This window comes from Gossypium raimondii, chromosome 5 (assembly GCF_025698545.1).
Source record: "Gossypium raimondii isolate GPD5lz chromosome 5, ASM2569854v1, whole genome shotgun sequence".
NCBI classification, from domain to species: Eukaryota; Viridiplantae; Streptophyta; class Magnoliopsida; order Malvales; family Malvaceae; genus Gossypium; species Gossypium raimondii.
Window position 1 is genome coordinate 55,799,937 of NC_068569.1, and position 213,319 is coordinate 56,013,255.

General features: G+C 32.3%; 22 protein-coding genes, 2 long non-coding RNA genes, 1 other non-coding gene and 2 pseudogenes across 31 annotated transcripts; 20 read left to right on the plus strand and 7 right to left on the minus strand.

The window, feature by feature from the left end:
• The first annotated feature begins 250 nt into the window (after window positions 1-250).
• On the plus strand, window positions 251-1,088 carry LOC105767330 (uncharacterized). Its single transcript, XM_012586828.2, has 2 exons — window positions 251-416; window positions 687-1,088. Exons 1-2 carry the CDS (start codon window positions 303-305, stop codon window positions 1,086-1,088), a joined length of 516 nt encoding a protein of 171 aa, XP_012442282.1. The 5' UTR covers window positions 251-302.
• A 4-nt stretch (window positions 1,089-1,092) lies between these two features.
• On the plus strand, window positions 1,093-1,519 carry LOC105767331 (glucan endo-1,3-beta-glucosidase 1). The gene is made up of 2 exons (XM_012586829.1): window positions 1,093-1,399; window positions 1,485-1,519. Exons 1-2 carry the CDS (start codon window positions 1,093-1,095, stop codon window positions 1,517-1,519), a joined length of 342 nt encoding a protein of 113 aa, XP_012442283.1.
• A 2,073-nt stretch (window positions 1,520-3,592) lies between these two features.
• LOC128041185 (uncharacterized) lies at window positions 3,593-4,619 on the plus strand. Its single transcript, XR_008195850.1, has 2 exons — window positions 3,593-3,956; window positions 4,226-4,619. It is a non-coding gene; the product is annotated as an uncharacterized LOC128041185 (long non-coding RNA).
• Window positions 4,620-11,441: 6,822 nt separating this feature from the next.
• Window positions 11,442-17,468, minus strand: LOC105768487 (flavonol sulfotransferase-like). Of its 2 annotated transcripts, none has more exons than XM_052630584.1 (2): window positions 16,330-17,468; window positions 11,442-11,469 (listed from the first exon to the last, which is right to left on the minus strand). In XM_052630584.1, exon 1 carries the CDS (start codon window positions 17,296-17,298, stop codon window positions 16,336-16,338), a length of 963 nt encoding a protein of 320 aa, XP_052486544.1. In that variant the 5' UTR covers window positions 17,299-17,468; the 3' UTR covers window positions 11,442-11,469; window positions 16,330-16,335. The 2 variants fall into 2 exon arrangements, with proteins under 2 accessions (XP_052486544.1, XP_052486543.1); XM_052630583.1 differs by lacking the exon at window positions 11,442-11,469 and adding an exon at window positions 15,768-16,051.
• LOC128041165 (flavonol sulfotransferase-like) lies at window positions 11,476-12,399 on the minus strand. Its single transcript, XM_052630530.1, has one exon. The coding sequence runs from the start codon at window positions 12,397-12,399 to the stop codon at window positions 11,476-11,478; it is 924 nt and encodes a 307-aa protein (XP_052486490.1).
• A 4,429-nt stretch (window positions 17,469-21,897) lies between the features above and the next one.
• On the minus strand, window positions 21,898-22,004 carry LOC128041476 (small nucleolar RNA R71). The gene has a single exon (XR_008196496.1). It is a non-coding gene; the product is annotated as a small nucleolar RNA R71 (small nucleolar RNA).
• Window positions 22,005-25,309: 3,305 nt separating this feature from the next.
• Window positions 25,310-26,794, plus strand: LOC105767332 (uncharacterized). The gene is made up of 5 exons (XM_052630531.1): window positions 25,310-25,375; window positions 25,477-25,960; window positions 26,075-26,376; window positions 26,476-26,673; window positions 26,723-26,794. Exons 1-5 carry the CDS (start codon window positions 25,310-25,312, stop codon window positions 26,792-26,794), a joined length of 1,122 nt encoding a protein of 373 aa, XP_052486491.1.
• A 21,404-nt stretch (window positions 26,795-48,198) lies between these two features.
• On the plus strand, window positions 48,199-49,435 carry LOC105768493 (ethylene-responsive transcription factor 3). Its single transcript, XM_012588430.2, has one exon. The coding sequence runs from the start codon at window positions 48,581-48,583 to the stop codon at window positions 49,202-49,204; it is 624 nt and encodes a 207-aa protein (XP_012443884.1). The 5' UTR covers window positions 48,199-48,580; the 3' UTR covers window positions 49,205-49,435.
• An 11,880-nt stretch (window positions 49,436-61,315) lies between these two features.
• Window positions 61,316-64,681, plus strand: LOC105768492 (uncharacterized). Its single transcript, XM_012588429.2, has 4 exons — window positions 61,316-61,896; window positions 62,362-62,811; window positions 62,892-63,207; window positions 64,168-64,681. The coding sequence occupies exons 1-4, from the start codon at window positions 61,492-61,494 to the stop codon at window positions 64,302-64,304; spliced, it is 1,308 nt and encodes a 435-aa protein (XP_012443883.1). The 5' UTR covers window positions 61,316-61,491; the 3' UTR covers window positions 64,305-64,681.
• A 1,749-nt stretch (window positions 64,682-66,430) lies between these two features.
• LOC105768494 (grpE protein homolog 2, mitochondrial) lies at window positions 66,431-69,396 on the plus strand. Of its 2 annotated transcripts, XM_012588433.2 has the most exons (6): window positions 66,432-66,704; window positions 67,489-67,687; window positions 67,775-67,968; window positions 68,052-68,219; window positions 68,714-68,842; window positions 69,019-69,396. In XM_012588433.2, exons 1-6 carry the CDS (start codon window positions 66,567-66,569, stop codon window positions 69,130-69,132), a joined length of 942 nt encoding a protein of 313 aa, XP_012443887.1. In that variant the 5' UTR covers window positions 66,432-66,566; the 3' UTR covers window positions 69,133-69,396. The 2 variants fall into 2 exon arrangements, with proteins under 2 accessions (XP_012443886.1, XP_012443887.1); XM_012588432.2 differs by having other exon boundaries at window positions 66,431-66,704; window positions 67,489-67,968.
• A 2,583-nt stretch (window positions 69,397-71,979) lies between these two features.
• Window positions 71,980-77,205, plus strand: LOC105768495 (65-kDa microtubule-associated protein 1). Its single transcript, XM_052630586.1, has 11 exons — window positions 71,980-72,114; window positions 72,921-72,972; window positions 73,091-73,161; window positions 73,267-73,470; window positions 73,624-73,875; window positions 74,338-74,553; window positions 74,631-74,786; window positions 74,869-75,180; window positions 75,506-75,593; window positions 75,925-76,073; window positions 76,744-77,205. Exons 3-11 carry the CDS (start codon window positions 73,096-73,098, stop codon window positions 77,044-77,046), a joined length of 1,746 nt encoding a protein of 581 aa, XP_052486546.1. The 5' UTR covers window positions 71,980-72,114; window positions 72,921-72,972; window positions 73,091-73,095; the 3' UTR covers window positions 77,047-77,205.
• A 1,479-nt stretch (window positions 77,206-78,684) lies between these two features.
• On the plus strand, window positions 78,685-82,591 carry LOC105768496 (protein HOMOLOG OF MAMMALIAN LYST-INTERACTING PROTEIN 5). The gene is made up of 6 exons (XM_012588435.2): window positions 78,685-78,844; window positions 78,933-79,033; window positions 80,861-80,970; window positions 81,239-81,314; window positions 81,429-81,569; window positions 81,673-82,591. The coding sequence occupies exons 1-6, from the start codon at window positions 78,751-78,753 to the stop codon at window positions 82,438-82,440; spliced, it is 1,290 nt and encodes a 429-aa protein (XP_012443889.1). The 5' UTR covers window positions 78,685-78,750; the 3' UTR covers window positions 82,441-82,591.
• A 6,133-nt stretch (window positions 82,592-88,724) lies between these two features.
• On the minus strand, window positions 88,725-91,675 carry LOC105768497 (serine/threonine-protein phosphatase PP-X isozyme 2). The gene is made up of 8 exons (XM_012588436.2): window positions 91,387-91,675; window positions 90,680-90,832; window positions 90,540-90,602; window positions 90,377-90,462; window positions 90,160-90,235; window positions 89,811-90,079; window positions 89,657-89,735; window positions 88,725-89,073 (listed from the first exon to the last, which is right to left on the minus strand). Exons 1-8 carry the CDS (start codon window positions 91,525-91,527, stop codon window positions 89,023-89,025), a joined length of 918 nt encoding a protein of 305 aa, XP_012443890.1. The 5' UTR covers window positions 91,528-91,675; the 3' UTR covers window positions 88,725-89,022.
• An 835-nt stretch (window positions 91,676-92,510) lies between these two features.
• LOC105768498 (V-type proton ATPase subunit e1) lies at window positions 92,511-95,454 on the plus strand. Its single transcript, XM_012588439.2, has 4 exons — window positions 92,511-92,707; window positions 92,813-92,940; window positions 94,289-94,336; window positions 95,061-95,454. The coding sequence occupies exons 2-4, from the start codon at window positions 92,843-92,845 to the stop codon at window positions 95,125-95,127; spliced, it is 213 nt and encodes a 70-aa protein (XP_012443893.1). The 5' UTR covers window positions 92,511-92,707; window positions 92,813-92,842; the 3' UTR covers window positions 95,128-95,454.
• A 1,425-nt stretch (window positions 95,455-96,879) lies between these two features.
• LOC105768499 (transcription initiation factor TFIID subunit 6) lies at window positions 96,880-100,496 on the plus strand. Of its 2 annotated transcripts, none has more exons than XM_012588442.2 (12): window positions 96,880-97,109; window positions 97,188-97,274; window positions 97,581-97,682; window positions 97,778-97,886; window positions 98,034-98,128; window positions 98,216-98,353; window positions 98,452-98,547; window positions 98,646-98,770; window positions 99,147-99,279; window positions 99,600-99,656; window positions 99,751-99,853; window positions 99,941-100,496. In XM_012588442.2, the coding sequence occupies exons 1-12, from the start codon at window positions 96,984-96,986 to the stop codon at window positions 100,306-100,308; spliced, it is 1,539 nt and encodes a 512-aa protein (XP_012443896.1). In that variant the 5' UTR covers window positions 96,880-96,983; the 3' UTR covers window positions 100,309-100,496. The 2 variants fall into 2 exon arrangements, with proteins under 2 accessions (XP_012443896.1, XP_012443895.1); XM_012588441.2 differs by having other exon boundaries at window positions 96,881-97,109; window positions 99,558-99,656.
• Window positions 100,497-101,620: 1,124 nt separating this feature from the next.
• Window positions 101,621-106,410, plus strand: LOC128041166 (receptor-like protein 9DC3). The gene is given in 3 exon segments (XM_052630532.1): window positions 101,621-101,648; window positions 103,516-104,724; window positions 104,726-106,410. Coding segments are annotated over 3 exon segments (2,727 nt in total). The 3' UTR covers window positions 106,216-106,410.
• LOC128041188 (receptor-like protein 9DC3) lies at window positions 104,167-192,429 on the plus strand. 4 transcript variants are annotated; one of them, XR_008195855.1, is made up of 4 exons: window positions 104,167-104,309; window positions 119,245-120,555; window positions 164,441-164,687; window positions 175,564-175,746. XR_008195855.1 is itself a non-coding variant. In XM_052630603.1 (3 exons), the coding sequence occupies exons 2-3, from the start codon at window positions 119,310-119,312 to the stop codon at window positions 164,599-164,601; spliced, it is 1,407 nt and encodes a 468-aa protein (XP_052486563.1). In that variant the 5' UTR covers window positions 104,167-104,309; window positions 119,245-119,309; the 3' UTR covers window positions 164,602-164,700. The 4 variants fall into 4 exon arrangements, 1 of the variants encoding a protein (XP_052486563.1); XR_008195854.1 differs by lacking the exons at window positions 164,441-164,687; window positions 175,564-175,746 and adding an exon at window positions 192,359-192,429 and having other exon boundaries at window positions 119,245-120,802; XR_008195853.1 differs by lacking the exon at window positions 164,441-164,687 and having other exon boundaries at window positions 119,245-120,802.
• LOC128041167 (transcription initiation factor TFIID subunit 6b-like) lies at window positions 110,676-114,648 on the plus strand. Its single transcript, XM_052630533.1, has 7 exons — window positions 110,676-110,831; window positions 110,919-111,067; window positions 111,147-111,231; window positions 111,329-111,453; window positions 113,766-113,797; window positions 114,148-114,347; window positions 114,380-114,648. The coding sequence occupies exons 1-7, from the start codon at window positions 110,676-110,678 to the stop codon at window positions 114,512-114,514; spliced, it is 882 nt and encodes a 293-aa protein (XP_052486493.1). The 3' UTR covers window positions 114,515-114,648.
• On the plus strand, window positions 117,603-119,268 carry LOC128041168 (receptor-like protein 9DC1). Its single transcript, XM_052630534.1, has 2 exons — window positions 117,603-119,165; window positions 119,245-119,268. The coding sequence occupies exons 1-2, from the start codon at window positions 117,603-117,605 to the stop codon at window positions 119,266-119,268; spliced, it is 1,587 nt and encodes a 528-aa protein (XP_052486494.1).
• On the minus strand, window positions 138,945-141,255 carry LOC105767878 (syntaxin-51-like; annotated as a pseudogene).
• Window positions 158,931-164,411, minus strand: LOC128041320 (syntaxin-51-like; annotated as a pseudogene).
• LOC128041169 (transcription initiation factor TFIID subunit 6-like) lies at window positions 168,830-183,074 on the plus strand. The gene is made up of 9 exons (XM_052630535.1): window positions 168,830-168,952; window positions 170,992-171,078; window positions 181,605-181,706; window positions 181,801-181,909; window positions 182,057-182,151; window positions 182,239-182,376; window positions 182,475-182,570; window positions 182,668-182,787; window positions 183,054-183,074. Exons 1-9 carry the CDS (start codon window positions 168,830-168,832, stop codon window positions 183,072-183,074), a joined length of 891 nt encoding a protein of 296 aa, XP_052486495.1.
• On the plus strand, window positions 171,411-172,077 carry LOC128041191 (uncharacterized). Its single transcript, XM_052630606.1, has 4 exons — window positions 171,411-171,501; window positions 171,597-171,705; window positions 171,853-171,947; window positions 172,035-172,077. The coding sequence occupies exons 1-4, from the start codon at window positions 171,425-171,427 to the stop codon at window positions 172,066-172,068; spliced, it is 315 nt and encodes a 104-aa protein (XP_052486566.1). The 5' UTR covers window positions 171,411-171,424; the 3' UTR covers window positions 172,069-172,077.
• On the plus strand, window positions 189,491-190,528 carry LOC128041170 (receptor-like protein 7). The gene has a single exon (XM_052630536.1). The coding sequence runs from the start codon at window positions 189,491-189,493 to the stop codon at window positions 190,526-190,528; it is 1,038 nt and encodes a 345-aa protein (XP_052486496.1).
• On the plus strand, window positions 190,876-195,525 carry LOC128041171 (receptor-like protein Cf-9 homolog). Its single transcript, XM_052630537.1, has 3 exons — window positions 190,876-192,250; window positions 194,212-194,983; window positions 195,117-195,525. Exons 1-3 carry the CDS (start codon window positions 190,876-190,878, stop codon window positions 195,523-195,525), a joined length of 2,556 nt encoding a protein of 851 aa, XP_052486497.1.
• A 7,993-nt stretch (window positions 195,526-203,518) lies between these two features.
• LOC128041190 (protein PLANT CADMIUM RESISTANCE 2-like) lies at window positions 203,519-204,597 on the plus strand. The gene is made up of 4 exons (XM_052630605.1): window positions 203,519-203,702; window positions 203,788-203,859; window positions 203,977-204,189; window positions 204,358-204,597. Exons 1-4 carry the CDS (start codon window positions 203,621-203,623, stop codon window positions 204,429-204,431), a joined length of 441 nt encoding a protein of 146 aa, XP_052486565.1. The 5' UTR covers window positions 203,519-203,620; the 3' UTR covers window positions 204,432-204,597.
• A 286-nt stretch (window positions 204,598-204,883) lies between these two features.
• Window positions 204,884-205,596, minus strand: LOC128041192 (uncharacterized). Its single transcript, XR_008195856.1, has 2 exons — window positions 205,481-205,596; window positions 204,884-205,200 (listed from the first exon to the last, which is right to left on the minus strand). It is a non-coding gene; the product is annotated as an uncharacterized LOC128041192 (long non-coding RNA).
• Window positions 205,597-213,319: the final 7,723 nt, after the last annotated feature.

The window sequence follows — 213,319 nt, forward strand, 5'->3', positions numbered from 1 at the left end:
TAGATTTATATAAGTAATTATATATTAAAAATAATATTAAAACACACACTTTGCTATTTTCTCTCACCCTCATATATATATATATATATATATATATATATTTAAAAATCACATTTATTGAATGTATTGTATGAATAATAATTAACGTGAGTCACGTTTTTCTCACCTCACTCATTCTTTATATATATATTTTTCTAAATTTCACAAGCAATAGTAATTTTTTTTTAAAAAAAATCATTTTTTTTTTGCGAAAGCTTGCTATCTATGTGCTTTGTCCTATTTGTCAGGCAGAGGAGGAATCGATGGCTCACTTGTTTCGTGATTGTGCCTCATCAAAGCAAGTGCTGGAGGGAATTGGGGTGAAGCTCTTAGCAGTAAACATGCAACAAAATTGGAAACAATGGTTAAAGGAGGAGGTAATGAAATGCAGTATAAGGGTATGTAGATTGCTTGTTATCTCTTTTTGGGCTATCAGGCATAACCGTAACAAAATTTTCCTGTACAATGAGGGGGTTAGGGATCAGATCCAAGATGTTATCGGGTTTATACATGCTAGAAATAGAGCAGTTAAATGAGTTTTCTTGTCCTGTGCATACATCAAGGCCTCTTAGTTGGAAGCCACCAGAGGGGGAGATTATCAAATTTAATTTTGATGCTTCCTAATAATTCTTTTCACTTACTCGTAGGAGAATGTTGTGGACTCGACCATGGCAGAGGCAAGAGCATGTTTGAAGGCGGTCTCCTTTGCGGAAGAGTTAGTGTTTCAAAATGTGTGCGTTGAAGGGGATGCTTTGACCATCATTCGGAAACTACAATCGGGAGAGGAGGACAGATCAAGTTTCAGTACTATCATTTCAGCAATTAAAGGGAGAAACACTAGATTCAGGACTTTAGAGTTCAGATTTGTACCTAGAGAAGAAAATGAGGCGACACATGTGATGGAAGTGGAGGGTAGGAAGCACGATCATGCAATGAACTGGATAGAGGAGGTTTCGAGGGAGGTGGAAAGAATTGTTGTTGTAACACCCCAAACTCGGCCTAAAGGTATATACCATACCGTTAACCAAAGAGGAGCTGAAAACCGGTGAGTCAATGCCAGTCAACACTAACACAAGTCAGGTTTCGGTAGTCGGAGAAGTATCGAAGGTAAAAGTAGGTCAGACGTGGTGCGTCGCGAACGGGAAAGCCGATGAGAAGAAGTTACAAGCGGCGTTGGATTATGCTTGCGGAGAGGGTGAGGCTGATTGTAGCCCTATCCAACCTGGCGCGACGTGTTATAATCCGAACACACTCGAAGCACATGCTTCATACACTTTCAATAGTTATTATCAGAAGAACACACATGCGACTGGCACATGCGAGTTCGGTGGTGCGGCTTATGTGGTCACCCAACGTCTTAGTATGTTATTCTTTTCCCCTCATAATTTCTTCTCGCTCGATTCGACCCTTAAACACCTCTAATTTCTGTAATTTTTTAATTGCAGCATATGGGAATTGTGAGTTTCCAACAGGGGATTGAAGAGGAAAAACAAAGGGGAACAGATTTGGTGAATTTTTTGCAAATTTTCTTCTTTGTATCTAATATTAATTTATTATTATATACAAGGGGTAGGTGGAGTTGTTATTAGTAGATTGTTGATTTTACTTTATAATTTGCCTGTCCTATTTGTATATTTGTTACAATATTCATATAGGGAAGACAACTTTCTATTATAGGTGTCGAAACCATTTTTATTTTTGAGAAAAAAATAAAAATTAGTTGTCGATGAAAATTGGAGTCGTCACCAATCTTTTATTAAGGTGTGATTGGATCACCTAAAAACGACTTTGGTCTACGAGTTTTAGAAAAACGGGTTCGGGAGTCTGTTACGTACGAGGAAGGATTAGCACCCTCGTAACGCCCCAAAATTGGTACCAAGTTGATTAATTAGTGTCTTAATGTCGAGAGTTGAAAAATACGATCCCTAATTAGATTAAATTATTTATTAAGACTTTCTCATTTTGAAAAAGAAAATGTCACACCTAATGCGTTAGGGCACAATATTTTATTTCTTCAAGATGAGTTTGTCCAAAAGACTCGTGTAATAAAATTTAAAAGAATATTCAATTGTTTAAAATTTATGAAGAAATCGCAGCCCAATACACTAGGGCACAATTTCTCAAAATCCTAATCATTGAACATGTAGCGACCTAAAATTTGGGCGATCGGGCGCTAGTCGAAGTAATTATTGAAAGTTTGAAAACGGAGTTTCGATTTTATTTTCAAAAGGAGTCGCCACCGATCTTTTTTTAGGTGTGATCGGACACCTAATAAATTCTCTTTTTAAAAGAAAAAATTATTTTTAAATTTTCCTAAAAAAGAGGTAATTTTAGGTCTGCGTGAAATTTCAGAGAAAATTAGGGTTCGGAGTCGATTCTGCTGAGGAATGTATTAGCACCTCATGACGCCCAAAATTGGTATCTCGTTAAACGCGCGTTGTCTTAATTTTTAAAAATACAAGTTCAATTTAATATTTAATTGTGATCCGATTGAAACTTGAGAAAACTTTTTTTGTTTTAAACACGAGAACTTTGAAACACAATAATAATTTTTGAAAACACGAAGATTTTTGAAACACGAAAATTTTTTGAAAACACGGAATTTTTTTGAAAACAAGGAAATTTTCGATACATGAGAATTTTTTGACACGAAAAATTTTGAAAATACGAAAATTTCGAAAACATGAATTTTTTTAAAATACGATTTTTTTTTAAAAACACGAGAATTTTTTTTGAAAACCCGAAAACATGAAAATTTTGAAAACACGAAAATTTTTTGAAACACGAGAATTTTTTGAAAATACGAAAACACGAAAATTTTTTTTAAACACGGGAATTTTTGAAAACACGAAATTTTTTTATTCACGAGAATTTTTGAAACACGGATTTTTTTAAAGAAAGAAACACGAATATATTTTTTGAAACACGGGAAATTTTATTATTATTATTTTGAAACACGAGAAATTTTGAAGACATGAAAATTTTTGAAACACGATTTTTTTCTTTAAAAAATACCATATTTAACACGAATCGATGATATTCACCCCGATATGGCGATGAAACCATCGAATTAGTGTTAAATCAATTCAATTTAATCTTTAATCGAGATCTTAATAAAACACGAGAATTTTTATTAAAATACGAGGAATTTTGAATATTTTCGATTTTTAGAAGTGCGTCTCGTATTTAACATAAGCCATCGATATTCACCCAACATAACAATGAATTCGATGACTAAAATAAATGTAAAAATATTTCTAAAAACTATAAAAAAAATGCTAATTTAATTGAAATAATACAATATTTAAATAAATGGACTAAATTTTTAAAAAAATTGAGAAATTACCAAAAGCCCCCCTTTTCCTTTTTTCTTTTTGGCCTAATAGGAGTTGGGCTGCCAAATTTGGGCCTGGGTGCTGGGCTGCCGCTGGAACGGGCCTGGGCTGGGCTGCCGCTGGAACGGGCCTGGGCTGGCCTGCTGCAGATTTTTTCTTCTCTTTTTTGATAAACTTGTTGGGTTTGGGCTACTAAAATTATTGGGCTGCTACTTTTGTTCTTTTTTATTGTTTTTTTTTTCTTTTTCTTTCTTTTTCTCTCTTTTTTCTTTCTCCTTTCTTCTTCTTCTTCCCTTTACTTTTTCTTTCCGTTGAGCCCAGCCTCCGCTTCTCCTCCATTGTCCACTGCCACCGTCGACTCCTCCGTTCGGTGGTGCTAGTCTCGGCGTTCTCTCCTCTTCTTTTCTCCTCCCTTTTTCTCTTCTTTCTCTTATCTTCTCCCTTTGGCTTTCTCTCTTTTCTTCTCTTCTCCCCTTTCTTTTTCTTTCTCTTTCGAAAGCCCGGAAATTAGAAGCGACGCCGCCCCTCCAATCCGCCGTTCGTTACTCGATCCTCCTCCGCCTTAAGTGGCCGTGGTAAAGGGTAGGGATCTCTTGCTATATTTGTTTTTTTTTTTGCCCTTTTTTACTCTTTTCTTTGCTTTTGGTTGCTTGTGGATTGTTGAGTTTGGTTTGTTTCTTTGTGATGATGAATGAGGAATGTGGATGGGGACATGGGGAGAATCGGCTGAATCTTAGAAATTTCAAAGCTTTTTTCTCTGTTTTTTTTTTGCTTGACTGCCCCCCATTTCTTCTCTTCCATTTTTTCTTTTTAAAAGCTCCAAATTTTGTCCTCTTTCTCATTGTTTGCAGGTGGCAGAGGAGCCATGATGGCCTAGGGGGGCTGCTGGAGTAGCTCGGCTGGGAGGGGTACGCTCGGCTGCTGCAGCGGCGATTAGACAAGTCCGGAAGGACTAAATTGCATAGGATGCAAAGCTTCTGGGGCAAAAGTGTAATTTTAGGAAAATATAGGGCTAAAGGGTAATTTCTAGAAACTTTAGGGGTTAAAGTGAAATTTTGAGAAAGTTTAAGGGTTGAAATGTAATTTTAGAAAAGTTTAGGGTTAAAATGTAAATTTTGAAAAGTATAGGGGTCAAAATGCAATTTTTTTAATTTTTTTTAACACGAAATTATTCCCGGACAAAATTCAGTGATTACAGAACATTTCATTTATTAATTTTTAGAAAAAAATCTTTATCTCAAGAAATCAACATGTCACATCCAAGGCATTAGGACACAGCATATTGAATTTTCGATGACAAGCTTTTTATTTCGTTTGTTTAAAGAGCATTCTCGATAATTAAATTCAACGAAGAAAATTAGAACCTAATACGTTAGGGCTCAATCTTTTCAAAGATTCCAAATACTGAGTATTGCCTTTATTTTTCAAAATTTTCTCGTTATACGAATTTGGGTAAAAATTATATAATGGAGTAACAATTGTGATAATGTCAATATAAATAGCATGATCAAGAACAATAATAATAATAATAATAATAATAATAATAATGAAAAGATAAATAAAAACAAATCAATCATGTATACACAATATCAAGTAAATAAACAAATAAAACCGAAGCATTTAAAGAATATAATAATGATAATAATGGTCACGTGAATAAATAAATAAATAAACATCAAGTAAAGCAATAATAGTAACAAAGAAAATAGATAAAATTATAAAATATAAAAATATATATATGTACAAATAAGAAATATATATATGTATGTGAATTATAAAAATAAAAATAAAAATATAAATATAAATATACCTATTTTAATATGTAAAATATATATATATAAGTATGTATATAAAATTATGAAACATAGAAAATATATAAAAGTATGTGTATATATATATTAAAAATGTATACGTATATGTACATATTATAAAACGTATGTATGTATACACATATATATAACAAAATTTGAAATTTAAAGGCATAAAAAGTAAATAATAATGATACAAGATTAATGATGCCACATAATAGTATTAATAATATTAAAATAATTAATTTAATAAAAAACTAAAATAACAAATAGAGGATTAAATAGTATCAATAATCAAAGACCAATAAATTTAAAACAAAGAGAAATAAAAAAAATAAGGCAAAATAAAATGTAAACAAATTTGAAAATGAGTAATAAGGGAAATAGAGATTTGAAATCAACAATATACAAATCAATAAATAAATTATACATAAATCAACAAAATAAGAACAAGCCACAGAAAATAAAAACGCAAGAGAGAGAGAGATTTGAGTGAATACTCTTAAGAATTATTATTACTCCCGACTCCCCCCAATCTTTTACAATGAAGGGAGAAGCCTCTATTTATAGTTGAACCTCCTCAAATCCAACGGTACAGATCAATTACATCAACGACTAAGATTAAAGGGTATCTACAAATTAAATCTCTAAGATTACAAAATCATATCTTCTAAGATTACATATAATATCTAAGATTGTATATGTCATATCTAAGATTGCATATCCTTGAAGATTATGTTTCTATAAGCTTGTAGATGGTTCAACCTTTCCAAGTAATGGGCCATTCCGATCGGGCCAAATGATATAATTTTGGACTTTGTTTTATTATTTTGGGTTTATTATTTTTTTATGAGCCCGGGCTAAATTGGCCTATTACAGCTACCCCTCTTTGCTCATTGTCGTGTAACGAGAATGGAGCAAAGACTATAAAATGGCCAATTTTGCTCGGTCTTGCTGGGTTTTGACTTCTTTGAGTGCTCGTTTTCTTCAAGTAGGTTCGTTCTAACCCACTGCATCTTCAGAGGGAGAGAAGCTGGTGCTTCAATCCACTCCACTGCGACATCAGGGAAATAAGATTTGTAACTTGTAGTTTCTCAACAGAATCTATTATATTCGGTCTGCTCCATTGCTACCTCAGGGAGATAAGACTTGTAGCTTCAACTGGTTTCAATGTAATTTCAAGGAAATAAGACTGGATGTGATCTGTTCTACTGCAACTTCAGAGAGATAAGATCTGTGGTTTTAATTCGCTCCACTGTAACTTCAGGGAGATGGGATTGGTTTCTTCAGTCTGTCCCACTGCAACTTCAAGGGGATAAGACTTGCTTTCTTGAGTCTGCTCCGCTGCAACCTCAGGGAGATAAGACCTGATGTGATCCACTCTACTGCAACTTCAGAGAGATAAGATCTATTATTTTAATCCGCTCAGTTGCAACCTCAGGGAGATAGGATTAATGACTTCAATAAACTCCACTGTAACCTCAGGGAGGTAAAATCTACCATCTTCAGTCTGCCCCACTGCAACTTCAGGGGGATAAGACCTGCTTACTCAGTTTGCTCCGCTGCAACCTCAGGGAGATAAGACCTGATGCGATCCACTCTACTGCAACTTCAGAGTGATAAGATCTATTATTTTAATCCGTTCCGCTGCAATCTCAAGGAGATTGGATTAATGGCTCCGATCTGCTTCATTGCTAATACAAGAAGGCAAGATCTGGTGCTTTCAACCTGCTCCGCTACAACCCAGAGAGGTAAGGCTGGTGTCTTCGATTTGCTCCACTACTGTTTAGCGAGATAAGATCTGTAATTTTCAACCTACTCCACTGCTGCTCAGGGAGACAAGGCTGGGGTCTTCGATCTGCTCCACTACTGCTTAGGGAGATAAGATCTGTAATCTTCAACTTATTCCACTGCTGACCAGGGAGATAGAATTCACAATCTTCAACCTATTCCACTGCTGACCAGGGAGATAGGACTTACAATCTTCGATCTACTTCGCCGTCAGTACAGGAAGGCAAGATCTATTATTTTCAACCTATTCCACTGCTGCTCAGGGAGACAAGGTTGGGGTCTTCAATTTGCTCCACTACTGCTTAAGGAGATAAGATCTGTAATCTTCAACCCATTCCACTGCTGACCAGGGAGATAGGACTTACAATCTTCGATTTGCTTCGCCGTCAGTATAGGAAGGGAAGATTTGTTATTTTCAACCTGCTCCGCTACAACCTAGGGAGGCAAGGCTTTGTGATTTCACCGATCTGTTCTCTAGGGAACATGACCTGTATAATGAACCTAATTATGCCTAATGATTAGGATGACATGATCAAAATGAATCAAATGCTCCAAACTAGACATGTATGAATGGTGTTTGCATGAATATAGAATGCTGTTTTTTTAGAATGATCATTTTTTATCACTTAGGTTATCCTTGCTCGAAGATTGTTTTGTCACTGTCGTGCTTCAACACCTTCCTTCTTGGCTGGCATATTTACTTAATCAGATTGCCTCCCACTGTAAACCTCAAAGTTCAATCCACTGGGACGCAAAATTTGTACTATCATTCTCTTATTGCAACCCGAGGGTAGAAATATATAATTTTTTCAATCCTCTCCTATCACAATTCAAGGATACAGAATCTAAATCTCTCCGGTTGCTTACACCATTCCCAGGGTGTTGTACCAAAAGCTCATGCACAAATAAAGGCTTTCTTCTCCGAGGAAACCTCTTCCTATTGCCTGGTAATCATTGCTTGCTTGTTTATTTAAGCTTTGTCACCAATCTTGACATCTTGTCACTTTGTTCAATCAATGTTTTTGACAACAAAATCCAAAGAGAAAGCCTAAATTTAGACTCTTTCTTCTCAAATTTCCAACCTTTAAACATGGTGCGTTCTAAACAAAGTCCTGTTTCAAGCTCCTGTATTATTTAGAAACTTCTAGAGTAATATGCAAAACTTCCCTTCTGAAAGTTTTGTTAGTCCATTAATCATTATTCCAATGCAACATACTTGCAAAAAGGGTCATAACAATGGATAGGAATAAAGTTGGATCTGAGCATAACTCGAAAGGAATAAATTATCAAAAATAGTAAAGAAGGATAACAAAGAAATTGATTAGGAATGTGTATCTTGGAAAAGATTCAATATAAATAGAAAGCAAATTGGGTGCCCTAGATATCGCAGCTTGAATTTCTCTGTACAAACTTTTTGAAGACCCTTGTGAGTTTGACATGTGTTTGAGAGATCTACAGTGCTCTTTCGATGCCTCAAGATGTTGCCTACCCTTTCCTGTTGATTCAAGTATAGCAAGATCATCATATGCCCCAATCTGATCAAAATTTGAGCTGTTCTGATCACCTCATGCACCATTCTGATCAATATTTGAGCCGCCCTTTTCGGGTTTTCGACTTAAATCCCCTTTGGTCTCAAGGCGCCCTTTGCGGGTTTTCACCTTGGCCTCTCCATTTTCTTTTTCTTTGGTTTATTATTATTTTTTATTTTGATTTTGATTTTGATTTTTTCTTTTTTTTGCTTTTGATTTTTTTTTGTGAATTGGATCTGAACTCATAGGATTAGGCAAGTCCTGGTTATCCCAATGTTTTTTTCGATAAAGTCTCCCTCATAAGATCTTTCACTTTCATATTATATGCGAAAAATCTTCTTTGGTACCAGATTTCTTTCGTAGAGTCTTTTGGGACGAAAATAGGTTGTTTATTTAAAAAAACACATCAAACAATCATGAGCTTTTTAAAAAATATCTTTTTTGGTACCGCCACTGTGTCAAGAGGCATAGTTATGTATTTTTTAAAAAAATACATGAGAAAATACAGGTATACTAGAGAACGAAAAAAAATATTTTAATGATGTCGCCAGTGTGTCAAGCGACATCGATATATTTAAAAAAAAGTGGTTTGAAATGAAAAAAAAAAGAAAACAAAAAAATAGGGTGTCAAGGGTGGAAGCCCGTGACTCTATTTGGGTTCAAAGCTTCGTGACTTTATTCGATGATCTGAACGGTGAGGTGGTGTGTTTAACTATGGGGAACAACATATCTCCGACTGGTGAAGATTTGACAGTGCAAAATAGAGATTGAAGAAAGAGTAGTTCGAAGATTTGGTCATTATTTTAGAAGATTTGGAATCGGCTACTGGGAGATCTGCACAGTAGAAGTCAATATGAGAAGGAGAAAATCTCTTCTTTGGTGTCGAAATCGGCACAAAAGGCCACGATAAACACCAAAATCGATGGCTATTGTGTATGTCAGCTAGGGTTTTCAATTAAGGAGAAGAAGAGAAAACAATTAAATAAAATAAAAAATAGAAACATTCAGCATGAAAAGAAAAAGAAAGAAATTTTTAATTCTATTAAAGTTGCCAGTCAAAATTTAAATGAGCTGGATTTTAACATGAAAAATTGAATAACAAAATAGAAGCATTAAAAGTACTCAACCCAAGATGTAATTTTTTTTAAAAACAATTAAAGTGATGTCGTTGGCTTTCAGGGGACGCCCATTTAAAAAAAAATTATTCCTCAATGTTCTTGTATTTTGTTAGGTATTTTCAAAACATACATACAGATAATGCCTAACATAATGGCGGAACAATTTAAAAAAATCTCAATTAAATTATGACATCAATTTAATCAAATACTTAATATATCAAATAAATAAAAGTAAAATATCAATAAGTAATTATATATTAAAAATGAAATTAAAACACACACTTTTTATTTGCTCTCACCCTCATATATATATATATATATATATATTTAAAAATCACATTTATTAAATGTATTGTATGAATGATCATTAAAGTGAGTAACTTTTTCTGACCTCACTTATTCTTTATATATATTTTTCTAAGTTTCACAAATGATAATAATTTTTTTAAAAAAAAGTCATTATTTTTTGTGAAAGCTTGCTATCAAGCTTTTTTTTTATAAAAATAACCTTTAAAAATTAATTAATTACTTAAATAATTTATTATCAGAACACACTTGAAGCACATGCTTCATACGCTTTCAATAGTTACTATCAGAAGAACACACGTGTAACTGGCACATGTGAGTTCGGTGGTGTGGCTTATGTGGTCACCCAACGTCCTAGTGTCACGGGCCGCAGTTCAAAGCCCATGACAATCGCACCAAATGCATCCAATGGAGGTCTATTGCTCAGATGGGGATCATTTGGCCTACGAGAACTGGCCCGATTCAAAGAGTTATTGGAGAAGCCTGTCAGATTTAAGCCTGGTTGGCCCTATAGTGAAGACATGACAACTTAGGCTAATATGGTAATTAATCTTAGAAGATAGAGGGAATCATATCTTGTAAAGATTAGATTAGATTTGATATGTCATATCTTGTAAATCCCTAAAATAAAGCGATATGATTAATCTCGTCCGTCAATGTAAATGTATCTTAACCGTCGGTTTTAGGGGAGCTCAACTATAAATAGAGAGCCTCCCCCTCAGTTGTACTCACTTCATTCATTGTCTCATTATTCTTTGTGAATAAGAGAATTGAGAGCATTTATTCAAACACCTTGTATGCATTCTTTTCTGTGTCTTTCTGTTGTTCTTTGGTTTAGCTTCTTTTGGCATAAATCGCTTCCGCTCTTCAATTGGTGCCTTGGAGAAGTTCTTAAGGAATCCTCACTTGATTTAAGGCTGACTTAGGCGAGTTTGGACGAACGGATCGCCTAAGGCCGCACGGGTCGCGTGACGAAAACTCTAGCCCCGTGACACGAGTATGTTATTCTTTTCTCTCATAATTTTTTCTCGCTCAATTCAACCTTTGAACACCTCTAATTTCTTTTTTTTTTTAATTGCAGCATATGGGAATTGTGAGTTTCCAACAGGGCATTGAAATGGAAAAACAAAGGGGAAAATATTTGGTGAATTCTTTTGCAATTTTTTCTTCTTTGTATCTAATATTAATTAATTATTAATTTATTTGCATATAGAAGGGATAGGTGGAGTTGTTATTAGTAGATTGTTGATTTTACTTTATAATTTGTCTGTTCTATTTGTATATTTGTTACAATATTCATATGGGGAAGACAACTTTCTATTATATGCTTAGCTTTTATTTAAGTTATTTAACTGTTGAAGCTCTATCAACGAGCTTCAACTAAAGATTCAAGAAATAGTACAATGGATTTATATGAGACTACTAATATTAATTACAAATCCCGGCCAAGATGACCTTATTTGAAAGTAATATTATTAAAAGAGATAAATACGAACTCTAATAATGTTTAAGCCTAACAATGGATGATAAATAGATTATAGATCTTCAATTAGAGACTTAAACCTGAACCGCTCAACTTTTGCAGTGTTCGTTGGTCTAAACGTTGAGCCATTTCAGTGGTCAAATAATTCTTCCAGTCTCCAACCTTCCCTTTCCGGAAGTAAATGTTATTTTTCGTCACCAAATTTCCTTTCCCTTCACGATGTCTCCCGGTTTTATTTACTTCCAAGCCACTTAAATTGTCGAAACTGCACATCTTCACAATGTTTTCAGGCACCCATTGTTGTTGTTCATCTGACGAGAAAGGATAACCCATAAACTCTACTGTTTTCTTAAGATACAAAACAGTATCTTCAACCAAATCTTCGTATTTCAAGAACATTAACTTGTCTGGACGTTCCAAACTTGCTTTCCAGTACCCCAAAACATGGTCCCAATAAGGCCCATACGGACATACACCTTCATAAAACAATTCGAACGCTTCATCAAGTTGAATGGGTTGAGTATTTTGGGATTTGCAGTGCCGTGCAATGAAATGATACAATGAAACAAATGTATCTTTGGGGTCCCTGCAAATGTAAATAAGTTTACAACCAGAATCAATTATAGATCTGGGTAAGAAGGAATAAGGAAGATGAGTGCCTAAAAGAGGAATTTCAAGATGTCGATTAGTGGAAAACTGGGCATGATCGAACTCCATGAAAGGCACAACATCATGAGGCATCTTGGAAAGTAAAGGGGTGGTGGAATCATTGTATGAAGTTCTTGTAATAGTGGCGAAAGTGAGGGATTTTAACCAGGCTGCGCCTGTTCTTGGAGAGCTACAAAGTATGATATCAGTTGGTTGAGCTTGGAATTGTTGTTGAGCCGACAATGCTCCTTGTAGGAAAGGCGGGATTAACCAAAAACCTTGATATTGATATTGATCTTCAGGAAGACCCCAACAATTCTCTTTAGGGAGAGTAGCTATCATCTCTTTGAAAGACCCAAAGTGATAGCATTGCTTTTTATTATTATTTGGTGTCACCAATTAATGTGAAAAATAAAACTTACAAAACAAATTTTTATATAGAGTCATGAATAGGCTTGCAGTTTATTTCTAGACAATCTGAGATTCTATCCTCTTTTAACTAACAACATAAGATTAAAGGCTACACTATATTTTATATTTTTTACAAAATAATTTCTATTTTTTATATTTTGTTAACATTTTCTCATATTATAAAATTATATATCTTTGGAGATCTTTAATCTTGTTGCATTTTAATAAATTTATCTCTTTTTAAATTTTTTAGATTAAAAAATTAATGAGTATAGTAAAATAATAAAAAATATTTAAAGTTGATTTTATCACTTAATTATAAAATGTTATAAAATAGTCAAGAAATAATGTCTTTTGAATCATCTGTTTATGAAAAGTTACAAATTTATCATTCAATTATTCAAATTTGTCTTCTTCTTTCTTTCTTTTTGTTGCTACATACCTCAAAGTTCAAGATAATTGAGTGACCAAAAATAATACTAATAATGAGTGATCATTTTGTAAGTTTTATAATTCAATAGTAAAAAATTATAGTTAAGTGATTACTAATGTAATTTAATGTAGATATAAAATATGAAAAATAGTTATTATATTTTATATATAACTTCTAAATTGAAATAATGGAAAATTATTTTAAAAATAGAATTGCATGAATATTAACTTGAACATTTAAATAGAAGATTATTGCATGTACAAGTTTCATATGTGCAATTTGTATTTCTTTTTCTTTTTTATTATGGTAAAAACCTCAAAAGGTAATTTTATAATATGAGAAAAATTTAACAAAATAAAAAAATAGAAATTGTTTTGTAAAAGATTTAAAACATAATGTATCATTAAGTTGTTAGTTAAAAAAGGAAGGAATTCTACATTATTTAGGAACAAGTTGCAAATTTATTCATGAATCTATATAAACACATATATTACATCCCACATTGCTTTATGAAAACAAGGGAAATGAGACTTTGGGTCTACATAAAGATATGTTTTGTAAGTTTTATTTCCACATTAATTGGTGGCACACAAAAAAATAATGTTGCCACTTTGGGTCTTTATATAGACTTATTCTCATGAATTTTCAAAAAATTGCATCTATGTCAGCGCGTTTTTGCCAGACACGAGGAAAAACGTGTCCTTGTCAGCACGTTTTTGGGTTTTCGATCTATGCCTAAATTATTTTTAGAAGCAACCCATTTCCATTAATAATTTCAAAAATAGGCCTTTATTGGTACTATGCCCCAGATAGTATTGCCCAACTTCATTTGAAGCCCTTGCGAATATAAGAGTTTATTTTTTTTATATCATAATATAAGGATGAGTAAAATTTGATTCAATCAAAAATTCGATAAAAAATTTAAATTTTGATTTAAATAATTGAGTTATTTGAGTTATTCAGATAACTCGAATAAAAAATCAAAAATTTCAATTTAACTCAAACATAAAATACACAATTCGAGTTATTACGTTATTTTGATAAATATTTATCTTTTTTAAAGCTAAAAGTCAAAACTATTATATTATTCATGTAGTTAAATAATATTGTGGCTTTTTTACCTGGGTAATATAAATAAATAATTAAATACCATAATGTTATGCCAATACAATTTTTTTACTAAAGTGGTATGTTTGCAACAGTGTTAGGGGTGGAGAGCATGGAAAATGTGGCAACATGTTTTTTTTTGACTTAATCATCAAAACATCATTACAAAATGATATGGGATAAAAAATATATATTTTAAGGGTGGAAGGTGTGAGAGATGCGGCACCAATATTCGAGTTATGAAAAAACTTAGTAAAAAAAGATCATATACGATCATTTAATACAAAATAAATTTATGGGGAGCTGTAACGTGGTAGGTGGGTAGAGGGAGAGAGATGAGCGACACCACTGACCATTGTCCACCTGTGGCGGAAATGACTAATCGTTCACGGGTTGGGGAAAGAGAAAAAATTTTGGGAAAGGAAATGAATCGAGCTTGAACGAATGAATCTCTATTAATGTTTGTTTCTTTATTTTTAAGCTTGTTTGTGTTCAGTTTGTATTCATTAAGAATTTCAAAATGCTTGTTCGTGTTCGTTTATTTAAAATTATGTATATTTATATTCATTTGTTTAAGTTAAACGAACATGTTCTTGAATATATAATGAATATATTCGCAAACAATATTTATGAATATTAGCAAATAAACAAACAAACAATAAACATATATATAATTTTTAAATATAAAATAATCAAATATAAATATTAATAATTATATTGTAACTAAAAAATAAGCACACAAACCATAATAATTTTATTAATTTATACCAATGGAACAATAAACAAGCTTTGAATGATTCATTAAACAAGCTTTAAATAATCTATTAAACAAGTTTCAAATGAACATAAACGAGCTTGTTTATGAACATAAATGAAGACAAGCTTTGTTCGTGTTTAGTTCATTTAATAAACGAGCCTCAAAATATTGTTCATGTTCATTTATTTAGATTAATAAACGAACATAAATAAACAAAAACTGCATTATTCATAAACTGTTCATCAAACGTTCTGTTCATTTTCAACCTTACTTCTTCTATTCATTAATATGTACTAATTAGACTTGATCATGGGCTGAACCACTTGCCTAGGAGGATTTGGGCAAAATATAGGTCCCAAAAAATTGGCTTGGACAAAAAATAAAGCCCATTTTCCAAAAGGCCCGAGTCTCAAGTAGAATTTTTTGGCCCGAGCCCAACCTGAATCAGCCTAAACTTTCTGTTTTGTTGTTGTTTTGTTGTCATTTCGCTATTATATTGCTACTATTTTATTATTATTGTTTGTTTATTGTATAACTCTTGTTTTATTGTTACTTTTGCTACTATTTTAAAGTAATTTGCTTGCTAAGTTGCAACTATCTTATTGTTATTTAAGTATAAACACTTTTTTTTTAATATTTTCAATTTGTTGGGAAACTTTTTTTTTAAACATTTTTAGTTTTATTTTATGTATTATATTTTTAAATTTTATTTTATATAAAAAATAATCTAAAAAAATTAATACTGGTGGGTTGGATCAAGCTTGAGTTTAGCATTTTAATCTGGGTTGAGCTTTTTATCGGGTTAGCTTTTTAGCTCGAAAATGTCTACCAAACAATTTTTTAGGTCATCCCTAGGTGATTCAATACATGGATTCAATTAACTGAATTTATCCATTTTTAGAACCTACAATTCAATTAACATTCGTGCTTTTTGTGTATTTATTTATAATTTGGTATGCTTAACACACTTTTACCTATTCACAATATAATAAATTGAACTAATTATTTTAAAATTAAATAATCTAGAATCAATTATTATCGAACAAGATTTACAGTTTATACACACAATCCTATTTACATTCTCCTTAACCAATCACTCATATTTCTACAAGTTCGAATACAAACACAACACATACAAAAAGTAACTAAAAACATACTCTCCCCCAACAAACTTTATTCGGAGATTACCCGATTAGCTTGAAAAGTTCCTCTAGTTATGTCGGGCGATCTCCCCTTTGTTGCGATATGACAACTATCTCGGATCTCTTCATGCAAAATCTCAATTTCTTCGTGAAAAAAATAAAAAATAAAATTGAAATCAAAATAAATCATATGGGGAAGACAAATTTTTATTATATGCTTAGTTTTTACTTCAATGCCAATTTATTTTTATACTATTATTTTAATTTTTAATTTTTAAAATATATAATATTTAGTACCAAGCAAATAAATTTAATGATTTAAAAACAATATTTCACAAAATTTTAAAAGACGATATCATTAAAATTACAAACTCTAATTGAAACGACATTTAAAGGGTAAAACGGTAAATAGATTATTGAACCTTCAATTAGAGACTTAAACCTGAACCGCTCAACTTTTGCAGTGTTCGTTGGTCTAAACGTTGAGCCATTTCAGTGGTCAAATAATTCTTCCAGTCTCCAACCTTCCCCTTCCGGAAGAAAATGTTATTTTCTGTTTCACGATGTCTCCCGGTTTTAATTACTTCCAAGCCACTTAAATTGTCGAAACTGCACATCTTCACAATGTTTTCAGGCACCCCTTGTTGTTGTTCCTCTGACGAGAAAGGATATCCCATAAACTCTGCTGTTTTCTTAAGATACAAAACAGTATCTTCAACCAAATCTTCGTATTTCAAGAACATTAACTTGTCCGGACGTTCCAAACTTGCTTTCCAGTACCCCAAAACATGGTCCCAATAAGGCCCAAACATACTTACACCTTCATAAAACAATTCGAACGCTTCATCAAGTTGAATGGGTTGAGTATTTTGGGATTTGCAGTGCCCTGCAATGAAATGATACAATGAAACAAATGTATCTTTGGGGTCCCTGCAAATGTAAATAAGTTTACAACCAGAATCAATTATAGATCTGGGTAAGAAAGAATAAGGAAGATGAGTGGCTAAAAGAGGAATTCCAAGATGTCGATTAGTGGAAAACTGGGCATGATCGAACTCCATGAAAGGCACAACATCATGGGGCATCTTGGAAAGTAAAGGGGTGGTGGAATCATTGTATGAAGTTCTTGTAATAGTGGCGAAAGTGAGGGATTTTAACCAGGCTGTGCCTGTTCTTGGAGAGCTACAAAGGATGATATCAGTTGGTTGAGCCTGGAATTGTTGTTGAGCCGACAACGCTCCTTGTAGAAAACGCGGGGTGAACCAAAAACCTTGATATTGATATTGATCTTCGGAAAAACCCCAACAATTCTCTTTAGGCAGAGTAGATATCATCTCTTCAAAAGATTTTTGAAGCACATCTCTATTTTGTTTCTCAAGATGGGATTCCATGAGGGACAGGCTAACGACTGCAAATACTATGTTATACAAGCGTGGCTTTGTAAATAGGCTGCCACTCTTCTTTCTCTTTTACAAGGAGGCAGTGGGGTGGAATGATATTTTTCAATATATAAAGAAATACTAAAATGAAAATATAAATAAAAAGAAAAAGAAAAAATCATTATCTCTATTATTTCCCCAATCAATAAAAAATAAATTGCAAACAATGCTCGCTGTCGCCCTACTTAACACACATTTGTAAGGACTTGAAGACAGGGCAGACCTAGTCGACCCATCCATTCAAGTGCAGCACCCAATGATTGTCAATTTTTAAAATTATTTACAGAAATAAACCACTCCAAAAATCATTTTTTTAAAATATTATAAATATAAGTTATTTTTTTTAAAAAATCTACGAGACCCAGAGTGGTAACATCGTTGTTTTAAAAGTAATATAGGATATGAGATATGTGTATACATAAACTCATAAATATGTTTACAGCTAGACAATGTGAGATTCCATCATGTTTTAACTAATAATATAATATGAAAGGCTACATTATTTTTATATATTTTTACAAAATAATTTCTATTTTTTATTTTGTTAATATTTTTCATATTATAAAATTATCTTTTGAGATGTTTAATCTTGTTGCATTTTAAAATTGTTTGGTACTAGATAGTATTTTTTGTAATTTTAAAAATCGATATCTCCTTTTTTTAGGATTAAAAATTAATGAGTATAGTAAAATATTTTAAAAAATTTATCACTTAATTATAAAATGTTATAAAATAGTCATTTAATTATGTTTTTGAATCATCTGTGCATGAAAAGTTAAAAATTGCCATTCAATTATTCAATTTTTCTTTTTTCTTTTTTTGCTACGTACATCAAATTCAAGATAATTGGGAGACAAAAAATGCTAATAGTTGAGTGATCATTTTAAAGTTTTTGTAATTCAATAGTAAAAAAATCATAGTGAAGTGACTACTAATGTAATTTAATCTAGATATAAAAATATGAAAAATAATTATTATATTTTATGTATAACTTTTTAATTGAAATAATGGAAAATTATTTTAAAAAATAGAATTGTGTGGAATTCAATTGAATGATGAATTTATGTGTGGAATTAAATTGAATATTGATTTGAGAATGGAAAAGTGAATTTTGGATTGAATTGTGATTGAAAGTGAAAAAGATGAATTTGAATTGAAATCTGAATTTGGAGACCCTATTAACTAGTCGGGCTGAGTCGGATATAGTTGGCATGCCATAGGATTGGAAGAGTTCAGGGATACTTCGACCTCAAGTCGATGAGACATTGGGTGTCACTATCTTTCTTCGGATAGATTCGATGAGGTACTGGGTACCAACTTTCTTCGGCTTTGCCGACGAGACACTGGGTGTCAATTATTACTTTGAACTATCCGATGAGGCACTAGGTGCCATTCTGGTGTGTTTGGTTGGATCCGTGTATCTGCCAAAGTCCTAGTCTTGTAAATAGGGGCAAATAAATGAAATAGCAAAAATTGAATGAAAATGATCGACTTTGGTCATGAAATGGGAAGTGAATTGAAATTGAGAAATGAGAATGAAAAGAATGAATCAAATATTCATGAAGAGATTTATGTTCAAATAAAATGTTATATGATATTAAATTGATGAATAGCCAAATTGAGTTGTTATTGTTGAGAAATGAAAGTTAAGAATAAATTAGTTTATTTATGAATTACTTGTTATATAATTTGACATGTTTATTTGTTGTTTTACTTAAATAATTTAAATTATAGTAATACCACTGAGTATGAAATACTCAGCGTAAGGTTGTTTCCGTGCGCAGGTCGATAGAAGTCAAAAGTTCCGGTTCAGCATCCAGATCAATCCCGACTTCAGCATAGCTTCGGTGATGTAGTTTTCCTTTTGGTAAATGTGGCATGTACTTGGGTCTTATTAAAGAGTCTTGTAAGTTTTGGTTGTAAAGAATTGGTGTCTAATGATTGAATGATAAACGAAACATTAAGTTATAAAATGGTATAATCTCTATTGGGTTACACATTGAGTTTACGAAAACTCACATTTGTATGTCTGTTCGGTTCAGAAAATCTCAGACATAGTGATAACACTCTAGAATAACGTATTTTTATGTATTAATTATGTATTCATTCTGAGTATGATCCTGCTAATTTGAGCTATTTATGATCTTTTATCTCATAGGGACTAAACTTGAGGCAAAAGCAAAATTAAGGGCCAAAAGCGTGAATTTAGAGATAAAATGGGCCAATGTGCGACACAAGGAAAAGTTGGTGCCAAAAGTGCAAGCATGGAGGACACAAGGGTTGAAATGCAAAAAGAAGAGATTTTATTCAATAGCTTCGGTGATGTAGTTTTCCTTTTGGTAAATGTGGCATGTACTTGGGTCTTATTAAAGAGTCTTGTAAGTTTTGGTTGTAAAGAATTGGTGTCTAATGATTGAATGATAAACGAAACATTAAGTTATAAAATGGTATAATCTCTATTGGGTTACACATTGAGTTTACGAAAACTCACATTTGTATGTCTGTTCGGTTCAGAAAATCTCAGACATAGTGATAACACTCTAGAATAACGTATTTTTATGTATTAATTATGTATTCATTCTGAGTATGATCCTGCTAATTTGAGCTATTTATGATCTTTTATCTCATAGGGACTAAACTTGAGGCAAAAGCAAAATTAAGGGCCAAAAGCGTGAATTTAGAGATAAAATGGGCCAATGTGCGACACAAGGAAAAGTTGGTGCCAAAAGTGCAAGCATGGAGGACACAAGGGTTGAAATGCAAAAAGAAGAGATTTTATTCAATTAAACTCTATTTTAATAATATTAGGATAATTAATATTGAGATAATTATTAAGGATTATTTTTAGGATTTTATTTTATCTTTATTTATCTTCAATTAAATGTATTTATCTTTTAGGAATTTAAGTAGGATTAGACTATCTCCCTAGCACTATAAATAGGGGGTGAAGTGACTCAAAAGGGGATCTCATCTTTTTCTTTTTCTGTAAACACTCTTTCCTCAAAAGTCTAGGCTTTTGTTCTTTTCATATTTCTTTTCAATAAAATCTTTATTTTTATTTTATTTATTTTCTTTTTTACCACAACCATGAGCCACTAAACCCATCTAGCAAGGTTGTCAAAAATCCCCAAAAGGGTTATTGAGGCTTAGAATCCGTGACTTAGCCTTCTCAACGAGTATTCATCGTTTCTCCAAGACTACTGGTGGACGCTTCCGTCCATGTCCCTTAAGAAGAAAGCTTTTCAACGTATGCAAAAGCGGCCGCTTTGTATGTTTTGGGAAGGTTGCACAGTCGGTTCGTTAGCTTACTGCGTCAGAGGTTGGCAAGCCCAAGAGACAAAATGGCGTGGGATTCGCCATTGAGAAGCGTTGATCTAGCATAAGATGATCCCACAGAAGCGATTGTTGGCTAGAGTCAGGTTCCACCAAATTGTAAGTCTAAATCATTGGAGCTGGTGGTCGTAGGCGTCCTCTTCCACTATAACTGGCTTATTCGGTTTGGGAAGGATCATCTAAAAGCCGAGGATTTAACCCAAGGCGGAACGAGACAACTGGAGGCTGGAATCTCCCATAAGAATTTTCTTTCTCTCAACTCTATTTTTATTTTTTCTAATTTTCGATTTAATATTCTTAATTCTGTTTTTATTTTATCTTTCGTTTCCAGATCCAACCCTTTAATTCTGTTATTGTTTTTATTTTTTTCCAGAACGCAGTTGTCTTGGGCGACTCACGCTCGGGATTTCCTGAACAAGATATTTTGCAAGTCCAAATCCACGAGGATTTGACCTTACTTCCCTTTTACTATTCTTTTTCATTATTTATTAGGGATAGGATATTTTGGTGCTTTCAACGACCGCATCAAATTTTGGCGCCGTTGCCGGGGTCACAACGTACTAATCTTGTTTTTTGTTTCTTATGACCAGATCTGCTCCAGGTACTCTTGCGTTCGATTCAGAAATTGAGAAGACTGCTAGAGCCAATCGCAAGGAGACAAAGTTACAAAAAAAACAGTCAGCGGTGGTTGGAACTCAAAGTAACCCACCTCCAGAAATAGAAGTCGACGACGAAGCTGAGTCTAGGGTTAACGAAAACCCTACTCAAACATTTGAAAGCGAAAAAGTAGAAGTCGACTCACTAGAAGAAGTGCTTAACACTAGGGTTAACGAAAACCCAAATTTAGCACACGAACCAATGGCTCAAACGATTCGGCAACTGGCCGAAGCTCCAACAGAACAACCGCCATTATGCATCGCGTATCCTACTATGGATACTGATTTTGAATTGAAGTCAGGTTTAATCCAGTTATTGCCAACTTTTCGCGGGTTACAAAATGAAAATCCCCACAAGCATCTGAAAGAATTTCATATGGTTTGTCTTAGCATGAAACCTCAGGGGGTAACTGAGTATCAGATTAAATTGCGTGCTTTTCCTTTCTCCCTAGTAGATTCCGCTAAGGAATGGTTATTTTATTTACCCCCTGGATCTATTACAACTTGGGCTGATCTATCTCGTTTGTTTCTGAACAGGTTTTTTCCAACGTCTCGAGCAGCTGAGCTAAGAAGAGAGATCGTTGGAATAAGGCAAAAAGAAGCTGAGTCCCTTTACGATTATTGGGAGCGGTTTAAGAAGTTGTGTGCAAGCTGCCCACAACATGGTATAACGGAGCAATCTCTCCTCCAATATTTTTACGAAGGTTTGAAGCTCATGGAGATGAATATGGTAGACGCTGCTAGTGGAGGAGCATTGGTCAACATGACTCCCCAACAAGCGAGAGACTTAATCTCCACAATGGCTGCAAATTCTCAGCAGTTCCGAGCCAATACTGAACCCCCTAGAAGGGTTCACCAGCTAAGTAATTCAACCTTAGAGGATAAAGTTGATAGACTTACTAATATGATGAATTCTCTTATTGCAGAAAAAGTGAAGACAGCTCAATTATGCGGAATATGTGCTATACCTGATCATGCAACTGATGCATGTCCCAGTTTGTATGATAAAACCACGGCCCATCTGTAATACCCCCTACCCGTATTCGTCGCCGAAATAGAGTATGAGGCATTACCAGATTTTACCGAATTTTTTTTAAGATAGATTTATCATATTCATAAGATAATTTCATCACATACCAAAACCAAAATTTGTTAGCCATACCAATGGCTAACCATACATTCATTTCACATTAACATCTAATTTACTAGCTTATACATGCCATTGATTTCCAAAATAAAGTTCCTTTATGTACCGAGATCTCGAGATTGATAGTGTGATGTGTCTCCGACCAAATCCGACTTCCGAGCTCTTAACTCTACAAACAGGGGAAAAAGAAACAGGGTAAGCACTTTGTGCTTAGTAAGTTCATGCAACAGGAATTATACTTACCATACTTATACATCCATCATTTAATAACACAAGCACACATCCAATTCACATAAACATATACCTATCACATACAAACTCAACCTCATAGAAATTCATTACAAAGATAAATGATTGATGAGCTCATCAATTCCATGATTTCCATTTCCTTGTTATTTTTTTCCATATTTATCCCGTTGAACTACTTGGAATTTCGATGGATATTCAGGGGTACACTTAAGTGTACAAATCTGGGTCCGTCAATTCATATTCATGTGCGACATTTCCATTTCAGAGAGCACACTCCATGAACCTCATCCTTACAAAGGGATTACGGTCCAAAGCTAAATCCTCAGAATATAAACTCACAGTAGTATTGTCGGGATTACCGGTCAAGCTAAATCCTCAGAACGACAATTACTCTAATGAGCTTGGATTTGAATTACCATCCAAAGCTAAATTGGACCCTAATTCGGATTACCCGTCCGGGCTAAATCCATTTTCCACATATTCTTCGGGAGGGCTATATCAGGATAGGATCACCCGTCCGGGCTAGATCCTTTTTACCGTCAATTCCTTTTCAGAGATCCATCGAATTTTCCTTTCATTCAACCGGGATTTATTTTCTCTTTTCATCAAGAATATCAATACTTCATCAATTATCATACAATAAACATCCAACTCATATTCACATCAATAACAAACATTTCAAGCATTTATGAATATAATTCAAGTTACACGAACTTACCTCGACACTTGTTCGTAACCAAAAATCTACTAATCCCGAACTTTTTCTTTTCCTCGATCTTGCTTCGTATTTGAATTTTCCGGATCTAAATAAATAAATTTAATCATTAATCTAATACATTTCATGTTCATATGTAACTTTCTCTACAATTCCATTATTATTTATAGTGCGTTCAAAGCTGCCTCACTGAGTCACAGTCACTAAATTATTTATATCTTGAGCTACAGAACTCCAAATTAAGATCCGTTAATTTTTCCTGAAACTAGACTCACATATCTTCTTACCATAAAAATTTCAGAATTTTTGGTTTAGCCAATAAGTACAGTTTATTCTTTAAAGTTTACCCTGTTTCACTGTATGACAGTTCTGACCCCTCTCCACTAAAAACTAATTATCTCACTGTACAGAATTAGGATTATGCTTCCCTTTATTTCTCCAGAAAATAGACTTATTAAGGATTCTAAGCATATAAATTATAACTCATAATCATTTTTTTACAATTTTTAATGATTTTCCAAAGTCAGAACAGGGGAACCCGAATTCATTCTGACCTTGTCTCACAAAATCTATTATATCTCATGATTTACAATTCCATTGCTTACACCGTTTCTTTTATAAAAAACTAGACTCAATAAGCTTTAATTTCATATTTTATTCATCCTCTAATTCGATCTCTACAATTTTTGGTGAATTTTCAAAGTTAGAGTACTGCTGCTGTTCAAAACTGTTTTAGTGTATGGTGTTAATTACCATTTTTCCCTTAAACTTTCAACAATGATAATTTCGTCCCTGCTCAATTAACCTCTCAATTGAGCTGATTTTTCTCAATAAACACTTTATTATATCACTTTAAACTACCTTATAACCTTTGGAAATCATAATTTCAGCACTAAACTTTAATTCCAAACTTTTTCACAATTAGGTCCTACAAATCAATTTCTATTGGAATTACCTAATAAAATCATCTCATAAACAAATTAAAGCATCAATTTCATCCTATTTCCTCATAAACTTCCAGCACATATTCATATCAACTTTCAATATCATTCATAAGATCAAAAACTAATGAATTTAGTAATAGGACCTAGTTGTAAAAGTCTTAGAAACACAAAATTACAAGAAAAAGGCAAGAATTAACTCACATGGTGCAAAAATTATGAAAACCAGCTTGAAGAAACCCTTAGGACGTTTTTGGCTGATGAGAGTGCAGAAAAATAAAGAGAAATCTAGATAATTCCACTTTAGTCCTAACTTTTAAAGCAAATTTTGTAATATTCCAATTTTACCCTTATTTCTTCAATTCTCCTGATTTTTCTCAGCGTATGCCGCCCAAAATATCTCCTTTTGGGGTTATTTTCAATTTATGTCCTCCTCATTTCACAATTGAGCTATTTAATCCTCTAGTAACTTTTACACCTTTTTAATTTAGTCCTTTTACTTAATTGACTACCCAAACATTAAAATTTTCTAACGAAATTTTAATACCATATTACTAACACTTCATAAATATTTATAAAAATATTTTTGACTCGGTTTTACGAGATCGAAGTCTCGATATCTCATTTTTACCTAATTTCTTCAATAATTTCTTTTTCTAACTAACCGCTTAATCAGTAAAATTTTTCTATCGATATTTTCATACGATTTTTCCTATCATATCAATATTCATGCAAAAATATTAAAATAAATTTCTCTTTAAATCGGATTTGTGGTTACGAAACCACAATTCCGATAATTTTGAATTTGGGCCATTACACCATCTGGATGCTGTTGGAAATTTCCCTAGGCCGCCACAAAGGCAGTACGACCCCTACGCTAATACCTACAACTCAGGGTGGAGGGACCATCCTAACTTAAGTTATGGGGCAAATCCACGAAATAACCAGCCATACCATAATCGATTTTCGCAACAGTCGCAAGGTTCAGGTAATTTTCTAGAAACCATGGTCAATAAGTTAGCAGCTAATGTTCTTGATTTTCAGCAGCAAAATCTTAATTTCTAAAAAGAGATGAAGGATTTCCAATAGAAAATCGAGGCGTCCATCAGAGAGTTGACCACATCGATCGAGAAATTAACCTCTCAAGGGAAACTGCCGTCACAAACAGAGCCAAACCCTACACAAAATGCAAATGCAGTGACGTTACGAAGCGGAAAGGTACTGGAATCGATTCCTGACAGGAATCTTGCCCAAGAAATCTCCCAGGAAAAACCCGAAAAAGACGAACAGGTCCGACCGAAGCCTCCATTGCCTAAAATTCAACCTCCATTTCCAGAACGATTCATCCAATGTCGAAGAGGTAAAGAGGACAAGGAAATTCTTGAAACATTTAGAAATGTCGAGATCAACATTCCGCTGTTGGATGCCATTAAGCAAATATCGCGGTATGCTAAATTTCTTAAAGAGCTTTGCACCAACAAGCGAAAATTAACAGGTAATGAAAGGGTGAATGTTGGTGAGAATGTATCCGTAGTGTTACAGCGGAAAATGCCGGCAAAATGCAAGGATAGGGGCATGTTTGCAATACCATGCAAAATAGGCCATCTGGGAATTAAAAAAGCTATGTGTGATCTAGGGGCTTCTATAAATGTAATGCCATATTCTATTTATGAATCACTTAAAGCAGGTTTTTTGACAAAAACAGGTGTTATCATTCAATTGGCGGACAGTGTCACAGCATCCGTAGGAGTCCTCGAGGATGTTCTGGTAAAAGTTAACGAGCTTATTTTCCCTGCAGATTTTTATGTGATCAAAATGGAGGAGGATAGCACTCCTGGGTCTTCAGATCTCCTACTGGGTCGACCGTTCCTTAGTATAGCAAATACTAAAATTGATGTTCGAAGTGGAACTCTCACGATGGAGTTTGATGGAGAGATCGTAAAGTTTAATGTCTACAACGCCATTAGCCATCCAAGTGAAATATTTAGCGTAAATCGTATCGACATAATTGACTCTTTGGTGGAAGAGAATTTTGAGCCAATTTATGGAGATAATTCTGAACTTAATGAAATTGAATTTGTTAATGAGTTATTATCTCCAAATACTAAACTGTTACCTTCTGTTAAACAAGAACCAGAGTTGGAGTTAGAACCCACAGGAAAGGCAAGGAACTTAGACATCCAAGAGTTAAAAGAAATTCGCAATGATGCCTACGAGAATGCTCACATTTATAAAGACAAGACAAAGTTGTTTCACGATAAGAGAATAGCTCAGAAGCATTTTTCGGTAGGACAAAAAGTTTTACTTTATAACTCCGTGTTAAAGTTATTCCCAGGTAAGCTTCGATCACGATGGCAAGGACCTTTCATTGTTACTAAAGTGTTCACACATGGAGCAGTTGAAATAGAGAGTGAAGAATCTGGAAAGCAGTTCGTAGTCAATGGCCAGCGGTTGAACCCGTTTTATGAGAATTTTCAAGCCCACACGGTTAAGAAAATCCATTTGGAACCACCATAGAACCAATAATGGCGTCGAGCTAACGACGTTAAACAAGCGCTTGTTGGGAGGCAACCCAATTTTTATTTTTATTATTTATTTTTTTACTTTATTTATTACTTCATTTTATTATTTATTACTTATTTGGATATTAATAAATTTTTCTTCTTTTGCTTAGAAAAAAATGAAGAAAATCATTAAGTAACGCTTAGAGCGCATTGAGGCCTGACTTGAAACCTTTGGCCAGCAACTGACCAAGCTCATTGCCATCATTTGTGATCGACAATAACAACACGGGGAGTTTTTCTAAACTTTTCTACCTATTTATTTCTTTTCGTCCACATTGAGGACAATGTGCTTTCAGTAGGGGGAGGTACTCTTCGTTATTACTATCATTTTCTGTTGTGATTTTGGTTATTGTTGCTGGTGTTGCTGCTTGAGACTTTATTTTGTCCATATTTATTTTTTTTGGAATCTCCTGCCTCTTTTCATGCCCAAGATTTTTACCAAGAATTGCCTACTGTTTGACCTACAAGCATGATTCTTGTTTTCTGAGAAAATTACGAATTTTCCATAATTGATACCATCTCCACTGTTTTATTCTTATCAGACTAAAAATAATTGTGATTCATAAAGTTAACTTTATCTTGCTTTTCGTAAAATTGATCAAGTTTAAATACAAAGTAGACACTTAATATGTTTGCATGCTAAAATATGTTGATGACTATTAAGGTAATTACTGAAACTTATTTTTGACACTTGATTATTTTTTCTTTAAAGTCCTCATAAAAAAAAGTTATTATTAAAATGTCGTTTAATGCTTCTGTGGTTATGAGTGCAGCTTAAAAACGTGACAGACTGAGTAACCGGGGTAGGGTGCTTGGGTTGTCATCCTATTTCGCGTCAAAAGGTTGTGTGACGTGTTAGGTAAAACTCCGCTAACCGAATTAATTTTTAAGAACATGTTAATGAGTAACTGGTGGGGTGCTTGGTCGTCATCTCTCTTCGCTACCAAAAGGTTTGATGTGTTCTTAAGAAAATTATAATAAATTAGGAGTTTGTCAATGAGTAACCGGGTGGGGTGCTTGGTCGTCATCTCTTCAGCGTCAAAAGGTTCAAGATATTCCTAAAGCATAAAAAAGAGAAAAAAAAAAAAAATAATTTGGGGACTAAAGGAGGAAACAAATAGAGTGTCTTGATAGGTTTGGTAATTTACCTAATTTTCATTAAATAATTCAAGTTGATTCTAATTTTTGTGTGTATTAATTGAAAAACTTTTTCTGTTTTACTTAAAGCAAGCTTAGGGTTTTCTTTATTTTTCATATGCATTTTTGACTGATTTTTATAAAATTTTGGAGTTGTATTTCTTTTATGGCAGAATCTAACTTTCACAGTAGATAGGAACCATACTTGAGGGCAAGCATGGGCTAAGTAGAGGGGATTTGATAACACTCTAGAATAACGTATTTTTATGTATTAATTATGTATTTATTCTGAGTATGATCCTGCTAATTTGAGCTATTTATGATCTTTTATCTCATAGGGACTAAATTTGAGGCAAAAGCAAAATTAAGGGCCAAAAGTGTGAATTTAGAGATAAAATGGGCCAATGTGCGACACAAGGAAAAGTTGGTGCCAAAAGTGCAAGCATGGAGGACACAAGGGTTGAAATGCAAAAAGAAGAGATTTTATTCAATTAAACTCTATTTTAATAATATTAGGATAATTAATATTGAGATATTTATTAAGGATTATTTTTAGGATTTTATTTTATCTTTATTTATCTTCAATTAAATGTATTTATCTTTTAGGAATTTAAGTAGGATTAGACTATCTCCCTAGCACTATAAATAGGGGGTGAAGTTAGGGGTGAGCATTCGATCGAATCGAATCGATTCGAATCGAAAATTTTTGAGTTAATCGAGTTTTCGAATCTCATTTTATCATCCTAACTTTATTTGAAGTTTTCTCGAATCGAGTCGAGTGAGATGGAATTCGAATCGAATCGAATCGAATATATTTGTTCGAGTTAAATTTTAAAATATAATTTTGGGTCCTTGTAACCATTGTCACCCATTGTAATAAAATTTGTCCACCTTAATCAATTTTTTTATTAACTTTCATCACATCATAATTTATTTATTAATTTTTTATATACCGTTAGCTTATTTGTTTGCTTAGTTGTTTCAATTATCTTGATTCTTGTCACTATGTATTTTGGAATTAAAATATATTAAATATAAAAATATGATTTTTAATAAAATTTATTTTAAAAATAAAATTTGAAATTGATACCAATATAAAATTTTAACACGAATATTTTATGGCATAATTAAGAATTCAATTTTAATATAAATATTCAATATGACTAAACAATTCAATAATATAAATAATATAAAATGTGAAATTTAATTTAATAATATAAATAATATATATAAATAAAATTATTACTATTTATGTTTAGTGATTTTTTGGATAATTTTGATTTTTATTTGAGAGTAAAGGGTGAGAAGTAAAAGTTTAGGGGAAAATAAAAGTTTTGGGGAATCAAAGTTTGAGGAAAGTAAATAGGGGAGTAAAATTTTGGAGGAAAATATTAAAAAAATTGGAGGGGAGGGTTTGGGGTAGATGGGAGGTGGGATGGGAAGAGAATAAAAGTTTTAGGGAAAAGTGGGAGGAGTAAAATTTTGGGGAAAATAAAAGGTTTTGAGGGTTTTTGAGTAAAATTTTGAAAAAAATGAATGGAAGAGTAAAATTTTGGTGAGAAATGGATTTTGGGTAGATTGGGGTTGGGAGGAGTAAAAGTTTTGGGGAAAAGTGGGAAAGAGTAAAAGTTTTGAGGAAAAATAAAAAGTTTGGGAGTTTAGGTAAAACGTAAAATATTATAGTTTGATATTCAATTATTCAATTATTCGAGTTATTCAATTCAAAACTCAACTCGATTCGAACTCGAATTGAAAAAAATTCGAGTTGATTCGAATAACTCGATTAACTCGAATGACTCGATTCGTTTAACTCGAAATTCGAATTTTTTTTCGATTTTTTCGAGTCGAATCGAATTTTGCTCACCCCTAGGTGAAGTGACTCAAAAGGGGATCTCATCTTTTTCTTTTTCTGTAAACACTCTTTCCCCAAAAGTCTAGGCTTTTGTTCTTTTCATATTTCTTTTCAATAAAATCTTTATTTTTATTTTATTTATTTTCTTTTCTACCACAACCATGGGCCACTAAACCCATTTAGCCGAAGGTTGTCAAAAATCCCCAAAAGGGTTATTGAGGCTTAGAATCCGTACTTAGCCTTCTCAACGAGTATTCATCGTTTCTCCTTTTACTACCGACGCTTGGTCCATATCCCTTAAGAAGTAAGCTTTTCAACGTATGCAAAGGCGGCCGCTTTGTATGTTTTGGGAAGGTTGCACAGTTGGTTCGTTAGCTTACTACGTCAGAGGTTGGCAAGCCCAAGAGACAAAATGGCGTGGGATTCGCCATTGAGAAGCGTTGATCTAGCATAAGATGATCCCACAGAAACAATTGTTGGCTAGAGTCAGGTTCCACCAAATTGTAAGTCTAAATCATTGGAGCTGGTGGTCGTAGGCGTCCTCTTCCACTATAACTGGCTTATTCGGTTTGGGAAGGATTATCTAAAAGCCGAGGATTTAACCCAAGGCGGAACGAGACAACTGGAGGCTGGAATCTCCCATAAGAATTTTCTTTCTCTCAACTCTATTTTTATTTTTTCTAATTTTCGATTTAATATTTTTAATTCTGTTTTTATTTTATCTTTCGTTTCCAAATCCAACCCTTTAATTCTGTTATTGTTTTTATTTTTTTTCCAGGAACGCAGGTTGTCTTGGGCAAGACTCTGCCTGGGATTTCACGGAACAAGATATTTTGCAAGTCCAGTCCCTGAGGATTTGACCCTACTTCCCTTTTACTATTCTTTTTCATTATTTATTAGGGATAGGATATTTTTGGTGCTTTCAACGACCGCATCACATAGGCGGATCAGTGCGATGGAGGCTCAGCGGTGACCACTAGTATAAAAACTGCCTTTAAGCTTTTGGATTATTTTAAATTTTGTATTTTTCTTGAGAGTTTGTAATTTTTAGGACTTTTTGGACTGTTAGGTTTAACTGTTGGTTTTGGTTTGTTTCGTTTTCTATCTTGCGACGTTTGACTAAAATGATTTACGAAAATGATAGTTTTTACGCAATCAAAGGCTTTTCTGAAAATAGAAACTCGATTTTTTTAACCTATGAAATTTTCCCATTTCTGCTGTAAAATAAGTTTTATAAGAGATTAAAACAACAATGATTTTTCTTAACAATAAGAACTAATATGTTTGATAAAAGTGGATTCTTTTAGTAAACAATAAAACGCGAGAAACTTAACGTAGCACGATCGATTTCAAAACCCTTTTTTGTAACACTCCCTGATTTGGCCATAACGTTGAGGTCGGGTTTTAGGTGTTACAGTTGTTGTGGACAAGAAAGGGTGTGGAAGAATTGACCGAGATTGATAGCTGAGTCCTGATAAACTCAAGGTCGATTGAGAGGATTTCCAGACTGCTAGCATCGAAATATACTATTTTGGCTTGGGTTCCTTGCCGATCTACTGGTGCTCATGAAGGTGCTGAAGGTTTTGGAGAAGAAATTTGGGATCTAGGGGATTTTGTTTTTGTTTTGTTTTCATGTTCTAGTTGTTGATTTTTATTTTCTTGTCTCGAGTGTTGTTTTATTTGCCGGTTGTTTCACAAATTCCCAATAGCCATTTAGGTGACCAATAGATGGGCTACATGGACAACGTGTCCTTTTCAGGTTTAATGGCATCAGTGGGTTTTATTTTAAAAAATCATTATTTTTATTACTTTTTTCTATCTACATAGTGTTAGATCTGGGACTTTAAATGTAATATTTTTATCAATGTATATTTGTATTTTTTTAAAAAAATTGATTTAATAATAACTCATTAATTACATTAATACCTTACATCAATCTACTAGAGGCAAAGGAGCCACTTGTAGGGGTGTTCATTCGTTAACCAATTCAAATTATCAGAATCAATTAATCGACCTTCCAAAAATTTTAACCGTTAATCGAACCGATTTTTTAAAAAAATAACCGAACCAAATTTTTTCGTTAATAAGGTCGATTAACCGAATTAACCAAAATTATGTATTTTTTTATTTTTGGTTAAAATTACCCGAATTAACCGAATTACCGAAAAATACCCGAATCACCCGAATTTTTTTATTTTTTATTTTTAAAATTTAAAAAATTTATAAATTATTAATGTAAATTGGGTTTTAGACTTTAGTAAATTGGGTAGTCTTTTAGTTTTAGTTTTATTGGATTGGGTAATTGGGTAAACTTTAGTTTTAGTTTTATTGGGTTGGATAATTGGGTTTGGGCTGGGTTGGATAATTTTATTTATTAATTTTTTCGGTTAACCGACTAATTTCGGTTAACCGATCGGTTTCGAACCGAATTAACCGTTAACTGAAAAATCATAAAAAAATTAACCGACCTCCGACCGAAAAAATTCAGTTAATCGACCGATTAACCGAATTTTTTTGATTTTACCCGAATTACGCACACCCCTAGCCACTTGCTCTATGCCATACCTTAACAACCATTGCCCTAAGAATGTATAATCTATCTTAGAAGTATAATCTACCTACACATTCCTTCTTAGAGGCATATACCTTAACAACCATTGCCCTTTAATTCTATAAAAATGGTAAAAAAAAAAATGCACCATTTTTATAATTAATCTATAATCTATCTCATTTTTGTAATTAATTTTTATACTATTTTAATAAATAAAAAAACCATATTTACCATAAAATTGTTAATTCTTGTGTAATGACGGTGATATGGCAAAAAATTATTGGTCAAGCAGTAAGCTCATCCTATCTCTTGCAAGACACAACCCACAGTGTGGGCCCTATTTATTTCCACATTTCCAACAAAATGATTTATTGTTTTTAAATATTTAAATAAATAATAATAATAATAATAATAATAATAAACAGAAAAGCATAGCACATTAAGGGGTAAAAACGGGATTTCGATATGAAAAAGAAAAAGGAAGGTGGTACAAGATGGTCCAACCACATTTAAAACGTGTCAGATTTTAATGGACCTAATGAGGTCGAAAAGAAAAACACTGCTGTGGTTAACGTGCTCCCGAGTCACGAGACTTGTCTGTCCCTATCAACCGGTTAGGTCTCACCGGGAAACCGGCTGCTCTCGGTTAAGTTTTTGAAAAATAAATAACTTTTTAAAAATTAATTTTTTTTAAAATTTCGGTAAACTCCACCTAATCGTATTAATCTATTTTAAAAAGTTTACGTTTTAGTAATTTAATTTTAAAAAGTTACAAAATTGTTATTAAATTATTTGAAAGTTTTTATTCAAGTTATTAAACTATTCGAAAGTTTTTATTTAAATTACTTAACTATTAAGTTTTTTTTTAAATTCGGTTAGCGAGTTTCAAATAACGATTTGACAATTGGTACGGTAGATCAATACCCATCGAGGAGTAAAAGAACATATATCATATCTAAGTTGATTTTACTGTCAGTGTTGGAGTATAGAAAAGAAAGCTGTTTGAATTTGGGTTTGTAGATTCGTAAAGTTTAAAGCCATTTCATTAAAATAAACTGTAGAATAAAAAATAGGAGCTTTCGATTGGTAGAAATAATATGAATAGAGATAACTCTATAACAAAGCCTTATTTATTATTTATATCATCTTTATAAATATATTTATTAGATAATTTTATTTTCCAATATTCACGGTATATTTCTTTATATATGAATTATATAAATAAAACCTCAATTATATGGATTTTTATTCATGAAATATCTTAATGAGAAATATATTTAGATGAGTATTTTATATAAATTTTTTAAAATTTTAGATCCATCAAATTAATTGAGTTGATTAGTCCTATTTTATCATCATAATTGATATGAATTTTTTCAAATCGAGTTGAGTGAAATGAAATTGAGTCAAGTTGAATTGAGTAACATTATTCGAGTTAAATTAAAAATTAAACATGTCAAATTAAAGTCTTGTTACAAGATAACTAATTCCATGTTAAAGGCATATAAATGTGAAACCATATATATTTGAAAACTTTCTCAAAGCAAAATAAAAGATAAAAAAGATACTTTAGTATAATAAACTTGAATTATTAATTAACTTATTTAGGTCCCAAAATTATTGTTTTATAAATTTTAAAATTTAACTTTATTTTCTATATTCTTTATATATTTTTAAAATATAAATTTTGGATTTCGAAAATTATTTTGAAAATTTTTGTAATTTTTGTTAAGAGAGACCGGTTTGCTCATTTTTAAAATTGATAGGGGCCAAAGGGGTATTTACACTAATCTGTTATTCGAACTCGAAACTAGAATTACTAATTCGAGTTTACTTAAATAACTCGATTCGATTAACTTGAAATTTAATTTTTTTAATTTTTTAAAATCAAATTAAATTTTGCTAACTCCGACACCAAACAATGTATTTGTTTCACCTTTTTAGTTAAAAATTAGAGTCGGATATTGAGATCTAATAGTAATAATTTTGTTTGTATTTTATTTAAATTTTGGATCTGTGAAGTTAAAAATATAAGACTTAGATGTTCGCATGAAGATCTCTTAAACCAATTTTTAACGAAAATATATAATACAAAATCATATATAAATAATAACAATTTAATATCTTAAGAACATTTCTTTCTAATTTGGGAAATAGCAATTTTTTAAAAATATTTTTACTTTTAATTAAATTTAAAATGTTTAAGGACTTATATGAATAAAATACATTAAATTAAGGTTTTTTCTTACTATACTAAAGAATTTGATATCCGTTAAATTTTAAATGAAAACTAGAAAAGGAATTGTATAAAAAAATTGGGTAAATTGTACCCAAGGTCACTAAACGATTAGTAAGTTCACATTTTGGTCACTTAACTTCAAAAGGTTACAAAATGGGCATTGAACTATTTGAAAGTTTTCATTTAAGTCACTGGGTTGTTAAAAATTCTATTGTATGGCCTTCTATGTTTGTACTGCTTACACCAATTGAAAGCTCACGTTTCCCTTTCTCTTCTACAATTCAATTTTTTTCATAAAACAACTTTCTTCTCTGATTTTCGACACTGACCATCAAAGCTACTTGGATCTAAGATATGTTCATAGGGCTGTAAATGAACCGAGCTTGAGCAAACGAACCTCTATTTATGTTCGTTTGTTTATTTTTAAGCTTGTTTTTTTTTTGTTAAGAATTTTAAAATGTTTGTTCGTGTTCGTTTATTTAAAATTATGTGTATTCATATTCGTTTGTTTAAGTTAAACGAACATGTTCGTGAATGCTAAACGAACATGTTCATGAATATATAATGAACATGTTCGCAAACAATATTCATGAATATTAACATACAAATAAACAAACAATATAAACATATATATAATTTTTTAAATATAAAATAATCAAATATAAATATTAATAATTTATTGTAACTAATTAAGTTAATTAACCTAATGGAATTTCCTATTCCTAGTGTCAACAATGCGAGCCTTTAGCCTACAATCGATTAAAAAATCTTAATTAACATACATAAATTTAACTTCAGAACTCGAGTTATTTTTAGGGAATTAGTTATTAACTAACTAGTATTACCTCCCAACCTCTACTAATTAACTAATCGATAGGTACATGCTTATCTCCCGACATCACTTTTCTCACCGGGATAAATTATGATTTACTTGGAAAACTTATCTTTCGACCTCGTTTAACCTAGATTACTTCCTAAGATCGTCAATCCTAGGGTTTAATTAATCAAAACCATAGCTGAATCATTCAAGATAGAAATAAAACATAATCTCTGCTTGCAATTGTCTTCACATCGGAATAGAAAGAATTTTGATTATAGAAAAATAAACTAAAAGTTAAAACTAAATAGAAATACAAAGAAAACTATGTGGCTAGATCTAAATTTCATGTCCATTAGGGTTACAGGAACCTTTTTACATAGGCTAATTTTGGTGTGCTTTATCCCTAAAATACCCTTGATACTTTGGGTGCAAGTAATAAATAAAATTTGAGAAATCTGCCAAGATACGACTGATGACATCATCATTGCTTACGCCCTATATTCTGGCTATGTCTCAACACAGGGACTACGTTGCAACATAGAGGAAGCTACATTGTAACACAAGTGCTATGTCGCGACACAAGGGAATGTGTGTCACAACACGACACCGGTTTCTTGAGTTTAAAGTTCTAGTTTCACGTGTTGCGTCTTGGGAAGCTTGGGTATCGTTCCTTACGCTTTTGGTGTAAGACCCTTTATTTAACCCCTTACAGGATGTCACATTCGTTGCTGGAGCAACCTACGTCAAATAATTCAAACTTATACACAACTTATATAATTATAGTTCACATACTATAAAAATATAGTAAATTGAGATCTATACGGACCTAAATGTGAAAAACTAGGCATGAAATGAGATTGAATTGTAAAATTTCAAAATTTTAGAGTTCACATCGATATTTAATTCTCGGGTATCGATACTGAATCGATATATTGTTGAATATCGACACCAAATCATAATTCTATTTATTTTGTAAAACAAGGGTATCGATATTTATTTTCTGGTATCGATATTTAATGAAAAGGACCGATACTCATATAAATATCGATACCATTTTGGCATTCTGTTTGTTTTAAAACTGTTCATATGGTCAAATATCGATATCAAATGCCAAAATATCGATATTTAAGCCCAGAAATGGTAAAATCTCATCTTTAAAATGTCCATTTCATGCCAAAATCACCTAAACTGAAATGGTACCTTATAAACATAATTATAACATAAAAATCATCAACTAAGGACTTTCATATTTATTTCCAACATATCAAAAATATCACGTTAACAATCAACCTAAGTACCTAACCAATATGCCACAATTGGCACATTAAGAAATTCAACCCTTTTAAGAACAATCAAAAGAGCACATATATATATATACCAAATCAATAAACCCGTAATGACACTTTCACTATTATTTAAATCAAACATTAAATGACCATTCAAACCATCTCATGTTTAATCAACAAGCTTACTAATTCATTTCAAGCATACTTAAACTTACCAATCATCATTCCATAACCAAGCATCAATCAAAGCATATCACATAACATATCATTTTCTCCACCATTAAACATTAAACATATGATCCAAACTACCTAACAAGATAACAACAACATGACTATTTCCATCACATGCATATACACTTATATACATAACTCCCAAATGCCAACCAAAATACACAATGTTCATTATAACCATTAGACATCTTAGGTACATGCAAAGACCAAAATGAATACATCACCAACACTTGAGTTCGGGATTGCTACTGGATACTGAAGTTGATGATTGAATCAAAAATTACCTAACTTGCGCACGAGAAACAAAACCGTACGTCGAGTATACTCAATGGTATTTCAATAATCCAAATGTTAATATCTAATCTAACACAAAATGATACATAAGTTAACATAAATGATGAGATGCAACATACCAATTAATATATACAAATTCACTTATCAATTTCTCAAAACCATCACATTATTACCAAAAGAACATGGCAAATTCATTACATATACCATTTGGTAATTCAAATCATGTCCTAGCACATTCCATCTCATAATTTGCCATTGAATACATTTAAAGTTCATATTCATTCTTAACTCAAATGTTCTGCCATCATATTTTAATTTTTAATTCCCTATTAGCATGACTCGAGCTCAGGCAGATACGTAGATCAAACCAACACACCAATTTAGCACCCAATGTCTAATGGATAAATCAGTAATAATAAATTTTGTCTTGCGGTCGCCAGTAAAGACCGACAAATAAATGTGCCCAGCACTAGTCGGTATAACAGACAAATGGGGCGCCCGGTACTCCTCGACACATAGTCGTATAACCCTGAACTCTTCCTATCCTATGGCATGTCAATTATACCCAACCTTACCCTAACAATTAATAGGGTAACATGTTTCTCAATACAAATCAACCAGATCCTCAATATCAAACCAAGTCTCCATCAATTCATAATCCATTATCATGCATCTGTCAACAATGTTCATTTCTTGTGTCAATTCAATTCAACATATAATTCAATATATGTTATTTTCATAACTATCAAATTAAGTCTATTTTCACACCTAATCATTCAATTACATCCATTCAATTCAATTAGCATTTCAAACATAATTCCAAAGAACTAAGTCACTTTATAAACTTACCATTTGATGCAATGTTTATATGCAACAATTAAAATATTTCGGAATATCGAAATACAAACCATGAACTCTAAGCTATTCGTCGACAACTTTATCTTTTCCTTTGTTTTTCAAGGGATCCAGGTTGACGTTAACTACGAATTAAAACAACAAGACATTTCATCAATACACAATCAAATTTTACATTAAATTTCTAATTTATGCAACTTTTGTATTTTATTCAATTTAGTCCCTAAATCGAGACTAAAATAAATTTCACATTTCACCTCAAATTTTAATACTAATTTCACTCTAGGCCTAATTTAAACCCCTATTTCTCATTTCTACCTCAAAATTTTGATATTTGTATAATTTAGTCTATACTTGCACAAAATCATCATTTTACTTTACAATTTAGTCCTTTTTTGTTCTAAACTTAAAATCTATCAAATTAATCCCTAGAACTTCAGCTATCCATCAATGACAACATTCACAATCTTTAACAGTATTGAAAAGTACTATATGAGTCAACTAGTTTAAATTCCTGTGATTTTGAAAACATAAAAATTATAATAAAAAAACTAAATTTAACTAAACTTGAAATTTTTAGACCCTAAGGTCGTGCGTCGAGCTATATATGTTCTTCTCCCAAAATCGGTTGAAACATTAAACTTTCATGGTTTTCTCTTCCTCCCCACTTACTTTTTATTAATCTAATGTTTTGTTTTGTTTTAATTTACTTTAATTATTAATTAATAATATATAATATATATACCCAATAGTTTACCAAACGGCCAAATAATCATGTAACCAAGGTATATTTCCCATTTAAGCCTCTTGCACTGATTTCTAATTATAAATCCTTAACAATTCACACTTTTACCACTTATGCGATTTAGTTCCTGTACCTTAATTAATTCCTAATTCAATAAAATTATTTAACCGAAATTCAATTCACTTCTAATATAACTTCAAATATATTTACGAGTCCGATTTATGGAAATGGGATTCCGAAACTACACGTTCCGACACTACTGACTTTCAAGTCGTTACGTTTGGGCTTAGAAATACACATCCTACAGACTCAAATAGACTGATTAGCACTACATAAAGCTTACATTGACCTAATAGGTCAACTAACATCAATTATTTCTTAAAAAGCACTTATTTTTCTAATAATCTAAACCTAAGCTACTAAAGCTGAAAATGCAATAATTAAATATAAAAGAGCTATACAACAAGCTTGTTAAGTGCCGAAATGTACTTAAACTACCACCACAATTGGCAACAGGTCAAATCTCTTGAGCCTTAGGAGCTAAGGAACCGGGGCAGAAATCCTTCCATTGTCACCCTCCACCATCTAGCTCTCCCTGTCTTAGATCACTATTCCTAAGTAGCTTCATTGTTGTAACTATTGAAATTACGACACTATTTAGTATCATCAGAACCAGTGGTGGATCCAAGGGGGGTTGGTAGAGGCCTCGGTCTCCCTTAAAATGGAAAATTTTTTATTTAGACCCTTTATAATTTATAAAATTTTAAATTGGTAATGGTAAAATTGCACTTTGGCCCCCCAAAAATATAAAAATTTGATTTAATCCTTTAAAAATTATAAAGATATAGACTATCAAAATTGTGAAATTACATTTTTACTCTCGTAAAAATATACAATTTAATTCCAGCCCTCCAAAAAAAATTTCTAGCCCCACCACTTATGGGAGGAGGAGGATTTCATTGAAGAGAAGGCTCGGTAATACATCAAATCAAATTTAAAATAATTACATAAAACATATGTAAGCTAAATAAAAAATTTACATAACTTAAAAATAACTACATAAATATTTTTCTATATTAAATAAAAAATTAGAAAATATAATACAATCATCGGTGGCGTTGAAGCAAATGCATTCTACAACTTGATGCCTGACAGATACAAACTGGATTCCATCACGGTGGAGAGTGGATCGGAGCTTTATCTTCACATCCAGCTTCATTCCTTCGAGTAGCTAATGAGAAAAATCAAACCCAGGTGATCCCTTGCCAAATAATGCTACAATGTATGGGGAGTTTGTGGCGTGAACAACTTAAAATCGACCCTGATACTTGCCATATCCATCATTAGTTATGCAATTTGGTCGACTAAATCTCGCCCCAAAATAATATGAGGATGATAATGCACTTGGATAGTTTGCAGAGACAAACATGGCAAATCCAATTGAGTAAGCAACTTTAACAAGTGACTTAGGTCTGTAATGCTAGATAGATGGCTGCGGCTCTTCAAGCTGGATAAATTTAGTAGATTCAGCATGAGATCCTAGAGCTAATTACGACATCTATATCCATGCTTATATTTATAAAAGCATATAAAAACAATTTATTTCGTCGATATGATGTCGAGCCACTTTGCAAAGCGAATGTTAGAGTTTTGCCCTTAGTTGAATGCGCTGGCCAAATCAAAATTAGACCATAAATTCAAATGCATGCAATGAACTAAGTTGTCAAACTTGTTTGTTAACATCATTCCTATCATGTATAACATCCAATCTGTAGCATATTGATCCATTTTCTTGACAATTTTATTATCATCGGGGGCAAATTGATAAGTTGTATCGTGAATTTCATCACATTCCCATCGCATTCCTTATTCTTCTTCTTTAGTACAACATCCAATGATTGATAACATAATGATAAGAAGTTTATTGAATTTTCTTCGATTACTAGTTTTTTGTCGACTGGAAGGTCGGTTATTAAAGATACATTTCTTAACATAATAATAATTTTTCACATGGAAAATAAAAAGTATGTGTTTTCGGCCTCCATCTGTAAAATAATTTGATGACCAACTCTAGAATCATTTCAAAGTGGGGCATTTTAGCTGCCTTTAATAAACCATCTCTTTCCAAAGAGCCTTAGATATGTTTATTTGGCTCACCAAAATGAAGATTATGTTAGGCACAAATGGTTCAATATCCATCTACACCTATTCATGGGTCGCGTTACTTGTCCAAGCTTGAAGGCTCGTCTGAAATTTGAGAGGGTTTGGGCAAACATATTATGCTCGAAAAATGGGCTTGGGCAGAAAAAATTAGCCTCTTTTAAAATATGGGTCGGGCTCGGGCTTGAACATTCAAGGCTTGAGACCGGCCCAACCAGACCCGTTTTTAAGTTTATAATACTTTATATTGCGTTATTTTTATATATTATGTAATTTGAACACATTAAAAAAAATAAACCTATACTAAATATATAATATTACTCTAATGTAAATATTAAAATAAATATAAATATTTTTAAAAAATTAAAATATAATCTAAAATGGGCTTGGGTTAATCTTTTACAAATATGGGCGGGTTCGAGCAAAATTTTAGGCGCATATTTTGGGTCAGGCTAGACTTGAGCAAATATAAAGTATGTTAATATTGTGCTTAAGCCCAGCCCGAGCCTAGCCCGAGGAGCTATGCGTTCATATTGAAACCTCAATGGAGCATTAGAGAATAATGAGTTAAAATGGGAGTGAGAAAGGTAAAAAATTTAAGGTTTTTCAAGAGAATTTTGGATTTTTTATGAAAATAAAACGAGTGGAATACTTGTAAGTTAGGTGTTCAACACCCATGAGTGACAAGGTCCTTTTGAAAAGAATATAATGGTTAAGCCTATGAGCATCAAATATATGACCAATGTTTTTTACGAGACCTTGGCATTTGTGAGTGTTGAAGTTTAACCCGTGCACATATTCTTAATATGAGCATCAAATATATAATCAATGTTTTTTACAAGACCTTGGCATCTGTGAGTGTTGAAGTTTAACCCGTGCACATATTCTTAGTGTTCTCAAATCAAGAGACATGAATTTTATGTGGAATTTAATCTTAGGAACCACAACACTCATAGATGTCAAAATATCTAGAAAAACCTATTTTGAGAATTAATCTCAAAAGGCACTTTTTTTATTATTATATAAATGCAACATTTTAATAAAAAGAAACCTTCAATAACATCTTTATTTTTAATTTTACTAGACAATTACAATGAATCAAAAATTTTAATTTATATTTAAAATTTTAAATGGAAAAATCATTTATTAGAATAAATCAAAGATGGGAGTCGATTAAAAGAAAATTATTTGACACGTTGTTAATAGAGTTTTAAACTCCACAAGTAAAATTGAAAGAGTAACACATATTTGATTCGAGAATAGTAAATAATTAAATATAAATATTATAACAATAAAGTGTAAATTATAGTGGCAGTTACGCAACTATTGGTAAGATTTTTTTTTTGTTACCTAACTATGAAAAGTTACAAAATCATCAACTAACTATTCAAAATTTTTTTTGTCAACGAACGTTAATGGAAAGATAACTCGACAGTTTTTAAAATTGACATAATAGCAGCTTATAGCTCTCTTTGGTTATTGGTTGTTTATCAACTATAAGATTGGTTATTAAAGATACATCTCCCAACATAATAGTAGCTTTCTCGCATGGAAAATGGAAAGTATGCATTTTCTACCTCTATTTTTTTACATAAAGCGGCAATCAACTTCGGAATTATTTCAAAGTGGGGAATTTTAGCTACCCTTAATAAGCCATCCCTCTCCAAACAGCCTTAGATGTGTTTATTCGACTCACCAAATGAATATTATGTTAGGCACAAATAGTTTGAAATCCATCCTATGAAAAATTTCAAAAAAAAAATATTAAATTTACTAAAATATAAAGATAACGGAAAGATGATTTGACAGTTTTTAAAATTGACATAATAGCAACTTTAACCCTCAATATTTATACATTGTGTTAATTTAGTATTGATTCTAAATTTAATTCTAAACATGTACATATTGTGTAATTTGATTTGTTATTGTAGTTTTGTTTTTCTTTGCGATGTTGAGGGCTAATTTTAAAACAATGAGAAAAACTTGGATTTTTGAGTGTTTCTATTTTTTGGTAAAATTTTGATCAAATTTAGTTGATAAATGTGTGCGTGTGTTTTTTTTTTAGCTTTTTAGGTGAAATTTTCACAAAGAAAATAAATTTGAAAAAAGACTAAATTGAGGGTTAACATTTTTTAGAATTAAGACTAAATTGACTAAATTGACACAATGTGTGCATCCTACAAGACGCGTTTTCATTTCTCTCTCCAAAAACAACATATCTTGGTAAATATAAAAAACAACTTAAATACTTAAATTTTAAATAATAATAATATATTTCTTTAATTTTACCCAAAAAATTTACTAATAATTGAATGATTACATGTGTACTTTAGCAAAAAAAATGATATAATGATATATAAATTTGTTTGTAAAGTTAAAATATTGCACCAAAGTAGGGCTGAATAAGAAAAATTGAAAAACCGAAAATGGACCCAGATTGAGTTGTTTGGATGGTTTAAGGAATGAAAGTTTTAAAATTGCAGTTACACGAAACTAAACCAGAATCTATTTTTATTTAATATATAATTTATTTTAATTTTTATTCTATAAAAATAAATATTTATATTTATATTAGTTAAAATAATTTAAAATTTATTAAAAATTAATATAAAAATCAATAATCAAACCAAATTAAAATAAATGATTCAAAAATCTGACTAAACCAAATCGATTTTATCCTTACCAATAATATATGAACTAAAGGGTAAATTAAATAAAAAGGCCGTTTTAAAAATAATTAGTGACTTAGTTTTATATATATATATGTATATATATATATATATAAGAAAATAAGTCGGTTTTGAAGAGAAAAGCAAAAATCTTCCTACGTATTTGTTAAATATAAAAAAAACCCTAAATCCTTAATTTATTTTTAAAAACCGTCTTTTTTATCTAATTTTCCCTAAATCAAATTCTGACTCTTAAATCAATATAAATTAAAAGATTTTTAATATGATATAAAAAAACCCATACAAAAATAAAATAAAAAGAATTTATGTGTAGATGAGAAGGGTTGGCCTCCCCCTCCTACCTTGGTGCCATCCAGTTCCCATCCCACACCTATCTCCTTCTTCTTCAAATTGTTTTTCCCAGTTATTTTGTTTGGTTTTCTTTGATCTCTCTCTCTCTCTCTCATCTTCATTCTTTTTCTTTTCTTTTATTTTTTAAATTTATATAAATTTTATGAATATATTGTTTGGTTTACTGCCTATTTATACAGGGGGATGTACGATGGGCAACTAGGACCCAAACATAGTCAACCATAGAGAAAGGAGGTGAATATGGAGATCAACATCAAGGTCCATGTGAAGACGAAGACAAAGACGATGATGAGTCGCCACCCTAACTTGTTCGGCGGAACCTTAGGCGTATCCGACGCCCACCCAGTTATGGCACACATTCTGGATGATAATGATTATGTTATTTGTAATTTTTCTAAAATATTTCATTCTTTAGTTTGTTAAATTTTAATCTATATTATAATAAATATCTCCACCCATAATGTATTTGTTCCACTTTCATTGACACCAAATTGTATACTTTATTTTACATCCCAAATGTACACTTATTTACAATCTACACAACAAATTTATTAAATTGATTTGTTTTGTACCATATATCATATGGTTAGTTCCAATCTTTCTTTCTTTTTCTTTTTTTTCTACTTTTTCATTTCAGCTTCTCTCTTTCCATTTATCAATTACAATATTTTAAAAAGTAATGATTTTTCATAATGTATGAGAAAATATTTAAAATATCTTATTTTGTATTGAAATATATCTTACTTTAATAATTACTAACTTACAATTTCCAAAAAAAAAAAGTAAATGAGTAAAATAAACATATGGAATTTATATGTTTTTTTAATTCTTTTCTATGTTTATCAATAAATGAGTTAGTGTTTTAATTAATTCTTCTCCTCGATATTCCATCCAGGTGTGGACATGTTAGCTTAGTGCGCCCTAGGTTCCTACAGTAAATGCATAATCTCAGTTGGTCTATCCACTCCCGAATATTCATATTGTCTCTTATTCGAGTTGAGTTTGGCTGACATTTTGGCTTGTGCCATAAGTTAATATCTGGTACCAACTCAAAAGGATCTTACGAGGTAGGTGCCTACATGCTTTCATTCGGGACAAGTAGGAATTCAGATTTCCAAACATTATATATGCGTTGTAGTTTGTAAACTTCGTCAACGTAGGTCATGCAATCTACACATCCCGAGGCACGTGTCACAATTGCATTTGCACATGGATAACGAAGTGCTTGAAATCTCTCACAATCGCAGGTCCTTCGTCTCAGGTCTACACAGTACAGTCCCCCAATAACTCATTCGTTGGGTTTGCTGAACTCTGTAACCTGAAATACTTGATTTAGACACGAGTGACACACTGAAGACAATGGGTTCACTCTTTCTGCATTTTCTCCAATATCTTTCAATACCGACTCGTACCAACCGTGAGCACCCTCTATCTTTCCCTCGTATTTCTCAGCCCACTTAGGAAATAAAGATGCTAATCAGAAATACGTTTGATTGAACATCGAGGTTACCGACAAATGACACGTCCTATTTCGTACGGAATTAATGTATTTCACTAAATTCGTTGTCATGTGTCTATATCGTAGTCCTCCATCATACGATTGCGTCTACTACTCATTGGGTATCCCATCGAGGTACATCGCACCGTGTTCATTTACAACTTGCAATTTCTCCAACATTTCATGAAATCTATGTTAGACAAGCTCATACCCTGCCGAAGACAATAAATATTATATCTATGCATTGCGAGCCAATGTATATGTTAAGTGGTGATATAGAAAATACTATGCACAACATACCCATGTTAATGACATGTCACCGCTCTACATCCTTATGGTATCGACCCATGTAGTTAGACCCTGTATGTTATACACAATACCTATGGTGTACACGGTTCCAAAGGCTTGAACGCCAATCGATTGCAACTTGTATTCCGGTTCCCCTGTCCTAAATTATGCATATGGTAGGTTACGGCACAACATGCCTTCTTAAGTTAGTCAAGAAGAAATCTCAGTCATCTCTGAATTCTTCGGGAGTTATTGTAAAAATTATTAGCAAGATTTTCTGATTACAATCTTGTACAAATGCCAACAGCAACTGATGTTGGTATCTCTCGTACATGTATGTGTTGCCAATTTGTACAAGTGGCTTACAATACTAGAATGCAGTTATGCATTGCTTGAAAGTCCAGAAAAAATGATGGAAAACTCTTTTTCCAGGGACCAAGCAATCGTGGTAATACGAAGGCTCCGTTTGTATATCGGTTACGGGACTTAGTATGTACCGCTCCAGTACCTGACATCATTTCCAAAAATCATTATATGATTTCTCCCACACTCTATGCATCTTATCTAACGCCTTCTGTTTTGCCAACCATGCCTTATGGTACAGATGTGTGCAATCAGAACTGGGATCAGGATCCTAGGACTCACTTTCACCGTAGGTAATATAAAGTTAGATATCATGTCTGAATCCAATTTCAGATGATCATTAAGACATGCCTGAAAAAACACAAGTACCTCACCATACGTAATATAATCTCGAATAAAGGTCAGAATGAGAATCAATATCGTTAACCATGACACATACCTGTAACAACACATGTATGTCAACAAACAATTGATGTTAGCCTGATTCGCATTTCATCTTTTATGCACCGCACAATAACTCTTTCCCGCTGGAAACCTTGTTGCCTCCAACTCTGTCATAGGTTACCGTAATGAGCTCACCGCCTTTGGTGGAGACAGATAAAACAAATAACTTAATTATACTCGAAGGCCCCTGTGTTTTTCACTATGACTATGATCTTAGACTTCTATATGGGTTTTATAAAGCATCCTCCTTTGATGAGGTGAAACTAATTGTCGTGTTTACATAACCACTATCAATTGGTCCCCTAGTTATACTTCATCCCTTGACAGCATAACATTTGTAAACTTGAAACCCTAGATACACTTCAACCCCTAACCGTTTAATCAACGTCAACCGGGACCATGAGTTGCAATGCAATCCCAACTTCTCAGGTGATGGCTCCATCCTCAAATGACAGATGAAATTTGTAGGTCACTGTGCTCCACGGCATCAATGTAAATTCAAACATACCTTAAAACTATAACAATGTCTATCTAAAACACAGATAAGAATAAATCTATAAACTTCTAATTTCTAACTACAAGAGAAAAAAAAAAGAAAAAAAATATTTTTTAACAAAGTGAAAACTCGTCTTGTAGGACACGTTTTCATTTCTCTCTACAAAAATAACATATTCTGGAAAATATAAAAAAAAGCCTAAATACTTAAATTGTAAAAAATAATAATATATTTCTTTAATTTACCCAAAAAATTTACTAATAATTTACATATGTACTTTAGCAAAAAAATGATATAATGATATATAAATTTGTTTGTAAAGTTAAAATATTGCACCAAAGTACGGCTGAATAAGAAAAATTGAAAAATCGAAAATCGACCCAAATTGAGTTGTTTGGATGGTTTATGGAATGTAAGTTTAAAAATTGCGGTTACACAAAACTAAACCAAAATCTATTTTTATTTAATATATAATTTATTTTAATTTTTATATAAAATAAATATTTATATTTAAATTAGTTAAAAAATTTAAAATTTATTAACAATTAATATAAAAAATCAATAACCGAACCGAATTAAAATGAATGATTCAAAAAAATCCGACTGAACCAAATCGATTTCATCCTTACCAATAATATATGAACCAAAGGGTAAATTAAATAAAAGGCCGTTTTTAAAAATAATTAGTGATTTAGGTTTTTTATATTTAAGAAAATAAGTCGATTTTGAAGAGAAAAAAATCTTCCTACGTATTTGTTAAATATAAAAAATCCTAAATTCTTAATTATTTTTAAAAACCGTCTTTTTTTTATCTAATTTTCCCTAATCAAATCCTAACTCTTAAATCAATATAAATTAAAAGATTTTTAATATGATATAAAAAAAAACTATACAAAAATAAAATAAAAAATCCTTTTCATAAAAAGAAATAAAAATAATTTATGTGTAGATGAGAAGGGTTGGCCTCCCCTCCTACCTTGGTGCCATCCAGTTCCCGTCCCACACCTATCTCCTTCTACAAATTGTTTTTCCCAGTTATTTTGTTTGGTTTTCTTTGATCTCTCTCTCTCTCTTTCATCTTCAATCTTTTTCTTTTCTTTTCTTTTTTAAATTTATATAAATTTTATGAATATATTAGTTTTGGGTTGGGTTGATTTAGTCAGTTTACTTCCTTTTTTATCTATAATCTTTTTTTCATCATCAATCCCCTTTGTATTTCTATAACAATTATTACCATTTATTTAACATTTTGAGCTTATACACTTTGATTTTGGATAACCCTTTTGTGAGATTCGAAAAAAAAATCCCATTTTTTTTACTTATTTTCCGATGAGGAGAGAGAGGGGTCCCGCCGCCGCCGCCGCCGCCGTCCCCGATGGAGAAGAACCCAAATACAGAGGTGTTCGAAAAAGACCATGGGGTAGATTCGCAGCTGAGATCCGAGACCCGTGGAAAAAAACCAGGGTTTGGTTAGGTACTTTCGATTCCGCCGAAGAAGCGGCTCGAGCTTACGATACGGCGGCGATGACACTGCGTGGACCGAAAGCCAAAACGAATTTCCCAATCAATCCCTCGAATACTACCGCTTTTCCGATCGATCACCACCACCGACGGTTATACCCGATGGGTAATTTTCAAGACCCGGATATGAACCCACAAAGACCGACGAGGAGCAGTATGAGTAGTACGGTGGAGTCTTTTAGTGGACCAAGACCAACCCAACCGCCGCCGGAATCGGTTGTGTCGGACCGGAAATATCATCACCATCGGAAACCGCCGGTGTTGCCAGAGGATTTTCACAGTGACTGTGATTCATCATCGTCGGTTGTCGTCGACGATGGGGATATGGCTTCATCTTCATGTAAGCAAAATCAAACATTGAAGCCTTTTGATCTCAATTTTCCACCGTTGGATGACGTTGATGATCTCTACTGCACTGCTTTATGTCTTTGATCAACATGATGATCATGATTGATGATGAAGAATTATTCAAATCTATTTTTCTAAATTTTTGCTATTTTTAAGCGAAAAAAAAAAGAGATATATGATTAAGATGGAAAAAACGATCCTAGTCTTTTTAATGAGTATGATGAAATCTAAGCCCTTTGATTTTGATCAAGCGGTGATTGTTATCTTTGTTCTTAGAGAATATATATGATTTAGGGTTTGGTGATGTTATTATTATATCTCAGATCTGATTATTTCTTCTTTTTGTAACTTTAAATATTTCTATAAAATTTTTCTCTTTTTTCAATTTCAACCCTTCACAAACTGGATTAAAAGTAAAACCCCATTTTCTGTTTTCTTTTTGGGGCTTATTTTTGTTTGAATGAAGCAAAGATTAAAAATGGGATTTTGTGTTTTATCATTTTGATGATTGTAAATATTTGTAATTAGGAATATATAGTAATGGTGATTTAGGGTTTTGTTTTGTATATAAATGTGATTGGATAAAAGTCAATTACTAAAATAAGTAGGTTTGTATTTTTCATTATTTTATTAATTGTAAATTTGTTTAGTTTTAAATTTATTGTGTTAAATATAATTTGATGGATGATCGAATACGGGTTTTAGGATTGATTTTATGAAAGTTAATTGTTAATATTACTAATTAAGTATGAATATTAACTTCAAAACTTAAAATAAATATTAAAAAGCTAACACGGTTATCTTTATGTAGCAAAATGTAAAACTTTGTCAAGTATAGGTATTACATTGAGTTAAAAAGTGAGTAAATTACACCAATAGTCATTCAATTTTGATGCAATTGATAAAATAGTCACTTAATTTTAATTTAGTCACTCAACGTTTGAAAAATGACAAATCAATTATTATCATAACAGACGTAATAGAAAGTTGAGGTGACTTGTTAACTTGTCATGTTGGCATCTCACGTGGAAACGGTGACCTCTATGCCATTACCCCCGTTAACTTGCAGTAGAATAAGAAGAAGAATAAAGAAAAAATTCCCTACTCAGGCCACCTTTGATTCATCAACAGCAGCCTGTACAACATCTCCAATTTCTTACCTTACAAGAATCCGATTGTAATTTATCCACAACAGCAACAATTAAGGGATTTTATAGTCTTTCCCCATACTCGATTGTGTGTCCAGTAGATTAAGTGTTGGGGGAGATTGAAATTTATCCACAACAGCAACAACCAATGGAATAAGAGGAAGAATATGGGGAAAAAACCTTAACCCAATTTAATGGTGGTGCAAGTGGGACTGGTTAGAGCACTTGTCATTGGTGCTGCAGGTTCATTTGTGGGGTCAGTTGGAGACTTTGAGAGGGATTTTATAGTCTATTCTTCTTATTTTTCTTATTGCTCTTCTTCTTTTGTTATTAGGGTTTTTTTTTCAATTTCTTCTTAAAATAGGTGGGTTTCCACCATGGACATATCCAATATGGCTAGTTAATTAGCCACTTCAGTTGTCCCGTTAGGTCTGTAATGGAAAATGTTAGTAGGTGACTGATTTGTCACTTTTCGATGAAATTAGTGACTGATTTGTCATTTTTTTGAAAGTTGAGTGACTGAATTGAAATCAAAGTGACTATTTGTATAATTTACCCTTAAAAAATAACATAATATGTATATCACATTAAAAAAATATGAAATTCAAGTACTTGATTATGTATTAAGCGAATGTTGATCCCTTTTACTCAGAAATCATTCATAAACCTTGAGATCAAAGTTAAATTTATATTTATTAAAAATTTATATAAAAATAAGATAAGACTTTAATTGAATTAATAATGGGAAGATTTAAATATTATATCTCTTATTTTTTATACAAGCCATTAAATAGGAGGATGATGCGTTTCAACGCACTCGAATCCACCTTCTCCTGCACTAGCAACAAACAATGCTTAGAATTACTTATAACTCACCCAACCCTTAAATAGGAGAATAAATGCTCTTCAATACCACTCGAACTCACGTCATTCTGCACTAACAACAATCTCAATGCAAAACGAACTAAGACTCGATTGATTTAATACACCAAAGCAAATTTCATGTATTAAATTAGATAAATTTTGACGTATAAATTTAATAATTATCCATAAAATAAATGAATATATATTCATATTTATTGCATCACATTTTTGGGAATTTTGAGTATAAATTTGGTAGTTGTATCATTATGGTATATAATACAGATCCAACTCACAATCTTATTTTACCATCCGAGTTTGATTAATGGATAAATATTTATATTTTTATTTGATTTTTATTATATAACTTTGTGTATTCCATAATTATGCTAGATTCGATTAAATTTTGAGGGATAATGTCACATTTGGTACATGTACTTTCATAAAATATCCAATGTGATACTTATACTTTGAAAATGAATGTCCAATGTGATACATGAACTATCAAAATGTGTTTTATTATAGTGCTTGTACTTTCATAAAATTTTCAATGTGGTACATGTACTTTAAAACATCTAATATAGTACATGAATTATCAATATGTGTTTTATTATAGATTCTAATTAAATTTTGAGTTGAATTGGGTTGAATGCTTAAACAGGAGACAAAACTCTCTTAAAGTTGTCCTTTTTATCCAGAAGACTTGAATTCTATCTAAAAATCATTTTAATGTACATTCATAGTCAATAATGCTACCCAAATGTGTTGGTTTTTTTTTAGGAGAACCAAATGTGTCATTTGAATCACCGGTGGAGTGATAAAAAAATTGATTGTAACACCCCAAAAATTTCAGTGTCGCCAATGGTAGTATTTCGAAACATAAATATCAAAATTTCTCAAAAAGCAAGTGTTTATCAATTGAATAATGATAGTAAAGTCAAATTCGACATTGAGAAATAAAAAGTATGAACAGTGAAAATTTAGTAAAGATTAAATCGGAAGTTTGTGAAAGAAGGATTAAAAGTGTAAATTTTACTATTTTAGAAAAATGGAAAAATTTTAAGAGATACATTTTTATGAATGTGATATGGATATGAATTGATAGGTGAAGTCCAAAATTAAGATATGGACTAGATTGGAAAGTGGTCAAAAGTATAGGGACTAAAGTGTAAATTTACTATTTTGTGAGAAAATGGCTTAATTGTAGGACAAATAAATATGCCATGTTTCTAAAAATACTATTGTACCCTTATGTCTTAAATATGACAAGATATTTTAAAGGGCAATTTGGTCATTTTGTCATTAAATACTATTTTGAATTTTAAATTATAAAAGAGAGATATTTTCATGGGAGAAATTATAACCATTAAATTAAAATCATTTAATTAAATGTTAAATAAATAAAAGTCTAGAGATAAGAAGAGAAATTATTCTCTTATATTAAAACCACGTGGGTGCATGGAGGGAAGAGAGAGGAAAATATGTTTTTCCATTTATTTCGATTTGGTCCATTTCTTATTCAAGCATATTTCTAACCTACAATTTTTTGAAATTAAAGTGAGATATTACATCCAATTCTAGTTCAAGAGTGTCCTTTCATATGAAACCAACCATGGAGGCTTGAAGACGAAGATGGAAGTGGGAGAAAGCATGGGTAAGTTGTTCCAATTATTATGTTATGTTTATTTGAATGTATAATTTGATGTGAATTTGTAAGAATTAAGTGTGTATAATTATTTTCTATGTTCTACGTGATGAAAGTATTATGTTCGTGTATGACGTGAATCGTGAATGATTTTATGAATAATTTGGTGGATGATTTCTAGTGATTAATTTAATAAAAATTTAAATAAGAACTAAATTGAAAAGCATGCAAAATTTAAATAATAACATTTCCCTTTTTTGGTAAAGGGATGAAATTTATTTTTACAATTTTTGTACATTTAATATTCCCATTAAAATAAAAATTATTAGCTTAACCAATGTACATTTAAAGGACTTTATTGAGAAGGTCATCCGAAAGGGTCATCTTAAGCAGTTCCTAGACTAAGAGCCTCATCAGTTTAACGGGACCATCATGGTCACAACACGATGACAGGGGAAAGAGGTCGGTGAGAGGGATCATCGATGTATTAGTAGGAGGAAAGCACACAGAATGGATTGCCTTGAACTCGAAGAGGAAGGCTCACATGGGAAGTGTCCTGTTGGTTTCAGCCACAATGAAGAAACCTTCATTTCTCCGACCAAGATGATAGGAATGTTCTAGATGCGAAAGGAGAAGACCCTCTGGTGGTCACAACTAACATTTCCTCTTTCCAAGTTAGGAGGTTGTTAAATAAGGGATGCATTGTCCGTCCGGTAGTCCTAGGAGATGGTGAACAAACCACCATAGAAATGGTAGATTTTCTAGTGGTTCACCACCCAGCGGCCTATAACGCCATATTGGAGAGACCAATCATGAGGATGACGAAAATAGTGGTGACCACATTTTGTATGACAACAAAATTTTCTACCCCCACAAGCGACGAGTATATGAAAGCTGATCAGAAGACAGCTCAGGAATACCATATTATCTCTCTACAATTTGTGGGAAAAGATCATAAGAAAGCAAACGAAGGTAATGAAGCTTGTTTAAAGTACTTACAAATAGAAAAACCAAATCCAAAAAGTTCTTTGCTCCATTTAGAATGATTGAAGGACAAATTTTCTACAGTCCCTCAAGATTGTGAGGATTGAAATCCATACATTAGGGGATATTACCTTCTTGTTATCGGCTACGTGGTATGTCCAGGAATAAATGAATTGGGGTCCCAATCGAATTTTTGTACACAATGGATGATACAAAGGAAATAAACAAGTTTGGTTGGGGCTCAACTGTTTTTGCCCATATCATGTTTAACTTGGACAGTTTAAACAAAGGCAAGAGGAAAAGCATACTTTGAAGACTTGCATCTTCCAACAGTACTGCCCCTTGCCGAGAGGTGGACACAGCTTAACAGAAATTCATGCAATTTCATGCAATACAGTATGAGCCCAAGATTCATGGCTTCTTCTTCTTCGTCTTTTTCCCACTCATCTCCTTTATATATTGTTGTGGTTTCTGGAGCTGGCTCCGCATAGAATAAAAAGGCCTATGAAGAGGTTCATGGAGGAGAGTTTGAGTAGCATTATCGTGCGTTCCCCGCGTATATTTGAGCACCAGCAGAATTTACTATCCTCTCAGCAGCAGGTGTAGGATCATCCTCAAAGGATGGAGGGAAGTTTAAAGATCCCAAGTATTGTCCATAGGAGTGTCCTCCATCATGTCATCCTCAAAATGTGCAAGAATATATGGAATTGATGTTGGGCAACCAGCCATTTCTCCAATCATCTAAGTTCGGCCTTGAAGTAAGCAAGCCAATCTTTTTGAGTTGCTTCTCAAGATCGATGCTTCCCTTTCCATTTCCATCTACAATAAGAAACAGTTCTAGAACCAATATACTTCAAATCTTTGCACTTAACAAAGCAACGCAAGGTACTAATTTTACATGGTAGCCATAACACTTTTGGATAATTTGAAGCTTTACCTATCATATTAGAGGTCCTCAAGGGCAATTTTCTAAGCTCGGTCCAAAAAAAAATTATTTATTTATTCAAATTTGGCCCAATTTAGAAAAAGTAAATCCGGACGAATTTATTTTAAAAACCAAAATTATAATAAGAAGATTATATAAAAAATTTAAAATTTAAAAGTGGAAAATCTAATATTTAATTATGATCCTTGAAATAGTGGTGAAGCCAGGGGGCTAGCACGCTCCGACCCCCCTTAAAGGCCCATTTATAATTTATAAAATTTTGAATTAGTAATAGTAAAATTGTACTTTATCCCCCCAAATGATAAAAAAAAAATTAATTTAATCCTTTAAAGATTATAAAGATATAGGCTATTAAAACAATGAAATTGCATTTTACTATCGTGAAAATATACATTTTACTTCCACCCAAAAAAAATTCTAACCTCGCCCTTGTCTTCACATAAAACATTTATATTTTTGAAGTGAATTAAAATTTCATAATAAGATTAATTTTTATATCTCTTGGTATCACAAAAATATGAAAAATATTTTTAAAGGAAAGCAAAATTTGTGAACTCACTTGCTTTAGAAAAGCATATCTCGTTATTAATAAGTACCAATAGAATACAACCCGAGACGACGAAGAATCATTGATCAAATTAATTCAAAAATATTGTCGTGTTGTTTAAAAGAACATATATGAAAAATTTTACTAAATATTTTATTTTTATTTTTGAAATTTTGATAGAATATTATGCCTCAAGATTTCAATGAGTGAAAATAAAAAAATTATTAACCATTTTTAACCGAATTGATACGATTAACCATGACACTGATTTAAGTAAAGATTTTATTAGTAAAATAAAATTGATCTAAAATAAAATAATGGACATATTAAATAAATAAAACAATCCAACTCAAAATAAAAGCATATATTAGATAAAAGAGTTCAACATTTACAAATTTTTAAAATATTAAAATTAGATTAAATCAGACTTAATTCTTTAAATTTATAATTAATTTATAATTAAAATTTTTTAAAGAGGCTCATGCCGGAATCTTTTTTGAAATTGACTTTTTATTAAAAAAACGAAAATGGGAGTCGCCACCAATCCTTTTTATTTAAGTGTGATTAGATCACCTCTAAACTTGGTCATTTTAATAGGATAATTTTCGGTCTACAAAATCCAGAAAATGGGTTTGAGAGTCGGTTACGTATGAGAAAGGGTTAGCAAATCCTTAATAGCTATTTTTAAATTTTATCTTATTGTCATCGTTGCGTTTGAATCCAAACACATCCTTCACTATTACTTTTAATCTCACTACTATAGTAATTAATTTCACTGCTACTGTAACCTCTCTAACCCGGATTAGACGTCAAAGATCGAATTCAGAAGATTATATTGGTCACCGAAATGGCCTAGCAGAACTATCAAGGTTTAAAAACTATTGTTTAAAACATTTGCTTTAATTTCTGAAGAAAAAATTAACGTGTTTTCGAAAGATACAATTTAACTTTTATCAATTATTAAAAATTATATTTTATGTAAATTTATTACATTTAAAAATAAATATTAATTAATTATTTTTAATATTAAATTCAATAATATTATATATATATTTTGAAAATCGTATCTTATATTTTGTGACAAACCATATCTAATAAATACCAAATATATATTTTAATCCAAATAATATAACAACCAAGCAAATCTCAAAATTCCAAATCAATCACCATCACATAATGCACCACCTCAAACCTACTTCACTTGAAAATTTGGACAAAAAATAAATTTAATCTAACGTGTAATGTGATACACAAACTTTAATTATGTGTGATGCTATACATAACATTTTGATTAAATTCAAATTTTACAAACTATTAGTACCATTACCGATAAATACCCTTTTACGTTTACGTATTACATGCTCAAATTATTATACTTACGTAGCATCAAAAAATATTGATTATTTATTCTTGCACAATTGAATCAAAATCAACATTTTATGTATATATTTAAACCATTTTAAAAGTTTTATACGTATAATTACACAAAATCAAAATATACGTGTTTAATTTTATATTAAATCAAAATTTAAATATAGTTTTAATATTTATCCGATATAAAATTATTTGTTTGCCAACTTCATTCCCCAATTAAACAATTCAATGTTTTTATTTTATTTTAATCTAAATACCAAATTCCGCAATGAAAAAGGGACTCCAACAAAAATAAACCAATAAATTTTATGTTTTTTTTTATCTTATCTTTAACTTTATAATTTATAATTAAGTATACTTTAATATGAAGTAACTTTTCACTTCTACTTTAAACAAAAGGATATAATTGTTAATATTATTTTTATATGTCTTAGAGTGGAATTCCAGTTTTAGGATTAACGGGATAAAAATTAATTGTTAATATTATTAGATTTAATTTTTTATCATTTTAATTAGTAGAATAAATTTGGTGTTAATTATGAATTTGTTTAATTTGTTAAATACATCGATAGATATGATATAATTCGGGTTTTAAAGTCGATTTGATAAAAGTTAATTGCTAATATTAATTATTAGTGATTATGAATTTTCATCGAGTCAAACTATAAAACCCAAATTAAGCACTAAAAAGTTAACACCGTTATTAAGTACCAAAATGTATAATTTTTGTCTAATATATAGGTACCACATTGGACCAAAAAAAAACATATGTACCACATAAGAAAAATGCTAGATTCTGCTATCAGTCCCTATACTTTACAAAAGTTATGGATTTAATCTTTATACTTTAATTTTGTCATTTTTAGTCTCTATACTTTTTAAATTTTAAATTTCAATCATCGCCAAACGGTTTTCAAAATCTGATGCGGCAAAGACTTTTTCATGTGTAATGTCATGCCAACTTGTTTTTTCTCCCAAATATTACTCACTAAAAATCATGTTCATAGATTAATGACGGTCGTTTGTGTCGAGATTAGAATTTCAAAATTCAAGAAGCATAAGGACTTAAAATGATCCAGTTGGAGAATATGGTTTAAATTTACAACTTTACGCATAGTACAAGACTAATAATTGAATGTTTGGGTCGGGACTAAAATCTTAAAATTTAAAAGGTATAAAGACTAAAAATAACCGATTCGAAAAGTACAAAAAAACTATAGGGATTAAATCCAAAATTCCAAACCAATCCCATCACGCAAATGAATACAACAAAGGGATTTAATTTGCCAACTTTATTCCCTAATTAACTAAGATGAAATTCTTTTCAATGCAAAATGGACAAGTAAGAGTCAAATGTTGAGTATTTAATACAAGATTAAATAAAAACATTAAGACATTTGGCAAATGTCAAATGTGGGAGATTTGCGTGAATGACGGCTTCACATTACACGTCGCAACTTGATGATGCTTGTCTTGTCCCTACACCAGCTGTCGTTTTTTACGTCTCAATGCCAATTAGCTTGCTTCACATGGGAAGTACCTTTCTTTGTTCAATAAAGAATCCAACAATAAAGTAGAAAGAATTGGTTGGGGGAAAATACTATTTTCTAGAGATTGGATTAAATTAAAAAAAAATTATTTTTTAACTCGATTAATATGAGTGTTGTTGTAAATATATAAAGATATAGGTTCGAGTGCCTTGAAACATATTATCTTCCTATTTATGAGTTGAGAAAGGGGTTATGAATAATCCTAAACTTATAATGAGATGAATAAATAAAAAACAAAAGTAGTCTAGCCTTTTTTTTGATACGTTAAATCATAATAGTCGATATCATACTGGTTAGAACGCTCCGTTCTGATAGTAAATCAAAATAATAAACTTTAAGTTCCATCCTGGTGCATAACGGCCATACCAATACGTACCAGTTGATTTCACCTGTATCGGCCGAAATATGATATACCAGCCAATACCCAAAAACTTAATTTTAAAACATATTTTAAATTTAAATTATTTATTTATAATATATATAATTATCTATTTACATTTTATTTATTTATTATCATTCTAGATACTATTGTCAAAGATATGATGCAATCCTCTCAATTGAAACATAAAACTTGACATTAATGCCTTCTAAAAGATGCTTTGTTTTGGATATTAATATTTTAATTTTTAGAAATAAATAAAATTATGTTTAAGGAATTATTGTTCTAGTAATGAAATTAATTCAAAATAAGTTGCAACGTTGCTTCACTTAATTTGTCTTTCAAAAGAACAATTATTGTTTAGTATATAATTATTGTTCAAAACAATCGTTATTTCAGAATAGCTATATTGTGAACAATTATGTTCAGAATAGGGCTTCAGGTTAGAATAACCATCGTCTAGCATAATTGTTATTTATGAATAATTCCGGTTGAGAACAACTAATGTTTGAAACAGCTCTTGTTTAAAATATTTGTGTTTCAAAAACAAGTATGTTCAGAACAATTGTTGCTCAAAATAACATCTATTTAGAACAATTGTGTTTTTTTAAGAAGAGTTATTATTCAGAACAAATTTTTCTAAGAAAAGTATTACCACAGAACAACTCTTGTTCGGAATAACCTTTACTAAAAACATTTATGTTGAGAACAACTTATGTTTGAAATATATCAGGATAATCCTTATTCAGGAACACCTCTTGGAACAACCACATTTTTAAAATTAGTTTGTGTTTCAAGAGTTTTTTTGCAAAGGATGTTTCACGAGGTATGACTTTATCTAGTAGAACAAGTGGAAACAACCCTAGGAGATGGTACGGTTCTTAGGGTAACTTCACTGTTGAGATGTTTTAGAAAGCTCTGCTTAGTGGATCAAATATGGAGGTAGTTGAAATGTTTTCTCTTAACATTTTCCTGTAACATTAAATGCTTCTCTCTTCTTTCATAAATATAACAAACTCAACTTAAATTCTGTCCTAATAAAAAAAATCATTAATGCTTTCGTAACTGAAAAAGTTAATCTCGTTACTCCTACTAAATGCTTGATTTTGTAAATTTTATTCCTCGCACCTATAAATATGAGTTCTCACAACTCATTCGAAGACTTTTGACATTCTAACCCCCAAAGCTCTCTCTAAAATGCTTTCAAAACAAACTACCATCCACCACTAAAGTGTTATAGGGTTAACTCCAATTTTCCTTTCTGCAAGTTTAATAATCTTTCATCTAAATAAACCTTCGGTTTAAGTTTAATAAACCTTAATTTACGCTAACAATTGCTTAAGTTTAATTAATAATCATTATGTCATTCCCCTAATCTATTAGTATAAATAGTAGTTCATTCTTCTTTTCAAATAAAACTTGAAAGAAATTTATTTTCTCTCTCATAAAATTGTTACCATTATTATTCTTATAAGAAAAGAAAATTTGATTATAATCGTATGTACCAATTGACGAGCAATTTCATCTTAAAAATAAAGGGTTAAATCCTTGACAACTATGTTAAGTTCGATTCTTCAAATTTAATCTCGATAAGTAGTTTTAATAAAGTTTATAAATAATAAAACAAATAATATGTTAGTATTAAGTCACTAACAAGATTTGATTAATAAGAATTATATCTTGATAACTTAATTAAAATATTTTAAAATTTAGATTATAAATTTCAATATAATTCAATCTTATCTTTAATAATCAAATCAATTTATCATTTAAAATGTATAGCTTTCATTGTCAAAGAAATGATGTAGTTGTCTTAATTGGAACATAAAATTGAACATGCCTCCTCAAAACATGGTGATTATGATGTTTTAACCTTAAATTCTAATCCTTTAATCAAAAGTATCATTATGCTTTTTGTCCCAAAATCCAAGTTTATGATTTCACAAGATTATAACCACTTGATATGATGCTGAAAAACCCAAAATTAATTAATAAAATTATCAAAATACCATGTATTTCTAATTAAAAAAATTACCATATATTGTTGATTAAGTGTTAGTTCAATTGACATAAGTATTATTGTCAATATAGGAGGATGTGAGTTCAAACACGCTGAAGCTCGTTATCCTCCTATATATGAGTTGAGAGAGACTATGGGTAGTTCTAAGTATTATGTCAAAAAGAGCAAATAAGAGATCAGACCAATCTTATTAAAAATTCACTATTGATGTGGAAGATAATATTCAAAATAGAATTAATTTTTTATTTGAAAAAACTTAAAATATATGAAAAAAATCCAAATAGAAATTAATGAAAATTTTAAGAGAATAACCAATTTGCTATTTTATTTACAAGGATTAATTTATCCTTTTTTTTAAATAAATGGGATAAAATTCAACCAAAGTCTTCGCTGGATTTTTTACCTTACGCTACAGTGTGGCTACAGAATCTAATCTCACTGTCACCACTGTTTTTACACTAATCGCAATTAAATGCATCACCCATCTAAACTCGCCCTTAATACAGAAACTTTCATAATACTTTTACTCAAGTCATTATGTATTCGATAAGCATAATTTATAATAAAAAAAATTTTGATGAAAAATACAATTGATTGAAATAGATTTTTAAATAAAATAAATAAATTTTAATAATTCTACCAATGGGAAAAACAACAATCACAACATGTTAGGATTTTCCAAATAAAACCCAAAAAAAAAAAATTTGTCAATTTATAAATGATTGTTCAATAAAAAAGCCAAACCAGAACAAGTTTCAGACACTTTCTTTAAAACACAAATTTCCTGTCTCGTAATCCCAACACCTGTTTTCCTCTTATAGGATTTAGAACATCGTTAAAACTCCATTACCCGCCCCCCTCCCCTTAAGGTCCTCACTTTTTTTGTTCTTTTTACAGCTAAACAATCAAGTCCTTCCATGGAAGATACTACTAGGGAACCATTAATGGACCGATCAACCAGGTTCCAAAGAACCATATCCCATGCCCAAGATGAACTACACAGCTTTAGAACATACTTACGTTGGATGTGTGTAGATCAATCCAACATTTGGACAGCTTCTTTGTCTTGGTTTTTGTTCATCGTTTTAGGACTAGTGGTTCCTTGTTTATCTCATTTTTTCTTAGCTTGTTCTTCTTGTGATGCTAAACATGCTAGACCTTATGATTGGGTGGTTCAATTGTCTTTGAGCAGTGTTTCGACCATGTCGTTTGTTTGTTTAACTAGTTTTGTGAAGAAATATGGGTTGAAAAGGTTCTTGTTTTTCGACAAGCTTTGTAATGAAAGTGAGATTGTTAGAAAAGGGTATACTGCTAAGCTCAATGTAAGTTCTGTTCTTTTTTTTTGGGGGGGGGGGTTGAAGAGATTTTATATGGGTTTTTGATTTAATTTCTGGGCTGAGTTTTAAATTTTGAAAAAAAAATCGGTTTTTATGAAATTATTTGAAGTCAAAGATCCATAATTGACTGAAATTACAGCCATGATCATTGTTTTTGACTAATATCCCTTGTTTCAGAATTGGATGAATTCAGATCAAGTTAATCATTTTGAGTTTAGATCATTTCGATTGAGTCTTAGTTTCGAAGTAGTTCTTTTCGCCTTTAGTTTTAGATTAAGAGGTAGAATATGGTGCCCCCCAAGTGTCTGTAAAATTGTCTCTTCCAACTTACTTTTTAACTCTTTTTGTTTTGGATTATGGGGTTTGAAGATTTGGGATGATAAACATTTGAAAAAGTTCAAATTTCTTTGTGTTAATGTGATTTATCTTTATGTGTTTTTTCATTTGCAGAGATCGTTGAAGATCGTATCGTCTTTTGTTATTCCGTGTTTCTTAGCCGAGACGGCATACAAAGTATGGTGGTATGCCTCGGGCGCTTCGCAAATTCCTTTCCTCGGAATCGTCTGGTTGAGCGACAGTGTAGCTTGTTTCATGGAGCTATGTTCATGGCTTTATCGGACCACGGTTTTCTTCCTCGTATGCGTCCTCTTCCACCTCGTTTGTAACCTCCAAGTTCTCCGGATCCAAGACTTTGCGCAGGTTTTCCAAGTTGATTCTGATGTGGGTTCGGTTTTGTCCGAACACCTACGAATCCGGAGGCATTTACGGATCATTAGCCATCGGTATCGTTCATTCATATTATGGTGTTTGATTTTGGTCACAGGTAGCCAATTCACTTCATTGCTTGTAACTTTGAAGGCTACTTCGGAATTGAACATTTACAAAGCTGGAGAACTTCTTGTAAGTGTTTTATTTTCATAAAAAAATCTATTATAAAGTTTGGGTTCGATCTAACCTTCTTATTGGTTTATCGTTTGTAGATGTGTTCTTTAACTCTTGTCACCGGACTCTGTATATTATTACGAAGCGCGACGAAAATAACACACAAAGCGCAATCGGTTACGTGCCTTGCTTCAAAATGGCATGTTTGTGCAACCTTAGATTCTTTCGACGTGAACGACGGTGAGACGCCGAGGACACCGGCTATTCATGTCCGCCAATCGTTTCCTAATGTGGGAACCGACGGTGAATCGGAGAGTGAAGATGTTGGGGAAGAAGAAGATGACTTGGATAACAATAAGTTGATCCCAGCTTATGCTTATAGTACCATTTCATACCAGAAAAGACACGCTCTAGGTAAGAGTAGTGCCTGGTTTCTCTTTTAGTGTAGTTAGACTTGTTAGTTCTGATTTGAGTCTAGAAACTTGATCCGGTTAATCCGAATATGAGCTCAACTCATCCTTGTTTGACTATAGAAAGTCAACAACTTGAACTTGCCCAACCCGAACGTAAAACTGACCCACTTTGACCGTAAAAAGTTAACCCAAGCTCTCCCTTCCCAAACCTTAAAATGATTCCAACCAGAAATGACAGAATTCAAAATGACCCAAACTGAAAAGTCCCAATTTCGGAATGACTCAAATTCAAAAGGATTTTAACTTGAAATGACCCAAACCCAAAGTATTTCAAAAATGATTCGAACCAAACCTAAAAATGATTAGAACCAGAAATGTCTGAACCCAAAATGACCCAAGCTTGAAAAGATCCAATCCCGAATTGACTAAAATCCAAAATGATTCGAACCTGAAATTACAACCTGAGATGACCCGAACTCAAAATGCTCTAAACCTAAATGCCAAACCTAAATGACGACCTCAAATGACTTAGAGTATAGAAACTTGTTAATTCTGATCCAATTAATCTAAATATGATCTCCACTCATCCTTGTTTGACCATAGAAAGTCAACAACCTAGGTAAACAACCCATTTTGGCCATAAAAGGTCAACCTGAACTCCCCAACTTACTTATAAATGATTCAAACTCAAAATGACCTACTTAAAATGACTCAAACTCGAAATGACCTATCTTGCATACGTACATGGTAAACATGAATGACTTGAACCCGAAATACATTAAACTTGGAATGATTCAAACTTGTAATGACTCAAAGAATTTAAACTCTGAATTGATCTGACATATGTTAACTTGAACCAAAATCAACCTGACCTACTCAATCCACACATTGTCTAAGTGTAATGTTTGTTAATGTTATTTGATGTGCCATTGATGGTGTTTTTGTGGGGATGATTTTGCAGTGACATATTTTGAGAACAACAGAGCTGGGATTACAATCTATGGGTTCATGTTAGATAGGAGCACACTTCACACCATTTTTGGCATTGAATTATCTCTTGTTCTATGGTTGCTTTCCAAGACCATTGGTATTTCTTGATTTCTCACACAATAGGAAATTCCAAGACTGCCCTTTTCGAGGGAGCGAGAGGTTCATAATGTTTGGAGGGTATTCTAGAGTTTTTCTTTTCTTTGATTTTTTTTTTCCTTTTTAAATTTGGGTTATATAGTTTATTTCCAATTACCTTAATTTTTCTTTTTCTTTTTGTAAAATCATATAGTTGTCCATATTGTTGTTCATTATTTTACGAGGAACTTAAATATAATGTTAAGAGAATCCCGTGTGTTAGTCTGATAGTCAAGATGTTTACTATCCCAGTTGTGGTCTGGGTTTGAGTTGCACTAGTCTCATTACTGTTAGAGCTTTAAAACTGTGAGGGTGTTAAAAGAGATTGTATTTATGAACTTACATTTTTTAATGATTTTTCTTTTTCATAATACATTTTTTGAATGAAGAAAAATGGTGTCTATTCGAGTAATCCAATTTTTATTAGTCATTTAATATTAAGGGTAAATTTCTTTAGTAGTCACTCAACTATTGTTAAGTTTTTTTCTAGTCACTTAATTATAAAAAATTATAAAATAATCACTTTTGGTTATCTTTTCGGCCACTAGTTGCTAAATAGATAACGAAAAGATAATATAGTAGCTTTTAAATTTTGCATGCTTAATATTTATATATTGTGTTACTTTATTCTTAATTTTAAAAATTTAATCCTTAACATTTATATATTGTGCAATTTAATCTTTTGTAGTTTTGCTTATTTATTTATTTATTTATTTATGGTTATTTCATTTATAAAGCTAAAAAATAAATTTATCAACTAAATTTAATCGAAAATATACCAAAAATAAAAACACTAAAAATCTAAGATAATAATTTTAATATTTTCGCATTCTTTTAAAATTAATCTTCAATGTCACAAAGAAAAGTAAAATTACAAAAAAATTAAATTACACAATATGTAAATGTTGATGGTTAATTTTTTAAAATCAAGACTAAATTGATGAATGTATAAATGTTAAGGTTAAAGTTACTATTATACCAATTTAAAAGTCACAAGTTATCTTTCCGTTAATAATTTAACTCCTAATGACAAAAAAGTAGAATAAGATAAATAGTTACATTACCATTTTATAACATTTCATTGTTGAATAACCAAAAAAAAAACTAATAATTAAGTGACTACCGTAATAGTTTCTCCAAATATTAATTAAAATGATAAAAATATTATATCTATATTTTTTATAATTAAAAAAATATAACTTTTTAAAATTTTTTGAACAATCATATTATAGTTTAGCACAATGCCTAGAACTACTCATCAATAGGAGCATAATGCGCTTCAGCACACTCAAACCTACGTTTTCTTATGTTGGCAGCAATACCCATGCCATTCGAGATAGAGACTCAATCAGCATAACTTTTTAAATTCTTAAGTGATATGTAAAACAATTTTAGTGCCACATCATCATATGTTGAAAAAAGTACCAAATTCTTCCTAAAAAATACTAAATATTATTTTATCTTGTTATGGTGTTCGCCATTATCAACCCGTTATTCGATTAGGACCGACCCAATCCTCTTTAATTCAGTAGTGATAACTTGCATAGTTCGCTTACATGAGTTCGCACGTGGTGAGTTCGTATCATCATGTAAGCAAACTCATGCTTAGAAAACACGTATTAACCTTAGAATATGATACATGTATAAGACTTACCTAAGATGTCAAATCCAAAAACCGCATCATATAAATAGAGTAAATTAACCTCCTTGAACATATCTCAAGCTATAACTCGTAGTACACGACAAATGCAAGATTATGTTAAAATTTATTTAATAAAAACTTTATGAAAATTTATGTAAGTATCCAAATACAATAAAAACACAAAATTTTCACTTGCATTAAAGTTTGCCATACGCTACCGTTTTGACCACACCTCCTGACCACATATATTTAATAATAATTAAAAAAAATAAAAACCTTCTCGATGCTTCTAAATTCTTATACATAAACAGACCGACCAATTAATACAAAGACAATAAAACCCTCAAAGAACGTTCAAATTCACCAATCTACCTATATAAACGATGTCGTTTTCTATCCTACTAAGAGGATACTTTAGCCAACCAATAAATAAAACGAACTTCTTTTGTTTCATCTCTATTTTCACGGTCTATCGCTCTAAATTTCTTCCCTTCTTTCCCTTTTTTTTCTCTCTCTAAAAACCCTGTTTATATTTTTTAAATTTCCCATTTTTGACCCTCTAAAACCCTAAACCTCCTTCTTCTTGTTCCGAGATGTTGATGTCCAGGGCTCTGTCACGCGTCTCAAGGAGAGTTGGTGCACGCTCCTTGCTTCTCTCTGCTCCGAAGAGCTTTCAATCTCCAAGCCTTTCCACTCAGTTTCACTCTCTTGTTAGTGAATCTCCGAATAAGGTACAAAAATTAGTTACAATTATGTGTTCTGATAGGGTTTTGCTAGGGTTTAAGGGATTTGTTCCTTTTTTTATTACTATTGATTTTTCTTTTTTTTTTATTTAAATTATGTGTTCTGATTTGTAAAGTTGAACACTTTGAAGTAGAATTTCAGTTTCTGTTACTGAAATGAATGTTACTAATTGCATTATTAATGATTTATTAGTTTTAATTTCATATTTTTCATGTTCATTTTATCAGTATCTTGTTTGGTTCTAAGGTTCTCATTTTTTTTCTTTTTAATCAGATATTGAATGACCATTTAGGAATTATGATCTTAAACTTATAAATTGATTCCTTGAAAGCATAATCAATTTCATACATATTGATAAAAAATCGGTAGGCACTTGTACTAGGAGCTAAATTGCATTTTCCCCCTCTTAAATTAGTCCCTATACATCAAAGAGCAAACTGGTCATTCTGTTAAAAATTCATTCATTTCTACTGTCAAAAACTGGTATATGTTAGAATGATATGATGTACACGTGGCGTGTTGTTCTGTCAGCCACACCGGTTTCTAATGGTAGAAAATGGATGAATATTTTAATAAAAAGGACCTGTTTGCTCTTTGATCTGATATACAATGACTAATTTGCTCTTTTTTTAGTAAAGGGGGGAAAATGCAATTTGACTCCTAGTACAAGGGTCTTTATTATACGTTTACCTAAAATTTCTCATTTTAGTGCATTTTGTTTGAATTATGGTGCATTATTGTATGTTGCATTCACTTAGTTTATCTATGCAGGTGATTACAAACGATGTGTGTTTGCTGCAAAATTCGAACCTCCATTGGAACGCTTTCCGACGATTTGGGATCTCTTCGTCAGCCTCACCCGAGCCTTCTGAAAAGGAACATGGGAGTGCCGTAGACAATAATGGTCAAGATCCTGTGAAGCCGAGTGAGGATACAATTCCTGGAGAAGCTGAAGCTACAAAAGAATCAGGTTTTAACTCAGAATCCCAAAATACGATGCCTCAATCTGATAAAAGGAGGAGAAAAGCTGCTAAACGAACCGCGTTTTCTGATTCAGATTCCGAGAGTGATGGTGACTTATCGATGGCTGATATGGTGAAACTCGTGGAGGAAAAAGAAGAACTCTTGAAGACCAAGCAAACGGAGATTGAACAAATGAAGGACAAAGTTGTTCGAACTCTTGCAGAAATGGAGAACGTTATGGCTAGGACAAGACGGGAAGCGGAGAACTCGAAAAAATTTGCAATTCAGGTAACGTTGATGAATCATTAAACCACCCAAATTCTGTTTGGGATATCTGAAATCGATTGTAATTTTTTGTCGTTGTGCTGCAGAATTTCGCAAAGGGCTTACTTGATGTTGCGGACAATTTAGGAAGGGCTTCTACACATGTTAAAGGTAGTTTCTCTAAGATCGACGAATCCAATGACACTTCTGGAGCTGTACCGCTCCTTAAAACACTCTTAGAAGGAGTTGAAATGACTGAGAAGCAGCTTGGAGAGGTAGGCTTTTTGTTATTTCGCCAAAACTCAGGTTGTTAGTTTTGAACCTGTCTATAATTTTGGTAGTTCTCATGAACCTGAGTTGTTAGAATTTTCATACTCAAACTTTTGTGGGTTCGATTATCGCATCTGTTTACTGGTAAATGGGACAAATTTGGTGAATTGAATTCCTCTTAAATCATTGAACTTCATCTGAAAATGTGTTTACACAGTGATGTGTGCTTAGTTAATCCTGCAAGTTATGAATTCTTCCTTGTTCGACACATTTTCAGACTTGGGTTTGGGGAGACCCTTTAGGACTCTCTAAATACATGAAAAAGAAGAGAAAAATTTGTAGATACCCATGTCAAATATATACCCGTGTCCGATCATTATATCCTAGTCCAAGTAACATAGGTTTCTTCTATGACTTGGACAATGTTTGGTCTCAACATCTGTTTCTATAACATGTTAGAGTTTTATTACTGACCAATTAGAATGTTTACTGCTTTCAGGTATTTAGAAAGTTTGGAGTGGAAAAATTTGATCCTACAAATGAACCATTTGATCCACACAGGCACAATGCGGTATTCCAAGTACCGGATAATTCCAAGCCTCCTGGCACGGTTGCTCATGTTTTGAAGGTATTATCTTCTAATCCGACTTTGTGTCGAGAAATATGATTAGTAACTGATTACATTATTTGACTCAAGGTCCCTTGTCTCTGTTAACCACAATTTGCTGTTTGAAGTTTGAATGACCGAAATGTTCATAGTTCGTTTAGTTACCGGTAAATGTGTGTTTCCATTGTTTATTACAGGCAGGTTACATGCTCTATGATCGAGTTATTCGACCGGCTGAGGTCGGTGTTACTCAAGCAACGGATGATGGTGCAACCGAGAATAACACGGGCGACAAAGTCTCTGATGCTTGATTGTAGGTTAAGTTGAGTTTTTAATGGCAAATTTTCAAGAACTTTGCCTATGTGATAAAAGAACTATACACATATGAAGGGTTTTCATGTTAAGATTCATCTATATTTTTGGTCATCAATCTCTTGTTTAGGGTTTGGGTTATGAATGAACTACTTCTTGACTCGATCATTATCGAGCTGAGCTAAACTTAAGCAATTCGAGCTATCAAGTCGGCTGTAACGAGGTGTTTTGAGTAACTGATAAAATTGATCGAGTTTTTTAAATTTTTTTTTTAAAATCACCAAAATTTTAATAAATATTTACATCAGTCGCCCACCAAGGGTAGATGCACCATGGCATCAAAAACTGTTTCAAGGAGCAATCAATGTAGTTTCTCATGCTTATCACTTAAGGTAGAAAATGTTGATTTTGGATAGTTAATTTTGTTTTATTAAAAATCTAAAATAAATTATCTTTTAAAGAAAAAGAGAGACATCAAATCATCATATTTATCTTTCATTTAAAACTATTCAAAATAATATTAAATTATTGGTATTTTAAATCAGTAGTATTTGATTTGATTGGTTCAATCGAGTTGCTTAATTGAATTAAATAAATTATTAAAAATAAAAAATGAATTTAATTAGTCAATCCAATCCCTTATTCAAATCAATACTCAGATTGGACCAAATTTAATCAATTCAATCCCTTATTCAAATCAGTACTCAGATTGCACCAAGGGTAAAAAAATGCAAATATCCAAATCTTCCATCTCAATTAATGTGCCAAGTTTGTAACATTATAATAAATTATGGTACGCTCATGATATTCTATAAGTGCCTTTGGTTAAAATAGTAATATTGAGGGAAAAGTGGTTTTTAGTTCTTAAGTTTAGATCTTTATGTGCATGTATTTTTTAAAATATATGTAAAAAGAAAATACTCAAAAATATGTTTGTGGCTTTATAAAAATATTGGATTTTTAGGAATTTCACAATTGAGTTAAGACCCGGTTGAAAGTGACATTACATGTACAATAGTTACATGTCATATGCTGTTGTTATGTGGGATTTTTCTTATGACAACAATAATCGAAGTTACCAATAAGTGTTGGGTGTAGTAGTAAAATACATTATATTTTCAAGGGAGAACGTAAGTTTAAACTTTAAAGATAATATTGTTGAGAACAGAAGTAAAGCCAAAAAAAAAAATTCTTGGAAAGTTGAAATTAAGTTTATATTTTTATGAGAGCTGAAGTGTAATTTGACAATTTTAATAGCTTAATTTTTTTACAATTTTTAAAAGATTAAATCAAAATTTTATATTTTTAGGGGTTAAAGTATAATTTTGTCATTTACTAAATTAAAATTTTGTAAAATTTAAAAGGCCAAAAATGAAATTTTATATTTTACGGGTCCTTCCCCTCCCCCAGCGCGGCCCCTTATTGGAACACAAATCCTCAAAACAGATTAATTTTCATTAACTTTAAAATAATAAAATAATTTAATTATTAAAAAATAATCAAAATTGGTTTGAACAAAAATTATATAAATTTTTTTACCTAATGATGTGTATGTAAAGTCTGGTTTAACTTTAAAATTTTATATTATAATAATCATATAATTTTGAACTAGTTTCTTATCCCGTGCAATGTACAAGTTTAATTACTTTTAGAATTTTTATAGTTTATATTACAATAGATTTGGATCGATTTCTAATTTAATTTTTAAAAAAGTTTTAAGTCCAAGTATGACTTAAGATGGGCCGTGCTAACCTGGTTGGGTATTAGTAAGATTACTTTTCGATTACTCAACTTTAAAAAGTTATAAAATGATTATTAAATCATTTAAAAGTTTTCATTTAGGTTATTAGACTGTTAAAATTATTATATGGCTTCCATTTGCACTGTTTGCACCAATCGAATGCTACAAATTTATGAACCAAAATCTAAATAATTTTTTTTTCTCTAATCTCTGAAACCAACCATCAGATTGATTTGGATTTGAGGTATGTTATTCTATTCATTGATGGGTATTAATCCACCATATTGATCGTGAATTGTCACTTAAAGCTCACTAGCTAGACTTCAAAAAAAAAAACTTAACAACTCAATTACCTATATAAAAATTTACAAATAATTCAGTGACTTAAATAAAAAATTTCGAATAGTTCAGTGACGATTTTGTAATATTTTGAAGTTGAGTAATCAAAATGTAAACTTATTAATAGTTTATTAACCTACGGTGTAGTTTACCCATCATTTTAAATTTGAGTAAACTACATTAGTAGTCAATCAACTATGGTTTTCTTTTTCTTTTTTGATCACCAAATTATAAAAAGTTACAAAATGGTCATTCAACTATTTAATTTTGTCTTTTTTGGTCACCTAATTATCTTAAACTTTTTGGTGTTTCTATTTTTTACGTTAGTCGACTGGTGATAAAAAAAAGACAAAAGTTGAAAAGTTACGTGATCAATGCCCAGAACTACCCATAACCTACCATTAACACATAAATAGTAAGATAATACGCTTTAACGTACTCGAACCAACGTCCTCTTAAATTGACAACAATGCCCATGTCAATCGAATTAAGACTCAATCAACCCATTTTATTTTTTTAAGTGAATATATTTATGAAATATCAATTTAATTTTTGTACTATAAAAAAAATTAAATAATTCCAAATTTGAACATAATTAACACTTTCTATTTAAATAGGATTATTTTATGTCATTAGGACTAATTTTACCCAGTACATTCACCTATTTTCTTACGTTGATAGTGTCATATTCGTAAATATTCTTAAAAACATGGGTACTTATCCACCACAAGAATTAGTAAGGAAAAAGGGTCCCATTACTCTGCATTTTTAGGCTTCTGGTCTCTCTGTATCTCTGTGCTTCTCTCACTCCCACAAACTTTGTTCAGTCTCCGTAAAGATCAAAGCTTTGGATCTGAAAAAAGTTAAAAACCCAGAAATCTCTTCTTAAAACAAGATCTGGGTATGCATTATACTTTCTTTCTTTATAATTGCTGCATTTCAGTCGTCTTTATCTTAGTGCAAATGGTGAGAAAGTTGTGAATTTGTGAAGTTGGGTTTTTATTGTTGAAGCTGATTGTTTGGTTTTATAATGAAATCGAAGTAAGGGCTTGTTGATTTTTTGAGTGAAGAATGTGATAATGGAGTTTCATATTGCTAATAAGTTTTGTTTTTGTGTTGCTTTTTTGGCGAACATATGGGAAGCTCAATAGTTTAGTTTTTATTGGTTCTTGAAGTAAAGATTCTTGAAGCAAGACATTCAAGATTACTTTTTGCAGGTTCTTGCTTTAAATTCTTTGTAAATTTTCTGCTGGTTTAATTGCTCCATCAATTGCACTTTGGTGCTTTTTATAATACTTCAAGTTACTCACCCTATTTAAATTCTAGCTAGAGGCTTTATATAATATAATTTCTTTGCTAAGTGGTATAGTTGAATCTCACATTGTTTATACACCTTTTGAGGTTCTTTTATATGGCTTTGTACATTTTGAATTTATACTTTTGTTGCCACTTACATCATGTTAACATATGTGGAGCAATTTTTAATAGCAGAAATGGATGAAATTTTTACACAGTGATCAGTTTGCTCTTTGGTCTAACTGACAAGGACTAATTTGCCCCTTTTTTGAGTAATTGTGGTAAAATGCAATTTGACTTTAGTACAATGGCCTCCATGATACTTTTGTCTATATTCTCTAGTTACTACTATAATTCTTGAAACTTCTTCTAATTTAATGATTTGCCATTGTTTGTGACTTTTGCTGTTAGGTGTTTTATGTCATTCAGTCTGGTAAAGTGCTGTTTCTAGCTATTCAATAAGGTGTGTGTTTGTGTGTGTGTGTATATACATTATTTTCTCCTTATTGCTTTTTTTGTGTGTGCTTCAAGATTTTAAAGAAACACGTATTAATATTTATTAAATGCTTCCCATGGTGCAGGCAAAATGGCGGATGCTGAAAACTCTCTTCTAGGAGAAACCACTTGTGGTTCTTTATTGCAGAAACTGCAGGTAATATGGCTTCTAAGTTTGCTTTCTCCGATAAAACCTTTGTTTCTAGCACCTGTTTGTTTTGTAAGAAATATAGCTGGTAAAATGTTATCCGTTTGATCGTAGGAAATTTGGGATGAAGTGGGTGAAAGTGATGAAGAGAGAGACAAGATGCTTCTTCAGATAGAACAAGAGTGCTTGGATGTGTACAAGAGGAAGGTTGAGCAAGCTGCAAATTCGAGAGCACAACTTCTTCAGGTCTTATCCGATGCCAAACTCGAGCTTTCAACACTTGTATCAGCTCTTGGAGACAAAAGTTCTGTTGGCATTGTGAGTAATCACTTAATTTCACCTTATATTCAAAGTTGCTATGGATAAGTGGGAAGCTATTAATCTTGGTATGCAAAATAAATGTTTATTTATAAGTATACTGTAAAATAGTTTGAGCTACAGCCCATGTTATTCGTTTGGGTTTGATAACAGCCAGAGAAGGGATCCGAAACAATCAAGGAACAACTTGCTGCTATAGCACCAGCACTTGAACAGCTATGGAAACAAAAGGAGGAGAGAGTTAAGGAGTTTTCCGATGTACGGTCTCAGATTCAGAAGATATGTGGGGAAATTGCTGGAAATGCCAGTGAACAGACAGGTGCTCTTGCGGTGGATGATTCCGATTTGTCCTTGAAGAAGTTGGATGAGTATCAAGTAAAACTGAAAGAACTTCAAAAAGAGAAGGTAAAATTCATTGGCTTAAATATCCTGTGGTAAAAGTACCATGGTAGTCCTTGAGTCGGATTGCATTTTGTCTCCTCTACTTAAAAAATGGGCAAATTAGTCCATGTACATTAGATCAAAGAGTAAACTAGTCCTTTTGTTAAAAATTTCTTCCATTTCTATTATTAAAAAGTGATCTGTGTACATCAGCATGAGGGTACACGTGGCACGTCACATGTCACTACTTGATTATTCCGTTAGCCACACTAGTTTTTAACAATACAAATTGATGAAATTTTTAACAGAAATGATCAATCTGCTTTTTTGATGTAACGTATAGAAACTAAGTTGCCCATTTTTTAGTAGAAGGGGCAAAACGCAATGTGGCTCCTAATCTAGGGGCCTCAATGGTACTTTTTCCAATATCTTGGTATCTAGTCTTTACATAAATCAATACCATTAACTTTTCTCATTGCATTGCAGAGTGATAGACTTAGTAAAGTCCTTGAATATGTCAGCACTGTACATGATCTCTGTGCTGTCCTCGGAATGGATTTCTTTAGTACTATAACTGAAGTTCATCCAAGCTTAGGTGACTCTACTGGTGTGCAGTCAAAAAGCATTAGCAATGATACACTATCGAGGTTGGCCAAGACGGTTTCAGCTCTAAATGAAGATAAGAAGCAGAGGCTTCATAAGGTCTCTTTTGTTTTTTATAGCGAATATGTTCTTCTTCGTTTTTAAAATTTGAAGTCAACGTTTTCCTCTTTTGGCAGCTTCAAGAGTTAGCTACTCAGCTCATTGATCTTTGGAATCTGATGGACACCCCCGAAGAAGGAAGAAGATTATTCAATCATGTTACCTGCAACACTTCTGCATTGGTTGATAAAGTGACTGGTCCTGGTGCTCTTGCTCTAGATCTGATTGAGCAGGTAATCGGGTTTCTTGCTTGATTGTTTGTAAGTATAAGCGAGAACAATTGCTTATTTAAATTCATTTTCTCTTGTCCTTAAGGCGGAGGTGGAAGTTGATAGGCTCGATAAGCTAAAGTCAAGCAGAATGAAGGAGATAGCTTTGAAAAGACAAGTGGAGCTTGAGAAGATATTTGCCTCGGTTCATATAGAGATAGATCCGGAAGCTGCTAGGGAGAAAATTATGGCTCTGATTGATTCTGGTAATGTTGAGCCTACTGAATTACTAGCTGACATGGATAATCAGATAATGAAAGCAAAAGAAGAAGCCCTTAGTCGAAAAGAAATATTGGACCGGGTTGAAAAGTGGATGTCAGCTTGTGAAGAAGAAAGTTGGCTTGAAGACTACAATCGGGTATTTACGATATCACTCATCAGTCTTTGTTTCTCTTTGACTTCTTGCTGCCACCGCTCTTTTCCCTGTCGGTGCGTGTGCCGATTTGTGTCTTTATATAGTTGTCCTATATTTCATCCTAACACAATACAATTAAGAATATTGGCCTGAAGTGCCATGTTCACTTATAAACATTTTGTGTTTTTTCAAATATGGTACATTAAGTATAAAAATAGTACTAAAGACACCGATATGCTGGTGTTCTTCCTTGTGAATGCTCATAAACTTATTTCTTCTATCTGAAATTAAGTGTTTTGCTTCCACTGATACTTTCCTGCTGAAACAGGATGAGAATCGGTACAATGCAAGTAGGGGTGCACACTTAAATCTCAAGCGTGCTGAGAAAGCTCGGATTCTGGTCAACAAAATTCCTGGTAGGACCATCTAGAGTAATAGTTTAATGATGTATGATTCATATTCCATCGGTGGCTAATGTGCACTCTTGCATTTCCTTGAACTATTGTTAGCAATTTGATATATTGCCTTGTAATCTACCTTTGATGAGGCTCAATATATATATACACATACATATGTATGCATATATCAAAGATGGAGGTTTGATAGTGAAAAAAATTCGTGTATATACCTTAAGACGGTCATCATATTGCTATTGCATGGGATTCAAATTTTGAGAGATGAAATGATGTTTAGCATGCATGCATGACAATAGTTTTTTTATTCATTGGTATTATTGGGCTTCTGTAGGTATGGTTGACACTTTGGTTGCCAAAACTCGAGCTTGGGAAGAAGATCGTGGCATATCGTTTATGTATGATGGTGTTCCCCTTCTTGCCATGCTAGATGAATACGCAATGTTGAGGCAAGAACGAGAAGAAGAAAAGAGGAGGCTTAGGGTATGTTTTTGATGGTAAAAGTACCATGAAGACCCTTGTACTAGAAGTCAAATTGCATTTTGCCCCTCTACTAAAAAAACTGAGCAAATTAGTTCCTATACATTAAATCAAAGAGCAAATTGATCTTTTCTATTAAAAATCTCATCCTGATGTATGAGGACCAATTTTTGCCGATAGAAGTGGATGAAATTTTTAAAAGAAATATTAATTTGTTCTTTGAGCTAACTACATGGATTACTTTACCCATTTTTTGGAGTAGACGGGGTAAAATACAATTCGACTCCTAATATAGTGGCATCCATAATATTTTTACCGGTTTTGATTTGTTATTAGTTCATGCTATATAACTTACAGCATGAACCTAGATCTTAATTTGAAGAATTATGTTGCTCCGACTCTTCATAAGTATCAATGCTTTAGACCATTATACGACACATATTTAGTCATGAGTATGAGGTATGATTCTGCATTGAACATACTCATGTATCATTTCGGGGTTAGATCATTCAGGTTTGACAGTCAAGTTCGAGTTATTTTGGGTTCAGGTCATTCTAGGTTTGAATCATTTTTCGGATTCAGGTTGGTCAAATGAGATTAAGTCAGGTTCTAGAAGTCCAAGAAGGTGAACTAAAAAGTTTTTTCAGCTAACACAGACATTTTTCATATTTAGGGTCAGAAAAAGGTCGGTGAGCAGCAAAACATGGAGCAAGAAACCGCCTTTGGTTCAAGGCTAAGCCCTGCTCGGTCATCTGGTCCAAAGAAGGTGGTGGGGCCTCGAGCAAATGGAGGAGCCAACGGAACCCCGAGCAGGAGGTTGTCTCTAAACGCTAATCAAAATAGCAGCAGATCTGCGGGAAAAGACGGGAAGAGAGACAGTATGAAGTTGGCGGCTCCAGCCAACATCGTTACGGTTTCAAAAGACGACGCTGCCTCCCACGTTTCGAGAACAGATTCAGTTCCGGCATCACCATGAGAGATTTAACATCCCCTTTTGTCTTGTTATTACCAGATTGTTTATTTAGTGTATTGGTTTGAATCCAAGAGCTGTTGTTTGTAAGGGATATAGTTAGTGACTGGATGGTATACTATATACTGTTATATTAGCTTAATAATGTGATATAAATATTTAGCATTTGGGATCTGGTTTTCATCTTTTTGCTCAGTTTCAGGCGTATTATCTTTCGTTTTAAGGGTTTACTGAGCTCATAACTGAGCTCATAAATGGTAATTACATATGAGACTCATAACGAAGAGATCGTTGGTTTTATTCAATCGTCTTGTATTTTCTATTTGAACCAAATTAACAAACTAATAACTAAAGAAATACTAACATTATTTTTATTTCAATTTTAACGATCCGGTAAAAAAAGGTATAATGTCACATTTAGCCCTTAACAATTACATTTTTTGTCAATTTGGTTTTATTTTCTTTTCGAGTTAAAATTGGCCCTTAAACTTTTAAAATAGTCAAATTTGACCATTAACCTTTTGATAAAAAGTGTAATTATTTTTAATGGGAATATGGACTAAAATGTTAAAATTTTAAACATAGCAGACACATGTACTTCATGCTAATTTTTTAATCTCTATACATTTTTTTTTTTTGTAATTATTGAATTTAGCATGAAATGCACATAGATTGTCACAGGGTTGCAACACCAACATTATTAAAATTAATATTTTAGCCAACATTTCTTTAAAGAAGAATAGTTTGACTATTTTTAAAGGTTAATGGTTAAATTTAACTAAAAAAGAACAAGGGCCAAATTGATAGAAGATATAAACATTGAAAACTAAATTTATCATTATACCTATAAAAATACTACCAGTAAATTGAAGTAAAAAGAAATTATTGTTTTATTTTTTTTAAAATTTTCTTAACTACAAAACTTTCTTCTAAACTATACTATATTATTTTTACATAAGTTTTGATAAAAAAATGATACTTGAACTATCATTTTCGTACCATTTTACTAAAAATCATTTTACTAAAAATAACTTATATTAGTGGAATAATTAAGATTTTTAATGGTATTAATGGTTTGGATTAAGGACTAACATTAATAAATATTGGTGTACCAAATATTACCGATAAAAGTACTATGAAGGCCCTTATATTAGGACTTAGATTGCATTTTACGATAATACTAAAAAAAATGATCAAATTAGTCTATGTATATTAGATGAGCAAAGTGATCCTTTCTACTAAAAATTTTATCCATTTCTATTGCTAAAATTTGGTGTGATTGATGAAATACCCAAACTGTTATATGTGGCATACCATGTGTACCTTATGTTGACGTACATGGACTATTTTTAACAGAAGGACCGATTTACTCTTTGATCTAATGTATAGGGACCAATTTATCCTTTTTTGAGTAACAGGGAAAATTACAATCTGACTCCTAGTGCAAGGGCTTCCACGGTACTTTTACCCATTAATAAATATAGGTGAACCAAATAATACCAAATTAAGGTATAAGGACTAAATTTTAGATTAAGCATACTGCAGGGATTAAAACCAGAATTTCACCTTTGTCATAACTTTCAACTACGAAGGTTCTTGCTCGTATAAAACGACGTAGGTTTGTTTCTTTCACTTCTTGAAATTTCTCTCTCAACGCATCTTGCTTCCTTATTTGATTCTCTCTTTAACAAAAAAAGAAAAAAGAAGGCAATGGCAAGCGATAACGAGCCAGCGAAGCTACTGTTACCGTACCTTCAACGAGCCGATGAGCTTCAAAAACATGAGCCTCTCGTTGCTTATTACTGTAAATCCTTTTTTGTTGTTAATCTTTTTTTTTATGGAAGCTAATTAGATCGTTTTTTTAAGGCTTTGATTGTTTTTTTTGGTTAAAGGTCGTTTATATGCAATGGAAAAAGGATTGAGGATACCTCAGAATGAAAGAACCAAAACCACCAATTCTCTTCTTGTTTCTCTCATGAAGCAACTTGAAAAGGTTTGTTTTAAATTATGAGTATTTTGATTTGAATTGTTTAATTATTTAGGTCTAGTTTACTTTATGACAAAACTTGATCTATAATGTTGAATCAGATGTTTATGATTGATTGATGCGATTTTATGATTGATGATAGAACTGTTTAATCAATTGGGTCTAATTTTTGGTGTTTTTTTTTAGAGTTGCTGTTTTGCACTAGTACCTTTGAGGCTTCAGGTTGTTAGTTAAAAATTATCTGGTGGCTTAATCTTAATGTGCGAAATCGATTGTTGGGGATCTGCTTAGCAGGGTCGACTTTTATACCATGTTTATGCTGCCTGTAATGCCCTCACATTGTCTAAAAGTTCTTTCTTTATTTGTAATTATGTTATCTTTCAGAAGAAGGAAAATATATTTCCTTTCTATTACCGGTTTGCTTTGTATTGATCATCACTATGTGATTGTTTATTGTACCATTTTGTCATTTGATATATATAAATTTGGGTTAATTGTACAAGATGCCCCAAACTATGCCCTGATTTGAAATTGGCCCCAAACTTCAAAAGGTTTTAGTTGAGGCCTTACAGTATAGTACTATAACGATCTGGCTTTTCCTGTCAAATGTGAATTGGAATATAATATGGAGCATGTGATCAAATTTTAAAGATGTTTGTACTTGTCGTATGGATAATTTGAATATGGCATGTTAAAAAGCAGTAGAAGACAAAAGTTAATTAAACAATTGATCCAAGCTCTCTCCCTCTCTTAATATTTCCATACAATATGTATACATGTGTTTAAAATTTGATTCACATGTTTTAAATATTCTCCACTTCTGATCTGCGTTGACATTTAACACCTAAGCTGATGGCTAGACTGATGAAAAGGCTTAATTGATACCATACTGATATGCTAGAACGTTTTGAAGCTTGGGACTTGGGGTCATAATTTAGGAATCTTAGGGTCATGGTTTAGGAAACTTTAAACTACAAGTTAAATCCAGACTGCACTAGTACTGATGCTCCAGGCCACTAGTTAAAATTTTGCCTGGTGGCTTAATCTTAATGTGCAAAATCAATTGTTGGGATCCGCTTTGCAGCATCAACTTTTATGCTCTGTTTATGCTGCCTGTAATGCCCTTACATTGTTTAAAGGTTCTTTCTTCATTTGTAATCAATGTTATCTTTCAGGAGGAAAATATATTTATTTCTTTGTTGTGAACTGATTGCTTTTTGTTGATCATGGATATGGGGTTGTTTATCCTAACAGTTAGTTATCTTATGATATATATGAATTTGGATTAATAGTTCAAGATGTCCCCGAACAATGCCCTGGTTCTAGATTGGTCTTAATTGCTATGATCCTGATACATTGGAACATTTTGAAGTTTGGAACTTGGGCTCATAGTTTAGGAATCCCAGGGTCATAGTTTAGGAAACTCTAAGCAATAAGTTGAATCCAAACTATGCACTAGTACCGACGCTTGTAGTTTAGGAAACTTGGGCTTATAGTTTAGGAATCTCAGGGTCATAGTTTAGGTAACTTTAAGTAATAAGTTAAATCCAAATTATGCACTAGTACTGAGGCTCCAAGTCACTAGTTAAAATTTGCTTGGTGGCTTAACTTAATGTGCAAAATCAATTGGTGGAATCCACTTTGCAGCATCGACTTTTATGCCATGTTTATGCTGCCTGTAATGCCCTCACATTGTTTAAAGGTTCTTTGTTCATTTGTAATCAATGTTATCTTTCAGGAGGAGGAAAATATATATATATTTATGTAAACTATATATCTCTCCTCGTTATTGTTAGAGGATTTTGATATCCAAGGATATTTGATGCATTGCAGGATAAGAAAACGCTGAAGTTGGGACCTGAAGATCATTTACATCTAGAGGGCTTTGCATTGAATGTCTTTGGAAAGGCAGACAAACAAGATCGTGCTGGACGAGCGGACCTGTAAGTGAATCTTTATTATATATGGCCGGTGTATTAGATCGTATTTTGTCTCCATGCCTTTGAGGCTTACCTTTATTGGAGGTACGAGGAACCTGTGGCAATCAGCTCATTTACTGAGCTAAATGGCATGGTTGCAGTTTTTGTTAAATGTATATTGCATTACCTTCTAAATTTGAAAAGTTCCTTCAATTGAGTCCTTTGACCCTTGTACTTTAGTAGTTTGATGTATCTATAAGTGTTATAAGATTAACTTTGGAGCTTGGTACAGGAATACGGCAAAGACATTTTACGCTGCCAGCATTTTCTTCGAGATTATTAACCAGTTCGGTGAACTTCAGCCTGATGTGAGTTTCTACTTGTTATAATGTTCTCTTCTTTTGTAATGCTGGTGGTCGCTTGTACTGTAACGTTTTAGTGGTGTTTCTCTGTTTCGAGACTTTTATGGTTTTCTTCTGCAGCTTGAGCAGAAACAGAAGTATGCGGTTTGGAAAGCTGCTGATATTAGGAAAGCTTTGAAAGAAGGAAGGAAGCCCATCCCTGGCCCTCCAAATGGTGATGAAGATTTGTCAATTCCATCAGCTACATCTGGTGTTGCATATGTATGTCTCTAATCAGAACAATGCTTTAGTCGTTGTATGAACTGAATGTCACTGACAGATACCCAAAATTCTCGATAATCTTGATCTATGCTTGTCCTTGTAGGATCTCGGACAACACGAACCTGCAGTTACCAGTCCGAGACAAATGTCCAATACATCACCTCAGTTCCATGATGAAGTAAATAACCAGCGTTATATTCCACCACAATCTCAATTCCATGATAAGTTTGATGGTCAGCATTCTTCAAATATTTCACCGTCACCTCCTTCATTTCCTTCTGACGGTTACCCTACTCATGATCTATCCTCCTCACACCAGCACGAACCCCAACGAGATTTTCATCAACCATTCTATCAACCCTATCGACAAGATTTGCCACCGCATATGCCAGTTAATTACCCACCCCACGAATCTTCTGCCTCTTATTCATTTGCTAATTTCCAGTCATATCCGAGTTTCACGGAGAGTAGTTTACCTGCAGCCCCGTCTCACTATCCATCATCCTATCAAGGTTCCGAGACTCCTTACAATCCTCCACAGTCAGCCCCGTCTCACTATCCATCATCCTATCAAGGTTCCGAGACTCCTTACAATCCTCCCCAGTCAGCTCCTCCGACAACAAGCTATCCATCAACAACCGCTCAATACTCTTCAAGTAGCAGAAACGGGAAAATCGCTGAACCTTCACCACCTACTTCTGAGAAATACCAATACGACAGCAATTACCAACCGCCACCGGAGAAAATCGCTGAGGCACACAAGGCTGCTCGGTTTGCGGTTGGGGCCTTAGCATTTGATGAAGTGTCGACGGCAGTTGAGCACTTAAAGAAATCACTTGAATTGCTGACTAATCCATCGGCCAGTCATTAAGTGTTACCCATTTGTGGTGTTTTGAATTATATGGGTTGATTTGTGAAGGGTTTTTATTTATTTATTCAGAGTTTGGAGATTATGAACAACTGTTACTTGTCTTGTAATTTTCATTCGAGAATCAAATCATGTTTCATGTTTTTTATTACAATTCTTCAGCCAATTTTATTCAGAGTGAGAAAACGACGAGAGAAATCCAATAGAGGTAAAAACCTAAAGAAAATCTGATATATTGACAATTAACAATCATTTAGACTTGTTAATTTAATTTAATTTAATTTTTACTCCATTCTAATTGATCATAAAAGATTTTTAATTCAAATTTGTCCAATTCGAGTTCTAGTTGGCTTGAACTTGAAATTCATTTAATCCGAAATCATCTAAATGGTTTAAATTTAAAATAATTTAAACTTGGAATATTTCAAACTCGATGTGATTCGAACTCCAAATTATCTCATTTGAAAAGTTGAACTTAAAACTTGAATCTAATACGACTTGAAATAAAAATTGGTCTGGACATGAAACTAAACCAAATTGAAATAATTTGAAATTTTTTAAGATTTAAATTGACCTAAACTGAAACCATTTCGATCCTACAAGTGTATAATCCTTTATAAACATGCTTTTTAGACATGTTGACACAAAGTAGGAGTAGGAAAAAGAAAAAGTTTAGACGGTTAGAGTTGATGAAGGTTCACACAAGGTTCATTGTGTCGAGAGATTAAAGAGAGAGAATATGTCCCCTTTTCGTGATAAGTAAGAGTGTATATATGTTTCCTGGACAGGTGTCCTTTTATTAGTACTTAAGAGTTGAGTCACGTGATCTTGCCTACACGTATGTTAGGATCTTAAGCCACATGTTTCACAAAATTCTCCCAATCTACATAATGATAGGTCGACACACGGGGTCCTTGTTATTGGTGAGGTGGCGAGCTTTGGAAGGGTAGACACTTGGCATAAAGTGTAGAGAAAGTTGAGGGACTAGGGGTGAAATTTTGCTAAAAGAGAGCATGACTCATGAATGATATTGTAGAGAAAGTTGAGGGATTAAATAATAAATTTATAATTTAAATAATTATGACATGGTAATGATTAAGAACTAAATTGGTATAAATTTATAATTAGTGGAAATATTTTAATATTTATTATTTTGAATTATTAAATTAATAGATTTTATTTTAGGATGGTGTAGAAAAGATAATGATATCTTTCTCCCATTGTCACGCCACCCTCTTTTCTCCATCTTTACAACTTTTGTTTTTATTACAAATGCATCCTTTTCACCATCTCCAAGCTTTCTAAGCTTAACTCCTCCAATTTCCTTCATGAATATTTACTGAAATAAGCTTAGTAGTTATTTTAGTTTCATGAGAAGTGCATCCATAATTGTCTTGGAGGAGAGAGAAAATAAGAATTAGGGTTTGATCATAAGAAATTAAGGTAAGTATGATAAGTTTTTTTTTATGAATTTCATGTTAGTTTTGTTTAAAGATCATAGATATGTTATTTAATTATAATTTTGATACATAAATATTGTATATTTTGATATGAAAATGAAGAAAAAAGAAGAAGATAAGTCAATAAATTGGTGACAAATACAAAGAGCTAGCCAAAGAGTTGTAGTAGAAGAAGATACATACATACATACATACATACATACATACATACATACATACATACATATGAAGTGATATGTATGTTATTAAATGATTTGTGAGACCATATTGAATTGCTATGAGAGTGATTATTGAGTTTTGAGTTGATGGGAACTAAATTGAAAATAATTTAAAAGTATATAATTCTATTATGAAATGTAGATGTGAATTTGATTTTGTTATATTTGCATATCTAGACAAAATATGAACTGGTAGAATATAGATGACATGCCATTAGGAAGCATTTAACGTGCTCTTTGTTTTGTTAATGCACTTCAATGCCACTCTGTTCTGATTAAGCACTTCAGTGCTATTCTGTTCTGACATTGCACTCCGATATTATTTTGTACTATTATTGCACTTTAGTGCATCTCTGTATTCCTTTTGCATATCTTGCATGTTCTATTAAGTCGACATTGTGACAAGATTAATAAGTGATTGAAATGATAATGAATCCAAGAATAATAAATGTAGTATAACATAGAAATTCTATTGCTATTAAGTTCTTAACTTATTTATTATAATATTTTTGTATTTTTTACATTTAATTATGAAAAGGTAAATTTAATTCTCGTTGTACTTACTAAGCTTTCACAAATTTGCTGCATTATTTTTAACGTGTAGGTGAAGACGTGAAATGAGATTTTATCGAGGATCAATCTCTTTACATCTCAAAGACTTAGAAAAGAGTATGAAATCTTGATCCAAATATATGGCATGTACATAGGTGAAGTATTTGTATAAGAAAATGGGTGTTTAGTTGATCTCAGACTTGTGTTTAATATGGTTTGGATGTTGAATATAATGTATTCTATGGTTTGTGAGTTGTGGTATATGGTTGGATGATTTTGGACACGTTAAGTGTGGGTTAGAAATGTTTTAAGTGTGGATTCTCGAGAATGCTTAATGTGTCTAGAGCCGTAGAAACTTCAAAAATAAAAATCTACAGCAACAATGTCACGTCTCGAGACATAAAAGACTTTGTCTTGAGGCATATACTCATTTATCTTAAGACAGGGCAACTTCAAAGCTAAACTTCTCCAGTGCCATGGCTATGTCTCGAGACATGTAGGTCTTGGTCTCGAGACTTGGAACAAATTTTATACACGATTAATCTTTATTAATAGTCTAACTATGTTGTTAAAAGTATAATAAGGCCTTGAAATCATTATTTAAAAGTGGTTGAAATCGTAAATGTATGTTCAATGTTAAATATAACATTTATTGCTCGAATTTACTTGGGTAATGAATGTTAGAACTACATTTGCCTTTGTTTTTCGCTGATTTTAGTAGAATCATAGGATGAAGCCTATTTCCGCTACAACTTTTACCACGCCATCTTCATCAAGCTAAGGTGTGGTCATGTTACTTGCTCCACCTTCAGGGGGCCTGCTCAACTGAGACTTCGCTTTCTTGGTTCGCAGAAAAGGATTAAGAATCGAGATTGCGTTTACATCCAATAATCTGAGTATCCACTTTGCACAGAAAAGGTTGTTATGGTTATTAAAAATAATGTTGGAGTAGCCTCCCTACCTAGCAAATTTTATAGCCAAGGTGAAGGCCCTCACCTCGACTAGTTTAGTAGGAAAATCTACTTGAATCGAATGAGCAAGGCCTCTAGTAACAAAGCCATCTACATCCCTTGCCACCACGCCCACAAAGTAAGCACCATCCACATTGAGTTTAGTAGAGGGAGCCCACTTCACATGTAGTCGTTGAAATTGTGCAAGTATTTGCCATTCTAGGAGGAGTCGTCTCTCCTTGCATCACAAACTCATTACGCATATTCCATATTTGACAAAGAAAAACAATAAAGCTAGAGTAAGCATGACTGACCATGATTCTCATTACATTTTCAAGCCAATTGATGTATCTCTCTTAATGTAAGAACCTCCCTAGCATAAGCACAAACCTTAAGAGCATGCAAAATATCATTTAATCCATTCCCACATCTCTTAGAAGAAGGATCATTTGACATTATAGTACTAACAGTCTTTGCCGCAATGGATAGAATACCATGACCAAGTCTCCACCTTAAGTAGAGTCTTGATTTTTCAAATAAATCACCAAAACTATCTATGGGGACCAACACTCAACTCATTGTGGAGTAGCCAACCTTGGAAGGCACTGTAGGAATCAACAAGTGCAAGATGGATTGTGCATTATTATCAGAAAACAAGTTGCGACCACCTGCAAATCCCATGATGAGGTGTTTTCTTCTACCAATTCTTTGATGTAAACTTCGACCCAACATAATGTTCATAGGAACCTAAGAGCTCAGTAATACTAGAGGCCCCCTATTTATCCTCAAATAGTGAAATATGAGTGAGTATATGTTTCGTGCACAAATTAATGGGATTAAAATTTTGCATAGACTCATTATTATTAGTCTTATAAACGAGTTCAATAACGATATAACTTAACTAATATTGCTGAATCCATTGAAAACTTGAAAATCTATCAACAGAGGTAAGTACATCAAGTGGACTCTATTGTTAAATGAGTCCGGCATAAGTACCCCTTATCAGCTCCAATATAAACGCCCGAGCAATGCGCATTTTCTCTGACTCAGATGCATCATCTGGTAAAGTTTCGAAATTTTGCTTGAGCCATCAAAATTTTGAAGTGTTAAATTTAGTAGCACCATCAGTCCGTGATTGTCCAAGCAACTGATAGCAAAGCGACACAACATCGGTTATTTTACTTGAACCTGTGACCACAACTTTGTCAACTGGGAGTCAAAGTTGCAATGCAACATTTTCTAAAGTGATGATGCACTCCTACATGACAAATAAAATTTACGGGTCTCCGGGTGCCACCTTTTGATCAAAGCCGATATTAAGTTAAGCCAAAACTCAAATGTGATAATCAATGTTGCCATTCCAAATCTCACGACATTCAAATATGGGAAAATATGATTGTCCAGCTCATAGCTCGGAGCGTGGACACACTCTCAAGACACGATACTCACCTTGCCCATAACCAATTATTATATTACTTAAATATGCCAATTAAAATATAGTTTTATGAATTAACAATGAATATCAATTAAGTTTTTTCATTTAAATAAATAACATTCTTATTTAAATAAATAACAAGTAACATTAATTATCAAAGCAGTATGATCAATTGCTCTTATCAATGAAGTCATTTCAATATATAAGCACATACAATATAACTCTTCCAAACATCCTAGTAAATAATTTTTTCCACCTTTTTCCGTAAATATTTTTTTCGTATTTTTAGATTAATAACCCTAAATAATAGCAACATTCTCGTAAATAATTCTTAACTCAACCTATTTTAGTAAGTAAATAATTTTATCTTAATCTATTTTCAGTAAATATATTTTTTCATATTTTTAAATAAAATATCTACATAATAATATTAATCACCAGCTAAATAAAATAAATACAAAATAAATTACCTTAATTCTAATGTTTCCAACTAAATATTCCTATTCTACACAAATAAATATTAAAATATAAAAATCTTTATTAAATATGTATATATAAACATAATTAATCTATTAAAATATAAATTACAAACATAAAAATAATAAAACAAAAACTTCCATTACACAATCGATTCGTAAGTGACTTACAAACGAAAACACTATAAATAAAATATAAACCTAATTAATTAATATATAAATTACAAATATGAAAATTAAAAAAGCTAAAAACTTCAAACAAACAATTACACAAGTTGCCCAAAACTCCAATAAATAAATTATAAACATATAATATAACCTTAAACCCTAAATCTAAACATTAAAAATAAATATGAACAGTAAATTATCACAAACAAAAGAAGATGTCCAAAACTCCAACTTGTGAAAATATGTGCAAGAGGAGGGGAAGGTACCAATTTTTAAATATTGGACGAAGAAAAAGATAGATTGTGTATTGGGGCAGGGGCTGCTTTGGCTGATTGGTTAAGGCGGCATTGCCTTGGACTTTTGCCATCGATGTGATCAATCAGACACAACAACTCCTCCCTTAATACATTACACAATTTTTTTTTCAAATTTTAAATCGATGTCGCCATTTAATCAAGTGACATCAGTATATCATACTTAATTTTTTGTATTTGTTAAAATTTTTATATTTTAATAATTTTTCGGTGTTGTTGTATAGGATGAAGACATCAGTTAAAAATTATATTTTTTTTAATTAAAATCATTTAGTAATGATAAATGTACTTTTGGAATAGTATCGCTTGACAACATGACATCAATTTTACTGTTTAAAACGATCCATTCTCATAAATAATCTACAAAGCACCTCATTTTCTTAATTAAAATTTTTCTTATTATTAATGTAAACCCCTCCCCCAAAAAAATCAGTTGCAAAAACCAACTTGAGAAATTCTATTGAGCAATGGTCAAATTATAATTTATCCCCCTATAATGCTCAAATTTGCAATATTCCACTTAATAATAAATGGAATTTTTAATATTAAAAAAAGCATCCGTTCCCATTCATCTTCCTAAGAGATTTTGTGTGTTAGGAAAAGAAAAAACCTCCATGTTAGCAGTTCAATAAAACTAAATTATAAAAGTAGAACACACTTATGCGCATAATATCCTCCAATTTAGGAGTTTGAAGAGGGTTTATGGATGGTGAAGGGACCAAAACCAAAATTAGACCTTTTAAGAATTGTAGTTTTGACAATTCAGCCTCTGTGTTGTTCCTATACAATCTCTAGTTTAAGAATCATCTATACCAACAATTGAAAAAAATAAAAAGCACATATCAATCGAAAAACAACGGCAAGCCGTTTGAAACAATCTCATCACAATTCCTGTTCATCATTGTCGTTGATTTTTTTCTACTATCGTAGGAGAATGTATGCACAAAGTGACTATATCCTCTCGATCGATTTAAGTGGAGCGGACAACTAAAGGTAGGATTTCACATCTGGTTCATAGAAAGTAATCGGGTGCAGGTCGTTTGGCCGGAGTGCCTCTTGAGTCCTACATTTGGTAATAAACATTGGGTAAGTCCGATAAACTGTATGATGTAACCTATTTAAATGAAAGTGAATGGCTAGGGAGATGAACTTTGAGGATACGCTGCTCGGTAGGAGGAAAATATGGTTCAGACATTAAATTGTAACGGTAAAAATACCATGGAGGCTCCTGTACTATATGTCAGATTGCATTTTGCCCCCTCTACTAAAAAATGGGCAATTTAACCCCTCTACATTAGATCAAAGAGTTAATTGTCATCTATTCCTACTGTTAAAACCTAGCATGATTGACTGAATAACCAAACAGTGACATGTGGCGTGCCACGTGTACCTCATGTTGACATAAAGAGACCAATTTTTAATGGTAGAAATGGATAAAATTTTTAACAGAAAGACCAATTTACTCATAGGGACTGATTTGTCATTTTTTGAGTAGAGGGAGCAAAATGCAATCCGACTCCTAATACAAGGGCCTCCATAATACTTTTACTGATTATAGCATATTTCTAATGCAAAAAATCGAATTAGTTATTGTTTCATGTGATTTTTGCATTTGGCAGTCGGTTGGAAGTATGTTATGTACAAACCTGTGGTGCTGCATCAAAAACCCGGAATTGCTTGTTAAGATTCTCATCCAGCTCAAGAATTGCAGCAACGTTACCACATCTGTAACACGAGCAAGAACCAACCATTAAGCCATGGCACAATGGAAGAGAAAAAGATCTCGAGTTGGTCATCTACCTGTAACAGTAATTGGGAGCGGACCAGACTGTGACTATCTGGTTATTGAACATCCATTTGTACCCTTCCATAACCAACTGATGCGCACGGCATATATAGTCAATATTGTTTGCGTGGTTGAACGAAGTAACAACACTGCCGCCAAAGAGGAAGCCTGCACCACGGGGACTCAAACCCCAACCGTCGACATTCTCCTCTGGGTCTGACCACAACAGATCACACATGGCACCATCATGAGGTACTTCTTGCTTCCGATCAATTATCCGAATCTGGAAGAAATAACATATCAGTACCGCCCATATAAAGCTTCAGATAATAAATGAATAATTTAAGATAGTACTTCTTTGACCTGATCCAAAGTTGATATTACAGGAGAGAGGCCACCATGGACGCTAAAAATTTTGTTCTCGATAAGGGCTGAAAGACTAACATACAATAATCGATGACAACATAAAAGATCATCAGATACGGTACTTAAAACTCGCCCTTGACAATCGGAAACATTACTCGCCCTCCAACCTACAGATGCCGCTGATTATATTTTCTAATAATGGAAATGGGCAAACCTTAAATAATCAAATATGTCGGTACAATATCTCCAAACATTCACCGAGCCGTACTTACGCAGGCACTCATCATAGAATCCGTATACCTGATAAGATACAACAGTGATTCAGTACTCCGTAAAACACGATAATTCAACAGAGTAGCCAAATAAAATTGTTTAACCTGTGTGATTTGACGACTTTCATGGTTCCCTCTAATGAGTGTTATGCGATCCGGATATCTCACCTGATGATCCTCAAATTATCAAAAGAAGAAACTTTCAACGCACCTTTCGAATACACACATGTATATATATAGATTACCTTCAAAGCTAGCAGAAGTAGAAAGGTTTCCACCGAGTAAAACCCTCTATCAACAAAATCTCCGAGAAACAAATAATTTGTCTTAGGGCAATCGCCTCCTACTTTAAAAAGCTCTTTCATATCATAGAACTGCCCATGGATATCGCCGCATATCTACGGAAAAACCATCAAAGAATTGTAAGTATTCCGAACCGCATAGGCATTCATCAAAATTAAAAATGTCGTCAAAGCTTCGATAAACTATTTCGAGTTAGCTTTATTCCCTGATCAAGTTTTCGAAACAACCAGAAAAGATGCACTAACGTTTATGCCTAGGACTTACACTGATCGAGCACCACATCCTACAAGCTCTAAGTTACAATAAAGGAAAAGATAGCATCAAGTTTAGAACCTGAAATGCGATCGGCAACACTGTTCCATTCAATATAGAATCCAAATTTGACCAAAATTTGAAAGACCCTTCCACCATTGTTAAATTCTTCAATTAATTCACCTTCAAAACCCTAATCATTTCCATTACATTTCTTGTTCCCAAAATACAAATACACAAAAATAACAGAAAAAAAAGCTAAAAACCCATTGACGAATCAATGGATTCATACTAACCTAAAAAAACTCTTTACTTTCAATAAATCAAACCCCTAATAGGCAGAAACAAAACATAATCATAACAAATTAACAAAAACCCATTTAATGAATATACTTACAGTAACAGGGGCATCGACTCTTTGAACATTACTTTCTTCAACGAGGATTTCCATGGCTTTAAGGCAAAGAGCTTTCACTTCGGATTCTTTCAAAGGCTCACACTTCTTTAGCTGCTCTATTTGCCTGTCTAGGTCTGACATTTTGTTTTGGGAAGCCTAGAAATCGTATAAAGCCGAGATTTCAAAGGCTAAAACCCTAAACCCCAAAATCTGAGAATCTCGGGATGATTTTGTTAACTGGGTAAGTCAGTTTCGTTTTTGGGTGTCACTGCTGCTTTGATATTTTGCTTGTTTACGTGTCGTATTTAAAGAAAATTTCAAATTTGACCCCAAATTTCTTGTCTATTTTTTCAATTTCCCCCTTTCAAATTTCTTTTTAATGATGACACCATATCCAAATCTTGGATTTATGTTTGTAATAATTAATTTTACTCTAATATTATTTTATGTAAAATTTACTTTTGTATGAATCATGTCCATTGGTTGAAGGTTTCGATTGTGAAAGATATGAAATTTGTACATACCAATTAAACTGATGGTTGAATACGTTTTTTTTAATTTTTAAAATTTATTTGTTTTGAACAGTTAAAACTAATCGAGTTAAGAATCAATAGTTTAACCAATTCGACCATTTATTTATTTTCAAAAACATTAGTAAAATGTGTGAATTCTCTAAATTAGTTATAGTTAGTTAGTTTAGTAGTTAGATACTTAATTATTCAATTTAGTTATTAAATTAATTATTTAATTAAATGTTTGTAATAATGAAATGTAATCATAGTGTTATAACTTCAAAATAAAACTTCGTATTTCTATTAAAAGAAATTGATTTGTGCAATGATATGTCATCTTGCATATCATCGCACTAAAACCACTCAAAGGTAAAATTATCGTGAAGGTTTAATCCGAGAGTAATTTAGTATTTTTTATTAAAAAATTAATCTATTTTATAGTTAAAATTGATGTAGTTGATGAAATAACTAGACAGATATACGTGACATATAATATATACTTCATGCTTAGATACGAGTAAAAATAAATGAAATTTTAATAGAATCAGTTGGTTACATACAATAATTAATTTATTTTAAGTAGAAGACTCAAAATGAAATTTACGAGTTAATAATAATTGAACCAAATTTGATTATTTTCCGAAATGGACTCAAGCTTTTGTTAATGAAACCAGATTTCTCCGGGGAAATGTTTAATTTTTTACTTTCAATTATAAAGAGTTAAGTTCTAAGATCCCATTTGATTCTAGCCAACAAAAAAATCCCAATTACTGTTATTTTCTTGCATTTTCTCATAAACCAAACAGAAGGTAAGCGAAATTATATCTGATCCGAATTTACTATTTGGCTTTGCTGAACTCAAATTGGTCCTTTTTTATTTTAAAGAACTCATCTCTTTTTTGTTTTTTTGTCAGGAAATTTTGTGTAAAATCGAGATCTGGAATATGGGTTTCTTAGTAACAACCCTAATTTTTTCTGTGATTGGGGTAATTGCATCACTTTGTACCAGCATCTGCTGTAACAGAGGTCCCTCTGCTAATCTGTAAGTACCCTTTTAAAAATTTCTCCCCTTTTTTTTTGTTTAAATTTTATATGCTAAAATTTGTAGCCTTTGTACAATCTGTTGTATTGTGATTGATATATGTTTAAGTTGGTATACTGTATAAGTAGGTCTTTTAGATTGATAGTTAGCATTGTGAAGTGTGAACCAATTACTGAAAATTTTTTGTGCTATGGTTGTTTACTCTGAATTGGAATGAACCTTATCTTTTTGGTTAGGAGATCGGTGTTCCTCGGAACCGATATTCTCGGATTTTCATCGTGATTTAGTATAGCTTGGTTTTTCATCTTGAGACTAAGGAAGTTCACTTTTGTTTGATTGTCATCTCCTCCCATGGTTGTTTACTCTGAACTTGAATGAACCTTATCGATTTTGATAGGAGATCAGTGTTTCTCGGAAACCAATATTCCTGGATTTTCATCGTGATTTCTTATAGCTTGGTTTATCATCTAGAGACTAAGGAAGTCCACTTTTGTTTGATTGTGATCTCCTGCATGGTTGTTTACTCTGAACTTGAATGAACCTTATCGATTTGGATTGGTGATCCTCAGAAACCAATATTCCCAGATTTTCATCTTGAGTTAGTACAAAGCTTGGTTTATCATCTAGAGACCAGGGAAGTTCACTTTTGTTTGATTGTCGTCTCCTGCCATGGTTGTTTACACTGAACTTGAATAAACCTTATCATCTAGAAACCGGTATTCCCGGATTTTTATCGTGATTTAGTATAGCTTGGTTTGTCATCTAGAGACTAGGGAAGTTCACTTTTGTTTGATTGTCATCTCCTGCCATGTTTGTTTACTCTAAACTGAATGAACCTTTCAATTTGGATAGGAGATCAGTGATCCTTGGAAACAGATAGTCCTGATTTCTCGTCGTGATTTAGTGTAGCTTCGTTTGGCAACTAGAGACTAGGAAGTTCACTTTTGTTTGATTGTCGTCTCCTGCCATTGTTGTGTACTCTGAACTTGAATGAACCTTATCAGTTTGGATAGGAGAACGGTGATCTTCAGATATTCCTGGATTTTCATCGTGATTTAGTATAGTTTGGTTTGTCATCTAGAGACTTGGGAAGTTACTTTTGTTTGATTATCATCTCCTGCCATGGTTTTATACTCTCAACTTGAATGAACCTTATTGATTTGGATAGGAGATTGGTGATCCTCGGAAACCGATATTCCCGGATTTTCATCATGATTTAGTATAGCTTGGTTTGTTATCTAGAGACTAGGGAAGTTCACTTTTGTTTGATTATCATCTCCTGCCATGATACCCTATATTTTCTTTGCTCTCATTGAACAAACCGGTTTTTCCTTGTTTTATCATACAGGTTACATCTAACATTGGTCATTACAGCAACTGTCTGTTGTTGGATGATGTAAGTTTATGTTTAGTTTCATATATGTATGCACAAACAAATACATACTGTTTATACATATATATACACACACAAACACGTACATACGTATTAGGCGGCATCTTTTGGCTATGTTGTCATTTCAACTTTTGTTGGATGAAGAATATAATGCCAGTGCCTTTTCTACGTATTTCTGCTGTGACAAACTACTTTTTGTCGTAGGATATATTCTAATTCTAGTTCTGCATTGCGGCATATTACTAAGTTTCGATCCCCTAAAAACCTAATTCTAATTTCGTCTCTACTTCTCATATTTCAAAATTCAAGTAACTAAAAAATTCAACCATTTTGTACTGTAAAAAACTGGTATAAGGTACACGTGGCTTGCCATGTGTCATTGTTTGGTTATTCTGTCAACCATACCAGTTTTTGACAGTAGAAATGGAAGAATTTTTTAACAGAAAGGATTAGTTTGCTCTCTAATCTAATGTAAGGAGCTAATTTGCCCATTTTTTTAGTAGAGGAAGCAAAATGCAATCTAAGACCTAGTACAAGGGCCTCCATGGTATCTTTACCGGAGATGATCCTTCAAGAACTCTCCAAATACACGAAAATCTCAGAAAAAACTAAACATACTTGCATCTGACACTCACACAGGAGTTTTGTGTAACATAATGCATCACATGTCTTATTATTTCATTGTTTTGCTAGTTTTGTGATGTTAAATTTCATTTGCTTTTGATAGGTGGGCAATTGTATATCTAGCACAAATGAAACCACTCATTGTCCCCATTTTAAGTGAAGGAGAGTGAAGTGTGTATGTGTGTGTGTGTATATATATTGCACAAAAATCATTTGGAAGATTATCAGTAAATCAGCAATTATGGATTTTGGCCATTGAGGGAATACCTGAATTTCATTGTTTAATGGAATGGGTAATTCAGTGTGCTCTCATAAGTTGATTTTGTATGTGCTTTGATTTGGAATGGTGTTGGTTCTTTGATGTTATTAGTTTCTCATTTGTTATATTGTTATCATTTTATTAAATTTTTATAAATTTTAATGTTGTTCTATCAGCTATGTGTAATTTTGATAAAATAATAATTGCTTGAAATAAAATATATGGCATCTCTTGTTAATTGTTGCTTTTCACCCCAAATAATGCATACTCACAGACAGAGACACACACGCATGTATATATAAGAACAAAATCTGTGATTGGTAATTAGCATCTAAAAGAAGAATTGTGAATATGAACCGGGTAAATTACAAAATAGTCATTTAATTATGCTTTTTGTTCTATTTTGGTTGTCCAACTATTATTATTTTAATTTAGTCACTAAAATTTTTGAAATTAAATATTTTAGTTATGGGGTTTTTTATTGGTTTAATAATAAAATTAGTTTTTATTAATTTGATGTTAAATATAAAAATTCAAAGAATTTAACTTTCAATATTTACAAAATTTGTCATTTTAGTTTAAATTTTATAAAAATCAATAAATTTAGCCCTTAATATTTACAAAATTTGTCAATTTAGTTCTAATTTTAAAAATTAAAGAAAAAAATATTTTTTTGCCTTTTTAACTCACCTTTTGACATTTTAGCATCGGAAGCACTTTTTTTTCTTTTTTCCAAACTGGAACATAAACAGGCCCTAGCTAGTCGGAGAATGAATTTGGGGCGGTACAACACCTCCGACGATAAATCTATAGTTGCAGTATCGCCTTTACCTCGAAGATGTCAGTTAACATATAGTACTTCAAAATTGTTTTAAAAAATTCAAAGAATAATGAATTAGATCGTAAAACACAAGAAAAATTAGCAGAAATGACTTGAATCTAATGATAAATTTTAAAGGAAAAAACAAATCAAGAATGAGATAAAAAAAAATAAAATTTCAGTTGCATACAAAACTTGAAGTAAAAAAAAAAAAAATGATGAAATTACCTTAACTTAGAGAAGAAAATATACGAAATCCTCGGTGACATGCTGCCAGCTTTAATTTTGACTTTAGCTCACCCAAAAAATCGAAGTGTGAGATAAAGGGTTAAAAATATTTTCTTAAAATTTTTAGTTTTAGAATTAAATGGATAATGTTTACAAATGTTGAAGGTTAAATTTATTAATTTTTTAGAATTTGAATTAAATTAATAAATTTGTAATTTTTTCATATTTAGGATCAAATTAATATAATGTGTAAATATTGGAGGGTTAAATTTGTTATTAGACCAATAAAAAGCCCATGTCAACTTTACATCACTCATCTAATGATAATTAACGGGTAAGTGACTAAAATATTTAATTTCAAAAATTTAGTGACTAAAACAAATAAATTAATAGTTGAGCGACCAGAAAAGAAGCAAAGGTATAGTTTGGAGATTATTTTTGTAGTTTACCCAAAAAAGTTAATGACTAAATTGTAAGTTTTTTTTAGTTAAGTTACCAAAACAAAAACTTACTTATAGTTTAGTGACTAAGGGTGCAATTTACCCTTTATGAAATGGTATAATGGGCTTCAGTTAGAGCCCAATTTAGGCCCCAAAAAGAAGCAGCATTGTCGTTAATCCCTTTCATCAATTAGCCCTAAAAATCCCAATTCATCTCTGACCTTTTCCCCCAAATTTGAAGTTAGAATCACGATTCAATTTGAAGTAAAAAAAAGAAGAATGAGTAACATTCCAAAAGAAGCCATTGAAGTGATAGCACAGAGCATTGGAATTACCAATTTGTCCCCAGATGTCGCCCTTTCTTTGGCTCCTGATGTTGAATATCGCGTTCAAGAAATCATGCAGGTGGTTTTCAATTTTGCCTTTTGTCTTTGTATAAATTCAAATGTTTGGATCATTTTTCTAATTCAAGTCATAGTATAGGAGGCAATTAAATGCATGCGCCACTCACGGCGGACGGTTTTGACGGCTGATGACGTTGACAGTGCTCTTAATCTGAGAAACGTGGAGGTACATTTTCAAGTTTCGAAAATTTTCTGTTTACTGTATTTTTTTTTATTATTTTTTTCCTTTTTAGTTGAAAATAGTGCTAACTAATGTTATTTGTTAGTATAAATTTGTTAGAATCTTATGAATTTTTAATGATGTACTATCTTGATTTGTTAGACTAATGTGATAATTTCTACTTCATGTGTATTAATCCATAAATTTTATCAAAAGTGGAATTTTGAAAACTTTGAATATTAAGTCTAACCTCCTGCTTTAGATTTTGCATTTTGGATAATTGGCTTGTGTTATGTGTTTCTCTGGCATCAGCCGATATGTGGATTTGCCTCTCGTGATGCACTACGATTCAAGAAAGCCGCTGGGCATAAGGATTTGTTCTACATTGATGACAAAGATGTGGAGTTTAAAGAAGTAAGAACTTATCAACAATATTCGAGGTTCTGTTGTTTGTTGCCTTATTAAAGAAGTCTTCACTTAAATTCTTCTATGTTGCCTTATGTATGTAGGTTCTTGAGTCACCTTTACCAAAAGCACCACTTGATACATCTGTTACATCCCACTGGCTTGCGATTGAAGGCATTCAACCAGCAATTCCAGAAAATGCTTCAATTGAAGGTACCGTCTTAGCTAACCTAAATATTCTCTCGAAGCTATTTGTGTTGAAGACTCTCATGGTTCATGTTCTTTTCTGGTTTTATCACTTTAATCTAATACGACTTATCTTCATTTCTACACGGAATTGGTATTTTGCTTTCCATGCAGCACCTTCTGATGGTAAAAAGGCTGAATACAAAGAAGATGGGCTTTCCGTTGATGTCAAATTACCTGTTAAGCATGTATTATCTAGAGAGCTTCAAGTATGTTGTACATCTTCGGCAACATTTTTATGTTAAAATACATTTTGCACAGAATGATATTAAAAGACTAATTTGGTTGTCATGCAGCTTTACTTTGACAAGATCGTGGACGTTACCATGAATAAATCAGTCTCAATTCTCTTTAAACAAGCATTACTGAGTTTGGCAACCGACTCGGGATTACATCCTTTAGTTCCTTATTTTACATATTTCATTGCGGATGAGGTTGTCTTAAAGATCTTTCATACCTGATTATATATGTGTGTTGCAAAGAACTTTTGGTTGGTTGTCTCAAGCTTACATTTTTGCGACATTTATCTCAGGTTGCACGGAATTTGAATAATTTCCCTCTCATGTTTGCTTTGATGCGTGTTGCCCGGAGTCTTCTCCAGAATGAACACTTACACATAGAACCTTATGTGAGTTTATTATTTCAATCATTTAGAAGTACACGAACTAATGCAAATATGCTAATGGTTTATTTTCCACCAATCTGATTTTTTAAAATGTTCTTCAGTTACACCAGTTGATGCCATCTATTATTACCTGCCTCGTTGCAAAAAGGTTAGGAAATAAATTCACCGACAATCATTGGGAACTTAGAAACTTCGCAGCAAAGCTAGTGGCATCAATATGCAAAAGGTCAAGATTTCTTTTCTTTTGGACTTATACATGCATATTCGTTTTTATGAATTTCAGGTGTCTGAGTTTTTAGTTATAAACTTGGATCTATTCTTCAAATCATGTGTATATCATTTTTATGCTATTTCACACATGCAAAACAAATGGTGCGAGTGTGCATGTTATATGCAGAATACATAGATTAATTACGTGTGGATCATTAAGCCTGCCTATGTTTGACCATTGTGTGTGGCTACCTTTTTTTACATGATCCAATTTTCGATATGCTTTGCTTTTAGGTTGAATGTGGAAAAGATTAGAACTTAATTTCCAGCATAATGATTTGTCTTGGATATGCAGATTTTACATGCATTTCTTACAAGTCAATATTTTATAGATTTGGGCATGTTTATCACAATCTTCAGCCACGTGTGACAAGGACACTGCTCCACGCTTTTTTGGACCCAACGAAAACATTTCCCCAGCATTACGGAGCAATTCAAGGGTTAGCAGCCCTTGGACCCAGTGTGGTATAATTCTAATCTCAAATATTTACTAGCAACACAAGAAGATACTTATTTGTGGGATCAATTGGTCAAAGATATTGCAATGATAGCTATGTTTTTAAGCCCATTTCTTTCAGAAAACTGTTTTGTCACTCTTTTCTGCAAGATCCGAAGAAAGAAAGAAATTGGAAATCTATAGTCCAAAAGTGTAAATATGCGGTTTCTCTATAGGTATCTTTATTATGGCATCTGTAAAGTTTGTCTTTCATATGTTTGGCTAATGCTTCTTCTTCCATATGTAGGTTCGTTTACTTATACTACCAAATCTTGAAGCGTATTTGCAGCTTCTTGAACCTGAAATAAAAAGACACGAGGCCTGGTGTGTTTATGGGGCCCTGCTGGTAAGTTTAACATCAAATTTGGTACCAGTTTATGAGCATCGTTTCATTTATTTGCTGTAGAACTAACAACACTGCATAAAATTTCCACTAACAGCGTGCAGCTGGACTGTGCATGTATGATCGGCTTAAAATGTTCCCCAGTTTGCTAGCACCCCCAACTCGTCCCGTCTGGAAAAGCAACAACAAAGTTGCGACAAGTATGATTTCTTCGAACCATCATATTTACACTTAATCCACAAGTCTCTTCTCCCCCTTTACGATATTCCTTTTTCTGATCAATCAAGATAAACGAAAAGCAAGCACGGACACCTTGATGCAGCAGCAACCACCTGCGAAGAAAATAGCAACTGAGAGTGCAATAGGTATGATGCCAATAAATTCCATGCAAACTGATTTACAAGGGGCAGTTAGCGGCTTTTCTACCACCGTAGGAGGTTCCAATATCGGTGTATCATCAATGTCACGGCCGTTATCAAACGATAACATGCTAGGAAGGGAGGTTGGGGGTCGAGTTTCAAAGACATCAACCGTTCTAGCTCAGGCTTGGAAGGAAGACACAGACCCGGGGAACTTGTTAGCATCATTATTTGAACTTTTTGGTGAAAGTATGTTATCATTTACTCCCAAACCTGAGCTTTCATTCTTCCTTTGATTAAATTTCACCTCCAAAAGCTATGGTTTTTGAAGGAATTTGTGTAAATTATCCCCATAGTTTTTTTCAGTCTTACTGTGTTTATCTTTATAAGGCTTCTTTTTTTCCTTGCTCATAAATGTATTGTAGTTATCAAAAATATATTCTACTTTGGATTTTATTGATATTAAATTTTGGGTTAAATTCTACTATTAGTCTCTGTACTTTACTGAAATGATGGATTTAGTCCTTATACCTTAATTTGATCAATTTTAGCCGTTGTATTTTTTGAATTGGTCAATTTTAAACCATTTACTTTTGAATTTTGAAATTTTAGTCTTGATTCAAATAATAATAATAATAATAATTAAATCTGTTATTTAAATTTAATTATTAGTTTTGTACTATGTAGAAAATTATAGATTTAATCCATATTTTTCAATTGGGTCATTCCAAGTCTTTATACTTTTCAAATTTTGAAATTTAAATATTGATGCGAGAATGCGAGTTGTTATTAATTAATTGATTTTTTAGCAAGTACATGTAGAAATAATAAGTTGGTATGTCATTATACTTAAAATAATATATTGGCTTAACCCTCTTAAATTATGTCTTTTTTTTCATCTTGGGACCTAAATTTTTTTGGGGTCATAAGTGGTACCTAAATTACTTTTTTTCTCCTTCAAATTAATATCTGCATTAGTTAAACCGTTAAGTCTATTTAAAAAAGAAAGACTCGAACAACAAATTAATACCTAAACAATGCTCTTTTTCCCAAGGTACCTAATTTTTGTTTTGGCCATAAGTACTACTAAAACTATTCTTACATTACTCATTTTACGCCAAAATGTTATATCGGCTAAAAAGATTCCTACAAATAATAGATTGTATGTCATATAAACTTTTAAAAATAATTATTAATTAATTATTTTTTTTATATTTTTCTTTCTTATTCCTTTATAATGTTTGACAATGCCGAAAATGTTTGAAATTGTCCCACTTGAGGTCGAAACGCTGGCGATTAATTTTGGTTTTGAATTTCACCACCTACTTCTCTGACCTGAGGGGATAGAAAAAGTTCTTTCATCGATCAAAACTAGTGTTTTCAAAGACAGACTGATTCAACTGGTTGGATAGGAAATCGGTTCGGAAATAGGGGTTGAATCGATTGACTTGCGAACAAAAACAAATCAGTTGAACTAAGCTAAAAAAACTGGTTGAACTAGTTCTCCCTATTTATATATATATTTAAATAATAATAGTCTTTTTTTTACTACGTGTCAAATTTTAATTGGTTAAATTTTTTTTTCATATAAATTGAAAGGTTTGACTGATGACGGAGGTACCAAATTATAGTCTAGGTACCAATTTATGGGTTAAGCCTATTTCTAAAATAGACTTTTGATAGTTTGACTAATGGCGGCAGTAACTTGGGAAAAAAAAGTAGTTTATGTACTACTTGTGACCAAAAATAAGTTTAGGTACCAACATGGGAAAATGAGTATAATTTAGATACCGATTTATGAGTTAAGCTTAATATATTTGTTGCATCATTTTTTGAAAATAATAGAACTTAATAAATTTAACGGTTATTGTTTGGTGATGACTAAAATTTTAAAATTTGAAAAGTACATGAACTAAAAATGACCAAATTAAAGTATAAAGATTAAGTCCACAACTTTTGCAAAGTACAAGGACTAATAGTAGAAATTAACCTAAATTTCATATGGGTCAATTGCAAAAATAATCACTAAACTATTCCTTTGGTTCTATTCTAGTCACTCAACTATAGAGGTGCTCATGAGCCGGGCCAGGTCAGGCCTAAGCATGATATTAACGTACTTTATGCTTGCTCAAGCTTGGCTCGGCCCGAAATATGAGCTTAAAATTTCGCCTAAACTCATCCATATTTGCAAAAGACTAACCCAAGTTCATTTTAGGCATGCGCATATAATTTTTAGTTTTTTTAAATATTTATATTATATTATTTAAATATTTAATACTTTTAATATTTTTTATTTATTGAAAATTTTTATATGGTCATCTTAACATTATTTTAATGTTTACATTATAGTATTATTATATATTTAGTATAAGTTTTTTTAATCTATTCTAAATTATATAATATAAAGTATTATACACTTAAAAACGGGTTGGGCTGGGCTCGGGCTTTGAATGTTCAAGCCTGAACCCAGCCCATATTTTAAACGAGCCTAATTTTTTTTACCCAAACCCAATTTTCGGGCATAATATTTTTACCTAGACCCTTCCAAATTTTAGGCGGCCCTTGGGCATTGGCAAGTAGCCCAACTCATGAACAAGTTTACTCAACTATTAATTTTTTCGGTTTAGTTGTTAACCTTTCGAAAGTAAATATTTTAGTCACTCTCCTGTTAGCTATTGTTAAATGAGTGACGGAAAGCTGATGTGGGCTTTTTTTATTAGTCTAATAACAAATTTAGCCCTTCAATATTTACACATTCTATCAATTTGATCCTAAATATAAAAAAAATCAACAAATTTAGCCCTGAATGTTAACAAAACTTGTCATTTTAGTTCAAATTCTAAAAATTTAATAAATTTAACCCTTAACATTTTCAAAAATTAGCAATTTAGTTCTAATTCTAAAATTTTAATATATATTTAAAAAATATTTTAATCCTCAATCTCACCCTTTGATTTTTAGATGAGCTAAAATCAAAATATATCATTATGTCATTTTGTTTTAATGCTAAAAGAGATAAAAAAAATAAAAAGCTAAAATGACTTTTCGTTTGTAAAGTTAAAAAGGTTAAATAAATCATTATGTCTTTTAGTTTTAATTTTTACTTGATTAAAAGAGAAATAATTAACAAATGAAAATAATTATTTCTAAATAAATTTATCAAAATTTATAACAAATGAGATTTTAGATTTGAATTATGAGGTTATATATACACATTTTTATGAAATACAAGATTTTGCTAAAAGAAAAAACATCCAATTTAAGGACTATAAACATCCAATTTAAGGACTATAAACATCCAATGTAAAAGAAAAAAAAGACAGTAACACCAATGTTGTGGTATTATTTGTTGCCTATAAATACCATTCCTATCCTTCATCTTCCTCTACCAACATAACATGGCCTCCTATCTCTTTCTCTGCCTCTTCCTCTTCTTTCCCCATCTTTATGCTTCTTTCTCTTCTTCAGGATCTCACTCCTGCTCTTCATTAATCCAGTTTAAGGACTCTTTTTCCATCAATCAGAAGAGGATGCTTATTTGTCTTGCGGCTCTAAATCTTATCCCAAGACAAATTCATGGAAGGAGGGTACAGATTGCTGCTCATGGGATGGGGTCACTTGTGACCACCTAAATGCTCATGTTATTGCCCTTGACTTGAGCTGCTGTTGGCTATATGGCAACTTCCCTTCCAATACCACTCTCTTTCTTCTTCCTCACCTTCAAAAACTCAACCTTGCCTACAATGACTTTAATCTTTCCAAAATTCCATCCGAGTTCAGTCGGTTTACAAGCCTATTCTACCTCAACCTTTCTTATACAGAATTTGCAGGAGAAGTCCCATCCCAAGTCTCCCACCTGTCAAAATTGGTTTCACTTGATCTCTCCGGTCCGGCTTATGAAAGAACAATTGACAAACATGCTCTGGAGGGACTTGTTCACAACCTAACCGAGGTCAGGCATCTGTTTTTGGATGGAATCAACATGTCTTCTGTTAATGCTCATGTCTTTATGAATCTATCCTCTTCTCTAAGGTCTCTCAGTCTTGCTGGTTGTGGTTTGCAAGGAAAATTCCCAAAAAACATTTTTGATTTGCCAAGCCTCAATCTCCTCAATTTGTTAGACAACCAATTGAGTGGACAAATTCCAAGATCACTGGGGAACCACTTGCAACTCACTCATTTAGACTTGTCGTGGAACCAATTGAGTGGACAAATTCCATTGTCAATTCTAAACCTAACGCAGCTTGAATACTTGAGAATAGCTGGAAATACATTAGAAGGTTCCATTCCAGATGAGGTAACCGCTTTTCCTAATCTAATATATTTAGGCTTATCTGACAATTTATTCAATGGAACACTTCCGTCATGGTTGTATACTGCTCCCTCCTTAAAGAGAATAATTCTCTCTCAAAATCAATTCAGTGGGCATATCAAAGAATTCCAATCCAAATCACTAGAAATGATATTGTTAAAGAATAATAAACTCCAAGGTCCTCTTCCATCTTCAATATTCCAACTTCTCAATCTTACCTACCTCTCTTTACCAAATAATCTTAGTGGTGTCCGTGTCATAGAGTTTAGCATGTTCTCAAACCTTCCAAATCTCAAATATCTTGACCTTTCATATAACAGCCTATCCTTAACATCTAATTCTACTTCTAGTGTTAATCATATATTGCCTAATCTTACTTTTGTCATCTTGCAATCTTAGTGAATTCCCCCAATTTTTAAAAGGGCTTAAAAGTTTGGAAAGGTTAGACCTCTCTTGCAACAAAATTGAAGGCAAGATTCCACAGTGGATGCAAGAGGTGGGGAATGTCTCTTTGACTTACTTAAACGTATCTCACAACTCTTTGACAGAAGTTGAGTACTTTCCATGGAAGAATATTGAATTTCTTGACTTAAGCTCCAATTTGATCCGTGGAAATCTTCCGATTCCAGCTTCGACCATCAATGTCTTTTTGATCTCAAATAATAGTTTCACTGGAGAGGTCTCTTCTTTAATATGCAATGCCAGTTCTCTTCAAATTCTTGATTTGTCCCACAATAACTTGAGTGGAACAATTCCGCAATGTTTTGGAAATTTGAGCGACAGCCTTGAATTCTTGAATCTGAAGAAGAACAAGTTTTATGGGACGATTCCTACAACATTTGCAAAGGGATGCCAGTTGACCACTTTCAACTTAAATGGAAATTTGTTAGAAGGGCCTTTGACACCATCCATCCTTAATTGTAATGATCTGGAAGTGCTAGATCTTGGTAACAACAAGATCAATGATACATTTCCTCATTGGTTGGGAAGTCTTCCATATTTGGAAGTTCTTGTATTGAAGTCAAATCATATGCATGGTTCGTTATGTGTCAATAGCTCCAAGTCTAGCCCTTTTTTCTCTAAAATCCAAATTTTTGATCTCTCAAGTAATTATTTTTCTGGATCCCTACCAGTGAGATACATCAACAGCTTCAAAGCTATCATAAATCTAGAGAAGCTTGGGAGTACAATGTCGTACATGGGGGTGTATGATCCTCGTAGTGGCTTCTATACCTATTCCATTGGAATTGTTATGAAAGGACAATATATGGAATTGGTGAAAATTTTCACCATGTGGATGATCATTGATCTATCAAACAATCAGTTTGAAGGGGGTATTCCAAAGGTTATTGGGAAGCTTACCTTACTGAAAGGGCTCAACCTTTCTCACAATAACCTTAATGGTGGTATCCCCACCTCAATAGGGAATTTGACAAGTCTTGAATGGTTGGACCTATCTTCAAACAGGTTGTCTGGGACGATTCCAAATAGATTGGCAGATCTGCCATTTCTTTCGTCCTTCAATGTTTCTGAAAATAAACTCCATGGTCAGATTCCTCAAGGAAAACAATTCAACACATTTGGAAATGATTCATATCAAGGGAATAAGGGACTATGTGGGTTTCCGGTCTCGAAAGGTTGCAACATCATTGAGCCAGCACCTCCAAATGTGCTTGAAAAAGATGGCTCAAAATCAAACATTACTTTTGGATGGAAAGTGGTGTTGATAGGTTATGGATGCGGAGTGGTGTTCGGAATGTCCGTGGGATATGTTGTTTTCAAAACTGGTAAGCCGAAATGGTTGGTGAATTTGGTTGAAATCCAACATGAGAAGAAGCGAAGAAGAAAGTCAAAGGATGGCAGTCACAGCAATGGACGAAGAAGGATCTAGTTAGTGGAAATGGTGTTCAAGTGTTGATGTTGTATCTTCATAATTTCTTGTTTTGAAGTCTTTCAATTTTTTTCCTATGGTGAAAGGTTGCATTGCCATGCATCTGTCTTTATTATTGGTACTATTTGTAAGGGTTTGTTTTAAATGTAACATTTTATATGGTTCAACTATTTATGTCTTCTTTCATGAGTTTCATTTTTGAGTCTCAATAATCTCTGCATTCAAGATTTTGTCAGCTTATTAATTGGTGGATCAATAATCTTCATGCTCATCTCATCATCTTTTTCTCGAGTTAAACACAGTCAATACTATAACAATTTCTTCTATGTGGAAAATAATTTGGCATTCTGCAGATGTCCACAATGCTTGTGGATTACTTTTGGTTGACAGCTATACATATAAAGGAAGGAAACAAGACCATGTCCAAATTTCCAAAAATTAGCCATTGATTTTTGAACAGTTAAACTTTCGTATTCTATTTTTTAAAATTGTAAATTCTCAAATAATGTAAATTAGTCCTAAAACTCAAGTTTTGAAATCTTTACAATTTAACCCCTTATAGTTTCAAACTTTACTATTTTATGCTCAACTTTCTAAATTTTCATATTTCATGATCATATAATTTAGTTACTACATCAATATTTGAGATTTCACTACTCAAACCCTTACTTCATTTTGGTCCTTACTTCAATTTTATCAAATTAAATCATTTTTCAATTTGAATGCATTGATGTGAAATTGAGGGACCACTAAACAATGTTGATGAGAGTTTAGGCAAAATTGGTGGATCCGATCTCCTTAGTTATTTCTTTGTGGAAGTACCTGCTTTCACAATGCAAACTTGGATAGTTTGTGGTGGACGATGATGAATCATTTCATAGTCAAACACATAATTTTTAAACACAAAATTAACGATATATTGAAATCATTATTGAAATTATAATCAAAATTAATACATGTTCTTTTTATTAGCTTAAGGGCGTAAAAACCCTTCAAAATTTTCAAACAAAAAAAATTTAAGTCCTTTTTTTTCTACTCAATTGAGCACTTAAACTTTTAAAATGTATCAAAAATATCTTTACACTTCTTCAAAAAAAGCAATTAAACCCCTATTTTTTTTTCCACTCAATTGGGTACTTGAACTTTCATAATGCATAAAAAACCTTAATTTTTTTTCAAAGAAACAATTAAGCCTCTATTTTTTCCCACTCAATTGGGTACTTGAACTTTCATAATGCATCAAAAGGCCTTAATTTTTTTCAAAAAAGCAATTAAGCCCTACTCTTATTAAAAATTAGAAAAAATCATAAAAATAATAAATTTTAGAAAAAAATATTAAATTTTAATAAAATTTAAAACTTATTAATAATTTGAATTTTTTTTAGAAAAATAGTCAAAAAATAAAATTTTATAAAAATCATAAAAAAAATAAAATCCATCAAAAGTCCTTTTAATAATTAACTTTAACTATTGATCGTTAAAGTTAACGACGTCTAGTTTTTCAATTAAAGTTATTATGTGTCGCAACTCAGCTTGATATGTAGCGAAAACAGATAAAAGTAGGGGCTTAATTGCTTTTTTTAAAAGTTTGAGGGTCTTTTTGATGCATTTTGAAAGTTCAAGTACCCAATTGAGTGCCAAAAAATAAAGTAGGGGCCTAATTGCTTTTTTTGAAAATGTTTGAGGGCCTTTTTGATGTATTTTGAAAGTTCAAGTACCCAAATGAGTGCTTAAAAAGAACAGGGGTTTAGTTGCTATTTTTGAAAAAGTTTGCACCCTTAAACCTCTTTTGTTTTTCTAAATTAAATTTAGAACCAACTTTGAGTAACGACTTGGAAATTTAATTAGCAAAATATCTTTCCATGTAAAAATTTCCCTATTTCTTGTTTGAATCTAAAGCAATACAATATTTTTTTTCCAAAATTTTCAAAATTTTCAAAAAAAAAAATTAAGTCCTCTTTTTTCCACTCAATTGAGCACTTAAACTTTTAAAATGTATCAAAATATCTTTACACTTCTTCAAAAAAGCAATTAAACCCTTTTTTCCGCTCAATTGGGTATTTAAATTTTTAATATTTGATTTTTATTAAAATTTAATAATATTATAGATTTTATTGATTTTAATTTTTTCTAATTTGTAATAAAAGTAGGGCTTAATTGTTTTTTTTTTTAAGTTTGAGGGTCTTTTTTATGCATTTTGAAAGTTCAAGTACCCAATTGAGTGCCAAAAAATAAAGACTTGGGAAATTTAATTAGCAAAATTTCTTTCCATCTAAAAATTTCCCTATTTCTTGTTTGAATTTAAAGCAATACAATATTTTTCTAGCAAGTAATAGAAAATGACAGTCAATTCATTCCAAGCAATACAAAATTTCCAGTCTGGTGGAAAATTTGTTTCTTAGATGCTATTATTCAGCTTTTAAGGCATAAGTTTGAATATAGGGACTACATTTTTAATGTGTTGTTTATTTTAAAATCTATTAATATATACACACCTAGGGACCATATATATATATATATATATATATATATTCCAGTCTGGGTCTTTGTCGTGTTTTGTTGGTTGGCTATGGCCTTCTTGTTGTTTCATGGCCACTGCCTGTGAATTAAGTCATATGTGGCCTTGTTTGCTAAGTTAAAGGGAGTGAATAGAGCACCATATTTCTTCTTCTGCGTGGAAAATAAGTTGGCATTATGCCGAATTCCACATTCATACATAGAAAGGAAGCAAGACCAAGTCAATATACCTTGTAATCTCATCAATTCTAATTATTTCACTTCTTCTTTCTTTAGGGAGTTCAAGTGAAATACAAATTTTTCCACATCCAATCTCATAAATAATCCGTCTTTGAACTTTCACAAAAAAATATTAAATACCCATTCACTTTAATTCTACTATTCTTAAATCAATAAAGTTTTGTGCAAAATAAATGAATATAGGCCACACATGCTTTGAATTTTTAAGTAGTCCACAATTTTGTTCGTTTGTGTGCAAAATTCTACATTGCTTGACAGCCATACATACTAAGTAAATAGACACCCACATTGTTTACGTATTATGAGGAAGAAGACTAAGTCAATCTACTTTGTAATCTCATCAATCTTAATTTTCTCAGTTGTTTAGGGAGTTCAAATGAAATACAAAATTTTGAAAAAAAAATGTATCCAATTTTGTGAATGAAAAATTTATGGTAAAAAGGATTTGGTATGGATACTTTGGCCCGGGTAGCAATACTCAGGGTAAGTTTATCAATACATTGCTTTTGGTTGGAAAGTGGTGTTGATAGGTTATGGATGCGGGGTAGTGTTTGGAATGGCCATGGGATGTGTTGTTTTCCAAACCGGTAAGGCGAAAAGGTTTGTGAATTTGGTTGAAGACCAACATGAGAAGAGGCGAAGAAGAAAGCCAAAATATAGCACTCGCATCAATGGATGAAGAAGGATCTAGTTGGTGCAAATGAAGTTAAAGCATTTGTGCTTTGTCTTCATGATTTCTTATCTGAATAATCTCTGCATTCAAGATTTTGTCGGTAAAAAGCATAATTAAAGTCATTATGTGTCGCAATTCAACATGACATGTAGCGAAAACAGATAAAAAAGTAAAAATCAATAAAAGTTATAGAAAAATTATAAAATATTTCTTTTGGTACAATAATTTTTATAAATTTTTTTACAAAATTTATATTTCTTTACATTTTGTATAATTTTCTTATGACTATAAAATTTTATAATTTTTATATTTCTATATATTTTAAAATTTTTAAAATTTTTATAAAATTTCACAATTTTATAAAATTTCACAATTTTATATATTTTTTAATAAATTTTAAGATTTGAATTTTTATTAAAATTTAATAATATTATTGATTTTAATTTTCTCTAATTTTTAATAAAAGTAGGGACTTAATTGGTTTTTTTATTAAGTTTGAGGGTGTTTTTGATGCATTTTGAAAGTTTAAGTACCCAATTGAGTGCAAAAAAAAGGAGGGGCTTAATTGCTTTTTTTGAAAATGTTTGAGGGCCTTTTTGATGTATTTTGAAAGTTCAAGTTCTCAAATGAGTTTTAAAAAAAAGAACAGGGGTTTAGTTGCTATTTTTGAAAAAGTTTGAGGGTTTTTTGCACCCTTAAACCTCTTTTCTTTTTCTAAATTTAATTTAGAACCAACTTTGAGTAAAGACTTGGGGAATTGAATTAGCAAAATTTCTTTCCATGAAAAAATTTTCCCCTATTTCTTGTCTGAATTTAAAGCAACACAATATTTTTCTAGCAAGTAATAGAAAATGACAGTCAATTAATTCCAAGCATTAATTGACACAAGGGCCTTCATGGTACTTTTACTCCGAAAGTACGTGGCTTTTCTTTTACACAGGGATTTGCTTCAATTTTTTTTGTCAACTCAACATTCATTCATCAACTTTTCTTTTTCAATTGAACATTTCAACATCCCTTATCCGTCCCGATGTCTGTATGGATAGTAGATGTTATTGGAACATGGAATTGGTATTTTGCTTTCCATGCAGCACCTTCTGATGGTAAAATGGCTGAATACAAAGAAGATGGGCTTTCCGTTGATGTCAAATTACCTGTTAAGCCTGTATTATCTAGAGAGCTTCAAGTATGTTGTACATCTTCAGCAACATTTTTATGTTAAAATACATTTTGCACAGAATGATATTAAAAGACTAATTTGGTTGTCATGCAGCTTTACTTTGACAAGATCGTGGACATTACCATGAATAAATCAGTCTCAGTTCTCTTTCAACAAGCATTACTGAGTTTGGCAACAGACTCGGGATTACATCCTTTAGTTCCTTATTTTACATATTTCATTGCGGATGAGGTTGTTTTAAAGATCTTTCATACCTCATTATATATGTGTGTTGCAAAGAACTTTTGGTTGGTTATCTCAAGCTTACAATTTTGCCACATTTTTGAATAATTTCCCTCTCATGTTTGCTTTGATGCGTGTTGCCCGGAGTCTTCTCCAGAATGAACACTTACACATAGAACCTTACGTGAGTTTATTATTTCAATCATTTAGAAGTACACGAACTAATGCAAATATGCTAGTGGTTATTTTCCACCTATCTGATTTTTTAAAATGTTCTTCAGTTACACCAGTTGATGCCATCTATTATTACCTGCCTCGTTGCAAAAAGGTTAGGAAATAAATTCACCGACAATCATTGGGGACTTAGAAACTTCGCAGCAAAGCTAGTGGCATCAATATGCAAAAGGTGAAGATTTCTTTTCTTTTGGACTTATACATGCATATTCTTTTGGACTTAATTTCGAGCATAATGATTTGTATAAACTTTCCAATAGCTTGGAAAGCGAAAAAAAAAACAAAAAAAAGAAGGAAAAAAAAGAAAAAAAGAAGAAATAAAAAAAGAAAATAAAAGAAAAATAATACTCCTCTGATATTAATGTTAAGAGTGAAAATTGGGGTTGTACACCGGACAAAGTAACCGGAATATGGTGCTTGGGTTGTCATCATGTCTCGCGTAAAAAGGTCTGTGTGACTGCCCAATTTCTTTGCACTCACTCCACTAACTAAGTATCACGAGTAGGGCGAAATAACCCGCTTAGAGACATTTGAATTGAGTAACCGGAACATGGTGCTTGGTTTGTCATCATGTCTCGCGTCAAAAAATTTGAAAATGTCCTAAGTACAAAAATAAATAAAATGAGGGGCACTCTTCCTTATTTCTTAAGCTAGGTTAATATGTAATGACTAAATTGTTGAATTGTGCAAACCATGGGGGTCAAGTCCTATTATGGAGGAAATTTTTTTCCTTTTGCAGATACATGCATAATGCTCGAGGACTAGCATGGACTAAGTAGGGGGATTTGATTAAATGCTAAAGTTACATATTTTATGTAATTAAATTGGTTAATTTATGAGAGTGCACCACTAATTTTTCCATGTTTATATTGAATTTTGTGCAGGGATGCAATTTTGGGCTAAATAGAAAAAAAAGGAAACAATTGGGCTAGATTGAAGAAAGAAGCAAAGAAGGAGGGCCAAAGTAGAATTTTTCCGAAATTAATTAGCTGAAATTTTTGTTGACTTAGTGGGAGATTATTTTGGGATTTATTTTATATCATGGAATATTTTCCCTTGATTTTCTATGTTGGTGGCTCTTAATTTAGTAAGGCCATTAGTATAAATAGATGCTATATTGTTCATTTTAAGTATCAATCAAAATATTAAGCTTTCATCTCTCAATACATTTTCTCTTTTCCTGTCACGAATTCATTTGCTGCCATTAGTTTCTTTTCCTTCAATTTATTAAATTTCAGTAGCCAACCACCTTTACTTTCAACTATTCACGAATTTATTTATTGCCTTTAGTTACCTTTACTTTCAATTCCTAAATTTCCAGCTTGTTACCACTTACCATTTACAACTTCTTTTCCAAATTCCCTTTTCATTTCCAGTAGCCAGCCTCCCATTTTACCTTATTTTATCCAATAACCAACATGCCCCAAACCTTAGTTAACTAAACCCATTTTCAGCTTTAGGCCGGAATTAGCCTCGTCAAAACCCGTGAGTTACGAACCCGAGCAAATTAACTCCCAAAATTCTAGTACTTATTATTTCTCCGGATTAAGAGTATGATTTTGTCAACTCACAAAGTCAGACTAACATTAGTCAAAAAAGACGTCGTCTGATTTAGTGTGGTTAGACGTATAGTTGGAATTTCAAAAGGAACGTTTCTAATCAGTTTTCTGTGAACACATTGGCGTGCCAAGTGGAGATTGTTGTTTGGTTCCGTCAAGGGAAGTAGTAATCGGATTTAAATGTCCCACGCGGTTGAGGACATTGGTTCGAGCTAGGCTCTTCTAGAACACAAAGCTGTTGGAGTTCTAAATCACGAACGTTTCGTGGTTGTTCGATCGGTAAGGGTTAGTTATTGGACGTTCCATACTAATTTACACAATGAAGAGTTGGTGTCCGAGGCGTCCTTGGTAGCTATAACTAGCTTATTGGAAAAGAGGAGTTCATCTAATTTCGAGGATCGGTTCAAAGACGAGGAAAAACCCGTGCCTAAAGCTGAGCTTATTCTAATTAATTTTTCTTCATATTTATTTAACTGATTTTATTATTTTATTTTCAGCCTTTACTTTTCACGCATTTTTTCCCTGTTTAGTCTAGGTTCCAGATTTTCAACTTTATTCTCCCCCCGAACTTCTTGGGCACGACAACTGCCCTGACAAAAATTTGGTCGAGAAAGAGAAACAATTCGCAGTAAACCCAGTCTCTGAGGGATCAACCGTACTCCCTATACTGCTTAAATTGCAAATTAGGCGTAGGTTTATATTGGTGGATTCGACATCCATCACTTTTCTTTTGGACTTGTACATGCATATTCGTTGTTATGAATTTCAGGTGTCTGATTTTTTAGTTATAAACTTGGATCTATTCTTCAAATCATGTGTATATAATTTTTATGCTATTTCACACATGCAAAACAAATGGTGCGAGCGTGCATCTGTAAAGTTTGTCTTTCATATGTTTGGCTAATGCTTCTTCTTCCATATGTAGGTTCGTTTACTTATACTACCAAATCTTGAAGCGTATTTGTAGCTTCTTGAACCTGAAATAAAAAGACACGAGGCCTGGTGTGTTTATGGGGCCCTGCTGGTAAGTTTAACATCAAATTTGGTACCAGTTAATGAGCATCGTTTCATTTATTTGCTGTAGAACTAACAACACTACATAAAATTTCCACTAACAGCGTGTAGCTGGACTGTGCATGTATGATCGGCTTAAAATGTTCCCCAGTTTGCTAGCACCCCAACTCGTCCCGTCTGGAAAAGTAACAACAAAGTTGCGACAAATATGATTTCTTCGAACCATCATATTTACACTTAATCCACAAGTCTCTTCTCCCCCTTTACGATATTCCTTTTTCTGATCAATCAAGATAAACGAAAAGCAAGCACTGGCACCTTGATGCAGCAGCAACCACCTGCCAAGAAAATAGCAACTGAGAGTGCAATAGGTATGATGCCAATAAATTCCATGCAAACTGATTTACAAGGGGCAGTTAGCGGCTTTTCTACCACCATAGGAGGTTCCAATATTGGTGTATCATCAATGTCACGGCCGTTATCAAATGATAACATGCTTGGAAGGGAGGTTGGGGGTCGGTTTCAAAGACATCAACCGTTCTAGCTCAGGCTTGGAAGGAAGACACAGACCCAGGGAACTTGTTAGCATCATTATTTGAACTTTTTGGTGAAAGTATGTTATCATTTACTCCCAAACCTGAACTTTCATTCTTCCTTTGATTAAATTTCACCTCCAAAAGCTATGGTTTTTGAAGGAATTTGTGTAAATTATCCCCATAGTTTTTTTCAGTCTTACTGTGTTTATCTTTATAAGTCTTCTTTTTTTTCCTTGCTCATAAATGTATTGTAGTTATAAAAAATATAACTTTGGATTTTATTTATATTAAATTTTAGGTTAAATTCTGCTATTAGTCTCTGTACTTTACGAAAATAAAATGATAGATTTAGTCCTTATACCTTAATTTGATCAATTTTAGTCATTGTATTTTTGAATATCAATTTTAAACCATTTACTTTTTGAATTTTGAAATTTTAGTATTGATTCAAATAATATTAATAATTAAATCTGCTTATTTAAATTTAATTATTAGTTTTGTACTATGTAGAAAATTATAGATTTAATCCATATTTTCAATTGGGTCATTCCAAGTCTTTATACTTTTTAAATTTTGAAATTTTAATATTGATGCAGAATGCGAGTTGATATTAATTAATTAATTTTTTAGCAAGTATATGTAGAAATAATAAGTTGGTATGTCATTATACTTAAAATAATATATTGTCTTAACCCACCTAAATTATCTCTTTTTCCATCTGGGGACCTAAATTTTTTTGGGGTCATAAGTGGTACCTAAACTACTTTTTTTCTCCTTCAAATTAGTATCTTCATTAGTTAAACCGTTAAAAAAAAAAGACTCGAGCAACAAATTAATTCCTAAACAATGCTCTTTTTCCCAAGGTGCCTAATTTTTATTTTGGTCATAAGTACTACTAAAACCATTCTTCCGTTACTCATTTTACACCAAAATATTATATCGGCTAAAAAGATTCTAACAAATAATAGATTGTATGTCATATAAACTTTTAAAAATAATTATTAATTAATTAATTTTTTATATATTTCTTTCTTATTCCTTTATAATGTTTGACAATGCCGATAATGTTTGAAATTGGCCCAGTTGAGGTCAAAAGGTTGGCGATTAATTTTGGTTTTGAATTTCACCACCTACTTCTATGACCTGATGGGATCGAAAATGTTCTTTCATCGATCAAAACTAGTGTTTTCAAAAACAGATTGATTCAACTGCTTGGATAGGAAATCGGTCCGGAAATAGGGGTTGAATCGATTGACTTGCGAACAAAAACAAATCAGTTGAATTAAGCTAAAAAAACTGGCTGAACTAGTTCTCCCCATTTATATATATAAATAATAATAGTCTTTTTTTTTTTACTACATGTCAATTTTTAATTGATTAATTTTTTTTCATATAAACTAAAAGGTTTGACTAATGACGGAGGTACCAAATTATAGTCTAGGTACCAATTTATGGGTTAAGCCTATTTCTAAAATAGACTTTTGACTAATGGCGGTAGTAACTTGGGAAAAAAAAAAGTAGTTTATGTACCACTTGTGACCAAAAATAAGTTTAGGTACCAACATGGGAAAATGGGTATAATTTAGATACCGATTTATGAGTTAAGCCTAATATATTTGTCGCATCATTTTCTGAAAATAACAGAACTTAATAAATTTAACGGTTATTGTTTGGTGATGATTAAAATTTTAAAATTTGAAAAGTACATGAACTAAAAATGACCAAATTAAAGTATAAAGATTAAGTCCATAACTTTTGCAAAGTACAAGGACTAATTGCAGAAATTAACCTAAATTTCATATGGGTCAATTACAAAAACAATCACTAAATTATTCATTTAGTTCTAGTCTAGTCACTCAACTATAGAGGTGCTCATGAGCCGGGCCAGGTCAAGCCTAAGCATGATATTAACGTACTTTATGCTTGCTCAAGCTTGGCTCGGCTCGAAATATGAGCTTAAAATTTCGCCTAAACTCATCCATATTTGCAAAAGATTAACCCAAGCTCATTTTAGGCATGCCCATATAATTTTTAGTTTTTTTAAATATTTATATTATATTATTTTAATATTTAATAGTTTAAACATTTTTTATTTATTGAAAATTTTTATATAGTCATCTTAACATTATTTTAATGTTTACATTATAGTATTATTATATATTTAGTATAAGTTTATTTTTTTAATCTGTTCTAAATTATATAATATAAAGTATTATACACTTAAAAACGGGCCGGGCTGGGCTCGGGCTTTGAATGTTCAAGCCTGAACCCAACCCATATTTTAAATGGGCCTAATTTTTTTACCCAAACCCAATTTTCGGGCCTAATATTTTTACCCAGACCCTCCCAAATTTTGGGCCGCCCTTGGGCCTTGGCAAGTAGCCCAACTCATGAACAAGTTTACTCAACTATTTATTTTTTCAATTTAGTTGGTAACCTTTTCGAAAGTAAACATTTTAGTCACTCTCCTGTTAGTTGTTGTTAAATGAGTGATGGAAAGTTGATATGGGCTTTTTTTATTAGTCTAATAACAAATTTAGCCCTCCAATGTTTACACATTCTATCAATTTAATCCTAAATATAAAAAAAAATCAACAAATTTAGCCCTGAATGTTAACAAAACTTGTCATTTTAGTTCAAATCCTAAAAATTTAATAAATTTAACTCTTAATATTTTCAAAAATTAACAATTTAGTTCTAATTCTAAAAATTTTAATATATATATATATTTAAAAATATTTTAATCCTCTGTCCCACCTTTTGATTTTTAGATGAGCTAAAATAAAAAATATCATTATGTCTTTTGTTTTAATGCTAAAAGAGATTAAAAAATGCAAAGCTAAAATGACTTTTCGTTTGTAAAGTTAAAAATGCTAAATAAATCATTATGTCTTTTTAGTTTTAATTTTTACTTGATTAAAAAGAAATAATTAACGAATGAAAATAATTATTCCCAAATAAATTTATCAGAATTTATAACAAATGAGATTTTAGATTTAAATTATGAGACACATATAAGTATACACATTTTTATGAAATACAAGATTTTACTAAAAGAAAAAGCATCCAATTTTAAGAATGAAAAATATATGGTAAAAGCATCCATAACTTTTCAATGTAAAAGTAAAAAAAGACTGTAACACCAATGTTGTGGTATTATTTGTTGCCTATAAATACCATTCCTATCCTTCATCTTCCTCTACCAACATAACATGGCCCCCTATCTCTTTCTCTGCCTATTCCTCTTCTTTCCCCATCTTTATGCTTCTTTTTCTTCTTCAGGATCTCACTCCTGCTCTTCACTAATCCAGTTCAAGAATTCTTTTTCCATCACTCAGACAGAGTATGCTTCTTTCTATTGCGATCGTGTTGCTGGTCTTAAATCTTATCCCAAGACAAATTCATGGAAGGAGGGTACAGATTGCTGCTCATGGGATGGGGTCACTTGTGACCACCTAAATGCTCATGTTATTGCCCTTGACTTGAGCTGCAGTTGGCTATATGGCAACTTCCCTTCCAATACCACTCTCTTCCTTCTTCCTCACCTTCAAAAACTCAACCTTGCCTACAATGATTTCAATGATTCCAAAATTCCATCCGAGTTCGGTCGGTTTACAAGCCTATTCTACCTCAACCTTTCTTGTACAAGGTTTGTAGGAGAAGTCCCATCCCAAGTCTCCCACCTGTCAAAATTGGTTTCACTTGATCTCTCCTCTGGGGGTTATGTACAAACAATTGACAAACATGCTCTGGAGGGACTTGTTCACAACCTAACCGAGGTCAGACATCTGTTTTTGGATGGAATGAACATGTCTTCTGTTAACGCTCATGTCTTCATGAATCTATCCTCTTCTCTAAGGTCTCTCAGTCTTGCTCGTTGTGATTTGCAAGGAAAATTCCCAAAAAACATTTTTGATTTGCCAAACCTCAATCTCCTCAACTTGGAAGGCAACCAAAACCTCAATCTTGATCCTTTGAAGTTCAATCGGAGCAGCAATCTTGAACATTTGGATCTGTCGTCCGTGTCCTTCTCTACAGAATTAATTGATTCAGTTGATAATCTACAGGCCCTAAAGTACTTAGATCTATCAGGAAATTCTTTCTTTCAAGGATTGTCTGTCTCATTCACAAATTTATCATCTTTGGAGTACTTGATTCTTAGGGGCGCAAATTTTTGTGGAGGATTGCCTGACTCGATGGGGAATCTTGTGTCCTTGAAGTTTTTAGATCTCTCCAATTCCAACTTATCAGGACCGCTTCCAAGATCACTGGGAAACCTCTTGCAACTCACTTATTTAGACTTGAGATCAAACAAATTGAGTGGACAAATTCCATTGTCAATTCTAAACCTAACGCAGTTGGAATACTTGGAAATAGCTGAAAATTTTTTAGAAGGTTCCATTCCAGATGATGTAACCGCTTTTCCTAATCTAATATCTTTAGACTTATTTGACAATTTACTCAATGGAACACTTCCGTCATGGTTGTATACTACTCCCTCATTAAATGGTATAGATCTCTCTCAAAATCAATTCAGTGGGCATATCAAAGAATTCCAATCCAAATCACTAGCATTGATACGCTTAGAGAATAATAAACTCCAAGGTCCTCTTCCATCTTCAATATCCCAACTTCTCAATCTTACCTGGCTCGATTTATCCTCAAATAATCTTAGTGGTGTCGTAGAGTTTCGCATGTTCTCAAACCTTCCAAATCTCGAACTTCTTGACCTTTCATATAACAGCCTATCCTTAACATCTAATACTACTTCTACTGTTAATCATATATTGCCTAATCTTACTGGCTTATTTTTGTCATCTTGCAATCTTAGTGAATTCCCCCAATTTTTAAAAGGGCTTAAAAGTTTGGAAAGCTTAGACCTCTCTTGCAACAAAATTGAAGGCAAGATTCCACAGTGGATGCAAGAGGTGGGGAATGGCTCTTTGACTTACTTCAATGTATCTCACAACTCTTTGACAGAAGTTGAGCACTTTCCATGGAAGAATATTGCAGTTCTTGACTTAAGCTCCAATTTGATCGGTGGAAATCTTCCGATTCCAGCTTCGGCGGTCAATGTCTTTCTGATCTCAAATAATAATTTCAATGGAGAGGTCTCTTCTTTAATCTGCAATGCCACTTATCTTAAAATTCTTGATTTGTCCCACAATAACTTGAGTGGAACAATTCCGCGATGTTTTGGAAATTTGAGCAACAGCCTTCAATTCTTGAATCTGAAGAAGAACAAGTTCTATGGGACGATTCCTCCAACATTTGCAGAGGGATGCCAATTGACTAATTTCAACTTAAATGGAAATCTGTTAGAAGGGCCATTGACACCATCCATCCTTAATTGTATTGGTCTGGAAGTGCTAGATCTTGGTAACAACAAGATCAATGATACATTTCCTCATTGGTTGGGAAGTCTTCCACAGCTACAAGTTCTGGTATTGAAGTCAAATCATATGCATGGGCCCTTATGCGTCAATAGCTCCAAGTCTAGCCCTTTTTTCTCTAAAATCCAAATTTTTGATCTCTCGAGTAATTATTTTTCTGGACCCCTACCTGTGAGATACATCAACAGCTTCAAGGCTATCATAAATCTGGAGAAGATTGGGAGTACAATGTCGTACATGGGGGTGAATGATCCTGGAATTGGTGGCTTCTATACCTATTCCATTGGAATTGTTATGAAAGGACAATATATGGAATTGGTGAAAATTTTCACCATGTGGATGATCATTGATCTATCAAACAATCAGTTTGAAGGGGGTATTCCAAAGGTTATTGGGAAGCTTAACTTACTGAAAGGGCTCAACCTTTCTCATAATAACCTTAATGGTGGTATCCCCACCTCAATGGAGAATTTGACAAATCTTGAATGGTTGGACCTATCTTCAAACACGTTGTCTGGGACGATTCCAAATAGATTGGCAGATCTGCCATTTCTTTCGTCCTTCAATGTTTCTGAAAATCAACTCCATGGTCAGATTCCTCAAGGCAAACAGTTCAACACATTTGGAAATGATTCATATGACGGAAACAAGGGATTATGTGGATTTCCAGTCTCGAAAGGTTGCAACATCATTGAGCCACCACCTCCAAATGTGCTTGAAAAAGATGGCTCAAAATCAAACATTACTTTTGGTTGGAAAGTGGTGTTGATAGGTTACGGATGCGGAGTGGTGTTCGGAATGTCCGTGGGATATGTTGTTTTCCAAACTGGTAAGCCGAAATGGTTGGTGAATTTGGTTGAAATCCAACATGAGAAGAAGCGAAGAAGAAAGTCAAAGGATGGCAGTCGCAGCAATGGACGAAGAAGGATCTAGTTAGTGGAAATGGTGTTCAAGTGTTGATGTTGTATCTTCATAATTTCTTGTTTTGAAGTCTTTCAATTTTTTTCCTATGGTGAAAGGTTGCATTGCCATGCATCTGTCTTTATTATTGGTACTATTTGTAAGGGTTTGTTTTAAATGTAACATTTTATATGGTTCAACTATTTATGTCTTCTTTCATGAGTTTCATTTTTGAGTCTCAATAATCTCTGCATTCAAGATTTTGTCAGCTTATTAATTGGTGGATCAATAATCTTCATGCTCATCTCATCATCTTTTTCTCGAGTTTCTTCTGTGTGGAAAATAATTTGGCATTCTGCAAATCTCCACAATGCTTGTGGATTACCTTTGGTTGACAGCTATACATATAAAGGAAGGAAACAAGACCATGTCCAAATTTCCAAAAATTAGCCATTGATTTTTGAACAGTTAAACTTTCGTATTCTATTTTTTAAAATTGTAAATTCTCAAATAATGTAAATTAGTCCTAAAACTCAAGTTTTGAAATCTTTACAATTTAACCCCTTATAGTTTCAAACTTTACTATTTTATGCTCAACTTTCTAAATTTTCATATTTCATGATCATATAATTTAGTTACTACATCAATATTTGAGATTTCACTACTCAAACCCTTACTTCATTTTGGTCCTTACTTCAATTTTATCAAATTAAATCATTTTTCAATTTGAATGCATTGATGCTAAATTGAGGGACCACTAAACAATGTTGATGCGAGTTTAGGCAAAATTGGTGGATCCGATCTCCTTAGTAATTTCTTTGTGGAAGTACCTGCTTTCACAATGCAAACTTGGATAGTTTGTGGTGGACGATGATGAATCATTTCATAGTCAAACACATAATTTTTAAACACAAAATTAACGATATATTGAAATCATTATTGAAATTATAATCAAAATTAATACATGTTCTTTTTATTAGCTTAAGGGCGTAAAAACCCTTCAAAATTTTCAAAAAAAACTAAATTTAAGTCCTGTTTTTTCTACTCAATTGAGCCCTTAAACTTTTAAAATGTATCAAAAATATCTTTACACTTCTTCAAAAAAAGCAATTAAACCCCTTTTTTTTCCCGCTCAATTGGGTACTTGAACTTTCATAATGCATAAAAAAACCTTAAAATTTTTTCAAAGAAACAATTAAGCCTCTATTTTTTCCCACTCAATTGGGTACTTGAACTTTCATAATGCATCAAAAGGCCTTAATTTTTTTCAAAAAGCAATTAAGCCCTACTCTTATTAAAATTAGAAAAAATCATAAAAATAATAAATTTTAGAAAAAATATTAAATTTTAATAAAATTTAAAACTTATTAATAATTTGAATTTTTTTAGAAAATAGTCAAAAATAAAAATTTATAAAAAATAAAATCCATCAAAAGTCCTTTTAATAATTTACTTTAACTATTGATCGTTAAAGTTAACGACGTCTAGTTTTTTCAATTAAAGTTATTATGTGTCGCAACACGACTTGATATGTAGCGAAAACAGATAAAAATTAAAATCAATAAAAGTTATAGGAAAATTATAAAATATTTCTTTTGGTACAATAATTTTATAAATTTTTTACAAAATTTATATTTCTTTACATTTTGTATAATTTTCTTATGACTGTATAAAATTTTATAATTTTTATATTTCAATATATTTTAAATTTTTTAAAATTTTTAAAATTTTAAAATTTTAATAAATTTTAATATTTGATTTTTTATTAAAATTTAATAATATTATAGATTTTATTGATTTTAATTTTTTCTAATTTTTAATAAAAGTAGGGCTTAATTGCTTTTTTTTTTAAAGTTTGAGGGTCTTTTTGATGCATTTTGAAAGTTTAAGTACCCAATTGAGTGCCAAAAAATAAAGTAGGGGCCTAATTGCTTTTTTTGAAAATGTTTGAGGGCCTTTTTGATGTATTTTGAAAGTTCAAGTACCCAAATGAGTGCATAAAAAGAACAGGGGTTTAGTTGCTATTTTTGAAAAAGTTTTTACCCTTAAACCTCTTTTCTTTTTCTAAATTTAATTTAGAGCCAACTTTGAGTAAAGACTTGGAAATTTAATTAGCAAAATTTCTTTCCATGTAAAAATTTCCCCTATTTCTTGTTTGAATTTAAAGCAATACAATATTTTTCTAGCAAATAATAGAAAATGACAGTCAATTCGTTCCAAGCAATACAAAATTTCCAGTCTGGTGGAAAATCTATTAATATATACACACTTAGGGACCATATATATATATATTCCAGTCTGGGTCTTTGTCGTGTTTTGTTGGTTGGCTATGGTCTTGTTGTTGTTGTTTCCACTGCCTGTGGTCTTTGTTTCTAAGTCATATGTGGCCTTGTTTGCTAGACCTTAGTTGCTAAGTTAAAGGGAGTGAATAGAGCACCATTTTCTTCTTCTGCGTGGAAAATAAGTTGGCATTATGCCAAATTCCACATTCATACATATAAAGGAAGCAAGAGCAAGTCAATATACTTTGTAATCTCATCCATTCTTCTTCTTTCTTTAGGGAGTTCAAATGAAATACTAATTTTTGGTAAATCAACTCTTCATTTTTATGGATAAAAATTATATGGTAAAAAGGAAGTGGTGTTAATAATAATAATAAAAGATTAACAATAGAACACTAATAAAGCAATGTAGTCTATGATCTGCACAATATATTACTACAAATGTACCGTACAGAATATTGAAAGAAAACTAATAAAGAAGTTCGAAATTTAAACAATGTTCCGCAAATTATGTTTATGATCTGCTGTAAATTGATATGTTAAATTAGGCTCTCCATCACACTTAAAAGCTTGTTTTCAAGGAATTTAGATATCTTTGTTGTTTTTTTATTTAGTTTTTGTTCTTTATATTAATAAATGATTAGTGTGCATTTTGATACTATTTTGAGACCTGAGATGGCCAAAGGGCACCCGGGGAATCTGATGAGGCTCGTGAGTGATGCAGAGAGCCCATGGTGGCTCAGAAGGAGCGAAAATGTCACCTAGAAAGAGGATATCGCATATCAAAGCATGAAAGTCGTAATACCCATAACAATGTTAAAAACAAGGAAAATTGAGCCATCAACAGTGTTATCGTGATACTGGTTATAAGGTATCGCGATACCCAAAACTCCCAAGGATCCCCAAGACTGTTGTAGATATCATGATACCAAACTTTGGGTATCACAATACCATTGATGAGAGGAGACAAAATATAACTGTAGGGTTAATCCTTTTCCAACATGTCCCCTAACCAAAATTAGACGATCAAGGACAATTTGATCACTGTTTTCAGATCTGTAATTTGCTAGAAAGGGGAAAAAAATGGCTGAACAAAAGGCACACTTAACATTTCATGGTTTTCAATTTTTCTCTTTATTTGAAAACAAATGGAATTTATTTTGAAAATTTTTAAGATTTTTTTAAATAATAAAAATTTGCATTAGTTTAAAAAATTTTAGTTTTAATTTTAGGATATCTTTAGATTTATACATATTTAATTATTTTTATATTTTTTAGATTTAAATGAAGTTGCATATGTATGCACATTAGCAAAGTTAATTGATATTAATTTTTCATCGATAAACAATGTAAGTTTAAGGGTTATTTGATAAATAATGTAGGTTTAAGGGTTAAAAAAGATGAAAAATTAAATTAAGGGCTAAAATAACTTTTTTTTCATTATAAAGCTAAGAGTGAAATGAGTTTTTGGGAAAATTATTCAACATACATGCCTTCAATTTTATGCAATAAAATAAATGAATATAGGCCACACATGCTTTGAATTTTTAAGTAGTGCACAATTTTGTTCTTTTGTGTGCAAATTTCTACATTGCTTGACAGCCATTCATACTAAGGGTACATTTGGTTCAGTGTAATAGAATAGAGTTGTAATCGGTAATTCAATTGTTTGTTTGAATGGAACGGAATAGAACTGTAATAGTATTCTTGTGTTTGGTTGAATGGAATGATGTTGTAACAGCATAAGGAAAAAAACTAAAATGACTAGAATACTTTTAGCAGATTTTTTTTAGGTAGATGATTATTGTTATTAAATTCTAATAAGATTATTATTAAAAATAATTTAATAAAAATAATAAATAATTTAACCATATTTGAAAATAATTATTATTAAATATAATTTAATAAAATTCTTAACATAATTACTATTATATGAATTTACTAAAATCATATTATATAATACTATAAAAATAATATATAATCTACATTATTATTTTTAAACGCAATACATAGTTAATGTGTTAAAATATCATTAGTGAAACAAATAATTTAATTATTCTACAATGAAATATTAGATATTAGAAGTGATAAATAACTTAAGTATAGTCAATCTGTAGCAGTCTCCTTCCTCTTTATTCTTTTGTCTGGAAAAGTATTTGGGGCCAATCTTGACGTGTTATAAGGAATAAGACTTTGTAATCTCATGAATGTTAATAATTTTACCTCTTTGGTAAAAAAAAAAGTAATCAATTTTATGAATGAAAAATATATGGTAAAAAGAAGTAGTTGTTGATCACGAACAACATGATGATTGTGGAAATACAAAAATTCCAATATATGTGTCGAATTCTGCATAATGTAAATGTCCCGCATTGCATGTGAATTCTGCAATAGACCAAACTTTACTTGTTGTAACCCTTTAAACTGAGTTAATGAAAAGTAATCTTTCTTATCAAAATTAGTTATACTCTTAATTTATAACAAAGGAAAGAGTAATTTGAGTTTAACTCAAAGGTTAATATGTCACCAATGGGCGATAGCGTGGCACTACCATGTCGGTGATTATTGATCATATGGCATTGTCACGTCAACAAACAGTGTTAGTCTTTTTCATCATTTTTTTTGGGTGATTTAAAAGAGATAAAAAAAAATGAAAAGCTAAAATGACTTTTTGTTTGTAAAGTTAAAAAATGACAAATAAATCATTATGTCTTTTTAGTTTTAATTTTTTACTCGATTAAAAGAGAAATAATTAGCGAATGAAAAATAGCAATTCCAAAGAAATTTATCAGAATTTATAACAAATGAGATTTTAGATTTGAATTATGAGGTTATATAAGTATACACATTTTTTATGGAATCAGTGGATTAAATTTCCCAGCAATCTTCTTCCTCAAACTTAATGAATAGAGCACAATTTTGTTCTTTTGGGTGGAAAAGAATTTCCACATTAATTAGCTTTGGTTGATAGGCAAGTGAATACATACACACATTCTTTACGTGTTATAGAGAAGAACGCTAAATCAATCTACTTTGTAATCTCATTAATCTTAAATTTTTTAGTTGTTTAGGGAGACCAAATTATATACAAGATTTTGCGAAAAGAAAGCATCCAATTTTAAGAATGAAAAATATATGGTAAAAAGAAGACTAAGTGGTTGTTGATGATTGTGAAAAGTACAAAAATTTTGAAAATCTAATATCCATAGCTTCTCAATGTAAAAGAAAAAAAGACTGTAACACTGCGGTATTATTTGTTGCCTATAAATACCATTCCTATCCTTCATCTTCCTCTACAGACATAACATGGCCCCCTATCTCTTCCTCTGCCTATTCCTCTTCTTTCCCCATCTTTATGCTTCTTTTTCTTCTTCTGGATCTCACTCCTGCTCTTCACTAATCCAGTTTAAGGACTCTTTTTCCATAACAGAGGATGCTTCTTCTTATTGCAATGGGATTGCTGGCCTTAAATCTTATCCCAAGACAAATTCATGGAAGGAGGGTACAGATTGCTGCTCATGGGATGGGGTCACTTGTGACCACCTAAATGCTCATGTTATTGCCCTTGACTTGAGCTGCAGTTGGCTATATGGCAACTTCCCTTCCAATTCCACTCTCTTCCTTCTTCCTCACCTTCAAAAACTCAACCTTGCCTACAATGAGTTTAATCTTTCCGAAATTCCATCCGAGTTAGGTCGGTTTACAAGCCTACTCTACCTCGACCTTTCCAGTACAGGGTTTGTAGGAGACAAACATGCTCTGGAGGGACTTGTTCAAAACCTAACCGAGGTCAGACATCTGTTTTTGGATGGAATGGAGATGGCTTCTGTTAATGCTCATGTCTTCATGAATCTATCCTCTTCTCTAAGGTCTCTCAGTCTTGCTGGTTGTGATTTGCAAGGAAAATTCCCAAAAAACATTTTTGATTTGCCAAACCTCAATCTCCTCAACTTGGGAGACAACCAAAACCTCAATCTTGATCCTTTGAAGTTGAATCGGAGCAGCAATCTTGAACATTTGGATCTGTCATGGACGTCCTTCTCTACAGAATTCATTGATTCAGTTGATAATCTACAGGCCTTAAAGTACTTAGATCTATCAGGAAATTCTTTCTTTCAAGGACTGTCTGTCTCAATCACAAATTTATCATGTTTGGAGCAATTGATAATTTCAGGCGCAAATTTTTTTGGAGGATTGCCAGACTCGGTGGGTAATCTTGTGTCCTTGAAGTTTTTAGATCTCTCCTATTCCAACTTATCAGGACCGGTTCCAAAATCACTGGGGAATCTCTTGCAACTCACTCATTTAGACTTATCCGGGAACCAGTTGAGTGGACAAATTCCAAGATCATTGGGGAACCTCTTGCAACTCACTTATTTAGGCTTGTGGCAAAACCAATTGAGTGGACAAATTCCAAGATCATTGGGGAACCTCTTGCAACTCACTTATTTAGGCTTGTGGCAGAACCAATTGAATGGACAAATTCCATTGTCAATTCTAAACCTAACGCAGCTGGAATACTTGAGAATAGCTGGAAATGCATTAAAAGGTTCTATTCCAGATGAGGTAACCGCTTTTCCTAATCTAATATCTTTAGACTTAACTAACAATTTACTCAGTGGAGCACTTCCATCATGGTTGTATACTTCTCCCTCCTTAAAGGATATGAAACTCTCTCAAAATCAATTCAGTGGGCATATCAAGGACTTCCAATCCAAATCACTAGAATTGATAGAGTTAGAGAATAATAAACTCCAAGGTCCTCTTCCATCTTCAATATTCCAATTTCTCAATCTTACCAAGCTCAATTTATCCTCAAATAATCTTACTGGTGTCATAGCGTTTAGCATGTTCTCAAACCTTCCAAATCTCGAATATCTTGACCTTTCATATAACAGCCTATCCTTAACATCTAATACTACTTCTTCTGTTAATCTTACAAGCTTATTTTTGTCATCTTGCAATCTTAGTGAATTCCCCCAATTTTTAAAAGGGCTTAAAAGTTTGAAAAGCTTGGACCTCTCTTACAACAGAATTGAAGGCAAGATTCCACGGTGGATGCAAGAGGTGGGGAATGACTCTTTGACTTACTTAAACGTATCTCACAACTCTTTGACAGAAGTTGAGCACTTTCCATGGAAGAATATTGAAGTTCTTGACTTAAGCTCCAATTTGATCAGTGGAAATCTTCCGATTCCAGCTTCGACCATCAATGTCTTTTTGATCTCTAATAATAGCTTCAATGGAGAGGTCTCTTCTTTAATATGCAATGCCGCTTTTCTTGAAATTCTTGATTTGTCCCACAATAACTTGAGTGGAACAATTCCACAATGTTTTGGAAATTTGGGCAACAGCCTTCTATTCTTGAATCTGAAGAAGAACAAGTTCTATGGGACGATTCCTCCAACATTTGCAATGGGATGCCAATTGAGTAATTTCAACTTAAATGGAAATCTGTTAGAAGGGCCTTTGACACCATCCATCCTTAATTGTAATGATCTGGAAGTGCTAGATCTTGGTAACAACAAGATCAATGATACATTTCCTCATTGGTTGGGAAGTCTTCCACAGCTACAAGTTCTTGTTTTGAAGTCAAATCATATGCATGGTTCCTTGCGTATCAATAGCTCCAAGTCTATCCCTTTTTTCTCAAAAATCCAAATTTTTGATCTCTCAAGTAATTATTTTTCTGGACCCCTACCAGTGAGATACATCAACAGCTTCAAGGCTATCATAAATCTAGAGAAGATTGGTAGTACAGTGTCGTACATGGGGGTGAATGATGATGGAGGTGACTTCTATACCTATTCCATTGGAATTGTTATGAAAGGACAAGATAGGGAATTGGTGAAAATTTTCACCATGTGGATGATCATTGATCTATCAAACAATCAGTTTGAAGGGGGAATTCCAAAGGTTATTGGGAAGCTTAACTTACTGAAAGGGCTCAACATTTCTCATAATAACCTTAATGGTAATATCCCCACCTCAATAGGGGATTTGACAAGTCTTGAATGGTTGGACCTATGTTCAAACAGGTTGTCTGGGACGATTCCAAATAGATTGGCAGATCTGCCATTTCTTTCCTCCTTAAATGTTTCTGAAAATCAACTCCATGGTCAGATTCCTCAAGGCAAACAATTCAACACATTTGGAAATGATTCATATGAAGGAAATAAGGGACTGTGTGGGTTTCCAGTCTCGAAAGGTTGCAACAACATTAACCCACCACCTCCAAATGTGCTTGAAAAGATGGCTCTAAATCAAACATTGCTTTTGGTTGGAAAGTGGTGTTGATAGGTTATGGATGCGGAGTAGTGTTCGGAATGTTCGTGGGATATGTTGTTTTCCAAACTGGAAAGCCGAAATGGTTGGTGAATTTGGTTGAAAACCAACATGAGAGGAGGCGAAGAAGAAAGTCAAAGGAAGGCAATCGCAGCAGTAGATGAAGAAGGATCTAATTACTGCAAATGATGTTCAAGAATTAGTGCTGTATTTTCATAATTTCTTGTTTGTAGACCGTTTTGCCTATGGTGAAGGGTTGCATTAGTATGTGTCTGTCTTTATTATTGTACCAATTCCTCTGTCTTTCATTGCATTTCGTACTATCTGTAATGGTTTGTTTGAATGTGACATTTTGTATGGTGGTGTTGTTTATGTCTTCTTTAATGGATTTCAATTTAGTCTCAATAATCATTTCAATTTATTTGATCGGCCGATTCAACCCGTTCATAAATTAACCAATCTAATCTTTTATTCTAAACTGATACCATAATCAATTTCTCATCCACTTAGATAGTAAGCATCTAAAATATAAAACCTAGACTAGTGGGGTTATGCTTTTCTATTTTAATCTAAAAGTAATTTAGCATAGGATGCATGCAATTATTAGGATGGAAGAATTTGGACTTGACCCATAATGCGACTGTTTCTTTACAATATATAATTATTACTAAAATTGATTTTGGGGGACCTTATCACCACCACCACACACCCCCTGACTCATAAAATCACTGTTAATAGTGTGGCTAAGTGCATTTAGACAAAAAAAAAAATGGGCATATCCTTAGCTTATAGTGCTTACAAACATTCAAATGCATCATTTGAATCCCAACCTTAACTTCATTTATTTATATTACTTCCATGATTGATATTATATATATTGGCATGCATTAATTAATTGGATTCTTCTACAATCCATTATAAATATATATACCATAATGACTCATTTAACTTTTTAATTTATAAAAAAATTACTTATTTAATTTTCTTCACTTTTAACTTTTGAACTTGTATTGTTATCTTGCTCAACAACATGTCTGTAGGAACAAAGAAAACAGAATGAGAAATTTTGACAGAAACTTAAGCATAAAGCATTGTTATCTTGCTCAACAAACAAAACAAAAACAGCAAGAGCTTCGTGAATAGAAATGCTTAGGTAAAGACCAAATGAAGAAGAATTTTCTGAAAGATTTCTTTACATTTGAATGAAGGCACAATTGCATTACATATACCAAGCAATCAGCTGGTCAAAAATAAGAAAATGTTACCTAAACACATACCTAACTCCACTAAGTGGCTTACTAACTTGATAAACATTGCTTGTACACTTGGTAAAGCTGATTTATCAATCTATCAGCACCTAATTACATCAAGCATATCAACAACTTAGTTCATATCTAACTAAGTAATAAAATATCTATTTGAAAGTAACAAAACAGCAGCATAAGCTTCAGCTGCAACTTGCATGGCTCGGACAGCTTGGTCTGCTTCTTGGTCTGCATGCAAGCCAACTTCAACAATGTCTCAATTTTTCATAATTTCTTTTACAATTTTGCAGTAAAAGGTTTGGTTACCTGGAGACGGTAATAATATATAGCAGAGTTGAAGGAATGATGTAATGAATGGAAACATGGAACAATGCAGACTGTAAAAGGGTACATATAGGTAGCTTTAATTGGTGGATGTAAAGTCCTTATTTCCTCTAGTTAAGCTTATTAATTGAATTGAATTTTATTTGATTAACATAGCACTCGTAAAAGTGAGAATTTAATAAGACATTTGAAGAGTGTTATGTAATTTGCAACGCTAGAAAGCAATCAAATAATAAAAGTTTGCATTAGTTTAAAAATTTTAGTTTTAATTGTAAGATATTTTATAGTTTTTAGATTTAAACGAAGTTGCATATTTATGCACGTTAGGAAAATTAATAGATATTAATTTTTCATCTGATAAACAATGTAAGTTTAAGGTTATTGATAAACAACATAGGTTTAAGGGCTAAAAATATGAAAAATTAAATTAAGGGTTAAAATAAATTTTTTTATAAAGCTAAGTGTGAAATGAGTTTTTGGGAAAATGAAAAAAGTGAAAATCATTGCGTTTATATTGTTGTTAATTTGTGTGGAATTATTGGAAATTCTTCTGCAATGCTTAGAAAATTTTAATATATGTTTTATTTTTAAAATTTTAAAATTTAAAAATCAATTAATTGTTTATATGATATCGATATGTATGTCTCAATCAATAAAGTTAATAAATGTTAATTTTTATCCATTTTAAGATGATTTGATAAATAATACAAATTTAAAAGCTCAAAGAGGCGAAAAATTAAATGCAAATTTAAAATTATTTTTTAAAATAAAATTGAAGGACCATATAAGTGATAATGTCAAATATTTTTTATAAAATTTGATCTAAAGAAGAAGATGTAGTTTACCGGATAGTTTTCTTGCAGTTAATAGAAAATGACATATTTAATGGCAACAAATTAAAGTTTTGTGGAAAATATGCTTCTTGGATAAAATTATTCAACATACATGCCTTGAATTTTATGCAATAAAATAAATGAACATAGGCCACACATGCTTTGAATTTTTAAGTAGTGCACAATTTTGTTCTTTTGTGTGCAAATTTCTACATTGCTTGACAACCATTCATACTAAGGGTACGTTTGATTTACTGTAATGAAATAGAGCTATGTAATTGAATAAAGCTGTAATGGAATAAAACTATAATCTGTAATGGAATAGAGCGATTGAGCGGCTAGGGTTTTCGGCTGTTTAAAATGGCCTAATATTGGTGTTAATTTGAGTTTTATATTAATCGTGCAATGGCGCCGTATAAACCAACTTCAACGGCTCTAAAACGGCACCGTACTGGCCATGCCCGATGACCCGACCCGAACCAGGTTCCAGATCCGCGTGTTTTATAGCGCAATGTGAATTTGCGCAAATGGTCCCCTTTTTTATAACTCATTCGAATTGATCCTTTTATTTCAGTCGTCAAATTTGGTCACGCATTTTATGTTTCAATCTAATTTGGTTCACGCAAAGACGCTGCGTTTTGAGGAAATGGAATATTTCCCATTCGGCTCCCATGTTATTCGCACGTCATACTTTGACCCTTTATTTATGTTTTAAATCTATTTTAATCCTTTAGTTCATTTTAATGTTTTTTTTATTTATTTAAATGTATATTATTTCATTTTTAATATATTTAACTTTAAATCTAATTTAGTGAATGAGTTTAATATTTTTATCTTATTATTATTTTAAGTTTTATATGTATTATTATTTTAAATCTTTCATGAATTGATATTTCAAGTTTCATGTATTTTTTTAATTTTTACAAGATATTATTATTTTAAATTTATCATTAATATTATATAAATTTATCATGTATTACATTTTAGATTTATTATGTATTATTACTTTAAAATTCATTATGTATTATTATTTAAAATTTATTATGTTTCATTACTTAAATTTATCATATTTTTCTATATTTTGTGTAAATTGGATATGATTTATGTATATTCTTTGATGTTTTTATGTTATAATATATTTTTAAAATTCACTTTTATATATTTCTATGTATTAAAGATTTATATGAAAATATTTTTATATAATACTATTTTATATATATACATATAATTTATATTAAATTATTTTTATTCTATATATATATTATTAATTTCATATTATTATAATTATTAACGTTAAGTTCTCTTTTAAATGTGTTCATATATTTTAGAAAAAACCTATTATTGTATACATAGTTTATATTTTTAGGTCCTATTTAATTATACGCTTTGTTTATTTCAACATTTATATTTATATATATATATATTATTTGTATACATTATTGTCTATATTAAGTTTTTATTTTATATTGTTAGTATTTGCACAATGTGGGATATGAGATTGTTGCTCTTATATGATGTATTGTATTGCTTACCCGTATTCATTGATTCCTTGTCGATCATTAGCATATATTTTAGTTTACGAATTATCACTTTGCGCTGTACATTATTGTTCCATCGCATTTTATTCGTTTAAAAGGTTGCGTTTAATCAAAGTGTTGCAATCATTTTATTCAAAGGTTTTCAAAATAACGTAATACTCGGTATCCAAGATTTTCGAGAAGATTATGCTCTAACTTACTGGGCTCCAATTTTCCTCGTTGAATTTAAGTAACCGAGTATCCTTCTTTAATTAAAATGTAAAAATTTCAAATCAAAGCTTATCTCGGGAATTCGAAACGTTGTGTCCTAACTCATTGGATATGACCTTTCGATATCTCGAGACAAGGTTTTTTTAAAATAAAGGCAAACTTATATATCGTCTTTGGAACTTCGAAGAATTGTTTGCTAGACCTTAGTTGCTAAGTTAAAGGGAGGGAATAGAGCACCATTTTCTTCTTCTGCGTGGAAAATAAGTTGGCATTATGCCAAATTCCACATTCATACATATAAAGGAAGCAAGAGCAAGTCAATATACTTTGTAATCTCATCCATTCTTCTTCATTCTTTAGGTAGTTCAAATGAAATACAAATTTTTGGTAAATCAACTCTTCATTTTATGAATAAAAATTATGTGGTAGAAAGGAAGTGGTGCTAACAACAACAACAACAACAACAACAATAATAATAATAAGAATAAGAATAAAAAGAAAATTAGCAATAGAAAACTAATAAAGCAATTTAGTCTATGATCTGCACAATATATTCGAGTGTAACATCTTGTATGGTGCAACTATGTGTGTCTTCTTTCTTGAATTTCAATTTTTAGTAAACATTATACTGCTCACCATAAAAAAAGATACATGTAGAATTACAAAAGATTCAATTATTCAAGTTCGAGTTGCATTTATAAACACGTGATGATGATGAGAATTCATGAACATATGGTACAGTTTGAGCCCTTTTGCCATATGCATTTATGTTGCAGATGTTCAAACATGGAATAATTCAACCTGCCTTTGTGTATTCTTAATTTTGTGCCAAACCTATATATCTATCGACAAATTTAAGTCATATTTACAATAGCATTGCAGAGTAACATATTTAAGATTGCATTACGCTGTCAAAAGAATGCAGCAACGATGAGATTAATCCAATTACAGGAATTGGTATCCTAAATGGCTTTTAGGTACGTAGCTTCATTGACGGTACAAACGAGTTAAAATTTCCAGCATTCATGTCTTTGTTTTCCCTCAAGTAAACGTAGTCAATACTGCAAATGGTGTGGAAGTATTGCACATTGTGGCGCAAATGTCCAAAATTTCCCCATTGCTTGTAAATTAAGTTTGGGTGAGAGAGATGGGAGGAAACAACAGCAAGTGTGAAGTCAATAGACAATTGATAGTCTTAGTCTTTGTCTTTTTTTTTTTTTTGTCCAGTTAAAGTGTAGTCAATAGGCAATTGAAAGTCTTAGCCCTTTTTGTGGAGTTAAATTTATAGTCAAATATAGACAATTGATAGTCTTTATTCATTTGTGCGGAAAATTATTTGGGACCAAACTTGACGTGTTATAAGGAAGAAGACTTCGTAATCTCATGAATGTTAATTATTTTACTTCTTTGGTAAAAAAAAAGTAATTAATTTTATGAATGAAAAATATATCGTAAAGAGGAAGTAGTTGTTGATCACTAACAACATGATGATTGTGGAAATACAAAATTTCCCATATATGTGTTGAATTCTGCATAATGTAAATGTCCCGCATTGCATGTGAATTCTGCAATAGACCAAACTTTACGTGTTATAGTCCTTTAAATTGAATTAATGAAAAGTAACTATTCTTATCAAAATTAGTTATACTCTTAATTTATAACAAAAAAAAAAAAAGAGTAATTTGAGTTTAACTCAAAGGTTAATATGTCATCAATGGGCGATGGCGTGGCGCTACCATGTTAGCGATTATTTTCTTGTTTGAGTTAAGGTGATTTTACCAATTTTAGTTTACTTTTTTACTTCAATTTAAGTTTATGCTTATTAGCTTCGAAGATTCTAAGTGGGTGCCACAATCAAAGGGTGAGTAAAAAGGGTTAAAAATGATTTTTAAAAAATATTTTTATTTTTATTAAAAATTTAGAATTAGAATTAGACAAATTTTGTAAATGTTAAGGGCTAACTTTATTGAATTTTTTATATTTAGGATCAAATTGATAGAATGTATAAATATTAGAGGTCAAATTTGTTATTAGATCAATAAAAACCCACATCACTTTCCGTCACTCATCTAATGACAACTAAAGGGAGAGTGATTAAAATATTTAATTTGAAAAAGTTTAGCAACTAAATTGGAAAATTTAATAGTTGGATGACTATTTTATAGTTTACAACTTTTTGGTCACCTGACTATTAAGTGACACTTTTAGATGGTATAATAATAATTTTAGTCCTCAATTTTATACTTTCTATCAATTTAACTCTGATTATATAAAATGATTACAAAAGTGAAATTCTTTTAAATTTTACAAAATTCTAAAATTAATAAAATTAAATGAAAGTAGATAAAAATTTCAAATATAAATAAAGTGAGAGAAAATGATGGAAAAATTATTTTAAACCCTCCAAATTTTCTTTGTATTATTTGTAAAGAAATATCTAATATCCATTCTTTTAGAAAACATAGAAAAAGTAAAAAAAGATTAAGTAAAATTATCTGTATATAATCTGCTTTTATAATTTGGGTTTTTAAAAATAAATTTAAATGAATTGAAAATTCGAATTGAGTTTGAAAAAGAAAATTTTGTGGTATATTTTATATTTTTGCTAGAAAAATGGCATCAAAGTCGATTTCGTAAGCTTTTGTAATATCAGTTACGGATGTTCTTCAAGGGCATGGAACTCAACTTGAAAATTTTACTAATTTGGTTGCAAAAAACATTGAGGAAGCATATAATGATCTAACTCTTTTTTGTTTTGTTCCGTTATTAATTTGTTATGGGATTCTTTTGAATTATATTTTTTTTATTTCTCATACATATTAGTTCTTCAACAACAAAATATTCGAGATTTTATTTTTCTAGAATTTTTATATAGAAGTTTATATTTATTAAAATAATTTTGAGTTTTTTTATAATTTTTATATAGAATCGAGGTAAATTGGCAAAAAAATTATAAAAACAGAATACTAAAATTGTTATTATAGCAACTAAAAGTGTTATTTAACAATAGGGTGACCAAATTGTAACTTTTTAGTTAAGTGATCAAAACGAAGATTTACCCATAGTTTAGTGACTAATTATGTAGTTTACCCTTTCATAATTAAAAAACAGTTGTTAAGTTTTTCTTGTATTAGATAACAATTTAGATGGTAAAACCCTCTTTAGTCCCTCTCAATTTTGATATTAAGTAAATTGGTCCATTTTAAAAAAAATCAAAGCAATTTAATATTTGTTAATTTCAAAGTGAGCAACTAAGGACAATTAATCACAATGTCAATATTTTCCATCAATTGTACATATTTTATTGGTATAATAACAAATTTAGCTCTCAAAGTTTACACATTCATCAATTTAGTCTTGATTTAACAAATTTATCCCATAACAATTACATATTCTATTAACATTTACACATAATATATAAACATTGAGAGCTTAATTTGTTATTATATCAATAAAAATTATGTACAATTTACAGAAAGCATTAACACAATGATTAATTGTCCTTAGTTGCTCCCTTTCAAACTTGATAATGATTAAATTGCTCTAATTTTCTGAGAGGAACCAATTTGTTCAATATAGAAATTGAGAGGGACGAGAAATGTGTTTTTATCCATTTTAGATGCCAATAAGTGTTTGGCGTAGTGGCAAGGCATATTACATTCTCAAGGAGAGAATGCGTATTCAAACGTTGGAGATAACAATGTTGAGTGGGGTATCCACGGATCTCGAACACGGACTGTAAAACATACATAAAGAATAAAAAGAATAACATCTTAATTTAAATAATTAATAAATTTTAATTTGAAAAAGTATTTTGAGAAACATAAGTTTTAGTAAGTAGTAAAATTGAATCGATAAAACATGTCCAGAATCATAAAAATACAACTTAATTAATTTGAATTTAAACTTAACTCAACTCGATTTGATTATAAAGAACTGATAATTTGAATCCAAAATGACATGATCTTGAAATGATTTGAATTAATTGTCAAACCCGAACGACAAAACTCGAAATGATGCAATCCAAAAACACAAATCAAATGAACTAAACTACGGAAAAAAAAAACCCTTACACCGACTCAAATCCAAAGTAATTTAATCCTAAAATAACCCAAATTTTATATAATAAAAACTCGAAATAACCCAAAAAATTTTAAATTAAAATTGACCCGACCCAAATTCACACCACCTAAAATCAATCGTAACCACCTAATTAAAAAGCATGAAATGAAATGATGTAAAGAGAAAATATGAGAAAACCAAATAGAAAGTAACAAGCTTTTTTCAGACATGAAAGTAATAATTGAAAGCAAATTCCGTACATTCACGACATGCATAAAACAACAATGGTTTATAGAATTTGAGTTTTAGTCCCTGTACTTTAAAAGTTAATTTTTCTTAATTTAAAATTTTCAGTTTAATCATTTATGTTGGCTGTAGTTTCCGTTAGCTTAATCAACATGTTAAATTACTAAATTTTGACAGAAAATACTTACGAGTTTAATGATTTTACGGAGATTTTAAATAAAAAAGTCAGAAGACTTAATTTCTAACCTTTTAAATATGGGGACTAAAAGCATCTTTTAACTTTGATATTATTATTATAAGCAGGGATAATGTCACCTTTGGTATCTGTACTTTCATAAAATGTCTAGTGGTACAAGTACTGAACTATCAATATGTGTTATTATTATGGTACATGTACTTTGAAAATGTTTAATGTGGTACCTAAACTATCAATATATGTTTTATTATGATACTTGATAAAGACGGACTATTATGGTGGCTTAGGGGGCTTTTTGTCCCGTCACCCCTGCAAAAAAAAAAGTTCGGAGAATTTTGTTTTTTCCTTTGAAATGTTTAGAAATTTTCAATTAAGCCCTCAAAATTTTTGAAAATTCTCTTTAATCTCACAAAAATTTTAAATTTTTTATTAGACCCCCAATTTTTTTAAAAATCTTATTAAACCCTTAAATTTTTAGAAAATTTTACCTGCTCCCTCCCCAAAAAAAAAACTAGTCCCAACTCCCAGGATCTGCCCAATGGTACTTGGTATTAACACTATTAAAAAATTGCTAAATCAACTAATGAAAATTTGACACATAGAACCCTTTTTTTAATTATCAATCCCACGTGGATAATATAATAGTGAAAAACTAAATAAAACAATAATTAAATGAAATTAAAAACAAATAACTAAACATATGGTTAATAAAAATACCCGTACTTTCAAAGATAATAAAATTATTATTTAAAATCAATTGAAAACATTATTTTAAAGGAAAACTCTTTGGAGAAGATGATTATTTGCTTAAACGGACAATATAATATTTTTGGTTATGTAAGTTTAGTTTTACTCCTTCCTTATTATTCATATGTTTAGTTTTTAAAAATTTAATTTAACTTTTTTTAGTTTTTCACATAATGTTATTTCATACATGCAGACTTGATGAATTAGAAAACAAATTACGTGTCAAATTTTCATTGGTTGGTCTAACAATTCATTAACGGTGTTAACATTAAGTACCATAATAAAACATATATTGATAGTTGATGTACCACATTAGACATTCAACATGTACTATAATAGAACACATATTAATAATTTAGGTACCACATCAAACATTCTATGAAAGCACAGTTACGAAATGTGATATTATCTCTTACAAGTATTTGATGAGTAGGTATATAAGGACAAGCAGAACCACAATTCCAATGACAGCTAAAGGCATGCACATACATGACCATCCGCCATTGATGTGCTTGTTCAGAATTCCCATGTTTTTCTGCACTCTCTGATACAACAAAGAAAAGAAAACACAATACAAAATTAAAACTCTAAACAACCCAAATTGTTTCGGACCGGAAATGATCCGAAAACTTTAAGGGTAAACTATATTGATAGTCACCCAACTATTAATAAATTTCTTTCTTAGTTACTCGACTATGAAAAGATATTTTTGTATATTTTCGATGAAGATTTGTTTTGTTTTAGTTTTTTAGGAGGGTCACAAAAAAAATAGATCAAATTACACAATGCATAAGCGTTGACGCAACGTATAATATTGAGGTTAAAGTTGCTATTATGCTAATTTGAAAAGCTGTCATGCCATCTTTCCATTAGATATTTAATGGTTGATGGTCAAAAAAGAAAAAAAATCAAATAGTTGGATGATCATTTGGTTGAGTGATCAAAAAAGAAACTTATCAATAGCGAAGTGTATTACCTGTAGGTGAGAATCGGTGACATCGACATGTTGGCCGAGGTCGTCCTGCATAAGAGAGCGGAAGATAATGTAATGTTCATCGAGGATGAATTGAAGGTTCTCAATAAGACTATTGGAGAAAATACAAAAACATACGATTAGTGTGGTATGCAGATCAAGTTCTTCGCTGACCGCTAATGCGATGTGCTTCGTGCTTACGAGCGTTTCCTCCAACTTCTCGAGACCCTCATCTTGCTCTGCTCGTAAACTCACTATCAAAAGTCGGAGCAATTTCACAAAGCTAGGATGAAGTAAAATAACTTGCCTTTCATTATTTGTCGTTGAAGACCGATAAGGCCGGAGTTATCCAAACCGATTGTTCTACTCATAGTATCTGGCTTAGTTTCTGGCCCTAGTAAGCTGTCTCTATTAGCAAAGTTCGACATGTTGAATGCCGAAGCCATTTGATTCGACTTTGATCTCAAATTCGTGACCATGTCTTTGCATCGATTCATCTCCTTATCTGTTCTGTAACCAACATATCAAGCATCAACAAACAGTCGAAACTGGTTTGTCGAACCAGTGTCTTATAAATACCCTTGAAGACATATATGATCAAAAAACAATAATCCAACATCAAAGCCAATTTATCATCCATATTAATTCGTATTTGGATATGTAATCGAATATCGTAAAGCCAGTTTATGGTTCACAATAAAGTCATTCGAATGCCCAAATCGAACATCGAAATACCGTATCTTATAAACACCCTTGCACACTTGCACAAATATATTGAAGGATAAATTTGTTAAATTAGGACCAAGTTGATAGAATTTGTAAACTTTGAGGGCTAAATTTATTACTATACCAATCAAAATCATATACAATTGACGGAAAATCATATAAATTGAAAGGGATTAAATTGCTTTAATTTTTTTTAGAGAGATCAATTTGTTCAATTTCGAAATTGAAAAGGACTGGAGAAGCCTTTTTACCAAGACATATGATCGAAAAACACTACTCCAACAACAAAGCCAATTTATCATTCATGTTAACACATATTTGAATATGCAATCAAACATCGAAGCAACATCAAAGCCAATTTATAGTTTATGATAAAGGCCATTCGAGTACCCCGACAGAACATCGAAGTACCTATCGTATAAACACCCTAGACGACATAAACGATCAAAAAACACAATATCCAACATCAATTCACTTCAACTAAGGTGACTTACAATGGCTTCCCAGTATGTTTAGACAAGAGGGATTGCAATCCATCGAGTCGAGTCCCTAAGATCGTAATCTTCCTTCAAATAGCTGAAGCGTGACGCTGTGTTTCCGGTCCAGACGAAGGCAAGGAACCCTTGCCGGATATCATGCCATTGATATCATCTGCAATTTTTATTGCATCATTGTATTCTTTTATCCATGTATCTGAAGGAGATGCCATTAAAACCTTAAACAATAACAGCAACCAAATCAATAGACTGATTCTTAAGGACCTAATATCTAATAATAATAAAGAAGAACAGATAAGAACTGACTTAAGCTACATTTTTAGCTTTAAAATTTAACCAAAAAAAAAAACACTTGATTGAAAACCCATTAAGAAATGAAAAGTTGCAAAAAAACCCATACCATAAAAATGTTAGAAAATGATTGAAATTAGCTGATTTTTTTTTTAATTGAAATTTGGAATGTTGAATTGGGGAATGAAACGAATGCTAAGCGACAGAGGCCATGGCGACATTAACAAAAGGCCAGTCCAGGAATTATTTGCTTTCTTTTCTTTCTTTTTTTTTTTCTAAAGTTTGTTCCATTTCTTTTTTTCAATTAAATAATTTAAGGTGTTTAATTATTATTTTTAGATTAGATATTATAAAAAAAATTCGAAACTTAAGATTATGAACCCAATGAGCTTAATTATCACAAGAATATTCCAAAAATAGGTAAAAGTAGGTTCCTCCATTGGGAGTCAGATTGTATTTTATCTCATTTATTCAAAAAGTAGGAAAATTAGAAAATGTACGTTAAATCAAAGACTGATATTCTTTATTAAAAATTCATGTTCTGGAACTTGAGTTTGCGAGCAAAATTAGCTAAAACACTCCAAATCAACTCCAAAATCATTATATCGTATTGACAAGATTCAAATCAATTTTAAAAGATAATCTAATCTTATTTAAATTCAATTTAAGTCATACAAATATTCAACTCTAATCAAGAACCAAAGATTAACTTAAAATATCAAAATAGTTTCAAAAGTCCATGGTTATACAAGCCAATATACTCATAATTACTAAGACTAGCCTAAGCCTTTGTATAAATGTCAAAATACTGAGAAGCAAATACAAATCCTCAATTTACAACACTTAAACCGAGTCGATGATGCAACCCTCCCAAGATACAATCTTAAGCTTCTTAGAAAAGCTTTCCACCTACACATTTAAACAACTAACGCATTAAGCTCAAAGAGCTTAGTAATTACACTCGAAAATTTCCTACTTAATCCTTATATTAGTGTTGAGCTTTTATTTTGAAGTATTGAATCTAAGTTGGTTTATATCACTTAGGGTCAAAGTTCTTAAGCACAATTTCAACTAATTAGTCACTTCATACACTAGAGGAGTTTACCATTAGGTAGGCTTTTCATTCTTTTATTGATCAATCACTTGGGTCACCTAGTCATTAGTTCTACCAATTGCATTATGCACATATACCACTTATGCCCACATACTTATCTATTTCATTAGAGTCATAATAGGTTTGCTTGCTCTTCACTAATCATTTCAATATCAAATTCTTATTTAATTGTTTTTAACTTGTAATTCTTAAATTTGCTCACATTTAATTCCACTTATACCCAATTATTCATTCTTTTCACATTTTAATCAAGTCACTTTATTTATAGACATTTTAGCGTATACCATTTTTATAAGTTCATTTATCAACGCTTATAAACACTTAGCCCTACTCTAGTGGAATAGGACATGGATACTCGAGATTCCAACCGATCACACCATACATATTGCACTAATTGTGCACCTAACCTAACACACCAAACACATAACAATCTAAGGTGCACCGAAGTGCTATTTCATAAGGCATCACATTGCCGAACCAAAGCGCTCACTAATTCCTATGGCATTCCAATTGTACATAAGTTCCTAACTGTTCTACCAATCTTAATAGGGTAAAAATTTTATTGTTGTTCATAGCTTGTTTTCATTTTCACACATATACATATTCATATATATACATACACATGCTCAAAATCCCTATGTACTGCCACATTCATTTCTAGGGATGGAACAGAACTAGTGGGATGACTTTCGTGGTTTTTCATCAACAACTCGTTATTTTGTTCAACCACCTAAAGGTATGAGATTAATTCAGAGTATTTCTTAAAATCCTTTTCATGATATTGTTGTTGCAAGAGCATATTAGAAGTGTGAAAGGTTGAGAAAGTTTTCTCTAATAAATCTGTATCAGTAATTTTCTATCCACACAAATTTAATTGAGAGTTTATTTGAATAATTCAAAGTTATACTCACTGATTTGAAATCTTGCAATTTGAGGTGCATCCAATCATAACAAACTTTAGGAAGGTTTACCTTTTTTTTTTTATGGTCATATCTTTCTTTCAAATCATTCTACAATTCAAGTGGATCTTTTATGTTCAAATATTCTGCCTTCAAGATGACGACGGAGGAAGATCATAGCTTTGGTTTTGTCTTGAGATTCCTGATTGCCAATATATTTGAAAAAATATATATATTATTTTTCTAGAAAGAAATATAAAATTAAAATTAAAATTTATCAAAAAGTTCGAAAGAATGGTGATGAAAACATAGCAGATGATACACTGGTTATTTAAAATTTCTAGCATAAAATAGTTAGAATCTCTGAAGTAGGTTACAATGAGACAAAAGATCTTCTTTCTAAAGAGATTTGATTCGAAACTATTACATGTCCAAGGTAAACTATGGTATGTAATAAAACAGTCCAATATATTTGTCTCGTACACTTATTGATGACTTGCAACTAGGGTATGCACACAAGCAATATTAGAGTAAAATGCATGCAGGTCATGCATAGGTTGACATACCATATCGTCCAATGTAATGGAAGCATTATAGGTACGGAAGACTTTCGCTGTAAGACCAGGCATGAGTTCCTTCAAATGAGCATTTAGTTTACTCGTATCAAGCTCATCAAAAAGATCATCACTTTTGCTTTTCCCTGCATAAAAGAGAGATCACACCCTTTGGCTTAAGTCATATCATATATGTATCAATTCTAGTCAAAGGTAGTCAACAACTTACTAGTTTGAAACTGTCCAATTGCCTTGTATACAGGAAGCTCAACCTCTACCGTGTTCACGTATTGGATCGAATCTTTACCAAGGAAGTCAAACTGAATGAATAAAACAAGGACAAACATGTTAACAACAGTCTCAGCTAGCAGATAAATGACTTGGCTTCCACAGAATTCAACAAAACTAACGAGTTTTAACAGGCAAATTCCCAGGAAAAATAGGCCCATTCTAACAGTTACCAAAGAAATACTATCTTTTCTCGGAGCATATTCCAACCTTACCTTCAATTTATTTGGAGGAATACATTCCACATTTCCTACTTTAAGCGTGCAACAACCAACGGTATCCGCTTCATCATCATCCTGCAAATGGCCAACCATAACATAAGGAATACCCCAAAAAAAAGAGGGTTGTCTGAAAGTTTTCTTCGTAACTAAAAGTTAATAGGAACCAGCAACTTTCAAGACAAACCATAGATTATATATTGGTTATCAATATCTTTCAACCTAAAAGATAAAACAAGACCTAAGTAAAGACTACTACTTGAAGTTAAAAGAGTTAAAAGGTAAAGAGAGAAGGAGACCAAAAAGAACTAAAAAAAAAATAGAAAAGCAATAGTTCAAAATGATTCAGTGGAAGATGCAATCAACTTTAACCCTTTACCCTTTAGCCTTTCTGCCCTTCTGCTATTACTAGGAGCAGCCACTAACATTTTCCATAAACATCAATAGAATGCACATAAGACCACCAAATATAATACCTGACTAACACAAAAAGCCTAATAAACTACATCAGCTCGGACATTTTATTTCCTCCATTGAATTCAATCCTACCCACACAATTAATGTACAAAGAGATGTTAATGCACTTGCACAAGTAAAAAGAAACACAAATTAGATTATCCATGGTAAACATGATATACCTTCTCATTACCCGCCCTAAGAGCTAATTTGTCAATTAGATAGGTAGCAACTGCTATTTGCCTCTTTGTAACATCTCTCGCTGTAAAATCCTTTGTATATGCTGCTCTGATGTTCTTGATATAGTCCTGCATTTAAAGTGCAAACATCCATTTATTTATATAGGGTTAACTAAATAAAAACTCAAAGCACCATATATCTATCGACAAATTTAAGAGTAACATTTACAATAACATTGCAGAGTAACATATTTAAGATTGGATTACACTGTCAAAAGATTGCAGCAACGATGAGATTAATCCAATTGCAGGAATTGGTGTCCTAAATGAATAGTCTTAGTCTTTTTTTGTGGAGTTGAAGTATAGTCAATAGACAATTGATAGTTAAATCTGTAGCAGTCTTCTTCCTCTTTATTCTTTTGTGTGGAAAATTATTTGGGACCAAACTTGGCGTGTTATAAGGAAGAAGACTTTGTAATCTCATGAATGTTAATTATTTTACTTCTTTGGTAAAAAAAGTAATCAATTTTATGAATGAAAAATATATGGTAAAGAGGAAGTAGCTGTTGATCACTAACAACATGACTAAAATATATGAAAAATATATTTGTTGCATTATTTTTGAAAATAACAGAACTTAATAAATTTAACGGTTATTGTTTGGTGATGACTAAAATTTTAAAATTTGAAAAGTACATGAACTAAAAATGACCAAAGTAAAGTATAAAGATTAAGTCCACAACTTTTGCAAAGTACGAGGACTAATAACAGAAATTAACCTAAATTTCATATGGGTCAATTACAAAAATAATCACTAAACTATTCCTTTGGTTCTATTCTAGTCACTCAACTATAGAGGTGCTCATGAGCCGGGCCAGGTCAGGCCTAAGTATGATATTAACGTACTTCATGCTTGCTCAAGCTTGGCTCGACCCGAAATATTAGCTTAAAATTTCGCCTAAACTCATCCATATTTGCAAAACTTGTCAGTTTAGTTCAAATTTTAAAAAATTAATAAATTTAACCCTTAATATTTTCAAAAAATTAGCAATTTAGTTCTAATTCTAAAAATTTTAATATATATATATTTAAAAAAAAATTTTTAATCCTCTATCTCACCCTTCGATTTTTGAGATGAGCTAAAATCAAAATATATCATTATGTCTTTTTGTTTTAATGCTAAAAGAGATAAAAAAAAAGGAAAGCTAAAATGACTTTTCGTTTGTAAAGTTAAAAATGCTAAATAAATCATTATCTCTTTTAGTTTTAATTTTACTTGATTAAAAGAGTAATAATTAACAAATGAAAATAATTATTCCCAAATAAATTTATCAAAATTTATAACAAATGAGATTTTAAATTTGAATTATGAGGCTATATATGAAATACACATTTTTATGAAATAGAAGATTTTGCTAAAAGAAAAAGCATCCAATTTTAAGAATGAAAAATATATGGTAAAAGCATCCATAACTTTTCAATGTAAAAGAAAAAAACAGACTGTAACACCAATGTTGTGGTATTATTTGTTGCCTATAAATACCATTCCTATCCTTCATCTTCCTCTACCAACATAACAACATGGCCCCCTATCTCTTTCTCTGCCTATTCCTTTTCTTTCCCCATCTTTATGCTTCTTTTTCTTCTTCAGGATCTCATTCCTGCTCTTCACTAATCCAGTTTAAGGACTCTTTTTCCATAACAGAGGATGCTTCCTGGGATTGCGAATATATGACAGGCCTTAAATCTTATCCCAAGACAAATTCATGGAAGGAGGGTACAGATTGCTGCTCATGGGATGGGGTCACTTGTGACCACCTAAATGCTCATGTTATTGCCCTTGACTTGAGCTGCAGTTGCCTATATGGCAACTTCCCTTCCAATACCACTCTCTTTCTTCTTCCTCACCTTCAAAACTCAACCTTGCCTACAATGACTTTAATCTTTCCAAAATTCCATCCGAGTTCGATTGGTTTACAAGCCTATTCTACCTCAACCTTTCTTATACAGAATTTGCGGAGAAGTCCCATCCCAAGTCTCCCACTGTCAAAATTGGTTTCACTTGATCTCTCCGGTCCGACTTATGAAAGAACAATTGACAAACATGCTCTGGAGGGACTTGTTCACAACCTAACCGAGGTCAGGCATCTGTTTTTGGATGGAATCAACATGTCTTCTGTTAATGCTCATGTCTTCATGAATCTATCCTCTTCTCTAAGGTCTCTCAGTCTTGCTTATTGTGATTTGCAAGGAAAGTTCCCAAAAAACATTTTTGACTTGCCAAACCTCAATCTCCTCAATTTGTTAGACAACCAATTGAGTGGACAAATTCCAAGATCATTAGGGAACCTGCTGCAACTCACTCAGTTAGACTTGTCGCAGAACCAATTGAGTGGACAAATTCCTGTTGGAACAATGGCGTGACAAAAAAGAAAGAAGTTGCAAAATGAATTTGCAAAAGCAAGCAAGAAGTATCGAAGCAAAAGAAAACAAGCAAAGCAAAAACAGTGAACAAAATGAATACTCAAAGAAATTGTAATCGAATCGAACATAATTTTTCATTCAAAATTTGAATATATAAAAGAGTTACAAATTTGATTCATTTGATACCTAATGACATAACTGCTCCCACTTAAACTAAACTAATACAAGCTTAAGTCAAATACAAAATAAGTCGACATATCGCTTTTACATCATCAATCCAATCACAAACTTAATCCAACTAACTTTGGAAACTAGTTAAAGTTGAACTAAACTAAATTACAAAAGAACAAAACATCCAAAGTTGATTGCTTCATCCGGTTCACTTCGGTCTTGCACACCAAGCAATATCACCAAGCTCGACGACCAACCATGTTGCGGCCACATGTTGCTTTGCGATCCGACTTTCAACACTCCTCCTTGGACTGTAAGCAACACATACCAATTCCATTTCTCAATACATCAAACCTAGCAGCTCCTAAGGGCTTAGTCAAGATATCGCCTAATTGTGCCTGAGCTACAATGAACAAGGTGATCTCTTTTGTTTGTTCACCTCTCGAACAAAGTGTAACTTTATCTTAAAATGTTTAGTTTTCCCATGAAACACAGGGGTTCTTAGCTATAGCAATCTGCGATTGATTGTCCACCCAAATTTGATTGCTTGACTTGTGTTTCATTAAGGTCTGAAGCAATTTCTGAGCCAAATGGCTCGATTGATCAACTGCTGCAATTGCAATGTACTCTGCTTCACCAGGGATGAAACAACAGTTTGTTGCTTCTTTGAACTCCAGCAAAACATGCTCGATCCAAGTGTGAAGAAGTATCCAGAGGTACTCTTCATGTCATCGAGGGATCCTGCCCAATCACTATCAGAGTAACCTTCTAATTTCAGTTCCTTTCCACTTTCAAACATTACACCAAAGTTAGCTGTGCCTTTGATGTATCTAAGAACCCTTTTGGCAGCCTTCAAATGCGCCTCATTACAGAATGCATGAACCTTGATAGCAGACTAACACCAAACATAATGTCTGGCCTAGTTGCTGTTAGATACAACAAGCAACCTACTAGGCTTCGATAATGCCTCTCATCAACCCTTTGCTGATCACCATTGCTTGTCAATTTTTCACCTTGGGCCACAGTGTGTCTTGGCCGCTTCGATTATGCATGCAAAATTTGTCTAGGATCTTCAAAGCAAATGAGTGTTGGTGATGAAGATACCTCGATCGGTGGTGAACTTCCATGCCAAGGAAGTAAGTCATGATCCCCAAGTCATCATCTCAAACACTTGTCGCATTTGGACCTTGAACTCATCAATGAGCTCAACTTTGCTCCCTGTCACTAACAAGTCATCCACATACAAGGAGACAATCAGCAATGTTTCAAATTCTGACCTCTTAACATACATAGTAGGTTCACTAAGGCTCTTCACAAATCCAAGCTTGGTCAGATAAGCATCAACTCTGTCATACCAGGCCCTTGGTGCCTGTTTCAGGCCATAGAGGGCCTTTCTTAACTTGTACACTTTGTCTTCATGTCTAGCAACTTCAAAACCTTCAGGTTGCTCAATGAAGATCTCCTCCTTGAGAAAACCATTTAGGAATGCTGATTTGACATCCAATTGGTGAACTCTCCACTGTTTTCGAAAGTGCTAAAGCAAAAGCAATTTTAATTGTATCCAGTCTTGCCACTGGAGCAAAAGTCTCCAAGTAGTCCACACCATACTGCTGACTGTAGCCCTTCACCACAAGCCTGGCCTTGTGCTTGTTCAGTGAGCCATCAGCATTGTACTTGGTCCGGTACACCCATTTAACTCCAATGACCTTCTTGTGTTCGTGCGCTCACCAACTCCCAAGTCGATTTTGTTGATCATTTCTAACTCATCTTCCATAGCTTTCATCCGACTTCATCCTGGCGACCTCTTCAAAGTCCGAGGGCTTAATCACAAGAACATTGCACCTCGATAGACATCACCAAAGTCCCGGTGCCCCTTCTCGGTATGTCATCTCTGACATCTTCACTTGGTCCCTCTTCTATAGGTTCATCAACCAAGTCCAACTGGTCCATTTCAGACATGTCAGCTTCAACACCATTCCAATTCCACACTTTTTCTTCATCAAACTTTACATCCCTGCTGACTAAGACCTTCTTTGCTGTAGGATCATACACTCTATAACCCTTCTTGTTGCTGCTATAGCCAACAAAGATTCCTGGAGTAGCCCTGCTCTCGAGCTTGGTCCTCTTCTCTACTGGAATAAGAGCATAACATATACAGCCAAACACTTTTAAATGAGTTACCATAGGTTTGACTCCATGCCAAGCCTCAAAAGGTGTTTTATCCTTGACTGCCGAGTTGGCGGTCTATTGAGCGAATACACCGAGGTGTTGACCGCCTCATTCAAACCGGCTTGGAAGCTTGCCTTGAAATAATAGACACCTAGACATATTTAGCACATCCTATTTTTCCTCTCACAGACTCCATTCTGTTGAGGAGTATAGATTGTTGTGAGTGATGGTGAATTCGGACTATCACAAAGCTTCAAATCTCTCGACACATATTGAGCCATTATCACCCTCAAGGCTCTAATTTTGCACTGACCGATTTTCAAAGATATGCCTTGAATTTGCGAAGGCCTCAAACACTTCGACTTTTGCTTCAAGAAGTAGACCCAAGACAACCTTGTTAAATCATCTATAAACAGGCAAAGTACATTGCTCTCACCGATTAAAGGTGTTCTCATAGGCCACAAACATCGAGTGCACCAATTCGAGCTTGTTCGAGCTCTCCAAGCACTGTCGTGAGAAAAAGCGGTCTAGCACGCTTACCAAGTGACAAATTTCACAAACATTCCCACTAACTTCAATTTTTGAAATGTCATCAACCAAATTCAGCCTATGTAGTAGATCGATGGATCTGAAATTTGCATGGCCTAGTCTCCTATGCCACAAGTCAGTTCTTTCAACAAGGCTGGTGTATGCCTTTCTTTCTATTTTGCTAACATCCAAGATGAAGCACCTATCACCATAGAGACAAGTGACTAACTCCGGACCATTCATGTCTTGAACAATACAAAGAACCATCCTTAAAACCAATGTATAGCCCTTTTCAACTAATTGGCCAACACTAAGCGATTCGGTCTAAGTCGGTACAAAAACACATCTGAGATCAGCTTATTACATGAACCAGTGCTAATCAACACATTGCCCTTGCCTTTAGCCTCAATCAGCCTGCCATCTCCAATTCTAATCCTCGAGTGGAAGCTTCTGTCTAGGCCCTTGAACAGCTTCTCATCTGCAGCCATATGGTGTGAGCAACCACTGTCTAGTAGCCAATCATTGCTGGCCTTGGTTGTGCCAACAAAACAAGTTGCTGTGAACACATGCTCCTCCTGAGTTTGAATGTCCTCAGCAGGTCTAGCTTGTTGCAGAGCAGCCTCTCTTGGTTTGCCCTTGCACACCTTCTCCACATGGCCAAACTGCTTACACTTTCTACACTGAATATCTGGCCTAAACCAGCAATACTTTTCTGAATGTGTTGTCTTCTTGCAATGAACACATGGTGGGAACACCCTTTTTGCTTCATCTCTTCCTGACTTGACCCTTTTGTTGTGCCAAGGCTTCTTGCCTTTTGCAATCACACTCGAGCCTTCACTGTCTTTAGCCTGGAAGGCAGCTTCAGGATTCTCCTCCTGCCTATTTGCCCTCCTTTGTTCAAGTGCATACAGGGAGTTTATCAGCTCAGACAATGAAATGGCTGATAAATCCTCGAGTCCTCAAGTGAAGAGATTTTGACTCAAATTTCTCGGGAGAGTTGTAATGACTTTTCAACAACTCGCTCTCTGTGAAGTCCACTCCCGTGAGCCTAATCTTTGTTGACAATGGCCATTATCCTGTCTCGAGTCTTCGCTTGATGGTCTCGAGACTCCTCATCTTCAAATTTTCAAAGTCTCTCCTGAGGTTGATCACCTGCTTTGTTGCCTTGTCTTGTCAGTCCCCATGAACTCCTCCTTCAGCTTGTCCCAAGCCTGCTTAGGTGTGTCACATGCCATGATGCGTGTGAATATCACATCAGACACTCCACTCTGCAGACAGGCCATAGCCTTGTGCTTCTTAGCTCGTTCCTCAGCATGTTGCCTCATCTGTGCAATAGTGGGATTGGCTCTCAATGGAGGTGGTTCAGTATCATTCTCGATCACACTCCAGAGATCATGTGCCTGGAGGTAAGTTTTCATTTTAACTATCCAAATGTGATAGTTTTCTCCAGTGAACACAGATGGAGGTGGTGGAGTGAAACTCATCCTGCTAGACTGAATCCAGATGCTTCGATCTTACCAAATTTTGAACTTGCTGTTGGTTTTGATTTGAACACAACAGATTGCATACAAAGGCCCCTCAAAGACTCGGGCTCATGATACCATTTGTTGGAACAATGGCAAAGACAAAAAAGAAATGAAGTTGCAAAACAAATTTGCAAAATCAAGCAAGAAGTATCAAGCAAAAGAAAACAAGCAAAGCAAAAACAAGTGAACAAAATGAATACTCAAAGAAATTGTAACTCGAATCGAACATAATTTTTCATTCAAAATTTGAATATATAAAAGAGTTACAAATTTGATTCATTTGACAGATTACCTAATGACATAACTGCTCCCACTTAAACTAAACTAATACAAGCTTAAGTCAAATACAAAATAAGTGACATATCGCTTTTACATCATCAATCCAATCACAAACTTAATCCAACTAACTTTGGAAACTAGTTAAAGTTGAACTAAACTAAATTACAAAAGAACAAAACATCCAAAGTTGATTGCTTCATCCGGTTCACTTCGCCTTGCACACCAAGCAATATCACCAAGCTCGACGACCAACCATGTCTTTGGCCACATGTTGCTTTGCATCCGACTTTCAACAATTCCATCGTCAATTCTAAACCTAACGCAGTTGGAAGACTTGAGAATATCTGAAAATTCATTAGAAGGTTCCATTCCAGATGAGGTAACCGCTTTTCCTAATCTAATATATTTATACTTAGATAACAATTTACTCAATGGAACACTTCCGTCATGGTTGTATACTGCTCCCTCCTTAAAGTATATATGTCTCTTTCAAAATCAATTCAGTGGGCATATCAAAGAATTCCAATCCAAATCACTAGAATGGATATGGTTAGAGAATAATAAACTCCAAGGTCCTCTTCCATCTTCAATATTCCAACTTCTCAATCTTACCCACCTCGTTTTATCCTCAAATAATCTTAGTGGTGTCATAGAGTTTCGCATGTTCTCAAACCTTCCAAATCTCAAATATCTTCACCTTTCATATAACAGCCTATCCTTAACATCTAATACTACTTCTACTGTTAATCATATATTGCCTACTCTTACAGGCTTACTTTTGTCATCTTGCAATCTTAGTGAATTCCCCCAGTTTTTAAAAGGGCTTAAAAGTTTGGAAAGGTTAGACCTCTCTTGCAACAAAATTGAAGGCAAGATTCCACAGTGGATTGAGGAGGCGGGGAATGACTCTTTGACTTACTTAAATGTATCTCACAACTCTTTGACAGAAGTTGAGCACTTTCCATGGAAGAATATTGAAGTTCTTGACTTAAGCTCCAATTTGATCCGTGGAAATCTTCCGATTCCACTTGACGATTAGAATCTTTCGATCTCAAATAATAGATTCAATGGAGAGGTCTCTTCTTTAATCTGCAATGCCGGTGATCTTGAATTCTTGATTTGTCCCACAATTACATGAGTGGAACAATTCGCAATGTTTTGAAATTTGAGCAATGACCTTCAATTCTTGAATCAAGAAGAACACGTTCTATGGGACGATTCCTCCAACATTTGCAGAGGGATGCCAATTGACTAATTTCAACTTAAATGGAAATCTGTTAGAAGGGCCTTTGACACCATCCATCCTTAATTGTAATGGTCTGGAAGTGCTAGATCTTGGTAACAACAAGATCAAAGATACATTTCCTCATTGGTTGGGAAGTCTTCCATTTTTGCAAGTTCTTGTATTGAAGTCAAATCATATGCATGGTTCCTTGTGCGTCAATAGCTCCAAGTCTAGCCCTTTTTTCTCTAAAATCCAAATTTTTGATCTCTCAAGTAATTATTTTTCTGGAACCCTACCAGTGAGATACATCAACAGGTTCAAGGCTATCATAAATCTAGAGAAGATTCGTAGTACAGTGTCGTACATGGGGGTGAATGATCGGAATGGTAGTGGCTTCTATACCTATTCCATTGGAATTGTTATGAAAGGACACGATATTGAATTGGTGAAAATTTTCACCATGTGGATGATCATTGATCTATCAAACAATCAGTTTGAAGGGGGCATTCCAGAGGTTTTTGGGAAGCTTAACTTACTGAAAGGGCTCAACCTTTCTCATAATAACCTTAATGGTGGTATCCCCACCTCAATAGGGAATTTGACAAGTCTTGAATGGTTGGACCTATCTTCAAACAGGTTGTGCGGGACGATTCCAAATAGATTGGCGGATCGCCATTTCTTTCGTCCTTCAATGTTTCGAAAATCAACTCCATGGTCGATTCCTCAAGGCAAGCAGTTCAACACATATGGAAATGATTCATATGAAGGAAACAAGGGATTATGTGGGTTTCCGGTCTCGAAAGGTTGCAACATCATTGAGCCAAACCTCCAAATGTGCTTGAAAAGATGGCTCAAAATCAAACATTGCTTTTGGTTGGAAAGTGGTGTTGATAGGTTATGGATGCGAGTGGTGTTCGAATGTCCGTGGGATATGTTGTTTTCCAAACTGGTAGCGAAATGGTTGGTGAATTTGGTTGAAAACCAACAAGAGAAGAGGCGAAGAAGAAAGTCAAAGAAAGGCAATCGAAGCAATAGACGAAGAAGGATCTAATTACTGCAAATGATGTTCAAGAATTAGTGTTGTATCTTCATAATTTGTCTTTATTATTGTAACAATTCATCTATATTTCATTGCATTATGTACTATTTGTAAGGGTTTGTTTTAAATGTAATATTTTGTATGGTACAATTATTTATGTCTTCTTTCATGACTTTCACTTTTTAGTCTCAATAATCTCTGCATTCAAGATTTTGTGGTAAAAAGCATAATTAAAGTCATTATGTGTCGCAATTCAACGTGACATGTAGCAAAAACAGATAAAAAGTAAAAATCAATAAAAGTTATAGAAAAATTATAAAATATTTCTTTTGGTACACTAATTTTTATAATTTTTTTACAAAATTTATATTTCTTTACATTTTGTATAATTTTCTTATGACTTTATAAAATTTTATAATTTTTATATTTCTATTTATTTTATAATTTTTAAAATTTTTATAAAATTTTACAGTTTTTATGTACTTTTAATAAATTTTTAATATTTGAATTTTTTAAAATTTAATAATATTATAGATTTTATTGATTTTAATTTTTCTCTAATTTTTAATAAAAGTAGGGGCTTAATTTCTTTTTTTTTTAAAGTTTGAGGGTCTTTTTGTTGCATTTTGAAAGTTCAAGTACCCAATTGAGTGCAAAAAAAAAAGTAGGGGCTTAATTGCTTTTTTTTAAAATGTTTGAGGGCCTTTTTGATGTATTTTGAAAGTTCAAGTTCTCAAATGAGTGCATAAAAAGAACAGGGGTTTAGTTGCTATTTTTGAAAACGTTTGTGGGCTTTTTGCACCCTTAAACCTCTTTTCTTTTTCTAAATTTAATTTAGAACCAACTTTGTGTAAAGACTCGGGAAATTTAATTAGCAAAATTTCTTTCCATGTAAAAATTTCCCCTATTTCTTGTTTGAATTTAAAGCAATACAATATTTTTGTAGCTAGTAACAGAAAATGACAGTCAATTCATAAGCAATACAAAATTTCCAGTCTGGTGGAAAATTTGTTTGTTAGTTTAAGGCATAAGTTTGAATATAGGAATAAATTTTTAAAGTGTTGTTTACTTTAAAATCTATTATAATATATACACACTTAGGGACCATATATGTATATATATATATATATTCCAGTCTGGGTCTTCGTGTATTCTTAATTTTGTGCCAAACCTATATATTTATCGACAAATTTAAGAGTCATATTTACAATAGCATTGCAGAGTAACATATTTAAGATTGGATTACACTGTCAAAAGATTGCAGCAACGATGAGATTAATCCAATTGCAGGAATTGGTATCCTAAATGGCTTTTAGGTATGTAGCTTCATTGACGGTACAAACTAGTTAAAATTTCCAGCATTCATGTCTTTGTTTTTCCCTCAAGTAAACGTAGTCAATACTGCAAATGGTGTGGAAGTTTTGTACATTGTGGCGCAAATATCCAAAATTTCCCCATTGCTTGTAAATTAAGTTTAGGTGAGAGAGATGGGAGGAAGCAACAGCAAGTGTGAAGTCAATAGACAATTGATAGTCTTAGTCTTAGTCTTTTTTTGTGGAGTTAAAGTATAGTCAATAGACAATTGATAGTTAAATCTGTAGCAGTCTTCTTCCTCTTTATTCTTTTGTGTGGAAAATTATTTGGGACCAAATTTGATGTGTTATAAGGAAGAAGACTTTGTAATCTCGTGAATGTTAATTATTTTACTTCTTTGGTAAAAAAAAAAGTAATCAATTCTATGAATGAAAAATTCTATGAATGAAAAATATATGTTTAACGAGATACTAATTTTGGGCGTCGCGAGGGTGCTAATACCTTCCTTGCGTGTAACCGACTCCCGAACTCTAATTTTATCTGGATTTTCACGTAGACCTAAAATTACCTCTTTTTTAGAAAAATTTAAAAATAAATTTTTCTTCTAGAAAGAGAATTTTGTAGGTGTCCGATCACACCTAAAGAAAAGATCGGTGGCGACTCCCGTTTTAAATAAATTGAAACTCTGCTTTCAAATTTTCAATAATCACTTCAATTAGCGCCCGTGCTGAAATTTTTAGGTCACTACACCCTTTCATAATTAAAAAAATAGTTGTTAAGTTTTTCTTGTATTAGATAACATTTTAGATGGTAAAAACCTTCTTTAGTCCCTCTCAATTTTGATATTAAGTAAATTGGTCCATTTTAAAAAAAAAATCAAAGCAATTTAATCTTTGTTAATTTCAAAGTGAGCAACTAAGGACAATTAATCACAGTGTCAATATTTTCCATCAATTGTACATATTTTTATTGGTATAATAACAAATATAGATCTCAAGTTTACACATTCTATCAATTTGGTCTTGATTTAACAAATTTAGCCATAACAATTACATATTCTATTAACATTTACAAATAATATATAAACATCGAGAGCTTAATTTGTTATTATATCAATAAAAATTATGTACAATTTACGAAAGCATTAACACAATGATTAATTGTCCTTAGTTTCTCCCTTTCAAAATTGATAATGATTAAATTGCTCTAATTTTCTGAGAGAAACCAATTTGTTCAATATAGAAATTGAGAGGGACGAGAAATGTGTTTTTATCCATTTTAGATACCAACAAGTGTTTGGCGTAGTGGCAAGGCATATTACATTTTCAAGGAGAGAATGCGTATTCAAACGTTGGAGATAACAATAATGTTGTGTGGGGTATCCACGGATCTCGAATACGAACTGTAAAACATATATAAAGAATAAAAAAATAACATCTTAATTGAAATAATTAATAAATTATAATTTGAAAAAATTATTTTGAGAAACATAAGTTTTAGTAAGTAGTAAAATTGAATTGATAAAACATGTCCATTATATCATAATCATAAAAATACAACTTAATTAATTTGAATTTAAACTTAACTCAACTCGATTTGATTATAAAGAACTGATAATTTGAATCCAAAATGACATGATCTTAGAATTAATTGTCAAACCCGAACGACAAAACTCGAAATGATGCAATCCAAAAACACAAATCAAGTGAACTAAACTACGGGAAAAAAAAACCTTACACCGACTCAAATCCAAAATAATTTAATCCTAAAATAACCTAAATTTTATATAATATAAACTCGAAATAACCCGAAAATTTTTAAATTAAAATTGACCCGACCCAAATTCACACCACCTAAAATCAATCGTAACCACCTAATTAAAAAGCATGAAATGAAATGATGTAAAGAGAAAATCAGAGAAAACCAAATAGAAAGTAACAAGCTTTTTTCAGACATGAAAGTAATAATTGAAAGCAAATTCCGTACATGATCACGACATGCATAAAACAACAATGGTTTATAGAATTTGAGTTTTAGTCCCTGTAATTTAGAAGTTAATCTTTCTTAATTTAAAATTTTAGTTTAATCATTTGTGTTGGCTGTTAGCTTAATCAACATGTTAAATTACTAAATTTTGATAGAAAATACTTACGAGTTTAATGATTGTATTGGGATTTTTAACTAAAAAGTTGGAAGACTTAATTTCTAACCTTTTAAATATAGGGACTAAAAGCATCTTTTAACTTTGATATTATTATTATAAGCAGGATAATGTCACCTTTGGTATCTGTACTTTCATAAAATGTTTAGTGGTACAAGTACTTTGAAAATATATAATGTGGTACCTGAACTATCAATATGTGTTATTATTATGGTACATGTGCTTTGAAAATGTTTAATGTGGTACCTAAATTATCAATATATGTTTTATTATGATACTTGGTAAAGACGGACTATTATGGTGGCTTAGGGGGCTCTTTGTTCTGCTACCCTTGCAAAAAAAAAAAAGTTCGGAAAATTTTTAGAAAATTTCAATTAAGCCCCCAAAATTTTTGAAAATTTTCATTATACCTTTTAATTTTTTTTTGAAAATTTTAATTAAGCATTTTAAAATTTTGAAAATTCTCATTAATCTCACAAAAATTTTAAATTTTTTATTAGACCCCCAATTTTTTTAAAAAATCTTATTAAACCCTTAAATTTTTAGAAAATTTTACCTGCCCCCTCCCCAAAGAAAAACCTAGTCCCAACTCCCAGGATCCGCCTTTGGTACTTGGTATTAACACTGTTAGAAAATTGCTAAATCAACCAATGAAAATTTGACACGAACCATTTTTTTAATTATCAAGTCCACGTGGATAATATAATAGTGAAAAACTAAATAAAACAATAATTAAATGAAATTAAAAAACAAATAACTAAACATATGGTTAATTAAAAAACCTGTACTTTCAAAGATAATAAAAAATATTATTTAAAAATCAATTGAAAATATTATTTTAAAGGAAAACTCTTTGGAGAAGATGATTATTTGCTTAAATGGAGAATATAATATTTTTGGTTATGTAAGTTTAGTATTTACTTTCTTATTATGCATATGTTTAGTTTTTTAAAATTTAATTTAATTATTTTATTTAGTTTTTCACATAATGTTATTTTATACATGCGGACTTGATGAATTAGAAAAAAATTACGTGTCAAATTTTCATTGGTTGGTCTAACAATTCATTAACGGTGTTAACATTAAGTACCATAATAAAACATATATTGATAGTTCATGTACCACATTAGACATTTTCAACATGTACTATAATAGAACACATATTAATAATTCAGGTACCACATTAAACATTCTATGAAAGTACCGTTACGAAATGTGATATTATCTCTTACAAGTATTTGATGAGTAGGTATATAAAGGACAAGCAGAACCACAACTCCAATACTGACAGCTAAAAGCATGCACATACACAACCATCCGCCATTGATGGGCTTGTTCATAATTCCCAAGTTTTTCTGCACTCTCTGATACAACAAAGAAAAGAAAACACAATACAAAATTAAAACTCTAAACAACCCAAAATTGTTTCGGACCGAAAATGATCCGAAAATTTTAAGGGTAAACTATATTGTTAGTCACCCAACTATTAATAAATTTCTTTCTTAGTTACTCGACTATGAAAAGATATTTTTGTATATTTTCGATGAAGATTTTTTTTTAATTTTTTAGGTGAAAGGGTCACGAAAAAAAGAGAAATCAAATTACACAATGCATAAGCGTTGACGCAACGTAAAATGTTGAGGTTAAAGTTCCTATTATGCTAATTTTAAAAGCTGTCATGCCATCTTTCCATTAGATATTTAATGGTTGATGATCAAAATTTTTTTTTTAAATAATTGGATGATCATTTGGTTGAGTGATCAAAAAAGAAACTTATCAATAGCGAAGTGTTTTACCTGTAGGTGAGAATCGGTGACATCGACATGTTGGCCGAGGTTGTCCTGCATGAGAGAGCAGAAGATAATGTAATGTCCATCGAGGATGAATTGAAGGTTCTCAATAAGACTATTGGAGAAAATACAAAAACATACAATTAGTGTGGTATGCAGATCAAGTTCTTCGCTGACCGCTAATGCGATGTGCTTACGAGCGTTTCCTCCAGCTTCTCGAGACCCTGATCTTGCTCTGCTCGTAAACTCACTATCAAAAGTCGGAGCAATTTCACAAAGCTAGGATGAAGTAAAATAACTTGCCTTTCATTATTTGTCGTTGAAGACCGATAAGGCCGGAGTTATCCAAACCGATTGTTCTACTCATAGTATCTGGCTTAGTTTCTGGCCCTAGTAAGCTGTCTCTATTAGCAAAGTTCGACATGTTGAATGACGAAGCCATTTGATTCGATTTTGATCTCAAATTTGTGACCATGTCTTTGTGTCGATTCATCTCCTTATCTGTTCTGTAACCAACATATCAAGCATCAACAAACAGTCGAAACTGGTTTGTCGAACCAGTGTCTTATAAATACCTTTAAAGAGATATATGATCAAAAAACAATAATCCAACATCAAAGCCAATTTATCATCCATATTAATTCGTATTTGGATATGTAATCGAATATCGCAAAGCCAGTTTATGGTTCACAATAAAGTCATTCGAATACCCAAATCGAACATCGAAATACCGTATCTTATAAACACCCTAGAATACTTATAGATAAAAAGATCTCTCCAATCTTTTTTAATTTTGAAATTGAGCAAATTGGCCTCTCAATAAAATTAGAGAAATTTAATTCCTGTTAATTTTGAAAGTGACCAACCAAGGACAATTAAGCACAATGTTAATGTCTTTCGTCAATTGTACATAATTTTGATTGGTATAATAACAAATTTGGCCTTTGATGTTTACATATTTTTTTCATTTTGACCTTAATTCTAATAAATTCAGCCCCAACATTTACACACTTACACAAATATTGAAGAATAAATTTGTTAAATTAGGACCAAGTTGAAAGAATTTGTAAACTTTGAGGGCTAAATTTATTACTATACCAATCAAAATCATATACAATTGATGGAAAATCATATAAATTGAAAGGGATTAAATTGCTTTAATTTTTTTTTAGCGAGATCAACTTGCTCAATTTCGAAATTGAAAAGGACTAGAGAAGCCTTTTTACCAAGACATAGGATCGAAAAACACTAATCCAACATCAAAGCCAATTTATCACACATGTTAACACGTATTTGAATATGCAATCAAACATCGAAGCAACATCACAGCCAATTTATAGTTCATGATAAAGGCCATTCGAGTACCCCGATGGAACATCGAAGTACCTATCATATAAACACCCTAGACGACATATACGATCAAAAAACACAAGATCCAACATCAATTCACTTCAACTAAGGTGACTTACAATGGCTTCCCAGTAGGTTTAGACAAGAGGGATTGCAATCCATCGAGTCGAGTCCCTAAGATCGTAATCTTCCTTCGAATAGCTGAAGCGTGACGCTGTGTTTCCGGTCCGGACGAAGGCAAGGAACCCTTGCCGGATATCATGCCATTGATATCATCTGCAATTTTTATTGCATCATTGATATCCGTCCCGATGTCTGTATGGATAGTAGACATTATTGGAACACATGTATAATAAAAATATCAAGAAACATTTAAGAAATTAAACTTTAAATGAATTAATAGAATATTAGCAATAAGATAAAATCATTTTAGAGGTTTTAAAAAAATCTTAAAATCATTTAGAAACTTTTCGTGAGTGATTGAAGGTATCCGGAATCAAATATGAGTTTTGGGAGCTCAAAACAACCAAAATAATACAGTGGCACTTGTCTAAGGGCAAAGTATTGGCACCTTGGCCTGGAACTATAATTTTGAAAATCTAATATCCATAACTTTTCAATGTAAAAGAAAAAAAAAAGACTGTAACACCAATGTTGTGGTACTATTTGTTGCCTATAAATACCATTCCTATCCTTCATCTTCCTCTACCAACATAACATCGCCTCCTATCTCTTTCTCTGCCTATTCCTCTTCTTTCCCCATCTTTATGCTTCTTTTTCTTCTTCAGGATCTCACTCCTGCTCTTCACTAATCCAGTTTAAGGACTCTTTTTCCATCACTCAGACAGAGGATGCTTCCTGGTATTGCGATGAGATTGCTGGTCTTAAATCTTATCCCAAGACAAATTCATGGAAGGAGGGTACAGATTGCTGCTCATGGGATGGTGTCACTTGTGACCACCTAAATGCTCATGTTTTTGCCCTTGACTTGAGCTGCAGTTGGCTATATGGCAACTTCCCTTCCAATACCACTCTCTTCCTTCTTCCTCACCTTCAAAAACTCAACCTTGCTTACAATGATTTTAATCATTCCAAAATTCCATCCGAGTTCGGTCAGTTTACAAGCCTATTCTACCTCAACCTTTCTAATATATGGTTTGCTGGAGAAGTCCCATCCCAAGTCTCCCACCTGTCAAAATTGGTTTCACTTGATCTCTCCTTTTGGATTGATGACTATGAGCAACTTACAATTGACAAACATGCTCTGGAGGGAATTGTTCACAACCTAACCGAGGTCAGACATCTGTTTTTGGATGGAGTGGACATGTCTTCTGTTAATGTTCATGTGTTCATGAATCTATCCTCTTCTCTAAGGTCTCTCAGTCTTGGTTTTTGATATTTGCAAGGAAAATTCCCAAAAAACATTTTTGATTTGCCAAACCTCAATCTCCTCAACTTGGGAGACAACCAATTGAGTGGACAAATTCCAAGATCATTGGAAACCTCTTGCAACTCACTCATTTAGACTTGTCGGGGAACCAATTGAGTGGACAAATTCCAAGATCATTGGAACCTCTTGCAACTCACTCATTTAAACTTGTGGGGGAACCAATTGAGTGGACAAATTCCAAGATCATTGGGGAACCTCTTGCAACTCACTGATTTAGACTTCTCGCAGAACCAGTTGAGTGGACAAATTCCAAGATCATTGGGGAACCTCTTGCAACTCACTCGTTTAAACTTGTTGTGTAACCAATTGAGTGGACAAATTCCATTGTCAATTCTAAACCTAACGCAGCTGGAATACTTGGGAATATATAAAAATTCTTTAGAAGGTTCCATTCCAGATGAGGTAACCGCTTTTGCTAACCTAATATATTTATACTTAGATAACAATTTACTCAATGGAACACTTCCGTCATGGTTGTATACTACTCCCTCAAAGACAATAAATCTCTCTCAAAATCAATTCAGTGGGCATATCAAAGAATTCCAATCCAAATCACTAGAATGGATAGCGTTAGAGAATAAGAAACTCCAAGGTCCTCTTCCATCTTCAATATTCCAACTTCTCAATCTTACCCTGCTCGTTTTATCCTCAAATAATCTTAGTGGTGTCATAGAGTTTAGCATGTTCTCAAACCTTCCAAATCTCGAACTTCTTGACCTTTCATATGACAGCCTATCCTTAACATCTAATACTACTTCTTGTGTTAACCATATATTGCCTAATCTTAGAAGCTTATTTTTGTCATCTTGCAATCTTAGTGAATTCCCCCAATTTTTAAAAGGGCTTAAAAGTTTGGAAAGCTTAGACCTCTCTTGCAACAAAATTGAAGGCAAGATTCCACAGTGGATGCAAGAGGTGGGAATGGCTCTTTGACTTACTTCAATGTATCTCACAACTCTTTGACAGAAGTTGAGCACTTTCCATGGAATAATATTGAAGTTCTTGACTTAAGCTCCAATTTGATCAGTGGAAATCTTCCGATTCCAGCTTCGACGATCAGAGTCTTTCTGATCTCAAATAATATTTTCAATGGAGAGGTCTCTTCTTTAATCTGCAATGCCACTTATCTTAAAATTCTTGATTTGTCCCACAATAACTTGAGTGGAAGAATTCCGCGATGTTTTGGAAATTTGAGCAACAGCCTTCAATTCTTGAATCTGAAGAAGAACACGTTCTATGGGACGATTCCTCCTACATTTACAGAGGGATGCCAATTGACTAATTTCAACTTAAATGGAAATCTGTTAGAAGGGCCTTTGACACCATCCATCCTTAATTGTAATGATCTGGAAGTGCTAGATCTTGGTAACAACAAGATCAATGATACATTTCCTCATTGGTTGGGAAGTCTTCCACAGCTACAAGTTCTTGTATTGAAGTCAAATCATATGCATGGTTCCTTGCGTATCAATAGCTCCAAGTCTAGCCCTTTTTTCTCAAAAATCCAAATTTTTTATCTCTCAAGTAATTATTTTTCTGGACCCCTACCAGTGAGATACAACAGCTTCAAGGCTATCATAAATCTAGAGAAGATTGGTAGTACAGTGTTGTACATGGGGGAGCGTCGTCGGAATAGTAGTGGCTTCTATACCTATTCCATTGGAATTGTTATAAAAGGACAATATATGGAATTGGTGAAAATTTTCACCATGTGGATGATCATTGATCTATCTAACAATCGGTTTGAAGGGGGTATGCCAGAGGTTTTTGGGAAGCTTAACTTACTGAAAGGGCTCAACCTTCCTCATAATAACCTTAATGGTGACATCCCCACCTCAATAGGGAATTTGACAAGTCTTGAATGGTTGGACCTATCTTCAAACAGGTTGTCTGGGACGATTCCAAATAGATTGGCAGATCTGACATTTCTTTCGTCCTTCAATGTTTCTGAAAATCAACTCCATGGTCAGATTCCTCAAGGCAAACAGTTCAACACATTTGGAAATGATTCATATGAAGGAAACAAGGGATTATGTGGATTTCCGGTCTCGAAAGGTTGCAACATCATTAAGCCACCACCTCCAAATGTGCTTGAAAAAGATGGCTCAAAATCAAACATTACTTTTGGTTGGAAAGCGGTGTTGATAGGTTATGGATGCGGAGTGGTGTTCGGAATGTCTGTGGGATATGTTGTTTTCCAAACTGGTAAGCCAAAATGGTTGGTGAATTTGGTTGAAATCCAACATGAGAAGAAGCGAAGAAGAAAGTCAAAGGATGGCAGTCGCAGCAATGGACGAAGAAGGATCTAGTTAGTGGAAATGATGTTCAAGTGTTGATGTTGTATCTTTATAATTTCTTGTTTTGAAGTCTTTCAATTTTTTTCCTATGGTGAAAGGTTGCATTGCCATGCATCTTTACTTTTGTAACAATTCATCTTTATTTGTAAGGGTTTGTTTGAAATGTAACATTTTGTATGGTTCAACTATTTATGTCTTCTTTCATGACTTTCATTTTTGAGTCTCGATAATCTCTGCATTCAAGATTTTGTCAGCTTATTAATTGGTGGATCAATAATTTTCATGCTCATCTCATCATCTTTTTCTCGAGTTAAACACAGTCAATACTATAACAATTTCTTGTGTGTGGAAAATAATTTGGAATTCTGCAAATTTCCACTATTCTTGTGGATTACCTTTGGTTGACAGCTATACATATAAAGGAAGGAAACAAGACCATGTCCAAATTTCCAAAATTAGTCATTCATTTTTCAAAATTGTAAATTCTCAACTAATGTAAATTAGTCCTAAAAATCAAGTTTTGAAATCTTTACAATTTAACCCCTTATAGTTTCAAACTTTACTATTTTATGCTCAACTTTCTAAATCTTCATATTTCATGATCATATAATTTAGTTACTACATCAATACTTGAGATTTCACTACTCAAACCCTTACTTCATTTTAGTCCTTACTTCAATTTTATCAAATTAAATCAATTTTCAATTTGAATGCATTGATGCGAAATTGAGGGACCACTAAACAATGTTGTTGCGAGTTTAGGCAAAATTGGTGGATCCCATCTCCTTAGTAATTTCTTTATGGAAGTACCTGCTTTCACACTGCAAACTTGGATAATTTGTGGTGGACGATGATGAATCATTTTACAATCAAACACACCATTTTTAAACACAAAATTAACGATATATTGAAATCATTATTGAAATTATTATCAAAATTAATACATGTTTTTTTTTATTAGCTTAAGGGTGTAAAAACCCTTCAAAATTTTCAAAAAAAAAAATTAAGTCCCTCTTTTTTTTACACTCAATTGAGCACTTAAACTTTTAAAATGTATCAAAAATATCTTTACACTTCTTCAGAAAAAGCAATTAAACCCCCTTTTTTTCCCCCTCAATTGGGTACTTGAACTTTTATAATGAATCAAAAGGCCTTAAATTTTTTTCAAAAATGCAATTAAGCCCTACTCTTATTAAAAATTAGAAAAAAAATCATAAAAATAAAAATTTTAGAAAAATTTATTAAATTTTAATAAAATTTAAAATTTATTAAAAATTAGAATTCTTTTTAGAAAAATCGTCAAAAATAAAAATTATAAAATTTTATAAAAATCATAAAAAATATAAAATCCATCAAAAGTCCTTTTAACAATTAACTTTAACTATTGATCGTTAAAGTTAACAACCTCTAGTTTTTCAATTAAAGTCATTATGTGTCGCAACTCGATTGTGACATGTAGCAAAAACAAATAAAAAAGTAAAAAATCAATAAAAGTTATAGAAAATTATAAAATATTTCTTTTGGTACAATAATTTTTATAATTTTTTTACAAAATTTATATTTCTTTACATTTTGTATGATTTTCTTATGACTTTATAAAATTTCATAATTTTTATATTTCTATATATTTTATAATTTTTTAAATTTTTATAAAAATTTCAATTTTATATATTTTAATAAATTTTAATATTTTATTTTTTATTAAATTTTATTAATATTATAGATTTTATTGATTTTAATTTTTTCTCTAATTTTTAATAAAAGTAGGGATTAATTGCTTTTTTTATTTTTTATTTTGAGAGACTTTTTGATGCATTTTGAAAGTTCAAGTACCCAATTGAGTGCAAAAAAAAGTAGGGGCTTAATTGCTTTTTTTGAAATTTTTTGAGGTCCTTTTTGATGTATTTTGAAAGTTCAAGTACCCAAATGAGTGCATAAAAAGAACAGGGGTTTAGTTGCTATTTTTGAAAAAGTTTGAGGGCTTTTTGAGCCCTTAAACTTCTTTTCTTTTTCTAAATTTAATTTAGAACCAACTTTGAGTAAAAACTTGGGAAATTTAATTAGCAAAATTTAAAACAATACAATATTTTTCTAGCTAGTAACAGAAAATGACAGTCAATTAATTCCAAGCAATACAAAATTTCTAGTCTAGTGGAAAATTTGTTTCTTAGATACTATTATTCAACTTTTAAGGCATAAATTTGACTATAGCTAGGGACTAAATTTTTAAAATGTTGTTTACTACACACTTAGGGACCATATATGTATATATATTCCAGTCTTGGTCTTTGTCGTGTTTTGTTGGTTGGCTATGGCCTTGTTGTTGTTTCCACTGCCTGTGGTCTTTGTTTCTAAGTCATATGTGGCCTTGTTTGCTAGACCTTAGTTGCTAAGTTAAAGGGATAGTTTGATACTTAAACATATCTAATCACAATATAAAAAAAAAAAAGCCAATATATATAATTAAATGAGCAAACATAAAACCTTGGCTCTAAAACTCACAATGATCTTGGTCCACGAAATTCAGAAAGGCGGGTTCGGGAGTCGGTTACGTACGAGGAAGGGTTAGCACCCTCGTAATGCCCAAAATTGGTACCTAGTTGATTAATTAGTGTCTTAGTGTCGAGAATTGAAAACTTTGAAGAGTTTTAAAAATACGATCCTTAAAAAACTTGAATAACATGGATTGAAATTTGAGATTCTCTTGTTTCGAAGGAATATCACATTCAGCACGTTAGGACACGATACTTTAGACCATCGAAACCAAGATTACCTTATGGTTTCCACAACTCATACTTTAAAATTGTAAGAGGATATTTGGCTATTTGGTCAAACGAGAAATTGAAACCCAGCACGTTAGGGCACGTTTTCTCGAATTTCCAAACGCAAAATATTGTCTTATTTTAGAAATTTTTTGGAAACTTTAAAGGATATTTTGCTATTTAGGTTTAATGAGAAAATCGAAACCCCGTAAGTTAAGGTATAATTTCTCAAATTTCCAAAAAGCGAAATATTGCCTTAATTTAAAAAACTTTTTGAATAGTTTCGAGTACAACACTTAAAGGCATACATTTATTTTGTTTGAGAGTAAAACGAAATGGATTATATCAAACAAATGTTGAAACATCCATGATGCAATGACATGAAATAAAATATGGTAGCATGTACGAGACAAAAATACACAAATACAATATTATGCGAGTGAATGCCAATGATATGAAAACGAATAAACGAATTAAAGTATACGCAAAGGCAATAATCTTACAACATTCATCATTCAAATTCAAACATCGATAAATAAAAACCAATAAATCAAATAATAATTTAAAAGGTATAAAGCAAATTAAAATCAAATAAAATGTAAAAAAACAATTTTAAAATGATAATGATGAGTTTAAAATAGATAATGCAAAACAAGAAATTTAAGGTATATAAAACAATTTTAAAATAAATAAGTTGCATTTAAAAGATATATAAAACAATTTTAAATAATAAAACAATTTTAATTAAATAATACATAAAATGATGAGTTCGAAATAAGAATAAAATTGGCAATTTAAAGGAAATAGTAGAAAGCAGTTTATAATAGTTTGTCGTTTTCCATTTGTTTTCTCTATTTACTGTTTTGTTGGTTGTCTTTTACAGGTGACAGAGCAGTGTTAGATGCGTGTGGATGGGGCGCTGGCGTGCGGCGGCGTGAAGGGCACGCGAGGAGGCCACGTGCGGCGCCTTAGGGTTTTCCCCTAGCTGAAAGATGCTGAGTTTGTGGGCTAGGCTAGGGTTCATTTTGTATTTGGGTCACTTGAGCCCGCTGTCTTTTATTATTTTTGGCTTTATTTTGGGCCCGGGCAAATTTTGGGCTTTATATTGAGTAAATCAACTATTCATTTTTATGAATAAAAAATTATATGGTAAAAAGGAAGTAGTGTTAATAATAATAAAAAAGATCAACAATAGAAAACTAATAAAGTAATTTAGCCTATGAACTGTGCAATATATTACTACAAATGTACCGAACAAAATATTGAAAGAAAACTAATAAAGAAATCTGAAATTTTAACAAGTTCCGCAAATAATGTTTATGATTTGCTGTATATTGATATGTCAAATTAGGCTTTCCATCACACTTAAAAGTTTATTTTCGAGCAATTTAGATATCTTTGTTGCGTTTTTATTTTGTTTTAGTTCTTTATATTAATAAATGATTAGTGTGCATTTTGATACTATTTTGAGACCTGAGATGGCCAAATGGCACCCGGGGAATCTAATGAGGTTGGAGAGTGATGCAGAGTGCCCATGGTGGCCCGGAAGGAGCGAAAATGTCACCTGGAAAGAGGGTATCGCATATCAAAGCATGAAAGTCGTAATACCCATAACAATGTTAAAAACAAGGAAGATTGAGCCATCAACGGTGTTATCGTGATACCGGTCATAAGATATCCCGATGCCTAAAACTCCCAAGGATCCCCAAGACTGTTGTGAATATCGTGATACCAAACTTTGGGTATCGCAATATCATTGATGAGAGGAGACAAAATATAACCGTAGGGGTAATCCTTTTCCAACATGTGGAATGGCCATGGGATGTGTTGTTTTCCAAACCGATAAGGCGAAAAGGTTCGTGAATTTGGCTGAAGACCAACATGAGAAGAGGCGAAGAAGAAAGCCAAAATATAGCAATCGCATCAATGGATGAAGAAGGATCTAGTTGGTTCAAATGAAGTTAAAGCATTTCTGCTGTGTCTTCATAATTTCTTGTTTAGTAGTCTGTCAGAAAGTTTTTCCTATGGTGAAAAGTTGCATTGGTATGTGTCTGTTTTTATGATTGTACCAATTCCTCTGTATTTCATTGCATTTCGTACTATTTGTAAGGGTTTAGTTCGAGTGTAACATCTTGTATGGTGCAACTATGTATGTCTTCTTTCTTGAATTTCAATTTTTAGTAAACATTATACTGTTCACCATAAAAAAAATACATGTAGAATTACAAAAGATTCAATTATTCAAGTTTGAGTTGCATTTATAGACACGTGATGATGAGAATTCATGAACATAAGGTATGGTTTGAGCCCTTTTGCCATATGCATTTATGTTGCAGACGTTCAAACATGGAATAATTCAACCTGCCTTTGTGTATTCTTAATTTTGTGCCAAACCTATATATCTATCGACAAATTTAAGAGTAATATTTACAACAGCATTGCAGAGTAACACATTTAAGATTCGATTACACTGTCAAAAGATTGCAGCAACGATGAGATTAATCCAATTACAGGAATTGGTATCCTAAATGGCTTTTAGGTACGTAGCTTCATTGACGGTACAAACGAGTTAAAATTTCCAGCATTCATGTCTTTGTTTTCCCTCAAGTAAATGTAGTCAATACTGCAAATGGTGTGGAAGTATTGTACGTTGTGGGGCAAATGTCCAAAATTTCCACATTGCTTGTAAATTATGTTTGGGTGAGAGAGATAGGAGGAAGCAACAACAAGTGTGAAGTCAATAGACAATTGATAGTCTTAGTCTTTGTCTTTTTTTGTCGAGTTAAAGTGTAGTCAATAGACAATTGATAGTCTTAGCCCTTTTTGTGGAGTTAAATTTATAGTCAATAGACAATTGGGACCAAACTTGACGTGTTATAAGGAAGAAGACTTTGTAATCTCATGAATGTTAATTATTTTACTTCTTTGGTAAAAAAAAGTAATTAATTTTATGAATGAAATACAAAAATTCCCACATATGTGTTGAATTCTGCATAATGTAAATGTCCCGAATTGCATGTGAATTTTGCAATTGACCAAACTTTACATGTTATAGTCCTTTAAACTGAGTTAATGAAAAGTAACAATTCTTATCAAAATTAGTTATACTCTTAATTTATAACAAAGGAAAGAGTAATTTGAGTTTAACTCAAAGGTTAATATGTCATCAGTGGGCGATGGCGTGGCGCTACCATGTCAGCGATTATTTTCTTCTTTGAGTTAAGGTGATTTCACCAATTTTAGTTTACTTTTTTACTTCAATTTAGGTTTATGCTTATTAGCTTCGAAGATTCTAAGTGGGTGCCACAATCAAAAGGTGAGTAATAAAAGGTTAAAAATGATTTTTTTAAAAATGATTTTTTATTAAAAATTTAGAATTAGAATTAGACAAATTTTGTAAATGTTAAGGGCTAATTTTATTGAATTTTTTTCTACAATTCGAACTAAAATGACAAATTTTGTATTGAATTTTTTATATTTAGGATCAAATTGATAAAATGTGTAAATATTAGAGGTTAAATTTGTTATTAGATCAAAAACCCACATCAGCTTTCCGTCACTCATCTAAGGACAACTAAAGGGAGACTGATTAAAATATTAGAATGTTTGGATCATTTTTCTAATTCAAGTCATACTGTAGGAGGCAATTAAATGCATGCGCCACTCACGGTGGACGGTTTTGACAGCTGATGACGTTGACAGTGCTCTTAATCTGAGAAACGTGGAGGTACATTTTCAAGTTTCGAAAATTTTATGTTTATTGTATTTTTTTTATTATTCTTTTTCCTTTTTAGTTGAAAATAGTGCTAATTAATGTTGTTTGCTAGTATAATTTTGTTAGAATCTTACGAATTTTTAATGATGTACTCTATCTTGATTTGTTTGACTAATGTGATAATTTCTACTTCATGTGTATTAATCCATAAATTTTATCAAAAGTGGAATTTTGAAAGCTTAGTTTTGGAAGTTTGAATATTAAGTTTAACCACCTGCTTTAGATTTTGCATTTTGGTTAATTGGCTTGTGTTATGTGTTTCTCTGGCATCAGCCGACATGTGGATTTGCCTATCGTGATGCACTACGATTCAAGTAAGCCGCTGGGCATAAGGATTTGTTCTACATTGATGACAAAGATGTGGAGTTTAAAGAAGTAAGAACTTATCAACAATATTCCAGGTTCTGTTATATGTTGCCTTATTAAAGAAGTCTTCACTTAAATTCTTCTATGTTGCCTTACGTATGTAGGTTCTTGAGTCACCTTTGCCAAAAGCACCACTTGATACATCTGTTACATCCCACTGGCTTGCGATTGAAGGCATTCAACCAGCAATTCCAGAAAATGCTTCAATTGAAGGTACCGTCTTAGCTAACCTAAATATTCTCTCGAAGCTATTTGTGTTGAAGACTCTCATGGTTCATGTTCTTTTCTGGTTTTATCACTTTAATCTAATACGACTTATCTTCATTTCTACATGGAATTGGTATTTTGCTTTCCATGCAGCACCTTCTGATGGTAAAAAGGCTGAATACAAAGAAGATGGGCTTTCCGTTGATGTCAAATTACCTGTTAAGCATGTATTATCTAGAGAGCTTCAAGTATGTGCTACATCTTCAGCAACATTTTTATGTTAAAATACATTTTGCACAGAATGATATTAAAAGACTAATTTGGTTGTCATGCAGCTTTACTTTGACAAGATCGTGGACATTACCATGAATAAATCAGTCTCAATTCTCTTTAAACAAGCATATTACTGAGTTTGGCAACAGACTCGGGATTACATCCTTTAGTTCCTTATTTTACACATTTCATTGCTTACATTATATATGTGTGTTGCAAAGAACTTTTGGTTGGTTATCTCAAGCTTACATTTTTGCCACATTTATCTCAGGTTGCACGGAATTTGAATAATTTCCCTCTCATGTTTGCTTTGATGCGTGTTGCCCGGAGTCTTTCCACTAATGCAAATATGCTAGTGGTTTATTTTCCACCTATCTGATTTTTATCACAACCTTCAGCCACGTGTGACAAGGACACTGCTCCACGCTTTTTTGGACCCAACGAAAACATTTCCCCAGCGTTACGGAGCAATTCAAGGGTTAGCAGCCCTTGGCCCCAGTTTAGTATAATTCTAATCTCAAATATTTACTAGCAACACAATGATAGCTATCTTTTTAGGCCCATTTCTAATATCCATAGCTTTTCAATGTAAAAGAAAAAAAAGACTGTAACACCAATGTTGTGGTATTATTTGTTGCCTATAAATACCATTCCTATCCTTCATCTTCCTCTACCAACATAACATGGCCTCCTATCTCTTTCTCTGCCTATTCCTCTTCTTTCCCCATCTTTATGCTTCTTTTCTTCTTCAGGATCTCACTTCTGCTCTTCACTATTCCAGTTCAAGAATTCTTTCTCCATCTATCAGACAGAGGTTTCTGCTTCTTACTGCAATGATTATGCTGGCCTTAAATCTTATCCCAAGACAAATTCATGGAAGGAGGGTACAGATTGCCGCTCATGGGATGGGGTCACTTGTGACCACCTAAATGCTCATGTTATTGCCCTTGACTTGAGCTGCAGTTGGCTATATGGCACCTTCCCTTCCAATGCCACTCTCTTCCTTCTTCCTCACCTTCAAAAACTCAACCTTGCCTACAATGATTTTGATCTTTCTAAAATTCCATCCGAGTTTGGTCGGCTTACAAGCCTATTGTACCTCAACCTTTCTTATACAGGGTTTCTAGGAGAAGTCCCATCCCAAGTCTCCCACCTGTCAAAATTGGTTTCACTCGATCTCTCCTCTTGGGCTGGTTTCTCTGTGCTATATACAATTGACAAACATGCTCTAGAGGGACTTGTTCGCAACCTAACCGAGGTCAGACATCTGTTTTTGGATGGAATCAACATGTCTTCCGTTAATGCTCATGTCTTCATGAATCTATCCTTTTCTCTAAGGTCTCTCAGTCTTCTTGGTTGTGATTTGCAAGGAATATTCCCAAAAAACATTTTTGATTTGCCAAACCTCAATCTCCTCAACTTGCGAAACAACCAATTGAGTGGACAAATTCCAAAATCACTGGGAAACCTCTTGCAACTCACGTATTTATACTTGAGTTCAAACAAATTGAGTGGACAAATTCCATTGTCAATTCTAAACCTAACGCAGTTGGAATACTTGGAAATATCTGAAAATTCTTTAGAAGGTTCCATTTCAGATGAGGTAACCGCTTTTCCTAATCTAATATATTTATACTTAGATAACAATTTACTCAATGGAACACTTCCGTCATTGTTGTATACTGCTCCCTCCTTAAAGAAAATAGATCTCTCTCAAAATCAATTCAGTGGGCATATCAAAGAATTCCAATCCAAATCACTAGAATCGATAGAGTTAGAGAATAATAAACTCCAAGGTCCTCTTCCATCTTCAATATTCCAACTTCTCAATCTTACCGAACTCACCTTATCCTCAAATAATCTTAGTGGTGTCATAGAGTTGAGCATGTTCTCAAACCTTCCAAATCTCGAACTTCTTGACCTTTCATACAACAGCCTATCCTTAACATCTAATACTACTTCTACTGTTAATCTTACAAGCTTATCTTTGTCATCTTGCAATCTTAGTGAATTCCCCCAGTTTTTAAAAGGGCTTAAAAGCTTGGAAAGCTTAGACCTCTCTTGCAACAAAATTCCAGCAAGATTCCACAGTGGATGCAAGAGGTGGGGATTGACTCTTTGACTGACTTAAACGTATCTCACAACTCTTTGACAGAAGTTGAGCACTTTCCATGGAAGAATATTGAATTTCTTGACTTAAGCTCCAATTTGATCCATGGAAATCTTCCGATTCCAGCTTCGACGATCATTGTCTTTCTGATCTCAAATAATAGTTTCAATGAAGAGGTCTCTTCTTTCATATGCAATGCCAGTTCTCTTCAAATTCTTGATTTGTCCCACAATAACTTGAGTGGAACAATTCCGCAATGTTTTGGAAATCTGAGCGACAGCCTTAAACTCTTGAATCTGAAGAAGAACAAGTTTTATGGGACGGTTCCTCCAGCATTTGCAAAGGGATGCCAATTGACTAATTTCAACTTAAACGGAAATCTGTTAGAATGGCCGTTGACACCATCCATCCTTAATTGTAATGGTCTGCAACTGTTAGATCTTGGTAACAACGAGATCAATGATACATTTCCTCATTGGTTGGGAAGTCTTCCATATTTGCAAGTTCTTGTATTGAAGTCAAATCATATGCATGGTTCCTTATGTGTCAATAGCTCCAAGTCTAGCCCTGTTTTCTCTAAAATCCAAATTTTTGATCTCTCAAGTAATTATTTTTCTGGACCCCTACCAGTGAGATATATCAACAGCTTCAAGGCTATCATAAATCTAGAGAAGATTGGTAGTACAGTGTCGTACATGGGGGTGAATGATCCTCGAGGTAGTGGCTTCTATACCTATTCCATTGGAATTGTTATGAAAGGACAAGATATGGAATTGGTAGTGAAAATTTTCACCATGTGGATGATCATTGATCTATCAAACAATCAGTTTGAAGGGGGTATTGCAGAGGTTTTTGGGAAGCTTAACTTACTGAAAGGGCTCAACCTTTCTCATAATAACCTTAATGGTGATATCCCCACCTCAATAGGGAATTTGACAAATCTTGAATGGTTGGACCTATCTTCAAACAGGTTGTCTGGGACGATTCCAAATAGATTGACAGATCTAACATTTCTTTCGTCCTTCAATGTTTCTGAAAATCAACTCCATGGTCAGATTCCTCAAGGAAAACAGTTCAACACATTTGGAAATGATTCATATGAAGGAAACAAGGGATTATGTGGATTTCCGGTCTCGAAAGGTTGCAACATCATTGAGCCACCACCTCCAAATGTGCTGGAAAAAGATGGCTCAAAATCAAACATTACTTTTGGTTGGAAAGTGGTGTTGATAGGTTATGGATGCGGAGTGGTGTTCGGAATGGTCGTGGGATATGTTGTTTTCCAAACTGGTAAGCCAAAATGGTTGGTGAATTTGGTTGAAATCCAACATGAGAAGAAGCGAAGAAGAAAGTCAAAGGATGGCAGTCGCAGCAATGTACGAAGAAGGATCTAGTTAGTGGAAATGGTGTTCAAGTGTTGATGTTGTATCTTCATAATTTCTTGTTTTGAATTCTGTCAAATTTTTTTCCTATGGTGAAAGGTTGCATTGGCATGCATCTGTCTTTATTATTGTAACAACTCATCTATATTTCACTGCATTACGTACTATTTATAAGGGTTTGTTTTAAATGTAACATTTTGTATGGTTCAACTATTTATGTCTTCTTTCATGACTTTCATTTTTGAGTCTCAATAATCTCTACATTCAAGATTTTGTCAGCTTATTCATTGTGGATCAATAATCTTCATGCTCATCTCATCATCTTTTTCTCGAGTTAAACACAGTCAAAACCGTCGAAACCATTTTCTTGAAAACAAAAAATTTAGTTGTCGACTTTAAAAATAAAAATGGAGTCGCCACCGATCATTTATTAATGTGTGATCGACTCACCTTAAAAATTATTTTGGTCTACGAATTTTGAGAAAACGAGTTCGGGCGTCAGTTACGCACGAGGAAGGGTTAGCACCCTCGTAACGCCCAAAATTGGTACCAAATTGATTATTTAATGTCTTAGTGTTGAGGGTTGAAAAAGATTTTTAAAAACAACTCAAATGATGAAATCTGAAAAAGATAATCAATTGTTCAAGTCATGTAAAGAAATCGAGTCCCGATACGTTAGGGTACAATTTCTCAAAATTCCCGAACTTTGAATATCACTTTTATTTTATCCGAAAATCTTCATTTTGAGAAAGCAATATGTCACACCCAATACGTTAGGACACAACAAATTAAGTTCCCGAAAATGATTTTTATCCTCATGCATTTTGAATAAAGAATATTCTCGGTTATTTAAGATTAACAAAGAAAATCGGAACCCAATACGTTAGGGCTCAATTTCCTCGAAAATCCTAAACTTCGAATATTGCTTTTATTTAAAAAACCTTGAATCAAGAGTAAATGATTTTGATAACTGACAGAACCAAAGTATATTTCCTAAAGGGTATGTTAAAAGTTAATGTACAATATGAAACAAATACATTCATTTAAAATATATACGTATATGTATTTACAAAATATATATAGGCACAATATACAAGTTTGAAAATATGTGTGTGCATATATTTAACACGTAAATATAAGTGTACATATAAAAGGAAAGTAAAGAAATATATAAAACAAACTTATAATAATCTCTAAAATATGCATGTATATATGTATATGAAAATCGTAAAAATAAAATAAAAGTATAAAAATATGCATATGTGTATAAATTTACAGAAATAAAAATGTATAAGTATATATGTATTGGTAAAGCACGAAAATATGTATATGTATATTAAAATACTTATATATACATGTACAATAAGTATATAAATAATAGAGTATATATAGAATAATAAAAATGTTTAAAATAACTCAAAAGTATATAAAAATGTATATATATGTGTATATATATCTATTATAAAAAATGTGTATTTTGGATTGTAAAATATGAGAAACATGTGTATTTTAAAATGTGTATGTATACATATATATGTTTGTAAAAAAAGTTTAAGAAGGATAATATAAAAGAACGTATCTACATATTTACAAAAGTAAAAGAAAATTGAAAATTAAAATATAAAATATATATATGTATATATAGTAGTTAGGAAATAAAATGAAAATAAAACCTATGTATAAAATATGCACCCGTATACTTGTACTATATATAAAACAGTATATATATATTACATAAAGCGATGCATGTGAATAAAATAATAATAATAATAATAATAATAATAATAATAATAATAATAAATAATAAATGAATTGCAAAGAAAAATGTAATTAAAATGAAACGGAGGGTCATATTGCGATGCGCGCATTATATGGGGGCCTAAATGGAAATAATCCATTTCCCCCTAAATGGTGCACAGCAATGTGGGCTGAAATGAATAAAAATAGAAACATTTGGGCCAAATTAAAAAAACAATTGGCTTAATAAAAGCATGACCCAAAAAGGGGAGGGCTAGCTGCGAAATTTCCCCATTTAGGGTGGAAACGCGCGGACCCAACTGCGGGTCGGGTCGACGCGCGCATCCCCTTCCAAAACGGCGCCGTTTCGCTTTCTGTTTTAAGTTTTAAAAAACAGGAAAAAAATTAGGGAAAAATTTATTTTCCCTTTCCCTGAAGCAGACTGCTTCTTTAGGGTTTTATCAACCCTTCAGCGTCGCCGTTTTCAAGAACTCCCCACTGCCTCAATCGCCGTCCTAGCCTCCGATTGTGACGGAGAATGGAGCAGAACGCGATATGACCGGGTAAGTCCCTTCTCCTCTTTTATTCTTGTTATATAAAAAAATAAAAAAATAGAAGACAAAAATAAAAAAATAGACGCGATTCACCTTCCAAAAAAAAATTTATTTGTATTCTCAGTATTTATCTCCTATTTTCGTATCCCCCTATTGATACAATCATCATTCGGTTTTATAGCCGAATCTTAGAGAAATAATAATAAAAATAAAAAAAAATCCCTTGATTCTTGCTATATTTTTTGCTATCTATTGTTTGTGATTTGTTGCAGATTCGTAAGAGACGTGTACGGCGTGTGCGACGTTTACGGAGGTGCGTGAGGGAGAGCCAACGTGCAGAACACTGCGTCGTTGTGGCGAGGCGGCTGCGGCGCTAAGCTTGCTGCTACTAGGGTTTTTGAAGGCTTGTTTTGGGTCACATTGTATTTGGGCTAGGGTCTAGTATATGGGCTGATGTAATTTGGGTTTTGGGCTATTAATTGGGTTGAGTGGGCCTGTTTATTTATTTGGGCCCGAGCATATTTGGGCTTGTACACAATTTCTTCTGTGTGGAAAATAATTTGGCATTCTGCAAATTTCCACAATGCTTGTGGATTACCTTTGGTTGACAGCTATACATATAAAGGAAGGAAACAAGACCATGTCAAAATTTCCAAAAATTAGTCATTCATTTTTTAAAATTGTAAATTCTCAAATAATGTAAATTGGTCCTAAAACTCAGGTTTTGAAATCTTTACAATTTAACCCCTTATAGTTTCAAACTTTACTATTTTATGCTCAACTTTCTAAATCTTCATATTTCATGATCAATATCATTTAGTTCTTCAACAACAACATATTCGAGATTTTATTTTTCTAGAATTTTTATATAAAAGTTTGTATTTTTAAAATAATTTTGAGTTTTTTATAATTTTATATAGAATCGAGGTAAATTGGCAAAAAATTATAAAAACAAAATACTAAAATTGTTATTATAGCAACTAAAAGTGTCATTTAACAATAGGTTGACCAAATTGTAACTTTTTAGTTAAGTGACCAAAACGAAGATCTACCCATAGTTCAATGGCTAATTATGTAGTTTACCCTTTCATAATTAAAAATAGTTGTTAAGTTTTTCTTGTATTAGATAACATTTTAGATGGTAAAAACACTCTTTAGTCCCTCTCAATTTTGATTTAAGTAAATTGGTCCATTTTAGAAAATTTCAATTAAGCCCCAAAATTTTGAAAATTTTCATTATACCTTTTAATTTTTTTTGAAAATTTTAATTAAGCACTTTTAAAATTTTTAAAATTCTCATTAATCTCACAAAAATTTAAAATTTTATTAGACCCCAATTTTTTAAAAATCTTACTAAACCATTAAATTTTTAGAAAATCTTACCTGCCCCCCCCCAAAAAAAAAACCTAGCCCCAACTCCCGGGATCCGCCATTGGTACTTGGTATTAACATCATTAGAAAATTGCTAAATCAAATAATGAAAATTTGACACATAGAACCCTTTTTTAATTATCAAGTCCACGTATATAATATAATAGTGAAAACTAAATAAAACAATAATTAAATGAAATTAAAAACAAATAACTAAGCATATGGTTAATAAAAAAACCCGTACTTTCAAAGATAATAAAAAATATTATTTAAAATCAATTGAAAATATTATTTTAAAGGAAAACTCTTTGGTGAAGATGATTATTTGCTTAAATGGAGAATATAATATTTTTGGTTATGTAAATTTAATTTAATTGTTTTATTTAGTTTTTCACATAATGTTATTTTATACATGTGGACTTGATGAATTAGAAAAAAAATTACTTGTCAAATTTTCATTGGTTGGTCTAACAATTCATTAATGGTATTAACATTAAATACCATAATAAAACATATATTGATAGTTCATGTACCACATTAGACATTTTCAAAGTACAAATACTACATTAGACATGTACTATAATAGAACACATATTAATAATTTAGATACCACATTAAACATTCTATGAAGGTACCATTACGAAATGTGATATTATCTCTTACAAGTATTTGATGAGTAGGTATATAAGGACAAGCAGAACCAGAATTCCAATGACAGCTAAAGGCATGCACATACACGACCATCCGCCATTGATGTGCTTGTTCATAATTCCCATGTTTTTCTGCACTCCCTGATACAACAAAGAAAAGAAAACACAATACAAAATTAAAACTCTAAACAACCCAAAATTTTTTCGGGCCAGAAATGATCCAAAAATTTTAAGGGTAAACTATATTGGTAGTCACCCAACTATTAATAAATTTCTTAGTTACTCGACTATGAAAAGGTATTTTTGTATATTTTCGATGAAGATTTGTTATTTTTATTTATTATTAATAAACTTATTCTTTTTAGTCCATTTTGTCATTGTAGTAATTTATCATCAAATTTTGGGAAAGAATGCCCCATTTCTAATACATGATTAGCATATCAAATTGTAGTTATTCCTATCTAGTAATAAACTAACCCCAATTTAGTGTGAAAATAGTTAAATCACTTAAGTTTGTTACTTAGTTTTGTTGATATGGACAATTAAAAAAATCATAATATATATTTTCAACAAATATTTTCGATAAGATAAACTCAAAAGTAATTCTCAAAATTGTAGAGAATTTTATTACTTGAGTGAAAAAAACATTACAAATCAGTAAAATAAAGTATCGTGAAGAAATGATAGAGAGGAAAATTGAAACAAACCTTGAAAAATAAGTGTGGTTGCAAGTAGGATGCTGGAAGCAATAGAGGGCTGAGAAAAGTGAGAGCTACAATGATTGTTGTGATTGTAGAAACAAACGTCCAGAGAGAATTGTTAGAATACTCAAGTTTATAGAGAGAATTGAGAGGGTTTAGTGTTTCCAAAAAGAAGAAGGAAAAACACATATATCATAATGAGGTTACACTCACGTGTTATTTATGGTAAGCAAAGCATTACTTATATGGTTTGATATCGATCGGGATGCTTTCTGTTTAACGAGAAAGGGAAGAACTTGTATTAGAGGAAAATGTTAAGAAGTGTCTTCTTAACAATGTCTGTGTTTTGAGCTTCCAAGATATGCACTTAAGGCATCTCAATAGAGGAGCAATTCAATAATTATACCAATCTTTCGGGACTAACTCTACAACCTTTGCATAGTTGCAATCCAAGAATCCTGCCAACCTTCTAAGGCTAGCTACACAGCATTTACGTATTTGCATGTATTTTTTTTTCCATAACACCAACTCCAACAACTTCACTTTTATTTATCGAAAGAAATTGTATTTCTTGAAACTATTATATACAAAATATTATTAACCAAAATCAAGTATTCACAATAATTAATACTAATTAATTCAAAGATTTTCAATGCTAAGAATGGAACCCAAATTCAGCCTTTGCTACTAACCTACTAATAAACAAATGAAGTTAGAAAGTTTAAAATTGAATTATAAATTTTAAAAGAGTAAAATTTGTTATACTAACTTAAAATTTTTAATTTTGTGGAGCTAAAATCTTTGCCTATCCTCTAACAGTGCTCAGTATTTCTCTCATAATTTTTATTTTTTTATTATTCTTTTCCTTTTTAGTTGAAAATAGTGCTAATTAATGTTAGTTGGTAGTATAATTTTGTTAGAATCTTATGAATTTTTCATGATGTACTATATCTTGATTTGTTAGACTAATGTGCTAATTTCTACTTCATGTGTATTAATCCATAAATTTTATCGAAAGTGGAATTTTGAAAACTTAGTTTTGGAAGTTTGAATATTAAGTTTAACCTCCTGCTTTAGATTTTGCATTTTGGTTAATTGGCTTGTGTTATGTGTTTCTCTGGCATCAGCCGATATGTGGATTTGCCTCTCGTGATGCACTACGATTCACGAAAGCCGCTGGGCATATGGATTTGCTCTACATTGATGACAAAGATGTGGAGTTTAAAGAAGTAAGAACTTATCAACAATATTCCAGGTTCTGTTGTATGTTGCCTTATTAAAGAAGTCCCACTTAAATTCTTCTATGTTGCCTTATGTATGTAGGTTCTTGAGTCACCTTTGCCAAAAGCACCACTTGATACATCTGTTACATCCCACTGGCTTGCGATTGAAGGCATTCAACCATCAATTCCAGAAAATGCTTCAATTGAAGGTACCGTCTTAGCTAACCTAAATATTCTCTCGAAGCTATTTGTGTTGAAGACTCTCATGGTTCATGTTCTTTTCTGGTTTTATCACTTTAATCTAATACGACTTATCTTCATTTCTACACGGAATTGGTATTTTGCTTTCCATGCAGCACCTTCTGATGGTAAAAAGGCTGAATACAAAGAAGATGGGCTTTCCGTTGATGTCAAATTACCTGTTAAGCCTGTATTATCTAGAGAGCTTCAAGTATGTGCTACATCTTCAGCAACATTTTTATGTTAAAATACATTTTGCACAGAATGATATTAAAAGACTAATTTGGTTGTCATGCAGCTTTACTTTGACAAGATCGTGGACATTACCATGAATAAATCAGTCTCAGTTCTCTTTCAACAAGCATTACTGAGTTTGGCAACAGACTCGGGATTACATCCTTTAGTTCCTTATTTTACATATTTCATTGCGGATGAGGTTGTCTTAAAGATCTTTCATACCTCATTATATATGTGTGTTGCAAAGAACTTTTGGTTGGTTATCTCAAGCTTACATATTTGCCACATTTATCTCAGGTTGCACGGAATTTGAACAATTTCCCTCTCATGTTTGCTTTGATGCGTGTTGCCCGGAGTCTTCTCCAGAATGAACACTTACACATAGGACCTTACGTGAGTTTATTATTTCAATCATTTAGAAGTACACGAACTAATGCAAATATGCTAGTGGTTATTTTCCACCTATCTGATTTTTTAAAATGTTCTTCAGTTACACCAGTTGATGCCATCTATTATTACCTGCCTCGTTGCAAAAAGGTTAGGAAATAAATTCACCAACAATCATTGGGAACTTAGAAACTTCAAAGCTAGTGGCATCAATATGCAAAAGGTGAAGATTTCTTTTCTTTTGGACTTATACATGCATTTTCGTTTTTATGAATTTCAGGTGTCTGATTTTTTAGTTATAAACTTGGATCTATTCTTCAAATCATGTGTATATCATTTTTATGCTATTTCACACATGCAAAACAAATGGCGCGAGCGTGCATGTTATATGCAGAATACATAGATTAATTACATGTGGATGCATGTTTGACCATTGTGTGTGGCTACTTTTTTTTACATGATCCAATTTTCGATATGCTTTGCTTTTAGGTTGAATGCGGAAAAGATTAGAACTTAATTTCCAGCATAATGATTTGTAGTAATATGTGAAATTAATATGAAGAGATTTATGATTGTTATTAATGTTGATTTTGACAAAATATGGATTATTCAAGGTTGAAATAATTTAATGGATAAATTGAGTATATGAATGAGTTTGTATCGAGTTTTATAGGCTCTATTTATTATGAATATAATATTTCGTGGATAGATTGTAAAGAATTTTAAAAGCATGTTAATAATTTAAAAAGTTTAATTCGGATGAAATTTTGTAAGTCGGTTTAATATGTATGCAAGTGTATGTAATTTAGTAATGCCTCGTACCCTATTCCGGCATCGAATACGGGTAAGAGGTGTTACATTCCCACTCACAATATGCTTCGGGATCATACTTTACATGAAATGGTGGAATGTTAAACTTCGGTTTAGCTAAAAAATGTTGCCTATGATCATTATTAACCAAAGTCTCATCATTTGCACGAGAGACACGTTGAGCATTATTTGCAAAAAGACGAGGCTGGTCATCTTCATCTTCTCAATAACGATTTTGACACTCAATTTTAGTATGTAGACGTTCTAAGTTTTTGCTAATTGTGTCTAGAATAGTGTCAAGTTACTGATCTCTAGCATTTCGAACCTCTTGATCTCTTCTCAACTTCCCAATCATAGTATTGTGAAACATTATGAAAGCCTAAAAAGAACACAACACTCAATAAAAGAAAAATTAAGCAAACCTCACTGTTATGCACTCAAAAATAAAAAATCAAAATTTCAATGAGGTTAGAATTGATCTTGTAAGTCTTTTAAAAAGTGTCTATATCAATTAGTCAGAATGTATTAGAATCAAACTATCAAAGCAAACCTAATAGTACTATGGGTCAATGAAAATTGTTGAAATCTGAAAACCTGGAAAATTACGAAGCAGATTGACAAACTCCTTTTGAGGTGTTCCCAATTTCCAAAAATCACGAAATTTAAATTGGAGACTCCTAAAATAATGTACGTTTGATCTGGAAAGTTTTGGCACAAAATTCAACCCATAGAATATTTTTTTTATTTTTTATATTTTATTTTATTTTGCACTTTTTCAATCACTTTTTTTTTTGTGGGAAATACTTTTTTATACTCTAAAATAGTGTCAAGAAATAGTATGTAAAATTTCAAATCATTTGAAAATCATTTACCCACAAAAATATTTTTTCCCGAAAATTGTCGGGGTAAAAAAATTATTTAATTTGAGGTTGTTTCCCAGAAATTAGTTTATAAAAATGAAAAGACCACCTAAAACGCCCACATCTGATACCAAATGATAAAGAATGAGATGGATGAACACGGAAGTGGATCGTAAAATTTGTCAAAGTCATGGACTTGACTTAGGGCGCTAAATGTTCGAAAAGAAATTTAGATTTTGACACAACCTAAAACGAAATCGAATCCAAGTAAGATAAAACAAAATTTATACATGTATATTTTTTACACCATAACATAAGATATAAAAATGGTAAATTTATATTTGCATTATTGGTTTTGGTCATTTTCTTGAAGCATTGGGCTTATTCTATAACACAGCTTGGATCAGTGATGTGATCCCTTAGCACCCAAAAAAACCCAATTAGACCTTTACCCATTAGCCTATCTCAACTTCCTCTTCAATCCAGCACTCACTCTACCCCCCATGCCAGAAAACATTTACAAACATGGTTCCTCTTGCATCCACACATATTTAATGAAAGTTAAATATACAAAATATAATAACTAAAATTTTGAACAAGTGAGGATTTTCTATCCTACCAAACACTCTTCTGTTCCTTTATTCCATGGAAGCATCTTTTTAGTTATTTTTCCCCCCTTGGCAGCTAATTCAAAGTTTCAACTTGAGCAGTTCTTAAAAGGAAAATGCCATTCCCCATAGGTCTTTGCTAGAGGCAGGTAGAGGAGGCAATGTTTTTTGGGCATGGAGTAGCTTGTTAAAGAGGAGATATCACAAGGCAAATTATATGTGTATGAGAATGAAACAGAGAAACATATATGTAAATATGGAGTGAAAACCCAAATCATCTGGGATTGGTGGAGAGTGATGTGTCAGAAGAAGAAGAAGAGGAAGAAGGGGTTTGAGATGTGACAACTACTGCACTGCATTGCAGTCTGCAATTGAGAACTGGGGCCTCCTGCTTATTATATGTTATAATGGTCCTATAACAATCCACTACTCGTTATTGTCGTGTTGTGTGAACTTATGTGGAAACATAGGGCTTTCATTCTGTGCTTCGTACTTTTTTACTACCAAGGAGGTGCAGTTAAATTGTACAATTAGCAGGATTAGAGGTGGTTTATACTTTATAGGGAGTGTGTTCTTTTAGTGGGTATGAACTCTCCCTTTCATATTAATTGGGTTTTATTTTTTTATTATTATTCACAGTGGCAACGCCCACCTCGTCTACCAAACTACAAATATAACCTTTGAAATTGACCAAACTTTGTTCGGTCATAACATTGACCATTGACAACAACAAAAGCATGTTTTCCATTATATCTTAACCTTTGAAGCATTGTATGTGGCCACCCACGTAGTCTACTATTTATGTTATGTCACGACAAAAACAGCATTCTCCTTTGTCTTTCAAATTCGACATTACTAATGGAGTTCTTTTTGCACACATGCATTCTATTTATTATTTTGAATACAATTCTAATCTAGATTTTTGGCTTTACATTTTTTTTATTTAATCATCAAGTTGTCCATGTTCTTTAATTTTTTTTAAAAACTAAGTTGCATTTCCTTTTGTTTTTAAATTAACGGTATATTGAAATCATTATTGAAATTATAATCAAAATTAATACATGTTCTTTTTATTAGCTTAAGGGCGTAAAACCCTTCAAAATTTTCAAACAAAAAAATAAAATTTAAGTCCTCTTTTTTTACACTTAATTGAGCATTTAAACTTTTAAATGTATCAAAATATCTTTACACTTCTTAAAAAGCAATTAAAACCCTATTTTTTTAGAAAAATCGTCAAAAATAAAAAATTATAAAATTTTATAAAAATCATAAAAATATAAAATCCATCAAAAGTCCTTTTAACAATTAACTTTAACTATTGATCGTTAAAGTTAACGACCTCTAGCTATGTGTCGCAACTCAGCGTGACATGTAGCGAAAACAGATAAAAAGTAAAATCAATAAAAGTTATAGAAAAAATATAAAATATTTCTTTTGGTACAATAATTTTTATAAATTTTTTTACAAAATTTATATTTCTTTACATTTTGTATAATTTTCTTATGAATTTATAAAATTTTATAATTTTTATATTTCTATATGTTTTATACTTTTTAAACTTTTTATAAAATTTTACAATTTTATATATTTTTAATATTTTAATTTTTATTAAAATTTAATAATATTATAGATTTTATTGATTTTAATTTTTCTCTAATTTTTAATAAAAGTAGGGCTTAATTGCTTTTTTTTTTTAAGTTTGAGAGTTTTTTTGATACATTTTGAAAGTTCAAGTACCCAATTGAGTGCAAAAAAAAAGTAGGGGCTTAATTGCTTTTTTTGAAAATGTTTGAGGGCCTTTTTGATGTATTTTGAAAGTTCAAGTTCCCAAATGAGTGTAAAAAAAAAGAGCAGGGGTTTAGTTGCTAGTTTTGAAAAAGTTTGAGGGCTTTTTGCACCCTTAAACCTCTTTTCTTTTTCTAAATTTACTTTAGAACCAACTTTGAGTAAAGACTTGGAAAATTTAATTAGCAAAATTTGTTTCCATGTAAAAATTTCCCCTATTTCTTGTTTGAATTTAAAGCAATACAATATTTTTGAAGCTAGTAACAGAAGATGACAGTCAATTCATTCCAAGCAATACCAAATTTCCAGTCTGGTGAAAAATTTGTTTCTTAGATACTTTTATTCAACTTTTACGGCATAAGTTTGAATATAGCTAGGGACTACATTTTTAATGTGTTGTTTACTACACAATTAGGCATAACTTTTTCAAATGTTGTAAGGTTCCCACTGTCGGTATTATACCATTTTGATCTCCACTATTACATTATAATCATATTTAAAAAAAATAAAAAATAGAAAAAAAAAATCAGTCAAATGGCATGATAATTTCTTTTCAAAATTGTTCACTTTGATTCTTCATACATATTTAACTTATTTCAAGAAAGTATTGGAAAAAAGAATGGCATACAAATATAATACTAACCTGAATATTGTAATGGGAACGGCTTGTTGAAGAAGGTTTTTAAGTGTAGGAAGCATATGTCAAGGTCCTTATCAGCTTCATTGCATTTAAAATTAGTTCTAAAAAAATAAGAGTGACATATAATGAAAATTTTAAGGTTAGCAATTTTTACACAACATTCGCCTCAATAAACAAGTAATTTATTTTATTTTATTTTCTTAAGAAATAGGTGACAATACAGAGAGAAAAATTGACCGCGAGTCTTAAAACTTGAATTTAAAATAATTTCTAAAAAGTATTTATAATAGACAATTGATAGTCTTCGTCTTAGTCTTTTTTTGTGGAGTTAAAGTATAGTCAATAGACAATTGATAGTTAAATCTGTAGCAGTCTTCTTCCTCTTTATTCTTTTGTGTGGAAAATAATTTGGGACCAAACTTGACGTGCTATAAGGAAGAAGACTTTGTAATCTCATGAATGTTAATTATTTTACTTCTTTGGTAAAAAATTATTCAATTTTATGAATGAAAAAAAATATGGTAAAGAGGAAGTAGTTGTTGATCACTAACAACATGACTAAAATATATGAAAAATATATTTGTCGCATCATTTTTTGAAAATAACAGAACTTAATAAATTTAACCGTTATTGTTTGGTGCTGACTAAAATTTTAAAATTTGATAAAGTAAATGAACTAAAAATGACCAAATTAAAGTATAAAGATTAAGTCCACAACTTTTGCAAAGTACGAGGACTAATAGCAGAAATTAACCTAAATTTCATATGGGTCAATTACAAAAATAATCACTAAACTATTCCTTTGGTTCTCTTCTAGTCACTCAACTATAGAGATGCTCATGAGCCGGGCCAGGTCCGGCCTAAGCATGATATTAACGTACTTTATGCTTGCTCAAGCTTAGCTCGGCCCGAAATATGAGCTTAAAATTTCACCTAAACTATTCCATATTTGCAAAAGACTAACCCAAGCTCATTTTAGGCATGCCCATATAATTTTTAGTTTTTTTTAAATATTTATATTATGTTATTTTAATATTTAATAATTTAAACATTTTTTATTTATTGAAAATTTTTATATAGTCATTTTAACATTATTTTAATGTTTACATTATAGTATTATTATCTATTTAGTATAAGTTTATTTTTTTTAATCTGTTTTAAATTATATAATATAAAGTATTATACACTTAAAAAGGGGCCGGGCTGGGCTCGGGCTTTGAATGTTCAAGCCTGAACCTAGCCCATATTTTAAACGGGCCTAATGTTTTACCCAAACTCAATTTTCGGGCCTAATATTTTTATCCAGACCCTCCCAAATTTCGGGCGGCACTTGGGCCTTGGCAAGTAGCCCAACTCATGAACAAGTTTACTCAACTATTAATTTTTTCAATTTAGTCGTTAACCTTTTCGAAAGTAAATATTTTAGTCACTCTCCTATTAGGTTGTTAAATGAGTGATGGAAAGCTGATGTGGGCTTTTTTTATTAGTCTAATAACAAATTTAGCCCTCCAATGTTTACACATTCTATCAATTTGATCCTAGATATAAAAAAAATCAACAAATTTAGCCCTGAATGTTAACAAAACCTGTCATTTTAGTTCAAATTCTAAAAAATTAATAAATTTAACCCTTAATATTTTCAAAAATTAGCAATTTAGTTCTAATTCTAAAATTTTAATATATATTTTAAAAATATTTTAATCCCTCTCTCACCCTTTGATTTTTAGATGAGCAAAAATCAAAATATATCATTATGTCTTTTTGTTTTAAAGCTAAAAGAGATAAAAAAATGAGAAGTTAAAATGACTTTTCGTTTGTAAAGTTAAAAATGCTAAATAAATCATTATGTCTTTTTAATTTTAATTTTTACTTGATTAAAAGAGAAATAATTAACGAATAAAAATAATTATTCCCAAATAAATTTATCAGAATTTATAACAAATGAGATTTTAGATTTTAATTATGAGGCTATATATATATAAGCATACACATTTTTATGAAATACAAGATTTTGCTAAAAGAAAAAGCATCCAATTTTAAGAATGAAAAATAAATGGTAAAAGGAAGACTAAGTGGTTGTTGATCAATACAAACATTTTGAAAATCTAATATCCGTAACTTTTCAATGTAAAAGAAAAAAAGACTGTAACACCAATGTTGTGGTATTATTTGTTGCCTATAAATACCATTCCTATCCTTCATATCTTCCTCTACCAACATAACATGGCCCCCTATCTCTTTCTCTGCCTATTCCTCTTCTTTCCCCATCTTTATGCTTCTTTTTCTTCTTCAGGATCTCACTCCTGCTCTTCATTAATCCAGTTCAAGAACTCTTTTTCCATCACAGAGGCTACTTTTTTTGATTGCGGTAGTTTTGATGGCCCTAAATCTTATCCCAAGACCAATTCATGGAAGGAGGGTACAGATTGCTGCTCATGGGATGGGGTCACTTGTGACCACCTAAATGCTCATGTTATTGCCCTTGACTTGAGCTGCAGTTGCCTATATGGCAACTTCCCTTCCAATACCACTCTCTTCCTTCTTCCTCACCTTCAAAAACTCAACCTTGCCTACAATGATTTTAATCTTTCCAAAATTCCATCCGAGTTCGGTCGGTTTACAAGCCTATTCTACCTCAACCTTTCCAATACAGGGTTTGCAGGAGAAGTCCCATCCCAAGTCTCCCACCTGTCAAAACTGGTTTCACTTGATCTCTCCGATTGGGCTTATGAACAACTTACAATTGACAAACATGCTCTGGAGGGACTTGTTCACAACCTAACCGAGGTCAGACATCTGTTTTTGGATGGAATCAACATGTCTTCTGTTAATGCTCATGTCTTCATGAATCTATCCTCTTCTCTAAGGGCTCTCAGTCTTGCTCGTTGTGATTTGCAAGGAAAATTCCCAAAAAACATTTTTGATTTGCCAAACCTCAATCGCCTCTACTTGGGAGACAACCAATTGAGTGGACAAATTCCAAGATCATTGGGGAACTACTTGCAACTCACTCATTTAGACTTGTCTTGGAACCAATTGAGTGGACAAATTCCATTTTCAATTCTAAACCTAATGCAGCTTGCATACTTAAGAATAGTTGGAAATACATTAGAAGGTTCCATTCCAGATGAGGTAACCGCTTTTCCTAATCTAATATCTTTAGACTTAACAAACAATTTACTCAATGGAACACTTCCGTCATGGTTGTATACTGCTCCCTCCTTAAAGGATATATCAAAGAATTCCAATCCAAATCACTAGAATCAATAGAGTTAGAGAATAATAAACTCCAAGGTCCTCTTCCATCTTCAATATTCCAACTTCTCAATCTTACCGAACTCACCTTATCCTCAAATAATCTTAGTGGTGTCATAGAGTTGAGCATGTTCTCAAACCTTCCACATCTAAAACTTCTCGACCTTTCATATAACAGCCTATCCTTAACATCTAATACTACTTCTACTATTAATCATATATTGCCTAATCTTAGAAGCTTATTTTTGTCATCTTGCAATCTTAGTGAATTCCCCCAATTTTTAAAAGGGCTTAAAAGTTTGGAAAGCTTAGACCTCTCTTGCAACAAAATTGAAGGCAAGATTCCACAGTGGATGCAGGAGGTGGGGAATGACTCTTTGACTTACTTAAATGTATCTCACAACTCTTTGACAGAAGTTGAGCACTTTCCATGGAAGAATATTGAAGTTCTTGACTTAAGCTCCAATTTGATCCGTGGAAATCTTCCGATTCCAGCTTCGACGATTAGAATCTTTCTGATCTCAAATAATAGATTCAATGGAGAGGTCTCTTCATTAATCTGCAATGCCAGTGATCTTCGAATTCTTGATTTGTCCCACAATTACTTGAGTGGAACAATTCCGCGATGTTTTGGAAATTTGAGCAACAGCCTTCAATTCTTGAATCTGAAGAAGAACACGTTCTATGGGACGATTCCTCCAACATTTGCAGAGGGATGCCAATTGACTAATTTCAACTTAAATGGAAATCTGTTAGAAGGGCCTTTGACACCATCCATCCTTAATTGTAATGATCTGGAAGTGCTAGATCTTGGTAACAACAAGATCAATGATACATTTCCTCATTGGTTGGGAAGTCTTCCACAGCTACAAGTTCTGGTATTGAAGTCAAATCATATGCATGGTTCCTTATGCGTCAATAGCTCCAAGTCTAGCCCTTTTTTCTCTAAAATCCAAATTTTTGATCTCTCAAGTAATTATTTTTCTGGACCCCTACCAGTGAGATACATCAACAGCTTCAAGGCTATCATAAATCTAGAGAAGATTGGGAGTATAATGTCGTACATGGGGGTGTATGGTCGGAATGGTAGTGGCTTCTATACCTATTCCATTGGAATTGTTATGAAAGGACAATATATGGAATTGGTGAAAATTTTCACCATGTGGATGATCATTGATCTATCAAACAATCAGTTTGAAGGGGGTATTCCAAAGGTTTTTGGGAAGCTTAACTTACTGAAAGGGCTCAACCTTTCTCATAATAACCTTAATGGTGGTATCCCCACCTCAATAGGGAATTTGACAAGTCTTGAATGGTTGGACCTATCTTCAAACAGGTTGTCTTGGACGATTCCAAATAGATTGGCAGATCTGCCATTTCTTTCGTTCTTCAATGTTTCTCAAAATCAACTCCATGGTCAGATTCCTCAAGGAAAACAATTCAACACATTTGGAAATGATTCATATCAAGGGAATAAGGGACTATGTGGGTTTCCGGTCTCGAAAGGTTGCAACATCATTGAGCCAGCACCTCCAAATGTGCTTGAAAAAGATGGCTCAAAATCAAACATTGCTTTTGGTTGGAACGTGGTGTTGATAGGTTATGGATGCGGAGTGGTGTTCGGAATGTCCGTGGGATATGTTGTTTTCCAAACTGGTAAGCCGAAATGGTTGGTGAATTTGGTTGAAAACCAGCAAGAGAAGAGGCGAAGAAGAAAGTCAAAGAAAGGCAATCGAAGCAATAGACGAAGAAGGATCTAATTACTGCAAATGATGTTCAAGAATTAGTGTTGTATTTTCATAATTTGTCTTTCAATTTTTTCTCCTATGGTGAAAGGTTGCATTGCCATGAATCTGTCTTTATTATTGTAACAATTCATCTATATTTCATTGCATTACGTACTATTTATGTATGGCTCAACTATTTATGTCTTGTTTCATGACTTTCATTTTTTAGTCTCAATTTGTAAATTAGTCCTAAAACTCAAGTTTTGAAATCTTTACAATTTTATAGTTTCAAACTTTACTATTTTATGCTCAACTTTCTAAATCTTCATATTTCTTGATCATATAATTTAGTTACTACATCAATGTTTCAGATTTCACTACTCAAACCCTTACTTCATTTTGGTCCTTACTTGAATTTTATCAAATTAAATAATTTTTCTTTACATTTTGTATAATTTTCTTATGACTTTATAAAATTTCATAATTTTTATATTTCTATATATTTTATAATTTTTAAAATTTTTATAAAATTTTATAATTTTATATTTTTTAATAAATTTTAATATTTTAAATTTTATTAAAATTTAATAATATTATTGATTTTATTGATTTTAATTTTTCTCTAATTTTTAATAAAAGTAGGGGCTTAATTGCTTCTTCTCTTCTTTTTTTTAAGTTTGAGGGTCTTTTTGATGCATTTTGAAAGTTCAAGTACCCAATTGAGTGAAAAAAAAAAGTAGGGGCTTAACTGCTTTTTTTGAAAAGGTTTGAGGGCCTTTTTGATGTATTTTGAAAGTTTAAGTACCCAAATGAGTGCAAAAAAAAAAAAGGGGGTTTAGTTGCTATTTTTGAAAAAGTTTGAGGGCTTTTTGCACCCTTAAACCTCTTTTCTTTTTCTAAATTTAATTTAGAACCAACTTTGAGTAAAGAGTGGGGAAATTTAATTAGCAAAATTTCTTTCCATGTAAAAATTTCCCCTATTTCTTGTTTGAATTTAAAGCAATACAATATTTTTCTAGCAAGTAATAGAAAATGACAGTCAATTAATTCCAAGCAATACAAAATTTCCAGTCAGGTGGAAAATTTGGTTCTTAGATAGTACTATTCTTCAACTTTTAAGGCATAAGTTTGAATATAGGGACTAAAATTTTAAAGTGTTGTTTACTTTAAAATCTATTAATATATACACACACTTAGGGACCATACATATATATATATATATTCCAGTCTGGGTCTTTGTCGTGTTTTGTTGGTTGGCTATGGCCTTGTTGTTGTTTCCACTGTCTGTGCTCTTTGTTTATGTGGCCTTGTTTGCTAGAACTTAGTTGCTGAGTTAAAGGGAGTGAATAGAGCACCATTTTCTTCTTCTGCGTGGAAAATAAGTTGGCATTATGCCAATTTCCACATTCATACATAGAAAGGAAGCAAGACTTCTTATTCAACTTTAGTAGTCTGTCAGAAAGTTTTTCCTATGGTGAAAAGTTGCATTGGTATGTGTCTGTTTTTATGATTGTACCAATTCCTCTGTATTTCATTGCATTTCGTACTATTTGTAAGGGTTTAGTTCGAGTGTAACATCTTGTATGGTGCAACTATGTATGTCTTCTTTCTTGAATTTCAATTTTTAGTAAACATTGTACTGCTCACCATAAAAAAAAGATACATGTAGAATTACAAAAGATTCAATTGTTCAAGTTTGAGTTGCATTTATAAACACGTGACGATGAGAATTCATGAACATAAGGTATGGTTTGAGCCCTTTTGCCATATGCATTTATGTTGCAGATGTTCAAACATGGAATAATTCAACCTGTCTTTGTGTATTCTTAATTTTGTGCCAAACCTATATATCTATCGACAAATTTAAGAGTAATATTTACAATAGCATTGCAGAGTAACATATTTAAGATTGGATTACACTGTCAAAAGATTGCAACAACGATGAGATTAATCCAATTACAGGAATTGATAATATTGCAGTTCTTGACTTAAGCTCCAATTTGATCAGTGGAAATCTTCCGATTCCAGCTTCGACAATCAGAATCTTTCTGACCTCAAATAATAGTTTCAATGGAGAGGTCTCTTCTTTAATATGCAATGCCACCTATATTAAAGTTCTTGATTTGTCCCGCAATTACTTGAGTGGAACAATTCCGCAATGTTTTGGAAATTTGAGCAACAGCCTTCAATTCTTGAATCTGAAGAAGAACAAGTTCTATGGGACAATTCCTCCAACATTTGCAGAGGGATGCCAATTGAGTAATTTCAACTTAAATGGAAATCTGTTAGAAGGGCCTTTGACACCATCCATCCTTAATTGTAATGATCTGGAAGTGCTAGATCTTGGTAGCAACAAGATCAATGATACATTTCCTCATTGGTTGGGAAGTCTTCCGTTTTTTCAAGTTCTTGTATTGAAGTCAAATCATATGCATGGTTCCTTATGTGTCAATAGCTCCAAGTCTAGCCCTTTTTTCTCTAAAATCCAAATTTTTGATCTCTCGAGTAATTATTTTTCTGGACCCCTACCTGTGAGATACATCAACAGCTTCGAGGCTATCATAAATCTAGAGAAGATTGAGAGTACAATGTCGTACATGGGGTTGAATGATCTTGGAGGTGGTGGCTTCTATACCTATTCCATTGGAATTGTTATGAGAGGACAAGATATGGAATTGGTGAAAATTTTCACCATGTGGATGATCATTGATCTATCAAACAATCAGTTTGAAGGGTATTCCAAAGGTTTTTGGGAAGCTTAACTTACTGAAAGGGCTCAACCTTTCTCATAATAACCTTAATGGTGGTATCCCCACCTCAATAGGGAATTTGACAAGTCTTGAATGGTTGGACCTATCTTCAAACAGGTTGTCTGGGACGATTCCAAATAGATTGGCAGATCTGCCATTTCTTTCGTCCTTCAATGTTTCTGAAAATCAACTCCATGGTCAGATTCCTCAAGGCAAACAGTTCAACACATTTGGAAATGATTCATATGAAGGAAACAAGGGATTATGTGGATTTCCAGTCTCGAAAGGTTGCAACATCATTGAGCCAGCACCTCCAAATGTGCTTGGAAAAGATGGCTCAAAATCAAACATTACTTTTGGTTGGAAAGTGGTGTTGATAGGTTATGGATGCGGAGTGGTGTTCGGAATGTCCGTGGGATATGTTGTTTTCCAAACTGGTAAGCCGAAATGGGTGAATTTGGTTGAAATCCAACATGAGAAGAAGCGAAGAAGAAAGTCAAAGGATGGCAGTCGCAGCAATGGATGAAGAAGGATCTAGTTAGTGGAAATGATGTTCAAGTGTTGATGTTGTATCTTCATAATTTCTTGTTTTGAAGTCTTTCAATTTTTTTCCTATGGTGAAAGGTTGCATTGCCATGCATCTGTCTTTACTTTTGTAACAATCCATCTGTCATAATATTATAGATTTTATTGATTTTAATTTTTTCTCTAATTTTTAATAAAAATAGGGCGTAATTGCTTTTTTTTTTAAGTTTGAGAGTATTTTTATGCATTTTGAAAGTTCAAGTACCAAATTGAGTGCAAAAAAAAAAAGTAGGGGCTTAATTACTTTTTTGAAAATGTTTGAGGGCTTTTTGATGTATCAAATGAAATACAAATTTTGAGTAAATCAACTCTTCATTTTATGAATAAAATTATATGGTAAAAAGGAAGTAGTGTTAATAATAATAAAAAGATCAACAATAGAAAACTAATAAAGCAATTTAGCCTATGATCTGCATAATATATTACTACAAATGTATTGTACAAAATATTGAAAGAAAACTAATAAAGAAATCTGAAATTTTAACAAGTTCCGCAAATAATGTTTATGATTTGCTGTAAATTGATATGTCAAATTATGCTCTCCACAACACTTAAAAGTTTATTTTCGAGCAATTTAGATATCTTTGTTGCGTTTTCATTTTGTTTTAGTTGTTTATATTAATAAATGATTAGTGTGCATTTTGATGCTATTTTAAGACCTGAGATGGCCAAATGGCACCCGGGGAATCTAATGAGGTTGGTGAGTGATGCAGAGAGCCCATGGTGGCCCGGAAGGAGCGAAAATGTTACCTAGAAAGAGGGTATCGCATTTCAAAGCATGAAAGTCATAATACCCATAACAATGTTAAAAACAAGGAAGATTGAGCCATCAACAGTGTTATCGTGATACCGGTCATAAGATATCGCGATACCCAAAACTTCCAAGGATCCCCCAAGACTGTTGTGGATATCGCGATACCAAACTTTGGGTATCGCAATATCATTGATGAGAGGAGACAAAATATAACTGTAGGGGTAATCCTTTTCCAACATGTGGAATGGCCATGGGATGTGTTGTTTTCCAAACCGGTAAGGCGAAAAGGTTCGTGAATTTGGCTGAAGACCAACATGAGAAGAGGCGAAGAAGAAAGCCAAAATATAGCAATCGCATCAATGGATGAAGAAGGATCTAGTTGGTTCAAATGAAGTTAAAGCATTTGTGCTGTGTCTTCATAATTTCTTGTTTAGTAGTCTGTCAGAAAGTTTTTCCTATGGTGAAAAGTCGCATTGCTATGTGTCATTTTTATGATTGTACCAATTCCTCTGTATTTCTGTTGCGCGGAAGCGTGTAAAAGAGTAAAATTATTGTACTAAAAAATCACACTAAGTTCAATTCCCAGGAAAGAGAGGTGGATCACAAGGATCGCTTAAGTACCAGGTCTTTCCTAGCCAGAATATCCCTCTATCGTAATTTAATAGCACAATAAATCACTACAATCACACTCGCAAAATATGCAAAATAAACAATAAAGAACACTAGAATTTTAACGAGGTTCAGCAAATTTTGCCTACGTCCTCGGGCACTACCAAATATATTTCACTTCAAAATACAAGTGAAATTTTACAAATAAGGAGAGAGAATAATGCCTTAAGTAGAGAATGGCATTTGTGGGATGGAGAAAATGAGAAATAACTAGGCCTATTTATAGTTGAAGCTTAAGGATCAACTTGCAAAGTCACTATACAATTAGGGACCAAAATTGCAATTATCCCAAGCTAAATTTCAACCCAAAAATCTATGCTTAGATTTTCGGTGCCTAATTTTCTGACACAAATATCTTTGAAAAGTCAAAGATTGTAGGTTGCCAATAATCTCCACCTTGAAGATTTGATTAGGATAATCTTATCTTCACACAATTCTTTCTGCCTTCGACAACAATACTTGATAGTGCCTTCTTCAACTGTTAAACTTGCAGGATATTGATCAAGTTCAAACAATGTTCGAACTTGATTGTTGTTACCACCTTGGTCATCATATCTGCGGGATTATCTCAGTCTTGATCTTCTGAAGACGAATTTTCCCTTCATCAATAATTTCCCGCACAAAATGGAATCGTACGTCGATATGCTTTGTATGTGCATGATAGACTTGATTCTTTGCTAAATGAATAGCACTTTGACTATCACAATACACGTCAATATGCTCCTGAACCAATCCCAAGCTTTTAACCATACCTTGTAACCAAATAGCTTCCTTTACAGCCTCTGTTACAGCCATGTATTCGGCTTCTGTGGTTGACAACGCAACTGTAGACTGCAGTGTAGACTTCCAACTTATTGGTCCTCCAGCAAGTGTAAACACATAACCGGTGGTTGATCTTCGTTTGTCCAAATCACCGGCATAGTCAAAATCAACGTACCCAATAACACCTTTACCAAGTGTAGTATCCTGCTTGAACAGTAATCCAACATCCACGGTCTTTAGAATATACCGTAGAATCCATTTCACAGCTTGCCAATGTCCTTTTCCAGGATTATGCATATACCTGTTCACTATACTAACTGCTTGTGAAATGTCGGGTCTTGTACACACCATTGCATACATCAAGCTACCCACTGCATTAGAATACGGAACTTGTAACATGTATTCTTGTTCCATATTCGTCGAAGGAGATAGTTGTCCAGAAAGCTTGAAATGAGAAGCCAACGGGGTACTTACAGGTTTGGTTTGCTCGTTCATGCCAAATTGCTGTAGTACTTTCTTCAAATACTGCTTCTGAGACAAGCTAACTCTGCCTTGAGCTCTATCTCTACATATTTCCATGCCAAGAATCTTCTTAGCTTCACCCAGATCTTTCATCTCAAACTCGAGATTGAGTTGAGTCTTCAATCTCTCAATCTCAACTTTGCTCTTAGATGCTATCGAGATATCATCAACATATAAGAGCAAGTATATGAAAGTTCCTACTTGTAGCTTCTGAAAATACACGCAATGATCAAATTTACTTCTTGTGTACCTTTGCCCTTTCATGAACTGATCAAATCGCTTGTACCACTGCCTCGGAGATTGTTTCAATCCATAAAGCGACTTCGTCAGTTTGCAAACCCAATTTTCTTTATCAGTAACCTTGAATCCATCAGGCTGAGTCATATAGATTTCCTCTTCCAAATCACCGTGTAAAAAAGCCGTCTTCACATCAAGCTGAACTAGTTCAAGGTCATATTGCGCAACCAAGGCTAGCAAAATCCGAATAGACGAATGCTTCACAACTGGAGAAAATACTTCATTGTAGTCTATTCCTTCTTTCTGAGCGTAACCCTTTGCTACCAATCTAGCCTTGTACCGAATTTCATTTTTTCCAGGAAATCCTTCCTTCTTTGCATATACCCATTTGCATCCAATTGCCTTCTTTCCCTTGGGCAGTGTCACCAACTCCCAAGTCCTATTTTTATGAAGAGACTGCATTTCTTCATTCATAGCTTGCTTCCACTTTAAACCATCAGGGTTACTTATTGCTTCTGTGTAAGTAGAAGGAACATCATCATCTGCAATTGGAAGTGCATAGGCCACTATATCATCAAAGCGAGCAGGCTTACGAATCTCTCTTCTTGGCCTCCTATATGCAATTGAATCTTGTTGCTGTAGAAGTTCTTGGGTCGAAACTTCTTCATCATTTGTTTCTTCAATATTAGCTGGATCATCATTAACCTTTTCAAGCTCCACCTGCTGCAAAGTGCCACTGGTTTTGTCATCCTTTTGTGAATCCTTGTTTTTCATCATGGTTGATTCATCAAAAGTCACATCTCTACTGAAAACAATCTTCCGTGTATCAGGACACCAGAGACGGTATCCTTTTACTCCACCAGTTATACCCATGAATAATGCTTTCTTTGCTCTTGGGTCTAACTTAGATTCTTTACATGATAATATGCAAGGGAACCAAAACATGTAAAGAATCATAATCGATGTGTGTTTACAGTCCACATCTCTATAGGAGTTTTTCCCTTTATTGCGGTGATGGCAACCGGTTGATTAGATGGCACGATATGTAATCGCCTCATTTAAAATTCCTTACCACCAAAGATTGGACAACATACATCGAACTTTCTCCAAGATAGTCCGATTCATACGTTCGCCACCCCATTCTGCATGGTGTATCCCGAACAGTGAAGTGTCGCACAATGCCCTCATCTTGGCATACTTGTAGAAATGGATCATTTTTGTACTCAGTACCATTATCTGATCGAAGTCGTTTGACCTTTCGACCAGTCTGAGTCTCCACCATCTTCTTCCACTTCAAAAATGCATCCAAAACTTCACTTTTTCTTTTCATTAGATACACCCATACTTTTCTTGAATAATCATCAACAAAAGTAACAAAATAATGCATACCTCCTAAAGAAGCCACTTTGGTAGGTCCCCACACGTCACTGTGAACATAGTCCAGAATTCCTTCTGTATTGTGAATTGCTGAACCAAATTTTACCCTCGTCTGCTTGCCCAGAACACAATGCTCACAGAATTCCAATTTGCAAGAATTTGCACCTTTCAACAAGCCTTGCTTCGCCAAAGTCTGCAAAGCTTTTTCACCAGCATGTCCTAATCGCCCATGCCATAACCTGGTAGACTCTGAATCTGCATCTTTCGCAGAAGCTGTTGATCCAATAACTGTACTTCCATTTAAATAGTACAAGTTATTTCTTCTAGTGCCTTTCATCACCGTCAATACCCCAGCTACTACCTTTAGTAATCCATCTCTCAAAGTGACTGTGAGCCCTTTAGATTCTAGGGCCCCTAATGAGATGAGATTTTTCTTCAAGCTAGGTACATAGCGAACATCTGTCAAGACTTGGATTGAGCCGTCGTGATTCTTCAATTTGATTGTACCTACTCCCATTGTCTTACAAGCACTGTCATTGCCCATAAAACAACTCCACCTTCTAGTTCTTCAAGACTAGAAAACCAGGTCCTTATTAGGACACATATGGTAAGTACATCCCGAATCCAAGATCCACTCATCCGTATGACATGTCATTGCCATACCAACCAAGCTAAAGTCGACTCCTCATCATGCTCACTACACATGCATTAGAAATAGCCTTGCCCTTTTGTAACTTAGGACAATTCTTTTCCAAAGCCCTTTCTCACGACAAAAAGCACATTCATCTTTGGCGGGTCTCCTTTGGACTTGCCCTTCTACGGGTTTGTTGTTGTGTGAACGACCTCTTCTCGCTAAGACTTCGCAGCTTGTATCTCTGTGATCTCTTTTATCTTTCTTTCGAGTCTCGAGATCAGCATAACGACCGCAGATCGCATCAAATGTGATCGTATCCTTCCCATGAAGCAATGTGGTGGTAAGATGATCATATTCATCGGGAAGAGAATTCAACAACAATAATGCCTTGTCTTCATCTTCAAACTTCTCATCCAAATTTAGCAAGTCTGCTAAAATTTTATTGAATGAGTTCACATGGTCATTCATCGACATACCGGGTGCATACGTGAACCGAAAAAGTTTTTTTTTTCATATAAAGCCTATTTTCAAGACTTTTCGTTAGAAACTTTTCTTCCAGGTATCCCACAACTTCTTCACGATGTCTCCTCATGACAGAGTACTTCTGCTCTTTGGCCAAACATAGGCGGATTGTACCACACGCCTGTCTATTGATCTTGGCCCACTCCTTGTCATCCATCTTGTCAGGTTTTTCTTCAAGGGCTATATCCAGCTCTTGCTGACATAAGACATCCAGGATCTCACATTGCCACATACCAAAATTATTGGTACCATCAAATTTCTCTACTTCAAATTTTGCATTGGTCACGGTAGTCTTTGTTGATGACGATGCCTCTGCCATTCTTCTCCTCGATCCCAACTACTGTATATGTGAACAGTACCGTCTACGTGAATAGTACCGTGGATGAACAATACCGTATACGTAAATAGTATCGTAAACGGTCGTATTCCCCAAGTACGAATCTAGCTGTGATACCAATTGTTGCGCGGAAGCGTGTAAAAGAGTAAAATTATTGTACTAAAAAATCACACTAAGTTCAATTCCCAGGAAAGAGAGGTGGATCACAAGGATCGCTTAAGTACCAGGTCTTTCCTAGCCAGAATATCCCTCTATCGTAATTTAATAGCACAATAAATCACTACAATCACACTCGCAAAATATGCAAAATAAACAATAAAGAACACTAGAATTTTAACGAGGTTCAAGAAATTTTGCCTACGCCCCGGGCACTACCAAATATATTTCACTTCAAAATACAAGTGAAATTTTACAAATAAGGAGAGAGAATAATGCCTTAAGTAGAGAATGGCATTTGTGGGATGGAGAAAATGAGAAATAACTAGGCCTATTTATAGTTGAAGCTTAAGGATCAACTTGCAAAGTCACTATACAATTAGGGACCAAAATTGCAATTATCCCAAGCTAAATTTCAACCCAAAAATCTATGCTTAGATTTTCGGTGCCTAATTTTCTGACACAAATATCTTTGAAAAGTCAAAGATTGTAGGTTGCCAATAATTTCATTGCATTTCGTACTATTTGTAAGGGTTTAGTTCAGTGTAACATCTTGTATGGTGCAACTATGTATGTCTTCTTTCTTGAATTTCAATTTTTAGTAAACATTATACTGCTCACCATAAAAAAAATACATGTAGAATTACAAAAGATTCAATTATTCAAGTTTGAGTTGCATTTATAAACATGTGATGATGAGAATTCATGAACAAAAGGTATGGTTTGAGCCCTTTTGCAATATGCGTTTATGTTGCATTTACCTATATATCTATCGACAAATTTAAGAGTAATATTTACAATAGCATTGCAGAGTAACATATTTACGATTGGATTACACTGTCAAAAGATTGCAGCAACGATGAGATTAATCCAATTACAGGAATTGATATCCTAAATGGCTTTTAGGTATGTAGCTTCATTGACGGTACAAACTAGTGAAAATTTCCAGAATTCATGTATTTGTTTTCCCTCAAGTAAACGTAGTCAATACTGCAAATGGTGTGGAAGTATTGCACATTGTGGCCCAAATGTCCAAAATTTCCACATTGCTTGTAAATTAAGTGATGAAAACCAAAACTGTTCGAGGCATCCAATTACCCACAGAGATAGGAAGTAAGGACGCATGTATAATTATTATCATTAATTAAAGCATATATAATTACATTAAATATAGGATAAACTATAAAAATAATCACTTTTATTTATAAACTATAAAAACAATCACTTTTATTTACCTCATATTACATTTTAGTCACTTATGTTTGAAATGTTACATTTTGGTCACTTACGTTATCGTTTTGGTACGAAGTGGTCACTCTACCGTTAAGCTCCGTTACCTCTCTAACGGCGATTCTACGTGATAGTCCAAATGGGTTTTAAATGCCAACTTCAATGTCTTTCGTGGCTGTCCAAATTAAATTTATTTAATTAAAAATCTATTTTCATCTCAGCAACCGGACATTCAAGTTCGCATTTAAAACCCATTTAGACTTTCACGTAGGACTGCCGTTAGGGAGGTAACGGAGTTTGACAGTAGAGTAACCACTTCGTAACAAAACGATAATGTAAGTGGCTAAAACGTAACATTTCAAACATAAGTGATTAAAATATAATATAAGGTAAACAAACCTTAAATATATAAATTACTATGATTACTATCAAGATAGCATTGACCTGTTCAACAGGCGGAACCAATAGATCTAACCATTTGGTGACTCTAGCAGTCGACAAGTGTGAGTGGCAGATTGTGCAACTTGTAACTATATTAATTGACGATAAGCTTTTTGATAGAAGATATTAAACTAGTGGCAATGGCAAACGGTTCCAAGACGAGGTGGGACACCGAGGCTTTGTGTAACAGGGGAATAGATGCACTCAATGCTGGCGGCTGTTGACTTGTATTTCTCTCTAACAATTTAAATCACCAGCTTCCTTCATCCATCTATAAATAAGGGTCTTCTTCAGTTTCATAAATGCATAGAAAATTAACAAGCTCAAATTCCTTCTTTTCATATTCATCTCTTTCATTTTGAATTGCAACTTTATCCTGCCTAAATTCCTCAACCATGAACCACCCATCAGGACAGCCTCAAAATGAACTTCCTTGGTCCGCCGGATTCTGCGATTGTTGCTCTGACCTGAAAACTTGTAACCCTTTCTTCTTTCTTCAATATCAGTTGTGTCTTTTTAATTATATGAATTAGTTTATCAATTAAATATATGGACATTTCAGGTTGCATTTCATACTGGTGCCCATGCATCACCTTTGGCCAGATTGCTGAGATTGTTGATAAAGGGTCGACTTGTAAGTTATTAATTTCTAAATTGAAATCTTGTCATCTTAGGTTTGCAGACATATGTATATTTAAAGAGATATTACGTAATTAATAATAATGTTGAAAAACACTGTTGGATGGTGCAGCATGTGGGGCAAGTGGGGCACTATACACATTAATAATGTTCATCACCGGGTGTGGGTGCTTATATTCTTGCTGCTACCGATCCAAACTGAGAAAGCAGTATAACTTGGAAGGAGGCGATTGTGGCGATTGCATGCGTCATTTCTGCTGCGAGCCTTGTGCTTTGACACAAGAGTATCGTGAGCTCCAGAACCGTGGATTCAACATGTCTATCGGTATGTCTACATAACAATATTATACCCCTTTTAATTATTCTTAATATAACTTCAAGTATATTAATTGAGTAGCTGTAAACAAATATCTCCGAATAAATATGTTGGTAATGATGAGATAAATTATTGTTTGAGGTCATTAATTTTGTGGGGGTATATTTATATATGCAGGTTGGCATGCAAATGTGGAGAAGAACCCAGGGCTGGCAATGGCTCCAGCGGTAGAAAAAGGCATGAGCAAATAGATGATGATGATGATGAGATCACTGCATTAATGTCATCTTTATATGTAACACTTAATTCCTTTGCTTTCCATAATTGGTTGATTGTACGGCTTAACAATTGAATTTCAAGTTATGTATGTTTGTGATTGTCAAAATATATTAATAAAAACTGTTACCATTCATGTTAGATCTTCATGAATAAGAATGAGAATCGACAATAACTTGTAATATTTCACTTTTATGCATTGTGTGTGCATGTTTGGTATTTAGGTGAAATACTTAGAAAGAGAGGTTGGATTAAATTAATTTTTATTATCAAAATGGATTATTTTAATTTTATATTAATAAAAAGAATTAAATAAAATAATATTTATTGTTTTAGAAAATGACATCAAATTATTGTTTTTATAGTTCAACTCCAAATAAAATATCTACAAAATCATTAAAAACTTTTAAAATGTGACTCTGTTAAATAGTAAATAGCATTTTTTAAAAGGGTTAATATATATCGTGATACCTAAAGTTGGCAACTTCTACTTAGTATCTAAATCGGTACTGTACAAGCCCATTTGCCCGGGCCCAACAAACAAAAGAAAAACACCCCAACCCAATACCCAAACCTAACCCTAGTAGCCCAAAGCCCACTAACTTAAAAATTTTTCAGCAAAAAAACCCCTAGCCTCAAGCTAGCTGCCGCTCCTACCCCTAGCCTTTCGGCGCCGCACCCCACTTGCCCTGCTGGCCGCCGCATGTCTGTCACGCCACCGCCTCACGTCCCATCGCCACTTGCCTGCAAAACCAGAGAAAGAAATGACAAGCAAAAGATGAATTAAAAAATGTTGTAAGAATGGCTATAAAGCCATAACAGAAATTGTAAACGGCCCCCTCTCTTTCACGATTTGAAGAAACAAAACAAACAGATTCAACAACCCCATTTTCGGTATATTTATTTTCTTTTTCTAGTTTTTTTTCTCTTTATTTTTTTTCTTTCGAATTATTTGTGTTCGATTTTGTTTCTTTTATTTTTTAAAACTATATATATATAACATATAAAAAAAGGCAAAAAAAACCACGGCGCGACTGCCCGATGACCGGAGGCGGCCGGACCTAGCCGGAGGAGGGACTGAGAAGAGGGAGAGTTGAGAGAGTATTTTGTGTTTTTTTTTTTTTTTGAAGAGTGGAAGAGAATGAATTTTTGCTAAAAAATTGGAATTTTATACCCCTCTTAAACGGCGTCGTTTAGGGCTTGGCACCATAGCCCTAAAACGACGTCGTTTAGTCTTTAGACCCGATCCACCCGACCCGCCTGCCAAGGATCCGCGTATTTTCTTAGCGGCGGGGCTAATTGTGCTTTCAGCCCCTCCGCGTTTTTAATGTTTTCAATCAGATTTTGTACATTCTTAAATTTGCCCCTTTATTTTATTACTGATTTCAATTGGGTCCCTATTCAAACGACGTCATTTTGGAGGAGAAGCAAAATTACCCTTTTAGTCCCTCCACATTATGCGCGCGTTCATAGGAGTCCTTCCCCTTTATTTATTTGCGGATTTCCCCCCAAAATCCTGTTTTAAATTCAATTTAGTCATTTTTTCTTTGTTATTTTGGTTATTTTCTCATTAAATTTAGTAAATTTGATGCTATTATTATTACTATTAATTATTATTTACTTATTTATACTTTGTTAAACTTCAAATTTTGTTATCTATATATACATATATATATTTTTATAATATACATACTTTTTGTCATATATATATATATATATATACGTACATTTTTAAATTCATTTATATTCATACTTATATTTTATTTATATACCTTATATATATACATATATATGTGTACACTTATACGTTTATAATACATGTATATACATGCATATATTTTATAACTCATAGATATACATACATATAAATGTTTTTTTTCATTTTATAATTTCAAAACATACATATATACATATGCATACACATACATACATACTTTTTATTATTAAATATACATGTATACACATACTATTATATTTTAGACATTTCATATTTTTATATACATATGCATATATATATATATTATATTTTTAAAATTTTATTCATTTTATTTATTTATTTATTTACGTTTTAGTATGTTTTAATTTTATTTGTTCATATACTTGTTATTTTGGTATGATATTGATTTGTTTTTTTTATTTATTGTTATTGCTCGTATTATTTTTACATCATCACGTTCATTTTGTTTCATCACAGTATTAATACCGTGTTTTATTTCTACTATTTCAAGTCGGATTAATTTTGTTCAATGCATAAATTATGATTTTTAAATAAGTAAAATCTCGTGTTTAGATTCGAGAGAGTCGTACCCTAACTTACTGGGTTTCGATTTTCACAATAAATCTAAATACACGAATCTTTTCAAACTCAAGTTTTTAAATGATCTCGGGAATTAAGAAAAGATCGTGTCCTAACTTACTGGGCATGATCCCTTTCCTAAAACCGAGATAATAAAATATCTTTTAAATAAGTAAATTTTGGCATTCGTTCGCGTATCGGGAATTCGAGACATTGTATCCTAACTTACTAGATATGACTCTCTTTCTCACATGAAATATGCCCCTTTTTCCAAAATTCTCAACATTTTAATACAAGGATCGTATTTTTAAAATTCTTTAAAGTTTTCAATTTTCGACATTAAGACATTAACTAATCAACTAGGTACCAATTTTGGGCGTTACGAGGGTGCTAATCCTTCCTCGTACGTAACCGACTCCCGAACTCGTTTTCTGAATTTTGTAGACCAAACTCGTTGTTTTAATAAAATTAAATTATTTATTAAAAACAACCACTTTTAAAGGTGACCCGATCACACCTCATCAAAAAAAGATTGGTGGCGACACCCACTTTCGTTTTCATTTTTTTAAAACCCAAGTCGACCCTGTTTTCATCCAAAAAATGGTGTCAACAGGTACATAAACTTGAAAATTGTAAGTCAACTTGGTTTTTTTATAAGTATGATGATGTTGGTATAGTGTGAGGAAGAAGACTTGAATGGGTTTGATTATTTTTAATAATACAGGAATTTACGTATTATAAGTAAATAGGCACTCACATTCTTTACGTATTATAAGGAAGAAGACTAAGTCAATCTACTTTGTAATCTCATCAATCTTAATTTTCTCAATTGTTCAGGGAGTTCAAATGAAATACAAAATTTTGGTAAAAAAATGTATCCAATTTTGTGAATGAAAAGTATATGGTAAAAAAGGTTTGGTATCGATACTTTGGCACGGGTATCAATACTCGATACATTGCTTTTGGTTGGAAATTAGTGTTTGGAATGGCCATGGGATGTGTTGTTTTCCAAACCGGTAAGGCGAAAAGGTTTGTGAATTTGGTTGAAGACCAACATGAGAAGAGGCAAAGAAGAAAACCAAAATATAGCAATCGCATCAATGGATGAAGAAGGATCTAGTTGGTGCAAATGAAGTTAAAGCATTTCTACTGTGTCTTCATAATTTCTTGTTTAGTAGTAGTCTGTCAGAAAGTTTTTCCTATGGTGAAAAGTTGCATTGGTATGTGTCTGTTTTTATGATTGTTCCAATTCCTCTGTATTTCGTTGCATTTCGTACTATTTGTAAGGGTTTAGTTCGAGTGTAACATCTTGTATGCTTGAATTTCAACTTTTAGTAAACATTATACTGCTCACCATAAAAAAAATACATGTATAATTACAAAAGATTCAATTATTCAAGTTTGAGTTGCATTTATAAACATGTGATGATGAGAATTCATGAACATAAGGTATGGTTTGAGCCCTTTTGCCATATGCATTTATGTTGCATATGTTCAAACATGGAATAATTCATCCTGCCTTTGTGTATTCTTAATTTTGTGCCAAACCTATATTTCTATCGACAAATTTAAGAGTAACATATTTAAGATTGGATTACACTGTCAAAAGATTGCAGCAACGATGAGATTAATCCAATTACAGGAATTGGTATCCTAAATGGCTTTTAGGTAAGTAGCTTCATTGACGGTACAAACGAGTTAAAATTTCCAGCATTCATGTCTTTGTTTTCCCTCAAGTAAACGTAGTCAATACTGCAAATGGTGTGGAAGTATTGCACATTGTGGCGCAAATGTCCAAAATTTCCCCATTGCTTGTAAATTAAGTTTGGGTGAGAGAGATGGGAAGAAGCAACAGCAAGTGTGAAGTCAATAGACAATTGATAGTCTTAGGGTGAGTTTGGATGGGCGGTGCGTTTACCTGCGGTTAGTGTAAAAGCAGTGGTGGCAGTGAGATTAGTTACTGTAGCAACACTGTAGCGTGAGACAAAAAGTAGGCTAAACGCACTGCACCGCACTCAATCGCCTATCTAAACCCACCCTTAGTTTTAGTCTTTTTTTGTCGAGTTAAAAGTATAGACAGTAGACAATGAATAGTCTTAGTCTTTTTTTGTGGAGTTAAAAGTATAGTCAATGGACAATTGATAGTTAAATCAGTAGCAGTCTTCGTCCTCTTTATTCTTTTGTGTGGAAAATTATTTGGGACCAAACTTGACTTGTTATAAGGAAGAAGACTTTGTAATCTCATGAATGTTATACTTCTTTGGTAAAAAAAAAGTAATTAATTTTATGAATGAAGAATATATGGTAAAGAGGAAGTAGTTGTTGATCACTAACAACATGATGATTGTGGAAATACAAAAATTCCCGTATATGTGTTGAATTTTGCATAATGTAAATGTCCTGAATTGCTTGTGAATTCTGTAATAGACCAAACTTTACGTGTTATAGTCCTTTAAATTGAGTTAACGAAAACTAACCATTCTTATCAAAATTAGTTGGTATAATAATAATTTTAGTCCTCAATTTTTATACTTTCCGTCAATTTGACACCGATTATATAAAATGATTACAAAAGTGAAATTCTTTTAAATTTTACAAAATTCTAAAATTAAAAATTAAATGAAAGTAGATAAAATTTCAAATATAAATAAAGTGAGAGAAAATGAGGAAATATTATTTTAAACCCTCCAAATTTTCTTTGTATTATCTATAAAGAAATATCTAAGATCCATTCTTTTAGAAAACATAGAAAAAGTAAATAATAAAATAATAAGTAAAATTATCTGTATATAATCTGCTTTTATAATTTGGGTTTTTAAAAATAAATTTAAATGAATTGAAAATTCGAATTGAGTTTGAAAAATAAAATTTTGTGGCATATTTTATATTTTTGCTAGAAAAATGGCATCAAAGTCGATTTGGTAAGCTTTTGTAATATCATTTACGGATGTTCTTCAAGGGCATGGAACTCAACTTGAAAATTTTACTAATTTGGTTGCAAAAAACATTGAGGAAGCATATAATGATTGTTGACACCATTTTTTTTTTATAAAACGGGATCGACTTAAATTTTGAAATCGAACACGGGAGTCGCCACCAATCTTTTTTGATGAGGTGTGATTGGGTCACCTCGAAAAGTGATTGTTTTTTTAATAAACAGTTTAGATTTATTAAAACAATGCTTTTGGTCTGCAAAAATATTCAAAGAAACAGGTTCGGGAGTCGGTTACGTACGAGGAAGGATTAGCACCCTCGTAACGCCCAAAAATTGGTACATAGTTGATTAATTAGTGTCTTAATGGCGAAGATTGAAAACTTTGCAGAGTTTAAAAAAATATACGATCCTAAAAAATTTTCGAATAATATGGGTTGAAATTTAGGATTCTCTTGTTCCGAAAGAATATCACATCCAGCACGTTAGGATACGATACTTTAAACCCTCGAAACCAAGATCACCTTATGGTTTCCAAAACCCATACTTTGAAATTTTAAAAGGATATTTGGCTATTTGGCTAAACGAGAAATCGAAACCCAGCACGTTAGGACACGTTTTCTCGAATTTCCAAACACAAAATATTGTCTTAATTTAAAACTTTTCCATTTTTTGAATAATTGTGAATACAATACCGAAACGATGTGTATTTTGTTTATTTAGGGTAACATAAAACGGTTTATTATGGGTATATAAAATACATTAAGTACCATTTTGGAAATGATGGAATGATAGGATGCTACAATTTATGAATAAAATGTTACAATAATGAATGACAAATATGCAAAAACAAAAGAGCACATAATGTATATCATTTTAATACTAACATTAACAATCGAAGCAAACAAAACAAAATATCATGCAAATCAATTCAAAGTAAATAATAATTTAAAATAAATCATTTACAAGAACAATTCAAAATAAATAATAAAAGGCTTCAAATAAACTGTTTATAAAAACTTAAAAGTGAATAATAATAGTTTAAAACAAATAAAGGACATACAACAGTTTTTTTTAAATAAATATATATAAGAGTTTAAAATGAATAACTTATTAAGAGAATTAAATAAATAGCATATAAAACAGTTTACCATAAATGATAAATAATAATAATAATAATAATAATAATAATAATAATAATAATAATAATAATAATAAAAGAGTTTTTTGAATAAAAAACAAATAAATAAATTAAATAGACCAGGGATGATACTGAAATTGAATCAGAACCTGGGGGTTTAAACCATAAATAAATAAGAATTACTAAGGACCCAAATAGAACGCTCTTAAAGAAGGAGGGACTGATTGCGAAAATATTCCCACGCCCTGTGCGCGGCGTTCCATCCAGGACCAAAGTGGAGCAAATAAAAAAATTTACATCGCGAAATTAAAAAGAAAAAAAATGAGCGAGGACTCAATTGCAAAGCTTCACAAAATTGGAAGGACTACAACAGTGAATAGCCTCTTTTATTCCAGAACGTGCGGACCCTCAGCGGGTAGAACTCGGGCGCGCAGGTCGGCCACCCCCGAAACGACGCCGTTTTGTTTTTATTACTTAAACCAAATTTTTTTTTTTAAACCCTCATTTGCTGCCCCTGTTACAAAAAAAAAAAAAAAAAAACTGGAAGCCCTTTCAGCCCCCTCCCATTATCCGGCCATGGTTTGGTTTTGGTTTTGGCCATTTGGGTTTGTACTTGATTTGGTTTTGGTTATTTGGACCATATTGGGTCCCGGGCAAAATGGGCTTGTACAATGATCTAACCTTTTTTCTTTTATTATTTTGTTCTGTTTTTAATTTGTTATGGGATTCTATGGAATGATAATTTTTTTCTTTCCCATACATATTAGTTCTTCAACAATAACATATTCGAGATTTTACTTTTCTAAAATTTTTATATAGAAGTTTGTATTTTAAAATAATTTTGAGTTTTTTATAATTTTTATATAGAATTGAGGTAAATTGGTAAAAAATATATACAATAACAGAATCTGAATATTGTTATTATAGCAACTAAAAGTGTCATTTAACAATAGGGTGACCAAATTATATCTTTTTAGTTAAGTAACCAAAACGAAGATTTACCCATAGTTCAGTGACCAAAAAAATAGTTGTTAAGTTTTTCTTGTATTAGATAACATTTTAGATGGTAAAACCCTCTTTAGTCCCTCTCAATTTTGATATTAAGTAAATTGGTTCATTTTAAAAAATCAAAGCAATTTAATCTTTGTTAATTTCGAATCGAGCAACTAAGGACAATTAATCACAATGTCAATATTTTCCATCAATTGTACATATTTTATTGGTATAATAACAAATTTAGCTCTCAAAGTTTACATATTCATCAATTTGGTCTTGATTTAACAAATTTAGCCAAGAACAATTATATATTCTATTAGCATTTACACATAATATATAAACATCGAAAGCTTAATTTGTTATTATATCAATAAAAATTATGTATAATTTATAGAAAGCATTAACACAATGATTAATTGTCCTTAGTTGCTCCCTTTCAAAATTGATAATGATTAAATTGCTCTAATTTTCTGAGAGGAACCAATTTGTTTAATATAGAACTTGAGAGGGACGAGAAATGTGTTTTTATCCATTTTAGATACCAACAAGTGTTTGGCGTAGTGGCAAGACATATTACATTCTCAAGGAGAGAATGCGTATGCCAACGTTGGAGATAACAATGTTGTGTGGGGTATCCACGGATCTCGAACACGAACTGTAAAACATATATAAAGAATAAAAAAATAACATCTTAATTTAAATAATTAATAAATTTTAATTTGAAAAAAGTATTTTGAGAAACATAAGTTTTAGTAAGTAGTAAAATTGATTCGATAAAACATGTCCAGTATATCAAAATCATAAAAATACAACTTCATAATTAATTTGAATTTAAACTTAACTCAACTCGATTTGATTATAAAAAACTGATAATTTGAATCCAAAATCACATGATCTTGAAATGATTAGAATTAATTGTCAAACCCAAACGACAAAACTCGAAATGATGCAATCCAAAAACACAAATCAAGTGAACTAAACTATGAAAGGAAAAAAAAAAAAAAACCTTACACCGACTCAAATCCAAAATAATTTAATCCTAAAATAACCCAAATTTTATATAATAAAAACTCAAAATAACACAAAAAATTTTAAATTAAAATTAACTCGACCCAAATTCACACCACCTAAAAGCAATCGTAACCACCTAATTAAAAAGCATGAAATGAAATGATGTAAAGAGAAAATCAGAGAAAACCAAATAGAAAGTAACAAGCTTTTTTCAGACATGAAAGTAATAATTGAAAGCAAATTCAGTACATTCACGACATGCATAAAACAACAATGGTTTATAGAATTTGAGTTTTAGTCCCTGTACTTTAAAATTAATTTTTTAATTTAAAATTTTAGTCTAATCATTTACGTTGGTTGTAGTTTCCGTTAGCTTAATCAACATGTTAAATTACTAAATTTTGACAGAAAATACTTACGAGTTTAATGATTGTACGGAGATTTTTAAATAAAAAGTCGGAAGACTTAATTTCTAACCTTTTAAATA

What these genes read in the sequence shown, in the direction of transcription:
- LOC105767331 (XM_012586829.1), top strand. Translation starts at nt 1,093, where the DNA reads ATGCCAGTCAACACTAACACAAGTCAGGTTTCGGTAGTCGGAGAAGTA. An exon ending in TGTGGTCACCCAACGTCTTA is followed by an intron (nt 1,400 to 1,484) that starts GTATGTTATTCT and finishes TTTTAATTGCAG; the next exon opens with CATATGGGAATTGTGAGTTT.
- LOC128041167 (XM_052630533.1), top strand. Translation starts at nt 110,676, where the DNA reads ATGTCTGTATGGATAGTAGATGTTATTGGAACATGGAATTGGTATTTT. An exon ending in ATACTACCAAATCTTGAAGC is followed by an intron (nt 113,798 to 114,147) that starts GTATTTGTAGCT and finishes TGATCAATCAAG; the next exon opens with ATAAACGAAAAGCAAGCACT. An exon ending in GGCCGTTATCAAATGATAAC is followed by an intron (nt 114,348 to 114,379) that starts ATGCTTGGAAGG and finishes GGGTCGGTTTCA; the next exon opens with AAGACATCAACCGTTCTAGC.
- LOC105768487 (XM_052630584.1), bottom strand. Translation starts at nt 17,298, where the DNA reads ATGGAATCCCATCTTGAGAAACAAAATAGAGATGTGCTTCAAAAATCT.
- LOC128041170 (XM_052630536.1), top strand. Translation starts at nt 189,491, where the DNA reads ATGGCCCCCTATCTCTTTCTCTGCCTATTCCTCTTCTTTCCCCATCTT.
- LOC105768497 (XM_012588436.2), bottom strand. Translation starts at nt 91,527, where the DNA reads ATGTCAGACCTAGACAGGCAAATAGAGCAGCTAAAGAAGTGTGAGCCT. An exon ending in GAGTCGATGCCCCTGTTACT is followed by an intron (nt 90,833 to 91,386) that starts GTAAGTATATTC and finishes GTTTTTCCGTAG; the next exon opens with ATATGCGGCGATATCCATGG. An exon ending in GACATATTTGATTATTTAAG is followed by an intron (nt 90,236 to 90,376) that starts GTTTGCCCATTT and finishes ATTGTATGTTAG; the next exon opens with TCTTTCAGCCCTTATCGAGA.
- LOC105768495 (XM_052630586.1), top strand. Translation starts at nt 73,096, where the DNA reads ATGGCGGATGCTGAAAACTCTCTTCTAGGAGAAACCACTTGTGGTTCT. An exon ending in ACAAAAGTTCTGTTGGCATT is followed by an intron (nt 73,471 to 73,623) that starts GTGAGTAATCAC and finishes GTTTGATAACAG; the next exon opens with CCAGAGAAGGGATCCGAAAC. An exon ending in AAGAACTTCAAAAAGAGAAG is followed by an intron (nt 73,876 to 74,337) that starts GTAAAATTCATT and finishes ATTGCATTGCAG; the next exon opens with AGTGATAGACTTAGTAAAGT.
- LOC128041165 (XM_052630530.1), bottom strand. Translation starts at nt 12,399, where the DNA reads ATGATAGCTACTCTCCCTAAAGAGAATTGTTGGGGTCTTCCTGAAGAT.
- LOC105768493 (XM_012588430.2), top strand. Translation starts at nt 48,581, where the DNA reads ATGAGGAGAGAGAGGGGTCCCGCCGCCGCCGCCGCCGCCGTCCCCGAT.
- LOC105768492 (XM_012588429.2), top strand. Translation starts at nt 61,492, where the DNA reads ATGGAAGATACTACTAGGGAACCATTAATGGACCGATCAACCAGGTTC. An exon ending in GGTATACTGCTAAGCTCAAT is followed by an intron (nt 61,897 to 62,361) that starts GTAAGTTCTGTT and finishes TTTCATTTGCAG; the next exon opens with AGATCGTTGAAGATCGTATC. An exon ending in CCAGAAAAGACACGCTCTAG is followed by an intron (nt 63,208 to 64,167) that starts GTAAGAGTAGTG and finishes ATGATTTTGCAG; the next exon opens with TGACATATTTTGAGAACAAC.
- LOC105768498 (XM_012588439.2), top strand. Translation starts at nt 92,843, where the DNA reads ATGGGTTTCTTAGTAACAACCCTAATTTTTTCTGTGATTGGGGTAATT. An exon ending in AGAGGTCCCTCTGCTAATCT is followed by an intron (nt 92,941 to 94,288) that starts GTAAGTACCCTT and finishes TTTATCATACAG; the next exon opens with GTTACATCTAACATTGGTCA. An exon ending in ACTGTCTGTTGTTGGATGAT is followed by an intron (nt 94,337 to 95,060) that starts GTAAGTTTATGT and finishes TGCTTTTGATAG; the next exon opens with GTGGGCAATTGTATATCTAG.
- LOC128041190 (XM_052630605.1), top strand. Translation starts at nt 203,621, where the DNA reads ATGAACCACCCATCAGGACAGCCTCAAAATGAACTTCCTTGGTCCGCC. An exon ending in TTGCTCTGACCTGAAAACTT is followed by an intron (nt 203,703 to 203,787) that starts GTAACCCTTTCT and finishes TGGACATTTCAG; the next exon opens with GTTGCATTTCATACTGGTGC. An exon ending in TGGATTCAACATGTCTATCG is followed by an intron (nt 204,190 to 204,357) that starts GTATGTCTACAT and finishes TTATATATGCAG; the next exon opens with GTTGGCATGCAAATGTGGAG.
- LOC105767330 (XM_012586828.2), top strand. Translation starts at nt 303, where the DNA reads ATGGCTCACTTGTTTCGTGATTGTGCCTCATCAAAGCAAGTGCTGGAG. An exon ending in AACAATGGTTAAAGGAGGAG is followed by an intron (nt 417 to 686) that starts GTAATGAAATGC and finishes ACTTACTCGTAG; the next exon opens with GAGAATGTTGTGGACTCGAC.
- LOC105768499 (XM_012588441.2), top strand. Translation starts at nt 96,984, where the DNA reads ATGAGTAACATTCCAAAAGAAGCCATTGAAGTGATAGCACAGAGCATT. An exon ending in TTAATCTGAGAAACGTGGAG is followed by an intron (nt 97,275 to 97,580) that starts GTACATTTTCAA and finishes CTCTGGCATCAG; the next exon opens with CCGATATGTGGATTTGCCTC. An exon ending in CAGCCCTTGGACCCAGTGTG is followed by an intron (nt 99,280 to 99,557) that starts GTATAATTCTAA and finishes TTCCATATGTAG; the next exon opens with GTTCGTTTACTTATACTACC.
- LOC105767332 (XM_052630531.1), top strand. Translation starts at nt 25,310, where the DNA reads ATGGGGCAAATCCACGAAATAACCAGCCATACCATAATCGATTTTCGC. An exon ending in GGCAAAATGCAAGGATAGGG is followed by an intron (nt 25,961 to 26,074) that starts GCATGTTTGCAA and finishes CACTTAAAGCAG; the next exon opens with GTTTTTTGACAAAAACAGGT. An exon ending in ATCCAAGTGAAATATTTAGC is followed by an intron (nt 26,377 to 26,475) that starts GTAAATCGTATC and finishes TTTGTTAATGAG; the next exon opens with TTATTATCTCCAAATACTAA.
- LOC128041188 (XM_052630603.1), top strand. Translation starts at nt 119,310, where the DNA reads ATGCAAGAGGTGGGGAATGGCTCTTTGACTTACTTCAATGTATCTCAC. An exon ending in TTGGAAAGTGGTGTTGATAG is followed by an intron (nt 120,556 to 164,440) that starts GTTACGGATGCG and finishes CGGTGTTGATAG; the next exon opens with GTTATGGATGCGGAGTGGTG.
- LOC128041171 (XM_052630537.1), top strand. Translation starts at nt 190,876, where the DNA reads ATGCAGGAGGTGGGGAATGACTCTTTGACTTACTTAAATGTATCTCAC. An exon ending in AAGAAGAAAGTCAAAGAAAG is followed by an intron (nt 192,251 to 194,211) that starts GCAATCGAAGCA and finishes ATCCAATTACAG; the next exon opens with GAATTGATAATATTGCAGTT. An exon ending in TCAAACAATCAGTTTGAAGG is followed by an intron (nt 194,984 to 195,116) that starts GTATTCCAAAGG and finishes ATCTTCAAACAG; the next exon opens with GTTGTCTGGGACGATTCCAA.
- LOC128041168 (XM_052630534.1), top strand. Translation starts at nt 117,603, where the DNA reads ATGGCCCCCTATCTCTTTCTCTGCCTATTCCTCTTCTTTCCCCATCTT. An exon ending in CATCTAATACTACTTCTACT is followed by an intron (nt 119,166 to 119,244) that starts GTTAATCATATA and finishes AATTTTTAAAAG; the next exon opens with GGCTTAAAAGTTTGGAAAGC.
- LOC128041169 (XM_052630535.1), top strand. Translation starts at nt 168,830, where the DNA reads ATGGCCAAATGGCACCCGGGGAATCTAATGAGGTTGGAGAGTGATGCA. An exon ending in TATTATCTAGAGAGCTTCAA is followed by an intron (nt 182,152 to 182,238) that starts GTATGTGCTACA and finishes GTTGTCATGCAG; the next exon opens with CTTTACTTTGACAAGATCGT. An exon ending in ACTTACACATAGGACCTTAC is followed by an intron (nt 182,571 to 182,667) that starts GTGAGTTTATTA and finishes AATGTTCTTCAG; the next exon opens with TTACACCAGTTGATGCCATC.
- LOC105768494 (XM_012588432.2), top strand. Translation starts at nt 66,567, where the DNA reads ATGTTGATGTCCAGGGCTCTGTCACGCGTCTCAAGGAGAGTTGGTGCA. An exon ending in CGAAAAAATTTGCAATTCAG is followed by an intron (nt 67,969 to 68,051) that starts GTAACGTTGATG and finishes GTTGTGCTGCAG; the next exon opens with AATTTCGCAAAGGGCTTACT. An exon ending in CTGAGAAGCAGCTTGGAGAG is followed by an intron (nt 68,220 to 68,713) that starts GTAGGCTTTTTG and finishes TACTGCTTTCAG; the next exon opens with GTATTTAGAAAGTTTGGAGT.
- LOC105768496 (XM_012588435.2), top strand. Translation starts at nt 78,751, where the DNA reads ATGGCAAGCGATAACGAGCCAGCGAAGCTACTGTTACCGTACCTTCAA. An exon ending in CGTGCTGGACGAGCGGACCT is followed by an intron (nt 80,971 to 81,238) that starts GTAAGTGAATCT and finishes AGCTTGGTACAG; the next exon opens with GAATACGGCAAAGACATTTT. An exon ending in TCGGTGAACTTCAGCCTGAT is followed by an intron (nt 81,315 to 81,428) that starts GTGAGTTTCTAC and finishes TTTCTTCTGCAG; the next exon opens with CTTGAGCAGAAACAGAAGTA.
- LOC128041191 (XM_052630606.1), top strand. Translation starts at nt 171,425, where the DNA reads ATGCACTACGATTCAAGTAAGCCGCTGGGCATAAGGATTTGTTCTACA. An exon ending in AAGATGTGGAGTTTAAAGAA is followed by an intron (nt 171,502 to 171,596) that starts GTAAGAACTTAT and finishes TTACGTATGTAG; the next exon opens with GTTCTTGAGTCACCTTTGCC. An exon ending in TATTATCTAGAGAGCTTCAA is followed by an intron (nt 171,948 to 172,034) that starts GTATGTGCTACA and finishes GTTGTCATGCAG; the next exon opens with CTTTACTTTGACAAGATCGT.